At 47.7% G+C, this 251,049-nt stretch overlaps 9 protein-coding genes and 3 long non-coding RNA genes across 44 annotated transcripts; 8 read left to right on the top strand and 4 right to left on the bottom strand.

Moving 5' to 3' along the window:
* Window positions 1-3,018: 3,018 nt before the first annotated feature.
* Window positions 3,019-22,595, bottom strand: mecp2 (methyl CpG binding protein 2). Of its 21 annotated transcripts, XM_036143842.1 has the most exons (8): window positions 22,483-22,595; window positions 9,509-9,698; window positions 9,219-9,427; window positions 8,932-9,125; window positions 8,701-8,825; window positions 6,376-8,521; window positions 6,280-6,345; window positions 3,019-6,243 (listed from the first exon to the last, which is right to left on the bottom strand). In XM_036143842.1, the coding sequence occupies exons 1-8, from the start codon at window positions 22,512-22,514 to the stop codon at window positions 5,447-5,449; spliced, it is 3,759 nt and encodes a 1,252-aa protein (XP_035999735.1). In that variant the 5' UTR covers window positions 22,515-22,595; the 3' UTR covers window positions 3,019-5,446. The 21 variants fall into 21 exon arrangements, with proteins under 21 accessions (XP_035999735.1, XP_035999774.1, XP_035999775.1 ...); XM_036143881.1 differs by having other exon boundaries at window positions 3,019-6,641; window positions 6,990-8,521; XM_036143882.1 differs by having other exon boundaries at window positions 3,019-6,483; window positions 6,838-8,521.
* A 10,187-nt stretch (window positions 22,596-32,782) lies between these two features.
* Window positions 32,783-54,204, top strand: irak1 (interleukin-1 receptor-associated kinase 1). 4 transcript variants are annotated; one of them, XR_004932038.1, is made up of 15 exons: window positions 32,783-33,023; window positions 43,300-43,467; window positions 43,540-43,617; window positions 43,753-43,841; window positions 43,945-44,151; window positions 45,693-45,754; window positions 45,823-45,937; window positions 47,606-47,727; window positions 49,719-49,929; window positions 50,008-50,076; window positions 50,517-50,598; window positions 50,672-50,766; window positions 50,947-51,493; window positions 51,564-51,762; window positions 51,793-52,264. XR_004932038.1 is itself a non-coding variant. In XM_021311705.2 (15 exons), the coding sequence occupies exons 1-15, from the start codon at window positions 32,912-32,914 to the stop codon at window positions 53,897-53,899; spliced, it is 2,136 nt and encodes a 711-aa protein (XP_021167380.2). In that variant the 5' UTR covers window positions 32,784-32,911; the 3' UTR covers window positions 53,900-54,204. The 4 variants fall into 4 exon arrangements, 3 of the variants coding, with proteins under 3 accessions (XP_021167381.2, XP_021167382.2, XP_021167380.2); XM_021311705.2 differs by lacking the exon at window positions 51,793-52,264 and adding an exon at window positions 53,820-54,204 and having other exon boundaries at window positions 32,784-33,023; window positions 51,564-51,662; XM_021311706.2 differs by lacking the exons at window positions 51,564-51,762; window positions 51,793-52,264 and adding an exon at window positions 53,820-54,204.
* A 2,817-nt stretch (window positions 54,205-57,021) lies between these two features.
* hcfc1b (host cell factor C1b) lies at window positions 57,022-73,633 on the top strand. The gene is given in 29 exon segments (XM_036143906.1): window positions 57,022-57,413; window positions 60,208-60,356; window positions 60,428-60,588; window positions 60,660-60,862; window positions 61,570-61,654; window positions 62,873-62,979; window positions 63,060-63,239; window positions 64,211-64,471; window positions 64,698-64,792; window positions 64,968-65,111; window positions 65,114-65,395; window positions 66,083-66,196; window positions 66,286-66,442; window positions 66,516-66,628; window positions 66,714-66,834; window positions 66,901-67,013; window positions 67,096-67,246; window positions 67,334-67,428; window positions 67,502-67,591; window positions 68,245-68,328; window positions 68,408-68,474; window positions 68,563-68,693; window positions 68,875-69,130; window positions 69,202-69,312; window positions 69,379-69,581; window positions 71,488-71,610; window positions 71,705-71,890; window positions 71,989-72,283; window positions 72,872-73,633. Coding segments are annotated over 29 exon segments (4,317 nt in total). The 5' UTR covers window positions 57,022-57,232; the 3' UTR covers window positions 72,931-73,633.
* A 2,074-nt stretch (window positions 73,634-75,707) lies between these two features.
* si:ch211-169p10.1 (FERM domain-containing protein 4B) lies at window positions 75,708-104,721 on the top strand. Of its 4 annotated transcripts, none has more exons than XM_036143946.1 (11): window positions 75,708-75,899; window positions 84,873-85,022; window positions 85,091-85,209; window positions 86,983-87,110; window positions 87,221-87,334; window positions 87,872-88,016; window positions 89,333-89,389; window positions 97,435-97,534; window positions 97,617-98,347; window positions 101,796-102,057; window positions 104,605-104,721. In XM_036143946.1, exons 3-11 carry the CDS (start codon window positions 85,176-85,178, stop codon window positions 104,705-104,707), a joined length of 1,674 nt encoding a protein of 557 aa, XP_035999839.1. In that variant the 5' UTR covers window positions 75,708-75,899; window positions 84,873-85,022; window positions 85,091-85,175; the 3' UTR covers window positions 104,708-104,721. The 4 variants fall into 4 exon arrangements, with proteins under 4 accessions (XP_035999839.1, XP_035999845.1, XP_035999856.1 ...); XM_036143952.1 differs by having other exon boundaries at window positions 84,873-84,988; XM_036143963.1 differs by having other exon boundaries at window positions 75,709-75,899; window positions 87,875-88,016.
* A 3,630-nt stretch (window positions 104,722-108,351) lies between these two features.
* On the top strand, window positions 108,352-128,212 carry abcd1 (ATP-binding cassette, sub-family D (ALD), member 1). Of its 2 annotated transcripts, XM_036143929.1 has the most exons (17): window positions 108,352-108,478; window positions 112,998-113,208; window positions 113,282-113,376; window positions 113,452-113,609; window positions 116,267-116,454; window positions 116,532-116,706; window positions 116,770-116,960; window positions 117,032-117,212; window positions 117,287-117,429; window positions 117,522-117,687; window positions 118,115-118,209; window positions 122,989-123,134; window positions 125,876-126,021; window positions 126,107-126,191; window positions 126,861-126,986; window positions 127,080-127,167; window positions 127,281-128,212. In XM_036143929.1, exons 2-17 carry the CDS (start codon window positions 113,080-113,082, stop codon window positions 127,431-127,433), a joined length of 2,265 nt encoding a protein of 754 aa, XP_035999822.1. In that variant the 5' UTR covers window positions 108,352-108,478; window positions 112,998-113,079; the 3' UTR covers window positions 127,434-128,212. The 2 variants fall into 2 exon arrangements, with proteins under 2 accessions (XP_035999822.1, XP_035999828.1); XM_036143935.1 differs by lacking the exon at window positions 108,352-108,478 and having other exon boundaries at window positions 113,083-113,208; window positions 113,282-113,383.
* On the top strand, window positions 111,545-112,991 carry LOC118562639 (basic proline-rich protein-like; the record flags this gene model as incomplete). Its single annotated transcript, XM_036135191.1, has 1 exon — window positions 111,545-112,991. A coding segment is annotated over one exon (1,425 nt), but the record flags the coding sequence as incomplete, so codon positions are not given.
* On the top strand, window positions 118,218-122,982 carry LOC118564791. Of its 5 annotated transcripts, none has more exons than XM_036143919.1 (4): window positions 118,218-121,864; window positions 121,921-122,471; window positions 122,552-122,600; window positions 122,821-122,982. In XM_036143919.1, exons 1-4 carry the CDS (start codon window positions 120,226-120,228, stop codon window positions 122,967-122,969), a joined length of 2,388 nt encoding a protein of 795 aa, XP_035999812.1. In that variant the 5' UTR covers window positions 118,218-120,225; the 3' UTR covers window positions 122,970-122,982. The 5 variants fall into 5 exon arrangements, with proteins under 5 accessions (XP_035999812.1, XP_035999808.1, XP_035999804.1 ...); XM_036143915.1 differs by having other exon boundaries at window positions 118,218-121,016; window positions 121,072-121,864; window positions 121,921-122,581; window positions 122,722-122,982; XM_036143911.1 differs by having other exon boundaries at window positions 118,218-121,016; window positions 121,072-121,864; window positions 121,921-122,570; window positions 122,711-122,982.
* A 2,893-nt stretch (window positions 128,213-131,105) lies between the features above and the next one.
* plxnb3 (plexin B3) lies at window positions 131,106-221,119 on the top strand. Its single transcript, XM_036143968.1, has 40 exons — window positions 131,106-131,306; window positions 148,653-148,713; window positions 176,749-177,156; window positions 179,523-180,249; window positions 181,823-182,002; window positions 183,069-183,197; window positions 183,273-183,373; window positions 183,502-183,634; window positions 186,933-187,092; window positions 187,162-187,270; window positions 192,964-193,072; window positions 193,153-193,269; window positions 196,087-196,200; window positions 196,274-196,364; window positions 197,413-197,582; window positions 197,657-197,808; window positions 197,997-198,102; window positions 198,291-198,427; window positions 198,553-198,729; window positions 198,810-198,975; window positions 199,054-199,185; window positions 199,309-199,413; window positions 204,136-204,297; window positions 204,815-204,966; window positions 205,066-205,166; window positions 205,261-205,478; window positions 205,554-205,732; window positions 205,982-206,048; window positions 207,157-207,303; window positions 207,380-207,460; window positions 207,535-207,613; window positions 207,687-207,790; window positions 207,879-207,957; window positions 208,171-208,337; window positions 214,673-214,833; window positions 214,992-215,139; window positions 215,224-215,288; window positions 215,391-215,466; window positions 218,653-218,727; window positions 218,861-221,119. Exons 3-40 carry the CDS (start codon window positions 176,765-176,767, stop codon window positions 218,963-218,965), a joined length of 5,673 nt encoding a protein of 1,890 aa, XP_035999861.1. The 5' UTR covers window positions 131,106-131,306; window positions 148,653-148,713; window positions 176,749-176,764; the 3' UTR covers window positions 218,966-221,119.
* On the bottom strand, window positions 132,990-149,721 carry LOC118564804. 2 transcript variants are annotated; one of them, XR_004932045.1, is made up of 4 exons: window positions 149,467-149,721; window positions 144,918-145,037; window positions 143,621-143,861; window positions 132,990-133,879 (listed from the first exon to the last, which is right to left on the bottom strand). It is a non-coding gene; the product is annotated as an uncharacterized LOC118564804 (long non-coding RNA). The 2 variants fall into 2 exon arrangements; XR_004932044.1 differs by lacking the exon at window positions 143,621-143,861.
* Window positions 215,543-218,242, bottom strand: LOC118564805. Its single transcript, XR_004932046.1, has 3 exons — window positions 218,213-218,242; window positions 216,081-216,176; window positions 215,543-215,872 (listed from the first exon to the last, which is right to left on the bottom strand). It is a non-coding gene; the product is annotated as an uncharacterized LOC118564805 (long non-coding RNA).
* A 5,364-nt stretch (window positions 221,120-226,483) lies between the features above and the next one.
* On the top strand, window positions 226,484-241,346 carry srpk3 (SRSF protein kinase 3). The gene is made up of 17 exons (XM_036143982.1): window positions 226,484-226,857; window positions 229,336-229,417; window positions 232,260-233,554; window positions 234,167-234,275; window positions 234,352-234,439; window positions 234,512-234,599; window positions 234,689-234,795; window positions 235,022-235,187; window positions 235,445-235,470; window positions 236,300-236,392; window positions 236,523-236,574; window positions 237,472-237,690; window positions 238,155-238,252; window positions 238,360-238,467; window positions 239,762-239,831; window positions 239,959-240,051; window positions 240,148-241,346. The coding sequence occupies exons 1-17, from the start codon at window positions 226,848-226,850 to the stop codon at window positions 240,330-240,332; spliced, it is 2,889 nt and encodes a 962-aa protein (XP_035999875.1). The 5' UTR covers window positions 226,484-226,847; the 3' UTR covers window positions 240,333-241,346.
* On the bottom strand, window positions 237,976-239,767 carry LOC118564810. Its single transcript, XR_004932049.1, has 2 exons — window positions 238,899-239,767; window positions 237,976-238,829 (listed from the first exon to the last, which is right to left on the bottom strand). It is a non-coding gene; the product is annotated as an uncharacterized LOC118564810 (long non-coding RNA).
* Window positions 241,347-251,049: the final 9,703 nt, after the last annotated feature.

Consider the following 251,049-nt stretch of genomic DNA (forward strand, 5'->3'; position numbering starts at 1 on the left):
CCCGTCTACTTTTAAGACTAATCTTAAAACTTTCCTTTGTGACAAAGCTTCTAGTCAGAGTGGCTCATGTTACCCTGAGCTATCTCTATAGTTATGCTGCTATAGGCTTAGGCTGCTGGAGGACATCAGGGTCTATTTCTCTCTCTCTGCTGAGTTCTCCTACTGCTCTCCAATCTGCATTGTTTGTTGTTATTTCAGCTTTTACTTCATGTTCAATAATACCGTTGTGTGAAGAATCCTGAGTTTAAGAACAACAGAAAATTAAATACAGCTTAAGATTTAACAGCTATTGTCTTTTATTTAAATAATAAAAGGCAACAGCCTATTAATAGAAACATAAGTTATTGCTGCTTGTGTTTTTTACTATAAATATCATTCATGTTTCTAAGACTTAAATATGTTTGTGATTAGAGATGCAGTTAGATGGAGATCAATGTGTGAAATCAGAACTGTTAACAATTTTTAAAAGCAGAAGAGCTTCAGACTGTTCTAACCCAGATTGTACCTAAAGGTCTGTGTAAAATCTTAGAACCCCTCATTCAGAACACGTGGAACGTCGGACAACCGGATGGTTGGTTTGTTGCAGATGTAAAAGGTGGAACTCTGCAACAGCCGTGAAGATGAGCAGCAGGAAGTTGTGTGGGTGAGGAAGAGAAGTCAAACACTGAGACCAAGGACATGTCAGGGACAACAAATGGTTTTAGTTAGAAAGAAAAATAAGAAAACAGGTAAAAACTAGTTTTTTCTACAGCGACAGTGTAATCTGGAGTTTCACTGAATTCGAACCAGAGTAAAAGCAGAATATTCATCCTCAATATTAGCAACTATGAAGTCACCACACACATTATTACTACTAAGGTCTAGAAACACAACATGGCTCGGCTGACATGGTGGCTTCTGGCAAGACGCACAATATTATAATCATTATTATTAATATAGGCACTAAACTCTGGAACATGCAATATGGTGGCTGGTTACTGTAGATTGTGCCGGGTCAAGTCCTGTGGAGTGGGCCCAGTTACAGAGGAACGTTTCTGTAGTGGGGTGCAGCAGATGGGTCGCTGCGTACGTAGAGATCTTTGTACCCTAAAGTGAGCACGGGACTCACAGCGGGCCAGGTCCGTCGTGTCCAATATAAAGACAGACTGGGAGGTTCAGGTCGGAGAGTCACAGGGTCCTAACAGGAAGTCTCAGGAGCCTCACTTAAATAAACGTCACAGTTTATTTCCTGAAAGTCTGCCATTCATTTAAAACCTGTTACAGTTCCTCACTCCCACTACGTCTGGAGACTTTACTGATGTTCTAGAGTGTAATCATCCAGAGGCTCGCTCAGGTTCTGCCGTTTCATTCCTGTTTAAATTTAAAGTATGACTTATAGAAGGGATTACACTGACAACTGGAACAGAATACTGAGAACATTCAAGACTCACCATCCACAGAGCTCCAGCCTGAACCTTCAGGGGAGTCTCCCTATCAGAGCAGGTTTCCAGGTACCTGAATGGCTCTGGTTCATCCAGTCAAAATGATGGTGGTTTAGTTAAAAGCCCACAAACAACCTTGGTTTCTGGAAAAGTTCCTGGCAGTAATCCAATGTTTTCCCTCATTCGATGGAGTTCCATGTCTCTAGACTATGGATGAGGATTTTGTGAACAGTTTGTCTCATATGCAGTATGGGGTTCTGAGCATGCTCCGTTTGGAAAAATTGTCCAAACAGACCTGCTACTCTTAACCAGGGGTCCGTTCTCAGTACGTCGCTAACTCAGTTAGCTGGATTTGATTGTTGACGATTTGGCATGATCTTGGATTGTTTGGTTCTTCGAAACTCATCCTGGACTTGTTGTCATAGCAACATGTGCGCCAGCTTAAACCTGCTCGTGAGCAGGCTTATTTCATGTAAACAAGATTAGATCGCAGCTTTATAAGCGGAGGAGATATGAAGTCTGCCGTAGCCATGTCCATTTTTACGACAGCAACCTGTTGCTGAAGGTGCAAGAATAATTTTAGAGCTTTATGAATTAATCACGTATTGCGCAATAGACAGGAACCTTTAGCGCAGCGCGACAGTGTAATTGTATAGAGATTTTCTTGGTGGCTGTTATAAACAGACAAACACATCATTTAACAGTGGCTTTTAAAGAGGAAAAAGTGGTGTTAGAGCCATAAATAGGAAATATTTAAGTTATTTGTATGATGGTTTGCTTTTTATTTTTATCATATTCAGTAAGAAGATTTGTTCAGGCCATTTTATTGTGAAGTTTAGTTTACTTTGAAAGGTTAGCTTCCTGTCGAGCCGTATATTGTATTAGAAAAAAAAACTATGGATGGATTATCTAGACACGGAGCAATACAGTTTTACCCTGTAAACTGTGGATGACTTGGAAAAGGAAGAACTTAATTTTTTATAGATAAAGAATTTTTTTTGTTTAAATTCCCAGTTTGCACGTGTTCTTTACTACCAGCGTCTAAGGAATGACACCGAAATCTGGATCTCTTGACATAACAAGTGGCTTTTTAAAATAAAGTATAATAATTAAAGGCTACCATTTTGTAGAATATTCTTGTATTTCACTTTTACTTGTTCCCATGTTCTAGTGGGTCCCGTGGAGGCTCTGACATAAAAGAACAAAGGAAATATGAAATTATTAAAATGCAATAATTCATACTGTAGAAAGTGATAGAAACATCTACCATGGACAGTATTTACGCATTAATTTGTCTGCTACTGTTTGCCGGCCCTCTCTCCTGGCTTTAACAGACTTTGAGGTGTTCCCTGTCGTTTTAATTAATGACTCAAATTCATCATAACCTTCCATTAAAGCTCTTGTTCTGATTGGGAGAAAAACTGTGGGTGTTCTTTGTTCATGCTGAACAGCCAATAGCAGCGTTGCTGATCATTGTTTCTACTATCGATACATTTCCCCTTTTAAACAAACGCATGAACGCGCAGTTGTCTCAGATAACTCAATCCAGCCATACTAATCGTAAACAACAGGTGTGTTCGAAGAACCCAGTTAGCCGGATCATGATTAGCCGGATGAAATCATCTTGGATGTCTCATTTGATCTCGGATGTTTTTATCAACGGACGAAGAACGGACCCCAGGCCAGCCAGGTTGACAACATGCACCACTCTAAGTTCTGCACTTTGTCAATCTGGTTCTGCTCCCATTGGACCCGTCTGGGGAAAAGATGGACATTCAGGAGAACTTTCCAGCTGATTGGGCGAAGCGACGCCTAGTTCCCGCTTGCCAAAGGTTGGTTTTAGCCAATCACGGTATCGTGGATTCTTACAGCTACGCGTGCGTCCTACTGGGCTGCCATGTTTGTGTTGGTGCGGCTGTGGGCTCAACTGCAACGTGATTGGCTCGAACTGTTTTTAGTTCAGACACAAACGATTGAAGCTGGAGCGGTACAAGACGGATTCTTGTGTGTTTGTGAACGCACAAATTCCAGGAGAATTCATCTTGCAGGCAAGGTGAGTTTTCTCTGGCTTTGGTTGAGCTTTAAAACTTTTGGGGTTTTAATTCTCTCTCCTGTCTCTTCCCACGGGCTTTGTGTCCTCATGAGTCTTGAAGACCAAACACTGGGTCTTGATTTTAAAACTCCAGAAAAACTTTATGTGCCACACCCTGCACTGAATGATGGAAGATTTAAAAGACTTAATGAAAAACATATTCCTCACAAACGTCAGAGATATTAGCCCAACGATGAATAGGCAGAAAGCAAAGACGATTTCTCTGCAATTACAATATTCAGAGTCTGCAAGGGTTTCCTCAATCATTCTGCCTGTGTTGCAGGTCGTCTTTGGTGGTGAGAATAGGCTGCTGGTCAGACGGTCACTCTGAACAACCATAGACCAAACATTACTGCTTAAGACTTCCTGCTCGTTCTGTCTGCAGTTTAGGACGTCTGAAACATTGCACTATGTGAACTCAGCTTTAAACCTGAAGAGGAATCGGCGTGTAAGGACTCCACATGTCATCAGCAACAGTCCTGGTACAGACTCTGCCAGTGATCCAGATGAGGAGGAGCAAAGGGAAATCAGGTTGTAGGTTAAGGACTGTTACCAGGTCCATTTTATACTGTTTTATGTTGTGGATCAGTTCTGCCACTTTAAGTCCGGTTAAACTCCAGAACTAATAAAATCATTTAAAGATGTCATGAGTGCAGCTTATAGAGGATCCTGACACCGCCAAACTGTGACTCTCTGATCTGAAGTGGAAGCCTCACAGTTCTCTCTGCATCTGCACATCCAAGTCCGCCTGAACCATTTTCCTTATTAGACCTGAACCTGGACCATGACCGCGAGCCAGGTTGGCCTATGTGTACATGGGCTGTGGTTGAAGGCCTGCAGGGTCTCTGAGCGACATGCAGGGGGTTGGTTGTATAAAGTTGACATGTGCAAACTGTTCCAGACATCTGACATAAAGACACATTAAGAAGGGGTCCTTTTCCACACATTCAATTATTAAAATAACTCAAATAAAGCTACTGTAGGCATGGGTTTGGTTTGATATCAAAAGTGCTTACATTAGAAACAAAATATGAGTGAAACAAACAAGTTCATGAAGACCAGTTTAGGAAAAATCCTGGAAGAACTGGCTGAATTGGAAATGTTGAAACTCCAATGAGCGACTTCTGTTTTCTACCGGATTCATTGGTTCCTAAATCAGCCGAGAGAAATCCTGAACTCTTCAGTTTTGTGGCTGTGAAGAGTTAGGGTCCTAGCTAGTTCCAGATTCACGGCGTATCTAGGGAAATCTGGAAGAGGGTCGAGAACTTTCTTACATTTCATGTCAGGCAAAATGGCAATAGGCCAGGGTAAGTGCAAGAACTGAGAACACTAATGAAAGCATCAGCTCACTTTGGGGTTCATGGAAAACATTGAAGAAAATAAACAATGGAATTTCTAAGAAACCGATTTAAGGTGCAAAACGCCACTCGGCATCCCCTTGTAGACTTTCCTTTGAGGAGTGGTTTGAGAAAGGGACTGTCAGTCAACATGGGTCGTGTTAGAGTCAGGGCCATTGTTAATATTACTTTTAAAGCTGTATAACAAAGACAAATGAATGAACTACTAAATAAAAAACAGGTTATATTCCGGAAGCAACATTTTAACAGAGTAATGTGTTGTTAAGCGTCAGTTTTTAGTTCCAAACTACTCCCCACCTCCCTACGGAGACTAGCAGGATGCAACAGCTGCCTTTAGATTATATACACACACACTTTTTTTCCTTTTCGTTTGTTGTTTTCTAGAAAAAGACACAATTCGTTCCCCTCTCGAGCAGTCGTTCAGTGCCAAGCTGACTGTACAGTCTCCAACTTTACAAAGAGAACCCAACAGTAGAAGTTGGGACAGTCCTTGCAGCTTCTGTCTGAAAACAGAACAAGATCCATATACCTCCGTCAAAGCCCGGCCAACAGCCTGCCTTCCACCTGACCACTGATCAGCTCACTCTTTCACTGACAGCTGTTCGTGACTCTACAGTTTCCTCACAACTGGGACAGGGGACAGTGGACTGTGGGACAATGTCTCTGAGCTCCTTGTTATCACCTGGTGCCTCTGGGTCCATCCTCAGTCGAGCCCTACCATCTGCTCCAGGCACAAGGCTGGACCCTGCTACTCCTGGAGGTCCTGCTGGCACAGAGCTGGAAGGCCTTGATGTGCTGTTTGACCCTCTTTCGCCTCCTAAAGCCTCTCTGTTGTCTGAAGCTGGGGCCAGCTCCCTTCTGCCCTCCATCCTGGTGCCCTCCACGCTGGCCTGTCTTCTTCGGAACTGGCTTTCTTGGGCAGGCCGTGTGGTGCTCAGGTCCTGGGGCTGTTCACTCTGGTTCTGCTGTGCAGGGATGAGGTTGGGCTGGGTTTGACTGGATGACGATGATCGATGAGAAAAGAGGTTCTGCGCATGCAGCCTTGTGTGCTGAGAGGAGGACTGGGGATGCAGTTGTGTTTGAAAGCTTTGATAGCATGGTTGTGTGTGGGACTGGGAAACTGGTGGCCGTGACTGGGTGTGAGATTGACTGGGCAGGGCTCTGTATGGAGTTTGGAGATGGTGTTGCGAGGTGTGCCTCATATGTGTCTGAGGCAGCATCGCCTGGCCAGATTGCAAGAGAGGATTATGTTGAACAGGAGCTCTGCTCTGTGGTTGGCCTTGACCTTGTGTTGGTGTCCTAGGCTGGGGTTGACTGCTCTGTGGTTGGCTCTGATTTTGTGTTGGTGTCCTGGTCTGTTGTTGACTTTGACCTTGTGTTGGTGTCCTAGGCTGGGGTTGACTTTGACCTTGTGTTGGTGTCCTAGTCTGTTGTTGACTTTGACTTTGTGTTGGGGTCCTAGTCTGTTGTTGACCTTGTGTTGGTGTCCTAGTCTGTTGTTGACTTTGACTTTGTGTTGGGGTCCTAGTCTGTTGTTGACCTTGTGTTGGTGTCCTAGTCTGTTGTTGACTTTGACTTTGTGTTGGGGTCCTAGTCTGTTGTTGACTTTGACCTTGTGTTGGTGTCCTAGGCTGGGGTTGACTTTGACCTTGTGTTGGTGTCCTAGTCTGTTGTTGACTTTGACTTTGTGTTGGGGTCCTAGTCTGTTGTTGACTTTGACTTTGTGTTGGGGTCCTAGTCTGTTGTTGACTTTGACTTTGTGTTGGGGTCCTAGTCTGTTGTTGACTTTGTGTTGGGGTCCTAGTCTGTTGTTGACCTTGACCTTGTGTTGGTGTCCTAGTCTGTTGTTGACCTTGACCTTGTGTTGGTGTCCTAGTCTGTTGTTGACTTTGACTTTGTGTTGGGGTCCTAGTCTGTTGTTGACCTTGACCTTGTGTTGATGTCCTAGTCTGTTGTTGACTTTGACCTTGTGTTGGGGTCCTAGTCTGTTGTTGACATTGACTTTGTGTTGGGGTCCTAGTCTGTTGTTGACATTGACTTTGTGTTGGGGTCCTGGTCTGTTGTTGACTTTGTGTCAGGGTCCTAGGCTGGGTTTGACTTTGACCTTGTGTTGGGGTCCTAGTCTGTTGTTGACTTTGACTTTGTGTTGGTGTTCTGCTCTGTTGTTGACTTTGACCTTGTGTTGGGGAACTAGGCTGGGGTTGACTTTGACCTTGTGTTTGTATTCTCCCTTGGGATTGAGACTGTGGTTGCCTCTGGATTCTTGTCTGTGAATGAGACTGAAATTGGGTTGGAGTCCTGGTTTGGGATTGTGACTGAGGTTGTGTCTGAATACTTGGCTGCGATTGAAGCTGGGGCTGAATTGATGTCTGAGGGTGGGATTGTTTAAACTGGGCTTGGGTATGAGATGAATGTCTAGGTTGGATTTGAGGCTGGAGTGCTGTGGGGGACTGGGCAGGTGATTGTGGATGCCTGGTTTGAGATGGCTGAGAATGTAGAGTAGGTAAGGACTGAGGTGGAGCATGTAAAGTCTGATGCTGGCTTCGATTATGGGCTGTGGAGAGTGTAGGCTGTGACTGGGCTGTCTGGTTTGTAGACAATGACTGACTGACGGTTTGGACTGGGGGTTGCTGGGGCCATGGTTCAGCCTGTAAGTGCCCGGTGGGGGACGACTCGGGTACTTGCAGAATATGGGTTTGGGATTGACTGGGTAATTCGGTATGAGGACAGGAATGGGACTGATGTGGTGATTGAGGGACAGGTTGCACAGATTCAGGAGGGGGCTGAGGCACAGACTTTTGGTGTGGTTTGGGGGGTGTCTTTTGTTCAGAGGTTAGATGAGGCACAATCTGGGGTTCGACGTGAGGTCTGGGTAGGCTAGAAGGTGGTTCAGCAACTGGAGGAGGGGGAGGCGGGTGATCTAAGGGTGAATCAGAGTGCTGTTGGTGGCGATGATGATGGTGGTGGTGATGATGGTGTTTATGAGGTTGTCGTTCCTTCCTTTTGTGGCTTTTCGAAGGGATGATGCTACTGCTACTGCTGCTGCTACTCCTTGCACCCCCTCCTTCATCTTCACTAACATCCATGACTTTGCTTCCTCTATCTCCAGTTTCCCTTTTTTCCTTGTGCTTCTGGGCCTTCTGGGCCTTGTGTCCTTGCAATTCACTTTCATCCAAAGTAGAAGGTTGTTTCTCCAATTGGCTTCCAACAGAGGATGTGGACTTTGGATCTGAGCTTGGACCTCCCTCCACTTTACCTCCCTCCTCTTCTGCTGTACTGGTGCTTCCAGTCTCAGCAGTTGTAACCAATGGAGCCTGAAAACTCTCCATCTCTTCCACAGTTTCTCTTGTTTTGCGTTTTTTGATTGGTAGGGCTGTTTCCTGGACTGAAGGTTTAGTGGAAGACTCCTTTGCCGCTCTCCGTTTGGCTTCAGCAGCCAAGATGGCGGCTGCAGTGTAGCTTGCAGCTGTCGAGCTACCAGACAGTGTGGTTGAGGATGTGGACGCAGCAGTGACCAATGATGCTGCAGAGGTTGATCCTGGTTTCCTCCCTCGTTTTTTAGGAGCGGCCTGAGGTGGAGGTGGAAGTTCCTGCTCTGATTTTCTCTTTCTGCCTGGACGGGATTTGGGCACTGCGGTAGGTGACACTCCCTGCAGGGGGAAGACCAGATCATTAACAGCCATACGTTTCAATACTGTTATTGTAGAGATGATCACAGACACAGTGACACAGGTCGATTTTAAAGCTTAGCCTTTAAAGCTTATGGAGGTTACTAAAAAATGTGGTATCAGAAAAATGTCCAGGTGATGGACTAAACAAGTAGCCTTACCTTTGATGTGGTTCCAGAGGACTCAGCCTTTCCAAAAGGCATTTTAACCAGCAGTTTGCCTGGAGTCTTCTCAACCACTCGCTTCATGGCCACACCCTCAGTGGCCTGACGCATTTTTCCACTCCCTACACAAACAGAAGAGATGAACACAGAACAACTGCAAAACCACTTATGAAAAGCTGTTCACATTTTGGTGACTCTTAAGTAACTTCTGTATCCCTGTCGCTGTACCTTTAGGTCGCCCTCGGCCTCTTCCTGATGGTTTCACCACTTTCGTTTTTTTTGGAGGACGCTTTTCACGACGGGAAGGGCTTCCACGGCCAGTGACGGTAAAATCAAAATCATTTGGATCAGTCTTTGTGTCACCAATCTTCTCAAAGTAGGCAATGAGTTCCACTTTTGAACGAAATGCCTTTCCCTCTGAGCTTTACAGAGCAAAAACAACAAAGTGTTATTGGCATATGTGATTTTACTCTCGTGCTTCATAGGAAACAATCGTCGTGTTAATCAGAACTTACTTGATTAGGTAGACATCAAACTTCCCCGCAGACCGTCCAGACTTCCTCTGTTTCAGTTTGCGGGTCCAACCTTCTGGCAGTGAGGGATCGTCATACATTGGCCCTCGGTCTCGAATGACGGACCGCCGTTGTCTGGGAGATCCAGCAGACTCACTGCCAGCTGCAGACTCTGACCCTTGCTCCGAGGGTCCTGCTACAGGCTCTAACACCTACATGAAGGATGAATAAAAGCTTCTGAAGATCATTGTGGGTGCTATCTTCTTATCTTCAGCTCTCCACGTGTTCTGTACCTGGCTTTGTGAAGCCACCCCCATCTGTGGCTGGTCACTGGCAGCTTGAGATGTGGTCAAGGCCAACGTCTCGGTTCCCTGGTCACCTGGGCGACGCTCCCTACGAGGCTTCTTTGTCTTACTGTGTGACTTGTCTCTCTGTCTGGTTGAAGGCTGGGAGTCTCCCTCTTCACCTTCTTGTCCCTCCTCCCTGGAAAAAATATGATCATGTGTCTGTTAATATTGCATCTCATCATCTCAACCTGAGATCACGAATATAACTTAAAGGCAGTGTAAATATAAACTTTTGTCATATTCTGGTTTCAGCTAACTAATAATTCTTGATTCTACTAACAGACAGTACTGCAAAAGGTATTTACCCCTTACTGATTAAAATAAATAAATCCAAACGCACTGTGAAAAGCAATTACTGCGTAAACCCAATAACTGACGGTCCCATCCTTGGCAGCAACAGCTGCCATCAAGTCTTCAACATTGCTGTGGAGGAATTATCACCCACTCTGCTCTGCAGAATTGGTTTAATTCAGACATCGGTGGCTTTTAGGGCATGAACATGACGCCATGTTGTATTGCAGCTTTTTGTTGTGGCTGTTAGTAGCATCCTCTGATCCTTTCCTGTCCCCTGTGTCTGATCCCCCGCCATGGTGCTGTGTTTATGTTACACAAGTTGCCTGCTCAGCGAACGCCTGGTGTTTTTGCACGTTTCTTTGGCAGTGTCACTGCAACACCAATGGTCCCAGCATTCCTACTACAGCCTTTTCAGCTGTGCTGCGTCCTCTCGACTGGACATGTGTTGTATCTTAATTGTTTATGAAAACAAACTGTGTTTGACTCTGTGTGGATAAGAAATTAATTATGCTAAACCTTTTGTAGCGGTGACCAAACGTTAAGGATCAATGAGCTACTGCTCCACTGTGGGTGTAATTTGAACATAAGCAAAAGAAGGCAAAATAACTCCAATGTTCAAAACTTGAAAGCTGTGCTTTACAGTTTATCCAGTTTGGCAAGCAATAAATAAAGATCCACTTTTCTATTGTTCTGCTGCTTCCCCTGCTCTGGTAGAAAACCCGTAGGTCTACCCCAGTGCATTCTGGTCCTATACCAGTCTCTTTACTATTAGAAATGGCCCCACAGTTCTTTCTGGCTGACTTACAAAAACAGACTGACACAAAACAAAAAATGTAATAAATATTGTTGTGCAATCAAGCCAGGAAAAATCAGACTGAGTTGTAAACAAAGAAATTTGAGACCTTTCCGGGCACCGGGGGTGGGGGGGCTCATTGCATAAAGACTTGCTGTCCACAGAAAACGGCTCTCATTTCCCGCTGCTCGGGGGAGCGGCATTGGGGAGAACACTCTCTTCTTCCCCCGAAGAGCGGAGGACCTGACTGGAGTTCAAAGAACTGCAGGCTGGATCGAAGCTAAGTCTGCAGTCTATCTTCTGCATAACCAGACGCCAGAGTAATAGCCGCCTGCCGTTGCTGAGTTAACCAGCTTTTCCTCAGAGTAATTCACTGGCAACAAGACGCTCGTCGCCACAACCAGAGACAACAGGAGAGGTTTGGCAGTGAAATAAACAGGAAAAGTTAAATGGTTTATTTAGAATGGTTTACTTAATGGGGTTTCACAGTGTTAAAGCTTGACTGAGCTAACGGGCATAGCTCCCGCTAGAATAATGCTATTAGCTTCCAGATAACATTTCTTTCAACTACAGTTTGTTTTCAACATAAGGCATTATGTTTGTTTCATTCAATAGTGTTATGAGCATTATTACAGCATTAATAAGCATATCTAAGATTAATGTCAATTTATTGTGTTCTTTGTTTTTTTTTTGTGTATACATAATTCCTTATCTTATTTTTATCTTAATTTTGCTTAGTAGTTTTAATAAAGTTTGACTAGCCTTGTAGAGAGGATTTGTTGATTGAAATATAGTGTTAATTCAGATAAGCAGAATTTTATAGTGATGTTCTCTGTTAATAAATTCTTGAACTCAAAGTTGTCACTCCTTTACTCTATATGTGTGCAGAGTTTGGTGTTAAAAGATCACCAGAGCTCAAATCATCCCTTTCAACTATTGTCCTGATATCAGCTGTTTGGGCTGATATTCACCAGACAATACCTGACAGGCAGAGTTATTTGTTAAATACTAAATAACTTAAAACAGTGTAATAGCATATTAATTGGCGTCCCTGGGTGGGCGATCATAAACAGTTTGCGCTGCAAACATATGAGAATTATCACCTGTGACATTTTTAGACGATTGAAAAAAAGTTAACTACATGTTAAGTGATGATAAACTGTACTACAAAAAGCTTAAATTCAAATGCTTGAATCAATAAAGTTGTTTGGTGTAACCAACAGCATAATAGTCGATTTAACTGTAAAGTTAATCTTACTGTCTGAACCAAATGTTGTTGCACATCTGAGTCCAGATGCTGTGACTTATCCTCATGTTTGCATAAACCACAAATTCTTAAATGAAAAGTCCACAGTTATGCATTTTCAAAATTAACTACCGGTCCAGAGGAGTTAGATGCTCAAATATCTAACCTAAGAGCCTCTGCATATTCGTCTAATAAGACATTTTAAGAGCTTGTTTTGTGTTGTATAGAACAACATTGTTTCCAGATTTAACTGCTAGTTAATCTGAGGTCCCATCCTGATGGTGTGGGCAGAGGGCGCTCAGAAAGCTAAAGGGTAATTACCCTTAAAAGAAAGGTGAGGAGCATAAGCTTAAAACGCTAGTAATTCATAAGAAGGTCAAGCCTTGCTCTAAATGGCCGACTGTGGCTTGATGGGTTGAGCAGTCGTTTGACAATCAGAAGGTTGTGGGTTTGATTTCAGCTTCCCCTTGCCACATGTCGATGTGCCCCTGGGCAAGGCACTTAACCCCAAGCTGCCTAGCGAGCTGCGTCTCGGTGTATGAGTGTGTTAGTGAGAGCGACTGGGTGAATGTGGCTGTAGTGTACAGCGCTTTGGGTGGTCAGCATGACTGGAAAAGCGCTTTATGAGTTCAGTCCATTTATCATTTTTACCATTTAAATGCAATTCCTAAAGCTGGTGCTACAGAGCTAGTAATTCCTAAAGGTTTAGCATCGTAACACTGAAACCACAGTGTTGTCATAAGCCGCATGTTGAACGGTCAACTTGCGCACCTGTTTCTACACACACACAAATAAGTATTTGCAAAATGTACCTTTAAAGATAAACGTACATAAACATAAAAAGCTTTTTAATAACTTGTTTGTTGTTTAGTGTTAGTAAGATGGAGCCAGAACGTCTCACATCTGAAGCTACAGCTGTGGGTCTCTCTCTCCTGCCAGAGAAACCTTCAAACTATAATGAGTTCTTCATAGTTAGGGTCAGTTCTCTGCCAATCATGAACTCGGAATCTGTGGACGAGTCTTCTCGTCCACAGGAGCCCAGTGACTCTTTGCTGTTCCAGATCATGCTCATTGCATAAAGACTTGCTGTCCACAGAAAACGGCTCTCATTTCCCGCTGCTCGTTGGAGCCGCATTGGGGAGAACACTCTCTTCTTCCCCTGCAGAGCGGAGGACATGACTGGAGTTCAAAGAACTGCAGGCTGGATCGAAGCTAAGTCTGCAGTCTATCTTCTGCATAACCAGATGCCGGAGTAAGGACTCTATCTACACCGAAACCAGCCTTGTGATTTTTCTCAGCTGTTGCAGGAAAGCTTACTCGAGACGGCGTGGATCAGTCTCCTCGTCTGCAGCCAGGCTGAGCTGAGAGGAGGGCTGATCTGAAGTCGCCCACTGCAATCGGCACAGGCCCCACAGGAGCAGCTAGGCCGGGGAAGTCGAGCAAAGGTCCCGCTTCTACAGACCGAAGCTCCATTAAGCTTTAATGGAGCTTAATATAGCAGCTAGATGGCATGTACAGAGCTTTGGGTGGTCAGAATGACTGGAAAAGTGCTAAATAAGTTCAGTCCATTTACCATTTTAGTTTGAATTTGACACAAAAATTGCTCCATATTTCTTACTTGAGGCAAGGGGGGGGGGGGGAATTCAGCTCCTGTCATGTTCACAGCATTTGCCTCCTTCTCCTACTATATTTTTTACATTTTATTACTAGGAGGAAACTCTACCAAATAAAGTTCTTGCCTCCACTTCAGACACTGAGATCTCTATTTCATATGCAGTGAAATTCTTCTCATTTTTGCCTTACTGAACGTCTTTGCCACGGTTACTTGGACACATGGTGGGTGCCTTCTGGTTATTGATACCACTTTGTATATTTATTTGTAGGTGGACTGGGGGCGGTCCATGCGGTTCCTGCAGCTGCGCTAAATTTTCTGCAAATCAGGATGTTTAAAGGGAAGGTGTATGGTGACACAACTACACACGGTTTTATACAGCAGAAGTTTTGGTGAGCTGCAAGTTTCTACATTTCTCGCTACCACCAACATTTAGTATGAAATTTTGAAATCTGAGCTCCCTTTTCACTTGAGGCCCCAGCCACCCTGGAGTTCTGGATCTCAATGGGTCTTTTATCTATTTAAATAAAGGATTAATTAAAAATACATTTAAGATAAAGATATAGTCCATCTTTTTTTAAATGTACACAGGTACAAATATTCATTGTGCTACCTTTAATGTACTGAATCATGGAACGTTTTGCCGTCCAAGGTGGCGGCTCAAATCATTGTTGTTTCAGGCTACTGCCGGTGTAACGAGTTCCACTAGAAGCACCTTTTACAAAAGGATCTAAAGGATCTACGGCTTCTATACGCTCTTTATCTTTAACATAGAAAGTACTTGCTTTTAAATTATTAAGCACGAAATATAGCAAATAACTCATCACTTACCTGTAGTTTCCCCATTATTGCATCCCAGGATTGCCAACTATTTGCTACTATAACTATTTATTATTCACAATAATTTGCGTATATCTGAAGAAATTGCGCCGTATTTTCCCAACGGTAGATGAAAACTTTCTATAGGTTCTAAACTTCTTCATAATTCACAGTAAATATATCCACACGTTGAAATGCTTGCGACAAAAGGCCTATTTGGAGCACGTCTGTCATCAGCTTAACGTTTATTTAGAACCAGCTTTATTTGCCCAGTATGTGGATGAAAACGAGGAACTCTGGATGGTACAACGCTCATCAATTTAGATCAATCATGCTCCGACATTAAACCCATCTAAAGTATATCTTCCATCAAACACAAATTACACTGACTTTATAACGACTTTGTCTATAATAACTACTTTTCTATGTTGTCTTAAAATGTTTTATCTCCCATTAAAAAGCTTCAGCCCTGCAGCAACTATTTCATTTTGACTTTATAGTTTTTGTGATTTGATGATTTGTTATACTTTTCTGCTAAAGAAACTTTTAAAAAGTTATAACTTCATCAGAATGTCCTGTTCTAGCCAGTTTCCTGTCCTGTTCTAGTGGTCCTTGTCCTGTTCTAGCCGGTCCAGCGTGTTCTCTGAATAAAATTTGGTTCTGGAAAGGCGCTACATCTAGCAACACAGCAAACCTGACGGGTTGGGGTGACCAATCAGGTTCCAGGGGTAGCAGGTGCCACCATGTGGCCACGCCTCTGCCAGTCGGTCTGGCAGCGGTTCACTCTGAACCTGGTTCTGGTTCTGCTGGAGGGTTTGTCCTGTTGGGGAGTTTTCCTCTCCACCTTCGCTACGTGCATGCTTAGTATGAGGGATTGCTGCAAAGTCAACGACACAATGTTGCCAACAGATCTGCATATGGTGTGTGAATGCGTGCACGTTAGCGCCTTATGAGTCCAGTCCATTTCCAAAGCCAGCCACTGTCCACCGTGGCTCCACGCTCCTCCAGGAGGAGCGACGGCTGCAAGAAAGTCACCTGCTGGGTTTCCTGAGAAAACTGACACAACCAGGCCCGTATTCACAAAGATTCCTCAGACTAAAAGTAGCTCTTAGTGGCGCCATTTTAGGGAAAACCACCTGAACAGAGACAGCTGATTGGCGGATCCTCCACCTGAACAGCGGTTCTCAGATATTTTCGTTGAAGAATGAAACGGTTTCAGCCCCCCAGCCCAACAAAACGGGTCAGAAACTAAACTTTTATTGTTTTCTCTCTTAATGCATTGAAACCGTCACTCTGAAGATGACCCAGAATCACTTTTACATTTTATAACAGTTAAATACGTTTTATAACAACAATTAGAACTGTTCAACATCGCTACATTTTATAAACTATGTGATATTAACAACAGTCTAAAAGATTTTTAGCCTGCCACGTCCCAGCAGTCAGAACAAACCATGAAACTAAACACAGCAGCTTCTCTCTCTGGAAAGACGACACGTTAGTTTTAGCTAGACAGGAACTTTATCCATAAAACAGATGTAAAATAGACGAGCAGAAAATGTGCTGAAAATAATATCAAGCAATTAATATTAAAGACAAATTACTGTTACATTAACTTTTATACTCTTTCGGGAGTTTATTAATGTTACTTATCAACATATTTTCACAGCTACATTAATGCAGTGAGGCTGTTGTGCTCTGAATAATTAAAAACCAGTTCTGGTTGCACTGATTGTCATAAACCTTTAGTATTTAATAACCCTCAATAAACACAAATTCAAACCACAAATTAAGACCTTCACAGTAAATCATATGAACACATAACCAAAGTTATACTAGATTTAAATCAGACTTTTTAACCACAAGGGGTTTATTTCTTGAATAAAGAGCCTTAGTAAAAAGTACTTTGTTCAAGTGTATTACAAGTATACTTATTTCATACTTAAAATGAGTACTTGATGTTTACTTTTTCTAAACTATATTTTATATACTTAAAAGTATAGTGGCGTATGTTTTTCATTAGCGTAGTAGACTGCTGCCAGTCCTTGGTAACATGGTGCTGTAATCAGCAATGGCTTGTTTTCATCGTCCTGCACAGCTTTCTTGCATTAGTACAGCTGAGAGAGACGTAGGTGTTTCCTGTTGGCTACATAAAGGTAAAATTGTTGTAGTTTGGCAACACCTGCATCTCTTGTTTCAGTGTCTCTAAAGCTATTGTGGCTTCAGCTGACCATCTTAACGCTGCTTTCAGCGACTGATTTCCCTGAGTGATGCTGTTCCAGTCCCTGAAACGTCGTCATGTCGCCCACTGTCCGTGGATTTGGCGCTTCACTGACACCTTCCAGCTGAGAAGGTGAAATGACGATAATGGCGATGGTTCCTTGTGATATTTGCCTTCCTAGGTAATCTACCTGTGGCTGACAATACTGTAGTTTTTGCTTAGAGACCTTTTGTCCCACTTCTGCTAATCTTTGTAGAGCTTTGAGTCCCGATGACAGTCATCTGATGTATTTCCGCAGATTAACAAATCATCCACATATTGTAGCAGAGTGCCGTTAAGATCAAGCATCCAAGCACACTCCTTTTTGCAAAGTGTAGTATATCACATATCAGTTTGAAAGCATCCTGTTAAACCCGGCTAACATAATGCTAACTAGGTGCTAATGTAGAGAATAAGCATGAAACAACAGCTGTTTACAATGTTTAAAATCAACTCACCAACATATAAGTCAGAAGTAATCTGATGGATTTAGTTAGATTTCTAGCAGCTTTTAAGGGGAAAAGGTCCCTTCCGGTTTCCCTGAATAAAAGTAATTTAACAAATGGTAAAGCTCTCTAGTGGAGTGAAAGGAGAGCGTTCTACACGTTGCTCTGAGGATTAGAGAACCTCTTCCTACTGCAGCTTCAGACCAAACGGTCTGAGAAGAAGGAAAAAGGCCCCTGTCAGTCCTTCGCCCACTATTTGAGAATTACTAGCCTAAAGAGAGGAGGAAATGACAACTTAAACTTCTTTTACAATCATGCAATTATTAATATGCAGATAGGATCAATTTTATTATCCCCATAAAGGGAAATTCATTTGTTTCGGCAGCCCGACAGTTTAAGGTGCGACTCTATACATAATTTTATTGAGGATAGTTAATATCAATAAAATATTGAATAATGCTGAATAAGGAGGAGAAATGTCCAAAGAATATCTAAGAGATGATTGGCTGATGCACCTGGACGGAGAGAATATCTAAGAGGTGATTGGCTGATGCACCTGGACAGAGAGAATATCTAAGAGCTGATTGGCTGATGCACCTGGACAGAGAGAATATCTAAGAGCTGATTGGCTGATGCACCTGGACAGAGAGAATATCTAAGAGGTGATTGGCTGATGCACCTGGACAGAGAGAATATCTAAGAGCTGATTGGCTGATGCACCTGGACAGAGAGAATATCTAAGAGGTGATTGGCTGATGCACCTGGACAGAGAGAATATCTAAGAGCTGATTGGCTGATGCACCTGGACAGAGAGAATATCTAAGAGCTGATTGGCTGATGCACCTGGACAGAGAGAATATCTAAGAGCTGATTGGCTGATGCACCTGGACAGAGAGAATATCTAAGAGCTGATTGGCTGATGCACCTGGACAGAGAGAATAAGAGGTGATTGGCTGATGCACCTGGACAGAGAGAATAAGAGCTGATTGAGTGTTTCCTGTCCTGCATGATGAGGTGAGCAGCCTAACGGTGGTCTAGGTGTGCCTGCATGATGCATCTCCTCTCCTCATCGCTGCACGCAGCGCTTCTCACCAGGCGGCTGCAGAAAGCACCAAGACGCGCAGAGAACAACACGCACTGACCTGCAGGAAGACGCTTTAAAGTCCCTGGATCTGCACCGGCACCCAGGGACCAGTTTACCTGCCAACACTCCTCCCAGAGAGCTGCACAGGTGCGCTGCCCTTTGCTTTTCCCTTTTCTCTCCATTTCATGTGGCTTATTTTGCCAAATCCAACCGCTTGATAGCAGCAGGATGCTGACAGGTGAGAGCGCGTTAATGGCAGACAGGTAAGGTAGTAAAACCACTGGAGGGTCAACAAGCACATCAGAGTAATGACCAGGATGGAAATAAGCTGCGTTCAAACATTTTCATGCTGTGGGACGATCTAAATGTCATCATCACCACGCATTTCTTCATCCAGGCTAATCGCTTTGCTCTCCTTTCTTCTTTTCCATTTTCAGACTTTTGACACGTCCTTCAGCAGATTGGGCCCATTTTCAGACTTTAGACGCGTCCTTTAGCAGATTGGGCCCATTTTCAGACTTTAGATGCGTCTTTTAGCAGATTGGGCCCATTTTTAGGCTTTAGACGCGTCCTTTAGCAGATTGGGCCCATTTTCAGACTTTAGATGCGTCTTTTAGCAGATTGGGCCCATTTTCAGACTTTAGACGCGTCCTTTAGCAGATTGGGCCCATTTTCAGACTTTAGACGCGTCCTTCAGCAAATTGGGCCCATTTTTAGACTTTAGACGCGTCCTTTAGCAGATTGGGCCATTTTCAGACTTTAGACGCGTCCTTCAGCAGATTGGGCCCATTTTCAGACTTTAGACGCATCCTTCAGCAGATTGGGCCCATTTTCAGACTTTAGACGCGTCCTTTAGCAGATTGGGCCATTTTCAGACTTTAGACGCGTCCTTCAGCAGATTGGGCCCATTTTCAGACTTTAGACGCATCCTTCAGCAGATTGGGCCCATTTTCAGACTTTAGACGCGTCCTTCAGCAGATTCGGCACATGTTTAGACTTTAGACTCGTGCATCAGCTGATGGGGCCCATTTTTAGACTTTAGACGTGTCCTTCAGCAGATTGGGCCCATTTTTAGACTTTAGACGTGTCCTTCAGCAGATTGGGTCCATTTTTAGACTTTAGACGTGTCCTTCAGCAGATTGGTCCCATTTTTAGACTTTAGACTCGTACTTCAGCTGATGGGGCCCATTTTTAGACTTTAGACTAATCCTTCAGCAGATGGGGTCCGTTTTTACACTTTAGACGCATCCTTTAGCAGATTGGGCCCATTTTTTGAATTTAGATGCGTCCTTCAGCTGATGGGGCCCATTTCAGACTTTAGACACGTCTTTTAGCAGATTTGGCCTATTTTCAGACTTTAGACGCATCCTACAGCAGATTGGGCCCATTTTTAGACTTCAGACGCGTCCTTTAGCAGATTGGGCCCATTTTTAGACTTTAGATGTGTCCTTTAGCAGATTGGGACTATTTTTAGACTTTAGAGGCATCCTTTAGCAGATTGTAGAGGCATCCTTTAGCAGATTGGGCCCATTTTTAGACTTTAGACTCATCCTTCAGCAGATTGGGCCCGTTTTTACACTTTAGACTCGTACTTCAGCTGATGGGGCCCATTTTTAGACTTTAGACGCGTCCTTTAGCAAATTGGGCCCATTTTTAGACTTTAGATGCGTCCTTTAGCAGATTGGGCCCATTTTTAGACTTTAGAGGCATCCTTTAGCAGATTGGGCCCATTTTTAGACTTTAGACGCATCCTTTAACAGATTGGGCCTATTTTCAGACTTTAGACGCATCCTTCAAAAGATTGGGCCTATTTTCAGACTTTAGACATGTCCTTCAACAGATTGGGCCCATTTTCAGACTTTAGACGCGTCTTTTAGCAGATTTGGCCTATTTTCAGACTTTAGACGCATCCTTCAACAGATTGGGCCCATTTTCAGACTTTAGACACGTCCTTCAACAGATTGGGCCCATTTTCAGACTTTAGACGCATCCTTCAGAAGATTGGGCCTATTTTAAGACTTTAGACGCGTCTTTTAGCAGATTGGGACCATTTTCAGACTTTAGACGCATCCTTCAGAAGATTGGGCCTATTTTTAGACCTTAGACGCGTCCTTTAGCAGATTGGGACCATTTTTAGACTTTAGACGCATCCTTCAACAGATTGGTCCCATTTTCAGACTTTAGACGCGTCCTTTAGCAGATTGGGACCATTTTTAGACTTTAGACGCATCCTTCAACAGATTGGTCCCATTTTCAGACTTTAGACGCATCCTTCAACAGATTGGGCCTATTTTAAGACTTTAGACACATCCTTCAACAGATTGGGCCTATTTTAAGACTTTAGACACATCCTTCAACAGATTGGGACCATTTTTAGACTTTAGACGCATCCTTCAACAGATTGGGACCATTTTTAGACTTTAGACGCATCCTTCAACAGATTGGGCCCATTTTCAGACTTTAGACGCGTTCTTCAGCTGATAAACGAGACTAAATAAGTTGGACTTGGAGCAGAGGTCTTATGTGATGTCACTCAGAGGTAGGCTGAGAAAAAAAGATCCACTGACCAGAACCAGAACCAGGTTCTGCAGATGGTCAACCACATCTGAAACTAGTTTGGCTGTTTTACAATAAAAATCTGGCTGATGATTTTAAACGGATCCAGATCCAAACGATAACAGAAGTTTCAGCATCATGGTTTCATTTATTAAGGATAAAGATCTCTCCAAACCAACCGGGTTCTGTGTAGAAAGTATTCACGCCCCAGACCCAATGGGTCCTCCCCTGGCAGAGGCAGCTGATGACTGGTTCTGAGTCTTTAACATCACTGTGGAGGAGTTTGGAGCCACACTGCTGTGGAAGTCCTCCAGGTGCTGAGGCAGCAAAGCAGGCCCACACCATGACACTCCACCACCATGCCTGACTGAAGGTTCTGATTCTGAAATGCTCTGGGTTTTATCCAAGTGTAACAGGACCGGTCCACTTTTGTCTCGTCATTCCACAGGATGTTTTTCTTAAAGTCCTGATCATCAAGATGTGTTTGGAAAATATGAGACAGCCCTTTGTGTTCTTTTGGGTCAGCAGTGGTTCTGGTCCCGGTTCGGCCCATGGAGGCCATTTCTGGCCCGTCTCTCTGACCCAGTGAGGAGGTGAGGCCTGCAGAGCTGTAGATTTGTTCTGCCTTCTCTTGGAACCTGCTGGTTGAGTCGTTGACGGGCTCCTGCAGTAGTTCTGGTGGGTCGGCCTCTCCTGAGAAGGTTCTGATCTGTTCCATGTTCTCTCCATGTGTAGATAATGGTTCTAACTGTGGTTCTCTGCAGCCTCTATGTCTTAGAAATGGATCTGGAACCATTTCCAGACTGATGAATATCAGATTTTGATTGTCATCTGTTCTTTCTTTAGATCGGGGCAAAAAGTTCTGGTTCTGAGATTGTTGGGCCTACTTGGTGTTTTCAGACAGGTTGTGTTTAGGTTGGTTTGGATCTTTTTTCCCTAATAATTGATTTAAAAAAGAACTGGATAGATCTGTTGGGGGTGAATACTTTTCAGCCACTTGGTTTGTGAGCGCAACAACCCGATAGAACCCGTCCCAGAATTTCAAAGGATCTTCAGCTTCTTTGTCTGAGCCTCAGATTCAGCTGCTGCTGGTTCTGTTCCGTTTATACGGTTCTTTGGAAACTTTTTTACCATAAACCGGACCTGATGAGCAGGAAGTCTCTGTGATTGGACGGATCAGATTTTTCTGTGGGCCAATCGGGTCTGTGTGTAAAGTTGGTTCTGAACTGGTTCTGAATAAATTGGACCCTTGTTGTTGTTGCTGGTGCTGAGGCTGCGGGTGAAACAGCTTCTACCGGAACAGGAAGTGAGCTGCTTACACACTGAAACCACAGGGGGCACGCGCGCTCACGTACGCGCGCGCTGCTGCTCAGCGGCACTCCGGCAGGAGCAGCTTTCTCGCTGCTAGCGCTGAGCTACCTGGTGGGGGGGGGGGGGGGTAACCCGGGTCATAGAGGAGCGCGTGCATGTGCGCGTACTCGCAGCAGCTAGCCCGTTAGCCGTGACGGAGCTGCAGCCCCGCAGCCTCCGCGGTCTCCCCGGAACACCCCCGCTGCTATGTCCGGCCTGCGCGGCTCCTCCCCGGGCAGCGCGGAGCCCGGAGCGGCCCCGCGGAGCTCCGACAGCGGGGCTCTGAGGAGCCTCGATCCGGGCTGACTGTGTGACGTTATTCCCGCTAACCCCGCTCCGCGGAGACGGCCCGGGGAGGAAATCTGCGCACTTTGTGTCATAAAGCTGTGCGGAGGAAACGGCGGCGCTGAAGCTGAGCATGAAGCCGTGAAAAGGGAGGATGGAAGATAAAAACACTTACAGTCTGTCCGCTCCGCGCTCCACGGCGGCCATTTTTATTTAAATAAATAATTTTATATTAAAAAACTCCAAACATCTCCGTTGTACTCCGTCAGTATCAAAACACCGCGAGATCTCAGCCCACAGCCGCTCAGCCAAGCAGACATGGGCGGCGTAATCCCGCGAGAGCTGAACCCTGTGACGGAGCAAACTGAGGCGTTCAGGGACCGCTCGGGAATTATCCTTCCCTCCAGCTGCTTCCTTCAGAAATCAGCGGGGATGTTCTTCCTTCACCTCCTCCAGGGCTTCCTCCATCACTCTGCTCCGGCCTGCCTCCTCATCTCCACCTGCTCCTCCTCTGAGTGACCTCAGGAAGAGAAACTCCTCCAGCTGCAGAACCTCTGCTGGTCACCTGTCTCCCTCCCAGTAACCCTGTGGAACCATCCGGCCGCTGGGAGCCGCCTTTAGTTTCCAGCTGTCATCGGCACAGACCTCCCACGGTTCCGACACGTCGTTTCAAACCGCGCGTAAAGTTCTGTTCTGGACAAGTTCGAGCCCAACCTGGACAGCCCAGCATCCTTCACCGGACACGCATCAGTCAGGGTGGTTACAACTCCAACCGACCAATCACATTACAGCTGTCAAAACACCTTTTCAATATAGTTTCGAACATTTTGCAGAAAGTTGTTGTTTATTTTTGTCTTTTATTTTTTTGTTTCCGGTATTTTGTCTCAACCTGAGTTTTTAGACCTATATCAGAATAAAAATAAATATCCATCCATCCATTTTCCAAACCGCTTAATCCCTCATGGGGTCGCGGGGGTTCTGGTTCTATCTCCAGCGTTCACTGGGCGAGAGGCGGGGTTCACCTGGACAGGTAGCCAGTCTGTTGCAGGGCAACACAGAGACAAACAGGACAAACAACCTTTCACACTCACACCTAAGGACAATTTGGAGAAGCCAATTAACCTAACACTCATGTTTTTGGACTGTGGGAGGAAGCCGGAGTACCCGGAGAGAACCCACGCATGCACAGGGAGAACATGCAGACTCCATGCAGAAAGACCCAGGGGTGTACTTGAACCCAGGACCTGCTTGCTGCAAAAAAAAAATTAAAAAATAAAATAAAATACATTATTATTATTATTATTATTATTACCCCGCGACTCCATGAGGGATTAAGCGGGTCAGAAAATGGATGAATGGATTATTATTATTATTATTTAGAGTCCTCTGTCCGTTTGTTGCAGTACCATATTTAAACAACAGATGGCAGCAGAGTCTATTTAGAGTCAAGGTTTGAGGTGGAGCTGGTACCGTTTCTGGAACTGGTACCGTTTCTGGTTCTGGTACCATTTATTTGCAGTAGGAAGGTTCTGGGCTGTAATTGCGCCCTGGGGTTTTCCTACATGCACTTTGCATGTTCTCCTCTACACGCGTGTAGAAACTGCATGTTCTCTACACGCGTGGGTTCTCTGCGGGAACTCCAACTTCCCCACTGTCAAAAAACACGTCACTGAGGTGAGCCGCTCTCCGAGGAGCGTCCGTCCTGACCGGTTCTGGGTGGACCCAGCATCCCCCCGCCCAGTGCTGCTCCAGATGGACCCCTGACCCACCAAGTTCCACAGGAAGTTCCACAGGAAGTTCCACAGGAAGTTCCACAGGCAGAAGAGATATATTCTACATAAGAGAAAATCCGTAAGGATTGGGAGGAAAGGAAGTTTGGGCCACTTAATGGACACAAAGTGATATTTTAGATTATGCAGCTTTTAAAAGAAGATTTAGTTTGACTGTCCACAGAAACAGGTTAAATCTGGTTAAAGCAACGGTTCAGTTTTCTGATGTAACTCCCGTGTTTCCCTCTCTCTGTAGAGATAAATACAACTTTATGGATTCCTAATGCAACTATAAAATGTTAAGAGAGCATATGAATAATGAAATTTTTTCTTTCCCAGTAAAAAGAAATATGTCAGTAAACACGTCTTCAGAAACGGACGTCATTAGAATCAGAACCAGATTCTTCTCATTTTACAGGTCCGAGAGTGGGGTTTCTTTGGGCAAATGAGAGTTTAATGCTTCACGACACCGGCTTATGGTTACTGTGACCGAAAGGGAAACATAACCAAAAGAATGTTAATTTTACCAAGCTTTATTGTATATAAATAAAATACAGGTGCCAATATATAAAATGTAGCAGGAATATAAGCATACAGGAAGTGAAAAGAAAACAAAATAAATGCAAAGTTGTTAGTCCACCCTCACAAGTACTCAAAAAGAAAAACAATCCAAACCAGGCAGACTAACAGAAAAGAAAATCAAACTCTAAAGGACAGCAGGAAGCAGTGACAACCCTGTCAAAACAAAAATACAAAATTACCAAATACTCATTAAAACACTTTAATCCAATCTAACCACATTAAAAACACTGCTTACCTGCATCACTTAAAACAGCATATATAAAAGCCTACCTGCGGCATCAAACAACACGCCCAGGTGACACCCAAACAGTAAATGTAAAAGCCTACCTGCGGCGTCGAACAACCACACGCCCAGGTAACGCTACCACTGGAATACTGTTAATGCGGCCCTGTATAAAAACACCAAATCAGCAAAAAACATATTGAGAAAGATAAACTTAAAAACCATTTTCCTCCCAACCTACCCCAGCCAGCCAACAGTATGGATCGACCACACCCCTGGTCCCAGACACAGGAAGTGAACTCCTGGCTACCACCCTACTAGCTTCCCCTTTTATAGAGGCTCAGCCTATGGAGAGTGACACCTACTGGTGCCACCTGTTACATTCCTCCCCCTCATAATGCATTGGCGACCCGACGATGTACACAAAAAACTGTTACCCAAAAACAAAATTCATTTTTTCAGCACGGAACAGGGCAGTCTAAAAGGGTTGGAATGCTGTCCTGCTGTTTTCCGAGCTGACCTCCTGGGCTCAGGAGCGATGGCTGTGTCAATCCCCTGAGCAGATTCCTGGCCTGAAAGAGGCTGAACACCCAAAGTCGCACCCTCTAAAATACCAGCCCCACCAATCTCACTATCTGGTCGAACATCAGACTCAGACAAATCCACCATTTCATCCTCCCCCTTAATGTTTGTCTGTGCATCTTCCAAACCGTTCTCTTGCCCCCTGTCCACCCCGCTATCTTCAGGGACACTTCTAAGCTCGACCCTGTGGACCTGACGAAGGGGTCCTTCCTGACCCACAGGCGCTATAGAGTAGACTACCCCTCGATCCAAAGGTGGGTGAACTACTCTATATGGAACTGGGTCATAAAAATCCTGAATTTTGCTGCGACCCCTTACTGAATGATTTCTGGTATACACCAGGTCTCCTTCCTGAAAATCTGGGGCAACATCCACATCCTGATTTCTCTGAGCTGTTCTGCTCTCTACTTTTTGGTTTACCATCTCATAAGCAGAATCTAGTGATTTTTGGTGCTCCTCGACCCACTCTTCCAAGGGCAGGTCAAGACCCCCATCATTTGCACTCAATCCCACAAACAAATCCACAGGCAACTGCGGTTTCCGACCAAACATCAAAAAGTAGGGAGTCATGCCAGTAGATTGATGGACTGTGGTATTATATGCAAAGGTGACTTGGGAAATATGCCGGGGCCACTTGCGTTTCTGTTCAGGTGGAAGAGTTCGAAGCAAGTCATGCAAGGTGCGATTAAAACGCTCACACTGCCCATTCCCCTCAGGATGATAAGGGGTAGTGCGACTTTTCTCGATTCCGTACAATTTACAGAGCTGTTGAACCAATTTACTTTCAAAATTTCGTCCTTGATCGGAATGAATCCGGCTTGGGGGCCCAAAAAGTTGAAACCAGTGCTTCACCAGTGCCTCTGCAACAGTGCTAGCACGCTGATCTTTCGTGGGAACAGTCTGCGTAAACTTTGAAAAGACATCAGTCATCACAAGGACATTTTCTCTACCATCTGTAGCAGGCTCTAAAACTGTAAAATCTATTGCCAGAATCTCATTAGGTCTAGAGGCCTTGATTGTGCCCATATAGGTTTTAACTTTTGGCAACAGTGCTTTTGACACCACACACCTTTCACAGTTTCTGCACCATTTTTCTACATCTGAATACATATTGGGCCAATAAAACCGTGAACGGATTAGCTGCAAAGTTCGCTCCACCCCCTGATGGCCGTGATCATCATGAAGTGACCGGATGACACCTTCCTGCAAACACTGAGGTAACACAAACTGTTCAACCTCAGTCTGCCCATCAGGCGCGTAAGTGCAGCGACAAAGGATCGATTCTCGCTCCCTAAGCCGATTCCACTGCTGTGCCAATTTCCGGGTGGCCTTATTAAGTCCACTCCTCTCCCTAGCATCAGGCCTCCTACCCCTGGTCCAAAATTGCATAAAAGTGCCGATGGTAGGATCCTTGCGCTGCAATGTACAGAGGTCAATGTTTGACAGACTGGGTAACACACTGATCTCCTCCTGTACACCCGAAAACTCGTCATCTAAACCGGAGCCAGCCTCTCCTTCTCTGTGTGAGACATATTGACGGGACAATGCATCTGCATTAGCATTTTGAAGTCCCGGACGGTATTTCAGAGTCAAATCAAAAGCTGCCAGCTCAGAAACCCACCTCTGCTCTGTTGCTCCAAGCTTTGCTGTAGCCAGATGACTTAGTGGGTTGTTATCTGTGAAGACCGTGCATTTATTACCCAACAGATAGTCTCTGAATTTTTCCGTAACAGCCCACTTAAGACCAACCAACTCTAACTTCATAGAGCTATAATTATTCATGTTCCGCTCGGTGGGCTTCAGACTACGACTTGCGAACGCTATAGGGCGCAATTTGCCCCCATGATCTTGAGAGAGTACTGCTCCCAACCCTGCATGACTGGCATCTACCTCCAAAACAAATGGCTTCTGGAAGTCTGCGTAAGCAAGAACAGGAGCTGTTACCAATGCAGCCTTGAGCTTGCAAAAACTCTGCTCACACTCCTCATCCCAGAAGCCACCCAAGGGCTTCTTAGGGGTTTTGCCCTTTTTCCCAGGAGGAAGCAACCTTGCAACAAGACGGTTTAAAGGGGAAGCCATGTTTGAAAAACCACAAATAAACCTCCGATAGTAACTGGCAAACCCCAAAAATGAACGAAGTTCTGCCAACGTAGTAGGTTGCCTCCAATCTCGTACTGCTGCTACCTTGTCTGGGTCAGTAGAGACCCCCTCTTCTGATACTACATGACCCAAATATTTAACTTTCTTCTGGAAAAAATGACATTTTGACAACTTGACCTTTAGCCCCTGGGCTTCTAACCTGGAAAATACCTGATCTAATCTTTCCAAGTGTTGTTCAACAGATGATGAAAAAACGATTACATCATCTAAATACAACAGCAGCGACTGGTAACGGCAATCCCCAAACAGACGCTCCATAAGGCGCTGAAAAGTACTGGGTGCGTTACACAATCCGAAAGGCATGCGATTAAACTCAAAAAGCCCAAATGGAGTGCAAAAAGCTGTTTTTTCCTTGTCCTTCTCAGCCATCTCAACCTGACTGTACCCACTTGCCAAATCTAATGTCGTGAACCATTGTGCCCCCGCCAAAGCATCCAAAGACTCATCAATTCTGGGTAAAGGAAATGCATCCTTCCTGGTTTTAGAGTTTAATTGCCTATAATCCACACACATACGCAATGTTCCGTCCTTCTTCTGCACTAAAACTATTGGTGAAGCATATGGACTACTGCTTTCCCTAATAACATCACTTTGTAGTAACTGTTGAATATGATTGCGAACTAAATCATACTGAGAAGGGAGAATGCGTCGATAAGGTTGTCGCACTGGTGTCTCATCCAGCAGGGGGATCTCATGGGTTACTAAATTTGTACTACCCACATCCAGCTCACTTCTGGCAAAGACTTTGTTGTATTTTAACAACAATTCCTTCGCCTGTTGTTTCTCTTTGCCCTGCAGATTTTCAAACTCCGGCAAGTTCAAGTCTATGTTAGGTACAATAGTTTCATGACTAGCAACAAATGCCGTACAACTATGGGAATCAACTGAAACCTGAATTTTTGAATCATCTGTCACCAGAGTAGCAGTTTGAACAGTGGCCACAACTCTACGGGGTGTTAACCACACATCAGATTTTCCTACATTAGTAATAGGAATGAAAGTACCTCCCCTCTCTGCTTTCACTAAAGCAGGTGAAACCAATAATCCCTCTGGGAGACTGCCCTCCTCAGGACTGAGAGGTTCAACAACCAACTCAATTGGTTGGTGTAAAGGCATCTGTGGGCATGTCACTGGTACATAACAGAGATTTCCAGCCGGAACACAGAAAGGTTTCTTACCCTGCACCCTGACCTGAAGAGGGCTGGGAGAGTTGACCATCGCTTCCATCATTTGACAGTATCTCAACATTCTTCTCCATCCCTGTGGCACCTCCTTGAGTACTGGTGCTTCCCAAAGGTCAGAGCCGCATTGCCTATACAGCTCACGGTAAAGAGGGTCAAACACATTCATCCCCAAAACACCCGGTACATCCAATTTCTTTTGTCTCATGTAACTGTCCATTGGATCCTTGACTATCAATACACCTCGGCGAGGAAGTAACACCCCCAGCACAACAATATCAAGCTCCACATAGCCAAGGTAGGGAATTTTTAACCCATTTGCTGCCTTTAAACCCAACCAACCACAGTCCTTTAACTCTTTTTCAGACAAATGGGCAAAATTATTCTTGAAAAAAGTCTCTGTTACAGTGGTTACCATAGAGCCACTGTCCAACAAACAGTTTATCCTCACTCCAGCAAAATCCACCTCCCCCTGCAGACACTCACCAACTAGATTACATACACTTGATGTATTGACAACGGAGCCACGAAAACTGCCCACCAATGTTTGGCTCTGCACGCTGGCGGGTTCTAGTTTTCCGTTTGCTCGGAAGGACTAGCTCGTTTCAGATCAGTACTAACAGCAGCTGTACAATTTCTGGCAATATGCCCACTCTTTTCGCATCTGAAACAAATAGGTTTTCCATCAGCAGTTCGTCTAAGACGAAAATTGCGAGTTCTAGGGGGAGGTAAAGTTTGAGGGGTCAGAGCCTTCATGACCAGTTCCAATTGGGCCTGCTGAGCTTTCAACAAAGAGACCAGTTCCCCATACTCGGAAGGACGGGAGACAGAACTCTCACAAGAGGCAGACATTACATTGAGAACTGGACTGTTAGATTTGTGTTTAGATGATTGATGTTCGTGTTGTGCCATCCACCTTGTGGCCTCCCCTCTAACATCACGAATGGTCCATTCTGGATTAACATCAATCAAATCTCTCAGTCTCATTCTAAGAGCCTGTTCTCTCACACCATCACAGAACTGGTCACGCAGGTCCTTAGAGGAGTTTGAGGCTGCTTGTACATCATTTTTTATTATTTGATCCATCAAGTCCATAAGAATAATCAATCAATGACTCTCCTTCAAGTTGCCTACGGTTAAAGAATCTACGCTGTAGTGAAATTCTTGAATGCATAGAACCATAAACCTCTTTAAGAACACCAAAAATACATTCCACATTTTCCTTTTGGGCTGCTGTTAAGAATTTACTTTCAGTCCAGGCAGCACCCTCTAGATGTTCGTAGATAATCTGCGCCCGTTCTTTTTCTGTGTTTCCTCTTGTTTGCGCATAGTCTCTCATCAATTCGATCCATTCGTCCAAAGTCTGCGACTCTACACTATCCAGTTTCCCGGAAAATAGTGGCAGTTTCTTGTCCTGCTGCACATAAATAACAGGATTGTGCCTTACAGTTTCTGTAGCTCCTGAAGATGTTGCTGGTCTTTCTGAGTCCGAGCCCACTACTGTTAAGGCTGCCAGTTGGCGCTCCAGGTCCTGTATTCGTTGAGACATGGCCTGCTTGTCGAGCTCGTCCCCAGCTCCAGCGCCACTGGATACATCCATATTGATGCCTCCTCACCAGCGGGAATTCTCGCCCAACTGCCCCTGCTGTCCTCTATAACTTAAATCACACACACACAACTCAAAAAACAAAAACTTCCCGTACTTGTTTGTCAAACAACGCCAAATGTTACAGGTCCGAGAGTGGGGTTTCTTTGGGCAAATGAGAGTTTAATGCTTCACGACACCGGCTTATGGTTACTGTGACCGAAAGGGAAACATAACCAAAAGAATGTTAATTTTACCAAGCTTTATTGTATATAAATAAAATACAGGTGCCAATATATAAAATGTAGCAGGAATATAAGCATACAGGAAGTGAAAAGAAAACAAAATAAATGCAAAGTTGTTAGTCCACCCTCACAAGTACTCAAAAAGAAAAACAATCCAAACCAGGCAGACTAACAGAAAAGAAAATCAAACTCTAAAAGGACAGCAGGAAGCAGTGACAACCCTGTCAAAACAAAAATACAAAATTACCAAATACTCATTAAAACACTTTAATCCAATCTAACCACATTAAAAACACTGCTTACCTGCATCACTTAAAACAGCATATATAAAAGCCTACCTGCGGCATCAAACAACACGCCCAGGTGACACCCAAACAGTAAATGTAAAAGCCTACCTGCGGCGTCGAACAACCACACGCCCAGGTAACGCTACCACTGGAATACTGTTAATGCGGCCCTGTATAAAAACACCAAATCAGCAAAAAACATATTGAGAAAGATAAACTTAAAAACCATTTTCCTCCCAACCTACCCCAGCCAGCCAACAGTATGGATCGACCACACCCCTGGTCCCAGACACAGGAAGTGAACTCCTGGCTACCACCCTACTAGCTTCCCCTTTTATAGAGGCTCAGCCTATGGAGAGTGACACCTACTGGTGCCACCTGTTACACTTTGTTACCAAAGATGAAAAAAGTTCTCTTTAAAACTATAAATTATATTTATCCATGTAGTTTTAAAGTTTAAGGTTCAAGTTTGATAGTAATGTATGTAACTTTTGTCAAAAAGATTTAGACACTCAAGAACATCTTTTCTACAGTTGTTGTTTGGTTAAGTCCTTTTGGGAGAAAATTTATGAATAGTTAACAAAAAATGTGGTACCGCATTTTTAATATAATGATGTTAAATTATTACTTGTCAAAACAAAGATGTGGAACTCCTGTGTAATAATCCGTCCGTCCGTCCATCTTCTTCCTCTTATCCGGGGTCGGGGGGGGGGGGGGGGGGGGGGGGGGGGGTGGGGGGGTGGGGTAGCAGCTTTAGTAGGGAAAATAATTTAAGGTTTTCAGAAATATTAGCACCTGAAGCCGTTTTATTTATTTGTTTGTTTCATTCTGCTTCTTACCAGCTTTTTGGGATGACATTTTATGTTTACTTGTGCATATATTGTTCGAATTTGTCATTTGAAATTGTTCAATAAAAAGTTCCACAGGAAGAAAAGTCGTGACGTCATTAGGAACAGGCTGGGTTCTCCGAGGAAAAAACGGATTTCCTCTGAAAGTTTTCTTCAATAAAAAGGTAAAATCACAGCAGGGATGATATTAGTCATAATAAGGCCAGAGAGAAATAGACGAGAGCGCTTACATCTGTTTCTGTCTCATTCGGACCTGATCAGAACCACAGAACCTGGCTGGGATCAGCAGAGCTTTAAAGAACCAGAACCTGGCTACTGCTGCTCTGTGTGGGCGTGTCTGCAGACGCATTTACTGGAAATGAGTTCCTGCAAACAGAGAAAAGAGGAAGTCTTCTCTCGGCACTTCCGGTCACAAAATAAAAGCTCTGCGCTCTCAGCCGGAGCTCCAACTGGAGGCGGTGGTTCCGTTCCAGCCAGAACCCAGCAGAACTGGTCCAGTGCAGAAAGTCTGAATGTGTTCAAACGGACAAGGACAATTGATCTGGTGGTGGGTCAGAACCAGAATAAAACCCAGCGATACCGGCCAGGGTTCTGTTTCAGGATCCAGATCAGAGTTGCTCCAGAAATGTTCCTGTTCTGAAGTTCTGAACCGATGGTTCTGTTTACATCAGAGAAGAAACCTGCAGAATGTCACAGAGGTTCTGTCCGTTCTTGCTTTGGGCCGTTGGTTCTGACCCATTATTGCCTGTGGCCAGACTTGGTTGCTGCTGGTTCCCCGCATTTTAAAATGTTCACACTTTCCTGATTGGAGTCTGAAACCTTTCCAGAACCGAGGTCCAAAGCTGATAGTTCTGACAGAACCCGTCCATCCTGCTACCAGCCCTGAGGTTCCCGCTTTGCTTCGCTGGTTCTACTGGCAGCTCACCTGGACCAGAACATGTTCTGAAATCACCTCAGTGCGGCCCTTTTACCTGTCGGTACCGGGCTTTTGATTTGACGGGTCACACCGGAAGCGGCTCTCAGTGCGTGCAGCTTGTGCGCGCGGTGAACGGAAGTTGCTACAGTTCAGAAGTTCTGAAGTTTGTCAGTTCTGGGAGTAACCGGGCTGGTTCTGGTGTGACCCGGTCCGGTGTGTCGGAACCATGTCTGGGGGAGCCCTGCGGGATTACTTTCTCTTCCAGCTGCCCCCCTCGGTCCAATGGGAGTTCTGCCGGGTCATGGATGGACTGCTGGACCTGGACTGGACCCGCTTCGGTGAGTACCACACCCAGAACCCGCAGAACCGCTGCAGAATTTTACACCTGGGTCACGTGCTGCAGGTGACGTTACCGGCCGAGTCTCGTGATCGGTGAGGTTCTGGTTCTGGTTCTGGTGGGACGGAAATCCTCTTTCATTGTCGCGGAGAGTCGTGAAGTGGGCAGACGGAACCTGGTCGGTACCGAGAGTCAAAGTTAGAACAGACAGTGGATTGTAACATTAAAATAATTTATTTAATCTGCTTAACTTGAACATCTCATTCTCAGGCCTTTTATTCTTTTCAGTTGAAATTAAACAACGAGATAACCTTAAGCCTAGAAATCTAATTAGAAATCTCCTTTTTTTAACAAAAACCTGGAGCTCTTCTGAATAAGTCCCAATAAACACGCCTAAAGCTGACAAATCAGGACCAAAAACAATATTCTGATCCACTTTATCAGTTTCACCTGGTTTTCAGGGTTCAGGTGAGACACCTGAGCTCACAGCCAATCACCCAGTGATCAGTGCAGATGCTGGACAGATGTGCTCCTCCCAGTCTCACATCTGGAGCCCGGGCAGCAAGATGGCCGCCAGGTCATGGAAGCGCCTCTTCCCCCGCCTCACCTGTTCTCTGCCATAGTTTGAGCTTTTAGTGAATCCTTTAATGATGTCACACATTTCCAGGGACTCCCTCCCCTGAAGTCAGGTTGAGCTCAGTAAGTCTGACAGACACGTCGGTGAGGATGCCAGGTGAGCCGTCCACCAGGTGAGCCGCCCACCAGGTGAGCCGCTGACGAGGCGCCCTGTCGATCTCCCTGTCTCACTCACTGCGGCCGCCTCACCCGGTTCGTAGATTCAGCAGCAAGAAAACAATTACCAGAGACAAAACACTTGGAATCAACATATTTATTATAAATGGAATTATAGATAGATTTTATTACAGACTCAAGATCTAAATTACAAAAATGAATAAAAAGTACAATAAAAAAGATTCATAGCCATTAAAAAGGCAATTATATTTTATTGCACTATATTTAACATTAGTCAACAGTTTGATAATTCTATTATTGGACTCGTTTAAATGACAAATTTATACATAAACTGTCTTAAAACAGCCATCAAACTGCTGACGCGAGCCGATACAAACAGTTCCAATTCCAAGTGGAGACACACATTCCTAAAACCCCATTTTAGTAAAGCACTGCCCCCCCCCCCCCCCCATCCCCCGTGGCGGCTCTAAGCGTGGATCTACTAAAGGCGTACCGCGAGCTATTTTTAGAAACGTAACGTCACATCACGTGGTACGCAGTGGGGCAAACTTGCATAGTCCGTTGCTGTTTTGCTGTAAAAGAGACGTGCGTTACCCTTGGTTTTACTCGGTAAACGACTGCTTTTTCCAAATCTAAAACCATGGTTTTTAAACATTGTTGCTATGGAACGTGCAACAGCGACTCGAGTTACGCTGATCGGCCGCATATGAAGGATGTTTTCTTCAAGACTGCCAAGGAGAAATGTGTGCGCTGGGTTCACCGGTGCGGTCGGCCTACACAACAGTTCAACCCGGAAAAAGTTACCAAATTCAAGTACATATGTAGCAAGCATTTTGTCGGAGGAAAGGGCACAACCGAAGAACATCCTGACCCAATTCCAGCGACATCAAGTCAAGGTAAGAGTATTTTGGTGGCCGACATGTTAATAAAGTAGCGCCTGCTACCATGACAGCATATAGGCTATCATGGTAGCAGGCGCTAACATGATAGCCTGCTACCAGGATAGCTTACTCAAAAACATTTCAAATGAGACAAACATTAAACATATACCCATTCCTGGACGGTGATTGCAAACAAAAAAACGGCCGACGCTGCCATGATCGCCGCGCAGGAAAAAAAAAACAAAGCTTACCGTTCATCAACTCGGCCCGTTTTCCAGTCTTTTTAAGCCCTCGAACCTCAAGCCATCGTTTGAGCTGAAGGTTGGTGTGTTCTTCCACAGTGCGACCAGTAATCCGTGTGCCTGGGACATCGTCTTGGGAAAGTTTAACGGCTGTAAAGTCGGTCATATCGCTGGTTCTGTTGTGCGTGTAATAGCTGGTTGCTACGGGCGTTCTCTACCTGTATGCCCTACCTAAGCGGCAAAAGGGGCGTTGCTCTTGAGACGGTGACGTCACGTGCGGGGGAAGCTATTAGCCGGGCCCCTCAGTGAGTGTGGGGGGGGGGCTACATACACACTCTGTGCTCGTCTTCTCACCAGCAAAAGAGAATCCAGTGTCAGATAAGGAGTTGGCCTTTTAATGAATTTACCAGGTGTCTCTGGGATTCTACCAGGATAAACATTAAAGAGCAATAAAAAAATCTTTTACCATAACCTACCGTAAACCTTTAAGCCACCATAAAACCTCTGTGGCTCTTACTTGCCTGGTATCCCACAAGAAAGTTGGGTGAATTTATAGCCTTGAGTGACCCCTGCATCCCCTTTGTACTCCAGCCCACACAGTTTAACTCTATTATTTAAAACTGGGGTACCTCTTCCTGCTTTAATAAAAATATATGATTAATACAAAAAGTGATTGGATATTTCCACCTGGCTTCCTCCACAGCAGCAGGTCCAGATGTTCCTCTTGGCTGCAGAGTTGCTAAAGCCTCAGCAGCGTTTTCCCACGCTTCCTGCTGTGCGCCGCTCTCTGACAAAGAGTCTGGGATTGGCTGAAGTTCATCATCTTCACAGCATCATCCAGAACGCTCACATCTGCCAGCAGAGATACGGAGGCGTTAGAAGTTGATGCTTGGCTTCAGTCGCAGCCTTCATCGTTGCTCTCTCTTCTGACTTACATTCTGACAGTTGGAGGTTTTACCAACTCTTCCCCAGCGTTCGCTGTTCTGGTGTCGCTTATTGCCAGGACTTCCTGTAAAAGAAGCAGAAGTGGATAAAGAAAAGAGGCTTCCTGCACCGCCGACGCTTAGACTTGGCCTCTTTTCCTTTCTGGGACTGAACGCAGCAGGACGATTTAGCCATTTATCCATGACTGCAGCTGCTTCGGCCTGTCTGACCCACCTGTCTGACTCACCTGTCCGTCTGACCCACCTGTCTGACCCACCTGTCTGAGTCACCTGTCCGTCTGACCCACCTGTCTGACTCACCTGACTGTCTGACCCACCTGTCCGTCTGACCCACCTGTCTGACTCACCTGTCTGTCTGACCCACCTGTTCGTCTGACCCACCTGTCTGACCCACCTGTCTGACTCACCTGTCCGTCTGACCCACCTGTCTGACCCACCTGTCCGTCTGACCCACCTGTCCGTCTGACCCACCTGTCCGTCTGACCCACCTGTCTGACCCACCTGTCCGTCTGACCCACCTGTCTGACCCACCTGTCTGACCCACCTGTCTGACTCACCTGTCCGTCTGACCCACCTGTCTGACTCACCTGTCCGTCTGACCCACCTGTCTGACTCACCTGTCTGTCTGACCCACCTGTTCGTCTGACCCACCTGTCTGACTCACCTGTCTGTCTGACCCACCTGTCTGACTCACCTGTCTGTCTGACCCACCTGTCTGACTCACCTGTCTGTCTGACCCACCTGTCCGTCTGACCCACCTGTCTGACTCACCTGTCCGTCTGACCCACCTGTCTGACTCACCTGTCTGTCTGACCCACCTGTCTGACTCACCTGTCCGTCTGACCCACCTGTCTGACACACCTGTCCGTCAGACACACCTCTTTGTATGACCCACCTGTCTGACTCACCTGTCCGTCTGACCCACCTGGGTCCCTAACCCTGGGAATTACGTTCAGCAGGTAGACACACCCACAGTAACTCACCTCAGAGCAGGTAGACACACCCACAGTAACTCACCTCAGAGCAGGTAGACACACCCACAGTAACTCACCTCAGAGCAGGTAGACCGCCCACAGTAACACACCTCAGAGCAGGTAGACACACCCACAGGTAGTCACTCACCTCAGAGCAGGTAGACACACCCACAGTAACTCACCTCAGAGCAGATAGACACGCCCACAGGTAGTCACTCACCTCAGAGCAGGTAGACACGCCCACAGGTAGTCACTCACCTCAGAGCAGGTAGACCGCCCACAGTAACTCACCTCAGAGCAGGTAGACACGCCCACAGGTAGTCACTCACCTCAGAGCAGGTAGACACGCCCACAGGTAGTCACTCACCTCAGAGCAGGTAGACACACCCACAGTAACTCACCTCAGAGCAGGTAGACACACCCACAGGTAGTCACTCACCTCAGAGCAGGTAGACACACCCACAGTAACTCACCTCAGAGCAGATAGACACGCCCACAGGTAGTCACTCACCTCAGAGCAGGTAGACACGCCCACAGGTAGTCACTCACCTCAGAGCAGGTAGACCGCCCACAGTAACTCACCTCAGAGCAGGTAGACACGCCCACAGGTAGTCACTCACCTCAGAGCAGGTAGACACGCCCACAGTAACTCACCTCAGAGCAGGTAGACACGCCCACAGGTAGTCACTCACCTCAGAGCAGGTAGACACGCCCACAGTCACTCACCTCAGAGCAGATAGACACGCCCACAGGTAGTCACTCACCTCAGAGCAGGTAGACACACCCACAGTAACTCACCTCAGAGCAGGTAGACACGCCCACAGGTAGTCACTCACCTCAGAGCAGGTAGACACACCCACAGGTAGTCACTCACCTCAGAGCAGGTAGACACACCCACAGTAACTCACCTCAGAGCAGGTAGACACGCCCACAGGTAGTCACTCACCTCAGAGCAGGTAGACACGCCCACAGGTAGTCACTCACCTCAGAGCAGGTAGACACACCCACAGTAACTCACCTCAGAGCAGGTAGACACACCCACAGGTAGTCACTCACCTCAGAGCAGGTAGACACACCCACAGTAACTCACCTCAGAGCAGGTAGACACGCCCACAGGTAGTCACTCACCTCAGAGCAGGTAGACACACCCACAGGTAGTCACTCACCTCAGAGCAGGTAGACCGCCCACAGTCACTCACCTCAGAGCAGGTAGACACGCCCACAGGTAGTCACTCACCTCAGAGCAGGTAGACACGCCCACAGGTAGTCACTCACCTCAGAGCAGGTAGACACGCCCACAGGTAGTCACTCACCTCAGAGCAGGTAGACACGCCCACAGTCACTCACCTCAGAGCAGATAGACACGCCCACAGGTAGTCACTCACCTCAGAGCAGGTAGACACACCCACAGTAACTCACCTCAGAGCAGGTAGACACGCCCACAGGTAGTCACTCACCTCAGAGCAGGTAGACACACCCACAGGTAGTCACTCACCTCAGAGCAGGTAGACACACCCACAGGTAGTCACTCACCTCAGAGCAGGTAGACACACCCACAGTAACTCACCTCAGAGCAGGTAGACATGCCCACAGGTAGTCACTCACCTCAGAGCAGGTAGACACACCCACAGTAACTCACCTCAGAGCAGGTAGACACGCCCACAGGTAGTCACTCACCTCAGCCCCCCCCCCCCCCCCCCCCCCCCCCGCTGGTTTCCCTGTTTCTGTCTGAATAGGAACTGAAACTGCATCTTTAGAGCGAACCGGTCTGAGTCACGATGAAAAGTATTCCAGCTCTGAGCAGAAGTCAGGTTCTCAGCCTACGGTTAGAAGCGGGCCGGGCCGGTTCTGTAGGACCTGAGCTCTGCAGGCTTTGATCTGTTTTTAAGTTCTGGTCCGTTTTGATCTGTTCTGAGAGTTCTGAGCTGTTCTACTGGTTCTGGTTTATTTTCCAGTCTGTTTTCATGTGTGCGGATGGGTCAGAACCAGCCCAGAACCAGCCCAGAACCAGATCTCGCCCAGATAACGGGTCGTGTCCCACAGGGGTCTGTGTCCGGACCGGTTCTGGTGGAACCAAAGATGGACGGGTCGACTGCAGTGAAACACCAACAGAACCAAAGCCTTATTTTCCGTTTTGTCTCTTATTTTTAGTTTTTCTGTTTCTACCTCTGACCCGCCTGAACTTCCCCACACTGGCTGGTACCGCTGACCCGGTCCGATCGTCTCCTGTGAGCCAGACGTCGTTGGTTCTGTGCTTTACAGTGTGGATCTTTTAAGGTTTTATTTGTGACAGTTAAACAAAAGTATCAGAGAACAAAACTAATTCAACGATACGACCACATGGGTGGCATACTGGGAGTTCTGATGGGTCCAAATGTGTCTGCAGGTCACGGTACCGCTAAGTCCAGTTAGCCACAGTTCAGGTGTGTCAGACGGACAGGTGTGTCAGACGGACAGGTGTGTCAGACGGACAGGTGTGTCTGACGGACAGGTGTGTCTGACGGACAGGTGTGTCTGACAGGTGTGTCAGACAGGTGTGTCAGATGGACAGGTGGGCTGTGGGCTCCTGTAGGCCGGTTCTCAGCAGCAGAGAGAACGTTATCACCATGGCGATAAGGACGGTAAAAGTCTCGGTGGGAAACTCGTCGCCTGATGAAACATCTAAAAACCAGACGTGGCTTTTATCACCAAACTGCACACAGCAATGCTTTATAAATAACCGCCGATGGTTCTGGTTCTGGTTCTGAACATCATGGACTGGGTCCTAGCGGTCCTGGCATAGAACCGGTTCTTGTTCTCATGAGGGAAGCGGATGAACTCTGTAGATGTTCTTCTCATCGTCGGACCGAGCCACAGCGACCAGAACATCGGGTCCCACGACGTCTGTGGACGGCCTCCTGGTGCCGGTGGTCTGATCCGCTCAGAACCAGGCTGAGCAGAACCCAGAACAGTTCTATACAGTGGAGCAGAACCCAGAACAGTTCTATACAGTGGAGCAGAACCCAGAACAGTTCTATACAGTGGAGCTGATGGGGGACGCTGCTCGGGTTCTCTGCTCGGTTCTGAAAGCGCTTTGCATGCCTGATCTGGACCGCAACATGAAGTGAGCTAAACTTGGAAAGAGGAACTTCCTGAGAACGCCAAGCGGAACCGCAGGAAATGCAGTTTTCTGTCTGACGTTCTGCTTTAAAAGCTCGTCTGAGACCCGTTCATGTTCTGCTGCTGGTTCCCCAGAACCTCCGTCTGGTTCCTGGTGTTCTCCTGATGTTCCTTAGAGAACATCCACATGATGTTCCTCATGTAGAATTAGCTTAAAACAATAAAACGAATCCCAGCAGCAAGAGCTCCGTCTGCAGCCATCAGGGTTCTGGTTGGTTCTCTGACCGGACCTTCTCCAGAACCTGAACATCTGACCGGACCTGCTCCAGAACCTGAACATCTGACCGGATCTGCTCCAGAACCTGAACACCTGACCGGACCTGCTCCAGAACCTGGACATCTGACCGGACCTTCTCCAGAACCTGAACATCTGACCGGATCTGCTCCAGAACCTGAACATCTGAGTGGACCTTCTCCAGAACCTGAACATCTGACCGGACCTTCTCCAGAACCTGAACACCTGACCGGACCTTCTCCAGAACCTGAACACCTGACCGGACCTTCTCCAGAACCTGAACATCTGACCGGACCTGCTCCAGAACCTGAACACCTGAGTGGACCTGCTCCAGAACCTGAACATCTGACCGGACCTTCTCCAGAACCTGAACACCTGAGTGGACCTTCTCCAGAACCTGAACATCTGACCGGACCTTCTCCAGAACCTGAACACCTGACCGGACCTTCTCCAGAACCTGAACACCTGACCGGACCTTCTCCTGAACCTGAACACCTGAGTGGACCTGCTCCAGAACCTGAACACCTGACCGGACCTTCTCCAGAACCTGAACACCTGAGTGGACCTTCTCCAGAACCTGAACACCTGAGTGGACCTTCTTCAGAACCTGAACATCTGACCGGACCTGCTCCAGAACCTGAACATCTGACCGGATCTGCTCCAGAACCTGAACACCTGAGTGGACCTGCTCCAGAACCTGAACACCTGACCGGACCTGCTCCAGAACCTGAACACCTGAGTGGACCTGCTCCAGAACCTGAACACCTGACCTGACCTGCTCCAGAACCTGAACATCTGACCGGACCTTCTCCAGAACCTGAACACCTGACCGGACCTGCTCCAGAACCTGAACACCTGAGTGGACCTGCTCCAGAACCTGGACATCTGACCGGACCTTCTCCAGAACCTGAACATCTGACCAGACCTTCTCCAGAGCCTGAACACCTGACCGGACCTGCTCCAGAACCTCTCCTGCAGCAGGTCCAGCAGAATAAAGATTTTCATATTTTTTGGGCTGATCTGAACTGAAGTTTCCGGAAAGCTTCAGTTGAAAGGAGGGAACATCTGGAACATCTGGAACATCTGGAACATCTGTCAGAACCTTGATTTAAGCAGTTTATCACCATGGTTCCCCGAATCGTTGACTGGACCTCTGGTTCTGATCACTGAGGCTGCTTATAACACCTTACATGGCTAAAATAACAGCAATAACTTAGATGACGTAGTTTAGAAGTGATTTAGGCGCTTTAGGTTCTGAAGAGCTGAATGTGTGACACGTGGACGTCTTTCAGAGTTAAAGTTTTATTGTAATTAAATTATTTCCATTTTCTGCAGTGAGATTTAGCTCCAGCCTCTGGTTCTGTGTGCAGCTCCAGGGCAGCAGTGGCTGCTGGCAGCTCACCACCGTCAGGGTGTGTATGCATGGTGAAGCGCTTTGGGAGGCCAGAACCGGTCAGAACCGGTCAGAACCTGCGGCCAAAACCTGCAGTCAGAACCTGTGGCCAGAACCTGCAGTCAGAACCGGTCAGAACCAGCAGTCAGAACCGGTCAGAACCAGCGGTCAGATACTTCCGGCGTTGCCCCCGAGGCAGCGGCTGCACGTACAGATTCGATTTTTAATAAAAAAATGCCAACAAACTTGCTAGAAATCTCTCATCTACCCAGCGCCTGTTGGAGTTACGGTCATGTAGCGTTTTTGGACTTTTAACTGCTGCTACGCTCGACTGTTTATCCGGCTTTGGAGATCATCGTCGACTTCAGGAAGAACCGGCCTCACCACGCTCCACTGCTCATCATCAGCTGTGGAGGTGGTCAGCAGCACAAGTTCCTGGGGGTGCACATCACGGACAACCTCACGACCTTCTACAGAAGCACCATAGAGAGCATTCTGACCAGCTGTCTCTCTGTGTGGTGTGGAGGCTGCAGCGCCTCCTACTGGAGGAACGTGAGGAGAGTGGTGAGGACAGCAGAAGGGATCATCGGGGCTCCTCTTCCCTCCATTAAAGACATTTCATCTCAGCGCTGTGTGTCCCGTAGCATCATCAGGAACCCCTCACCCCCCCCCCCCCCCCCCCCCCCCCCCCCCCCCCCCCCACCGTGGACTGTTCTCCCTGCTGCCCTCTGGGAAGAGGTTCCACAGCATCTGCTGCAGGTCCACCAGGTTCTGCAAAAGCTTTTTCCCTGCTGCCATCAGACTGTTTTACTGCTGCTGAACTGCTGAACTATAACCATAAACTCTGCACAACATTCGCACATTTGCACATTCTGCATCATTGCATCTCCATCTAGCATCACAAATGCTGCCGAACTCTTAGTTTTCAAATGCATTCTTGCACAATAAATTTCTGTACATACAAATGTTTTGTTTAAATACTCACCTGTACACTGTGACTTTCTCCTGTATTGTTTACATTTCAATTGTTTTACTTTTAAATCACTGCTGCACCTTTTACTGTATTTAAATTTTTACTGCAATTTACAACCTGTATGCAACAAAATTTCATTCTGTACGCACTCTGTGCATAAAAAATGACAAAGTTGTCTAAGTTGTCTAAGTCCAAGAACCTGCGGTCAGAACCTGCGGTCAGAACCTGCGGTCAGAACCTGGGGTCAGAACCTGGGGTCAGAACCTGCGGTCAGAACGCAGCAGCAGCCGTACGCTGCACAGGACTCACTGCAGCGGCGCTCCAGAACCAAACAGCAGGAGAAAAGAACCAACTGATGGCTAATGATCTCAGATAAGAACCCAGAAAGACAAACAGCTGACCTGCAGCAGGACGGACGCCACCCGCCCACCGTGAGGGCGTCCGCCCCGCCCGTCCGATCAGCGCCTGCTGGGCGGCACCGTCTGACCAGAACTGCTGACTGGTGCAAAATAACCTGCTCTATTGTTACGTTTACAGTTCAGCTTCTTTCTGCGCTGGATAGACTGCGCAGCTTGGAGGGAACAGTTGTCCTGATCCGGTTCATCAGGCTTCAGTTCTGTCCGTCTGTAGAACCAGAACCAGAAACCTGTAAACCACCTGGAACCGATCCGTTACCTGAGGCCCGGTTCAGGATAGTGACCTGCTTCCTGGTTCTGTGTGCAGCCTCAGAGGTCCTCAAGGACCAGACCGCGGTCCGATTGGCTGACCGGAGGGAGAGGCGGACCGACTGGGTGATGAACCAATGGGAGAGCAGGAACGGTCGGGTTGGCGAGCTGATCGACCTGCTGGAGTCTCTGCAGCTCTTCCGGCCGCGTGATGTCATCCTCACCTGTGAGTCGTGACCTCTGAACTCTGACCTTTGACCCGGAGAGCAGCCTAACATTGACCTCTGGTTCTCTGCAGGGACACGGAGTGACGCTCTTCCTCCTCTTCCTCCTCCTCCTCCTCCTCCTCCATATGAGCCGCCGGCTCAGCCGACAGGTAAGCTGCTGCAGCTGCTGACATCACTGTTGGGCAACACTCTGGTTGATGATGTCACTGTGGGGGGGCAGCCCGGCGTCTGTGGGGGGGCTGAGACTGCCGCCGGGTCCCTGACCTTTCTCTCTTTCTTTGCAGTTGATTGTTCGGCCAAAAAAGAAGAAAGACCTCTACCTGGACCGGCCCCGCCCCCTGGCGAGCTGTACTCTGAGCACCAGCAGGCCCAGGTGACCCCCCCCCCCCCACGCTGAGCGTCCACTCTGTTAAAGTGAGACTGATCAGAACCAGAACCTGCTTTCACCCCCAGCTGATGACATCATTTCTACACAGGAAACAGGCTGCGCCTCTCCTGATGCTGCTGCCGCTCATGATGTAGCTCCTCCATCTTTCACCGGCGTCATCTGCTGGACGTATGAAGAGGTGCATGATGGGACGCAAGGGTTCTCCCCCAGCCTGCAGGTGGGAGAGGGAGGCTTCGGGGTCGTCTACCGGGCGTCTCTCAGGAACATGGACTGTGCCGTCAAGAGACTCCGACAGGTGAGCCCACCGCAGCGCAGCCCTCTACAGGCGGAGGGTGGAGCTACACCGGGGGGGGGGGGGGTGCCCAGCTCGGCTCCAGAGCGTCGCTCCTCCTCCGACACGCCTGAACCCAGTGACCGGCTCGGCGGCAGGCCTCTGCAGGCGTGCTGGAGCTGGGTCACCCTGAACAGCACAGAGCTGCTCTCTGCGATCCTTAGCCGGTTACTGCCCTCTGCAGGTGGAGGGAGGAACTGCAGGGATGTCTGAACAAATCACAGCCATGAAAATAATTCATGTTCAATATTCAATATTGGTTCAATATTTCTGTCACTCATCTCAGAAAGCCAAACCCGTGTAGATCCATCTCACACGGAGGGAAATATTCCAACCCGTTATTTCTTCTAATTCTGATCATTATGGATTACAAAGAAGGAAAAACTTTCAGTGTCTCAGAAATTTAGAACATTACATTTGAAGGATGTTTTAAACAAAAAGGTGGAGCAGGTCCTACTGACGGTTCTTAGGTGAAACATTTCTTCTCCAAGAGACATCTTCAGCCTGAGCAGAACCTGATCAGAACCTTTGCATAGCAGACCAACATGTGCAAAAGAGGACCATCGGCCTAACGGTGGTTCATTAGTGCTGTCATGGCTGCCTGAGTTCTGCCTGCAGTAACAGCGTTGGAAGAGTCTCTTCACAGGAACCAACGTTCCTCTCTGTCCAGGAGGAGAACCTCTTCATCCCTGACGGAGGGACAAACAGGTTTCTTTCCCTGATGGAGAACCGGTCCCAGTCCTGCTGGCGCTGAACAGCTGCAGCGTTGTTCTGTTGGTGCCGAGGGATCGGATCTTTGGGGGAACCTCATTAAAGGAACCTTTCCTTTAATGCGTTCTCCTTCCATTTAATCTGAGCTCTGCATGCGGCCAGAAGAGAGGCTGACCCTGTGTGTGAGGGAGAGAAATGGGTCTCAAGCTCTCCTGTGGTGCTGAAAGGTTCCCATAGTGGGTTGGGTTCTATGTGGTACCGGTACAGAAGATATGACCCAAAATCGTGGCACCCCCAGGACTTACATCTGGATTAATGCGACACAGCCTCACTTCATGAAATCTAATCTGCTGGGCTCAGAACAGACCGGTACCAGAGGAACCAGAGGAACCCCGGTACCAGAGGAACCCCGGTACTAGAGGAACCAGAGGAACCCCGGTACCAGAGGAACCAGAGGAACCCTGGTACCAGAGGAACCAGAGGAACCCCGGTACCAGAGGAACCAGAGGTACCAGAGGAACCAGAGGAACCGCTGGTTCTGGCGTCCCCATGATGGCGGCGCCGCCTGCTGACCCAGATGAACAGGTCTGGGCTTAATTAACGGATCAGGCGGGACCAGCAGGAGTTTCCAGAACTTCTTCTTCACATTATTTTATCTGAAGCTGTGAAGCCGGCGGCGTGACGGCGCCATCTGTCTGCAGTCAGCAGAGGTGCACGGTTTATTTACCTTAGATGTAGGTACACGACTGTGTGGCGTTTAAAGTGACGCTGCTGGTTCTGGTTCTGGTCGGCAGGACTGCCACATGGACTGGACTCTGAGGGGAAGCTTCCAGGCTGAGGTGGAGTACCTGTCCAGGTGCGTAGCTGTGTGCTGCAGTCCTCTGGAGGCTGAGAGCAAACGTGATAAAGGTGTGTTGTGTTCAGGTTCAGGCATCGGAACATCGTGGACCTGCTGGGTTTCAGCGAAGGAGAAGGCGGCGCCATGTGTCTGATCTACAGCTACATGGAGAACCGCTCGCTGGAGGACCAGCTGCAGGAAGTAACTCGCCTCTATCGCTTCCTTTCCTCTGCAGCAGAACGTCCGATAAAACGCCGCCCGCATCTGACTCCAGTCAGAACCGGCGCCGCCGGGCCGCCCTCCTGTCAGACGTACGCACCAGGTCTATTTTTGACACAAAGCGGATCCAGAACATCTCAAAGAGAAGCGGCCTGGATGAACGGGTCAGATCAAATCTGCCTCAGCGGTTCCCACTGGAACCGAAAAGGTCCGATACGAGTCGGATTCAGAACCGCAGATGGCAGCGGCGCCAATGTGACTTGAAGAGATCCAATATGCAGCAGAACTGAGTGTTCCCACTGGTTCTGTAAGGTCTGACCGGGTCACTGGGCCTGCAGTGGAAACGGACCGATGTTCTGCCTGATGTTCTGCTGCGTGCCGCACCATGTGGGTCCAACTGTGCGAGACGATCCTGAAGAACCGTCCAACCAAACCTTCCTCGGTTCTCCGAGTCCCGCAGCGGTTCTGGTTGTCACCCAGAGGTTCCCGACCCGTTGGCCCTGCGGCGCTGAGATAACGGCGGGCGGCGGCCTCGATGGGCGGGGCTTCCGTTAAAACCAAGTTGAGCGTCGAGTAAAGTTAGGTTTTGGTTTTACGAGTCAGAAAATACTAAATCAGCATCAGATTATTATTTTATCAATTGTGTGACTTCTTGTAACAACTTTATTCTCATATTTCGGCTTTTTTTCTGGTAACATTATTTATTACCTTGCGCTACGTTCACACTGAAATGTGACCCAGCTCCGTCTTTTCCACATGCCGTGCTAATTCACACACGTATGAACGGTCATGTTTTTGTCGGCTCTCATCGCTCGGCAGCTTTCTAATAATAATAACCAGGAGAGATTATTTTTTTAAACAGAACTTTACACTTCTAGAAACAATTATATTCACCATTTCTTCTGCAAACAGTGCTGCTGCGTGACGTCTTTCCTGAAGCGTTCAGTCTGATGACGGCTGCATTTAATTACATCAACGGCCACCTAACAAAGTCTGACTTCAGCATCAAGACCTGTTAGCAATAGTTTCCGCGAAACAAATCATATTAGGTCCATTATAGATTAAAGAAAATCAATTATTGGCCAAAAACTCAAATATTTTTAGATTAATTTCACAAAATTGCGAGAAAACACATGTATGTTCTCTGATAACGAGAAGTTGTACATATTAAAGAAAGAAGTCTAATTGACCACGATCAAAGGGTTGATTTGCTCCATTAAAACTAGGATATTCTCTGATAAGCAGCAGAACCCGCCGCTGATGCTCCTCAGCCGTTAGACCTGAGCGGTTCTGCCTGGGGAAGCTGCTTAGAGACGACCGGGTCGGTGCTGACCAGTCCTCCGTCACACAGGAGGCGGAGGAGGCGGAGCATAATGGGCCGGCGCTCTGTCTTTATTACCTCTATAGTTGTCTGCTTTGGGTGTGCTTCATGTCTTCTTCTGTTTCGGTGTCTTCTGGCGGCTTTCTGTGTCTCAGTTTCTGGTTTTTCACGTGAACCGTGTTCTCTGATGTTGCTTTATGTTCTAGCCGTGCTTCACGTCTGTTCCAGGTGTCTTCAGACATGTTCCAGGCGTGTTTCTGTGTCACAGTCATGTGCTCGTATGTTCCAGGCGTGTTTCTGTGTGACAGTCATGTGCTCGTGTGTTCCAGGCGTGTGTGGTTCTGTCCTGGGCTCTCCGGGTCAGTATAGTGGAAGGAGCAGCAGCAGCTCTTCAGTTTCTGCACCACCCCCCGGTGGGTCAGGAACAGCTGATCCATGGAGACGTGAAGAGGTGAGGAACCCGTCTGTCAGTCAGCAGGATCAGGATGTGCATCAGTGATCAAATTAAATTCACTACAGATATCTGTAGCAAGGTTATCCACACGTCACAGACACCAAACCATGAATGCAGCAGCTGGTAAAAACTCCAAATCCCAGAATGCACAGTGTTATCCTGGTTCTGTGGCGTGGAGTTTCCCTGTCCCGTCATGATACATACATTTTAGACTTGATACTGATAAAAATACAATTACTGAAGAAAAATACATTTTGATACTGTATTATTATCCTCATTAGCTCAGCTTTAGCTTTAGTTCATCATTAAACTGCAGAAAATGTCCCCATGGTCCTTAGAATGCTAATCGCGCCACCATTAGCCTAGCTAAAGCTGCTATGCTAAGACGGTAGCGAGTGTTTGTGGCTACAGCTGCATTTCTAAGCTCCAGTGAGCGCTGTTGGAGATAAAATCTGGAAGTAGAACATCATTTCACCAGAAACCAGCCAAGCATCCCTCAGAGGAGAATAATCAGGAGTCCAACAGCAGAGCAGCAAACATCTGGAAATAGCTGTTATGTTTCTTTACTTGTTTTCCCATTAAAATGTTAAAAAACGCAAATCACTGCACAAGACTCCACTGCTGAAGAAAAGCAAGATGAAGCTTGGTCAACCTTCCCTGCAAAGCATCTAGACAAGCCAGCGAGATACTGGCAGAATAAAGTCTGGAGAGGAAATGGTTCCTAAAACACCGGGCCAGAACCGAGGTTCTGCAGGATGAGGTTCTGACAGACTTTGTAAAACTGAAGGAAGGATTAATGGAGAAAGGTGCGAGACCCGGGGCTCGTGTGTAAGGTTTGAAAATGAATGTGAAGGTCTGAGCTGCTGTGCTAATGTGCCTAGAACTGACCCAGATCCTCTGAAATATAACAACTCCGTTTTATTTAACTTCAGCAGCTGCAAACCAGATGTTTATTCATGAGTTTGAGCTTTTAGGTTATAAATCCGCACAAAGAAGCTGAACCACACTGAGTCTCAACAACAAGGAAACAAACTTCAACAGGATGGAAACAACCTGAATCAGGTGGAAACTGGAAATATTCCTGTTTGACATCTAGGTGGAAAAGAGCATCGGCCTGAGGAGCCGTAATGGCTGCAGATCCTCTGAGGAACAGAAACCGGGTCGCATCAGAACTCCAGACAGGTGCACTGCAAATAGGGAACTAAACGTAAAATATTCTGGAAATGAGTGTATTTGTCTTGATTTAAGCAGGGAAATAAGATTATCTGCCAATGGAATAAGATTTCTGCACCTAAAATAGGAACAACTGATTTCAGGGGCTGGATGTGTAATTATCTTATTTTAGGGGTGAAATACTCAGTCCAGTGGCAGATCATCTTATTTACCTGCTCCTCATTTCAAGAAGATTGTTCTTGTAGTTCCTTTGCAGTGGCTGGTTCCTGAGGTGGAGGCCATCAGCAGCAGCGTTGGCGCTGATGGAGGAACATGGAGGGAGCGGGTTCTCAGAGGTTCTGCTGACCTGCTGGAACACGATGAGGAGGAGCTGATTAGCCGGTTCTGATCGCCCAGCTATTGTTGAACTGGACCCATCGTTACAGAGGGGAACCAGGAGGAACCGTGCATCACCGGTTCTGGTTCTGGTTCTAACTGCTGCGGTCTTTGGAACCGGAGCTTTTCAGAGGAGCGGACTGACGGTCGGGTAGTTACCGGTTCTCCCTGAACCGACCCATCCAGTCTTCTAGGAGGACCTCATCCACGATGTTCTGATCCATAAAGGCTCCAGAACCGTGGACCGTCTGTAGCGAGGAGCAGGTGTCCAATCAGAGCTCTGAGGAACCCTCCCGGTTCTCCTCCTCCTCTTCGTCATTCCTCCATGTCCATTATCTGAGGCCGTGAGAATATCATTAGTGACCTTGACCAGAGCTGCTTCAGTGCTATGATGAGCTCTGAACCTGACTGAACCTCTCCTCTTCCTCTGACCCCTGCAGTTCTAACATCCTGTTGGACCAGCACTGGGTACCAAAACTTTCGGACTTCGGTCTGGCTCGGTGCGTGCCGCGCGGCCCGGCCGGCTGTTCCACGCAGACCCAGTCCGTCGGCAGAACCACGACCGTGAGAGGAACGCTGGCGTATCTGCCTGAGGAATACGTGAGGAGAGGCGAGCTGAGCACGGGGCTGGACGTCTACAGCTTCGGCGTGGTGAGATTCTGAGGCTTTGGCGCCGCTGGGAACGCCGGTCTGTCTGAACCGGGCCTGACGGGGTTCTGTGTGTTCCAGGTGCTGCTGGAGGTTCTGACGGGGCGGCGAGCTCTGGAACAGGACGGGAAGTCTGGAGACAGATACCTGGTGAGAGCCTCATCTGCTCTGCAGCGCTCAGGTTCTGTTACAGACCGGGTCGGCCGGTCCGGTCCACTGAACACTTGTTTCAGCGCGCTGTTAAATCCAGACTGGATCCCATCAAAGTAGGCGGGTCAGCCCGGTGTAAGGTGACCCGTTTGACCCGTTTGACCCGTTTGGGTTATTTGTGAGGATGAGTGGAAATAAATCTGTCACAGAACCGCAGCAACTGGACTCGGTTCTGGAAGGCTGCAGCAGCCCCGGGCCGGCCGGCGCCACCCTGGAGCCGCTGGGCCCACACTGAGGCGCCTGCCATGGTACCGTCCGACCCGCCGGGTGAGCTGGGCCCGGCGGGGAGACCCAGTAGAACCCGCCGACCCGGTCCCTGCCTCCATGGAGGTTGCTTGTGTTTTTGCATAAGAACTGCTGTGATGTGGTTCTGGTTGCAGAAGGACCTTGTGGAGGACGATGACCCGAACAGCGCCGGCCCAGAAGCGTGGAGGAGACACCTGGACCAACGGCTGACTGCTGGTCTGTGAGCTCGGGTCTCGGTTCTGGTTCTCAGAGTTCTTGCTGTGTGTTGAGCTGACGGTTCTGCTTGCAGGCGGCGCCGCTGAGCCTGACGGTTACCTGCGGGTGGCAGCGCTGGCCCGAAAGAGTCTCAGCAGGCAGAGGAAGAAGAGACCCGCCATGACTGAGGTCAGAACCGCTAGAACCCGGCGGCAGAACCGCTACCGACAGTCTAAGCTAGGTTCTCCCAGATGAAGTCAGGTTTTGGCTCCATGTTCTGGTCCTGGTTCTACCCAGTTTGGGTCTGCGGTTCTGGTCCGGAGCCCCTCGGGTTCTGCTGCAGGTTCTCACCGGTTCTGTCCTCCTCAGGTGTTCCACCAACTGAGGGAGCTGCGCAGCTCGATGAGGAGGAGCTCGTCCTCGCCCCGGCTCCCCCCGCCCCCCCCCCAGTCCTTCCCCAGACCCCCCCGCTCCCTGGACTCCTGCGTCACCGCCGTCTCCCACCAGCTGTCCGAGCTGGCGCCGTCACAACAGAACCTGCCTCCCTCCTCCTCCTCCTCCTCCTCCTCCTCTTCGTCGTTCGGGGCCTTCACCCCTCCTCGCCCGCTCCACTCCTCCTCCCTCGGCCCCCCCTCCCTCTGCCCCCCCTCCCTGTCCCTCGCCGGCCCGTGTGAAACCGACGAAAGCCGCGGCTTCTCTCAGTACGAGCTGCGCTCCCAGTTCCGGTCCGACGGGTCCGGCTGCGGTTCTGACCATCAGAACCGAGCCGTTGCTGCGGCGTCCCGCCTCAGCCAGCCGTCCGTTCCCACGGAGGACCAGTACAACTACCCCCCCCAGCCCGGCGGGCCCGGGCCCGGCGAGGCGGCCCGGTTCTCCCCGGCCGGGTCCCTGCAGTCCACCTCGGCCGGACTCTCAGGTAGGTGGCAGCAGACTCAGGTGGCTCCAGGTGTGTGGGATGAACTGTTCATAAGACTGTGTTCGTTCAGTTCTGGTGAATCCCAGCAAACAGCGGCTGTTGGAGAAGAAGAGTCAGTACGACGAGGGTCGGATCAGAACCCCAGAACTGCTGTCGTTAGTGGACCTGTGTACGTAACCCTCACTCACGCTGTGCAATGTGTGTAAAGTCTGTATCCCACAGCCAACCATGCGTTTCCCCGGAAACGGCAGATCGCTTCTGACCGCTCGGCCGGGAAACGCCGGCGCCGCTCAGCCGGCGCCGCTCGGCCGCTCGTTTGCATCGTCTGTTATAAGGAAGCTAAAGTGGGAATAAATCGTCTTTTAACTCCAACAACAGCATCTGGACTCTTAACGTTTGCCTGAGCTCGGTTCTGATCTTAGCCCGACCCTAAACACGCAGTTCTGCTGTGTCAGAACCAGACCTTGGTCCCTGGTCTTCAGAGGTTCTGTTTCGGGGGTCGGACCGTTGGGGTGGGTCGGCTGGCGGAGGACCATCCAGACTCTTCCTGTGTCGGACCACGATGGTGGAAGAACCTCCTGAGCGCTACCAGAAACCGGGCCTGGTATCCCTCTTTGCCTGCGCTCAGGTTCTGCACCATGAGCTCAGACAGAACCCGACTGGTGGTCTTAGTAGCTTATCGCTATCTTGGATATTAGCCGGATTAATATGTCCTGATGTCCATGATGCTTTAAAAACAGCAACAACACGCAGACCCCCCCCCCCCCCCCCCCCCCCTTAGCCACGTAATTTGACTTTTTTTAGTCGTCAGCAGCTCACTCTGGTTGCATACAAAGTTTTAATGAAAGATTATCACCTCCTGCAGGCGTATTAGTTGTTATTTTGACGTTTTACGCTTTGTTTTTGCTCATTTTGTTAGTAAATAATGCCTTTCGTGTTTATTTACAATTTTAACAGAAGTACGTACTGGGTGTGCTCAGCCGGGGTTAAAACAAGGAAGTGGCTAACGGCTATTAGCATCTCCCAGCAAAATGATGCATAAAGATCCAGTGGAAAAAAAAACACAAAAAATCTGATTCCTGGAGGGAAAAGCCTGGAATGTCTCTGGGAATACCGTCTGAGCGTTGGTGTTCACTGAAGCGGACGCTGAACCTGCCGAGGCTCAGATGTGACGCAGAGTTGACTGACGTGACTAAATGTTCTGATTTCAGGCTCTTAAAGTTGCCATAGATCGGTTAATTGAATTAATAACGTTGGTCTTCATCACGCTGAGCTGCTGCTTTACTGTGAGGCGTTGCAGAGAATCAAGCTCAGTCTGACATTATTTAATACTGATTTATTAATTAAGCAAACCAGCATTATGATAGTTCTGCGATACTGCCACTAGATGGCGCCACTTCTGTTTCTATCTGCTAATCGCGCCTGAGAGGGAATTATCTGTCAGCTCAAAAAGGAACATTAAAACACCACAAAGATGGCGTATAAAACCTTATTTTATCATGATCAAACGGTTTGTGGTGTTTTTTATAAGCATGTCACGGCCGCCCTCGTGGCGTAGCGCGACCCATGTTTGGAGGCCTTTAGTCCTCGACGTGGTCGACCTGGGTTCGGGTCCGACCCGCGGTCCTTTGCCGCATGTCTCTCCCCTTCCTGTCAGTTTACTGTGAATAAAAGCGAGCCACTAGAACCGCAAAAAAAAAGATAACATTATAAGCATATCATGTGGCTATGTACCTTTTTAAAGGAAGGTGTCTCAGCTTGGAGAACCCTGTGGTACCAGAAACACTGGACCAGAACATCCACTCCATCCAGGAACAATGCATCAATATATATATCGATTAAATTAACAATCCAATTACATCCATGCAAAATGAAAATGTTGATAATTTTTAAGATAGGCCTTTATTTTAAAACTCATAAGGCATGAGACTAAAGTGAACCGAGGATCTTTCTTTATTATTATTTTATAATTAGAACACTGATTTGGTCTAAATAGCTGAAACCTGTTAGAGCTCAGAAATAAAGCGATCAGTCATATTTGGGTTTTGTTGTGATATCAAAGTAAATAATGATGGTAGATGAGCAGCAGATGTGGAATCATCAGGGCTGTAGGCGCCATAGTAAAGCAGCTTTAGTGGTTCTGGTCCACTTTAGTTCCCACTGTTGCTTCAGTTCTTTCAGGTTCTTGTTCATCTGAGTCTGGGGTCCGTTTAAATGACTGGATCAAGGTCTGGGGTTCTCCTCCAGCAGGACTGCAGGTACCTTAAGGCAGAATGAACGCAGGTCCGGTCTGTCGCTGATTCTGTCTCTCCTCGTCTTTCCCCAGATGGAGCGAGGAGCTCAGAGGAGCTCAGAGGACCAGAGGAAAGCGATGAGCTGGAGTATCTTCCTGCTGGTCGTTCCTGATGGGTTCCTGTGCTGCCGTTGGCACCGTTCCGTTGTTCTGACTAAACCCAAACCGCCGTCTAAAAAAAGACGGTCCGGAAACACGGAGGATCTGCTGGACTGTCATTCACTCAGCCATCAGGGTTCTGTTTAAAATCCCCCCAAACGTCTGGTGGTGGTCACCATGAAGCTGGAGCGATCAGATGTCTGCTGGTGTGTGATCTAATCGCTGAAGGTCCCTGTACGTTCATCGGATGAACCACGTTTAATAATCTTTGTGTGACTTTGTTTTTTTGATGATGAATAAAAAGAGACAGAAGAAAACATGTTTGATTTGTGTCCTGAACCACAAGGAACCAGAACCACAAACTGGATCTGCTGCTGAGACTGAAAACCCAAACCCGTTTGTTCCTGCAGAACAATAAGGAGAACTATCCAACGGTTCCGTTATTCCAAGGTCCAGTCTTTGTGTGGACCGCTTCAGGTTCGGTTTATTAAGTGTGCTGGGTCCGTTTTAACTTGGTTCTGATTAGAGTTCAGTACCGTCTCAGTGAATGGAAGAAACAGCAAACTCCTTTTCTCTCCACCGTCGCCTCTGGCTGGACGCAGAACATCTGGAAGAAGCCAGCAGAGCTGATGGAGCTGAAGCTGATTAAAGGTTGCTGTAGAGCAGGGGTGTCAAACATACGGCCCGCGGGCCGGATCCGGCCTGCCGAACAATTTAGTCCGGCCCTGTGGCTAAATGCATTATCATTATAAAAAAAAAAAAAAAAATTTTTTTTTTTTTTTTCCCCAGTGTCCTGTCTGGCAATGTGGCAATAAGATGCCACAAAGAGCTCATCAGATTTGACTTTCACAAGTGGACAAGATAAAAGGAAGAGAATGATAAAACAATTATTGAAAAAAACATGTACTTCATTTAATTAAAAATCTGCAGTTCCTATATTGTCCACGAGGGGCGCAGGACAGTGTTTTTAAGTTCCAAAAAATGTGAATAAATGTTTTTCAACATTGTATAATCACTGTGATCAGTTCTTATGCATAATGCACAAGTAAATGTTTAACTGAGTAAAAGTATTGATGAAATTGCACATACTTTTCTTAAAAACGCTGAGGTTATTCATAATATATTGTGTAAAAGTGAAATTAACTTAATATAAAAATTAACAAGTCCACTTTTATTAGTTCTATTTAATCTTGCAATGAGTTAATTCGTGTGGCCCTCTTGAGATCAGATTAAGCTGAATGCGGCCCCTAAACCAAAATGAGTTTGACACCCCTGCTGTAGATGGAGAACAGTGTTGGCTTCCTTATTTAAAGCCTCTTAAAGCGATCACACAGTGACACATGCAGCCTTAAATGCTTCCATGGCGGCTCTGCTAGACCCGTCATGGCCGCCGGGACGGCAGCTGCTGCTCAGAGCTGAATTCACCAGGATTACTCAGACATCCATGAACCAAACACCACTTAGGCCATGATTGTGATGAAGGAAGAGCACCAGAACATGGCTAAAAGCTCCAAAAAGTTGATGTTGCATGATATACGCCCTAAGGCACGCTACAATAAAAAAGATACAGTTTAAGGAAAGATGTAAATAAATATAATCCAGACAGGATCAACATGAAATGCATACTTTCCAATTTAGTTTATTCAGACTGGTGAGACATTTCTAAGGAAACCATTGACTGGCAGAGCAGAACCAGGAATTACACAGCACTGATCTAGGAGTACTTTCTATGTTAAAGGTCAAGAAGTGATTTCAGGAGAAACAGATAAAGCTCTGAGCCAGAAATAAAATCCACGGGGTGGATAAAACAGAATATGATTAGTGGCAGCAACCCTCCTTTAAACACAGACAGAAATGTGGGATTTTATCAGGGTCAGAATTTAATGTTCTCAGGAGAACAGCAGACGACACGTGAGGGTCTGTGTTCTGCTCCACACAAAGGAGATGGTTGGTTTCTGGGGGACAGGAACGATAACGGAGGATTTCAGACATACAGGAAGCGTGGAAAGCTGCAGGGAGAAGATGAAGATGTCCAGATGTCCTGCTAGCTGGTCAGCATGATCTAAGTGTCCGGGCTGACTCCATGTCTGGACCTGAAGCCTGGTTGGTGGTGACCTTCTTCAGGGAGGAGGTCACCTGGTGGAGCTGCAGGAGGAGATGCTGATGGTTCTCCTCTGGCTGGGGGAGATGTTTCCTGCAGCTTGGAGAGTCACAGAAGCTGTTGAAGGTGTCAGGGAGAGCCGGTCATCATCAGTCGCTGGTCTCTGCGCTGGTAGTCCCTGATGGTTCTGAATCAGAACCATCAGAACTTCTGATGGTTCTGATGCCTCTCCAAATGTTATCTGGACTGTTGCTGCAGAGGTGGTCCTCCATGCACTGCCTCTACCTCTGCTTGGCCTTCTGGATGTCTCTTTTATGCGTCACCCTTTAACATGCTAAACTATTTTTCAGGACTTTTTTGAGATCACTCTTTTTTGAAAGGGTGACGTATGGTTCTACCACCTCTAGACTGGACGACTACAACTGTCTTTTTGCAGGGATGGCCGATACCTAACGTTAGCTGCAGTGGGTCAAAATCTCTGCTGCCCAGATGCTAATGGCTAATCAGCCCATGAGCACCTTGCTCCCATTTCGTCCTCCCAGCTCTGGCTGCCTGTACATTTCAGGATTTATTTAGTTTTGCATTCAGGTACCTGCTTCAGGATATGAGTGCTGGAAGACACAGAATACAAGAAAGGATAATAAGCGGCTGCAGCTGGGGCACACAGGCCTAATTGTCACAGCACTCTGAATGATCCTATTACTGAAAAATGCTTTATAAATAAACTTGACTTAACTCAACACATCAGGAAGATATGAACTCATTGGGAAAGTGAAACTATAGAACACGGAGGCCAACTTCAGGAAATATCAGGGACAATTTAACATAGTTAATAAGGAGCCTTGGATAGGTGAAGGAATCCTGTAAATATTTTAAGAAAAAGTCCCTCAGGTGTAAGCTATAAGGTCATTTAGTTTCGTTCTTTGTTGATAACCGGGTTTTGAGCTTGTTTGTCCTGGTCCACACTCCCTACCGGTTGGTGGCGGTAATGCACTAAGTTACTGTTTGCCAACCGCCACTTCAATTCAAGTAGAAGAAGAAGAAGAATAGCGTTAGCTGCTAGCTATTAGCTGTTAGCACAGCTCCGGGACAACGCGGCCTTCAGACCCGGGGAATAGTGAATGGTTCTAGCCGCTCTGAGGAACCTCTTTGGGAGCCGGTTGGATCAGAACCAGCCGGTCCAAAGGAAGCCAATGGTGAAACCATTAACGTGCGGCTGAATCTAGATCAGACCGGAGGAACGTCCATGGAAACCCTCACTGAGACCCCCGTTGTGCTGCAGCCCCGCTGGAAGCGGGTCCTGGGCTGGACTGGCCCGGTTCCGCGACCCCGGCACGGGCACCGGGCCGTGTCCATTAAGGAGCTGATGGTTGTGTTCGGAGGAGGAAACGAGGGAATCGTGGACGAGCTGCACGTCTATAATACAGGTGGGTCCGGAGCGGAGCCGGGTTCTGGGCTTTAACCCGGAGTGGGTCGGGTTCTGGGCTTTTAGCTGGACACTGGGTCGGGTTCTGCGCTCAGACTGGGCAGAGGAGCGGACCGGGGGCTTTAAAGCGGAGGAAAAGAGCGGTCCGTGGGCTTTAACCCGGAGCGGTTCCGCCGTTTCGCGGGGTGGGTGCTTGTGTTTCTGGGTCCCGGTGTCTGCGGAACTCTGGCGGCTAGCATGTAGCAGCTAGCTGCCGCTAACCGCTCAGAGACACAGTGAAAAATGGCGCCTTTTTACTGAAAACAATGGTGACGTCACACGGCCCCGCCCACACGGAGACAGGAAAACTACACAAGTAGCAGTTATAACGGCTGCTTTTGTTTTGGGTCTTCAGACCGGATCATTAAAGCAGAACCAGGTCCAGAAAATGAAGGTTAAACCCAGAAGACAAAGAACCGGCCGCCCCCCCCCCCCCACCCCGGCCAGCCTGCCGCCTGGCCGGCCGGCCGGACCCCACCGCCCCCCCGGCCCTGAGGACCCTGCTGGATCAATGCAGGAGCAACAAAGAAGGCGGTGTCATAAAACAGAAACCAGCGTTTCTAGAACCCCCACGACCACCAAGAACCTCTGGGAACCCAGTTAGAACATGCATGATCCCACATGGAGTCTCAGGTTCTCCCTGTAGTTCCTCCACAGCACTTTCACAGCATGTAGATGACCATTCCTGGGGTACCTGACTTGGTTCTTCACAGCCGCTCAGCTGCTGAGGAACCAAAGATGTTCCTCTGTGTCAGGCAGACACACAATTAAACATCGAGTCTAACAGACATCTCAGTGTTCCACTCATCTTTGGTTCCATCGGATTCTGAAACAGCAGCTGGCATGTTCTCCTGTGGCTTGCTGATGTTTCACCAGAAGATGTTCCTCTCTTCCATATGTTGACATTAGGTCTCAGGGAGAACCGTTCCGCCTGTATCCTGGGCTTGTGTTCCGTCGGTCTGGAAGCTAAAACTTTGGCCTGTTTGGAGAATTAATTTCCAGGTCAAACATCTGGTTACAGGTTCTGTTGGGTCTAATCCACCACGTTCTCCTTTAGAAAGCAGATCTCAATGGTTCCATGTTCTGTGTTCTTTGATTTGTTCTGCCTTGGTGAAGTTCTATGTTCTGGTTTACTGAGCTGCTCCCAGAGAACATTGTCTTTGTTGTGATTCTGACCCAGTCCTGATCTGGTGATCAGCAGAACTTTGACCCTGTAGAACCTCTGCTAACTGATGCCGGTACTCTTCTGCTGTAGAACCGCCGTGTGCTGAAGACAGTACAGCCAATCTGAGCCATGTGTGGTTCTAAAGCAGAACAGCAGTGGAGTCTCTTCCTGTTGGCGGGTCACATGGCGTCATGTTCCGGGTTGATAGCATAACGTTTCCACGTATAAAGCCCTTAATAATCAAGCTCCATCATATATCAGAGCTCTGATTACCCCGTATGTTCCTAACAGAGCACTTCGCTCTCAGACTGCAGGTCTGCTGGTGGTTCCTGGAGTCTCTAAAAGTAGAATGGGAGGCAGATCCTTTAGCTATCAGGCTCCTCTCCTGTGGAACCAACTCCCAGTTTTGGTCCGTGAGGCAGACACCCCGTCTACTTTTAAGACTAATCTTAAAACTTTCCTTTGTGACAAAGCTTCTAGTCAGAGTGGCTCATGTTACCCTGAGCTACCTCTATAGTTATGCTGCTATAGGCTTAGGCTGCTGGAGGACATCAGGGTCTATTTCTCTCTCTCTGCTGAGTTCTCCTACTGCTCTCCAATCTGCATTGTTTGTTGTTATTTCAGCTTTTAACTTTTTGTTCTCTGTCTTTTTCTCTTCATAGAAGGTACACCTGGTCTGGCGTTCTGTTAGCTGTGACATCATCAGGGGAGGCAGATCATCCTCTATTACCATCTAACATAGAAAGTACTCCTGGGTCAATGTGAGCTTCTGAGCTTTCTGTGTCTCTGCTCTGTCTTCTCTACCATAGAAAGTACTCCTGGGTCAATGTGAGCTTCTGTGCTTTCTGTGTCTCTGCTCTGTCTTCTCTACCATAGAAAGTACTCCTGGGTCAATGTGAGCTTCTGAGCTTTCTGTGTCTCTGCTCTGTCTTCTCTAACATAGAAAGTACTCCTGGGTCAATGTGAGCTTCTGTGCTTTCTGTGTCTCTGCTCTGTCTTCTCTACCATAGAAAGTACTCCTGGGTCAATGTGAGCTTCTGTGCTTTCTGTGTCTCTGCTCTGTCTTCTCTACCATAGAAAGTACTCCTGGGTCAATGTGAGCTTCTGAGCTTTCTGTGTCTCTGCTCTGTCTTCTCTATCATAGAAAGTACTCCTGGGTCAATGTGAGCTTCTGAGCTTTCTGTGTCTCTGCTCTGTCTTCTCTAAGCCCCAGTGGGTGGAGGCAGATGAGCGTTCACACTGAGCCTGGTTCTGGTTCTGCTGGAGGTTCTCCTCCCTGTTAAAGGGGAGTTTTCCTCTCCACTGTCGCTTCATGCATGCTCAGTATGAGGGATTGCTGCAAAGCCATCAACAATGCAGACGACTGTCCACTGTGGCTCTACGCTCTTTCAGGAGGAGTGAATGCTGCTTGGAGAGACTTGATGCAACCTGCTGGGTTTCCTTAGAGAGGAAACTTTCTCACCAACCTGGAGGATCTGATGGAGTCTGACTTTGGAAAGAACCTTGATGATGATGTGATGTGAATCGGTGCTTTAGAAATAAAACTGAATTGAGACGTAGGTCATGTGATCAGGTTAATTAATCCCTCCAGCTACCAACCAGTGGTTCATCCCGGCGGTGCGCGGCGACATCCCGCCGGGTTGCGCCGCCTACGGCTTCGTGTGCGACGGGACGCGCCTGCTGGTGTTCGGAGGGATGGTGGAGTACGGCAAATACAGCAACGAGCTGTACGAGCTGCAGGTCAGTGATGTCACTGCGGGGGCGGGGCCGGGGGCGGGGCCTCCGTTAACCGAACTGTGAATCTCCTGCAGGCCAGCCGCTGGGAGTGGAAACGCCTGAAAGCCAAATCCCCGAAGAAGGGCCCGCCCCCATGCCCTCGGCTCGGACACAGCTTCTCTCTGATTGGCTCCCGGTGCTATCTGTTTGGTGGGCTGGCCAATGACAGCGAGGATCCTAAGAACAACATTCCCAGGTAGGAACCACCTGGCCATCACCTGCCTTCATGCACGTTGAGCCTCACGCTGAATGCCCACCTGTCCTCAGGTACCTGAATGACCTGTACTCTCTGGAGCTGAAACCCGGTTCCACCGTGGTCAGCTGGGAGATCCCGGCCACGACCGGGCCGCCGCCGCCTCCCAGAGAGAGTCACACGGCAGTGATGACGAACAGGGGCGGAGTCAGCAGGCTGATCATCTACGGCGGGATGAACGGCTGCCGCCTGGGAGATCTGTGGGTTCTGGACGTAGGTGAGAGCCCCGTTCTACCTGTTGGAGTCTCAGGATCTACCTGGAGGACCGTGGTTAGTTTGTTTCATGCCGCCATTAAAACCCCGACACGAGGAAGTTGGGTTCTCTGTGCAGGACCCGGGTTCTGGTGGGCCTCTGGATACAGAACAGGGAGCTCAGTCTGACGCAGTTTCTCAGGACGCGTACCTGAGCGTTCTCGTGTTCTCGTGACATCATCATCCTCAGCACTGTTCCAACTGCCAAGAACAGCTGACCGAGAACCTGCCCTCTTTACCCAGCATGCATCAGAGCAGACTTGTGCGTTCATCAGACTGACCGCTTTCCCAGAATGCACTGCGGCCACAGCTTGATTCTGGTTTTATAGCCACAATTCTGATATTTTCTAGATATTTTTTTAGCCGTTTAAAAATAATGTTTTCAATAAAATGTGGTGTAGTGTATGAATATTTTTTTGTTAAAAAAGGCTAAAGAACTTAAATTATAATTTATTTAACACAAAATATTACCTCTCACATTTAACAATGAATACATTATACAATTATTTAATTTTATGATCAATATAAGTAATAATTTCTTATCTAAAGACTAATGCAGACGAGCTGTGCGTGTGGTGATGTCACGAGAACATGACTATGCCATTGATACATGCTGCTTCCTGTTTGTATGAAACCGTCTCCTGATTGGTCGTTATCCTGATGATGTCACAGACTCTCTGGTGTGGAGCCAACCAGCTGTCAGAGGGACGCCTCCCCTTCCCCGCAGCCTGCATTCTGCCACCATCATCAACAACAAGTACTGCTGCACCCTTCACAGAACCAGTACAGAACCCGACCAGAACCAGTACAGAACACAACAGAACCAGTACAGAACACAACAGAACCAGGACAGGCACCTACACAGAACACAACAGAACCAGTACAGAACCAGTACAGAACCAGTACAGAACACAACAGAACCAGTGCAGAACACAACAGAACCAGTACAGAACCAGTGCAGAACACAACAGAACCAGAGCAGAACACAACAGAACCAGTACAGAACCAGTGCAGAACACAACAGAACCAGAGCAGAACACAACAGAACCAGTACAGAACCAGTGCAGAACACAACAGAACCAGAGCAGAACACAACAGAACCAGTACAGGCACCTTCACAGAACCCGTCCAGAACCAGTACAGAACACAACAGAACCAGTGCAGAACACAACAGAACCAGGACAGGCACCCTTCACAGAACCCGACCAGAACCAGTACAGAACACAACAGAACCAGTACAGAACACAACAGAACCAGGACAGGCACCCTTCACAGAACCCGTCCAGAACCAGTGCAGAACACAACAGAACCAGGACAGGCACCTACACAGAACACAACAGAACCAGTACAGGCACCTACACAGAACACAACAGAACCAGTGCAGAACACAACAGAACCATGACAGGCACCCTTTACAGAACCCGACCAGAACCAGTGCAGAACACAACAGAACCAGTGCAGAACACAACAGAACCAGCACAGAACCCGTCCAGAACCGCTGCAGAACACAACAGAACCAGTACAGCCACCTACACAGAACCCGCCCAGAACCCGTCCAGAACCAGTGCAGAACACAACAGAACCAGTACAGAACACAACAGAACCAGTACAGAACCCGTCCAGAACCAGTGCAGAACACAACAGAACCGTTACAGAACCCGTCCAGAACCGCTGCAGAACACAACAGAACCAGTGCAGAACACAACAGAACCAGTACAGAACCCGTCCAGAACCAGTGCAGAACACAACAGAACCAGTACAGAACACAACAGAACCAGTACAGAACCCGTCCAGAACCAGTGCAGAACACAACAGAACCGTTACAGAACCCGTCCAGAACCGCTGCAGAACACAACAGAACCAGTGCAGAACACAACAGAACCAGTACAGAACCCGTCCAGAACCAGTGCAGAACACAACAGAACCAGTACAGAACCCGTCCAGAACCGCTGCAGAACGTGTGTGTGTCTGACAGGATGTACGTGTTTGGAGGCTGGGTTCCTCTCCTGGGGGACGACGTGAAGATGGGGACTCATGAGAAGGAGTGGAAGTGCACCAACAACCTGGCCTGCCTCAACCTGGGTACACATCCACACACCTGTACACACCTGTACACCTGTACACCTGCACAGAGCCGCCCACTCACACCTGTGTGCCTGCAGAGAGCATGTGCTGGGAGACGGTTCTGATGGACGGCGACGAGGAGAACCTGCCCAGAGCTCGGGCGGGGCACTGCAGCGTGGCCATCAACTCCCGGCTCTTCATCTGGAGCGGCAGGGACGGGTACCGCAAGGCCTGGAACAACCAGGTGTGCTGCAAGGACCTGTGGTACCTGGAGACAGGTGAGCACGTCTGGTAAAGCAGGCCGGGCCAGGTGGGCCGCAGCAGGTCACGGCAACACGATAGATGAAACGATGATGTCATCATGTGATGTCATTTTAGCTCCTCTGATCTGAGTCAGCAGAACTTAGCTGTGGATCAGAACCGCAGCGAAACAGATGCACCATCTCCATGGCTCCTGATGGGGGCGCCACTGTACTGCTGCTGCAGAGGAACCACCTACAGTTTACCTGCCTGTGTCTCACCTGTCAGGCTTTCCTCTGGGATTCATGACCTTTAATACGTCGCCTGAATCCACGCTCAGTTTTACCAGAACAGCTGTCAGAGAAGAGACTTCTTTAAAAACTACATTTACGTAAACTACATTTAGGTCATATTTATGTCAGCATGTGTAATCCAGGTGGATCACCTGTAGCTTTGATTCATGTTGCCGTGGCTCCAGGCCCAGGCAGCAGCAGCTGTGCCTGTCAGACAGCGCTGAGGGAAGCAGGAAGGCGCTCATGGCTGCTCCATCAAGACAGCCACTCCAGAACTACTGGTGCTTTCATTAAAGTGGCTATTAAACAGAAAGCTGCTAGACTTGATGCTAGTCGCTGTTTGAAGGAACGTCACTAAATAAAACAACAAAGAGGCTAAACAGGAAACGCAGCGCTGTTCCCTTCCCTCCTGACGGCAGCGCAGTAAAAGCACCAGACAGGCAGGCAGCAGACCACTTGACATTTAAATTGATTTCAGACTTTGTATGTGTGTATATTATATCTATCTATCTATCTATCTATCTATCTATATATAGATATAGATATATAGATATATATATATATATATATATATCTATATATATATATATATATATATATATATATATATATATATATATATATATATATATATATATATATATATATATATATAATATACACACACACGCTCCTCTGTCTGAGCTGCGTCTCTCACCTGGTTCCTCTCCTCCCAGAATGCCCTGTGGCTCCGTCCCGGGTGCAGCTGGTCCGGGCCAACACCACCTCCCTGGAGGTGAGTTGGGGGCCGTCTAAGACGGCAGACACGTACCTGCTGCAGCTGCAGAAGTACGACATCATTCCGGCCACACCTGCTTCTGGCTCCGCCTCTGCTGCATCAGCTTCAACCAGCCATGCGGTCCTGGTGCCGGGCGTGGTTCCCTCTCCTAGCGCCTCAGCACCTGGACTCCCATCTGCTGCAAGCACCAAAAGTGCAGGTAGGTGTACCTGTGCAGGTAGGTGTACCTGTGCAGGCAGGTCTACCTGTGCAGGCAGGTCTACCTGTGCAGGCAGGTCTACCTGTGCAGGCAGGTGTACCTGTGCAGGCAGGTCTACCTGTGCCGGCAGGTGTACCTGTGCAGGCAGGTGTGCCTGTGCAGGTAGGTCTACCTGCGCAGGCAGGTGTGCAGGTGTACTTCTTCCTCACCTGTTGTGTCTCTGCAGCGGTCCTGAAGATGGCCACGGCCAAACCCCCCGGCACCATGGCAACACTTCCTGCAGGTGTGCGAGTGGCGGTACCTGGGCAGCCCGGTCAGACAGTAAGGACATGGTAACCTCTCCATCAATACCTGTACAGTTACCTGCTGGCCTTTCTCAGAGGCCTGAGGAAGGGCATCAGCTGGGGTTGGTGGTTAACTCAGTCTAACGTGGTCATGTGACCCACCTGCTGCACGTGCCGGGTTTCCACGGTGACCCCTCCCTTCTGTCTCTCAGCCAATCGGCAGCAGTCCTCAGATGAGCGGCATGGCGGCCCTGGCGGCGGCGGCCGCGGTCACTCAGAAGATCCCGCCGTCCCCGGCGCCGGTCCTTGGCGTTCCTGCGGGGGACGCCGCCGTGACGACTGTGAGTTTGGGACCCGTTACCATGGTGACGAGCTGACGGTCCTGATGCTGACATCATCCTCTCTGTTTCAGGTGAACAACTCGGCCACACGCCTGCTCAAGACTGCTGCCGCTCAGGTGGGCGGGGCTTCAGTAGCTCCCGCCCCCGGGACGGCGAGCCGGCCAATCATCACGGTGCATAAGTCGGGATCGGTGACGGTGTCCCAGCAGCCTCAGGTGGTGACCACGGTAGTGGGCGGAGTCACAAAGACCATCACCATCGTCAACAGTCCCATCAGCCTGGGAGGGGGCGGAGCTTTGGTGAGTGATGTCACGCTTGGGTTTCTGCAGCGTACGGGCCGAGGTTCTGGTCCTCACCTGAGGGACACCTGTCCAGAACTCGTCTGGTTCTGTTCAGGTCATTCTGGTAGAGATGGAGGCTCAGCATAGCTGGACCCGACCGGCCCGGTCCTCGGCATCAGAACCGATCCGTGGACTCGGACAGAAAACACAGAAAAAGAATCTAGAACCATCCTGAGTCCGTGGCAGGAATCGGGTCGTGAGTTCTGGGTCCAGTAGGCCAGTGTAGAGTAGAGTAAACCGGGTCAGGTCCAGAACTCTGGTTCCACAGAACATTTCTCCTCTTTAGCAGCAGTTCGTTCTGTCATCGCACCAGAACCAGAACCAGGACTGGCTTCTGGGTTCTGTGGTCTGTTTTTCTGGATCTGCTCTTATACTGGTTCTGTACTGGTTCTGTTATATTTTAAGTGTCCAGTTTGAGTCTCGTCTGAAGCTCAGAGACCGGTGGTTCTGGGGCGAAATTGGACCGAACAGCTCCGCAGGTTCTGAAGGTTCTGAGGACGGACTTCCATGAGGGTCATAAAGAACAGTTCTGGTACCATAAACCAGAGCTGGGTTCTTGCATGTTCTGTTGGGGGGTTCCTGCTGTCCTCAGAACCTTCTGGACCTCCTCCAGGTGACCTCACCTGTCTGCTGCTTCTCTTTCAGCTCGGTAACCTTGGCAACCTGGGGAAGATGGTGTCGGTGGTCCAGACCAGACCGGTCCAGAGCGGCGTGGTTACCGCGCAGGCTGGCAGCAGCCCGGTCGCTCAGATCCTTCAGGTACTGACCGGGTTCTGCTGGGTTCTGCTGCTGGGCCGGACCTTAGGGTGAGATGTTCTGACGTGACCCCCCCCCCCCCCCCCCCCCAGGCGAAGGGCGCTCTACCTGCCGGAACCATCCTGAAGCTGGTGACGTCAGCCGACGGCAAGCAGACCGCCATCCTCAGCACGGCGCAGGCCGGCTCCGCCGCCGGCAAGCCCACCATCATCAAGACCATCCCGCTGTCGGCTCTGCAGGGAGCAGCAGGTACGCCTCGCACACCTGGGCCGCCGCCGCTCCGAGTCGGGCGGCTCGCTAACGCAGGCTCCGCCCCCTGCAGGTGGGAGCAGTCCGATCACCATCCTGACCACCAAGGTGGGGACTCCGGGAACCGAGAAGCTGATCAGTGCGGTCCCCAGGATGTCTGCAGGCAGCCAGCAGGGGGTCACACAGGTGGGCAACGCCGCAGCGCTCTCAGGTGGTCCTCACAAACCCAACAGGTGGGGCGTCTCCAGGTGTTCACCCTCTGTGTGCTCAGGTGGTGCTGAAAGGAGCTCCTGGGACTGCTGGTACCATCCTCAGAAGCATCCCCATGAGTGGACTCAGACTGGTGTCGCCAGGAGCTGCCGGTACCACGCTGGTGGTCAAAGGAACCACAGGTAAGCGGTCGGTGTACCTGCACAGGTGAGGAGGGCTCGGCTCTGATGACGGTTTCCTGCCTGCAGGGGTCTCTGGTCTGGGGACGGTAACAGGAAGCGTCTCCACTTCCCTGATGGGCGGAGCCACTCCCACCGGCCAGGTTACCACGGCAACCGCCACCACCTCAGGACCCAGACAGGTGAGAGCAGCAGGTGTTCTGCTGCAGCGGGCCTGAATGGGCTGGTCTAGCCCCGCCTCCTACGGCTGTTTCCTGTCTACAGGTGACCCTGATCACCACGCCTAGCGGCGCCGAGCCTCAGCCGCTGGTCCAGGACCTGCCCGTCTCCATCATGGCCTCTCCTACGTCAGAGGAACCGGGCGGCACCACCGGTACCACCACCACCACCAACGCCGGGGGAGACGCAGCCACAGGTCAGCAGCACCCTCATACACCTGGTGAACACCTGCAGGACTCAGGTAGACTGCCAGAGGAGTGATCCGGTGTTTGTCGTCTCCCAGCAGTGACTCTGGTCTGCTCCAACCCGCCCTGTGAGACCCATGAGACCGGTACCACCAGTACCTTCACCACCGCTGGAGCGGGAGGGGTCCAGCAGGTGAGGCGACCTCTGTCACAGCAGGTGATCTGTGATTGGTACAGGTGTAGTGATCACCTGTCTGTGTTCACAGGTGTGCTCCAACCCGCCCTGTGAGACCCACGAGACCGGCACCACCAGTACCAACACCGTGACCGCTGCTAAAATGAACCAGGAGCTGCAGGTAAAATGCTCTGTGGACTCTGGGTGGCTCCAGGTATCAGCTTACAGGTGTCAGCTTACAGGTGTCAGCTTACAGGTATCAGCTTACAGGTGTCAGCTTACAGGTATCAGCTTACAGGTGTCAGCTTACAGGTGTCACCTTACAGGTATCAGCTTACAGGTGTCAGCTTACAGGTGTCAGCTTACAGGTATCAGCTTACAGGTGTCAGCTTACAGGTATCAGCTTACAGGTATCAGCTTACAGGTGTCACCTTACAGGTATCAGCTTACAGGTGTCAGCGATGGTTGAGATCCAGGTGATCCGGGACCCGGGGGGGGAACTACCACTTTCTCTTCCTAATTGTCGATATTGGTCAAGACCATTAGCGGGTTGAGGAGACTGCAGGTACCAAAGCCATACAGGTGTATGGCGGCTCTGCAGACGAGTCGGGTCCAGTCTGTAGGTCCGGGCGGGGCAGGAGGGCGGGGCAGAGCTCAGGGGTTCTGGCACTGGTCTGGGTTTCTGGGTTCTGCTGCGTCTCAGGAGAAGTTCTGTGATCCAGAACCGCTCCCCACATGAAGGAACTTCAGTTGTTCTGCATCCAGAACCCGGCGCAGGCTAGTTGGACCATGGAGGTAAAGACCTGATGATGACAGTAATGCTGGTGTTCACAGGTGTGCTCCAACCCGCCCTGTGAGACCCATGAGACCGGCACCACCAACACCGCCACCACCGCTGGAGCGGGAGGGGTCCAGCAGGTGAGCCGACCTCTGTCACAGCAGGTGATGCTGATCTGTGATTGGTACAGGTGTAGTGATCACCTGTCTGCGTTCACAGGTGTGCTCCAACCCGCCCTGTGAGACCCATGAGACCGGCACCACCAACACCGCCACCACCGCTACAGGTAACCGCTCACACCTGGAAACACCTGCAGTGTTTAAGGCACTTCTGGGGGGTGTGGTGACATCACTTCCTGTCCTCCCGACCTGCAGCCCAGCAGAGCGGAGACGGCGAGCACGGAGAACCCCCAGACTCCGCCTCCTCGTCTGCCTCCGCCGTCACTCAGAGCGCAGCGGTTACCATAGTAACGCATGCCACGCCCACACCCGGCCCGTCGGTGCCGGTACGTACGCTGCGCGGTTCTTGTCCAGGTTCTAGGTTCTGCAGTTGGCTGCAGCCGTAAACACCTGCTCAGGTGGAGGTTCTGTGGGGGGCGGGAGCTAATCCAGAAGGAACCCACTGTGGAACCTGAAGCTCGGTGGTCGGATCAGGTTCTGATCGGGTTCTGATGGTTTTCTCTGCAGGAAATCTCCTCATTGGTTGGTGCTGAGAGGGCGGAGTCCTCAGAGAGCATCACCATGGTGACAGGAGAAGGGGAGGAGCCAACAGTGGCAGACAGCCAGTCAGGGCACGATGAGGCCATGATGTCATCGGCGTTGTCAGATGGAGGTCCTCCTCAGCAGCTGATGTCATCAGAGGGGGACGGAGGCGAGGACGTCTCCAGGACGTTGACCTACGCGCTGACCCAGCAGGTGGCGCTGTATCCGGCGGGCGCCAGCGGTGAGACGCTCTCAGGTCGGTGGCGGCGCTGCGTCTGAGGCCGCCGTGGCTAAAGGTGTGCGTTTCTGCAGGTGAAGCTAGCCAATCCGACGACCAGGCCGTCCGCATCGTGCTGACACCACAGGAGCTGGCAGCGCTGGTCCAGCAGCAGCAGGAACCAGAACCCAGCAGCGTGCCCACAGGTGTGTCAGAGTGCTAATGCTAGCAGGTGACCCTGTTAGCTTGGTTTAATGAGGTTTACGTTGCAGAGGGTCTCGCTCCAGCCGACAGCCTGAACGACCCGAGCGCAGAGAGCCACGGGCCCCAGCTCGCCACCTCGGCCGTCAGCAGCGCCGTCGCACGATTGGCCAGCACTTTTGGCCCCGCCCCTTTGATGACGGAGGGCCAGGCGAAGAGCCCGGCTGTCGCCACGCGGATGGAGACCACCAACGGCGTCACAGAGCCAACGACTGTGAGACAATCAGATTAGAGCCAGCAGAGCCTCAGACCGCGGTTTCTGAGGGACTAAAAGATCAGAAGTTTAGGCTGCAGACGATCAATGTTTACGCAGAAAACACAGATATTACCAAAATAACAATTACATTTTATTTATACAGCACCACTTCATGAATCATGTAATCTAAAGATTCTTTCCAGAGTCAGGCTCCATCAGATCCTCCAGGTTGGTGAGAAAGTTTCCTCTCTAAGGAAACCCAGCAGGTTGCATCAAGTCTCTCCAAGCAGCATTCACTCCTCCTGAAAGAGCGTAGAGCCACAGTGGACAGTCGTCTGCATTGTTGATGGCTTTGCAGCAATCCCTCATACTGAGCATGCATGAAGCGACAGTGGAGAGGAAAACTCCCCTTTAACAGGGAGGAGAACCTCCAGCAGAACCAGAACCAGGCTCAGTGTGAACGCTCATCTGCCTCCACCCACTGGGGCTTAGAGAAGACAGAGCAGAGACACAGAAAGCACAGAAGCTCACATTGACCCAGGAGTACTTTCTATGTTAGAGAAGACAGAGCAGAGACACAGAAAGCACAGAAGCTCACATTGACCCAGGAGTACTTTCTATGTTAGAGAAGACAGAGCAGAGACACAGAAAGCACAGAAGCTCACATTGACCCAGGAGTACTTTCTATGTTAGAGAAGACAGAGCAGAGACACAGAAAGCTCAGAAGCTCACATTGACCCAGGAGTACTTTCTATGGTAGATGGTAATAGAGGATGATCTGCCTCCCCTGATGATGTCACAGCTAACAGAACGACCAGACCAGGTGTACCTTCTATGAAGAGAAAAATGACAGAGAACCAAAAGTTAAAAGCTGAAATAACAAACAATGCAGATTGGAGAGCAGTAGGAGAACTCAGCAGAGAGAGAGAAATAGACCCTGATGTCCTCCAGCAGCCTATAGCAGCATAACTATAGAGGTAGCTCAGGGTAACATGAGCCACTCTGACTAGAAGCTTTGTCACAAAGGAAAGTTTTAAGATTAGTCTTAAAAGTAGACGGGGTGTCTGCCTCACGGACCAAAACTGGGAGTTGGTTCCACAGGAGAGGAGCCTGATAGCTAAAGGATCTGCCTCCCATTCTACTTTTAGAGACTCTAGGAACCACCAGCAGACCTGCAGTCTGAGAGCGAAGTGCTCTGTTAGGAACATACGGGGTAATCAGAGCTCTGATATATGATGGAGCTTGATTATTAAGGGCTTTATACGTTAGAAGGAGAATTTTAAATTCTATTCTTGATTTAACAGGAAGCCGATGAAGGGAAGCTAAAATTGGAGAAATATGATCCCTCTGGTTGATTTTCATCAGAACTCTTGCTGCAGCATTTTGGATCAGCTGAAGGCTTTGAACTGCATTTTGTGGACTTCCTGATAGTAAAGAATTACAATAGTCCAGCCTTGAAGTAACAAATGCATGGACTAGTTTTTCAGCATCACTCCTGGACAGAATGTTTCTAATTTTGGCGATATTCCTGAGGTGAAAAAAGGAAACTCTGGAAACCTGTTTAATATGGGATTTAAATGACATGTCTTGGTCAAAAATAACACCAAGATTTTTAACTTTATTACCAGAGGCCAGGTTAATGCCATCCAGATTAAGTGACTACATGCTAGCAGTAGGCTAACGCGCCAGAAACAGGCTAGTAAGGCTAACCCAGGCTAGCAACATGCTAACGCTACGCTACATGTTGCGTTTACCAACATAATGTTTTAAACAGATGCTACCTGCATGCTTACAAGACCAGCAGTTACAACCTGCTAACAATCTGCTTAACTTTAGAAAAGTCAGAACACGCCAACAACATGGCAGCTGTGCTCAGACAACGCGGGTGCTAACAAACTGAAGTTTGGCTTCGTGTGCGTTGCAGAAACAGAACATCCGGGGAAAGTCGGCGCCAAAGGAGAACCCTTGGTTTGACGTCGGCATCATGAAGGTCACCAATGCCGTGGTCACGCACTACTACATGCCCTACGACGACGACGCGGCCGACGTAAGAGCGCTGCAGAGGGGGCCGTGGGGGCGGGGCTAATAACAGTTAGGGCGGGGTTTTTGTCTCGGGGCCAACCTGTGTTCTGTCCCTGCAGGAAGACTCTGGGTCGGTTCCAGATTACAGCCAGATGAGGCGGGTGGAGCTTCAACCGGGAACGGCCTACAAGTTCCGGGTGGCAGGGATCAACATCTGCGGCCGCGGCGCCTTCTCCGAGGTGTCGGCGTTCAAAACCTGCCTCCCTGGGTTCCCCGGAGCTCCGTGCGCCATCAAGATCAGCAAGGTGAGTTAGCGCTGACGCCACCTGCTCCCGCGGGGCGGCGTCTCCGCCAGCAGGGGGCGCCCCGTCGGTGGCGGTCCTGATGACAGCTGTCTCCTCAGAGCCTGGACGGGGCCCAGCTCACCTGGGAGCCCCCCGCCGTCACGGCAGGTAACATCACCGAATACTCGGTTTACCTGGCCATCCAGTCCAGCCAGCCCAAAGCCGCCGGTTCTGGTCCGGCCCAGCTGGCCTTCATGAGGGTGTACTGCGGCTCCAGCCCGGCCTGCCTGGTCCAGACCGCCAGTCTGGCCAACGCTCACATCGACTACACCACCAAGCCCGCCGTCATCTTCCGCATCGCCGCCCGCAACCAGAAGGGCTACGGGCCCGCCACGCAGGTCCGGTGGCTGCAAGGTCAGAACCTGGGGGGGGGGGGGGGTTTGGGTACAAGGTCAGAACCTGGGGGGGGGGGGGGGGGTTTGGCTACAAGGTCAGAACCTGGGGGGGGGGGGGTTTGGGTACAAGGTCAGAACCTGAGGGGGGGGGGGGGGGTCAGCTACAAGGTCAGAACCTGGGGGGGGGTTTGGGTACAAGGTCAGAACCTGAAGCCCGGGGGGGGGGGGCGGGGGGGGGGTTGGCTAAGGTCAGAACCTGGGGGGGGGGGGGGGGGGGGGGGGGGGTTTGGCTACAAGGTAGAACCTGAAGGGGGGGTGGGGGTTTTGGTACAAGGTCAGAACCTGGGGGGGGGGGGGGGTTGTGGTACAAGGTCAGAACCTGGAGCCGGGGGGGGGGGGGGGGTGGTACAAGGTGAACTGGGGGGGGGGGGGGGGGGGGGGGGGGGGGTTTGGCTACAAGGTCAGAACCTGAAGCCCAGGGAGGGGGGGGGGGTTGGCTACAAGGTCAGAACCTGGGGGGGTTTTGGCTACAAGGTCAGAACCTGAAGCCCGGGGGGGGGGGTTCTGCCGAGGCCCACGATGCTCACGTCTGTTTTCTGCTCCACAGAAACCAGCAGAGACTCCAAACCGGCGCCGAGGAAAGGTGGAGCTTCTCAGGGGATGTAAGAACCGGCGCCACGGACAGATACCAGAACCCACCCAACACAAAGATCCACCAGAACCTTCTCTCACTGATACTGGACCATGGTTCTGGTCGCATTGACCAGCGGAGGCCAACAGAGGATAGTGTCGATGGTCCAAACCCACCTGGCAGCTGCTCAGGGGCTCCGGTTCTGTTGGTCCGGTTCTGATGGTCCAGACGGTTCTGAATGAATATGTGGATGTGGAGCTCCTCTGTGACATTCATTCAGGTTCTGGTCCAAACGGTTTTCCTTCAGAACCAACATGCAGAACTTCAGGTTGTTTGTGGGCCCTGGTGGAGAAACACAACAGGTTCCTTCCTCCTGGTTCTATGGTTCCTGACTTTAAACTTCAAGAACACAAGAACCTGTTTCCGCATCAGGATCCGTTCCCTTCAGAACTCTGGCCTGAGGTGGGCGGAGCTAAACGACTACAGGTGTGTTCAGGTGAAGTCCGCTCAGTCAGGACTTCCTTTGAGTTTGGGTGTTTAGTGGGTGGAGCCTCAGATAGTTGGGGGCGGGGTTTCAAGAGGGGGGGGGGGGCTCTGCTGTAATTATTATTTTTTTACTTTAATGAAAAAGTTTTTCTTGGGTTTTCTTTCTGTTAATGATGGAACGCTCTCATTGGTCCAATTGTGCTGATGTTTAATATTCTCTGGAACAATAAAGATTTTTAGAGCATTTTTTCACTGGCTGTGTGGCGTCTGGTTCCTGTCGCTCTCACACACCTGTGGGCGTGGCCTGTGGGCGTGGTCGGTGGGCGTGGCCCGTGGGCGTGGCCACCAAAAAACATTTCACTAAACACTTGTCCAAACCATTGGGTCCATTTTATCAGGTTCTCCATCAGGAGCTGCTGTTGGCAGGAACGTTCCACCATCAGACGTTCTCTTTGACCTTCAGTGGAACCGGAGCAGCAGCAGAACATCCCACGTTCTGGTCCAAACCCAGACTGCTGACGGCTGCTTCTCACTGGATCGGTTCTTCCTTCATTTCCTGGATCTGCTCCACCATCAAGATCATCTCCAGGTCTCCTCTGGAGGTTCGGACCTTTCCTCCATGCCAGAACTTTCTGCAGGTTTCGGCGTTCCACAGGCTGACCGGATCAGCGTCACGGTCACAGGAAGGTCGTTGACACGTCCAGAACCATCAGAACTGGGTCTGAGGTTCTCTGATGTTTAAAGTTCTTGATGGTTTCAGTCCACCACATTTATCAGAACCGCTTCAGGCCCTCCAGACCGATCAGATGTTCTAGGACGGTTCTTTCGGTACCTCGAGTGAGAAGCAGAACCTCCCTGAAGGCCTGAGGACAGCTGAGTTTAGATGATTTAAGCTCCAACAGAACCGAGGCCGTTCTACTGATGTCCTGCTGCGCTTAGCTTACTGGACCTGGAGGTTCTGGTCCAGTGACAGGTCTCTTCTGGTCCTGGAGGTTTGGAGGACCTCCAGGACCAGAAGAGGCCAAGAACCTGTGTTCACAGGAAGACGTGACTCTGTTGAAACGGACCAAACTGTCCAGAACCGCTGTTCTGGATGCAAAGAGGGACCGGCTGGGAGGTCCAGCTGAGGTACCAGAGTCCAAGATCAGGAGGAGCCACCAGAACAAAGCTGTTACTGCATCACGGACCATCCAGAGACGGGCCTCCAGAACCTGTGTATCTGGGTCAACTTCATGTAGCAGAACCAACAGGGCCTGCACGGTCCAGACCGTCCTGCTGTGATCAGGCGCTGCCAAGGGAAGACGGTGGACAGCATCTTCTCAGGAAGTTCTGGAGGACCATTTGGACTTCAGCCAGGATCCGGGCTTCAGTCATACCTGGAAGTTCCTACATGATCCACAAGACCAGGACAAGTGGACCGGTTATTAATAGAACTAAAGGTTCTGGACGGACAGCGTCGTGGTACCACGTTGAGGAGATCAGAAACTGGAGGCTTTAACATCTGAGAAGATTCTGATTCCACAAGGTCCGAGAAGACCGGAAGCGTTGAGGACCAGGTAAACTGGACCGGATGTTCTGGTTTCAAAAGAACAAACCCAGCTGTCAGATGAAAGCTCCTTGGGTCCAGGATGTGGTTCTTCTGGTTCTTCTGGTCCTGCTCCAGTTCTCCGGACCATAGCAGTACAGCTTTACCTTTCAGCACCACGGCGATGGTTCTGGAGCTCAGAACCATCGATCCTGGAACTGCTCCGGCCGAACCAGACCCCTGACCCGGGTTATTAACCTCTGTTTTGGACCGGGACACAAACACGGACCTCTGGACCTGCCGTCGGTACCATTTTAATGTGGGATAAATGTTTCAATCAAGGTCAATTATAGCTTCAGGTTCTGACCCGATTGGGCTGAGGCAGGTTCTGCCGTCCGAGACTTCAGGAATGCAGTTGTAGAGCATCTCTGGGCCACAACCGAACCTTGTGGTTCTGCAGGTCCAGTCTTTAGACACCGAGTTTCTAACGCCTATGTCAGTCAGGTTTGGGCCGAACCCAGAACCGTGTGGGTGGAGCTTCAGGATGATTTAGTCTTTGTTTTTATTTTATTCGCGGTGTTTCTGCGGTTCTTTTCTTACACTCTGACTTTTCTGGGTTTGGATCACTAGCCTTCAGGTTCCGAACCTCCGAACCTCCGAACAGCCTCGCTGCGCCGCGTGGACAGACGAACCGGCGCAGGAAACAGAACCTTGGGTCAGAATCTCCCAGGGGTTCTGGTTGGCGTTTACTGAGCGCAAACCGGACCGGACTCCAACGGAACACGAGGAGGCGGGGCTGCTGGCCCACATGTGCGCGCATGGGCGAGGCGTGTGCGTGTCCGCGGCGGGAGCGCGCCCCGTGCTGCTGATGCTGCGGATGATGAGGAGGACGATGAAGAGCGATCAGATAGCAGCCGATCGATCAGAACTCTGAGGTTCTGCTCTCTGGACCGGGCTGCAGACCACGTGGCAGAGCCGCCGCAGGTGACCCAGGTAAGGAGCTGGATCAGAACTCCCTGCGGGGTAAAGCGCGGAGCCGAGCCTTTGCTGGTTGGTTGTGGTGGTGAGGTCCGCTTCGGTTCGGCTCAGAGTCCGAACCGAAGCGGGGGAAAGCCCGGTTCGGTTAACTGGATCCAGAGCGTTCCGGTTCTGTGGGTCTAACGGGCAGCAGGAATCACAGTGTTTCTGGAAGGAGTCCGGTTCAGCAGCTGGTCCGGATCTCTGCATGAACATGCTGCCGGTACCAGAACAGAACCACTTTGATTACACCTGACAGGTGAGGCTGGGGTAGCTGATCACTGATTGGTTCTGCTGGACGTCACAGACTCACGTGACACCAGCAGTGGTGCCTGCTGTTGACATGTGGGATGAGCTGATTGATTGAACATAAACTTTACCCAGAGTCAGTGAGAGCCAATCAGAGGGCAGGCCTGGGGTCACATGACCCACAGTTTTACCTGATTTTACAGGGAGGGTGTGAAGCCAGGGGCGGCCCCCCGAATTCTGAGTCCTGGGTAGAAACCATCATGGTTCTCCCATGGTTCCCTTTATGGTACCCCAATGGTTCCCCTATGGTTCCCTTTATGGTACCCCCATGGTTCCTCTATGGTTCCATTTATGGTTCCCCCATGGTTCCCTTTATGGTACCCCAATGGTTCCCCCATGATTCCCCTATGGTTCCCTTTATGGTACCCCAATGGTTCCCCCATGATTCCCCTATGGTTCCCTTTATGGTATCCCAATGGTTCCCCTATGGTTCCCTCATGATTCCCCCATGGTTCCTCTATGGTTCCATTTATGGTTCCCCTATGGTTCCATTTATGGTTCCCCCATGGTTCCCTTTATGGTACCCCAATGGTTCCCCCATGATTCCCCTATGGTTCCCTTTATGGTATCCCAATGGTTCCCCTATGGTTCCCTCATGATTCCCCCATGGTTCCTCTATGGTTCCATTTATGGTTCCCCTATGGTTCCATTTATGGTTCCCCCATGGTTCCCTTTATGGTACCCCAATGGTTCCCCTATGGTTCCCCCATGGTTCCCTTTATGGTACCCCAATGGTTCCCCCATGGTTCCCCTATGGTTCCCTCATGGTCCCCCAATGGTTCCCCCATGGTTCCCTTTATGGTACCCCAATGGTTCCCCCATGGTTCCCCTATGATTCCCCCATGGTTCCCCTATGGTTCCCCATGGTTCCCCTATGGTTCCCTCATGGTTCCCCCATGGTTCCCCCATGATTCCCCCATGGTTCCCCTATGGTTCCCCCATAAAGGTACTAAAGGTACTAAACCTGCCATAGCTACATCCATCATGGATATCACACATTTTTTATTTTAGTCCTGTAAATAGGCTGCAGTTGTTTTTTTTTTTTTACTTTTAAACTTGAATATTTCATCTTATTTTTACCTGATTATACCATATTATCAATAATAATGCAGTATTTGCTCTGGTATTTACTTTTCCCTCTTTCTTCTTGGTGTTTCTGTAGAAGTAACTTTAGATTAGACTAGCCTGCTCCTTCAGGGTTATTATTATTATTATTATTAAATCTTTGCTGCTGTCACGCCGGCATTTCTCCACTGTGGGACAGTAAAGCAACTTCTGATCTCTTAAAAACATCAAACGCTGCGGTTGGAGATGTTTCATGTCATGTTCTGGAGGAACGTGACATCATTTGTTCTTCAGGGAATTGCCAGTGATGGACGGAGGCCCTCCATCCTGCCTGTTGGAGAAGTTCTGATGTTCAGAGTCCAGGTTCTGACACATTCCATGTTCCTGCTCTGCTCTTCCTGGGAACCTGGCAGAAGATCTCCTGCATCAGGGGCATCAAAGCGTTCCTTCATGATGTATCTCTCTGGAAAACATGGAGGAACCACAGTTCTGCCTGGAGACTGTCCGTACGCGTCTGCATATTTCACTCTGATCCACTGATGGTGGTTCTAGCTGGGGTTCTGGTGCGGAACATGCTTTTTGTTGACCCCCCCCCCCCCCCACCCACCGTGTCCTCCTACTGTTCTCTCACCAGATCTGAAGACCTGCTGCTTGTTGTTTAGCAGAACCTCAGGTCCCTGGAGAACCAAGGCAAGAGTCAGCATCAGTAAAGGAACCGGGCTGTGTTCTGGACAAAGGAGGAACCGGTAAAATGGACCAGAGGTTCCTCAAAGCGTCGTCATGGAAGCAGACCAGGGTGGGTTGAAAGCAGCTGATGGCGCCGTGTGGAGAACCACACTCAGCTGATCAGCGTCTCCCTGGGAGATCACCGAGATCCCTCCAGATCTCCGCTTAGCGCTCACAGTCTGAAGGTATGGAGGCCCTGTGGTTCTGGAGGTCAGGGGTGCGGTTCTGGAGGTCAGGGGTGCGGTTCTGGAGGTCCGGGGTGCGGTTCTGGAGGTCCGGACGCAGCCGGGCTCTGCTGCCCCAGAGGTGATCTGAGCTCACCTGCAGCTGAAAACTCAAAGGTTCCAGGAAGTGAAGTTCTCAGGGCGCCATGTTGAATCAAGTGTTTATTTTATTTAACTGTATATTATCTGAAAACTTCTGATTATTCCTGGACTTTTATGGTTCCGCTCCAGGTTTGGGCCAGATTTAAGTTACTGGAGCCATAGAACCACATTTCCTCCCCTCTGGTTGTGAGAATAATAAAGACACACCTGGACCAATCGTCATTATTTGGTCGTTTCCTCTTCCGCCTTTGGTTCCAAATGGACCCGGGTACCGCAGGATATCTGGAACCAACCGTGTTGTTCCGCAGCGCTAAGAACCGATCATGGACCCGGGTACCGCAGGATATCTGGAACCAACCGTGTTGTTCCGCAGCGCTAAGAACCCATCATTCAAAGTTTCTCTAGTCAGCTGGGAGGAACTGTGGTTCTAAGACGTTAATAACGTGTTTGTGGTGAAAACTGGGGTTCCTAGACCCAAAAGCAGCAATCTTGGTTCCGTCGGTCCATGAATGTTGTTCCGTTTCTCTTTGAGGCCAATCAGTGAGTTCTTTGGTCCGTATTAAACTCTCAGCTCACCTTCTGATCAACACCTGGGATGTTCTTGCTGACAGGTACCTGGAGACCTTTGATCACCCGGAGCGGATCCGTTGGAACCGGACTTTCCTGCCGGTTCTGCTACAGCTGCTTGGAACGATCTAGCACATAGAAAAGTGCTTTTTGTGACTGGAACCGACGGCGGTGTGAGCAGAACAGCAGAACCGGCAGCAGGCAGACGGTTCTGCGGGTGGAACGTCCCTGCTGGGGCCGTGCTGCACGTGATGGAGGTTCTCATTGTGTAGTTGTGTGCTGCTTGTCGGTTCTTTGGTTCCGCGCTCACATCAGAACCACCGTGATGTGTTGCTGGAGCTGCCGCAGTGCCTCTGAGCCTGGGAGCAGCTCTGTGTGTGTGATGGATGTAGGTCAGGCGTATTTTCTGCTCGGCAACAACACAGAATCCCAACAGCCCGTCCTGAGCTCTGATTGGCTGAGAGCTGCAGCAGCCAGCCAATAACCTCTCACCCCCAAGCATTTGGTGTGTGTGTGTGAGAGAGAGGTTTCTCCTGCTCTGTGAGGTCCCTTCAGACCTTCGCTGACCCGGTTTCAGAACCGGGTTCTGGGTCAGCTTACTCCCAGAACTTGCTGCAGAGAGAGGCCGAAGCTCTGGTGTGCTCATGGGTTCATAGGCAGAACACACGCCGCTGGGTTTGGACCGGGTCTGAAAAGGCTCACACAGGTTCTGTCAAAGCTGAGGAGTGTTCTGATAAATCCTGTTTCTCACAGGGAAGTTCTGACTTTGGTTTCAGTTTGTGGTGATAGTTGCGGTTCTGTCTGATAAGTTCTTCTCAGAACCTGCAGGTTCTGACAGATGGTTCCAATCTGCTTGGAGACCTTTAGTTTGAAGTTGTTTGGGTTTCATGGTTCTGGTTCTGCTGGTCAGTTTGTGAAGAATAAGTGTTAAAATGTTTTCATTAGTTTCAGTTAAACTCGGAACAGACTGGAACCTCAGCACTGAGTCCAGAACCATTCAAAAGGTTCTGCTGTGAGACCGAAGTGACGAGTACTGATAAATAAACCAGAACACTGAGTCGGATTTACGTCCAGATTTTAAATAAACCCAGGACCAGAGGAGAGAACAGGTTTGAAGAACTTTGACCCGGATCCAACAGCTGCTGGATGTAACAGAGGGAACCTGCAGAACGAGGGAACCTGCAGAACGAGGGAACCTGCAGAGGGAACCTGCAGAGGGAACCTGCAGAACGAGGGAACCTGCAGAACGAGGGAACCTGCAGAGGGAACCTGCAGAATGAGGGAACCTGCAGAACGAGGGAACCTGCAGAACGAGGGAACCTGCAGAGGGAACCTGCAGAACGAGGGAACCTGCAGAGGGAACCTGCAGAGGGAACCTGCAGAACGAGGGAACCTGCAGAATGAGGGAACCTGCAGAGGGAACCTGCAGAACGAGGGAACCTGCAGAACGAGGGAACCTGCAGAACGAGGGAACCTGCAGAGGGAACCTGCAGAACATGACTGAGCGGATCTCCAGAACCAGAACGTCACCACAGCTGGTTTTCTTTGCTAAATGAGCTTTAAAAGGAACACATCCTGCTTTTCTGGGGAGGGTTGGCCTAGTGGGGGGGGGGGGGGGTTGGCCTAGTGGTCAGAGCAGCGTGCTTGCACTCAGAAGGATGCAAGTCCCCGGTTCGATCCCCGGTCCCGGCACTCTGGGTCCCTGAGCAAGACCCTTAACCCCAGATTGTTCCCCGGGCGCTGACTTCCTAGCCTTGTGAGACCATCCTGATCTCGCGAGCTTTCAAGGTTTCACTCGCAGATCAGTCTGGCTACTCTCCGTTAAAGAAAATTTGGAGCCGTTCACCAAACGAACGTCCAATCAGCGTTGGCTTTGAGGCGGGTTGAGGTGTGACGCAACGGGAAGCGCGTCAGTTCAGTCTAAAGAACATGGCGGCTTCAGCCGATGAAACTAGCGTTAGCGTGGCTATCGAGCAAGTTTATCGGAATTACAGAGTATTTCTCTGCTGAGCTAACGAGCCTTTACCTGCAGCAGCAAGAGTAGCTTGGCTTGTGGTTGTGTTTTCGTCGTCGCTCGTAACAGAGCGACGACGAATCTGATTGGTTCATTTGGCCCGTCTATCACCAACATAGGCCAATCAGCTAACCAGTATTTTCGCCCCTTCCCAAAATTACTTCAACGGAAGGTTTCCAGATGGATATGCAGAGCAAATCTATCTGGCGGAGTCAGGTAACTGACTTCCTCCCTGCTGTAGCCTGAAAGCCCCTCCAGTTCCCCGGTTCTGAGGAGCGTCTGAGAGCGACTCGTTCTGGTGCTGTCTCTTTAAATCTAACGCGGGCGCTTCAGTTTATCCCTGCCTGGTTTAACCAGTAACCAGTAACCAGTAACCTAACCCTACTGCAGATTAACACCCGTAATGAGCTGCTCAGATAAAAGTTCCAACGCAGAGAAAGGTTGAGCTTTTGGAGTTTCTAATGTCTCCGGTTCTGGCTCCAGCGACGAGTTTTTACGAATTTCAAAGATTCTTCATGTTCTACCGTGTTAAACTTTTTTTTTGGCCACTCTGGCTAAGACTACACATAACAGATAAACACGAATAAGGGCTACAGTGGCGTTGTTTTATTCACATCATAGCATGCAAAAGATTAAAAAATAAAAAAAGGTGAAGATTCAAAGGTTTGTATCAGAGTCTGAGGGCTTTGGTATCAGTCCCTTTGGAAGAATTTGGGTTTAATGTTAATTATGGGTCATATGGGTCATTATCAAACAGTGACGCTAATGAAAAATTAATGCTAACCATGGTATGACAACCAATAATGCTTCATTATTAATCAACATGGTTATGAGTCTAACTCAGCTCCATCATTTTTATTTCATTTTTTTAAATAACCATTTTTGGGCTTTTTGGTTCTGTCCAGTGTTAGAAATTTGAACTCATTGAAGGACCAGGTGGAAAAATAAGTCTGAATGTGATTTTCAGGATTCCAAACAGTAACCAGGTTCTCCAGGTTCTCCAGGTTCTCCGTTCCCGAGGTGCTGCTCAGACAGGAACCTGCCTTCACTTTGAATGGAGCCACCAGGCGGCAGTAACAGCAGCTGGTGCTGTACTCAGATGCATCATGGGAAATGTAGGAGGAGGAGGAGTTTAATGAAGTTCAGCTGCTGCAGCTCAGAGTGTGTTGGTACCAGAACACCCGGGCTGTTCTGTACTGTTCTGGTACCAGAACACCCGGGCTGTTCTGTACTGTTCTGGTACCAGAACACCCGGGCTGTTCTGTACTGTTCTGGTAGCAGAACACCCGGGCTTCTGGTTCCTCTCTGGTTCCTTAATCAGAAAATTTTGCTGGATTCTGTCTGAAGGTCGGTTCTTCTCCTTCTCTGAAGTGCTTTTATGAGCTTTTTAGTTTTTTATCAGGTTTAGGAGCTTTTTAGTTAAAAACAGGTAACCAAGGCAACAGCCGGTAACCATGGCAACAGATGGTGAGCTGCAGACTGAAGGTTCTCTGCAGACGTTCTCTGAACCATTTTAAACTTATTCTTTAATTAAACCGGCAAACATGGCGGTTCATCTTCTTAATCACAGTTTACAGCTTTTAACGGCAGATCGATTTAACTGAACTTTTTATTATTATTGTTTTTAAATTAATAATCTGCGGATCAGTTCCATAAGAACCCAAAGCTATCTCTGGGCGGGGCTTTTATTTTGACGGTGTAGAGGAAGTGGAGGTGCAGCAGCAGGGTCAGTCTGGCCTGGACCAGCCTGAGCCGGACCTGTTTGGTTCTGTCCCGGTTCTGATTGTGACCTGAAGATTCATACGCGGGTCCATGAGGACAGGTGTGCAGTGCACAGGTGGAGCTGTGCTCACCATCACCTGCTCCTCGTTTCTGCTTCTCTAGTTTAAGGTCCAAGGTTCTGACGTCAACGAGCACGGCCGATTCTAGGATCGGACCGCTCGGGGCCCAGGGCCCCCAGCGAGCAGCCACAAAGAACATGATTTAATTTTAGAATACTTTATTAGTCCCAGAGGAAACTGTGAGCAGCAGCTCCTCCACAAACCCAGACGGTTCTGGTTCTGAATCACCAGTGCATGCTAATGAACCTGATGAGAACCATGGAGCCTGCAGATTTAGAGGACGGCTCCCAGAACATCAGAAAGAACAGAAGTGAAGCCAGAGATGTGCGGTTCTCATTAACTGCGCCTTTAAAGGAGAATCCAGCACTGGGACTATTTCCTGTTTCCTGATCCAGAATTTAAGACTGAATCCTGACTGACGAAAGACTTCTGGCTTAATGCCGGTCTCTCCGTAGCGTTTCACTACGTGTTTGACATCAGAACAGCTTATCTGGACCGGATCCTAAAACAACCCGATATTCTGTTGTCTCAGATTTACGCACAGATTCTGGTTTCCAGATCATTCTCCAGTTTTGTTGTTTCCACCTGTTACTGTCTTCGCTCCGACTGAGAGTTTGATGTCCAGATTCAGGAGTAAGTTGGATCTGTGTGAATATTAAAGCAGCACTGTGGAAGTTCTGACCCAAGTTTTAGCTTAATTTGAGTCATTCAAAAACTCGCCTATGAAACTTGAGAGGTGCAGATCCGGCTCTGAATGGGTCATGTGACCTAGAGCGCCGCTGTAACGCACTCTGAGCTCACCTTACATCCTTCTGCTTTTCTCATCCTCGAGCCAAAATATAATCCAGTAAATACGTCACAGACCTGCATGTCAGCTCTTCTCCTCTGTTGAGGTTCCTGCAGCCTTTATGGAACCTGTTGTCTCCTCCGTCCTTCTCTTCCACGGCTCCTGGAGCTCCCCCTCCCTCTCCCTCTCCCCCTCCCTCTCCCTCTCCCCCTGGCTCTGCCTCCTCTTCTCTCTCTCCGTTTCAATCAGAGACTCTGAGGGTATCTAGAGGGGAATGTGGCCTCGTCTTTAAACTCCATGACTTCTCAGTTTGCTCTGCTACCAGACTCCAGAACACGGAGGGAGGCTGTTAAAATCTGGGACAGTGCAGTGCTGTCAGTGGCCTTCAGGGGCGCTAGACCTGGAAGTTAGGGGTTTACCGCCCCCTGGTGGCTAAAAGTAACAGTGCTGCTTTAAATCTGCGCTCTGTTTTTATTTTAAAATAACTGAAAGGATGTTCCAAACAATTCAAGGAGGTAGATTAACGCCAGGAAGGAGACAAGCTCAGTTTCCTGTTTCAGACCAGGACCCAGAAATCTGCAAGAAAACCGGACAAACTCCACCAAACCAGAGCTGAGTATAGAACCCGACCCAAACTGAACTTTCAAGAGCCAGAGCCAAATGAAGCGAACCTCAGAAAAGTTCTTAGTTGGTTTTATGGTGGATTCAGAACCCGGTTCAGGTTAATAATGTCAAATGATTCTGTTTCTGACCCGGCTCTCAGTCCTGTCCCCCTCCTTCCTCTCGGCTCTTTTCCTGACTCTTCGTCACTCATTTCCTTCTTCCTGTTTCCTGCGGCCAGTTTCCTGTTCCCAGGCAGCTTGTGGAGCAGCAGCAGCTCGCCAGGCTCACCGGACAACCGAGGAATACCTCTGGTCTGATTTTTGACGGACGGATCGTAGATAAACGTTCTTTTCTTCATGTTTGGATTGAAGTTGTTTTGTTTTGATGTTGAGAATCCTGAGCTCAACTAGAAGCATCAGCCCACCGTAGCCTAGCTGCTCCACTGACAGATCAAGCTGGTGTCAGGTGGGTCCGAACTAGCAGCTTTTCCCCTAAAAGGGGCCGACCTGAGGAAGCTCTCTGCTTCTGATGATGAAGAACAGATGGAGGAGGAACTTCAAGGTTCCTGTGAAGTTCAGATGCAGTGTTGATACTTGATGTCAGCAAGAACATCGTGTTCCACTGACGTTTGGGGGAAAATCTGATTATCTCCGCTAAAACTGTATTAATTCTGATATTGTGACTCCTCTTCTTCTGTGGTTTTCCTTTCAGGTTAATTCCCGGAACCCTCCTATAGAGCACAATGGGAGCTACCTGAGTGCCTCACCTGAGCGCCTCACCTGAGCGCCTCACCTGTGGCTGCGGCTCAGCCTGTTGGATGGCCACAGGTCTGAACTTCTGGAGATTCAATGAAGTCAGAAGGTGGGGAACACCTGAAGACGTTCCAGCAGGTATCCAGCGTTGTTGATCTGGTGTTGGTGTTTCAACAGGTGAGTCAGGGTCTGTGGACAGGTGAACCAGGACTCGAGTGAGGAGGAGGACGGAGGACGTGGGGTCACATGGGGTGTACGTGCCATGGAGGTCAAAGGTCAACTCATTTTAGCACCTGGTGAGACAAAGGAGGAACTTTTATTGTGCGGATGGTTTAAACGGCGTCCTACTCCAGTGAAAACCCAAACTGTTCCCCTAAAACGTTGTTTTCATTGTTCAGCAATATTCTGCCACCTTCACACCTGTACTCGACCCATACCTGTAATTATTATTGCTCGTACCTCTTATTCTCTCAGCATCTGTCATTTCTTCCTATCGTCAGACCCTTTCCAACATGTCAGGAATGTCAGCCCTCATCAGTAAATCTGACTCTATCCCTGCAGCCCTGCTTCTCGTCTCGCCTTCCCTTCATAACTTCTGTTATTCACTCCTTGCCCACATGTTCCCACTCTCCTTAAGGTTTCAGTTAGCACCCCTACAACAGAAAATCGGGATCAGATCGTAGCAACTAGAATAATCTCGGCCCAAATATGCCACAAACGACCAAAGGCACTGCAACAGAAAAATCCTGCAAGAACCAAACAACACGTTGAAAAAGCTACAAAGTCGCTCTAAAAGGTCTGCCAGGCCACCAGGGGGAGCCGATCACCAAGACACACGGGATCCGGCCCTCAGTCAAGACATTGATGTGACAGTAGTGCAGGAGTTAGCGAGTTTGTCCTGCAATTGGCGGGTTACCAGTTCGATTCCGCGCTCCGACCGTCTCTGCCGTTGTCTCCTTGGGCAAGGCAGGGAGACTAACCATCACCTGCTGGCGGTGGTCAGAGGTCCGGTGGCGCCGGTGTCTGGCAGCCTGGCCTCCGTCAGTCTGGTCCAGGGCAGCTGTGGCTGCTAGCAGAGCTCACCACCGGCAGGGTGTGAATGGGTGCAGCGCTTTGGGTCTACTTAAAGTACGAGACATTTAATTTACCGTCACAACAAGAAAGTTCAGGTATGTTTTCGCTCGTGTCTTTTTTTTAAACCTGTAATCGTTTACAGTGTCATCCATCAGCTTATGTAGGTCGTTGATATCAGCGTCTTTACCAAGTCCCTCTACTCCTCCTAGTGGTCTGGTGCAGGTCTGTTTTTTACAGTTTGCAGCTGTTTTTAACTTGCTGTTGTCTTTAATACTTGCATCATTTTTCTTTCATTTTTTTCTGGAATTGCAGCATTTTTGTCGGATGTGTTTTGTGTTTTAGAGTTTGTGTCATTCATGTGTCTCCAGCGTGTTTGTTGTGCATTCAGCTGTGCGTGTTAAAACTTCTCACGCCGTACCCCTCAGCAGATTATCCTCGCATGGCGTCACTTCCACCCACCCTGACTGGTTCTACTCCTGTCTTCCTGTCACTGCTGTGCCTCAGGGCGGTCCTAGGACCCCAACTCTTCATCATTTATCTTCTTCCCTTGGAAATGTTTTCCTTACATCTATCATTTTCATTGCTACACAGATGACACCCAGTAGACCCAGTTCTGGACTCCAGCTCTGCTACATCACCTCCTTGTGTCAGAATTAAAGTTTTGGTTTAATTAAAAGTTCCTAAAATTAAATAGTGATTTTATTGAGCTCATTATTTTAGTAACAAAAGTAGTATTCTCTCTCCATTGACAGCTCCATAGTCTCCCCCACACCTGTGTGTCAGCCTCATTATTTCAGAACTGCTTCATATAACACATTTGGCTTCATTTTATTTTATTTTTTCTAGTTTTTATTTGTAAAGTGACCTGGAATTTATAACAAGAGCTTGTACATAAAATGTATTATTATTATTGTTAAATCTGTCTGTCTCCCATGTGTCCCACTTGAGCATCTCTTTTCTCATATGCATCTCAAATCTGACTCACCTGTGTGCAGAGCCCCTCACCTGTCCAAACAGGAAGCAAAAAGAGCGAATGGCTGAGCTGCAGGAGAGGAGGCGGAGCCTGCAAGCACTGTTGAGCACACGATTGGCTGAGCTCAGGCGGATCTGTCTCCAGGAGGCGGTGAGTGATGTCATAGCAGAAAATAAACTGCGATGGGTCCAGTCACGGTGTGCTGCTGCAAGTTCATGTGATGTAACATGAGGTGTGTGTGCTGCGCTCTGATTGGTCAGGAGTTGACAGGTGCAGTCCCCAGTGACTTCCCCTTGGAGGCGGGGGAGAAGCCACCCTGCATTCGTCGACGAGGTGGGACGTTCCGTCAGGGAAACAGGAAGTGTCGAGTGGAGGTGAGCAGCTGCGTGACGGTGCGTTCAGGTGATGATGGGACACCTGGGGACCAGCTAGCTTTCAGGTTCTGTGTTCTGGTATCAACACGTTTGGAGTCTGATCAGAACTGGAGGCGTTATTTGTTGTGTTCAGAATGTCCCGTCACAAAGAACCATCTGGAAGTGACGCCTGGTGGTCCAGATGGTTCTTCACCATCACACCTGATTACAGAACCACATCAACAAATTTACACTCCTGTTGAGGCGACCAGACAGAACTAACCGATAACAGAATCACAAACAGGTCGAGGATTGTCGTGAGGACGGGCTGTGGGACAGAACCGGGGGAAATCTGAAGGTTTAAGGTTCTGTTGTCCTGATCCAGTCAGTATCTGGACACGTCACTGCAGAACCTAGAGCAGAACCTAGAGCAGAACCTAGAGCGGAACCTAGAGCAGAATTCAGCCCATCAGCTGGTTCACTGCCCCGTATAATGGACCCGGGGGTCTACAGACGTAATCCGGTTCTGATCCGAAACGTTCTTTCTTCGTGTTTTAGCAGGATGAAGACGGTCAGCGCGCCAAACCCAGAAAAACTTTATTCAGTGCAGCTCTGAGGAAACACAGCGACTCTGAAAACAGCACGCACACTCAGACGCACACGCACCACGGCAAGAGGACCGTGCACAGAGGCTGCCACACAGGTAACACACACAGGTAACACACACAGGTAACACGCCCAGGTAACGCACACAGGTAACACACCCAGGTAACACACACACAGGTAACACCCAGGTAACACACACACAGGTAACACACACACAGGTAACACACACACAGGTAACACACACAGGTAACACACCCAGGTAACGCACACAGGTAACACACACACAGGTAACACACCCAGGTAACACACACACAGGTAACACCCAGGTAACACACACACAGGTAACACCCAGGTAACACACACACAGGTAACACACCCAGGTAACACACACACAGGTAACACACACACAGGTAACACACACACACACAGGTAACACACAGGTAACACCCAGGTAACACACAGGTAATACACACACAGGTAACACACACACAGGTAACACACAGGTAACACCCAGGTAACACACAGGTAACTCACAGGTAATACACACACAGGTAACTCACAGGTAATACACACACAGGTAACACACACACAGGTAACACACACACACACAGGTAATACACACACAGGTAACTCACAGGTAATACACACACAGGTAACACACACACAGGTAACACACACACACACAGGTAACACACAGGTAACACCCAGGTAACTCACAGGTAATACACACACAGGTAACACACACACAGGTAACACACACACACACAGGTAATACACACACAGGTAACTCACACAGGTAACACACAGGTAACACACACACAGGTAACTCACAGGTAATACACACCCAGGTAACACACACCCAGGTAACACACACCCAGGTAACGCACACAGGTAACACACACACAGGTAACACACACAGGTAACACACACACAGGTAACACACACACAGGTAACACACACACACAGGTAACACACAGGTAACCCACAGGTAACCCACACACAGGTAACCCACAGGTAACACACACCCAGGTAACTCACACAGGTAACACCCAGGTAACTCACACAGGTAACCCACAGGTAACCCACACAGGTAACCCACAGGTAACACCCAGGTAACCCACAGGTAACCCACACAGGTAACCCACAGGTAACACCCAGGTAACCCACAGGTAACCCACAGGTAACACACACACAGGTAACACACACACAGGTAACACACACACACAGGTAACACACAGGTAACCCACAGGTAACCCACACACAGGTAACCCACAGGTAACACACACCCAGGTAACTCACACAGGTAACCCACAGGTAACCCACAGGTAACCCACAGACCACCGCTGCCACTGTTGCTGACAGGAAAGCAGACCCTTCCTGCCGTTATCCTGAAGCTTTTCTGTCTTCTTCCAGACGATAATGTGCGATCAGAGAGCAGCTCGGCGTCAGACTCAACAGGAAACGACAACGGTAACAACCTCACACAGGGGGGGGGGGGGGGGTTCTGGTTTCAGTCAGGAGAACCGGACAGCGTCTGACGTTCTGTAAACATCAGCCATGGTCAGCTGGTGTTTTGCAGTATAGCAAACCAGGAGGTTCTCCAAAGAACCAGAACCTTGGACTGAAACAGAGGTTAAAGAGGTGCTCCAGCAGAAATCCTCTCAGACCCTGGTTCCACCATAAACAGCTGTAGAGTCGAATGTGAAGCGTTTCCTGTTATCGTGCTGAAGAACCCAGAGATTACAGGCCCAGTGGTTCCAGAACCCACCGTTCTGGTGGATCATAGAACCAAGGAGGCACAGGTGTGGCAGCAGAGGGCGCTGTGGCTCACCTGTCCACCAAATATTCTGTGGCTCACCTGTCCACCAAATGTTCTGTTTCTCACCTGTCCACCAAATATTCTGTTGCTCACCTGTCCACAAATTGTTCTGTTTCTCACCTGTCCACAAATTGTTCTGTTTCTCACCTGTCCACCAAATATTCTGTTGCTCACCTGTCCACCAAATGTTCTGTTTCTCACCTGTCCACCAAATATTCTGTTGCTCACCTGTCCACAAATTGTTCTGTTTCTCACCTGTCCACCAATTGTTCTGTTTCTCACCTGTCCACCAAATGTGTTGTTGCTCACCTGTCCACCAAATGTTCTGTTTCTCACCTGTCCACCAAATATTCTGTTTCTCACCTGTCCACCAAATATTCTGTTTCTCACCTGTCCACCAAATGTTCTGTTGCTCACCTGTCTACCAAATATTCTGTTTCTCACCTGTCCACCAAATGTTCTGTTGCTCACCTGTCCACCAAATGTTCTGTTTCTCACCTGTCCATCAAATGTTCTGTTTCTCACCTGTCCACCAAATGTTCTGTTTCTCACCTGTCCACCAAATGTTCTGTTGCTCACCTGTCCACCAAATGTTCTGTTTCTCACCTGTCCACCAAATGTTCTGTTTCTCACCTGTCCACCAAATATTCTGTGGCTCACCTGTCCACCAAATGTTCTGTTTCTCACCTGTCCACCAAATGTTCTGTTTCTCACCTGTCCACCAAATGTTCTGTTTCTCAGCTATCCACCAAATGTTCTGTTTCTCTTCTGTCCACCAAATGTTCTGTTTCTCACCTGTCCACCAAATGTTCTGTTTCTCACCTGTCCATCAAATGTTCTGTTGCTCACCTGTCCATCAAATGTTCTGTTGCTCACCTGTCCACCAATTGTTCTGTTTCTCACCTGTCCACAAATTGTTCTGTTTCTCACCTGTCCACAAATTGTTCTGTTTCTCACCTGTCCACCAAATATTCTGTGGCTCACCTGTCCACCAAATGTTCTGTTTCTCACCTGTCCATCAAATGTTCTGTTGCTCACCTGTCCACCAATTGTTCTGTTTCTCACCTGTCCACAAATTGTTCTGTTTCTCACCTGTCCACCAAATATTCTGTTGCTCACCTGTCCACCAAATGTTCTGTTTCTCACCTGTCCACCAAATATTCTGTTGCTCACCTGTCCACCAAATGTTATGTTGCTCACCTGTCCACCAAATATTTTTTCTCACCTGTCCACCAAATGTTCTATTGCTCACCTGTCCACCAAATGTTCTGTTTCTCACCTGTCCATCAAATGTTCTGTTTCTCACCTGTCCACCAAATATTCTGTTGCTCACCTGTCCACCAAATGTTATGTTGCTCACCTGTCCACCAAATATTTTTTCTCACCTGTCCACCAAATGTTCTATTGCTCACCTGTCCACCAAATGTTCTGTTTCTCACCTGTCCACCAAATGTATTGTTTCTCACCTGTCCACCAAATGTTCTATTGCTCACCTGTCCATCAAATGTTTTGTTGCTCACCTGTCCACCAAATGTTCTGTTGCTCACCTGTCCACCAATTGTTCTGTTTCTCACCTGTCCACAAATTGTTCTGTTTCTCACCTGTCCACCAAATATTCTGTTGCTCACCTGTCCACCAAATGTTCTGTTTCTCACCTGTCCACCAAATATTCTGTTGCTCACCTGTCCACCAAATGTTCTGTTTCTCACCTGTCCACCAAATATTCTGTTGCTCACCTGTCCACCAAATGTTCTGTTTCTCACCTGTCCACCAAATGTTCTGTTTCTCACCTGTCCATCAAATGTTCTGTTGCTCACCTGTCCATCAAATGTTCTGTTGCTCACCTGTCCACCAAATGTTCTGTTTCTCACCTGTCCATCAAATATTCTGTTTCTCACCTGTCCACCAAATGTGTTGTTGCTCACCTCTCCACCAAATGTTATGTTGCTCACCTGTCCACCAAATGTTATGTTGCTCACCTGTCCACCAAATGTTCTGTTGCTCACCTGTCCACCAAATGTTCTGTTTCTCACCTGTCCACCAAATATTTTTTCTCACCTGTCCACCAAATGTTCTGTTGCTCACCTGTCCACCAAATGTTCTGTTTCTCACCTGTCCACCAAATGTTCTGTTGCTCACCTGTCCACCAAATGTTCTGTTTCTCACCTGTCCACCAAATGTTCTGTTTCTCACCTGTCCACCAAATGTTCTGTTTCTCACCTGTCCACCAAATATTTTTTCTCACCTGTCCACCAAATGTTCTGTTGCTCACCTGTCCACCAAATGTTCTGTTTCTCACCTGTCCACCAAATGTATTGTTTCTCACCTGTCCACCAAATGTTCTGTTGCTCACCTGTCCATCAAATGTGTTGTTGCTCACCTGTCCACCAAATGTTCTGTTTCTCACCTGTCCACCAAATATTCTGTTTCTCACCTGTCCACCAAATGTTCTGTTTCTCACCTGTCCACCAAATATTCTGTTTCTCACCTGTCCACCAAATATTCTGTTTCTCACCTGTCCACCAAATGTTCTGTTTCTCACCTGTCCACCAAATGTTCTGTTTCTCACCTGTCCATCAAATGTTCTGTTGCTCACCTGTCCACCAATTGTTCTGTTTCTCACCTGTCCACCAAATATTCTGTTGCTCACCTGTCCACCAAATGTTCTGTTTCTCACCTGTCCACCAAATGTTCTGTTTCTCACCTGTCCATCAAATGTTCTGTTGCTCACCTGTCCACCAAATGTTCTGTTTCTCACCTGTCCACCAAATGTTCTGTTGCTCACCTGTCCACCAAATGTTCTGTTTCTCACCTGTCCATCAAATATTCTGTTTCTCACCTGTCCACCAAATGTGTTGTTGCTCACCTCTCCACCAAATGTTATGTTGCTCACCTGTCCACCAAATGTTATGTTGCTCACCTGTCCACCAAATGTTCTGTTGCTCACCTGTCCACCAAATGTTCTGTTTCTCACCTGTCCACCAAATATTTTTTCTCACCTGTCCACCAAATGTTCTGTTGCTCACCTGTCCACCAAATGTTCTGTTTCTCACCTGTCCACCAAATGTTCTGTTGCTCACCTGTCCACCAAATGTTCTGTTTCTCACCTGTCCACCAAATGTTCTGTTTCTCACCTGTCCACCAAATGTTCTGTTTCTCACCTGTCCACCAAATGTATTGTTTCTCACCTGTCCACCAAATGTTCTGTTGCTCACCTGTCCATCAAATGTGTTGTTGCTCACCTGTCCACCAAATGTTCTGTTTCTCACCTGTCCACCAAATATTCTGTTTCTCACCTGTCCACAAATTGTTCTGTTTCTCACCTGTCCACCAAATATTCTGTTGCTCACCTGTCCACCAAATGTTCTGTTTCTCACCTGTCCACCAAATATTCTGTTGCTCACCTGTCCACCAAATGTTCTGTTTCTCACCTGTCCACCAAATATTCTGTTGCTCACCTGTCCACCAAATGTTCTGTTTCTCACCTGTCCACCAAATATTCTGTTGCTCACCTGTCCACCAAATGTTCTGTTTCTCACCTGTCCACCAAATGTTCTGTTTCTCACCTGTCCACCAAATGTTCTGTTTCTCACCTGTCCATCAAATGTTCTGTTGCTCACCTGTCCATCAAATGTTCTGTTGCTCACCTGTCCACCAAATGTTCTGTTTCTCACCTGTCCATCAAATATTCTGTTTCTCACCTGTCCACCAAATATTTTTTCTCACCTGTCCACCAAATGTTCTGTTGCTCACCTGTCCACCAAATGTTCTGTTTCTCACCTGTCCACCAAATGTTCTGTTGCTCACCTGTCCACCAAATGTTCTGTTTCTCACCTGTCCACCAAGTGTTCTGTTTCTCACCTGTCCACCAAATGTTCTGTTTCTCACCTGTCCACCAAATATTTTTTCTCACCTGTCCACCAAATGTTCTGTTGCTCACCTGTCCACCAAATGTTCTGTTTCTCACCTGTCCACCAAATGTATTGTTTCTCACCTGTCCACCAAATGTTCTGTTGCTCACCTGTCCATCAAATGTGTTGTTGCTCACCTGTCCACCAAATGTTCTGTTTCTCACCTGTCCACCAAATATTCTGTTTCTCACCTGTCCACCAAATGTTCTGTTTCTCACCTGTCCACCAAATGTTCTGTTTCTCACCTGTCCATCAAATGTTCTGTTGCTCACCTGTCCATCAAATGTTCTGTTGCTCACCTGTCCACCAAATGTTCTGTTTCTCACCTGTCCATCAAATATTCTGTTTCTCACCTGTCCACCAAATGTGTTGTTGCTCACCTCTCCACCAAATGTTATGTTGCTCACCTGTCCACCAAATGTTATGTTGCTCACCTGTCCACCAAATGTTCTGTTGCTCACCTGTCCACCAAATGTTCTGTTTCTCACCTGTCCACCAAATATTTTTTCTCACCTGTCCACCAAATGTTCTGTTGCTCACCTGTCCACCAAATGTTCTGTTTCTCACCTGTCCACCAAATGTTCTGTTGCTCACCTGTCCACCAAATGTTCTGTTTCTCACCTGTCCACCAAATGTTCTGTTTCTCACCTGTCCACCAAATGTTCTGTTTCTCACCTGTCCACCAAATGTTCTGTTTCTCACCTGTCCACCAAATATTTTTTCTCACCTGTCCACCAAATGTTCTGTTGCTCACCTGTCCACCAAATGTTCTGTTTCTCACCTGTCCACCAAATGTATTGTTTCTCACCTGTCCACCAAATGTTCTGTTGCTCACCTGTCCATCAAATGTGTTGTTGCTCACCTGTCCACCAAATGTTCTGTTTCTCACCTGTCCACCAAATATTCTGTTTCTCACCTGTCCACCAAATGTTCTGTTTCTCACCTGTCCACCAAATATTCTGTTTCTCACCTGTCCACCAAATATTCTGTTTCTCACCTGTCCACCAAATGTTCTGTTTCTCACCTGTCCACCAAATGTTCTGTTTCTCACCTGTCCATCAAATGTTCTGTTGCTCACCTGTCCACCAATTGTTCTGTTTCTCACCTGTCCACCAAATATTCTGTTGCTCACCTGTCCACCAAATGTTCTGTTTCTCACCTGTCCACCAAATGTTCTGTTTCTCACCTGTCCATCAAATGTTCTGTTGCTCACCTGTCCATCAAATGTTCTGTTGCTCACCTGTCCACCAAATGTTCTGTTTCTCACCTGTCCATCAAATATTCTGTTTCTCACCTGTCCACCAAATGTGTTGTTGCTCACCTCTCCACCAAATGTTATGTTGCTCACCTGTCCACCAAATGTTATGTTGCTCACCTGTCCACCAAATGTTCTGTTGCTCACCTGTCCACCAAATGTTCTGTTTCTCACCTGTCCACCAAATATTTTTTCTCACCTGTCCACCAAATGTTCTGTTGCTCACCTGTCCACCAAATGTTCTGTTTCTCACCTGTCCACCAAATGTATTGTTTCTCACCTGTCCACCAAATGTTCTGTTGCTCACCTGTCCATCAAATGTATTGTTTCTCACCTGTCCACCAAATGTTCTGTTGCTCACCTGTCCACCAAATGTTCTGTTTCTCACCTGTCCACCAAATGTTCTGTTGCTCACCTGTCCACCAAATGTTCTGTTTCTCACCTGTCCACCAAATGTTCTGTTTCTCACCTGTCCACCAAATGTTCTGTTTCTCACCTGTCCACCAAATATTTTTTCTCACCTGTCCACCAAATGTTCTGTTGCTCACCTGTCCACCAAATGTTCTGTTTCTCACCTGTCCACCAAATGTATTGTTTCTCACCTGTCCACCAAATGTTCTGTTGCTCACCTGTCCATCAAATGTGTTGTTGCTCACCTGTCCACCAAATGTTCTGTTTCTCACCTGTCCACCAAATATTCTGTTTCTCACCTGTCCACCAAATATTCTGTTTCTCACCTGTCCACCAAATGTTCTGTTTCTCACCTGTCCACCAAATGTTCTGTTTCTCACCTGTCCATCAAATGTTCTGTTGCTCACCTGTCCACCAATTGTTCTGTTTCTCACCTGTCCACAAATTGTTCTGTTTCTCACCTGTCCACCAAATATTCTGTTGCTCACCTGTCCACCAAATGTTCTGTTTCTCACCTGTCCACCAAATATTCTGTTGCTCACCTGTCCACCAAATGTTCTGTTCTCACCTGTCCACAAATTGTTCTGTTTCTCACCTGTCCACCAATTGTTCTGTTTCTCACCTGTCCACCAAATGTGTTGTTGCTCACCTGTCCACCAAATGTTCTGTTTCTCACCTGTCCACCAAATATTCTGTTTCTCACCTGTCCACCAAATATTCTGTTTCTCACCTGTCCACCAAATGTTCTGTTGCTCACCCGTCTACCAAATATTCTGTTTCTCACCTGTCCACCAAATATTCTGTTTCTCACCTGTCCACCAAATGTTCTGTTTCTCACCTGTCCACCAAATGTTCTGTTTCTCACCTGTCCACAAATTGTTCTGTTTCTCACCTGTCCACCAAATATTCTGTTGCTCACCTGTCCACCAAATGTTCTGTTTCTCACCTGTCCACCAAATGTTCTGTTTCTCACCTGTACACAAATTGTTCTGTTTCTCACCTGTCCACCAATTGTTCTGTTTCTCACCTGTCCACCAATTGTTCTGTTTCTCACCTGTCCACCAAATGTGTTGTTGCTCACCTGTCCACCAAATGTTCTGTTTCTCACCTGTCCACCAAATATTCTGTTTCTCACCTGTCCACCAAATATTCTGTTTCTCACCTGTCCACCAAATGTTCTGTTGCTCACCTGTCCACCAAATGTTCTGTTGCTCACCTGTCCACCAAATGTTCTGTTTCTCACCTGTCCATCAAATGTTCTGTTGCTCACCTGTCCACCAAATGTTCTGTTTCTCACCTGTCCACCAAATGTTCTGTTGCTCACCTGTCTACCAAATGTTCTGTTTCTCACCTGTCCACCAAATGTTCTGTTGCTCACCTGTCTACCAAATGTTCTGTTTCTCACCTGTCCACCAAATATTCTGTTTCTCACCTGTCCACCAAATGTTCTGTTGCTCACCTGTCTACCAAATATTCTGTTTCTCACCTGTCCACCAAATATTCTGTTTCTCACCTGTCCACCAAATGTTCTGTTTCTCACCTGTCCACCAAATGTTCTGTTTCTCACCTGTCCACCAAATGTTCTGTTTCTCACCTGTCCACAAATTGTTCTGTTTCTCACCTGTCCACCAAATATTCTGTTTCTCACCTGTCCACCAAATGTTCTGTTTCTCACCTGTACACAAATTGTTCTGTTTCTCACCTGTCCACCAATTGTTCTGTTTCTCACCTGTCCACCAAATGTGTTGTTGCTCACCTGTCCACCAAATGTTCTGTTTCTCACCTGTCCACCAAATATTCTGTTTCTCACCTGTCCACCAAATATTCTGTTTCTCACCTGTCCACCAAATGTTCTGTTGCTCACCTGTCCACCAAATGTTCTGTTGCTCACCTGTCCACCAAATGTTCTGTTGCTCACCTGTCCACCAAATGTTCTGTTGCTCACCTGTCCATCAAATGTTCTGTTGCTCACCTGTCCACCAAATGTTCTGTTGCTCACCTGTCCACCAAATGTTCTGTTGCTCACCTGTCCACCAAATGTTGCTCCTCCACTGCAGAACAGCTCAGATTGTCTAATGTGAAATCTTGCTGATGTAGAACATCTCTTTCTATGTCGTAGACAACGGTGTGTCTCAGTGTCGCCCCCTACTGGTTTCTGCTGGATCTCCTGTGGAGGTCTTCAACCAGAACAAAACCAAGAAGAACTCTGTGCTCAGCAGGTATGTTGGACCCGCTCCGGCGGTTCTGAAAGGAACAGCCAGAACAGGCCGTTTCTCACCACTTGTTCTCTGAACCTTTTAGGCCTGAGCTCCGAGAGACCAGCAAGCCCCCCCCTCTCCCTCCCTCCCACCCTCCTCCCCCGCCCCCCCGCTCTCAGGACTCCTCCTCCTCTTCTGATGCCGGACGGGAGGGAGGATGCAAGACGTCCCGCCAAAGTAACGGCTCAGACGTCCCTCCCTCGGGGGAGAATGTCGGGGTCCAGCAGGGGGCAGTGTGGGTCAACGGCGCGACAGTGTCCCGGGGAACGAACGCCGCCGGATTGTTCTGGAGCGCCGAGACACTGGCAGACAGACGGACCAGAACCAACCCTGGAGCCTCAGAGGGGGGCGGCAGGGCGGCGGGGCAAGGAGGAGGGAGAGGAGGCGGATACAGCGAGGTTCTGTTGGACTACGTGTGGGAAAAGCAGCGCCAGCTGCAGCGCCAGCAATCTCAGCCCAGCAGACCGCCGAACACGTCGCAGCAACAGCCGCTTCATAACGGCTGCTCCGCCCAGCCGCCCCACGGAGCCCCGCCCACCTACCGCAGTCACCACGGCGACCAGCGCAGAGTTACTGTCACTCGCACAAAGTCCTGTGGCCCATTCCTGCCGGTGCAACAGAACCAGGCTGATGTCAACCTTCAGGCTCCGCCCACCATTCAGCCAGACCCACACCCACATCTGCTGCCCCCACGCCCGCCTCAGCTGCCCCCCACACAGGACTCCCAGCTGGAGGAGGCCACCAGGAGCCTCCACAAGGCCCTGGCCCTGGAAGGTAAGGGACCGCAATCAAAACAGAGGCCTGTTAGCGGACCAGAACCAGAACACAGGTATGGCCGGCCCATGATCAGAGCAGATAGGTCTGATTACAGTGGGTCGAGGCAGATGAGCCTGTTTCTGGTTCTGCTGGAGGTTTTCCTCCCTGTTAAAGGGGAGTTTTCCTCTCCACTGTCGCTTCATGCATTCTCAGTATGAGGGATTGCTGCAAAGCCATCAACAATGCAGACGACTGTCCAGACTGGACCAGAACCACGGAGGTCTGTCTGAAGTAGAATCTGAACAAACTGGTCTGAATAGAGCCAGAACAAGCAGTCCAATTCAAGGGAACCAGAATAAAACCTCTGCTTGTCTCTGGCATAACACAAGCTTACTGTCTCTGGTTCTGCTTTGTTTCATAAGAACCATCAGAACCAGAATTTTCTATATAAGGGAACCCAGTTAATTGCATCAAAGTTTTGACAAGCAGCATTCACTCCTGAAAGAGCGTAGAGCCACAGTGGACAGTCGTCTGCATTGTTGATGGCTTTGCAGCAATCCCTCATTCTGAGCATGCATGAAGCGACAGTGGAGAGGAAAACTCCCCTTTAACAGGGAGGAGAACCTCCAGCAGAACCAGAACCAGGCTCAGTGTGAATGCTCATCTGCCTCCACCCACTGGGGCTTAGAGAAGACAGAGCAGAGACACAGAAAGCTCAGAAGCTCACATTGACCCAGGAGTACTTTCTATGTTAGAGAAGACAGAGCAGAGACACAGAAAGCTCAGAAGCTCACATTGACCCAGGAGTACTTTCTATGTTAGATGGTAATAGGGGATGATCTGCCTCCCCTGATGATGTCACAGCTAACAGAACACCAGACCAGGTGTACCTAACTCAGCAGAGTGAGAGAAATAGACCCTGATGTCCTCCAGCAGCCTAAGCCTATAGCAGCATAACTATAGAGGTAGCTCAGGGTAACATGAGCCACTCTGACTAGAAGCTTTGTCACAAAGGAAAGTTTTAAGATTAGTCTTAAAAGTAGACGGGGTGTCTGCCTCACGGACCAAAACTGGGAGTTGGTTCCACAGGAGAGGAGCCTGATAGCTAAAGGATCTGCCTCCCATTCTACTTTTAGAGACTCTAGGAACCACCAGCAGACCTGCAGTCTGAGAGCGAAGTGCTCTGTTAGGAACATACGGGGTAATCAGAGCTCTGATATATGGTGGAGCTTGATTATTAAGGGCTTTATACATTAGAAGGAGAATTTTAAATTCTATTCTTGATTTAACAGGAAGCCGATGAAGGGAAGCTAAAATTGGAGAAATATGATCCCTCTGGTTGATTTTCATCAGAACTCTTGCTGCAGCATTTTGGATCAGCTGAAGGCTTTGAACTGCATTTTGTGGACTTCCTGATAGTAAAGAATTACAATAGTCCAGCCTTGAAGTAACAAATGCATGGACTAGTTTTTCAGCATCACTCCTGGACAGAATGTTTCTAATTTTGGCGATATTCCTGAGGTGAAAAAAGGAAACTCTGGAAACCTGTTTAATATGGGATTTAAATGACATGTCTTGGTCAAAAACAACACCAAGATTTTTTACTTTATTACCAGAGGCCAAGATAATGCCATCCAGATTAAGTGATTGGTTAAGAACTTTATTTTTTGAGGACTCTGGCCCAAAGATTACAACTTCTGTCTTGTCAGAATTTAAATGCAGGAAATTTAAAGACATCCAGCTTTTGATGTCATCAAGACATGACTGCAGTCGAAGTAACTGATTGGATTCATCAGGATTTATGGATAAATATAGCTGAGTGTCATCAGCATAACAGTGGAAATTAATCCCATGCTGTCTGATAATTTTGCCAATCAGAAGCATATTTATAATAAAGAGAATTGGTCCAAGGACTGAACCCTGTGGTACTCCACAAGTGACCCTAGAGTTTGAGGAAGATTTATTATTAACATGTACAAACTGGAATCTGTCTGACAGATAAGATTTAAACCAGCCTAATGCTTTTCCCTTAATCCCTACAGTATGCTCAAGTCTTTGTAGGAGAATATTGTGATCAACTGTATCAAATGCAGCACTGAGATCTAACAGGACAAGTATAGACACAAGTCCATTATCTGAGGCCACGAGAATATCATTAGTGACCTTCACCAGAGCTGTTTCAGTGCTATGATGAGCTCTGAAGCCTGACTGAAACTCCTCAAGTAGGTCATTACTTTGTAAATGTTCACAAAGTTGATTAGCAACTACTTTCTCAAGAATTTTAGATAAGAAAAGAAGATTAGATATAGGTCTGTAGTTTACTAACTCATCTTGATCAAGAGAAGGTTTCTTAAGTAAAGGTTTAATAACAGCTACTTTCAAAACCTGTGGTACATATCCATTTACTAAGGATAGATTAATCATGTCTAAAATAGTGCCACTGATCAAAGGGAATACCTCCTTAAACAACTTGGTTGGGATTGGGTCTAACATACAGGTAGAAGGTTTAGATGAAGCTAAAATTTTAGATAGCTCAGAAAGCTCTACTGCTTTTAATCAGTTCAGACACTGCGCAGGTTCTAAAGATTCCTCCAATGCTGCCTCACTTACTGAGGATGAGGTAATCATGTTTGGGAGGATGCCAATTATTTTATTTTTAATGAAATCAATCTTATTTATGAAAAATCCCATAAAATCATTACTGCTAAGAGCTAAGGGAATGGATGGATCAACAGAGCTGTGACTCTGGGTAAGTTTGGCAACTGTACTAAAGAGAAATCTAGGATTATTTTTATTCTCCTCAATTAATGATGAAAAATATGCTGCTCTAACTCTGCGAAGGGTCTTGTTATACAACAATATACTGTCCCTCCAGATTAAGTAGGATTCCTCTTGGTGTGTAGAGCGCCATTTTCTCTCCAATTTCCTAACATTGTGCTTCAGCCACTCCTCCTCCTCTTCCCACAGATCTGGGAATGTGGAAATTTGAATAATTTGAGGGAGTTGACTCATTTATACTAACGTTCTCCTCTCGTATTATAAATAAGTAAAGAAGTTGTACTTCGTCCCGCTCCCTTCCAAATATGTGAATGAATAGACCTGTTTGGATTTTCTTTAAAGAATTCATTTAGTTGATTTTCTGTTCTTTACATGTTTGAAATAAACTCTCTAAATGAAAAAAACTAATATAGGTGGTTTCACTGAACAGAGCTGCGTTCACAGTCGCTGTTTTCAGCTGAATCTCTGAGCTTCGTCTCCCAGCTGCGTTTAGAAGTCCTCACTGAAGCTGTTTGGACCTCAGAGTTTCTGAAGACGGGTCAGAGCTCAGCGGTTCAAGACCATAAAGAGCATCAACCAGCACCAGCTGCTGTTTAAAACCCAGTTAATAAATTAGACGTAAGAGAAGTGTCGCCACCTGGTGGATAATACTGGCTTAACGAGACTCCATCTGCTTTGTGCTTCACAGGCCTGAGAGATTGGTACCTGAGGAACACCTTAGGATCCTCCCAACAGAACCAGGCCTGTGGAAAGGTCTCGGCAGGTGCTGACACTAAGCCAAGTGACGGGCTCAAAGGTCCGGCTGAAGGCTGTGACGCCCTGCAGCGAAGACGCACGACTCACGGAGTGCTGCAGCAGTCGACCTATCAGAGTCATCATTATGCTGTACCGCATCACAAACAGACGCTGCCGCACTCCGCCACTTTCCACGGACACCCACTGCACGGGAGGTAAGAGTCCTTCCACAACTACATCTCCCAAGATGCCTTGCTTTCTATGACAAGATATTTAGGAACATGTCCATGGCTGCATCCAAAACATCCAATTACAGCTCCTAGCTCCTACCTCCTAGCTCCTATCTCCTAGCTCCTAGCTCCTACTTCCTGCTCCCTGACCTTTCCTGGGTCAGCAGAACTCCATCAGGGAGGAAAGGAGCTTCAGCTGCTGAGCTGATTCCAGACTTTAACTCTGACATCATTAGTGACGGAAACATGGAGGATGGAGTCAGAGACATGGAGGATGGAGTCAGAAAGATGGAGGATGGAGTCAGAGACATGGAGGATGGAGTCAGAGACATGGAGGATGGAGTCAGAGACATGGAGGATGGAGTCAGAAAGATGGAGGATGGAGTCAGAGACATGGAGGATGGAGTCAGAGACATGGAGGATGGAGTCAGAGACATGGAGGATGGAGTCAGAAAGATGGAGGATGGAGTCAGAGACATGGAGGATGGAGTCAGAGACATGGAGGATGGAGTCAGAAACATGGAGGATGGAGTCAGAATCATGGAGGATGGAGTCAGAAAGATGGAGGATGGAGTCAGAAAGATGGAGGATGGAGTCAGAGACATGGAGGATGGAGTCAGAAAGATGGAGGATGGAGTCAGAAAGATGGAGGATGGAGTCAGAGACATGGAGGATGGAGTCAGAGACATGGAGGATGGAGTCAGAAACATGGAGGATGGAGTCAGAAAGATGGAGGATGGAGTCAGAGACATGGAGGATGGAGTCAGAAACATGGAGGATGGAGTCAGAGACATGGAGGATGGAGTCAGAGACATGGAGGATGGAGTCAGAGACATGGAGGATGGAGTCAGAGACATGGAGGATGGAGTCAGAAAGATGGAGGATGGAGTCAGAGACATGGAGGATGGAGTCAGAGACATGGAGGATGGAGTCAGAAACATGGAGGATGGAGTCAGAATCATGGAGGATGGAGTCAGAATCATGGAGGATGGAGTCAGAAAGATGGAGGATGGAGTCAGAAAGATGGAGGATGGAGTCAGAGACATGGAGGATGGAGTCAGAAAGATGGAGGATGGAGTCAGAAAGATGGAGGATGGAGTCAGAGACATGGAGGATGGAGTCAGAAACATGGAGGATGGAGTCAGAAAGATGGAGGATGGAGTCAGAAAGATGGAGGATGGAGTCAGAGACATGGAGGACGGAGTCAGAGACATGGAGGATGGAGTCAGAGATGTTGAGGATGGAGTCAGAAACATGGAGGATGGAGTCAGAAACATGGAGGATGGAGTCAGAGATGTTGAGGATGGAGTCAGAGACATGGAGGATGGAGTCAGAAACATGGAGGATGGAGTCAGAGATGTTGAGGATGGAGTCAGAGACATGGAGGATGGAGTCAGAAACATGGAGGATGGAGTCAGAGACATGGAGGACGGAGTCAGAAAGATGGAGGATGGAGTCAGAGACATGGAGGATGGAGTCAGAGACATGGAGGATGGAGTCAGAGACATGGAGGATGGAGTCAGAGATGTTGAGGATGGAGTCAGAAACATGGAGGATGGAGTCAGAGACATGGAGGATGGAGTCAGAGATGTTGAGGATGGAGTCAGAAACATGGAGGATGGAGTCAGAAACATGGAGGATGGAGTCAGAGATGTTGAGGATGGAGTCAGAGACATGGAGGATGGAGTCAGAGATGTTGAGGATGGAGTCAGAGACATGGAGGATGGAGTCAGAGACATGGAGGATGGAGTCAGAGATGTTGAGGATGGAGTCAGAGACATGGAGGATGGAGTCAGAGACATGGAGGATGGAGTCAGAGATGTTGAGGATGGAGTCAGAGACATGGAGGATGGAGTCAGAGATGTTGAGGATGGAGTCAGAGACATGGAGGGTGGAGTCAGAAACATGGAGGATGGAGTCAGATCCTACAGCCTTCTGGACATGAGCTACAGAGACGCTCTCTGCTCTGTGGAGGTGTTAGTTGGTTTCTGTGAGCTGGGCTGATACGTCATGGCACGCTAAGGATTGTGGGATTCCTGAAAGGTTCTTAGCGCTTGTGAGGGACGTTGTGGGGTTCCTAGGCTAAAGGAGCTATGAGAGGAAGGATCCAGGCTCCTATAAGTCTCCTTTTCCCACCTCCTTCCTCACTAACGGCACTTTTCAGACAGCTCTTATCATGGCGACCGCTGACTCACCTCCGCTTTGGGTGAAGCGTTCTCACCAATTAGACGTTTTTGAATGCAGCCTCCGTTTTAAAGGGGTAGTGAGTAGCATTTACGGTCATCAGATCTCACCTGCTGTATGGGCATAATCAGAATAAATCCTCTGAAGACAAGGAGAAAGGGGAAGTTCTTCATCAGATTTCTTCCTGGGAAGATTCTCACCTGTTAAAGCTAGAGTTCTGCCTTCAGCTCACCTGTTCGCCTTTGCAAAGGACCCGGGTGTTTTAAACTCAATTCACATTTCACAAACAAAGCCGTTTTCACAGAGTCGTGAGAATGAAATAAAAAAATATATCTCTCTCTCTTTCAGGTCTGTGGACAGCTCGCTCTACCTGGACTCCTTTCCCTCCCAAAAACAGGAAGTCTCCCTCAGAGACATGGTGGACCAGCCGTCCCCTGGGACTCTGGTCTGATCACCAACCAATGAGAAGAAGCGGCTCACACCTTTCCCAGGCTGGCTGTCTGGGCTCAGGGTTCTGTCCCGGAACCTGGGATCCAGCTGAACCCGTCCACCTCGCAGGTCACAGACCAGCTGACCTCCAGCAGATCAACGGTCTGATGATACCTGACCAATCAGGAACAGCCATGAGACCATCCCAGTCTCCCCAAGCACCTTACAGACCGGTTCATTCACAGAGACCGGTTCCTGGGAGAAGAAGTGAAAACCTGTCCAGCATCAAACAGAACCAGAACAACCTACCTGAAGCCAGCCGAGCGCCGCAGGTTGAGCACAGAACAGCCTCCAACTGGGAGCAGAGGAACCATGCGCCCAGGAGAGTCCTACACCTTTCAAAGGTCCATCAGGTATGCGACCAGAACCTTCAGACGTCCCAGAAGTCTTCAGACCTTCTTCCTCAAAGGTTTCCACATTTCTGAAAGGTTCCTGGTCTGAAGAGGTGCCTGTTAACCAGATGTTGTATGGCCACAGCTGGACTGTGGGTCTACGGCACCAATCAGGTCCTGGTCCTCAGAACCTGCTCAGACAATCAGACTCAGCCAGCAGGGGAGGAACTCTCCTCCAAAGACTGATCCTTCCCATCAGAGCTTAGCTCACTGACATCACCAGCTGACATCACCAGCCCTGATCAGGTCAGGTGACCTACCTGTCAAACCTCAGGTGAGTCCAGACCTGAAGCATCAGGTAACCTTGCAGTTTGGACTCAGAACCCGCGGGCCCTGGAAACCGGGTCCTGGACTAAGATCCGTCCTGCACTCAGATGATCCACATCTACAGCAACTTAGGAATGGCAACAGAGAACCTGTTCTCCTGTGGAGCCCAGAGGTCATGCTGTCCTTGATCTAGGTCCAGATCCAGACTTCATCTTTATCCGGACCCCGGTTCTGGATCCAGGTCCAACTTCAGGTCATAATAAAGATCCAGGTTTAGTCTGAAGCAATAAGGAGTTTCAGTTTGAATCTTTTAAAGATCTTGAGAATAAAAGAACCCCAAAAATGATCAGAGCGACAATCAGACGATGATGTCACAACCTTGTTGGACTTTCTTATTAATCTCGTTTTCTACTAATCTGCTGTCATCTGATTTTATACAAATGTTTATAATTCAAATTCTACTTTTTATTGCAGGACATCGGTTCTATTGATAAGAACCAGTGTACCACCTGTACCGTTCCACACCTGTACCGGTCCACACCCACACCCACTTGTACCGTTCCACACCTGTACTGTTCCACACTCACCTGTACTGTTCCACACCCACACCCACCTGTACTGTTCCACACCCACCTGTACCGTTCCACACCTGTACCGTTCCACACCTGTACTGTTCCACACCTGTACCGTTCCACACCTGTACCGGTCCACACCCACACCCACTTGTACCGTTCCACACCTGTACTGTTCCACACTCACCTGTACTGTTCCACACCCACACCCACCTGTACAGTTCCACACCCACCTGGAAAGTTCCACACCTGTATTGTTTAGCACACCTGTGTTCCCCTGAGGCTGATTTGAGTGGATGTGCTGGAGTCACTGCCGCTGTGGTACCACCGTGTTTCATTAATGAAGGAACATCAGATGCAGTTCTAAGATGAATTTCAGCGTTCTTCACAGACCCCTGATCCTCAATCATCATGAGCATTACCTGTATAATAAGTCACACCTGTTAGCCCCCCCCAGATGTACGGTGTCATGTGACCACAGCCTCACTCCCAGAGGGTTCTCCTCCCTTTGCCAAAGCAGAACCTCCTCCTGGAGAAGACATGACAGACGTGTTCAGGGCGGAGCCTCAGCGTAGTACTACAGAAGTACCAGTGTGTACCACAGAAGTACCTGTGTGTACTACAGAAGTACCAGTGTGTACCACAGTGTGTACTACAGAAGTACCAGTGTGTACCACAGAAGTACCAGTGTGTACCACAGAAGTACCAGTGTGTACCACAGAAGTACCTGTGTGTACTACAGAAGTACCAGTGTGTACCACAGTGTGTACTACAGAAGTACCAGTGTGTACCACAATGTGTACTACAGAAGTACCTGTGTGTACCACAGAAGTACCTATGTGTACCACAGAAGTACCAGTGTGTACCACAGAAGTACCTGTGTGTACTACAGTGTGTACTACAGAAGTACCAGTGTGTACTACAGTGTGTACTACAGAAGTACCCGTGTGTACCACAGAAGTACCTGTGTGTACTACAGTGTGTACTACAGAAGTACCAGTGTGTACTACAGTGTGTACTACAGAAGTACCTGTGTGTACTACAGTGTGTACTACAGAAGTACCCGTGTGTACTACAGTGTGTACTACAGTGTGTACTACAGAAGTACCTGTGTGTACTACAGTGTGTACTACAGAAGTACCTGTGTGTACTACAGTAGTACTTGTGTGTACTACAGAAGTACCTGTGTGTACCACAGTGTGTACCACAGAAGTACCTGTGTGTACCACAGAAGTACCTGTGTGTACCACAGAAGTACCTGTGTGTACCACAGAAGTACCTGTGTGTACTACAGCTGCAGTGCCTTAAAGACTGCAGTCTTACTGTCCCCGTCTACAGCGTTACCGCAGCAACACCTCTGACTTAATTCAGAACCAGAACCTCGATGTAAAGTCAGCGTCCAGGGAAGGAAGTTCGGTTCTGCCACCAAACCGTCCAGGTTTCTGATGATTTAAGTGTTTCTTGGTGTATGTTGCATGTTTTCAGAGATGCGCCCAGTTTAATGAGAACCCGTCTTTCAGTGAAACAGGAACATTTCCTCACCTCTGTGTCCTGTAGCCCACCGCTGCAGAACCGGACCGCTGCAGAACCGGACCGCTCAGTACTGCAGCGGTTCTGTGTCCTGGGATGGACTGAATGTTTTGTAGTTTGGGCTTGGATCATTTTCCGTGTAAATAAAACCTGTGAATACATCCCGGCTCTGCGTGTTTCATGAACTCTGGTTCTGTTCAGTTCTAGCTGAGGTCCAACAGTTTGACCAGTGCTCTCATTGAAGGTGCTGCAGAACATCTGCTGCTGTTCTGTCTGAAGCTGGGCGGGCCTCTGATCTGCAGAACATTGCATGAACCGACCCAGAAACCATCAGAACTGCAGGACAGAGTTCTGGTCTAACCCTGTTGTTCACCTGTTGCACAGTCAGCCCACGTGGCTGAAAGCAGGTGTGCAGCAGCGCCCCCTGCAGCTGCAGTCCAGTTGCAGCAACGGATCTACAGGTCCGGACCCGATCAAAGGTTCTTATTGTTCGGATAAGAGCGTCATGTGAACATTGTTCCCCCGGAGAACTGTGCCGGTTCTGTTCCCGCTCCTTGAGCCCTGAATGGAAAATCACCTGGAGGTCTGAAGGACACCTGGGAGCACAGGTGTGTCAGGTAAAGGTGTGAGGAGGAAGGTACCGGTTCTGATCAAAAAGATGTTCATGTAAAAGAGAACCTTTCAGAACCGCCGAGACGCTTGAAGATGTTCAACGGGTTGTTCTGCTGAGTTTATAAGAACACGGGCGTGTTCCTGCAGCGATGCATAGACAAAAAGAACGTTCCTTGGATTTAACGGAATGCTGTGAGTTTGAACAGTTAAAGAACGTTCTTCGGCGCTCGCAGCTGGTTGCGTAAGTTTCGGTCCTCACAGCGGCGGTAACCCGCAGCAGTCACCCCGTGTGTCAACAGAGTCTAGGCGGACTGAACTTTCTCCCGAACCCTGCTCCTCCCGGACCGGTTCGAACATGAGGTAAGAGTTCTGGTTCCGGACGGGGACTCCCTGCGACCCGGACAGATGAGTTCGGTGAGATAGAAGCGGGTCGGAAACCGGAAACTCAGTTTTTATGTACGTCTCTGCGCTAAAGTTCCGGTTAGCCGTTAGCTTTAGCTAGCTTCGCCAACACCGGCCGGGTTCCGTCCAGAACGGGTTCGGCCCGGATACACGGCGTGAAGTTCGGTGGGCGGTCGTTAGGTTCTTTGGGACGAATAACGGAGTCAAAACCGGTTTATTAGATTAAGTCACGGTCTGGGTTTACCCGAACCCGCCCCGGTTCTGTTGGTTTATCCTCCTGTGAGGAACTGGACCTGAACCCTGTGAGTTCTGTTGATTCCTGCTTCTGTCAGGAAGGTTCTGAGAAGTCAGTGTTGATCAAACTGGTCCAGAACGTCCTGATCCAGCAAAAAGTTATTATGAAAAAAACTTTTCCAAACACAAAAAGATCCAGAACTCCTGCAGAACATCTGACCCAGATGAACTGGACCCAGGACAATATGGCCTAGAACTGGTGGTCCGAACAGAAATGGATCCACAAAAACAGATTCAGAACAATTAGGATCGAGCTCATAGAGGAAAGAACCGGATCCAGAACATGATCTGGAGCAGAGGTCCGGTGTCCTGCACACCTGGATCACCAGGTGGGACCTCCTCACCTGCAGAGCTCAGGTGTGTGCAAGCAGAGACGCACCTAGAGCTGCAGAACGCCGGTTCTGGAGGTGACCGGACCCCAAGGTCGCCGGTTCTGGAGGTGACCGGACCCCAAGGTCGCCGGTTCTGGAGGTGACCGTCCCGCTGGGAGGAGACCCAGAACTCCCTGGAGCGACTAGATGTTCCGTCTTGAGTCTGGGGTTCCCTTCTGGACCCGTGGCTCTGCAACCGGGCCTGGGAACCGAGGAAAAAGACCGGGCCGGATCAAAGTGCTCATCTGATCCAGAACTTCATCCATATCTGTGGAACCCTGGTTCTTTTCAAGTCTTTATGTTCTCTAACATGTTCTCTGTTCTTTAATGTGTTCTCTAACGTGTTCTCTGTTCTCTAACATGTTCTCTAACGTGTTCTCTGTTCTCTAACATGTTCTCTGTTGTCTAACATGTTCTCTGTTCTCTAAAATGTTCTCTAACGTGTTCTCTTTTCTCTAACATGTTCAATGTTCTCTAACGTGTTCTCTGTTCTCTAACATGTTCTCTAACGTTTTCTCTGTTCTCTAACATGTTCTCTGTTCTCTAACATGTTCAATGTTCTCTAACATGTTCTCTGTTCTCTAACGTGTTCTCTGTTCTCTAACGTGTTCTCTGTTCTCTAACGTGTTCTCTAACGTGTTCTCTGTTCTCTAACGTGTTCTCTAACGTGTTCTCTGTTCTTTAACATGTTCAATGTTCTCTAACATGTTCTCTGTTCTCTAACATGTTCTCTAACGTGTCCTCTGTTCTCTAACATGTTCTCTGTTCTCTAACGTGTTCTCTGTTCTCTAACGTGTTCTCTAACGTGTTCTCTGTTCTCTAACATGTTCTCTGTTCTCTAACATGTTCACTAACATGTCCTTTGTTCTCTAACATGTTCTTTGTTCTCTAACGTGTTCTCTAACGTGTTCTCTGTCCTCTAACGTGTTCTCTGTCCTCTAACGTGTTCTCTGTCCTCTAACGTGTTCTCTGTCCTCTAACATGTTCTCTGTTCTCTAACATGTTCTCTGTTCTCTAACATGTTCTCTAACGTGTTCTCTGTTCTCTAACATGTTTTCTAATGTGTTCTCTGTTCTCTAACATGTTCTCTAACGTGTTCTCTGTTCTCTAACATGTTCTCTAACGTGTTCTCTGTTCTCTAACATGTTTTCTAACGTGTTCTCTGTTCTCTAACATGTTTTCTAACGTGTTCTCTGTTCTCTAACATGTTCTTTGTTCTCTAACGTGTTCTCTAAAGTGTTCTCTGTTCTCTAACGTGTTCTCTGTTTTTTAACGTGTTCTCTGTCCTCTAACGTGTTCTCTGTTCTCTAACGTGTTCTCTGTCCTCTAACGTGTTCTCTGTCCTCTAACGTGTTCTCTGTCCTCTAACGTGTTCTCTGTCCTCTAACGTGTTCTCTAACGTGTTCTCTGTTCTCTAACATGTTCTTTGTTCTCTAACGTGTTCTCTGGTCTTCAGGGTGAATCACTCTTTCCTCCTGAAGTTCTCTGAATGTTCTGTAGGAACAAACGTTCCTGTAGTTCCATGTTCTCCCAGCAGTGTTTTTAAGGAACCAGGACAGCCGGTTCTGACCCGGCAGCCGTGTTCCTTGCACAGCCGGTTCCACCTGAAAGCCTCTGGTTCTGGTCCGGTTGAGGAGCAGCAGCTCCCTCAGCAGACAGTTCTGATCCGGGTTAAAGCTGCGGAGGCGGTTCTGGGTTTATCCGACCCATTAGACTGAAGAACTGAACCCAGAACCTGGGAGGTGGATCCTGGATGTTGTTCTGGACTCATCGGTCCCATCAGCTTAGAACGTCCCAGAACTCCGTAGCCGGGCCTGGGCAGAACCTGCCTCATTCGGAGCGTTGCTGTTGAAGGTCAGAGTTCTCTTCGGTTCCCGGCGTCGGACCACAGCTGGATTATCTGCTACGTTCCCAACAGAACCTTTCTGATTCAGCTTCACGTTCCAGCAGAACAACGTGTCAGGTGGGGTTTCAGACCGCAGCAGAACCTTCTTAAAACCCGATTCTGAGACCAGACAGGTGAGCAAAGTTCAGGAACCTCACCTGCCCCATCAGGAACCTCACCTGCCTCATCGGGAACCTCACCTGCCCCATCGGGAACCTCACCTGCCCCATCAGGAACCTCACCTGCCCCATCGGGAACCTCACCTGTCCCATCGGGAACCTCACCTGCCCCATCAGGAACCTCACCTGCCCCATCGGGAACCTCACCTGTCTCATCAGGAACCTCACCTGTCTCATCAGGAACCTCACCTGTCTCATCGGGAACCTCACCTGTCTCATCAGGAACCTCACCTGTCTCATCAGGAACCTCACCTGTCTCATCAGGAACCTCACCTGTTCAATCAGGAACCAAACCTGCCTCATCAGGAACCAAACCTGCCTCATCAGGAACCTCACCTGTCCCATCAGGAACCTCACCTGTCTCATCAGGAACCTCACCTGTCTCATCGGGAACCTCACCTGTCCCATCAGGAACCTCACCTGCCTCATCAGGAACCTCACCTGTCCCATCAGGAACCTCACCTGTCCCATCAGGAACCTCACCTGCCTCATCAGGAACCTCACCTGCCCCATCAGGAACCTCACCTGTCCCATCAGGAACCTCACCTGCCTCATCAGGAACCTCACCTGTCTCATCAGGAACCTCACCTGTCCCATCAGGAACCTCACCTGCCTCATCAGAACCTCACCTGTTCCATCAGGAACTTCACCTGTCCCATCAGGAACCTCACCTGTCCCATCGGGAACCTCACCTGCCCCATCGGGAACCTCACCTGTCCCATCGGGAACCTCACCTGTCCCATCAGGAACCTCACCTGCCTCATCAGGAACCTCACCTGTTCCATCAGGAACCTCACCTGCCCCATCAGGAACCTCACCTGTTCCATCAGGAACCTCACCTGCCCTATCAGGAACCTCACCTGTTCCATCAGGAACCTCACCTGTTCCATCAGGAACCTCACCTGCCTCATCAGGAACCTCACCTGTCCCATCGGGAACCTCACCTGCCTCATCAGGAACCTCACCTGTTCCATCAGGAACCTCACCTGCCCCATCAGGAACCTCACCTGTTCCATCAGGAACCTCACCTGCCCCATCAGGAACCTCACCTGCCTCATCAGGAACCTCACCTGTTCCATCAGGAACCTCACCTGCCCCATCAGGAACCTCACCTGTTCCATCAGGAACCTCACCTGTTCCATCGGGAACCTCACCTGCCCCATCGGGAACCTCACCTGCCTCATCAGGAACCTCACCTGTTCCATCAGGAACCTCACCTGCCCCATCAGGAACCTCACCTGTTCCATCAGGAACCTCACCTGCCCCATCAGGAACCTCACCTGTTCCATCAGGAACCTCACCTGTTCCATCGGGAACTTCACCTGTCCCATCGGGAACCTCACCTGCCTCATCAGGAACCTCACCTGCCTCATCAGGAACCTCACCTGCCCCATCAGGAACCTCACCTGTCCCATCAGGAACCTCACCTGTCCCATCAGGAACCTCACCTGTTCCATCGGGAACCTCACCTGTTCCATCGGGAACCTCACCTGCCTCATCAGGAACCTCACCTGTCTCATCAGGAACCTCACCTGTCCCATCAGGAACCTCACCTGCCCCATCAGGAACCTCACCTGTCCCATCAGGAACCTCACCTGCCCCATCAGGAACCTCACCTGTCCCATCAGGAACCTCACCTGCCCCATCAGGAACGTTTTTAGAACCGGATCAGAACCAAAACCTAATGGGAGGAGTCGGCTGCAAACTGGCGAGTGTTTGATGGGATGTTTTTTCTTACCTGTGTACAGGTGGAGTGTCAGGCTCTGAGGTGGGCTTCTCAACGTCCAGGTGCTCATTCTCTGCACTGATTGGTCATCTTTGGCTGTCGTCATGCAGCTGGCCTATCAGAAGCTGCCAGCTCAGCTGAGGCGGAGCTCCAAACTCAGGAAGCTGACGGCCATCCTGATCGCTGCCTATGCTGTCAAAAAACTGTCTCCATACGTGTGGAGGGGCCTACAGGTGAGACACACCTGTGAGAAGGTGAGAGGGGAGGGAGAAGCTGCAGGTAACGCTGAGTGTGATGTTTTTACAGAGGGGTGCAGCAGGTACCCAGGGAGGAGGGGCCAAGACACCTGCAGGCGTGATCAGCTGTGTGGCTGAAGATGAGAAGAAGAGGAAGGCTACCAGGTGACAGGTGACTATGTCAGATACCTGATCAGCTGGCACCACCTGTTCTCACCTGTGTTTTGTACCTGTCCACAGGTCTCCCTCGGTGAACAGAGACTTCTTCCTCAGGCTGTCTCACCTGTTGAAGCTCCTGTTTCCACGGTTACTTTGTCCAGAGTTTGGCCTGCTAGCTCTGCACTCCGTCACTCTGATGTCCAGAACGTTCTTGTCCATCTACGTTGCTTCTCTAGATGGTTTGTACCTGTCTACACCTGTCTGGACCTGTCTGCACCTGCCTACACCTGTCTACACCTGCCTGCACCTGTCGCTACGCGTCCGCACCTGTCTGCACCTGTCTGCACCTGCCTGCACCTGCCTACACCTGTCGCTACGTGTCCACACCTGTCGCTACGTGTCCGCACCTGTCGCTACGTGTCTGCACCTGCCTGCACCTGCCTACACCTGTCGCTACGTGTCCGCACCTGTCGCTACGTGTCTGCACCTGCCTGCACCTGTCTACACCTGTCTACACCTGTCGCTACGTGTCTACACCTGTCGCTACGTGTCTACACCTGTCGCTATGTGTCTACACCTGTCTACACCTGTATACACCTGTCTCTACATGTCTACACCTGTCTGCACCTGTCCGCACCTGTCCGCACCTGTCTCTACGTGTCCGCACCTGTCTGGACCTGCCTACACCTGTCGCTACGTGTCCGCACCTGTCTGGACCTGCCTACACCTGTCGCTACGTGTCCGCACCTGTCTGGACCTGCCTACACCTGTCGCTACGTGTCCGCACCTGTCTGGACCTGCCTACACCTGTCGCTACGTGTCCGCACCTGTCGCTACGTGTCTGCACCTGCCTGCACCTGTATACACCTGTGGATACGTGTCTGCACCTGTCGCTATGTGTCTACACCTGCCTGCACCTGTCTACACCTGTCTACACCTGTCGATATCTGTCTACACCTGTCGATATGTGTCTACACCTGTTGATATGTGTCTACACCTGCCTGCACCTGCCTGCACCTGTCTACACCTGTCTACACCTGTCGCTATGTGTCTACACCTGCCTGCACCTGTCTGCACCTGTCTACACCTGTCTACACCTGTCGCTATGTGTCTACACCTGTCGCTATGTGTCTACACCTGTCGCTATGTGTCTACACCTGCCTGCACCTGTCTACACCTGCCTGCACCTGTCTACACCTGTCGCTATGTGTCTACACCTGTCGCTATGTGTCTACACCTGTCTCTGTGTCTACACCTGCCTGCACCTGTCTACACCTGCCTGCACCTGTCTACACCTGTCGCTATGTGTCTACACCTGTCGCTATGTGTCTACACCTGTCTCTATGTGTCTACACCTGCCTGCACCTGTCTACACCTGCCTGCACCTGTCTACACCTGTCGCTATGTGTCTACACCTGTCGCTATGTGTCTACACCTGTCGCTATGTGTCTACACCTGTCTCTATGTGTCTACACCTGCCTGCACCTGTCTTACACCTGCCTGCACCTGCCTGCACCTGTCTGCACCTGTCGTTCCGTGTCTACACCTGTCGCTATGTGTCTACACCTGTCGCTATGTGTCTACACCTGTCGCTATGTGTCTACACCTGTTGATACGTGTCTACACCTGTCGATATGTGTCTACACCTGTTGATACGTGTCTACACCTGCCTGCACCTGCCTGCACCTGTCTACACCTGTCTACACCTGTCGCTATGTGTCTACACCTGCCTGCACCTGTCTGCACCTGTCTACACCTGTCTACACCTGTCGCTATGTGTCTACACCTGTCGCTATGTGTCTACACCTGTCGCTATGTGTCTACACCTGTCTCTATGTGTCTACACCTGCCTGCACCTGTCTACACCTGCCTGCACCTGTCTACACCTGCCTGCACCTGTCTACACCTGTCGCTATGTGTCTACACCTGTCGCTATGTGTCTACACCTGTCTCTATGTGTCTACACCTGCCTGCACCTGTCTACACCTGCCTGCACCTGTCTACACCTGTCGCTATGTGTCTACACCTGTCGCTATGTGTCTACACCTGTCGCTATGTGTCTACACCTGCCTGCACCTGTCTTACACCTGCCTGCACCTGCCTGCACCTGTCTGCACCTGTCGCTCCGTGTCTACACCTGTCGCTATGTGTCTACACCTGCCTGCACCTGTCTTACACCTGCCTGCACCTGCCTGCACCTGTCTGCACCTGTCGCTCCGTGTCTACACCTGTCGCTATGTGTCTACACCTGTCGCTATGTGTCTACACCTGTCGCTATGTGTCTACACCTGTCTCTATGTGTCTACACCTGCCTGCACCTGTCTTACACCTGCCTGCACCTGTCTGCACCTGTCGCTCCCTGTCTACACCTGTCGCTATGTGTCTACACCTGTCGCTATGTGTCTACACCTGTCGCTATGTGTCTACACCTGTCGCTATGTGTCTACACCTGTCGCTATGTGTCTACACCTGCCTGCACCTGTCTACACCTGCCTGCACCTGTCTACACCTGTCGCTATGTGTCTACACCTGTCGCTATGTGTCTACACCTGTCGCTATGTGTCTACACCTGTCTCTATGTGTCTACACCTGCCTGCACCTGCCTGCACCTGTCTGCACCTGTCGCTCCGTGTCTACACCTGTCGCTATGTGTCTACACCTGTCGCTATGTGTCTACACCTGTCGCTATGTGTCTACACCTGCCTGCACCTGTCTACACCTGCCTGCACCTGTCTACACCTGTCTCTATGTGTCTACACCTGTCTCTATGTGTCTACACCTGTCTACACCTGCCTGCACCTGTCTACACCTGTCTACACCTGTCTACACCTGTTGCTACGTGTCTATGCAGTTGTGGGAGCCTCTCGGTCTCAGGTGACCATGGTTGTCCTCTCAGGTGTGATCGTCAGGTGTATCGTGCAGAAAGATCCTCAGGCCTTCGCGCTGCAGCTGCTGAAGTGGCTCCTGGTCGCGGTTCCTGCGACGTTCATCAACAGCGCCATCCGCTTCCTGGAGGGTCAGCTGACACTTCGCTTCAGGAGCCGTTTGGTTAACCACGCCTACCGGCTGTATTTCACCAACCAGGTAACACCTGTTCTCCATGACGGACCGCCCTCAGAACCCTCAGAACCCTCAGAACCCTCACCTGCGTCTGCTCACAGACCTTCTACCGTATCAGCAACATGGACGGCCGTCTGTCCAACCCCGACCAGTCGCTGACCGAGGACATCGTCATGTTCTCCGCCTCCATCGCTCACCTGTACTCCAACCTGACCAAACCCATCCTGGACGTAGTCGTCACCTGCTACACGCTGCTGCGCACCGCTCAGGCCAAAGGTACACCTGCACCTGCTCCACCTGCCGCATACCTCCACTCTCCCTAACCCCGTCCTCCCGTAGGAGCCAACACCACCTGGCCGTCGGCCATCGCCGGCCTGGTGGTGGCGCTCACCGCCAAGGTGCTGCGCTCCTGCTCGCCACGTTTCGGGAGGCTGGTGGCGGAGGAGGCCAGGAGGAAGGGACACCTGCGCTACATGCACTCACGCATCATCGCCAACTCTGAGGAAATCGCCTTCTACGCAGGACACAAGGTGAGCGCCTGCTGCGGACGAGTTCCCAGAATGCACTGGGCCTGCGTGACCTGGGGGCGCTTGATTCTCAGGTGGAGCTGTCCCAGCTGCAGCGCAGCTACGGCGCCCTGTCGTCTCACATCCATCAGATCCTGCTGAAGCGTCTGTGGTACGTCATGCTGGAGCAGTTCCTCATGAAGTACGTGTGGAGCGCGTCTGGCCTCGTCATGGTGGCCGTGCCCATCATCACCGCCACCGGATACGCCCAGCACGGTAAGCCCCGCCCCCCCGGCACCAGCTGGAGGCTGCAGTGGCGGCGTGTGACCTGCGGGCTGCGCTGTGTGCAGACTCTGAGGAGGTGAAGCGGGCGGCCATGGTGATGAAGGAGGAGGAGCTGGTCAGCGAGCGCACTCAGGCCTTCACCACGGCCAGGAACCTGCTGAACGCTGCAGCCGACGCCGTGGAGAGGATCATGAGCTCCTACAAGGAGGTACACGCCTCTTCTTCGCTGCTCCTCCTCCTCCTTTTAGCTGCTGCGTCAGGAGGCGGAGCCAGGTGAGCTCAGGTGTTCCGTGTCTGCAGGTGACGGAGCTGGCCGGCTACACGTCTCGTGTCTGGCAGATGTTTGACGTGTTTGAGGACGTGAGTCGAGGAGTTTACCGCCGCTCCGCCGTCAGGGAGGAGCGGGCGGCGCCGGAGGTCCAGGTTCGACACGGCCAGAGGATCTGTGGTCCGCTGGAGATCAAAGGTCAGCTGGGTTAGGGTTCCTGAGGGCAGAACGTCACCACAGGAGAACCTTGTTCCCCCAGCTGAGCACTGACCCGTTTACTCCTGGGTTCCTTAACGGGTTAGAACTCCTGGTGATGTCGGGTCAGAGTAGTTAGGGAATATATTTATAGGTTTTATATTCTTTATTGTCTCACATTGATTGTCACCGTTCTCCTTTTTACCGTCTTGGTTATTCGTATCGTTCTGTAACCAGTCCCAAAGTTCTGGAATAGATCTTGGGCTCAGGGTCAGAACCACCTCAGAAACTAGAAATCTGTCTGGAAACCTGGAGCCAGAGATCCGTTTGCTCTCGGTTCCATGGCAGCAGCAGGAAGTGTTCTGGTTCCCCCCCTGAGGATGTGGTTCCGCTCTGTGCCGCCAGCTCTGGGTGTGTGTGCTGTGTGCAGGTCAGGTGATCAGCGTGGAGAAGGGGATTCGCTGTGAGAACCTGCCCATCATCACGCCAACGGGAGACGTGGTGGTGTCCAGCCTCAACATCCAGGTACGTCACTCAGCGCGCTGCGTCCGGTCTGATTAAGCCCGGTGACGTCGCCGTGGTAACACAGACGGTTCTGGAGACGCTCCACCTGGTCCAGGGAAACCAGACCCAGGATCTGGGTTCTGTGAAACTAAAGTTCTGGGTTCTATGACCCTCTTTGACCCTCTTTGACCCTCACACTCACTCTGACCAGTGCGACGCAGATGGTTGTTCTCTGGGAACCCGGTTTGGGTCTCAGAGGGTCCGGTTCCCCCTGTTCCCTGGGAACATCTTAACAGAAGGGGGCGTGGTTATCAGACCTGATTCATCTTGTTAATATGCAGCTGTAACCGATAAAGTTTTGACTTTTTGTTTGATTGCTAAATCGGCCCCGTTTCCACCTGTAGGCTCCCATAAAAGCTCTGCTTAAGGTAAAGGTGGTTCCTCAGTGTTCCCTCAGCGTTCCCTCAGCGTTCCCTCAATGTTTCCTCAGCGTTCCCTCAGTGTTCCCTCAGCGTTCCCACTGAGCAGAGGGTGTAAACGTTCCCTTATTGTTCCCTCAGCGTTCCCTCAGCGTTCCCACTGAGCAGAGGGTGTAAAGTTCCCTCAGTGTTCCCTCAGCGTTCCCTCAGTGTTCCCTCAATGTTCCCTCAGCGTTCCTATTAAGCAGAGGGTGTAAATGTTCCCTCAGCGTTCCCTCAGTGTTCCCTCAGCGTTCCTATTGAGCAGAGGGTGTAAACGTTCCCTCAGCGTTCCCTCAATGTTCCCACTGAGCAGACGGTGTAAGTGTTCCCTTATTGTTCCCTCAGCGTTCCCACTGAGCAGAGGGGGTAAATGGTTCCGAGGGAAACATCACGTCTGTTTACGTCAGTAGTCAGAATAAAACCGGTTCTGTGTTCTGAGGCCGGCGGTGGTCGGGTGAAGCTCACTGGAAATGAAGTTGTTTTCTGAACGAGGCGGATGGTTCCTGCTGACCGGTATGTGGAACCCGTCCATCTGGACACTGGTTCTGATCGTGTCATGAACACAAGTCCAGAGTTTACTGTGAGGGCAGCTCAGGTACTGCTGACTGGACCTGCAGCAGGTGTTCTCTGATGGGCGGCGCCTTGAAGGGTGGCGTGCTGCTTGTGAACAGCGAGGATCAAAGCTGGTTCCGGCGCCAGCCGTGTGGACCTGAGGCCCGGATAGTTAACCTCAGACATGCTTATCACCCTGGTAGTTCCCCTGTCATCCAGCAGAGGGCGCCATGACACAAGGTACTCTGTGTTCTGATCCATTTAGTAGAACAGCTTCAGAGGAGACGGCCCGCTGGTCCTATGAGCCAGAACAGGGTCCAAAGCCAGCTGATCAGTTCTCTGGTCTATCTGGTCTGGGTTCTGATAACCTGATCTTCTGTTTGGTCTGTAGCTCCAGTTCTCACAGCCTGGTTCCTAACAAGCTCAGGTTCTGTTGCATCTGGAGGTGCTGAGGTCCTCTAGGCAAACAAAACCAAACACTAGGACATCTGACCACACCTGTACCAGAACCGGACTTGGTACCTGAGAAGTCCGGGTTCCCAGTGCAGCTGGTGCCCGTCTGCAGGCGGCGCCCTGGACGGTTCTCCGCTGGACAGCCAGGTTCTTCTGGGTCAGCAGTGGTGTAGATGCTGGAGGCCAGGCATGGACCACGTGACTCGGCGCCTTGCTGCAAACCTTCTGCAGGCAGTTTGGGTTTTATCACCGTCTCCTCTTTGGCCACTCCCCCTTTTATCATGTCCAGCTGGACCCGTCGGAACATGTAGAACCTCCTTCTCCTAGTTTGTGCTAAACGGCATCTGCTCTCAGCTCCACATTTCCATCGCCAGACGAGGAAACAAAGATCAGAGGTTAGCCTGGCAGCAACGATCAGCACAAGATTGTTGGAAACAGAGACCCGTTTGTGTTCTGGTCGGCCCGTTTGCCTCTGAGTCACTGCCTGAGAATCTGCTGCATCCCTCCAGACAGAGCTTCAAGTGTCCTGGAAACGTTCCAGGCCCCATGTTGGGTCCTCCGTCCGGGTCACATGGTGCGTTGGTACCAAGGTTCTGGTCACATGGTGCGTTGGTACCAAGGTTCTGGTCACATGGTGCGTTGGTACCATGGTTCTGGTCACATGTTGGGTCCTCCGTCCGGGTCACACGGTGCGTTGGTACCAAGGTTCTGGTCCCATGTTGGGTCCTCCGTCCGGGTCACACGGTGCGTTGGTACCATGGTTCTGGTCACATGGTGCGTTGGTACCAAGGTTCTGGTCACATGGTGCGTTGGTACCATGGTTCTGGTCACATGTTGGGTCCTCCGTCCGGGTCACATGGTGCGTTGGTACCAAGGTTCTGGTCACATGGTGCCTTGGTACCAAGGTTCTGGTCACATGGTGCGTTGGTACCATGGTTCTGGTCACATGTTGGGTCCTCCGTCCGGGTCACATGGTGCGTTGGTACCAAGGTTCTGGTCACATGGTGCGTTGGTACCAAGGTTCTGGTCACATGGTGCGTTGGTACCAAGGTTCTGGTCACATGGTGTGTTGGTACCAAGGTTCTGGTCACATGGTGCGTTGGTACCATGGTTCTGGTCACATGGTGCGTTGGTACCAAGGTTCTGGTCCCATGTTGGGTCCTCCGTCCGGGTCACACGGTGCGTTGGTACCATGGTTCTGGTCACATGGTGCGTTGGTACCAAGGTTCTGGTCACATGGTGCGTTGGTACCAAGGTTCTGGTCCCATGTTGGGTCCTCCGTCCGGGTCACATGGTGCGTTGGTACCAAGGTTCTGGTCACATGGTGCGTTGGTACCATGGTTCTGGTCACATGGTGCGTTGGTACCAAGGTTCTGGTCCCATGTTGGGTCCTCTGTCCGGGTCACACGGTGCGTTGGTACCATGGTTCTGGTCACATGGTGCGTTGGTACCAAGGTTCTGGTCACATGGTGCGTTGGTACCAAGGTTCTGGTCACACGGTGTGTTGGTACCATGGTTCTGGTCACATGGTGCGTTGGTACCAAGGTTCTGGTCCCATGTTGGGTCCTCCGTCCGGGTCACACGGTGCGTTGGTACCATGGTTCTGGTCACATGGTGCGTTGGTACCAAGGTTCTGGTCACATGGTGCGTTGGTACCAAGGTTCTGGTCACATGTTGGGTCCTCCGTCCGGGTCACACGGTGCGTTGGTACCATGGTTCTGGTCACATGGTGCGTTGGTACCAAGGTTCTGGTCACACGGTGTGTTGGTACCATGGTTCTGGTCACATGGTGCGTTGGTACCAAGGTTCTGGTCACATGGTGCGTTGGTACCAAGGTTCTGGTCACATGTTGGGTCCTCCGTCCGGGTCACATGGTGCGTTGGTACCAAGGTTCTGGTCACATGGTGCGTTGGTACCATGGTTCTGGTCACACGGTGTGTTGGTACCATGGTTCTGGTCACATGTTGGGTCCTCCGTCCGGGTCACATGGTGCGTTGGTACCAAGGTTCTGGTCACATGGTGCGTTGGTACCATGGTTCTGGTCACACGGTGCGTTGGTACCATGGTTCTGGTCACATGGTGCGTTGGTACCAAGGTTCTGGTCACATGGTGCGTTGGTACCATGGTTCTGGTCCCATGTTGGGTCCTCCGTCCGGGTCACATGGTGCGTTGGTACCAAGGTTCTGGTCACACGGTGCGTTGGTACCATGGTTCTGGTCCCATGTTGGGGTCCTCCGTCCGGGTCACATGGTGCGTTGGTACCAAGGTTCTGGTCACATGGTGCGTTGGTACCATGGTTCTGGTCCCATGTTGGGTCCTCCGTCCGGGTCACATGGTGCGTTGGTACCAAGGTTCTGGTCACATGGTGCGTTGGTACCATGGTTCTGGTCCCATGTTGGGTCCTCCGTCCGGGTCACATGGTGCGTTGGTACCAAGGTTCTGGTCACATGGTGCGTTGGTACCAAGGTTCTGGTCCCATGTTGGGTCCTCTGTCCGGGTCACATGGTGCGTTGGTACCAAAGTTCTGGTCACATGGTGTGTTGGTACCAAGGTTCTGGTCACATGCTGCGTTGGTACCAAGGTTCTGGTCACACGGTGCATTGGTACCAAGGTTCTGGTCACATGTTGGGTCCTCTGTCTGGGTCACATGGTGCGTTGGTACCAAGGTTCTGGTCACATGTTGGGTTCTCTGTCCGGGTCACATGGTGTGTTGGTACCAAGGTTCTGGTCACATGGTGCGTTGGTACCATGGTTCTGGTCACATGTTGGGTCCTCTGTCTGGGTCACATGGTGCGTTGGTACCAAGGTTCTGGTCACATGTTGGGTCCTCTGTCTGGGTCACATGGTGCGTTGGTACCAAGGTTCTGGTCACATGTTGGGTTCTCTGTCCGGGTCACATGGTGTGTTGGTACCAAGGTTCTGGTCACATGGTGCGTTGGTACCATGGTTCTGGTCACATGTTGGGTCCTCTGTCTGGGTCACATGGTGCGTTGGTACCAAGGTTCTGGTCACATGTTGGGTCCTCTGTCTGGGTCACATGGTGCGTTGGTACCAAGGTTCTGGTCACATGTTGGGTTCTCTGTCCGGGTCACATGGTGTGTTGGTACCAAGGTTCTGGTCACATGTTGGGTTCTCTGTCCGGGTCACATGGTGCGTTGGTACCAAGGTTCTGGTCACATGGTGCGTTGGTACCAAGGTTCTGGTCACATGGTGCGTTGGTACCAAGATTCTGGTCCCATGGTGTGTTGGTACCAAGGTTCTGGTCCCACGGTGCGTTGGTACCATGGTTCTGGGTACAGGGTTCTGCTCACATGACGGGTTCTGTCTTTTGCAGGTGGAGGATGGGATGAACGTTCTGATCACTGGTCCAAACGGCTGCGGGAAGAGTTCCCTGTTCAGGATCCTCAGTGGGCTGTGGCCCGTTTATGGTGGAGCTCTGTACCGTCCAGAACCACAGAACATGTTCTACATCCCTCAGAGGTACCACAGACACATGACAGCAGAACAGCGGTGCCAAAAGTCCCCCCCCCCCACAGATTTTCCTTGTTTCATCAAACAATTGACTTCAGAGACGAGGTGTGAACCACGTAGGAGCTATAGGGGAGGTGTAGGAAGGCTAGGAGGAGGCTATAGGGAGGATGTATGGGGGGCTATAGGGAGGAGGTATGGGGGGGCTATGGAGGAGAGGAAGGGGGGCTATGGAGGAGGCTATAGGGAGGATGTATGGGGGGAGGTATGGGGGGGCTATGGAGGAGGCTATAGGGAGGAGGTATGGGGGGGCTATGGAGGAGGAGGTATGGGGGGGCTAAGGAGGAGGTATAGGGAGGAGGTATGGGGGGGCTATGGAGGAGGAGGAAGGGGGGGGCTATGGAGGAGGTATAGGGGAGGTGGGGGGGTGTAGGAAGGCTAGGTGGGGGCTATAGGGAGGAGGCTATAGGGAGAAGGTATAGGGGGGAGGCTATAGGGAGGAGGTATAGGGGGGGCTATGGAGGAGGTATAGGGAGGAGGTATAGGGGGGCTATGGAGGAGGCTATAGGGAGGAGGTATGGGGGGGCTATGGAGGAGGAGGTATGGGGGGCTATGGAGGAGGAGGTATGGGGGGCTATGGAGGAGGTATGGGGGGGCTATGGAGGAGGTATAGGGAGGAGGTATGGGGGGGCTATGGAGGAGGAGGAATGGGGGGGGCTATGGAGGAGGTATAGGGGAGGTGGGGGGGTGTAGGAAGGCTAGGTGGGGGCTATAGGGAGGAGGCTATAGGGAGAAGGTATGGGGGGGCTATGGAGGAGGAGGTATGGGGAGGCTATGGAGGAGGAGGAAGGGGGGCTATGGAGGAGGTATAGGGAGGATGTATAGGGGGGGGCTATGGAGGAGGCTATAGGGAGGAGGTATGGGGGGGCTATGGAGGAGGAGGTATGGGGGGGCTAAGGAGGAGGTATAGGGAGGAGGTATGGGGGGGCTATGGAGGAGGAGGAAGGGGGGGGGCTATGGAGGAGGTATAGGGGAGGTGGGGGGTGTAGGAAGGCTAGGTGGGGGCTATAGGGAGGAGGCTATAGGGAGGAGGTATAGGGGGGGGCTATGGAGGAGGAGGAAGGGGGGGGGCTATGGAGGAGGTATAGGGAGGATGTATAGGGGGGCTATTGGAGGAGGGCTATAGGGAGGAGGTATGGGGGGGCTATGGAGGAGGAGGTATGGGGGGCTATGGAGGAGGAGGTATGGGGGGCTATGGAGGAGGTATTGGGGGGGCTATGGAGGAGGTATAGGGAGGAGGTATGGGGGGGCTATGGAGGAGGAGGAATGGGGGGGGCTATGGAGGAGGGATAGGGGAGGTGGGGGGGGGGTAGGAAGGCTAGGTGGTGGCTATAGGGAGGAGGCTATAGGGAGAAGAAGTATGGGGGGGGCTATGGAGGAGGAGGGTATGGGGAGGCTATGGAGGAGGTTAGGAGAGGATGTATGGTGGGAGGTATGGGGGGGCTATGGAGGAGGAGGAAGGGGGGGGCTATGGAGGAGGATAGGGAGGATGTATAGGGGGGGCGATGGAGGATGGACGGAGGCTATTTTTTTTTTAAGGGAGGAGGTGAGGGGGGCTATGGAGGAGGCTATAGGGAGGAGGTATGGGGGTGCTAAAGGATGGAGTGTATAGGGGAGGGATGGGGGTTGTAGGAAGCTAGGTGGGGGCTATAGGGAGGAGCTATAGGGAGGACGGTATAGGGGGGAGGCTTATGAGGAGGTATAGGGGGGATTGGAGGAGGTATAGGAGGCTGTATAGGGGGGCTATGGAGAGGACTAAGGAGAGAGGGGGGGCTATGGAGGAGAGGAGGTTATGGGGGGTGCTACAGGAGGAGGTTATAGGGGCGGTTGGGGGGTTGTAGGAAGGCTAGGTGGGGGCTATAGGGAGGAGGCTATAGGGAGAAGGTATAGGGGGGAGGCTATAGGGAGGAGGTATAGGGGGGGCTATGGAGGAGGTATAGGGAGGATGTATGGGGGGGCTATGGAGGAGGAGGAAGGGGGGCTATGGAGGAGGTATAGGGAGGATGTATAGGGGGGCTATGGAGGAGGCTATAGGGAGGAGGTATGGGGGGCTATGGAGGAGGTATGGGGGGGCTATGGAGGAGGTATAGGGAGGAGGTATGGGGGGCTATGGAGGAGGAGGAATGGGGGGGCTATGGAGGAGGTATAGGGGAGGTGGGGGGTGTAGGAAGGCTAGGTGGGGGCTATAGGGAGGAGGCTATAGGGAGAAGGTATGGGGAGGAGGTATAGGGAGGAGGTATAGGGGGGGCTATGGAGGAGGAGGAAGGAGGGGCTATGGAGGAGGTATAGGGAGGAGGTATAGGGGGGCTATGGAGGAGGAGGAAGGGGGGCTATGGAGGAGGTATAGGGAGGATGTATAGGGGGGCTATGGAGGAGGCTATAGGGAGGATGTATGGGGGGAGGTATGGAGGAGGTATAGGGGAGGTGGGGGGGAGGTGTAGGAAGGCTAGGTGGGGGCTATAGGGAGGAGGTTATAGGGAGGAGGTATAGGGGGGAGGTATGGGGGGGCAGAGGGGTTTCTGGTCTGTTGGTGAAAACATGCAGAAGGAGCGATATCACTGATCTGAGACTCTGAGGGGAGGAACAGAACCGTCAGCTTAGGATCCGTTCCTAGCAGAACCTCAGCAGAACCCCAGCAGAACCCCAGCAGAACCCCAGCAGTGCTGCCGGCTGATGTTCTGTGTCCCCTGCAGGCCCTACATGTCGGAGGGAACCCTCAGGGACCAGGTGATCTACCCGGACTCTCTGGAGGACATGGTCCAGAAGGGACTGACGGATTCAGACCTGGAGGAGATCCTCCGTGTCGTTCATCTGCTCTACATCCTGGACAGGGAGGGAGGTGAGTCCGGTTCTCCTGCCCGGTACCGCGCTCCGAGCTGCAGCGGTTCTGCAGCGGTTCTGCAGTGACCCTGTGTGTGTTTCAGGCTGGGAGGCCGTCAGCGACTGGAAGGATGTTCTTTCTGGAGGAGAGAAGCAGAGAATGGGGATGGCCCGCATGTTCTACCACCGGTACCGTCACTGTTCTCTGACTGACGTTCTCTAGCTGAGGTTGTAAAGTTGCCATCAGAACCAAGAGGCTCTTAACGAGCCCAGAGAGCTCAGACATCGTTAGGAACATGTTCCTGTACTCCAGGTAGAAAGAACCAAGGTCCTTCAGCCAGAACGTTTCTGACTCCACCAGAACTGCAGCGGAGGAGAAACGTTCTGGCGGCACGTTCTCCACCAGTTCTGGTGGAGAACGTGCCGCCAGCTCTGCCCTATGACATCACGGGGCTGTTTAAAGGCGGAGAGCTTTGATTGGCCAGTACTCTGACCAATGGATGGTTCTGGACGTGGCCAACGGGCCAGGAGCGGTTCTACAGCCGCCCCTAGAGAACCGATCCTGGCCCCCGTTGAGGCCCCTGTGCTGAAGACAGAATACCAAATCAATTTATGATGATGTGCTGCGGGACCGGAACCGTAACGGACCGGTCCCTGGATTAGAACCGCAGACGGGTTTTCATCGGTTGCAGAGTCTGGGCTCGTGTCATGAAACGTGTCGGCCTCTTTCATTCCTGAGTTCTGGGACCGTGGCCCGGTTCTGGCCCGCCGGCACATGCGGGCCAGAACCTGTACATGCGGGCCAGAACCGGTACATGCGGGCCAGAACTGGCACCGACCGTGTGTGTGTGTGCGCAGGCCGCGGTACGCCCTGCTGGATGAATGTACGAGCGCCGTGAGCATCGACGTGGAGGGCAAGATCTTCCAGGCTGCAAAGGATGCTGGGATAGCGCTGCTGTCTATCACCCACCGCCCCTCCCTCTGGTCAGAACACACGGAGGCCGCCGGGTCCGTTCGGACCACACGTAGGCCCGCGGGGTCCGAGCAGCGCTCACCTGTCCTCCCTCTCACCCACAGGAAGTACCACTCACACCTGCTGCAGTTCGACGGAGAAGGAGGATGGAAGTTTGAGCCTCTGGACGCTTCCGCCCGCCTGTCCATGCAGGTGAGTTCACCTGGCGGCCCCGCTCCGGTTCAGCCCCTGTAAACACGTCCAGGCCAGACTGGACCGAGCCGCTTCACACGCTGACCGGCTGCGTTTCTTCTTCTGCTGTCCAGGAGGAGAAGCAGCGCCTGGAGAACCAGCTGTCCGGGATCCCCAAGATGCAGCACAGGCTGTCGGAGCTGCGGGTTCTGCTGGGGGAGGCGGAGCAGGAGGGCGAGGAGGCGGAGCAGGAGGGCGAGGAGGCGGCCGGGCGGCCTCTCTGTTAGAGCCATTTCATGCCTTTCCTCTCTGCTGTCTGACGTCCACCTGGTCAGGGGCTCACCTGTGGAGCCCAGACAGCAGACACACCTGTGGTTTCACATTTCAAAGCTTTTAACATCTGATTAAGTTATTGATTTTTAGGAAAAGAAGAGGTCATTAATGAACTGCTGCTGCAGTGGCTGTGAGAGCTGCTTTACCTCCGTTTAGCCGCTCAGTCTCACCTGGTGGCTTGGAAGGGGGCGGAGCTTCACCTGTAAAACTGAGCAGGTACCCAGGCTTGGTCACAACTGTTCATCTATAGCAGCTTGTAGGTTTAACTTCAGTCTGAACTGAACTGTCACAGAACCGGTCTGGTGCTCCAGTTCTGTACCTGTGATTGGTCAGCAGGTGATGCTCTCGCCCACACCTGGAGCCAGAACACCTCAGCTTCGTTAAATCAGACAGTGAAGCTGCTGCTGGTCACAGCTTTTACTGCTCAGGAGCGTGCACGTGTCCTGGGGAGCGTGCACGTTTGCCTCCTGTACCTGATTAACGCACCTAAAACTGATCTAAGGCAGTCTCACAGCTGACTGACAGCAACCATGAGGTCATGTGACAGCTGTAGGCTTTAATGCCATGAGGTCACATGACTGGGGTAATGTGCCATTTTGGCTGTAACTGTGTGAACCAATCAGAAACGCGCCAACAAGTGACCAATGAGCTGCTGTTGTTCTAGTGCAATCAAAGTGAAGATGATGATGATGAAGAGGCCTTATTTTACAGGAAATAAAACATTTTCTGATGACGCTGCTGTTTGTCCGGTTTTTCAAAATAAAGGTGTCCATCTAACCAGAAGAAGCAGTTCAGAGCTGATGACCAGCATCTGGAGCTCCACCCATTTCTGCTCACATCCTGCAAGCATCAGCGATCCAAACCCAGATCAGAGATCAGAACCGGTCCCTGTGTCCATCAGCTCAGTTCCTGCTGCTCTACAAGTACTTTAAAGGGAACATATCCAGATTTTAAACACTTTTATTTTTGTTCCCCCTTTATACCCCAGTTCTGAGCTGCGTCTGAGACCAACTGGTTTTGGTTCCGTCTCTTTAAATCTAAAGAGGCTTTTCCAGGTTGTCCCACTCCACTTTCGGCCATTTTTGTAGTCTCCTGGGGGACGGCGTGATGAATTGTGGGTTAATACGGCAACAACTGAACATTTTCACTGATCCCACCCAGCAGAACAATTTACTGACCCACTCCCACCAGGGAAACGCTTCAAGAACAGCTTCTTCCCCAAAGCTGTGAGGGCTAGCGCCCCCTGCTGGCCGTCAGTGAACCAGGTTTGGGTTTTGTTCCGGTCCAGATCCTCCTCAACTTGTTCAGGGTTCTGTACTGAACCGTCTCTTTGTTGGCGGTACGTTTAATAATCCAGTGTTCAGCTCGTCCGGACTCCTCCTGCTGTTTACAGCTCGGTTCTGAAGTCCAACTGAGGAACCGGCAGGGGCCCATTTCAGCAGCAGAACCAACACCTGCTGAGGTGGTGCCGCAGTCAGTTTGGTATCAGTTCTGTAGCGGTTCCCCCGCTGTTCCAGTTCTTCTAGTTCGGTCTCTTAGAACTCCAAATTATGCTAAAAAACACCGGATTAAAGTTCGTGGGGAAGAAACTAATTGAGCTTTTGATGAAGTTGGATCAAGGAGCGGTTCTGAATGTCCATTCTCAGTTCCCTTTAAATACTCAGCTAGAACCGAGAAGCTTGTTCTTTTACTCCAGCCGGAAAGAACCAGAACAAAGTTCTTCGAGGTCAGGACAGATGCAGAAGTCCACATCGGACCGTCCCGTACGAGAAGGTTCTGCAGATGATCTGTCAGGAACAAGCTGCAAGAACTCCAGAACCAGGACTGCAAGAACACAATGAAGTCATTTTGTTCTTGTAGCCTTAAACGAGAGAACAAACCTGTCGGTTCTGCCTTTAGTTGCATGTTTGTTCATCTTTAACTGAAATCTCAGTGTTCTGAGAATAAAACATAATTATCTATAAAAATAAGTCTAATGCTCCCAGAACCGGACGTTCATTCTGCATGAAAATTAGTTTTGATTTACTTTGGTTTTTCACAATTAAATACAGATTAAAAAAAATAATATATATGTATGTATGTAAATATGTATATATATATGTAAATTGATCATATATATATTTTTCCATTCTATTTCATATGTAAAATAGAATAGAAATAAAAATTAAACATTCGTGAGAATTTGAAAATAGCAATTAATGAACTCTTCAAAGAAAAAGTTTTAAAAACAGGATTTGAGACTAATCGGGCCCTGAGACAGACTGGCGACCTGTCCAGGTGAGCCCCGCCTCTCGCCAGGTGAGCCCCGCCCCTGTCCAGGTGAGCCACGCCTCTCGCCAGGTGAGCCCCGCCCCTGTCCAGGTGAGCCCCGCCTCTCGCCAGGTGAACGCTGGAGATACAACCAGCAACCCCATGAGGGATAAAGCGGGTCAGAAAATGGATGGATGGATTTTTGATTCTTTAAACATCAAAGCAGCCTTAAAGACTCTTTATTTTCTAAATCACCGTGCACGTTGTCGTGCACGCCTCTGCCAGTTGGTGCACGTGAACGTGCATGTTTGCGCGCGCCTGCAGCGCATTTCTCCAGACGTTTCCTGTCTTTGTGTCCTGCGTCCCTTTTCCTCTGCTAGGCGGACAGCTGCAGTGGCCTGGTTCTTTTGGACCCAGGTTCCGTCCAACGAACAGCCAAGGATCCGAACTTGTCAGAACCGGGCCATTCATGCTGGAAGCTTAGGTCCAGTTTTAGGTTCGCTTGGAACCAGAACTCCCACTTCTCTGGGTTCTGGGTCGGGTGCTGGACCCGCTTTAGATCTTCAGCAGTTCCCTCTCTTTCCTGTGGAGGCCCCTGTTCGCCTCGGTTCTTCTAGGTTCTGGATCCTCAGCCCAGTTCTGCTGTCCCAGAGGAACGGCTCACATTGTTCCGAGTGAAAGTCCAGTTTTTCATCAGAACCAGGTTTCTCTGAGATGCAGCTGGGATGAACGGAACACTGCTGAGTTTTAATCTGGATAATCAGAACCAGACACGCTTTATAACATGTGGTACCGGAACAGAACCAGCCTGTAACTTAGAACACGTGGAACGACTGGAAGGGATTCTGGTACCGATCCATCAGAACAAACCGGAGAACATCTTTTGGGTCTGCAGATGTGGCCAGTTGTTCTGATAATTAACACTCATGCAGCCGGCGGAACCAGCTGGTCTGACACAGAACCTGATTCTGGACTTCCAGAACTCAGGATGAGCTGTTCTGATAGGACCTGAATCTGGAGGTTCTATTAGAACCCAAAAGTTCCACGTGCCCGTGGAACCGGTACACAGAACCAGCAGTTCTGGAGGTTTCTGACCGAACCAACATGTTCCTGCAGGTCAGGGTCACGTGACCGGGTTCCCAACCATTTGGTGACGTCAGCTCAGGTGGGTTTTTACCTGGCTGCATAACTCCTCTGATACGGACCTGCTGAGTGGTGAGGTTCTGGAGTTAAAGTTCTGATCGCAGTCCAGTCATACACTGGGCCGGGGTTCTGGCTCGGTTCCGCCTCAGACCCGAGTTGACTCCTGCAGGGCGACCAGAATCCCGCCCTGCTTAGCAGCGCGGTTCCGGACCTACTGGGCCAGTCGGTACCTGCTGAGCAGTCAGGAGGAGCGTGTGCGGGTCGCCCGGCGCCGCCCGGTCTCCGCTCAGCGGGGCGGGGTCTCAGCCAGACCTGTTGTTGGGATTTAGGAGCTCCGGGTCCCTCCTGGACTCTGCTGCGTTCTCGGCGGGTCTCCGGAACTTTTCTCGGGTTTTTGGGACTCAGGAGGACCCGAACCAGACCTCTTAGTCCAGGTGAGTACGACTCGGTTCTGCTGGGTCCAAGTTATCTCGAGCTGCATGAAGGGGCGCGCGAGCCAGGCGTGTCTGACGGGAGCGCGCCAGACTCCCTTCAGGAATCTCATAGTTTCCCAATTTTCTGCTTTCTCGGTGAAGGCTTTTATGGCTGGACCGGTTCTGAACGGACCGGGTCTGAGCGGAGGTGCTCTGTGGTATGCCTCCAACACACCGGTCCAGTGTCCAGGTTCGGTGCCGTTTCTGCGGGCTTCATCCTGGCTGTCTGCTGAATTCAGCTGAGATCAGCGAGTTTAAAAGTGGACGGTTTTTAAACGGACTCTGGGTTTTGGACTGAGGGGCGCAGAACCAGAACCCGCGGTTCGGTTCCGATTCCTGTATGTCACCCAGTTATGTTACAGCGGGGTTCTGTTTGAGGATCCCGGCTCGGTTCTGCTTGGTTCAGCCTGGAGCGGAATAACTCGCATTCCTGCACATGCACGGACGCACTGTTACACGGACACGCGCCGCGTGCATGGACACTCGCCTGAACGCGCACAGTCAGATGAAGTGAGGGTTGATCTGGACGGAGTCACCTGGTGACGTTTCACGACAACTTTACCCCACGTGACCCTGCGCCTGCTCACTTCCCCCCCCCCCCCCCCCCACCCAACACTGAGTTCTGTTGTTGGTGGCCCCCAGGGGCCCCTCACTGACCCTGGAGACAGACAAAGACCTTTTGGTTCTGGTTCCGTAATGATGCGGACTGAAGGTCTGGTCCAGACTGACGGGTTCTGACCCGTTCTGCTGCTGAGGGATTTGCAGCAATTTCCTCAAAACTTTTAAAACCGGCTTCTAATTTCAGTTTATTTATAGAGAACCGAATCAGATCCACTCCAAAAAAACCGTCCAGTTCAGAACAACGTCTACAGAGTCCATTTCAACCCAAATCAAGTTCCAATAAATGAAATTCATGAAAATCTAATTACCGAGCCACTTTTAGATCCAGTTAAACCCAGAACATCCAGTCCGTTTGTGATGCCAGTCGGCAGAACCTCCTACCGGGTCGGCTGATTTCTTCCTGTCCCTGACTTCCTGTTTGTTACCTGCAGGGTATTGGCTCCAGGTCCGATCACCGAGCCGGACCCTCCGTTTCAGACGTGCATGACGGTATCAACCCTTCCATCTCTGACCTGTTGACCTGAGCCGTTATGAAAAACTGGGTTTTCCTCTGTGGAGCAGTATTTGTTATGAATTATGGGAATAAAGTTACATTAAAATACTAAAATCTCATGTAAAACTTCAAATTATACGTTATTCCCTCTAGTTTTGGTTCTGAGCCCAGTTTGCATCAGTTGACAGGTTCTGATAACGGACAGAACCAGAATAATTGATTTATTGAAGTAACTGGGTAATTTAACCATTAACTTGGTAACCAGTTAAGAAATAACTTAGTAACTAACTGCTGTTAAATCACTTAGCAAACAATTTATTGAGCAAATAAACGAGTAATTAATTAATTTAGTGACTAACCAGCTTTGTTGGTGAGGGTAACCAGCAAAGGAAACACTTAACTAGTGACTTAATTAAAAACAGTGACAATAAACTAACTCATTTATAACATAACTCATTTATTAACCAGTTAACTTCTTAATTTACAGAGCTGCTGGTAAGTAGCAGTAAAAATTAAACAATTATTTTAGTAAGCAACCAAACTGGTAACCAGATTAACCTGATAACTAACCCAGTTGCTGATTAACTGGATAATAAATTAACTAACCGATAAGTAACGATTATTTCACAGATAAAACTTGTTTCATAAACAGAACAAACATTAAAACATAATTAAACGGACAAAAAGCAAATTAAATCATCGGATAAACTTAAGTTTATTTCTATGGCACTGTTAAAAACAAGTTCAAAATATTAAAGAACAGAATATTGAAGTGAACGTCTCTGGAGTCTGAAAAGAACCTGGTTCCACAGTTCAGGTTCCGGTTCCGCTTTAAAGCCGGTCCAGGGTTCCAGAGTGGGTTCTAGTGGGGAGAGCCGAGGCTTTAACTGTTAGGAACATCTGGACCTTACAGGAGGAAGTTAAAGTGCGGCCTGCCTGATGTCAGCAGGTCTGGTGACGTCTTACTGCCGGTAAATATTCCGATATATTTACGATGTGCCGCCGTCAGAGCTGGACTGATGGGAGCGGCGCTGTTGGTTCCTGTTAGTCTCCATGTTCTGGCCCAACTGTGAGGGGAGAACGGGCTTTTTTGTTGCTACATGTTAAGTGTGTTGGAATAGTCCAGACAAGAGGGTTGAAGTGGTAACGATGGAGCAGCTGACCGAGCAGCAGCTGACCGAGCAGCAGCTGACCGAGCAGCAGCTGACCGAGCAGCCGTTCCTCCCACGTTGTCTGCATGTAGACGTCTCCGCTGTCGTACTTATCAGAAAAGCTCAGCAGAACTCAGGTTGGGACCATAAGCACTGAGCGACTATCATCGACATGTTTCCATCACGGACGTTAACTCAGAGCCACGCCCACTCTCACCAAGCCGGCAGCTGATTGGCTGGAACTCAGGCGACGGTCCGTGAGCCGCAGCCTGAAAGACAACGGCATTTGTTTGGGTCAGAAAGGAGTAAAGTGGGTCATGTGACCTGTCTGAAGCAGTGACATCATCATTATCATCATCATCATCATCATCATCATCATCATCATCAGCAGCAGCAGCAGCAGAGAGATGAAGATTAAACCAAACCTAATCTCAAGGATTTAGTCTGGGTCCAGATTCAGATTCAGATTACTGTTTGTGCCTAATCACCTCTAATCCACACACACACAGTAACACACACACACACACACACACAGTAACACACACACACACACACACACACACAGTAACACACACACTTCTGAGAGACGGTTTCTGTTCCTCCGCCTGCAGCTCACATCACCAGTTTCAGGCTGAAGGTCCCCGAGGAATCAAACCAGCAACTCTTTCATCTGCAGGAACAGATGAAGCGCACACACACAGATTGTGTGTTGGCCTGCGGTTCTTTAAAGGTTCTCCTGACAGCGCAGAGAAGAACTGATCCAGAACTGTGATCAGATGCAGCCTCCAGCTGACCCACGGAACCACAGCCGGGACTAGGTCTGACCATAAAGACTCGGTTCCGTCGTCACAGAACCGTTAGGAGTCACTCTGTGGGTTTGGGGCTCCTCCTGCTCCATGCACCACGGGTTCTGTGGATTCTGAGCCGTATCTTCAGCAGAACCAGGGTTATGGCTCTCTGCTGAGAACAGTGAGGCGACAGTCCCTCCTCCAGCCTAGCCCCCGGCGTGCGTGTGAAACCTCAAACTGGTGAACGTGCCACGCGGGCCTGCAGCGCCACACAACAAAGTTTTGTTGCTGTCGCTCTACATCCATGCATCTGGACGAGGCGTTAGCGGCGGCCTTAAATGAGGACGTTCTCCAGGCTCCTTGTCTCTAATGTAGGATGAACCTGCAGGATCTTCTGACTCTTCATTGCTGTCGGTCACAGACTGCTTTAAAATATCAAAACTCCTCCAGTTTCATAACCAGTCACATTTCTGGGGATCAGACGACTTGAAAGGCCGCCGTCGCGTCCCGTGTCGGGTTTCACCGCGGTGCCCATGAGAGCCGTTAGTCGCTGTGGTGTGTTCAGGCCGATCGTCTGGCTGAAGGAAACTGGCCCACTGCTGGTTTGAGTCCAGCTTAGGGAACGCTAACAGGGTATGGACATGTCTTCACAATGCAAAGTCCTCACAACGGTAGTCAGACCAACATGTGGACCTTCCTGATGAGCAGCGCTTGGACTGATGGGTTCAGCTGTACCTTCTTGTTGCTCCTGGTCTTCAGGACAGATGAAGATCTTATTTTTCAAAGTCTCCGAGTGTCACGTTGGAGGAGAACTTCAGGAGAAACCTGAGCCGTGTGTTCTGGTCTGCCACACCTTCAGTGTGACCTGTTGGAGAGAAGGTGTGTCCAGCAGAGCTGCAGTCACTGGATGGTTCTGTCCATCATTCGTGTCGTCAATCCTGTCTCGTTTAGGCTTTCAGTGTTTGTTTCATGTCTTGAGTTTTCCAAGGAGTTCTGGAACTACAACTTGTGTGTGCTGAAGACTGTGGGTGGTCCTCTGGAGGTCCAGAAATCCACAATAATCCAGATTAATCCGCTCAGTGTGTTTGGTGTTTAAGACTCATCTGAAGTCAGAGTAACAAGCTGTCGGTGTGAACCTCCTCACGCCAGAGCGTCTGCATCGTACCGCCCTGAGGATTAACACATTTTAACAGAACGTTGAATTAACAGCAAGTCACGTACTACCAGGATCAGGCACACCTCTTCCCGCTGGTTGCATGGACTAGTTTTTCAGCATCACTCCTGGACAGAATGTTTCTAATTTTGGTGATATTCCTGAGGTGAAAAAAGGAAACTCTGGAAACCTGTTTAATATGGGATTTAAATGACATTGGACAACAGTGGAAATTAATCCCATGCTGTCTGATAATTTTGCCAATGGGAAGCATATATATAGTAAATAGAATTGGTCCAAGGACTGAACCCTGTGGTACTCCACAGGTGACCCTAGAGTTTGAGGAAGATTTATTATTAACATGAACAAACTCAAATCTGTCAGACAGATCAGATTTAAACCAGCCTAATGCTTTTCCCTTAATCCCTACAGTATGCTCAAGTCTTTGTAGGAGAATATTGTGATCAACTGTATCAAACGCAGCACTGAGATCTAACAGGACAAGTATAGACACAAGTCCATTATCTGAGGCCATGAGAATATCATTTGTGACCTTCACCAGAGCTGTTTCAGTGCTATGATGAGCTCTGAAGCCTGACTGAAACTCCTCAAGTAGGTCATTACTTTGTAAATGTTCACAAAGTTGATTAGCAACTACTTTCTCAAGAATTTTAGATAAGAAAAGAAGATTAGATATAGGTCTGTAATTTACTAACTCATCTTGATCAAGAGAAGGTTTCTTAAGTAAAGGTTTAATAACAGCTACTTTCAAAACCTGTGGTACATATCCATTTACTAAGGATAGATTAATCATGTCTAAAATAGAACCACTGATCAAAGGGAATACCTCCTTAAACAACTTGGTTGGGATTGGGTCTAACATACAGGTAGAAGGTTTAGATGGAGCTAAAATTTTAGATAGCTCAGAAAGCTCTACTGCTTTTAAACAGTTCAGACACTGTGCAGGTTCTTAAGATTCCTCCAACGCTGCCTCACTTACTGAGGATGAGGTAATCATGTTTGGGAGGATGCCAATTATTTTATTTTTAATGGAATCAATTTTATTTATGAAGAATCCCATAAAATCATTACTGCTAAGAGCTAAAGGAATGGATGGATCAACGGAGCTGTGGCTCTGGGTAAGTTTGGCAACTGTACTGAAGAGAAATCTAGGATTATTTTTATTCTCCTCAATTAATGATGAAAAATATGCTGCTCTAACTCTGCGAAGGGTCTTGTTATACAACAATAGACTGTCCCTCCAGATTAGGTAGGATTCCTCTTGATGTGTAGAGCGCCATTTTCCATAACGTTGTGCTTCAAGGAACGCAGCTGTTACAATGCAAAGGAGGTGCAGTTGGTAGCAACGTTGCCTTGCAGCAAGAAGGTCCTGGGTCCAAACTCCAGGTTCAATCTGCAGTTTGCATGTTCTCTCTGTGGATTCTTCCTCCCATGGCTGGGATCGGTTACTCTGATTAGGTTTGTGTGGTTGTGTGTGTATATATATATATATATATATATATATATATATATATATATATATATATATATATATATATATATATATATATTAGTGCTTTCAGTTAAACGCGTTATTAGCGGCGTTAACGTAAACCCATTTTAACGTCGACAATTTTTTTGTCGCCGTTAATCGCGCGTCAAACACACACACCGTTCCCTAATGTTTTTCCCCCGCCGCGCTCTCCGCACTGTGTTTCTTTTACCCTCGGCGCTTTCCGTAGTTTCAAGAGTGCTAGAAAACTGTAGCAAAACAGACCCGCGCTGCGCGTGAGCGCAAAGTTTCTTTTACCCTCGGACACATGCGACTTTGGGCTTTTTTCTAAAAGCGCTTCTCAATTTTATGAGTCACGGGTTGCGGTTTTTTTGGGCAGGTTTCTGAAAGTGAAATCGCTTATTTGGGCTCTAAAATAAGTGACGAAATAGGGGTTATTAAGAGAACTGCCTGCACTACATTTGAGTGTATCCAGCTGAAATATCCCTCCGCCATAGGAGCCGACGGTAGTAAAGGCAGACAGAGCAGCTCTGCACGTATTTTCTGCAGTTTACGGTGCAATAACCGGTGATAACTGCTGAAAGTAGATTACATGGTGCAGAATACCATGTCTATCTTTGTTCAAGAGGCAAAAAAAATATATCGGCATGAAAACAGGTATTTATTTACACATTTGTTTACACATTGTGTAAACATCAGGGCGTCATGATTAGTCATTTAGCCATTATAGTCCAGAGTTTAACATTTGGCACCAGGATGTTTTCATTCCAATTCTGAAAAGTGCTTGAAAAATAACAAAATAAAAATATTTTTTGTACAAGCATGTATTTTATTAGTGTCATTTATTGCAAAATTGCATATTAAAATGCCAAAACAGGCTATTACACTTTCAGAAATAAAAGGATAAAATATGCGATTAATTTGCGATTAATCTTGAGTTAACTATCGACATTATGCGATTAATCTGACAGCACTAATATATATATATATATATATATATATATATATATATATATATATATATATATATATATATATATATATTACTTTTCAGTAACAAGAAGATTAAAAGTGCTGTATAACGTTGATTCTGATTCTATAAACTGGTTTGGGTTTCCTGCGCGGTCAGATGTCAGTCAGGTCCAGCTCATTGATATTTGGGCTCAAAGTCTGAGGTTCTGTTGAAATAATCTGGAAACTTACTTTGACACCAAGCCAGTTTGTCCCACTGTAATCTGCACACGCGGCATAATTTCTGATCAACCAATCAATGCAGGGTTATCAGTAGTAAAACGTATCATCAGTTGGACTCTGAGTCAGGTTCTGAAGCTGCAGGACCGGTTCTAGCAGACGTTCTGTTTGTGCTGGAGGACAACCTGAAACACTCACAAAGACGGGTGCAGGGGGCCTCTGTGTGCTTGCATCCAGATTAGGGTGGGGTCTTCACGCCGATTAAACCAACACACACACACAGTCGAGTGGAGTGTGAATAAAGCGGCCTTGATCTGAACCAACTGCTGGGCCCCCCCCCCCCCCCTTTCTTAAAGCCACCCACCCCCATTCCTAAAATCCACCCCCACACACATGCCCTCCCCCCTGCGTGTCGGATCTCACACACACACCGAGTCTGTTTTAGCTGGAGGTGATATTAATAATCCATAAAGAAGCTGGTTTCTCTCAATCGCTCCCAGTGGAGCCCCCCCCCCCCCCCCACACACACCCACGGCTCAGCAGCTGTCTCACTGCATGGCAGGCAGACAGGCTGCTTCACTGTTTTCAATTGCAAGCTGAACAGATTCTGGACGGGTTCTGGACTCCAGCACATTCTGCAGAATCCCCAACCGACCAGAACCAGTTTGGATCAGCTGAACCTCGTCTTCCACTAGAACGTCCAGTACCACATCTGTTTCTATTCTGGGTCTACAACTGAGTATCGTGTTCAGATCTGTAGCGGTCCAATGTTCTGCTGCGGCACGATGTTCTGTTTAACTGGACCAGAACATTTTAGGTCGTCCCTCTGGACCGGTACCAACATCTAAACTAAATGTCTCTGAGCTCCACCTGACCACGCCTCGTCTCCAGGAACTTTACCAGATCGCTTCTATGGAATCATCCAGAGAGTCTGAGGAACCCAGCAGAACACCTCCAGTCAGACTCCCAGCCTTATGTCCCGACTTCTCTCTCTCTCTCTCTGTCTCTCTCTCTCTCTCTGTCTCTCTCTCTCCATCTCTCTCTCTCTCTCTCTGTCTCTCTCTCTTCTCACTATCTCTCGTATCTCGACTCGCGAGAGTGCTGTCTTCCTCTGTAGGCTGACTCGGCGGATTGGCGAATGCGTATCTCTATATTAAGAAAGAGCGAAATATCTATCATCGCTCTATCAAGTCTATCTAGCTCTATATCTCTTCTCCATATCTATATAAGTCTTCTCTATTACCAGTACTCTCTCAGTATTCTCTATGTCATATCTCATCCTCTTATCCTTTCTCTCGCTCTCCATATCTCTCTCATCTCCATCTCATTCTATCTTCTCTATCTCTGTCTCTCTCTCTCTCTCTCTCTCTCTCTCTCTCTCTCTCTCTCTCTCTCTCTCTCTCTCCGTCACCATCTCCGTCTCTCTCTCCGTGTGGAGAGAGTGGACCAGGACCTCAGGGACGGGTTTTATCAGAACTCACTGAAAGCTTTATTGACACAGTGTTAATGAACAGTCGTCCTTCAACACAGAAACTTTATTTAAAAACATTGAACGAACAAAGGGCTGTTCCTGTTCCTGCTCCCTCACCTGGACGTTTTGTGAACTAAAATAATCAGTAACGACTTTAACAACGTCAGAGATGCTGAAGGAACGCTGGTCCTGGATCAGCCGTCTCTAAATGTCCAAACAGCTTCCAGTTTACACGCCTTTTCAGAAACAGGACTTTCTCAGTGTCTCCCAGATTTTATTTTATTTCTCTTCTCTTTAATTTACTGAGGCTTCAGCACCACTACAAAGTGTTTTGGTAAAGTTTTCCCCAGTTTATAGTTTCAGTGTGCCGTGTCACTAGGGTGCCTTGGTCCATGTCCAGGTACAGGTGTTGTCCAGGTGTTGTCCAGGTGTTGTCCAGGTGTTGTCCAGGTGTTGTCCAGGTACAGGTGTTGTCCAGGTGTTGTCCAGGTGTTGTCCAGGTGTTGTCCAGGTACAGGTGTTGTCCAGGTGTTGTCCAGGTGTTGTCCAGGTGTTGCTTTTTCCCGTTCTTCCTGCAAACACATGTCTTCCAGCGCCCAGAAGCACAGCTCATCTCCAATCGTCTGTTCAGGACAGATCAGCTGTACCCTCCTCTTCCTCTGCCTCTTCATCGTCATGGCTGTCCCTGAGAAGATCTGGTCCAGAAGCAGCAGATACGGACTCTCTGCTGGACCTTCCTGCTTCAGACCATGATCCAACCTGCCACCATTCCACAGCCTGGCTGCTGACCACAGGCTGGATGCTCCGTTTCCAGGTTCCCACCGTGTGACGTCCATCCCAGAGTAACTTCTCGTCTGAGGAGAACATCTGGCTTCTTCTCTGCTCAGTAAGGGGTGTGATCGTTGCTCTGGATTGTAGAGCTGGACAAAGGTTCTGCTCCCCGAGGTTCTATCAGCTGCTGGTTCCTGATGCAGAACATCATGGCTGCTCCCTGAAAGTCCTCTAGATTCCTTCCTGGTTTTCCTGTGAGGAACGTTTCTTTTGAATTGGTGTAAACCTGAAGATCATCTGAACATCCTTGATCATCATAGACTCAGATTTAGGAGTGGATCTGGACTACAGCGGTCTGTTGGGAACAACATTTCTGCTTCTTCTTAGCCACCAAAGGGTCTCTGTCCTGAAGAAGAAGTTTGATCTGAACGGGAACGGAAATGGAAAAGTGTTTGTGGCTTTGCTGTAATTTGCATTCTTGGAGGCTTCCTCTGATGCAGGGTCGTACATTCAGCGGCTGTCAAACAGGACAGTGTGTCCTGATGAGACACTGCTTCTTTGTCTTTCTGTGTGTGTCCCGCTGTGTTTAATGAAGGAGGAAGTTCCCTCTGCGCCGTACAATGAGCTGTTTTTACTGTCTCGCTGTTTCCATTTCCTCCCTCAGACTGCCTTCCCTTCCTCTTCCTCCCCCTCCGTCTGCCCTTTTCATGTTTTCAGCCCAGCTGAAAAGTCCAGATCAGTAGAAGGTCCAGTCATTATATATATATATATGTATATATATCTCTGGAGGAGTTGTGTCAGATAAATAATGACTCAGTGGAACGTGTTGTGGGTTCTTACTCTCTCCAGACCTGCTGCCTTTTATTTCTGCCCTGATAAAAACCTAAACAAGGTGTTTGCAGCTGAATGCTATTGTAACGATTGTAGGTGTGAACCTGAAATCAGCCGAACACAGAGTTACGTAAAAAAGGGTTGATTGAAAATGCAGAAAGAGACCAGCAGTTGCAGGTGGAACCAGACTTGAGCTGATGGAGGTGGAGTAAATGTGGCGATGTGGCAGTGAGTGTGTAGGTGAGGCAGGTAGATGAATCATGACAGGTATAAAGGATGATGAGGCTGCTGGAGGAGAGAAGGGCTGAAAGGGAGCAGTCTGATCTCTGCGTACTGATTGGCTGATGAGGTCTGACGTGGAGGTGGTGTGTCTCACACTAAGAACGTTTGGAAGGGCTTCAGCCCTCAGTGTTCAGTAAATCCATGATCCGACCCTCTGTCCAAACCCGTGATAAGATTCTGTATGGACTCAGTCCTGACTGTCAGACGCTCTGGTAACTGCCTGATAGCGTTAACTCTACAGTGAGAACACCTCTGCTTATGCTTTCTGGTGTTCATTCTGGACACCTCAGCTCCTTCTCCATCACTGGTGTCCAGGTGGACCAGATCAGGTCCAGATCAGGTCCAGATCAGGACCAGATCAGGTCCAGATCAGGCCCAGATCAGGTCCAGATCAGGACCAGATCAGGTCCAGATCAGGTCCAGATCAGGTCCAGATCAGGTCCAGATCAGGCCCATCTGGGAGCTGAACTGGTTCCGTCAGTGAAGGTGTTGTTCTAGTTACGGGTTCCTGTTGGGATGAAAAATAAATGAGCTCTTTATTCCAGCTTTACAGGGGTGATTAGAGGAACGATGGTCTATTTTACTCTGAGCCAGATTTTATATTTATTTATGATATGGACAGATTGTGTATTTAAATTTAACATTTCATCAGTGATAGCAAAGTGGAATGGAAGTGTAACTGAATATTTGTCAGAAACTTGAATAGCAAATATAGTTGATTGTGAGACAGAAATGGGGGCTCGTCCGGGATGCACCAGAACCTCTGGAGAGACTTTACGGTCACAATAAATTACAAGATGCATTTCTAAGACGCTGGTTTGTCAGATTAAAAGAAAAAAACAACCTTTAAGCCACTATTGAACGTATATTTCATTAAGCCCCATTTCTGCATGAAAACGTAGCTTTTTATTGGTCTGGTCCTAAATGCTGTGTTTTAATTCACTGGAGGTGGAAAAAATACAGAAATAAAGGCTTTAAATCATTTTCAATCTGTGGTTCCCCCAGAAAACGAAGTTACTGAAAGAAATGAACTTTACAGTAATATTCAAATTTATCAAATATGACCGTGTGTACGTCCTGTGGTGGAGAGCGGTACCGGGTCCGGGGAGGTGACCCGAAAAGGACCAGCAGAACTGGACAGATGGACAGACAGAGGCAGGAACACCAGAAAGCCTCTGGCGTGTTCAGAAAGATTTCCTTTCCCAGAATCTGGGTCGGGCAGAACCTTTCAGCTGATGACGTCTCATCTGCTGTGTTTCTGTAGACGATGGGATGTTTCACTCATCCAACGGTAGATCCCCAAAGACAGAACCGGCCCGTTACAGTGTCCTGTGGCTGGGTCTCTACAGGTTCCAGAGGGCCCGGTTGGTCCCTCAGAACCATGTTACAAACATCAGGGAGATCGGGTCGGTGGCGTCTGATTATTAGATCAACCCATAAAGAACCGGAGCAGGAAGAGAGAACCGGCTCTGTTGCTCAGAGCTCAGAGAACCGACCTCAGTTCAACTGTCAGCTCTCAGGTTAATTAACTGCAGGGTGGTAAGAATGAGTCTCTGAGCTGCAGTTTAGTCACTTAACACCCCCCCCCACCCCCACCCCCCCCACACACACACACACACACAGAGCCCCCGCTGCTCTAAATGTCGTACTGTTCCTTTAAATGACTGCTCTCAGTGCAGATTACAGACAAGGGAATAATGTGGTGTCACTGCATCACACTGAACATCACCCTGCTGTTCCCCGTGTGCGGGGGGGGGGGGGGGGTAATTGGTATCTCAGAGTGCAGCTGTCTGCATTCAGCAGCTTCAGTTTCACCAAACTTAGAAACACGCTCAGACACATGAAACGGTTCCTGCAGAGGAACACAATGAGAACCAGCAGCTGCACAGGAGAACACGTGAAGACCAGAACCAGATAAACATACTAACTAATAAACACAGCGGTCCGGGGGGGGGGGGGGCACAATAGATCGGCATTAACATCGGTTAAACTGGGCCGTCGTTTATTTACCTTTATGTTGTCGTTTGTGTTTCTGGGGACGGGCGATTGGCCAACCTGGTGGTAGTTTGGTCATGTGACAGTGATGCAAAGCACCATGGGAGGGCTGTGACCGTGGTGTGGTCGTTTTCTCACGGCGTGGAAATGGTGGGAGAGATATAATAGCAGTAAAAATCAGTTGTCATCCCTAGCAGCGATGTTAACATCGATATGGGCCCAGATGTTCATCCGGGTCCAAACCAACAGCCCAAGCCTAAGTGGGACAAGCAGGGATCAGTTTAAGTTCTGAGGGACGGAGTCAAAGCCACATTCAGGTCGCTATGGTGGGAACAGTGCAGATTACCGCCAGGTGAGGTGATCCCTGCAGGTGTGAATTATACCTGAGATCAGTTTGTAGGTTTCAGCGCTGAAACAGGGCAGGGAGTGTTTTCTACGTGCCTGGTTAACTGTTACTGCGTGTGTGAGCTCCTTAATGCAGATCCAGCTGTGTATTGTCTGTTTGCAGAGCTCCAACCATCAGATTAACTGCAGAGATTAGTGAATGAAGGAAGGCAGCCTAATCTGCTGTGTGTGTGTGTGTCACACCAGCTTTAATGGGCATTAAATCACTGGGTGGCCTATTTATCGGCATCGGTTTCAACGTCTCTGCAGACAAAATAAAAATGGCACTACTACTGTTCTGCAGAAATCAGCTCTAAGGTTCTGCAATGATCCAATCAGAACCTGCAGAGTTTTCCAGTCTGGTTCGGTCTCTGGGGGCCAGTTTATTCTCCACAGCGAACCTGTTAGTCGGTGCTGCTCAGATTTCTGTGAAATGATGCGAGAGGTTCAAGAGAACCGTTTATGTTCTCTTAGTTCTCTACCAGATGAAAACTGCACAGCTGGATCCAGAACGTAGCGGATCAGGGTTCTGCTCCAGAGCTTCAGGTCTGTTGTGATGCTGAGAGCTGAGCAGGACCAGGTTCTAATGCTCCATATTACACAGATTAACATTAATAAATCAGAACCTGTTCCTCAGATTTCCTCTGTTGCTACAGTGACATGTTCTTCAGCTGATTGCTGTTCTAACTGCGGTCCATTCTGCTGCAGAGGTTCTGAACTGGCCACACTGCGCTGTTTCTGACCCAGTCAAAGTGAATGCGAGCCATCAGATACAGGTCTGCATCCTGCTGCTACTATTAAAGCTCCTGAGCCCGATAAAAGTTTCTACAGGGGAGGTTCTGTCAGCTGCTGATGCAACAGCCAGAAATCTGGAACATCCTCAGCGGGTCGGCGCATACGAGCTGCTGCAGGGTCATGTCCCGCATACCTTTAGTCTTGGTTCTGTTCACAACGGCTTTGCTCAGATCCAGGGCGCCTCTTCGGCCCGTTTGATGTCCCGGATCCGTCTCTCTGCAGACGGTTCCTCTCAGCAAGCAGCGGGTCGGCCCTGTCGGTTCAGAGATGATAAAAGTTCTACAGAACCGTCAGTTCCTGATGTGATGTTTCACGTTTACTCACAGGAAACAAGCAGACTGAAGTATTCACACCCTAGGCTTTTTGTTCCATTCTAATCTGTAATTTAAAGGTTATTTTGCGATAAATCTTCACAGGTGGTGGTCTAAGGTGGTAAAGTGAAGTGAAAACAATTATATCTATGGAAAGAATAGATATGGAAAAATTAAACCTGAAAACTGCCATGTTCATATGTCTCCACCCACTTTGCTACGAAGCACCTAAAAAGTTCTGGTTCAACCAGTTAGCTTCAAAAATCCAATAATTTATGAAATTAAGTCCACCTGTTTTACAAATGTGACCCAATTCTGATTTTTACAGGTCAAGTGACCCGGTCAGAGGGTTTAGAACCAGTGGAAATTCTCAGATCAGCCCCAAATCTGGTCTTTTCAAGCCACATTTGAGCCACTTCCATTGGTGGTCCTGAACCCGTTTCATATTGGATCTTTTTGAATGTGAATCCAGTGGGAACAGATTTGACTTCACTTTCAACCGACAGGTGTCACAACTTTGCACCAGCAGGCGCTGCAGGTGATAGCAGTTAGCATTAGCGGTTAGCATTAGCAGTTAGCATTAGCGGTTAGCATTAGCAGTTCGCATTAGTAAGACAGACGGCAGCTGCCACAGCACTGCTCAGTAGAGAGACTGCGAGATTTTAGAGCTCATCATTATATGCATAAAAACTCTGAGTCAAGGTACCAGAACCGTTGGACGTAGCGCACAGCCATGCAATATTCATTCGAGTTGTTTTTTGGCTTTTGCTGTTGCTTTGCTTGCACACTTATCTAGGCATTCTACTACACTTTCAAGGTGGAGATGGTGCGTCAAACCAGCTAAGACCGGTTCTGGTCACACATTGAAGCGACTGACAACATACGAGACAAAGGACCGACCCCTTTGTTCAGGAAAGTGGCAGATAGAGTATATATTCTGTGTGTAACTGCTCCATATTGCCCACAGGACCAGTTGTCGTCTGAGGTAACTGTAGGACCAGCTGTTGGCACAAAAGGTCTTCTATCGATACATGATTTGTTCTATACAACTCTTTGAAAACATTTTGATGAACTTTGGATTCTGTCTCTGTGATTTATTAATGTCAATTATGTGTCCTTAAAGTATAATAGCTGTGCTGATATAGACTCTAGTTTTGTCTTGGTTATTACTTCTTTTTCTTTCCATGGTTACTTTCTCTTCCTTCTGGCTGGGCAAAGAGTATGGATGGTCCTCCATTTCAACAGAAAATGGCAAATAGAATGATCTACGGTCGTCTTTGCTTGTTTTCTACTCCTCCTCCACTGACAGCACATCTTCATATAGGAGACATATAGGAAATGCAGTTTGTCCACTTTCTAAATCAGAAATAGCGACGCATCACCACCCCCTATGTATGTATAAACTACTAACTCTAAGCTTTGAGAACGCTTTCCTTTTTGATGTGAGGTTATTAAACTTTGCCAGAATCTGTATCCATAGAGCAATAATTGATTTTTGCTAATTAAAAGCCAAATTAGTTCCACACTGTCCCTTTAAGTTCCAGAATAAACAGAAACACCGGTAAAATATTTCCTAATAATTGCAACGAGGGTCCTGCCTCTGCAGTCCAGATTAGAGTCACTGACGTATTTAATTAAGACTTTCCTCGACTTCAATTCAATTTTATTTATATAGCGCCAATTCATGAAACATGTACTCTATGGGTACTTTCCAAAGTCAAATCCTAAAATTCTGAATGAACTGGGGTCTCTGAAGTTGACATCTCTGCCCCTCCAGTCTCGGCTTCATGTCCAGACGGTCCTCTGTGCAGCCAAAGCAACGTAAAATGCAAGTAAACGACATTTAACCCTCAGCACCTGCTGGAAAACTACCCAGACATGTGTTTATAGGTAAATTGATCTGTTTCCATGGGCCTGTTAACCTTATTGTGATTTTATGTTATTGGCATCTTATCTGTTTGTGTCCACTCTGTTCTCTCCCACAGCATCTTGTTTAATCTTTACTGTTCTTAGGACAGCGGCTGCAAATTAGCTGCTGTGCTAATTCTGGCATATTTACATTGATATTTTCAGCTGACATGTTGATCAATGTGCATTGTCCTAATTCAAATAAATAAATAAATGAAATGACAATAAATGGCAAGGCACTGGTTCTGACCCAGGACATGATTTTAAAAGGTTCTGACAACCGCTCTGCTGCTCTGTTATGACCCCATTTCCTCTGACATCACACTGTCCCATTACTGAGCTCAGAACAGAACCAGAACCATATTTATTGCACACCGACCCAGCCTCAGACTGTGAAGTGTGAAGGCAGCAGCTCCTTCAGTCACAGATGAGGGTAAAATCTCCCCAACGTCCTTCAGGCAGGAAGATGGTACCTTCAGCCCTGCTCCTTGTCTTGCAGGCCTCAGCAGGTGCCTGCTCTCTATTACTTTTGTCAGAACGAGAACCATGAGAGCAGCTAAAGTTCAGCTTTTTCAGAATGAGAACCCTGGATGTGGACTGACAGGTACAGATTAGAACCAGCTGCAGCCTCATTAGATGGTCTTTCGGTTGCTGCTGTGATTGATGAGGTGCTCGCTCCTTTCAGCCCACAAATGAGCTTTGCTACAACAGGAAGTGATTCATTGCTTGACCTCAGAGGTGACCTTGAAGGACAGATGGAGGCCGCCCCAAACCTGACCATACGGGCCAGAAGCCTGGACTGGACTGTGCATAAACTCAACACAAAAGGCCCCTTTAACTGCAACCTTAGATTTATTCAACCCCTTCAAGAGAAACATCTTTAGTCCTCAGCGGGACGTTATGACCTTCTGACTTATAATAAAAGTTTCTTCATCTGGACTTGGTCTGTCCAATCAGACAGCCACAGGGAGGAAAAGTAAGTCTGAATCTGGGATCTACTTTTTCAGGGTTCTAACAGCACTCAGTTAGCAAAGCACAGCAGGAAATGAGCAGACATGAGCCATTCGGGCGGGGCTGCTTGGACCTACCTGTGCACCGCAGGTGTCTCCCATTCAGCAGCATCTAGGGCTTTCTTTTCTACGTCATAGTCAGAGCCACGGTCACCTGCGCTGTGATTATCTTTCAACAGCTGCTGATGACGAAAGGTAATCATCCAATCAGCTTGCAGTTCTTAGAGGTTCTGACCCAAGGTTAGAACCAGGGACCAATTAGAGAATCTTCAGGATCCATGTTTGGTCCGGTCCTGGTTCTTTGTAATCCTGGCCTCAGTCTTCAGTGGTCTCAGAGCTAACTGGACCTCAGCATCTTTCTATTTTCCCCACATGTTCATCCTCGGGATCCTCAGGATCCTCAGGATCCTCAGGCCTGGGCTCAGGATCTAGGTCCGGTTCTGGTTCTGGTACCTGTTACAGGATGAAGGGTCTGGGTTTATGCATCCACTGCTGTCTGGTTCTTTATGGTTCTGATCTGTAAAATAGATCAGTTAATTATTGATTCATCAGTAATGTCTGATCCAACGCCTGGATCAGAACCTGGACCCGTCGTCTCATGCAGAACAGGAAGTGACACGTGTCTCTGTGTTCCTGCAGGAAACGCCCCCTGATGAAGACGGTTCCTCTTCCCCCTCCTCAGGTCTCCTCATCTCAGCAGGTCGGTCCAACTTTCATCTTTACTGATGGTTACCTCGTTAACCACAGAGGAGCGTCGCTTAGAGGTGGTCAACGATGGGATTTGATTGGCTGTTGAGTTATTCAGCAGATTCTGGATCAGTGAGTTCTAAGGGGCCAGAGAGGTTTTATTAAAGTGTTTCTGTAACGATCCTCAGGTCCATTCAGCCTGTTAAACTAACTTTTGATCCAGTCCAACACATTGGATCAATAGAACGGATCATCTCCAACCAACCTGCTGCAACTGGATCAGTCGAATGTTCTGTCTGCTGACGGACCGCTTTAAACCGGGTCAGGTCTGAGTGGTTTGTCTCCGTGTTAGGTTCTGTTCCCAAACTTCAAATGGATTCATAAAATAAAACATGGTCATAAAGACATGGCCTGACTGACCCAAACTGATACAGACCAATCTGAACCAGTTCAGAACTGACCCAGATTTGTCTGGACAAAACAGATCCAGAATGATCCAAAGTGCTCTAAACACTCAGCTTTATGTTATTGTTTGTGATCCAGAGTTTATTTCTGGGTCAAAATCGTCTCCTCTAACGAGCCAAGCGGACCTAAAGGAGTGCAAACAGAACCAGAGGAACAGAACCACCAGAACCTGAACTGATCCTCTCTGACTTATCTGTCCTGTGATCAGTAACCTCATCCTGATTCGCTGTGTTGGGCTGTCAGCTGAAATGAGATTCTGAACCTCAGATTCAGACAGATGACTTTAATAAACCTTAATTACCTGAAGGTTTTGTGTCCCTCCTGGGTTCCCATAGTTCCTCTGGAACCAGCAGAAGAGACGAGGCAGAGCTGCGAATAAAGTTGTGTTTGGTTGGATGTGAACGTTTCCTCCCCAATTACTAAGCGTCACCTTTCACCTCCTCCCCTCCCCCGCAGACATCGCTGCAGCTGATTGGTTAGTCTGAACGAGCTGCTGTTCACGCTCCGCGGCGTCCCGACACACAATAACACACAGTAACACACACACAATAACACACACACAGTAACACAATAACACACACACAATAACACACAGTAACACACAATAACACACAATAACACACACAATAACACACAATAACACACACAATAACACACAGTAACACAGTAACACACAATAACACACAATAACACACAGTAACACACAGTAACACAGTAACACACAATAACACACAGTAACACAGTAAAACACAATAACACACAGTAACACACACAATAACACACAATAACACACACAATAACACACAGTAACACAGTAACACACAATAACACACAGTAACACACAATAACACACAGTAACACAGTAAAACACAATAACACACAGTAACACACAATAACACACACAGTAACACACAGTAACACACAATAACACACAGTAACACACAATAACACACAATAACACACAATAACACACAGTAACACAATAACACACAGTAACACACAATAACACACACACACTCCACAGCCTCTCCACTTGTCCTTCATCCTTTGTTTCCAAACCCTCTAATACCTGAGACACACAGAGACCACACCCACAGCGCTCTATGCAGTCTAGTATATATCACAATATAATAGAATGTAGTTTCTGCTGCCTCAGATTTTAATGGTCTGGTTCTCCTCCAGGCGGGGGGGGGGGGGGGCAGTGAGTCTGGGGGCAGCGGGCTGGTTTCCCCCTCAGGCTGCGAGTTAATAATGGCTGCCTGCGGCTCTGCAGCACAACACCAGCTGCTTCTGTTGGCCGTGGAGGCTGCTGGTTCAAATCTGCCGGCAGGTCGTCCTCCTGGTTACCATCAGACCATCAGAACCATCAGAACCTTCAGACCTTCAGACCATCAGACCATCAGACCATCAGACCATCAGACCTTCAGACCATCAGAACCATCAGACCATCAGAACCATCAGACCATCAGAACCTTCAGACCATCAGACCATCAGAACCTTCAGACCATCAGACCATCAGAACCATGGACCTTTAGTTAGCCGCACTGTGACCCATCAGGTGCAGGAACACTGGAAACACCATGCTCTGTCCGGCCCAGTTCAGCAGAACCTCAGTGGTTCTGTAAGCAATGGGACCTGGCTGGAGAAGGTTCTCCGCCCTGCAACCCTGAAAACATTTAACTCCACACAAGGAAAGGTGCAGACGGGTCAGGAGAAGAACAAGCAGCCGGCTTCCTGGAACCTGAGGATGCTTTTACACTGACAGGCTGTAAAATTCTGTGTTTGGCCATAAATCTCTGCAGACTGAATTTAAATGGGACGTTAATACAGAAATCTGAAATCACATCATGGACACCAGCTGCTCACACACGCGCTTGTCCTGCTGTCTCCCTGAGGACACTTGGACACATCGGGTCTGAACCAAGTCCGGTTTCTGACCCAGAACCAGGACCCTGCGTACGGTCTGACCGAGGCTGTTTCTGATGGAGGGACCCGCGAGTGATGAATACTGCATGAGGCTCCTGATGGGACACACACACACACACACACACACACACACACACACATAGACACACACACACACACACATAGACACACACACATAGACACACACACACACACACACACATAGACATAGACATAGACACACACACACACACACACACATAGACACACACACATACACACACACACACACAGACACACACATACAGACACACACACACACACAAGCGTTTCACGTCACATTAAACATTCGGCGGTTACCGTGACAACCTAAACTCACCTGCTGTGACATGTCAGCTGTTAACCAATCAGATAACAGGACGCGCTGTGAAAGACACGGATCAGGCTGATTGATCAGAACCAACTGGAACCGATCAGAGGCGATCAGTGAGATGCTGACAGGATGCTGGTTCTGGTCCTGGTTCTGATTCTTTAACCAAGCAGCAGAAAGTCAGAGGTGGTTCTGGTTCTAGCAGTTATACAAAGCTAGAGATGGTCCTTATTGTGGTTCTGAATGTTTTTCACAGTAAAATATAAGGAGGGATCTGCAACTGATATAAGGAGCGACTGATCGGATCAGAACTCTCAGGGTTCTGGTCAATGTTCCAGGGCTTCTGATCATCTGATGGTTAAGGAAGAGCAACCTGAGGGGTAGCTGTGGAACCAGAACCAGCTAGGACCAGAGGACAGGTCTACGGCAGGTGTACTGAGGCCAGGTGAGGGGGAGGAGCTAGCTCAGAGAACACTCAAAACCAGAACAGAACTACAGAGTCCAGTTTTAATCGACCAGAGGAACACACAGAACATTACAGAACCCTCCGCAGCATAATCTCTGCTTGATCTGGTTGGTTTGTTTCATCGGTTCTACTGGGTTTGGTCTGGTTCTGCTGGGTTTGGTCTGGTTCTGCTAGGTTTGGTCTGGTTCTGCTAGGTTTGTTCTGGTTTACTGGGTTTGGTCTGGTTCTGCTGGGTTTGGTCTGGTTCTGCTGGGTTTGGACCACCTTAGTGGGTTTGGTTTGTTTTACCGGTTCTGCTGGGTTTGGTCTGGTTCTGCTGGGTTTGGTCTGGTTCTGCTGGGTTTGGTCTGGTTCTGCTGGGTTTGGACCACCTTAGTGGGTTTGGTTTGTTTTATTGGTTCTGCTGGGTTTGGTCTGGTTCTGCTGGGTTCACCTTAGTGGGTTTGGTTTGTTTTATCGGTTCTGCTGGGTTTGGTCTGGTTCTGCTGGGTTCACCTTAGTGGGTTTGGTTTGTTTTATCGGTTATGCTGGGTTTGGACCACCTTAGTGGGTTTGGTTTGTTTTATCGGTTCTGCTGGGTTTGGTCTGGTTCTGCTAGGTTTGGTCTGGTTTACTGGGTTTGGTCTGGTTCTGCTGGGTTTGGTCTGGTTCTGCTGGGTTTGGACCACCTTAGTGGGTTTGGTTTGTTTTATCGGTTCTGCAGTGCTTTTATTGTTCCTGTCACTGGAGCAGCTGGACCTGTCAAAGGGGTGTGGTCTCAGAGTTTCTACCCTATTAAATATTAATGAGTTGGCCCCGCCCTCTCACTGATAGGCCCCGCCCCTCCAGCTCTCTCTGAACAATGACAGCTGCTCGCACGCCCTTTCTCTCTCCCTGCTGTCTCAGTCTGTTGTTGGGATGAAAGAAACACGAAGGTGAGTCTCTCTCTCTCTCTGGGTCTTTCTCTGTGGGTGGGATTGTCTCTCGCTCTTTGATTGGTCTGATTGACAGCTGCCTCGTTAACGAGGATCTGAGTTAATTAGTGATTTAGATTCTGAGCTTTTAATCTGAAAAGTTGAGGGGCATCGAGTCAGCTGTTCAGCTGTGTGTGAGAGAGACAACAACACACAGCAGTGTCTCCTGTTGGACCTCTTTGTGTTTCAGTTTGTTGAACAGCACGCCCCTCAGCTTTTATTTTGAAAGGCCGGTTTCAGCGCAGCTCTGTGGTAAACTCTGGGGCTGAACCAGAACTTCAGTCTGGGTCGTTTCAGCAGACTGTGTTCACACTGAGACTATGAAAGGGTTCTGTACCTACTGGAAGATGTTCTGATGGAACCATTAGGTTCTGGTTTCATTGTTTTCAGCTTAATAGATGCTAACTCTCTGTGCGCTCTCTTTAGAGTAGACGTGTTCTCTGTGACTCCTCCCGTGTTGCATGGTGAGATGGTTCTGCAGCTGTGTTCTCCCTGGTTCCTCTGAGTCAAGTCAAATTTATTTACCAAGTGCTGAACAATAAGAGGCAAAGCAGAGATTAAAAGTACATAAAAACTATTTATTCTAAAAATTCAATTCAATTTCATTCATGTAGCACCAATTCACAGCCCATCATCTCACGGCTCTTTCCAGAGTTGGATCAGATGCTCCGGCCACGTTGGTCCAGAGTTTGTCTCTGAGGAAAGCCAGCAGGTTGCATCCATCACTAACCTGCAGCATCACTTCTCCTGGATGAACATGGAGCCATTGAGCTGCTGGCTTTGCAGCAATCCCTCATACTGAGCATGCATGTAGCAACAGTGGAGAGGAAAACTCCCCTTTAACAGGAGTGCAGTGATACAGGAGTACTTTCTATGTTAGATGGTAATGGCAGGCTAGCTCCATAGGTGGCTGTGTGGAGGAGAGAAACTCTGATTTAGTTTTCAGGTCTAGACGATGAAAAAAAGCTCAGTTAGTTGCAGTAAAAGCTCAGCCAACAGCTGTCACAGTGTAATAAATGGACCAAAGCACAGGTAGAGTGGATAGACGATTTATTGAGAATAATAACAAACTTACAGGCAAGCAAAAATGAGGATCCGGAACAGCGGTAGCATAACAGAAGACCTGGCAATGGGTGTGAGTGAAGTGGCTGAATAAATAGAAAAGGGGGCAGAAGGAAAGGCAGGTGTAGTAATTAGTGCAGGATATCAAAGTAATTAAGTTGAAGGAGAGAGAGAGAGAGAGCAATGAGGTGGCAAACACAGAACCTAACAAGGAATAAAGAGGATGTGAAAAATAAAGTATCTAGCTAAACTAAAGGCAGGAAGATAAGGATCTGACTGGAGCAAAGGCAACCTACTAAATAATAAAGAGCAGAATATAAATGGCAGGAAACAAGAAGAAAAGGACAGAACCTACCAACAAATAAATAGTACTAAAAGATTTAAAACATAAACATAACGGGATGATCCTCAGGAGCCTGAAATCAACCTGGGGATCGTGACAACACACAGGAGAGACACAGAGACACAGAGACTCAGAGACTCAGAGACACAGAGACTCAGAGACTCAGAGACACAGAGACACAGAGGAGAGACACAGAGACACAGAGACTCAGAGACACAGAGACACAGAGACACAGAGACTCAGAGACACAGAGACTCAGAGACACAGAGACTCAGAGACACAGAGACACAGAGACTCAGAGACTCAGAGACACAGAGACACAGAGACACAGAGGAGAGACACAGAGACTCAGAGGAGAGACACAGAGACTCAGAGACTCAGAGACACAGAGACACAGAGACACAGAGGAGAGACACAGAGACTCAGAGGAGAGACACAGAGACACAGAGACACAGAGGAGAGACACAGAGACACAGAGACTCAGAGACACAGAGACACAGAGACACAGAGACACAGAGACTCAGAGACACAGAGACACAGAGAAGAGACACAGAGACACAGAGACACAGAGACACAGAGGAGAGACACAGAGACACAGAGGAGAGACACAGAGACACAGAGGAGAGACACAGAGACACAGAGACACAGAGACTCAGAGACACAGAGACACAGAGACACAGAGACTCAGAGGAGAGACACAGAGACACAGAGACACAGAGGAGAGACACAGAGACACAGAGACTCAGAGACACAGAGACACAGAGACACAGAGACACAGAGACTCAGAGACACAGAGACACAGAGAAGAGACACAGAGACACAGAGACACAGAGGAGAGACACAGAGACACAGAGGAGAGACACAGAGACACAGAGGAGAGACACAGAGACACAGAGACACAGAGGAGAGACACAGAGACACAGAGACACAGAGGAGAGACACAGAGACACAGAGACTCAGAGACACAGAGACACAGAGACTCAGAGACACAGAGACACAGAGACTCAGAGACACAGAGACTCAGAGACACAGAGACTCAGAGACACAGAGACACAGAGACTCAGAGACTCAGAGGAGAGACACAGAGACACAGAGACACAGAGGAGAGACACAGAGACTCAGAGACACAGAGACTCAGAGACACAGAGACACAGAGACACAGAGACACAGAGACTCTGGACCAGCAGATGGTCTATAGACCATTTTCCACTGAAAGCCCCAGGATCTGGTTTCCTGGTTAGGGTTAGGAAAATAGGTGCGTCTGCCTTTTCAGCGGGTCATTTATTTAATTCAGCCTAATGATGAATGGGGCTTGAAAGGGTGACCTCAGAAATATTGAATTTGTTATCATGAGCTCTTAAAGGTACGTCTACACTGAGTGCAAACAAGGCAAATGTCTCGCGTCGATCACCTCGTCTCTCTCTAGCAAACAACACGGCGAAATGTTTCCCCGGTTGGCTTCAGCGCGTCGTCAAATAGAAGGACGTCTATCCGCTTAGTCTGTTCAACTAAGCATGGGGAGATGGATTTACTGAGCGAGTCACCGTGCAGGATTGTGGAGAGCTGAGCAACGCGTGGGCTTCCCTGGTCCACCAGGTCCTCAGAGATGCAGCCGGTTCTGCGCGTACCTCCAGCGGTACTTCTGTCCAGGAACCAGCATCAAGCGCTCTGTCCCCCCTGCAGAACGCCTTTCCATCTTTGGTCAGTAAATCCATCATTGCTCAATAGAAATATAGCCTAATTAGTCTAAATATCTAACATATTAAGAACATTTTCACACTTCAATAATTTGGAGAGGAGGACCCTTAATGTGACGTGAATTGACATAAAAGTTCAGATTGTTGAATTTTTCACTTCACTGTATTCACTTTATTCGCCCAATAGGGCATTCCTCAAATTACGTCACATTTTTCCAGAGACAGGCCGGGAAAGCAGAAAATAGGCTCAGACATGATGGAAGTGTAGAGGTGTACTTTCTGGCTGAAAATATCTAAAATGAATAGATTTGTGCGCTCGTCTCCTCCTAACCCCTCTGGAGTGTTTGGTTCTGCTGCACACATGAATCCCACCCTTTCAACAATCCTGCTGCTTGTTGAAAAGTCCTACCAGGACCAGGACCAGGACCAGGACCAGGACCAGGAGCTAACGCATGCTAAAGGGGCTGTAGGGTAAAGGCTGATCTGCCTCGTCATGTGAGAGGAGAACTCAACAAATCAACAAATCTAGTGAGGAGGTTCTGCAGCTGTTCTGTCTGGTTCTGCTACAGAAATAAAGGGGAAGCAGCTGCAGAGAGGTGTGATGTTGTTTCCTGGAGAAAACCCAGAAGCTGTTATGGTGTGAAGGTGTTGCATCTTCTGACTTCCTTTGGTGACGGCGTTTCAGAGACAGGATCTCTGAGCGGGGAAGATGATCAGAACCAAAGCGGACTCTGAAGTGAGTCTGCCTCTAACGAGCTGAGCATCAGAACAGAACCTGCTGCAGGTGCGTTGACCTTTGGTTATCATCTGCTCACAGATGTTCTGTTTAAATTCTGCTGGTTCTTGTGGAATCATATCTGCTCCACCTTTGGGCTTAGATGTTTTCTTAGTTAACAGACACCGCAGGTTTTAATGTTTACAGTCATATTTCTAGATTTTAATTTGTTCCATCAGAACATTTAGCCTCCATCTTGTTCTGTCCCGGCTGACCTGGAGCGGTTCTTTACCTGCCTTTGCTTCATCTCCAGGTTAAAGTTCTCAGTCCTCCTGCTGGACAGATAATGTCAGATCTGAGGACTGCCTGACTGAGCGTTGGGACATCCTGGTTCTGTTAAACAGTCTAGAAACATTAGAACGTCTTGTAATAAACGGCTTCAAGGGAAGGAAAAGAAATGCAGAATCAGCCTTTAATTTGTACTCCTGAAACAAATACGTAATAAGTCTAATTGTTTAGAGGAGTCAGCAGTTTTCAGAAGGAGCTGCCAGACCTTAACGACAGGAAGCATGTCTCCAATCAGCTGGAACCATGAAGAAGGTTCCTTCAGGAAGGGAAAGGAACACAGAGCGTGGAGAACGTGTTGGTTGTCCTCAGTCAGCTGATTCCAAACGGAATGTTTGGGCTGAAAAAGGAAAGATCAGAGCTTCAGGGCAGAGAACCTTCCAGCTTTCCTTTCAGGAAGGTAACTTGTCTTAGTGTGTATTTGTCTGAAGGACCTCTGTGTCTCTGAGCTCTTGGTTCCTCTCCATCTTCCACAGGAGATCCCTGATTGTTTCCAGTGGGTTCCACATGGAGCTCAGAGCTGGATGTGGGGGAACCACCACTTCATCTCGCTGCACTCATTCACGTTGGGTTTAACTTTGTTAGGGTGTGCTGCAGGTGTGGGCGGGGCTTATGGATCTACCACTGGGTGGGCGGGGCTAAACGTTCAGCAGCAGGTGTGGGCGGGGCTTATGGATCTACCACTGGGTGGGCGGGGCTAAACGTTCAGCAGCAGGTGTGGGCGGGATGAAGGCTGTTCATCTTCCTCTCTGCTCCTCCTCCTGCTGCTGGTAATCCTCAAAGAAAGAATTAATAGAACTGTTTATGTGCTCCAGATAGAGAACCTGAAACATCCCCAGGGTTCTGTAAGACTGGTCTCTTCTTAGGGTTCTGGGTTCTTGGTGCTCTGATGGACCTGCAGTGCTTCCTGTTGGGTTCTGCTGCAGTGCTTCCTGTTGGGTTCTGCTGCAGCGTTTCCTGTTGGGTTCTGCTGCATCGCTTCCATTTGGGTTCTGCTGCATCGCTTCCTGTTGGGTTCTGCTGCAGCGTTTCCTGTTGGGTTCTGCTGCAGCGCTTCCATTTGGGTTCTGCTGCATCGCTTCATGTTGGGTTCTGCTGCATCGCTTCCTGTTGGGTTCTGCTGCAGCGTTTCCTGTTGGGTTCTGCTGCAGCGCTTCCTGTTGGGTTCTGCTGCATCGCTTCCTGTTGGGTTCTGCTGCAGCGTTTCCTGTTCCTCTTGGGTTCTGCTGCAGTGCTTCCATTTGGGTTCTGCTGCATCGCTTCCATTTGGGTTCTGCTGCAGTGCTTCCTGTTGGGTTCTGCTGCAGCGCTTCCATTTGGGTTCTGCTGCAGTGCTTCCATTTGGGTTCTGCTGCAGTGCTTCCTGTTGGGTTCTGCCGCAGCGTTTCCTGTTGGGTTCTGCTGCATCGCTTCCTGTTGGGTTCTGCTGCAGCGCTTCCTGTTGGGTTCTGCTGCAGCGTTTCCTGTTGGGTTCTGCTGCATCGCTTCCTGTTGGGTTCTGCTGCAGCGCTTCCTGTTGGGTTCTGCTGCAGCGTTTCCTGTTGGGTTCTGCTGCATCGCTTCATGTTGGGTTCTGCTGCATCGCTTCCTGTTGGGTTCTGCTGCAGCGCTTCCTGTTGGGTTCTGCTGCATCGCTTCCTGTTGGGTTCTGCTGCAGCGTTTCCTGTTGGGTTCTGCTGCAGCGTTTCCTGTTGGGTTCTGCTGCATCACTTCCTGTTGGGTTCTGCTGCAGCGTTTCCTGTTGGGTTCTGCTGCAGCGCTTCATGTTGGGTTCTGCTGCATCGCTTCATGTTGGGTTCTGCTGCATCGCTTCCTGTTGGGTTCTGCTGCAGTGCTTCCATTTGGGTTCTGCTGCAGCGCTTCCTGTTGGGTTCTGCTGCAGTGCTTCCATTTGGGTTCTGCTGCATCGCTTCCTGTTGGGTTCTGCTGCAGCGCTTCCTGTTGGGTTCTGCTGCAGTGCTTCCATTTGGGTTCTGCTGCAGCGCTTCCATTTGGGTTCTGCTGCAGCGCTTCCTGTTGGGTTCTGCTGCAGTGCTTCCATTTGGGTTCTGCTGCAGCGTTTCCATTTGGGTTCTGCTGCAGTGCTTCATGTTGGGTTCTGCTGCAGTGCTTCCATTTGGGTTCTGCTGCAGCGCTTCCTGTTGGGTTCTGCTGCAGCGCTTCCATTTGGGTTCTGCTGCAGCGTTTCCATTTGGGTTCTGCTGCAGTGCTTCATGTTGGGTTCTGCTGCATCGCTTCATGTTGGGTTCTGCTGCATCGCTTCCTGTTGGGTTCTGCTGCAGCGCTTCCATTTGGGTTCTGCTGCAGCGCTTCCTGTTGGGTTCTGCTGCAGTGCTTCCTGTTGGGTTCTGCTGCAGCGCTTCCTGTTGGGTTCTGCTGCAGTGCTTCATGTTGGGTTCTGCTGCATCGCTTCATGTTGGGTTCTGCTGCATCGCTTCCTGTTGGGTTCTGCTGCAGCGCTTCCATTTGGGTTCTGCTGCAGTGCTTCATGTTGGGTTCTGCTGCAGTGCTTCCATTTGGGTTCTGCTGCAGCGTTTCCATTTGGGTTCTGCTGCAGTGCTTCATGTTGGGTTCTGCTGCATCGCTTCATGTTGGGTTCTGCTGCATCGCTTCCTGTTGGGTTCTGCTGCAGCGCTTCCATTTGGGTTCTGCTGCAGCGCTTCCTGTTGGGTTCTGCTGCAGCGCTTCCTGTTGGGTTCTGCTGCAGTGCTTCCTGTTGGGTTCTGCTGCAGCGCTTCCTGTTGGGTTCTGCTGCATCGCTTCCTGTTGGGTTCTGCTGCAGCGCTTCCTGTTGGGTTCTGCTGCAGCGCTTCCATTTGGGTTCTGCCGCAGAGTTTCCATTTGGGTTCTGCCGCAGCGTTTCCTGTTGGGTTCTGCTGCAGCACTTCCTGTTGGGTTCTGCTGCAGCGCTTCCATTTGGGTTCTGCTGCAGCGCTTCCATTTGGGTTCTGCCACAGCGTTTCCTGTTGGGTTCTGCTGCAGCACTTCCTGTTGGGTTCTGCTGCAGCGTTTCCTGTTGGGTTCTGCTGCAGCGCTTCCTGTTGGGTTCTGCTGCATTGTTTCCTGTTGGGTTCTGCTGCAGCACTTCCTGTTGGGTTCTGCTGCATCGCTTCCTGTTGGGTTTTGCTGCAGCGTTTCCTGTTGGGTTCTGCCGCAGCGTTTCCTGTTGGGTTCTGCTGCATTGTTTCCTGTTGGGTTCTGCTGCAGCACTTCCTGTTGGGTTCTGCTGCATTGTTTCCTGTTGGGTTCTGCTGCAGCGTTTCCTGTTGGGTTCTGCTGCAGCACTTCCTGTTGGGTTCTGCTGTTGGGTACCTTTTGAGTCGTCAGCATGTCTGTTGCCATGACAACTGTTTCAAGAGCATCCTGTGATCCAAAGGAGATTTGGGAGTAGCTGCTTTCATGAACAGGTTCAGGTGAGCTTTACAGAGGTCAGAGGTCAAACACGTAGACTGTCACACCTGGGGGGGGGGGGGGGGGGGGGTCCTTCCTCTGACGGTCTGCAAGGGGCGCCAGCATCTCCAGGGAAAAGGTGTTACTGTGCTGGAGTCAGGTGATGGAAAAACACGCCGACACTTGTAAGCCAACACACACACACACACACACACACACACACACACACACCAACACACACACAAAGACACACACGCACACACACACGCACACGCACACACACACGCACACACACACACACACACACACACACACACACACACCAACACACACACCAACACACACACACACCAACACACACACACAGACCGAACACATTAACATGAGGACGGTGATGTGTGATCAGTGCAGGAAGGTTGATGGTCGTTAATGATATTGATACTGATTCCATCACTGTGTGTGTGTGTGTGTGTGTGTGTGTGTGTGTGTGTGTGTGTGTGTGTGTGTGTGTGTGTGTGTGTGTGTGTATAGTATCAAAGTCTTGTAGTTATTAATATTTCATGTCCGCAGTGATCAGTATTCAGTCTGTGGAGCTTCAGAGCTGCAGCAGCTGCAGAGAACTGAAGCAACAAAAACATACAGCTGCAGCTCAGAGCCAAGAAAGTTCTGGTTCTGAAATAATTTCCCATATTCTCTTTGGAAACGGTTCTGCACAATTATAGTTTAATGTTGGAGATAAGGCATGGCAGTACGAGGAACACTCTGTGAGAACCCAGCTAGTGTCAGAACCAGCGCCCCACAGCATCCAAGGACCGGTTCTGTTCCTCGTGAATGAACCGTCTGACAGGAGCTGGGATGAAGCTCAAATGATTTTACAGTTCCACATCAGAAACTTAACATTGGGTAATAAAGGTTTCTTGGAGGAGATTGGGTTCTCTGCTGTTCCCACCTCTGGGGAGAACCTCTGATGCGTTTACCCGAGGCACCAAGAAGATTTAGTCCAGATCAGGCTCAGAGTCAAGAATGGCAGCTCTGCCGCCTCGTCGTAGACGGACTGTTCCTGTGTCAATCATCTGTCTCTAGATCCCAATCTTGCAGTTTCTCTAGGAGTTTGAGATGTTCTGGTGTTTATCTGGACTTTACCTCTCGGTTCCTGAGGACCAGTCCAAAAAACACTGAGTCCCACTGTGTGGCATCAGCGTTGTATTTATTATCTAAAAAGAGAAAACTACAGTCCACAGGAGAACCGGTTAAATCCATCGGTCAGAACCCTTAGAACCCTGAAGGCCCTCACTCTTCCTCAGTGTTTTTGGGATCCAGTCTGTCTTTGAGGTTCTCTTGAGCTAGAGATCCCAGGCTGGACCATTTCCAGCTACAAGTCTGGTTCTGAGAACAGCTAGTAATGTTCTGACCGGCCCAGAGGCAGACCACGTCAGTTTTGGGATCAGCTGGGGGAACATCCTCACTGCTTACCCTCAGATTCCACCTAAGATGCTGCAATCCTGTCTGAGACTCATCATCAGAACCATTCCCAGTCCACATGAACGGGCCGACTTCAAACAACTCATCGTGCTCCTGCTGCCACGATCGGCGTTGCCACGGCGACAAATTAACTTCCTGTTGGGACCCTGATGGCTGCGGTGTGTCGCTTTGGAGACGTTTTTAAAAAATTACTTTTTGTCCTGTGACGACTGAAATCCTGCTGAGCATTAACGTGTTTGAGTCTGAGTCGTCAAACAGGCGTCCTCCGCCCTGAACACTCCGATACACACACACATATTCATGAGCTCACCGGGGGAGACGGAGCGTGTGCGCGAAGAAAGCTGAAGAACATAATCCTGAAGCAGGAAGACAAAGGCGGAGAAAACAAAGAGAGCAAACAAAGAAAACTGCTACTTCTGGGCGGAGTACTCTGGAGTACTGAGTACTCTGGAGTACTTTGGAGAACAGTATGCAAGATTCTTGAGTACTGTATGAAGGACAATTTAGAGTACTGTGGAATACTGTGTGCACTACATCATGGAGTACTGTGGAGTACTTTGGAGTATTGTATGTACAGGGTTTCCGCGGGGCATTAAAAGTCATTAAATAATTTTTTTTTTAAATTAAGGCCTTAATTGGCATTAAAAGTAATTAAATGTGATTATCTGTGGCATTTAAAATGCCTTATTTTTTTCTAAAAAAATATGGTTTCCTCAGATATATTATCAGATATAACTGATTCCGCGTATTTGCACTGAACTGATTCCGGTTGATCGTAAAGCCGTTTGTTTTTATAATGTTCAGAAAAGGAGCTCGAGGCGGAGAAAGAGCTAGAGAATGGCAAAATGCAAATTTCAACAAAAGCAGATGGAAAACGAGGAATTGGGGACATGGCTGCAGCCTGTGGACGGTAAAGATGACGAAGGATTTTGCCGTGTTTGTAAAAAAAAAAAAGCTGCATGTTATTTTAGGTCCCGTGTCACCGTGGTCCCTTTGTCATTTGTAGAATTTACTACAAAAAAACAGCATCTGAAAATGCCGCCTTCTCTGCGCTCACTGTGTATATTTTCGCTCTGCAGCCACTCGCAAGCATTTTTTCTTCTTCTTGAGTTTATTGGCAGTTGGCAAACATCTTTTCAGTGCGCATTACTGCCACCAACTGGTGAGGAGTGTTCGTCAGCCAGCATTGACGACTGCCTGCATGAGGTACACAGCTTTGTGACATAATTGTTTTCAACAGATGAGCCGCATCAGATGCATCAAAGAGCCACATGCGGCTCCGGAGCCACGGGTTGCCGACCCCTGAGCTAGACCTTGGGGTGTAATTACTTTCATCTATGTGATCTCTGCTCTGTTTCTCAATAAAGTGCTGGAACTTGATCACTTCACCGTTTCCTTATTCAATAAGTCTGGGAAGTCAATTATTGTTTGATTTTCCTACCACAGTCGTCCAGGAAGTTTCTACTTCACTGTTGCAGATTCAGCTTTACTGACTTTTTTACATTGCTCTCAAACATCAGTGTCGTAGCGTTAGCTTATACATAGCATTAACTTGTAGATAGCATTAGCTTGTAGGTAGCGTTAGCTTGTAGATAGCATTATGTTTTAGATAGCGTTAGCTTGTAGGTAGCATTAGCTTGTAGATAGCATTATGTCGTAGATAGCGTTAGCTTGTAGGTAGCATTAGCTTGTATGTAGCGTTAGCTTGTAGATAGCATTATGTTGTAGATAGCGTTAGTATGTAGGTCGTGATAGCATTAGCTTGTAGGTAGCGTTAGCTTTTAGATAGCATTATGTTGTAGATAGCGTTAGCTTGTAGGTAGCATTAGCTTGTATGTAGCGTTAGTATGTAGGTCGTGATAGCATTAGCTTGTAGGTAGTGTTACCTTATAGGTAGCATTAGCTTTTAGATAGCATTACCATGTAGGCAGTGATAGCTTGTAGAGAGCATTAGCTTGTAGGTAGTGTTAGCTTGTAGATAGCACTGATCTCTATTATACACTGGATTGCTGATTTTCCCGAAAAACTGAAGTCACTGGCCGCCATCTTGCTACTCTCTACTCTCACAGAACCCCATAGGATTTGGTTGCAAGAACAAGCAGTTTTCTGGCTGTGTGAAAACGTTTCACAGGTAATTCTACAGTCGGTGGATGTACTAACACTATCAACTACTAGGAAATTAGGTGCTGAAATATTTGACATGTTATTCGTATTAAATATATATATATATATATATATATATATATATATATATATATATATATATATATATATATATATATATATATGCAGGATGCGATTTGTTGGGGAGGATGGGGGGATTTCACCCCCTTCTGGTTGTGACGTCCCCCCCTCTGGTTATTCGTGTTTTATCCCTGGGGGGGATACATTCCTCCCCCTTCTGATCTGAATCAGTCATATTATCAGGGGTTTAATGTTCTCCGTCGCTGTGAGGGACTTTCGTCATTTGGAAAATGAGCGCAAAATGTTCCGTGTAGACTTTTTATTCAAGATTTTAAACAGAAGCTGCGCTTAACCAATGAAATCTGGCAGAGCTAGGACATTAGCCAATCAGAAGGAGAGTAGGGCGGGTCTTTGCAAAGCGCAAATCTACCAGTGTGAGGTTAATCGGTGTTCAATCATTTTAACTTTTAAAAGAAAATCTCAAACTGACCACAGATGCATGAATGAAAGTAGCGGTAGTCAAAGGTTTTCTTTGGTTTTATGTAAACCAGCAGGTCAGAAAGTTCAGTGCATAAAACAGCTGACAACAACTTCCCTCGGTAAGTGTGTCTGTTGCTGTTATGTTTTATTTAAAACTGAAAGAGTAACGCTGTAGCTCGGCTAATTTAGCATGAAGCGCTTTTCTTTTAAGAAGAAGAAGGAGGGTTGGAATGTGAAACCATGTCCCGGTTTGACTGGGTCTGATTCGGAAAAAGTAAAAAGAAATCATAAATATTATTCCACCTGCACTTTTCTGTAACAAAGAAGGTCGTGGAGGGGCTGTTGACCATGTCCAGCAGTCAATGAACGAGAGGTGGGGACACAGAGTATATAGGATTGATTTATATTGAATGTGACAGTAGAGTTAATCTACAGGTGTGAAGAAGATGATGTAATGATGCAAGCTGCTGTCTTTTGAATTAGCTGCAGTTTATGGAAGGTTTTGAAATTGTAAAGTGGAAAGTTGAATGGACTGTGGACCAGTTTGGCAAAAGTGCGAAGGAAGAACTTGATGCTGGAAATATGAAAGTTAACCAGGTGATGTTCTGGATGTGGAAAGTGAAGGAGATTATGCAGAGGGCTGTCCTTGATGGTGCAAAGGCTCTGAATCTGAAAGGTGGCAGAGATACAGGAATTGTCAATGGAACTATCAGATTTGGTTAAAGTGGACTTGTTACAATAAGCAAATGAGGTTACTAAGGTGGCATGACGTCCACGGCCCGGGAATATTTGGGCTGACAAGAAAATGTTTTCAGTCAAATTGATTGTTTTTGCTTTAACCCCTGAATATGATGGATTTTTCAAAATTGATATTAATACATGTCTTGTGTCCTTCACATTTGTAAATTAATTTTGTTGTTTGTATTTAAAGAGTAACTTATTATTACATTTTCTGCTCAAAGCGGTTAAAGTAAATTAATACCCACTCCAGAGTCCCGACAGTAAATGGTGCATGTTTAAAAACAAAAGTCTAACCTACTGGACTAGCTAGCTACCTGAAAGAGCACCTGCTAGCTAACCATTATTAATAAAACTATATATATATATATATATATATATATATATATATATATATATATTAGTGCTGTCAAACGATTAAAAATTTTAATCCCGATTAATCGCATAAAGCTCCTCGTTAGGATAGTTAACTCGAGATTAATCACAAATTAATCGCATATTTTATCCTTTTATTTCTGAAAGTGTAATAGTCTGTTTGGGCATTTTAATATGCAATTTTGCAATAAATGACACTAATAAAATACATGCTTGTACAAAAAATATTTTTATTTTGTTATTTTTCAAGCACTTTTCAGAATTGGAATGAAAACATCCTGGTGCCAAATGTTAAACTCTGGACTATAATGGCTAAATGACTAATCATGACGCCCTGATGTTTACACAATGTGTAAACAAAAGTGTAAATAAATACCTGTTTTCATGCCGATATATTTTCTTTGCCTCTTAAACAAAGATAGACATGGTATTATGCACAAACATATAAATTAATAAAAATTGTACATTTCAATAAAGTCATAAGTTTTGTTCATTTCTTCACTCTCTCTCTCACACAAATACTTTTTCTGAGCTTTCACACCAACAACCATAATTTCTTTGAATATTTTTGCTTGCTGTTTCTATCCATATTCATAGAGTTTAAGCCTGGAAAAAGGTTTTAAATTTCCAGGTCATTCCAGTCTTACACTTTGCTTGTAACTGGGCAGGAGCTTAATACCCTGAATGAGACTGTTTAGCAACTGTTTAGTAACTCCAGGTCCTTCGTTTGGCAACGTAATTCAGCCTAGTTTGTCAGAGACAACAAATTAATAAGCATTAAAGTACGGTTTATGGGTTGGGTTTCTGCAATGTTATCAGCGTGTTAAAAGCTCATCTTCAGAACCAATGTCTGCTTAAAATGGTGATCTGCACCAAGTAATCTACTTTCAGCAGTTATCACCGGTTATTGCACCGTAAACTGCAGAAAATACGTGCAGAGCTGCTCTGTCTGCCTTTACCACCGTCGGCTCCTATGGCGGAGGGATATTTCAGCTGGATACACTCAAATGTAGTGCAGGCAGTTCTCTTAATAACCCCTATTTCGTCACTTATTTTAGAGCCCAAATAAGCGATTTCACTTTCAGAAACTTGCCCAAAAAAAACGCAACCCATGACTCATGAAATTGAGAAGCGCTTTTAAAAAAAAGCCCAAAGTCGCTTGTGTCCGAGGGTAAAAGAAACTTTGCGCTCACGCGCAGCGCGGGTCTGTTTTGCTACAGTTTTCTAGCACTCTTGAAACTACGGAAAGCGCCGAGGGTAAAAGAAGCACAGTGCGGAGAGCGCGGCGGGGGAAAAACATTAGGGAACAGTGTGTGTGTTTTGACGCGCGATTAACGGCGACAAAAAAATTGTCGGCGTTAAAATGGGTTTACGTTAACGCCGCTAATAACGCGTTTAACTGACAGCACTATATATATATATATATATATATATATAAACAATATGCAAAATATTTCAGCACATGACTTTCTCAGTACTTGATAGTTTTAGTACACAACATAAAAGTATATGGCATTTGACATTTTAAAGGTTTTAAGCCCCCCCCCCCGAACATAAGAAAATCGTTGTTGTTGTAGCGCTCATATTCCCTAGTTACTGGGGGGAAATAGGGAGTACCAATATGGCGGCTGGTGGCTTAAAAGCGACTCGTTCTAACAGTGGCTATTAGCACTCCAGTGTATAATAGAAATCAGTGGTAGATAGCATTAGCAAGTAGGTAGTGATAGCTAGTAGGTAGCGTTAGCTTGTAGCATTGCTCAGCATTTTGTTTTTTCTTGTCAGTCTGCCTTATAGGGAAAGTTCCTCTAAACAAAGTTTTTGTGTTTGCCATGTTTATAAAGGGACTCTTGTGTTTTTCTGGCTGAAGATGACATGTTAGCAGAGTTTAAGCTTCCAGCAGCTGATCGTTGTTGAGCTGCAGGGAGGCTGAGAGTTTCTGTCGTTGCAGCACTTCAATCCGAAGAACAAATGGGTCGGTTGATATCAATCAAGACACAGATGAGTATCTTTGAATAATTCATTTATTAGTATTATATCGAGATATCGATTATTTTGACGACCGCTGATCTGATACAAAAAAAGCTAAAGAAAATCTCCGTCCGTCCGTCCGTCCGTCCGTCTTCTTCCGCTTATCCGGGGTCGGGTCGTGGGGGTAGCAGCTTCAGTAGGGAGGCCCAGACGTCCCTCTCCCCAGCCACTTGGGCCAGCTCCTCAGGAGGAACCCCAAGGCGTTCCCAGCAGAGAGACATAGTCCCTCCAGCGTGTCCTGGGTCTTCCCCTGGGCCTCCTCCCGGTGGGACGTGCCCGGAACACCTCACCAGGGAGGCGTCCAGGAGGCATCCTGACCAGATGCCCGAGCCACCTCAACTGGCTCCTCTGGACGTGGAGGAGCAGCGGCTCTACTCTGAGTCCTCCCCGGATGACTGAGCTCCTCACCCTATCTCTAAGGGAGAGCCCAGACACACTACGGAGAAAACTCATTTCAGCCGCTTGTATCCGGGATCTCGTTCTTTCGGTCACGACCCAAAGCTCGTGACCATAGATGAGGGTAGGAACGTAGATCGACCGGTAAATCGAGAGCTTGGCCTTTTGGCTCAGCTCTCTCTTCACCACAACGAATCGGTACAGCGGTACAGAGACGCAAGCCTAAGGCCACCAAAACGGATCCCCTCAACACCTTGGCTGCACCTAGAAATTCTGTCCATAAAAGTTATGAACAGAATCGGTGACAAAGGGCAACCTTGGCGGAGTCCAACTCTCACCGGAAACGAGTCCGACTTACTGCCGGCAATGCGGACCAGACTCTGACACCGGTCGTACAGAGACCTGACAGCCCTTATTAAAGGGCCCGGTACTCCATACTCCCGGAGTACCCCCCACAGGATCCCCCGGGGGACACGGTCGAATGCCCTGAACCCCTGAATAGACCTTACCAGGGAGGCTTAAGAGTGTGATTCCTCTGTAGTAGGAACACACTCTCCGGTCCCCCTTTTTAAATAGGGGGACCACCACCCCAGTCTGCCAATCCAGGGGAACTGCCCCCGATGTCCACGCAATGTTGCAGAGCCGCGTTAACCAACACAGCCCCACAACATCCAGAGCCTTAAGGTACTCAGGGCGAATCTCATCCACCCCCGGGGCCTTGCCACCGAGGAGCTTTTTAACAACCTCGGCAACCTCAGCACCAGAGATGGGAGAACCCGACCCAGAGTCCTCAGGCTCTGCTTCCACAATGGAAGACGTGTTGGTGGGATTAAGGAGGTCTTCGAAGTATTCCGCCCACCGAAACACAACGTCCCGAGTCGAGGTCAGCAGCACACCACCCCCACTGTAAACAGTGTTGGTACTGCACTGCTTCCCCCTCCTGAGACGCCGGATAGTGGACCAGAATCGCTTCGAAGCCGTACGGAAGTCTTTCTCCATGGCCTCTCCGAACTCTTCCCACGCCCGAGTTTTTGCCTCGGCGACCAGCCGAGCCGCCTGCCGCTTCGACTGCCGGTACACATCAGCTGCTTCTGGAGTCCCACAGGCCAAAAAAGCCCGACAGGACTCCTTCAGCTTGACGGCTTCCCTAACCGCTGGTGTCCACCAGTGGGTTCGAGGGTTGCCGCTGCGACATGCACTGACAACCTTGCGGCCGCAGCTCCGACTAGCCGCCTCAACAATAGAGGCGTGGAACATGGTCCATTCAGACTTAATGTCCCCTGCCTCCCTCGGGACGTGTTTAAAGTTCTCCCGGAGGTGGGAGTTAAAGCTCCACCTCACAGGGGACTCAGCCAGACGTTCCCAGCAAACCCTCACAGTACGTTTGGGCCTGCCCGGTCGGACCGGCTTCCTCCCCCGCCATCGGAGCCAACTCACCACCAGGTAGTGGTCGGTGGAGAGCTCCGCCCCTCTCTTCACCCGAGTGTCCAAGACACGCGGCCGCAGGTCAGATGAAACGACAACAAAGTCGATCATTGAACTGCGGCCTAGGGTGTCCTGGTGCCAAGAGCACATATGGACACCCTTATGCTTGAACATGGTGTTCGTGATGGACAATCCATGACGAGCACAGAAGTCCAACAACAAAACACCACTCGAGTTCAGATCAGGTGGGCCATTCCTCCCAACCACGCCCCTCCAGGTCCCACTGTCATTGCCCACGTGAGCGTTGAAGTCCCCCAGCAAAACGAGGGAGACCCCAGGAGGGGTACTCTCCAGTACCCCCTCCAAGGACTCCAAAAAGGGTGGGTAATCTGAACTGCCGTTTGGCGCATAAGCGCAAACAACAGTCAGAACCCGTCCCCCCACACGAATGCGGAGGGAGGCCACCCTCTCGTTCACCGGGGAAAACCCCAACGTGCAGGCACCGAGATGGGGGGCAACAAGTATGCCCACCCCAGCTCGGCGCCTCTCACCAGGGGCAACTCCAGAGTGGAAGAATGTCCAGCCCCTCTCAAGGAGACTGGTTCCAGAGCCAGAGCGGTGCGTCGAGGTGAGTCCGACTATCTCTAGTCGGAACCTCTCAACCTCCCACACTAGCTCCGGCTCCTTCCCCACCAGAGAGGTGACATTCCACGTCCCAAGAGCCAGCTTCTGCAGCCGAGGATTGGAACGCCAAGGTCCCCGCCCTCTACTGCTACCCGTTGCACAATGCACCCGACCCCTTTGAAATCTCGCAAGGGTAAATACCCATAGTATGTTGGAGTATTATGGTACCTAGAAGTAATGATTGTAGTGTATAGCATTTCTGTCGGTCTGTAGTCTCAGTTAGCAGGTAAACCCTGCAGGTGGTTCCTGCTTGCTGGTATATGTTCTTCATGCTCTGTTGTACAGCAGTATTTCTGTTTAGCGGTACGGAGCAGATACTCTGAAGGGGTGTTTGTGACTTGGATGATCTAGAACCAAGAAGGTTTGAGAGCAGGTCCTGTGAAAAACAGCTCAGAACTAATTCAGGACTAGACTTTAAAGCAGATTTAGCACCAGGTTCCAGAACAGAAGCAGCTGTGCTGCTCCTCAGCAGACTGAAAGTAGGACGAGAACAAACGCAGAGGGAGGGGAGTCGCCGAGAGGGAAGGACAGGAAATGAACAAAGAAAAGAAATTGAAGAGCAGAGGAACACACTTCTCAGCAGCGCTCCCACTTTCTCTATCTGTGTGTGTGTGTGCGTGTTTCTGCTCTTTGAAGACGGAGTGTGCGAGTCGGCAGAAAAACCACAGAGATAATATGTGGGTGGAGGTGTGTGTGTGTGTGTGTGCGCCTGAGGTGAAGCAGCCTGTAATCATCACCTCTCTGTGATGAAAGCAGGCTGTCCCTCATTAACATACGGGGGGGGGGGGGGGGGGTCCATGTGGAAATAAAGGTTCCTGGGGGTGGGGTGGTGTCGTTCTGACAGAAACAAAAGAGGAGTTTAGAACAAACTGCTGCGATTAGCAGAGTAAACTGCTGCATATTTCACTGCAGCTGCAGCATCCCATGTTACCATGGAAATCAGGAGCACCTGCAGCCCCAGCCAGTGGGAGCAGGACCTCCTTCTACTTCTGTAGGTTTCTCCAGATGCCCAGAAAAGTTTCTATGCTTAATTTATTTCCAAACCATCAGAGAACCAGAACCAGCTGGTTCTCCTCCTGCCATTTGGCCCAATACCTCTCATCAGCTGGAGGCTTCTCCCTCCAGATTTTCTGGTTCAAACTCTTCTTGTTTTGGAAACTGACCCTCCACGTGGAGCTAGTCTACCATTTTACTTTTATCTCTCATATAGAAAGTACTCCTGGGTCAATGTGAGCTTCTGTGCTTTCTGTGTCTCTGCTCTGTCTTCTCTAACATAGAAAGTACTCCTGGGTCAATGTGAGCTTCTGAGCTTTCTGTGTCTCTGCTCTGTCTTCTCTAACATAGAAAGTACTCCTGGGTCAATGTGAGCTTCTGAGCTTTCTGTGTCTCTGCTCCGTCTTCTCTACCATAGAAAGTACCCCTGGGTCAATGTGAGCTTCTGTGCTTTCTGTGTCTCTGCTCTGTCTTCTCTACCATAGAAAGTACTCCTGGGTCAATGTGAGCTTCTGTGCTTTCTGTGTCTCTGCTCTGTCTTCTCTACCATAGAAAGTACTCCTGGGTCAATGTGAGCTTCTGTGCTTTCTGTGTCTCTGCTCTGTCTTCTCTAAGCCCCAGTGGGTGGAGGCAGATGAGCGTTCACACTGAGCCTGGTTCTGGTTCTGCTGGAGGTTCTCCTCCCTGTTAAAGGGGAGTTTTCCTCTCCACTGTCGCTTCATGCATGCTCAGTATGAGGGATTGCTGCAAAGCCATCAACAATGCAGACGACTGTCCACTGTGGCTCTACGCTCTTTCAGGAGGAGTGAATGCTGCTTGGAGAGACTTGATGCAACCTGCTGGGTTTCCTTAGAGAGGAAACTTTCTCACCAACCTGGAGGATCTGATGGAAGCTGACGTTGGAAAGAGGCTTGAGATGACGTGATGTGATTCGCCGTTATATGAACTGATCTGAATTGAACTGAAATCTTCTAAGGTCCATCTTCAGCTTGGTGCTGCAGAACCTCAGGAGAACTTTAACAATTGAAACCTTTCAGTTTTAAACTAAAAATGTTCCAGATGGTTCCCTGGGTCCAATTCTGGCTACATCCAGGTCAAACAGCGGTCAGGTGGTTCGGATATTCTGACACTTGGTGGGTTTTGTTGCAGTTCTGGTTCTGTAGATAGAATATACTCAGGCTGAAGATAGAGGAATGTTCTCACATGTGTGTTCATGCAGCTGCAGCTTAGATCTGTTAAGAATCTGGTCTCAGAAGGTTCTGGTCCGTATGGAACAGTTCTGCACCCTCACAAAGTAAGATGTGGTGAGGATCCTGCAGAGAACCCTCACAGGAGAACCCAGTTGGGATTAAAACCAGCAACCAGAGATCTCCTGCAGAAGTGGTTCTGTTGCTCACAGGGGGACGCCCTGAGAACCTGTAGGAGCTGAAGGAGGTTCGTTCAGGGACACACCAGGTAGTTCAGGTGTGTTCAGGGGTCTCCAGGTTCTCTCAGGTTGTTCTCTGGCTTAAAGGTTCTTGCCTCTGGGCAGTTTTGGTGAGAGCGGTTCTGGAGCTGATTTTGTTCTGTTGTTCAGGTGCTTGCAGCTGTCTCCTCTCCTTCTACTCTTCTCCTGACCTCCCCATCGTTCTCCCCATCGTTCTCCCGCCTGTTCCTCCTCCAGCGCTCTGCAGGATTCCCACGGAAATGTGGAACGATGTGAATCTTGTAGCACGGCCTCTGAGAGGGATGCAAGCTTTATAGTCTGAGCCAGAGGTTCTGATGATCTCCCACTGCTCTGATTGGCTCAGAATCTATTTTTATTATTTGTTTATTTACACCTGCAGGCTGAAGAGGGAACTACAACAGTTAAGAGGAGCTCTGTGAAGGTTTCTGAGACCTGAACCTGTCAGAGGAAACACCAGAGTTCACTCAGGAACTCTGCAGCTGTTCCAGGTTCTGCAGCTGGGTCTGTGTGCCGTGCTGCAGGAGCCAGGCGGCTGAGGTCCGGCTCGGGTTGAAGGTTCAGAAGGTTCTCCTGCGGTTGGACCGTCTCCTGGTTCTCATGTCAGGTGTCAGCTTGAAGCCGCGAGCAGAGGAACAGTGGAACCAGTTTAACCCAGTTTACCACCCGAGTCTGAGTCCCATAACATCCCATAACATCGCCGTTTGAGGTGTTGAGAAGCGTTGCTGTGGATACGAGGTTGTTGCCATAGCAACGTGGCTACAGGCAGCTGCAGTCGACGGTCAGATGGAAAACGTGAAGCAGAGAAATGTCTGAATGAGTTTGGTGGCTCCTGCAGGGCACAGGCTCACCTGCTCAGGTGGATTTCCATATTTCTTATTTGAGGCGTGAAACATTGATGCTGCTCGCTACGAGCTGAGACCGTCATGGTTCAGTCCTCCTCGAATTCTGCAAAAACGGGTCTTCCTGCAGGGCCCACAGAGGAAATCAGATTCAATCATGGCGCAGAGACTCTGTGGGCGGATGCTTTTCACAGCCCGGCTCTGATCTCGGGTCAGTTTCTGCTCTCCTCAGCACTTCACAGCCTGCTGCTCCTTCATTACACACTTCCTCACAGAACTTCATTTGGACAGAACATCTGGTATCAATATCAGAACCTGACCTGAGAAACACACACACAGTCAGAGCTGCTGCAGAAAGGACCAGAATCAGATGATCAGTCAGTAGAATGGATGAGCTGCGGTTCTGTCTGAAGGGTTCTGCAGCTAACACCGGTACTCCCACCAGAACATCCTGCAGCAGGTTCAGTGATGAGCTGTTAGGGAGTCCTGGTCCTCAGTTTTTTAAGCTTTCATTTTTGGAAAATCAGGATTTTATTTTGTCAATGTTCTCACTGGGCTTCCACGAAGAGAACAGCAGCAAAGCTCATTACATGTTTAGGAAAATATATTGTCAAAATATTGTAAAGAGGAAACTTTTACCACACTTTACTTATTTTTTTAAAGTTAATTTGAAATTAAACAGGTGAAGTGAAGCCTGTTCTCAGTTCATTGTTTAATACATTTAGTTATATTTTCATTGTTTACTACGGCAGGGCAGCCATCTTGTTTTACCAGCATGATTCACAGCTTCTAGCTGCACTTTGAGTTCAGGTCAACTCCCTGAGGAAATGCTTGACATAAAAGCAACTTTCTTTAATTTACTTTTGCAAAATGAAAGTCGGGGTTCACCAGTCTATCGCAGGGCAACAGAGAGACAGACAGGACAAACAACCATTCTCACACACAGGGCCGGATTTAGGAGGATGGGGGCCCCTGGGCTGGAGTCTATATATATATATATATATATATATATATATATATATATATATATATATATATATATATATATATATATATATATATATATGCCCTCTGAAGTATTTTTTACAGCCCCCGGTTCTCAATAAAAGCAGAGGTGGGTGCAAATGAACAATTTTCATTTTCTAGACCAAGGTTTTTACAGAGAACATCTTGAAAAATATGAAGAACAAAATACAGATTTCCATTTATTAATGACACTTTTGCATTCAATTCCTTTGTGGGAACTCGAACCACAAACACGACCTACATTTACTCAAATGCAAACCAAATAAGAAAACAATACTCAACCCTGAAAAGTTTGAAACTTTGAGCCTGTCTTATAATGCAGACATGCACAATCTTTGTTTTGTATCTACAATCATTTAAATTTTTACTTTAATTTAGCAGATAAACTTTAAAAAAGACCAAGTTTGTTTTCAAAATTATTTTACAGCCCCAAAGTTGTTTTAACATAATATTAACCCTCATGTCTAAAAGTTTGGACACCACTGCCCTAACCAGTAACACCAAGCCCTTTCAGTAATGAGTGAAAGGGTTATCAGACATTTAAGCCTTAGTCTGATATCAAATTTGAAAAGTTGCCCACTTTTCTGGATTTTTTTGCTGGAGGTTTCCCTTGACGTTCCTCCTCCCCAATGCGTAAGATGCGTCAAAAGTGGACCAATAACAAGCAAGCATTCAAGATGGACGTTTGCCAGAACAAATGGCGTTCCGCGAGCGAGTTATTTTTAGAACGTGACGTCATATCACGTGGTACAGGTAGGGAAAATATGCATTTTCCTCCACTCTTTCGCTGTAGTTACCCTTGGTTTTACTCAGTTTCTAAGTCTAAGACGTCTCCTAACCATGGTTTTTAAACATTGTTGTTATGGAACGTGCAACAGCGACTCGAGGTACGCTGATAGGCCGCATATGAAGGATGTTAAAGCTGCAAGCGGCGTTGATCGGCCCTCGCAGCCAAGCGCCGCGGCGGTGCGCGGGCCCCCGAAATGCCGGGGCCCCGGGCTGCAGCCCCGGTAAGCCCCTGCTAAAATCCGGCCCAGCTCACACACACTCACACCAAAGGACAATTTAGGTGTGAGCGTGTGTGTGTGTGTATATATATATATATATATATATATATATATATATATATATATATATATATATATATATATATATATATATATGTATGTATGTATGTGGGCAAAAAACAAATTAATACAACAGGTCTATTTGATTAGTTACTTTTTTTAAATGGTTGGGTTAAACCAACGATCCAGGAGCAGAGCTATGCAGACATGCAGCTTCAGGGCCAGCATGTCTGAAAGGCGTTGAAGGCTGAGCTGAAGTCCATAAAGTCCACATTCAGGCAGATGATGGTTGTTTTTGGCCCAAATGATGAGTCAACAAAGATCACATTTGTTGTTCCTCAAGGCTTCGTTCCTCCTGACTTCCTGACATCCAACATCTACATGCTCCCCACAGCTGTATTTGTAGAGTTTTACATCATCTCTCACCAACACATGACCATAGTCCACTAGAGTAACTCACTGTGAGTCAGAGTTTCCCCCAGCTTCATGCAGAACAGGCAGAAGTCCTTGCTTTGTTTCCAAACCTGATAAAAAGGTCAGAGATCAGGACTCTATTAGAAATCAGGAGCTTTTTAAAGTCCCGTTCTCCATCAGTCTCCTGCCATCTTGTTTCCTGTCAGAAATCGGCGGCGTGTCTTTATTCTAGGTTGCTGCAACAGTTTCTTCTCTGGTCTCTGCAGAAATCAACCAGGCAGCTGCAGCTCATCCAAAGTTCTGACAAACACAAGGAAATGGGTCATATCAGAACCAGCCTTTAATTCACTGCACTCACCTCATGCTTATCAGAGATTGGAATTTAAAAACCTCGTTCTTGTCTGTCTGAACAGTCCATAAATCATGTAGGTCATCAGAAGCAGAACTCCTCAGCAATAAGAACCACCACAGATGTTCCACTAATCAGAGCAACAGTAATTTTATTAAAATGTTTATTCATGTTTAATTGGTTTAAATTTCCTGTGTTTTTCGTACATTTTCTTACAATGGTTGTAATGGATCGTTTCTCCTTGGGTGGAACTTTGAACTGTCGGGTCTGGTTCTGAACTGATGAACTAACCTTATGAGAACTTTAGTGAGAAAGCTGATTTACTGATGTGTGTCCTTGTCAGACTAGATAATCTTCAGCCTGGTTCCTCTGCTCGGGCTCATAGAATCTCTTGTTCTCACCTGTTGCAGGTAAAGAGGAGCTGCCATGTTGGCCTCCTCCATGTCCTCATCAGTCCTCCTCCTCCTCCTCCTCCTCCTCCATCCTTCCCACCCTGCAGATGCCTCGATGCAGTGGGTAAAGCTGGATGGCTCCCCTCTTTCTCACCTGCTGCTGGACCCGGGGACGGGGCAGCTATATGTGGGCGGAGTTGACCACCTGTATCAGCTGACATCTGACTTGGAGGTGATGGCACACGTTAAGACCGGCCCTCACCTGGACTCTCCGGATTGCCTCCCGCCAATTGTTCCTCAGGACTGCCCCTCCGCCACGCTCACTCATAACCACAACAAACTGCTGCTGATGGAGGCGGGGCAAGGGGCGGAGCCAGGGAGCCTGATTGTCTGTGGTTCATTGTTCCAAGGAATCTGTGAGAAGCGGTAAGTCCGCGCTAGTTTCTGTGAGTTTTTTAATGACCTGTTGATGGTTTAAGCTTGACGACTCCGCATGGGCAAAAGTTTCCGCTCCGCACACCTGGGAAAATGTCAGTCCCGCGCAGAAAAAAACATGGCGGAGGAGCAAGCGCCCCTTCTGGTGGAGCTTTGTAAATGTAGACGTCTTTACGATTCAGCCCATAAAGATCCCCATGATCAACAAATTAACAATTCCTGGAGAGAAATCGTCATCACTCTTGGAAGAAAATAAGCGGCTTAAATGTTGGAAACGATTGTGTTTTCTACTTCTATGTTTAGTGGGGATGTAGTACGCTTGGCGTAGGAGTGCAGCGCTGCCATCTAGAGTCTGGGAGAAAAGGGATACTTCGGAGGAAAAGTCGCTCGGAACATAAATGCTGCAGTCGCTGTGGCTGTACGTCTCATGTCCGCGCGGATCGTACATACGTCAATCATACAGCAGCCAGACCCAGTCTGGGTCCTCAGCCCCTCACGGCGAGACATGCGTTGTTCAATTATACACTGTTTAAAGTTATTTAATGTTTATTAAATAACTCTCTGTCTGTTAAGTATTGTCTGGTGATGATCAGCTCTTAAGCTGATATCAAGACAACGGTTGAAAGGGATGAATTCGAGCACTAGAGATCTTTTAACAGCAAAACCTGCACACACATAGAACAAAGGAGTGACAGCTTCTTTTCAAGTTCAAGAATTTAATAACAAATAAAATGAACATCCAGAGAACATTACTATGTAATGCTGTTTATCTGAATTAACACAATATTTCGATTAACAAATCCTCTCTACTAGGCTAGTGAAACTTAACTAAACTACTAAGCAAAATGAAGATAAAAAGAAGCTAAGCTAAGGAACTATTTACATGCAAAAACAAACAAAAGACAAAACAAAAGTGGTTGATCATAAGCAGAATAATTCAGTGAATCCTGGTTCACTGCAGATCTGATTCCAAAAGCATGGAATGGAGTTAAAAACATTTGACATGTGTTTCAATCCATTCACAATGCAAAGGCCAAGTCACACAGAACATTATTTTGAGTAAATAATATTCTAAAGACTGATTTGCCCAGTAAAATCATTTAAACCCTTATGACCGAGCTTGTTAATGCGTCACTGTAATGGGTCACTGTAGCAAATCAGTGGCTAAGAGGTTACAGCATAAAGTTAGCAAAATTTTACACCAACATTAATATTCCATATTAATGCGGGAATAAGACTCATAATACCATCGAAGGATGGCTGAGCAGAATGGTTAAGCCTCTATGCTTTAAAACACTCCTTTTGAAATGTCTGAAACCGGATGTTAGCAAGGCTAATAGCAGTTTGGCTAGCGGGCATTCTTCGCTAACAAATGAAAGCTTTAGCTTTATTTTTAGTCATAATTGAGTGTGCTGGATAATGTAAACATTAATGTCCCATCAATGTCTGAAACCCTTGTGGCGGTAACCTTGTTATAACCAAAGAAAAACACACTCAAATGATATTAGCATTACCATGAAACGAAGGCTAGCGTGAGCTACCTCTGTTAGCCCTTTGTTCTAAAGTAACCGTTTGTCCAAACGAGATACAAACGAACCAATAACTTCTGCCTCAGCTCCCTGTGTCCAGACCTGTCTTTTAACTGTGTGACTTTTGTCCAGTTTGGCCGTTCCAAGGAAGGAGCGTTGAAAGCAGGAACGTTGTTGGTTTGTCCAACAGCGGGCAAGGCGCTTAGCTCTGCAGCAGCATGTGGTCGGGGTTGGAGGCCTGGTCTCTGACCCGGTTGCAGCCATGATTTGAGCAGGGGTTTTCCTCACATTGGCAGTGGGTTCTGCTGCTGGCTTTCCAGCAGCATTTGGGGTTCGCTTCCCTGTACAGGCTGAGGAGAAATACAACAAGGCTGTTTTTGGCATGCAGGATCCTTCCTCCTGCATCTGATTATGAGGTTAAGACAGCAAACTTAACTCTGATTTGCTCAGACATGTTCTCCAGGCGACGAGAAGTTCCCCCAGGTGCGTCGGCCAGGCCCGTGCCAGGGCCCATGGTCCGAGATAGCCTTTTCCTGGTCTGCCCCAGGGAGAGGTGGTCTGAGAGAGATGCTGAAGAGCTGGGGTGGGAGCCCCCCTGAAGGCTCCAGCCAGAAGTAGAAGTCTCCTGAGAAGTGAGAGGGTCGGATTTCACTCTGATTCAATCAAACCCTTTTGATGATCATGGTGATAATATCACATGACAGAATAAAAGCAGCAGTTTAACGTCAGCTGAACAGATCAGTGCGGTGACCCCTGAGCCTCGGTCCAGTTTCAGGTGTTTGGTTCTATCAGCTTGAACCTGTCTTACGTTTTCTGTTTTCTCTGCAGGAGTCTCACCAACATCTCTCAGCTCATCTACCGGACCTCAAACCCTGTCGACACGCAGTACGTAGCGGCCAACGACCCTCGGGTCTCCACCGTCGGCGTGGTGATAACCACTCGGAGCAAACAGGAAGCCGCTGGCGGCGAGCTGCGCCTCATGCTGGTTGGTCGAGGGTACACCAGCAGGGGTCCTGGAGACATCCCTCCAATCACAACGCGGCGCCTGTACCCGGTGACTCCGCCCCGCAGAGCCTTCTCCCAGGAGGAGGAGCTGGGGAAGCTGGTTGTGGGAAGTTACTCAGAATACAACAACCACTTCGTGAAGGCCTTCACCCACGGCGACCACGTCTACTTCCTCTTCTCCCGGCGGGACATGTGGCATAAGAAGGAGTACCGGACGTACGCCTCGCGGCTCTGCACCTCCGACCGCAGCTTCTACTCGTACGTGGAGGTGCCGCTGCTCTGCCGGGGCGGCTACAACCTGGCCCAGGGGGCCTGGCTAGGAAACATCTCAGGTAGACCAGCGCTGTTTGTCGTCATGGCGGCAGGGCAGGCATCGACACCTGTAGCAACGAGCCGCTCTGCGCTCTGTATTTATGGGATGGCGGAGCTGGACGGCATGATGCAGCGGGCGCAGGAGGCGTGTTACACGGAGGGTGGACGAGGTGGCAGCGGGCAGGAAGAGGCCTACATCGAGTACGCCGTGTCGTCCAAGTGTCTGAAACTCCCCAAGGTAAAGATGTGGGTGAGAGGGTGGTTCCACCTGGGGGTGTGAACTGAAACGTTTACAAACTGACCTGTTTACCTATTGCCTTCCTTCTCACCTGAAGAAGGCGCTGATGTTTCTAATGGGCTTGTTGACATAAAATCAACAACCCAAAGGATCCACGCATGTATGAACCCAGATGGGTCCACAAAGCGTGGAAAAGTACGGAACATCTGGAGAAATTCAGGAGAGCGGCTGAAATCCATCAGTACTTAGAAAGCAATGCTGCCCCCTAGAGGCGTAAACTGCTACGAGCCGGTTCAGGCTGACTGATGGTCTGCAGAGAGGTTTTCTCTTTAGTGAGAACCATCTGATAGTTAACAGCAAACAACCTTACTGTTGCAGAACATATGCATGGTTCTACTTACAGACATATGTCTAAACTTCTGAATGTTCCACTGAACAGCAGGGACCAGAATACAGGAGAGAAAATAACAGGATTTTATCAATTTCACCATAAAGCATCCATGACCAGATGCTCCTCCAATGTCTCTGGGAGGGGAAAAGAAATGGTAAAAATGGTCAGTGCCACCGGCCCTCTGACCGCCGCCAGCAGGTAAAACAGGTGATGTGGCTGAGACGAATAATCAGAGGAGAGTCCAGGAGGCCGAGTTCTCACAGAGACCTGCAGAGAGACCTGCAGAGCAGAATCAGGTCCTCCATGAAAGCAATAAGTAATGGACTCAACCGCCATGCCGTCTACGCCTGACTACACTCCTGAAGGAAGATCAGGATGAGGCGGGAGAACGTGGCTGATGGGAACCGTGGAGATACCGTGTTTGGAGCAGGAACATCGCTCCATGAGCAGCAGAGAAGCTTCAGGTGTGAAGACCATGGTGTGGAGCTCCTAGACTTCATTTCACCATAGAAAGGAGCGATGCAGGAATAAACGGGGTCCGTCCTGCAGACACGTGTCCTGTCTGTGGTATTTAACTTCAAATAGTAAATGGATTGAACTCATAAAGCGGTTTTCCAGTCATGCTGACCACCCAAAGCGTTGTACACTAGAGCCGCATTCACCCAGTCACTCTCACTAACACATACACCGAGACGCAGCTCAGCAGGCAGCTTCATTCATGAATTACTGTTGATCTCTTTTTTTGTGGATCTCTCAGGTTGTTAAACACAGCTGGAGGGAAGTTCAGGTCTTTAGGTCCTTCAGAGATGCTTTTCAGGAAAAATGCTGTTGCGTTTAATCCTTCATGTGTCGCTGCTGCATGAGGGGAGCTGAAGGTCAGGCCAGGGATGAACAGGTTTATGTGAGACAGCAGATCAGAACCGGCTCAGAATGGGTGCTTCCCATCCAGCCTGCAGCACTCAGACGGTTCCTGCAGCTCCTGGTGGTTCCTCCACCGCCTCCACCCGATGTCTGCTCAGCGTCTGAAGGCTGCAGCTTTGCTGGGGGATAAACTGCAGACGTCGCTGCGGATCATCAGGCAGCTGCAGGGCAATCTGACCCAAATCCAGCAGTTGGACATTAGCGTCTGTCTTGGTTTCAGAGACGTAAACATCATGTTCTCCCTCTCCGTTCCTTCTGAAGGACTCGCTCTCTGAGTACCCCTGTGGGGGGGAACACACACCCAACCCCATCGCCAGCGCCGTACCCCTTGGAGCCCCGCCCACTGTCAGCCTGAACACCCAGCTGACCTCTGTTACGGCCGCAACGGAGGCCGGAGACACCATCGCCTTCCTGGGAGACCGAGAAGGACGTCTGCACAAGGTGAACACACCCTCACCCTAACAGGTGCACGTACCTGTGCATACCTGATGCTAACGCTAACCTCATTCACTCACTCCTAGCTGTCCAAGTCCTTTGGCGGCAAAATACCAAACGATATGCTGCAAACTGACACACACACTTGAACCACAACAAAAACCAATCTGGGAACCAGGAGCTAAAGAAGCGATAAAGGAGACATAAAGGCTTGTTCTGTGGTAGCAGAAAGTAAAAGCAGCTGAACGGAGGAGCTGCTGTGATTTAATCTACTGCTGAAGCCTGCAGCGTTACTAAGGAACCTTACAGGATCGCTTACGGCGCGTTCTGACCGCTGCACCACCTCACCTGTCCTCACCTGTCCTCACCTGTCCTCACCTGTTCTCAGCTGGCCTCACCTGTCCTCACCTGTCCTCACCTGTCCTCACCTGTCCTCACCTGTCCTCCCCTGGCCTCACCTGTCCTCAGCTGTTCTCACATGTTCTCAGCTGTTCTCACCTGTTCTCACCTGTCCTCACCTGTCCTCTCCTGTTCTCACCTGTCCTCTCCTGTCCTCACCTGTCCTCTCCTGTCCTCAGCGCTTCATATTTTAGCTTCTCCAGGTTGCAGAGAAAAGACTCGATGTTCTGATTTATGAGAGAAACTTGTGTTTCTCCTTTGTTCTGCAGGATTTAAGCTCTTTTGATCGCAGGCTTGTCGTGACGTTTAGCGTCGTGCTGCTACTCAAACGGTCTAAAATATTGTGGCCAAAAACCACGAGACCGTGTCATCTCAGAACACGGCAGGAAGGCGGAGCCAGAGCAGCGGCTGAAGGAGCGCTGGAGGATTTTAGAGCTTTCAGGTTCTGTCTGCAGATGTTGGGTCGTTCTTCTGGTTTCCGTCCTCTTTCTCTGTTTCTGGTGTTGATTTCTTTAGATTATTTTCTCTCCTAAGGTTTGGCTTTTAAAGAAAAAGCTCTGACATGAACTTTACGAAGCAGGTAGAACCTTTGGATCTGCTCTATCTGGTCCGGGTCGCTCTGAGATCGCTGCCTCGCACCTGGACTAAACCCTCATGTTTTGCTGTGATGCAGGTGTTGGTGCGCCCTGATTGGTCAGGTGACCTGTACGGCAGCGTGTCAGTGGACAGGGGCGGAGCCATCAGTGCTGACCTCCTATTGGACCAGAACCAGCGGCATGTCTATGTTCTGACCAACGAGCGGGTGAGAGACCCTCCTCCATCCTGACATCGGCGCTCCTCCACCAGTCAGATATTCAGCTTCTCGTCTCTGTCTCAGGTGTCAAAGGTTCCCGTGTCGTCCTGTGAGAGACAGACGGACTGTCGCTCCTGTCTGTCCATCAGAGACCCGTACTGCGGCTGGTGTGTCCTGGAGGGAAGGTAACGTCCTCCATCCATCGGGCAGCTCCCGCCTTGTTGTTTTGTTGGCCTGCTAACGCCATCTACTGGACATCGAAAGAACTGCACGCTGTGCCAGAGGTTGATCGTTTCATACCTGTGTCCACCAGGTGTTCCCGTAAACATGAGTGTGAGCGCCATCTGCTGGCCAACCATTGGCTGCGGAGTTTTGACCCGACCGACCAGTGCATCGCAGTGCAGAGCCTGCAGCCGGCCAATCAGAGCAGAGAGGAGCAGACTCAGGTGTGCAGGACATTGGAGTTTATTTAAAGTATTTATCAGGGGTATAAATCAACACCTTTATCACGATGATTTGTTTAGAAGACGAAATCTGGTGAAATGATAGACGATTCCTGATCGATACGATATCATCTGCCCACATTACGCTGTTATTCAAATTGAAAAAGTTGACCATTTTATTTTGAAGTTCTTACAAATATCAGACATTTTAATCTAAAACAGCATTTGTCTAACTTCTAAATTGTAATAATAATAATAATAATAATAATAATAATAATAATAGATCACCTGCTACCCATAGTGTCATGGCTGAATTTCTAAATAAATGATGATATAGATCCATATTTCCATTTTGCATCGATGTAATTAGATTGTTAATCATTAAATGGATATATTGACGTGGATTGATGTATTGTTACGCCCAAGTTTTTATCTTTCTTCATCTTTTTATCTTGCTGACCAGCCTGTCTCTACCCACCTTTCAGTCTCTACTTGCCGTATCTCTCTCTAACCATCATGTATTTACTGATTGGACCAAAGCTTTCATTTAGTGATGGCTGGGTTTCTGCTGCGTGCCAGGGGAGGAGCAGGAAGCCCTCGTACCGGGAGCCGGAGATTAGCCGCTACAGGCAGTGACAAGCATAAATCTGTCACAGAAAACTCTTATTTCTTATCTGATTTTTATAAAATATGGCTACAATTAAAGCTGAGAAAATCGCCGATTTAGAATTACATTCCCTCCCCAAACATAAATCCAGGACGTTTCTGACGGCCTGCAGGCCGTTCTCTCCCAGCAACCCACAAGCCAAGCTCTGAGTCCAGACTCTGTTTATTTTATGTGGTGTTACTCAGTGAACCCAGAAGCTCGGCTCCAGTAGCAGCACTTCACAGCGGCTCTGTTTGGTCTGTCTGATATTTTAAAGTAAACTATCCCTGCAGTTTGTCAGGTTTCTGCCTGACTGCCGCTCCAGACTGAAGTCAGTCTCCCCCCCGGGATCTGCTGCTCTCTGGGTTCTGCTGCTCTCTGGGTTCTGCTGCTTTTTGAGTTCTGCTGCTCCCAGGTTCTGCTGCCCCCTGGACTCTGCTGATCCCTGGGTTCTTGCGAAAACAATGTGGGACTCCGTAATTTTCTCTGGTCCCCTGCCTGATCTGACCAGTGATGACATGTTTAGCCGCATGTCGTCATTTAACCGCTGGTTGTCTAGGTGGTGTCCAGAAAACGACGTGGGCTACATTGATAACTGGAGAACTTTCTGGGGAAAACCTGGTCTGATCAGGAGAGATGGCATTCATCCTACTTTGGATGGTGCAGCTCTTCTTTCTAGGAATCTGGCCGGATTTATTAGTTCTCCTAAATGCTGACAACCCAGGGTCCAGACCAGGAAGCAGAGCCGTAGTTTAACACACCTCTCTGCAGCTTCTGTACTGTTACCCATCCATTATCCTGTTGAGACGGTGTCTTTCCCACGGCCAAAACTTAACAGATCAAAAACTTATCTAAAAGGAACAAATCATAAAAACCTGATAAAAATCAATATGGTTCACCTTGAACCTAAAAATAAAACAATAAAATGTGGTCTATTAAATATAAGGTCTCTCCCTCCAAAGACTTTGTTAGTTAATGAATTGATTTCTGATAATCAGATTGATTTGTTTTGTCTCACAGAAACCTGGCTACAAGAGGACTACATTAGTATAAATGAGTCAACTCCCTCCAGTTATTCAAATTTCCACATTCCCAGATCTGTGGGAAGAGGAGGAGGAGTGGCAACCATCTTTCAGTCTGATTTATTAATTAGTCCCAGCCTCCCAGGCCAATTAATAACTACAGTTCTTTTGAACATTTAACCCTCAGTTTTCCTCATCCAAACTGCAAAGCAATAAAACCTCTTCTGTTTGTTGTTTTGTATCGTCCACCAGGCCGTTACTCTCAGTTTTTGGATCAGTTGTCAGACTTCTTATCTGGTTTGGTGATAAACACTGACAAGGTTATTATAGTGGGTGATTTTAACATCCATGTTGACACTGAATGTGATAACCTTAGTATAGCCTTTAAAACTATCCTAGATTCAATTGGTTTTGCTCAAAATGTGCATAAACCGACGCACTCTTGGCTCCATACTTTAGACCTTGTGCTAAAATATGGCATTGATTGTGAAGAATTAACAGTATTTCCTCACAACCCTGTCCTATCTGATCATTTTTTAATAACATTTTAGTTTAATCTAACTGAGTTCTCCACCCCCAAAAGAGGGTTCCATTATAGTAGATCTTTATCGGATGATGCTGTATCAAACTTTAAAGAGTCTGTCCCCGTTTTAATATCGTCAGTATTGCAGAAATACCCTGCAGATAGCAGCAATGTTGTTTCTTCCCATTCACAAATAGATGTCTTTGTTAACGGTATGACTTCCTCATTGCGTTCTGCATTAGACAATGTAGCTCCCTTGAAAAAGAAGGTGATTATTCACAGGAAGCTGGCTCCTTGGTTTAATTCAGAGCTGTGTTCCTTGAAGCACAATGTTAGGAAATTGGAGAGAAAATGGCGCTCTACACACCAAGAGGAATCCTACCTAATCTGGAGGGACAGACTATTGTTGTATAACAAGACCCTTCGCAGAGCTAGAGCAGCATATTTTTCATCATTAATTGAGGAGAATAAGAATAATCCCAGATTTCTCTTCAATACAGTTGCCAAACTTACCCAGAGCCACAGCTCTGTTGATCCATCCATTCCCTTAGCTCTTAGTAGTAATGACTTTATGGGATTCTTCATAAATAAAATTGATTACATTAAAAATAAAATAATTGGCATCCTCCCAAACGTGATTACCTCATCCTCAGTAAGTGAGGCAGCGTTGGAGGAATCTTTAGAACCTGCGCAGTGTCTGAACTGTTTAGAAGGGTTAGGGTCAGACAGGGATAAATAGTAAAGTTCTGGCCTTGGTTAGAGATAAACCCTATTGATGACAGGTGGAGCCTTTACAGCACAACTGGCGTAAAAGTCCCTAATGTGAAAATGTCCAGAGATCAGATTCTGTTTCCTTCATAAATTCCACAAATTAATTACTATTCAGGACTATTGAAATCCTTGTATTATATTTAACCTTTATTTAATCAGGTAAAATGTGTAGTTTTAGTATTTTAACCCTTGCACTAAATTACATTTAATGTCAGTTATTATAAAAGTTTATTTGCCTTAAAGAGAACCAGTTTTGGGTCACATGATGTCCGGTCCAGTGATGTATATCAGTTCACAGACCCATCCGGAACCAGAACTCTGTACCTCTTTGTCTCCAAGGTAACTTTGTCAGTGATCCAGTTACCTGTCCTACAAGGGACGGAGTCTCTTCTTTGCGTCTTCGGGAACCTCCCCCCTCAGCCGGCCATTGTCATGGGAACAGATCTTACCTGTCACTCACCTGCGCCAAAGCTCCTCCCACCCATGCCAGCAGGAAGCGGTGAGGGTTTGACGTCTGCTGATCTGCTCCGTGTTCTGTTCACCTGCTGAATAATGTCTGTCCCCGCAGATCACATGACCCTGCCCGTGTCGCTGACGTTTGGTCACGTGACCATCACCACGGGAAACATGACCTTCTACGACTGCGGCGCCGTCAGCCAACTGAACCAGAGCTCCCAGTAAGAGTCCAGTACCTTTCCCACCAGCAGACGGGCCATAATGATGATGAGGATCAAGATTGATTGTTTATTCTGAACATAACTAGAAAATAAAAAAGTAAAAGTACAAACAAATGTAACAACCTGTATAATCAGTTGAGAACATGGAGTAGGAAGAAGCTTTAACTCCTACCCCTGGTCCTCTGGATCAGAGCCGCCTCCTCCTCCTTACAGTGATTATCTAATTATGCCTTAGCTTTCAGCACGGACTTTAACTTTACACAATAGGTTCAGTCTGACGTTAGAGGTGACTCTGTCAGCCATAGATGCATCAGAGGCGGGTCGAGTCAGAGTCGCACTACTTTACATATGTTTACTCCAGTAAAAGTAAAAAGAGTGGTACCACTTTAAACGAGGCTCCCTTTGATAGTTGTGGATGTTTATGAAGCAGAATACCACATGAATGTATATAAGTCACCTTAAATCTCTTCTTTATTTTATTATTTTCCCACCCACTGTATATATCTGGATGCACTGTATATACTTCATGCACCTTTTCCTCCTTGGTACACCTTCTGTTGCTTATAAGAGCCGATGTCACAAGTACATCTGTCCATTGTGAGATCAATAAAGTTCTATCTTATCTTAGAATAAAGTTCTATCTTATCTTAGAATAAAGTTCTATCTTATCTTATCTTAGAATGTTACATGGTACCATGTCACTCCGCCTCTCTGCCTGCTCGGACGCTTTTTTCTGTGCTCCCTGCTTGCTTGCATTTTCCTGCCTTTTACTTTTTATCTCCTTTTTATCTCTTAACCAAAACCACAGAGTAACAACTAAGTTGGATTTAGTTATTTTATTTATTTTCTTTTATTTATTTTTTGATTTTGAAAAGATGCCTACCTTCACCACAATGGACTTTGACAAGCTTTTACAGAAGAAGCTGTTATGGAAGTGAAAATCTGTCGGCTCGAAGTGAATTATGATGTAAACGACGCGCATGGAAATTAAACAACCCTGCCTGTGATTCCGAGCGGTGACCACCAGCCCAGCGACTCAGCGAACAAACAGTTCCCTGAGGAAAATGAGAATCCCTGGACCACTCTGGGTGCAAGATCAAAGGATCAATGAACCCCACACCCAGACAAAGAAAACTGGCCGAGACTACAGAGAGATGTCCCAAGACAAATGAAACAACAACGGGCTGTTCTCACAACAAATGATAGGAGTAAACCTGCTGGAAATGCTGGAATTCTGTTACTAAACAGATTCGCTCCGCTCCAAAATGTGACCCAGGAGGATCATGACATCAATCAGAGGTATGTCAACAATTTTCGCTCTAACCTACCAGAGAAAAGACACACTGGCTGAGGACCCTGATATTATGCAATGGATCTGTAAGTAGGATTAAACATTTCTGTAACAAGAAAAACACAGAGGTGTTGATTTATAACGATAGGAACTGTGGCCTGGTGTCTGATATTTCAGACATCCTTCCAAGGATCTTGAAAGAACGCCCGACTCTGGAAAAACTCATAATACTAGCTGAAGCCCTGAAGGACGTCAATACGATAAGAAAATCAGAAGTATTGAAAGAGGATTACATTCGTCTACTGAACTTAGTTGATGGCCTTAATGTCAAGGTGTTTCTCAGCGGCCCTCGTGCGCCCGTTAATTGTGGAGACAAGATTTTTTCCAGAATTCTGATGCTAAACAAATGGCTGAAAAAAAAACATGCAAAAAACAACTGTAACCTTCATAGACAACTTTAACATCTTCTGGGAGAGGAGACATCTGTTCAGCAGAAAATGTTTCTCTCTATCAGGGGAGTGGTGGCCTAGTGGTTAGAGCACAGAGCTTCAGTCCCAGAGGTTCTGAGTTCAACTCCCACAAGCTTCCATTCTGGGTCCCTGAGCAAGACCCTTAACCCCCAATTGCTCCCCAGGCGCCACACAGTGGCAGCCCACTGCTCCCCAAGGGGATGGGTTAAGATGCAGAAGTGAATTTCTCCATTGTGAGATCAATTATTATTATTATTACTAAATAGGTCAGGTGCAAAACGACGGATTTCAAACATCTTCTATTCTGTGAACCATGGACCATCAGCTTTGTTCCAAAACAAAGCTCAACCAGTGCCAAAACAAATGATAAGCAATGATAAGTAATTAATTACTTCATTATTGACAATAATCTTGATGTAATGTTTTTAACAGAAACATGGTTACATTAATCTAATGAAGAACTTATTCTGCTGGAGTCGACTCCTCCAAACTACAATTTTCTTTGTGAGAGCAGACAGCAAAGGAAAGGTGGAGGAGTAGCAACATTGTTTAATGATTCACTAAAGTGTAAAAAGGTGTTTTTGGGAAAACTTGACTCCTTTGAACATTTGGCTCTCCAGGTAAGGAGCCCGGTACGAACTATGTTTCTGAATGTTTACAGGCCTCCTAAGTCCACATCAAACTTTTTTAAGGATTTTAGTGACCTGCTGTCTGTGATATGTGTTGATTATGACTGTTTAATTATTGTGGGAGACTTCAACTTTCACGATGACAACCCTGAAGACAGAAGTGCTGTGTGACACGGTGTTTTCACAGGTCTGCCTAAAAAGTGGATCAGACAGCTGCAGCTGATCCAGAACGCTGCTTCCCGCGTCCTCACTAAGACTAAGAATGTAGAGAACATGGACCCGGTTCTGAAGTCCTCACTAAGACTAAGAATGTAGAGAACATGGACCCGGTTCTGAAGTCCTCACTGAGACTAAGAACGTAGAGAACATGGACCCAGTTCTGAAGTCCTCACTAAGACTAAGAACGTAGAGAACATGGACCCGGTTCTGAAGTCCTCACTAAGACTAAGAACGTAGAGAACATGGACCCGGTTCTGAAGTCCTCATTAAGACTAAGAACGTAGAGAACATGGACCCGGTTCTGAAGTCCTTCCACTAAGACTAAGAACGTAGAGAACATGGACCCGGTTCTGAAGTCCTCACTAAGACTAAGAACATAGAGAACATGGACCCGGTTCTGAAGTCCTCACTGAGACTAAGAACGTAGAGAACATGGACCCAGTTCTGAAGTCCTCACTAAGACTAAGAATGTAGAGAACATGGACCCGGTTCTGAAGTCCTCACTGAGACTAAGAACGTAGAGAACATGGACCCAGTTCTGAAGTCCTCCCACTAAGACTAAGAATGTAGAGAACATGGACCCAGTTCTGAAGTCCTCATTAAGACTAAGAACGTAGAGAACATGGACCCGGTTCTGAAGTCCTTCCACTAAGACTAAGAACGTAGAGAACATGGACCCGGTTCTGAAGTCCTCATTAAGACTAAGAACATAGAGAACATGGACCCGGTTCTGAAGTCCTTCCACTAAGACTAAGAACGTAGAGAACATGGACCCGGTTCTGAAGTCCTCATTAAGACTAAGAACGTAGAGAACATGGACCCGGTTCTGAAGTCCTCATTAAGACTAAGAACATAGAGAACATGGACCCGGTTCTGAAGTCCTCACTAAGACCAAGAACGTAGAGAACATGGACCCGGTTCTGAAGTCCTCACTAAGACTAAGAACGTAGAGAACATGGACCCGGTTCTGAAGTCCTTCCACTAAGACTAAGAACGTAGAGAACATGGACCCGGTTCTGAAGTCCTCACTAAGACTAAGAACGTAGAGAACATGGACCCGGTTCTGAAGTCCTCACTAAGACTAAGAACGTAGAGAACATGGACCTGGTTCTAAAGTCCTCACTAAGACTAAGAACGTAGAGAACATGGACCCGGTTCTGAAGTCCTTCCACTAAGACTAAGAACGTAGAGAACATGGACCCGGTTCTGAAGTCCTCACTAAGACTAAGAACGTAGAGAACATGGACCCGGTTCTGAAGTCCTTCCACTAAGACTAAGAACGTAGAGAACATGGACCCGGTTCTGAAGTCCTCACTAAGACTAAGAACGTAGAGAACATGGACCCGGTTCTGAAGTCCTTCCATGGCTCCCTGGATCTCAGAGAACAGACTTTAAAATCCTTCTGTTAGTCTATAAATCCCTGAATTAGCGCCTAAATCCATCACAGACTTGTTATCAGGGCATCAACCCTCCAGACCACTCAGGTCTTCTGACTCCAGCCTGCTCTGCAGAACCAGAACCAGAACCAGAACCAGAACCAGACATGGAGAAGCAGCATTTAGTTCCTATGCTCCACTGATCTGGAACAAACTCCCAGAAAACTGGTAAAAGTGCTGAAAGCCAGAGTTCCTTTAAATCAAGATTAAAAACACATTTGTTTCGGATTTCCTTCGACTGTTCTAATTAAACTGTTTTACTGTTTTAATGTTCTTTTTTGTTTCTACATTTTATTCCTATTTGCTATTATTGTGTTTTATTTTCCTATATTTTAATCATGTAAAGCACTTTGCATTGTCTCTGTACTGAATTGTGATATATCAATAAAATTGCCTTGCCTTGGTACAGAATTATGTTTGCAACGGCTTACAGGGTTGTACTTTAGACTGAAATATTTAGTACAGCAACTCTAGATAAAATATATAGAATATAAAATGTTTTAATCAAATATAGGCTTTGCTCACTATTTGACAACAAATCAGTCTGTTTTGTCTCTTTCTCGTCCTTTAACAATGCATAATAAACAGTGTTTAATAATTAAGTGTTTACAGATTAAATTATATGTCTAGAAACCATTTATAAGCCTCTATAAAGGGAGCCTTGTTGTAAAGTGGTACATAAAAGTTATGTACAAATTCTGGTATTTTTAAGTTGAAAACAAAAAAATATATGTACAAAAAAATTGCATAATTCCAAATTAACAAATTCTGGCTGAAGAAACATTTTCTAAATCTATTTTTATCAACAGAAAACTTCTGAAACCAAAACTTACAGCAGTTAATGTAGAGACACTATATTGCCAGAAGTATTTGTTCATCTGCTTTTACACGTACATGAACTCTGAACGGGAGCTGAAAGAAGACAAAATCTTATTTTGTCCTAGTCAAAAAACAAAATAACTTTGTTAAGCAGCTACAGCCAAAATAGAAGCAATACCACAACAATCGTCTGGGATCCATCAACAAACTTGTTGATGGATCCCAGGAACGCCAACTTTAACTACTCTGGAAATATCTTCCCCAGAGGTTAGGGGTGGGGGTGGGGTGGGGTGGGGTGGGGTGGGGGGGGGGGAGCGCTGCATACGGCTGAGATTAGGACTCCCACACCAAACTTTACACACCTGCAGCACCTGAATGCAACGATCAGGTGGTGAGCACCAGTACTTTTAGCGATATAGTGAATGTTAAAACAGTGCAAAGTGCTTCCAGTGACAATATCTGCTGTTTGCTGAATATCCTGTTGACCTTTAGGCGCCTCTATGAGCTCAGCAGAGAGAAAATAACATTAAAAAGTTAAAAAACATTAAAAGTTGTGTTCAAACAAGAAGTCTCACCTTAATATAAACTTTAGGTGTGTCTCTGCCTCTGGTGATGTTTTGGTTAGAATAAGTCTGTTCTTTATTCAATAAAGTTCACAACTTCTGTCTTGTCAGAATTTAAATGCAGGAAATTTAAAGTCATCCAGCTTTTGATGTCATCAAGACATGACTGCAGTCGAAGTAACTGATTGGATTCATCAGGATGTTGATGATGTTGTTGTTGATGATGATGATGATGATGATGATGATGGGGTGTATCTATGTTTCAGGTGTCTGGCATGCATCAGCTCCTTCTGGAGGTGTAACTGGTGTCCTCTGGATCAACTCTGCACCCACAACCATAGCTGCCCCAACAAGAAGCTCATCCAGAACCAGAACGTGAGACAGCTGTCCACCTGTCCCTCTATCTGCCTGTCTCCCTGTTCTGCCTGACTAACATCTGGTCTTTTCCTCTCCAGGATTCTCCTGGGACAAGTTCATGCCCTCTGGTCTTCTCTCTGAGAAGTCCTGCTTTAGTACCCATGGGCCTGAGCACCACTATTGTGCTGGAAGGTCAGAACCTGGACATCTACATGGTGAGACTCAAACTAAATGGAACCCACTCAGTTCCGCAACAGCTAGACCTTCAGTCCAGATCAGATTGAGTTTCTGTCTGAGTGATCACCACTGCGTCCTCCTCAGATTCAATCATCTCCAAAATCCCAGATGTGTCTGTTTATTGAAACTAATCTGTAAGATAAGATAAGATAAGATAAGATAAGATAAGATAAGATAAGATAGGCTTTATTGATCTCACATTGGAGAAATTCACATGTCAGATCGGCTCAATAGTCAGTAATCAGAAGAAGGTTCCAAAGTAGGACGAGGTGCATCAGGTATATACAGTGTGTCCTCGTTTATACAGTGGATCAAAAAGAAGTAGATAAGAAAATAAGAATAAAAATACAAAATAGAAATAAGGCAAAGGATGCCTTATGTACATTCACTGTGGCTTATACGCGTGTGTATTGACATATATTCAGATGTTATAGCAGCAGAAGTCACTTCTTTCAGGATTATTGCACAGTGTATTAAATAGAATTGCTCATTAGTTATTGCACGTTGGTTATTACAGTTATAGTTAGTTGTGGTTACAGTTATTTTGCAGCATTGTATAATCTGATAGCAGCAGGGATGAATGACCTGCGGTAGCGCTCCTTTTTACAGACAGGATGTCTAGGTCTGGCACTAAAGGAGCTGCTCAGCTCCTCTACAGTCTGGTGTAGGGGGTGGAAGGTGTTGTCCATGATGGATGTGAGCTTGGACAACACCCTCCTCTCAGCTACTTCCTCCACAGAGTCCAGAATGCAGCCCAGGACAGAAGTGGCCTTCCTCACCAGCTTATTCAGCCTCTTTCTGTCCCGCTCTGCGCTGCCAGGAGCCCAGCAGACGACAGCATAGAGGAGGGCTGAGGCCACCACAGAGTCATAGAAGGTCTTAAGCAGAGGCCTGCTCACTCCAAAGGACCTCAGCCTCCTCAGGAGGTGGAGGCGGCTCTGGCCCTTCTTATACAGGGCGTCTGTGTTATGTGTCCAGTCCAGCTTATTGTTGACGTGAACACCCAGGTATTTGAAACTCTCCACAGTTTCTATGTCCTGCCCCTGGATGTTCACAGGTGAGTGAGGTGGGGGTCTTCTCCTGAAGTCGATCACCATCTCCTTGGTCTTACTGGTGTTTAAGCACAGATGGTTCTTCTCACACCAGTCCACAAAGTCCATGATGACCGACCGGTTCTCCAGCTCGTTCCCCTCAGACACACAGCCCACAATGGCCGAGTCATCAGAGAACTTCTGAAGGTGGCAGCTGTCCGTGTTGTAGGTGAAGTCCAGAGTGTAGAGGGTGAAGAGAAATGGAGACAGAACGTTGCCCTGGGGCCCCCGGTGATGCAGAGTGCCACCTCTGACTGACAGCCGTCAGTGAGGGCGGTTAGTGAGGTAGTCCATGGTCAGTGAGGTAGTCTATGGTCAGTGAGGTAGTCTATGGTCAGTGAGGTAGTTGATGGTCAGTGAGGCAGTCGATGGTCAGTGAGGTAGTGGATGGTCAGTGAGGTAGTGGATGGTCAGCGAGGTAGTCGATGGTCAGTGAGGTAGTCCATGGTCAGTGAGGTAGTCTATGGTCAGTGAGGTAGTGCATGGTCAGTGAGGTAGTCTATGGTCAGTGAGGTAGTCCATGGTCAGTGAGGTAGTCCATGGTCAGTGAGGTAGTAGATGGTCAGTGAGGTAGTGGATGGTCAGTGAGGTAGTGGATGGTCAGTGAGGTAGTCTATGGTCAGTGAGGTAGTCGATGGTCAGTGAGGTAGTCCATGGTCAGTGAGGTAGTCCATGGTCAGTGAGGTAGTGGATGGTCAGTGAGGTAGTCTATGGTCAGTGAGGTAGTCCATGATCAGTGAGGTAGTGCATGGTCAGTGAGGTAGTCTATGGTCAGTGAGGTAGTCTATGGTCAGTGAGGTAGTCCATGGTCAGTGAGGTAGTCCATGATCAGTGAGGTAGTGCATGGTCAGTGAGGTAGTCTATGGTCAGTGAGGTAGTCTATGGTCAGTGAGGCAGTGGATGGTCAGTGAGGTAGTCTATGGTCAGTGAGGTAGTGCATGGTCAGTGAGGTAGTCTATGGTCAGTGAGGCAGTGGATGGTCAGTGAGGTAGTCTATGGTCAGTGAGGTAGTCTATGGTCAGTGAGGTAGTCCATGGTCAGTGAGGTAGTCTATGGTCAGTGAGGTAGTGCATGGTCAGTGAGGTAGTCCATGGTCAGTGAGGTAGTCTATGGTCAGTGAGGTAGTCCATGATCAGTGAGGTAGTGCATGGTCAGTGAGGTAGTCTATGGTCAGTGAGGTAGTCTATGGTCAGTGAGGTAGTCTATGGTCAGTGAGGTAGTCCATGATCAGTGAGGTAGTGCATGGTCAGTGAGGTAGTCTATGGTCAGTGAGGTAGTCTATGGTCAGTGAGGCAGTGGATGGTCAGTGAGGTAGTCGATGGTCAGTGAGGCAGTGGATGGTCAGTGAGGTAGTCTATGGTCAGTGAGGTAGTGCATGGTCAGTGAGGTAGTCGATGGTCAGTGAGGTAGTCTATGGTCAGTGAGGTAGTCCATGGTCAGTGAGGTAGTAGATGGTCAGTGAGGTAGTCTATGGTCAGTGAGGTAGTGCATGGTCAGTGAGGTAGTTGATGGTCCAGTCAGCCAGATGTTTGAATCTGTGAGGTTGCTAGTTGATTCTTTGACTGTTGACGGTGACACAGTTTGCTGATGTTTTGAGTTATCAGGTGTGTCTCAGGTGTATCTCAGATGTATCTCAGATGTATTTTAGGTGTCTCTCAGGTAAAGCTCAAGCTTTCCCTGAACCTGTGTGTCTCATCTCCTCAGGATGAAGCTCAGTACATGTGTGTTGTGGAAATTGAAGAGATGCAGTTTAACCTGACAGCTGCTGTGGAGAAAACGGATGACAACACCAACATCTTCACCTGTAGCTCCCACCAGGTAACCCATACACCTGCCATCAGAAAGTGTTCCCACAGTTTTTGGTTACTGAAGCTGGTTTATGTGTCGCTAGTTTCAGTACAGCCTCAGTCAGCTGCAGTATTCTGCCGCCATCTACCTGCGCAGAGGACAGAGACGCATCGATGCCTCACCTGGACTCAGACGTAAGAATCTCACCTGCTAGACCCAGAGTGTGTGTCGGTGTTCTGTAGAATCACAGCATATTTAACCAGGTTTTATCATTTGGTTCCATTAGTTTTACTTCATTTGTTCTGAAAATAGAAACCTTGTTAACTAAAACATTTAACTTCCAGCCAGAGGCGCCATATATGGGGGAAACGTTAGAACAATTCCAAGGGCCCTAAAAAATAAATGTTTGTATATAAACTTTCAGGATGATTTAGATTTTTTTGTCACAGGGCCCAAAATTCATGACGGCACCCCTTAGAACGTTAGAGTTGGACAATCGTCACACAGACCCCGCCCCCCCCCCCAACCCATGGCAACAAAAACTTGTATTGTTTTTTTCTCATAATGCATGTAAGCCGTTGCTCTGAAGATTACCCAGAGTCCCTTTTACATTTTCTAACAATTAAGACACTTTATAACCCTGGTTTGGTTTTGACAGCTTCACTGTTTCAACACTGAGACATTTTCTAAACTATGTAATATTAACCACTGTTTAAAATGTTTTTAGACTGGCTCACAAGGGATGAAGTGGAACAATGTTCACTGCCTGCGGATGCAGCAGTTCTCTCTTGGGAAACTTTATTTTAGCTACACATCAACCTCCTCACCGTTAAATTTACCCTAAAGCTGACTAGCTGAAAATATGATGAAAAATGCAATTAATTTGAAAGACAAACTACAGTTTCATTATGTTTTCTACTCTTTGAGGAATTTCTTAGATTTATTCGTGCACAGACATTCATGGCAAAGCAGTTGTTCTGAGGATCATTGAGAATCTGCAGGTACAGAATGAACAGCAGATGGTGCTGTTGTCCCGTTTAGCAGGTTTAGCAGGATCTAGTCTCCTCACTGACCTTTTAAACTGAAACACCTGCTCTGACATGCCTTCATGCCCCCTAGGAGCGCACCCCACTATGCAGAACCACTGCACTTTACAGGGGATAGCCTTCCTGATGAGACCGCTATTCAGACTCGGGTCAGAGAGAATACAACAATGTTGATGACGCTTCTGTTTCCCATCAGTCCACCTGTATGACTGCTCAGCCGGCCAATCGGATTGCTCACAGTGCAGGGCAGTGCCCGAGGAGTACGGTTGTGTGTGGTGTCCCGGAAGCCCCGCCCCCAGCTGTGTTTACAGCCAATCATGCTCTAGTTTACCCACAGACACCTGTCCGCCTCCTCAAATCACACAGGTGAGTCTTCTCATCAGGCTGTGTGTCTACAGAAGTCCTGTTACCACGGAAACCTGCAACATGGCTCTTTGCAGGTGCTTCCTGTATCTGGGCCTTTGGAGGGTGGAGTCCTGGTGACAATCACAGGGTCCAACCTGGGCACCAGGTACCAGGACGTGGTGGGCGGAGTTAAGGTGGCAAACGTCCCGTGTGTAGCTCAGCCTGAAGGGTACCGGATCTCCACCAGGTAACTTCACCACACTATCAGCTCTGATTGGCCTTGACTATTAAAGGAAAACTTCACCTGATAAAAGGTAACCGTGGCAGGTAACACATGGGTCCTTATCAGTGTTCTCACCAAGCTCCAATCTGAGAATCCACTTCCTGCCTGCCCACTGGGTCACCTGTACTTACCTGCCTATTCACCTGTGTTAGGGTCGTGTGTGAGCTGCAGCGCAGCGGGAACAACAAAGTGGGTCCTGTTGAGGTTACCGTGGGAACAACTCCACCTGGCCGGTCGACACAGATGTTCACCTATCAGGTGAGACCTCTTCTCTAGACGCTGAACCTGATTCCCCCCAGACACCCAGGTATCCAGGGAAAGGTCCGGTCCAGCTCAGGTGGTTCTGAACTTTGCCGCTCAGCTTGTTCATGCTTAAGAAAAGAACTTTCTGAGCTTTGGCCCGGGCCCATTCCAAATGGACCAAAGCTGTTTTGCTATCTCCCCAGGACCCTCAGCTCACTGGTCTGGTTCCAGATAAAGGTCCGGTTTCTGGGGGAACAAAGCTGACCATCAAAGGACGACAGCTGCTGACCGGGCAAACCTCAGACCTGACTGCCTTTCTGGGCCCGCATCCCTGCTACATGTGAGTACTGCCCCGGTTCTGCTACCGCACTGGTTCTGCTGGTGCTGATGGAAAGGAGGAGGCACGTCTCCCTGCCTCCTCTCCTAACATCTGTCCCTGTCTCCTTGTCTCCTGTGTCCTCCCAGTTTGAACGAGGTGACTGATTCCCAGTTTGTGTGCAAGACCAGTTCTAGTAATCGGACCGGCGCCGTTCCAGTTCAGGTTTTCTTTGGTAAAGCTGAGCGGACTGGTCCTGACCTTACCTTTCGTTACCTGGACGACCCCATCATCACCAAAGCCACACCTGCAGAGAGCTTCTACGCGTAAGGACCAGCCCTCAGCACTGATAATCTACTGTCTTGTAGCTTTACTTCCTTATAAGGGCATGACTTCCTGTCCTCAGAGGAGGGCGTGTCATCAAGGTAACGGGCAGGAACCTGGACGTGGTGCAGGAGCCGGTTATTTCTGTGTGGGTGGAGCCTCTGGAGGTTCAGAGAGTGAAGCGGAGAAGACGACTGGCTCTCCTGACCGCCAGGCAGCAGTTAGTGTTTAACGGCACCATGGCAACGGTGAGCTGGAGCCACCAATCAGAGACATGGACCTGATTTACCTGGTCTCACCTGTCTGCTGTCTTGTCCGTCTCTCAGGTGTCTGAGCGTTGCTCTGTCCTGTCGTCCTCTGAGATCACGTGCCGGACTCCTGCGGTGAACCCAGAGGTGCGAGTGAAAGGGGTGTGGTTTCAGCTCGACAACGTCAGGGTGCACTACGACAGCATCGAGGTAACTTCCTGTTCACCTGTCTTCTCCTCGCCGACGCAGTGCAGCCCTGGGCAGCAAATACAGACTGCCCCTGCTGTGTCTGCTGGCGTAACCCGTCCATCTCTGACGCTCTCTGTCCACCAGGGGAGGAGCTTCACATATTATCCCAACCCTCAGCTCTTCCCGCTGAACCGAGACGCTCCGGATGCTCCGTACCGCTTCAAACCTGGAGGAGTGATCGCTGTAGAGGTACAGAAGCAAATTCTCTAAATTGGAATATTACTGAAAAGTTTTTTTCAATAATATTCCAAATATATTATCTTCGGCTTCGGCTGGGTCTTAAAAAGTCTTAGATTCACTGAATTATCATGCTCAAGGCTTAATTTATTTTAATAGGGCTTCATTTTCTCATGCCCGTGTAACACTACCTGCAATGGGAAATAAAATGTGCTTTGTTAAATGTATTTACAGCTAAAACACACAGCTGACCGACCAGGTTTCATGTTTTTGGTCCGTATCACTTGATGGTCCACGATCTAGAGCGGCTGTTGTCCTGGGAAAATGCAAATTTAGCAAAAGAACCAGTTTAAAGCTCAGTTAAAGTCAGCTAAAACAGCTAATTTGAAGCCTGCTGCTCATGAGAAGAAAAAAACAATAAAAAACCCGACATAAAACAAGTTTGGGCTTTGGAGCCACATTTAGAAAGCGGCAGTCTGAGACATCTGTCAGTCGGTTCTGCTGCTCTGGCCCCAGCAGTAGCGCTGGTTCTGCAGCTCCAGTTAACGACCTCCGGGTCGTCTTCGGATCAGAACCTGCATGAAGAGCGGCGGTCTCTGGATTCTCCACACGGCGACTAAACGGCACTCATACAACACAGATGGCACCAAAGCCTGAGAGCCGTCATTTAGGGTAAAACTGCTCACATGACCGCTTTAGACCGGCGCCAGGTAACGTCCAGATACCTGAGTCCATGGAAAACTTAATGAAGCTCCTTAAAGTAAATGTTGTATTTATTTTAGCAGACGTTGCTGACTCTTTTATTATATTAATTTAAGTATTTGGTAAAATAGCTACTCAGGTAGTAACTGTTGGATCATCTGATTCAATATTCAAAAATGGAAAAAGCAGGGAGACATAAATATAACCATCTGTGCAAATTCTGGAATCTTTAAGACTAAAATAAAAGTTACAGAAAACCAACAAAAGTCCAAAATAACAAATTCATGCAGAACAAATACATTTTCAAATCAATTTTCTCTACATCAAACATGTGAAACCAGAACTTCCAGTAGGTGATGCATATTTGTTAGAACAGGTCTGAGATCCACAGTTTATGCACCTGAAATAACAATAAAACTACAAAGCTGGTGTACAAACAAGACGTCTCACTTTAACATAAACTTTGAGTATCTCTGGTGAATTTCTGATTAAAACAAAATATATTTTAAATATATCATTTGGTGAAGTTACTCTTGCTGGGTAGAGTAGCCATAAATTTTATTCAAGTAACCGTACCTAGGTTCTCTCCCTGTAAAAAGTTGTCAGTATCTCCAGAGCTGCAGCTCTTTTGGTTCTTCCCGGTTTACAGTGGTCAGTGCTGTATAAAAGCGGTCCAAGGAGGAAGCAGTGGTGAGTGGGCAACGTGGGTCTTGACCAGTCATGGGTGGGTTTGGGTGTGGTCCGATTCCAACAAATTAGCCGCTGTTGCTCGAATTGCCTAAGATGACTGTGCTGTTTCTGCTGGAAAGGTGTCAGAAAGGTGCAGTTTGTCGCACGTGGGGCTGCACGTGTCACCCATCCCAGCGTGGCGCTGACACCACCGCGCATGCACTTGCTGATCGCTATCCACTGCCAAAACAACCACCACCAATGGGCAGGTGGGCATCTGAACTGGACCACAGAGCAACGGAAGACTGAGGGGGGTCTGGTAGGAAGAAGAATCACTTTTTATTTTACAGCAAATGGAAGGACAGGTGCATGCGCACTCACCTGGGTAAGTGTTGCACGCGCAGAGGGTGCCGCTCATGCAGGAACCGTCCTCTACCAGGGAACCCAATGGCGCCAGGATTCCCCGCTGGAAGAAGGCAAGCAGGAGTGGAAGTGTATTGCTCTTTGTGAATATAGAATTTGAAATGACTGAACTTGTCCTTGATTTGAGCAGGTAGATAAGATGATCTGCCAATGGAATGAGTGTTTTTACCCCTAAAATAAGATAATTAGATATACTGCACTTGAAATAAGATGATGGAGATGGCTTGCTCCTATTTTAAGTGCAAACATCCTATCCCATTGGCAGACCATCTTGGTTACCTGCTTAAATCAAGGACAAATACACTTAATTCAAGAAAACCTGACTTACTTTTAGTTCCCTCTTTGCAGTGAGCCTCCACGGGTCGGGGCTGTTTGGCAGCAAAAAGGGTGCCCAACCCACAATCTGGCAGGTGGTTACGATGTTATGCCTGATTTGGTGTCCTTAGTTATTATGCACTTGGTAACTGAGGTGGAGCTGATTCCAGCTCAATGAAGAATTAGCCTCAGTTCCCTTTTTGGAGGCTGCACACAGGGTATAATAGTAACTTTTGTTTTTTAGCTAAATTAAGATATACTTTGACTGAAGTTTTTTTTTTGTTTGTTTGTTTGTTTTTTAATTCAAGTATTTATTGCAAAGCTGCTTCAAACCTAAGCCCCCAGATATGTGACGGTCGCATTAGTTTTAAGTGTTTAACCGAAGGGATCGCTCAGTGACCTTCTATACAATCAGTCGTGTAAAGTGCGTGACGACGCGCACCCTTTTGTGCCTACTGTGAAGCTGTGAGGTGACCTTAGGGTCTCTTGGACAGGAATAATAAACGGATCATGCTTTTTGTTTCCAGTGGCGAATGCTGACGTAGCCTGAACAGCATAAGGTGCATTAGCGGTGTCTAATGCACGGACGCGGATTGTTCGTCTCAGCGTGTGCCTTGGCACTTTGGGCAGCTTAAAGATTCACTCTCACGTGTTTGTAATTTGGGAATAAAAGGCCAAAAAGAAGACTTGTGCCAGCACTTAAACGATGAACCTTTACATTAGTCTTCATTTCTGTGAAGAAAGTAGCAAGACGAATGTTTTGTAGATTTTGGACAAAGTAGCTCGGACTCTAAAGGAAAAGGGAATATTTTTTAGGTGTCAGCGGTGCTGTGTATATGTGGGTCCCTGTTTTTAGGTTCGAACAAATGCAACCTCAAAAAACAAACAAAAAAAAAACAAAACTCCTGTATTACAGAAAATCGAGGCCATAATAAACACGCATTTCACAAAAAAAAAAAAAAAGAAAAAAAAAAAAAAAAAAAGTTGTTAATAAAAAAGACTCTTGAGACAGAAACTAAACTTTAACACATTTAATGTAACGAGCCAGAGGACTAAGAGCTTCAGTACTAAACTCTCACACATAAAACAACGCAGAAAGGTCAAGATCGTGAAGAGAGAGAGCCCAACTCTCCGTTATGTCAGGTTTATGGATCAGCGAGGACTTGCTCCAGGATTGGTCGATCCTTGCCAGGTCGTCTTTGGGACATGTGTCCCTGGTAGACTGTGAGGGACACCCTGAGATAACTGTCCATTTGTTTATGCGTGCCTCCTCTGTGAAGGTGTAACTGCTTTCTGCAGCTTCAGCCTCTGTGATCCCATAATCTTTAACAGTAGCGGGACTTCTCTGTATTGTTGATCAACTACAAATAAAACATGCCTTGTTTTAAGGGTAATAAAACTACCCTTAAAAGTCCTTTTTTTAAATTACACCAGTAAATGTAACTAGTTTCTGTCTGTCCATTTGAATAAATTGTTTTGGACAGTAGGTCTTAAATTTCCTTTATAATGGTCTTAAAGAGGTCGTAAATGTGAGTTGTTGACACCTGGAAGAACCTGTATTTCAGTAACTTAATTCACAGAGAGAAAAACATTATATATATTAACACAGTTTTCCAACAGGATAAATGTTTTAAAGCATTTATTTCTGTCATTATGTTTTTTCCACCTCCAGCTAATAAAAACGCAGAATTAGAATATAGCATCAGACCAATAATAAATCAGCACTTTTGATGCAGAAATGGATCTTAAAGGCATACTATGCAACTTTTTTCAGTTAATTAATGTGTTCCATACCGTTTTGGATGATTAAATGAGTCATTTCAGGTCGAACAAAGGTTTTCTCGGCCGCCCTGGTGGTCTGTGGGGGAAATACCGTACTTGCAATTGCAAGAGCCCTCGGCCCGCACACACAGAAGTCTCGCTTTACGGCGAGAACTCCATGTATTTTTGCCCTGCCATTCACTATATGCACGCGCCAAAGCAACAACAAAGAACCGCGTGTTAACGTCAAATAAACATGCAAGCATATCGAGTTTTATTATTATTATTATGATTATTATTTTATTTATTTATTTATTTATTTATGTTGGCAAGACGCTACCGCCGCGGCTTGGCGAGGCGGTAGCGTCTCGCCAACATAAATAAAAATAATAATAATAATAAGAAGAAGAATAAGAATAATAAAACTGGCGAGGCGGCGGCGGCGGCGGCTTGGCAAGGCGGCGGCGGCGGCGGCTGCGGCTGCTGCCTCGCCAAGATAGCGCTGCGGGAAGCTTGATGTTCATACCTTCACTGTGTTAGTCATTGTTTGTACTGCCGTTTTTTCCACTTTTCGTTGCGTTCGCCTGTCTGCTAAGCTCAAAACAACCGCGCCTGGCTTGATGGAGAAACCAGAACAGCTGAGCATCTTTACGACAGTGCACTTTTACTTTCGCCCTCTGGGGGGAGCCTCGCTGGAAAATCAATTGCATAGTATACCTTTAAAAAGCAGGATAAATATCGGCCAAAGGTTGTTTGTTTTTTTAAAGGTGCTTTTAATCTCTTAGAAATGCGTCTTCTAATTGAGTGAAGATGACTATAGACTGGTCCTGTGGACACAGCAGCTGATGTAATGGTGTCCCTCAGGGCCAGGACCTGACCAGAGCCATGTCCAAGGATGAAGTCCAGGCCCGTCTAGGTGAACAAGACTGTGAGGTGAAAACTCTGGACAGAACTCACCTGTACTGCGAACCCCCCGAGGTTCAGCCTCTGCGGGGGGACGGCAGCACCGAGCTGCCCAGTCTGAAGGTAACGTGAGCAAAGCTTTATGAGAAAAGTAAGTACACCCCTGATTGGCTGCTGGTGACTGAGGCGCTGCCTTTTCACAGAAGTAATATTTCTCTGCAGCGGGTTGCTGTCTGACTCCAGGCGGTCACACGGTGGAGCTTTGGTCCTGGTATTGATGAGGAATGATGATCTGCTGCCTTTAACCCAGATTAGATGGCATCAGAAACTGTTAGAATATAACTGAAATCCTGTAACAGCTAACGCTTTAAACTGAGTTTTGTGAGAAATGCAGCAGAGATAAGTTGACTTATAAACAACAGCTTCTCACCTGTATGACATCGTCTTTCAGTCAGATTTCGTTTAGCTAATGCTAAACCTAAGCATTAACGACACGCCGTTTCTTAAAAGTTGACGCGCTGCAAATGCAGTCCAGCACCCTGTGGTTCTCCACAAGGAACCTGGAGAACATGAAGATTAATCATCAACATGAAGGAACTGGGATCTTGATTTTTAAGGTCCCTCTATGTCTGTTTCTCAGGTGTTCATGGGAAACCTGCAGCTGGACCTGGGACTGGTTCAGTACGACAGCGACTCCTTGCTGTCTCCCATCCCGTTGGTGGCTCAAATCAGTCTGGCTGCCGGAGCTGCCGTCATCATCCTGTCGGTGCTGGTCGTCATTCTGATGTACAGGTGCGTCAGTCCATCAGCTGCTCAGGTTTCTCTGGTTTCGTCGGGGAATCAGGTGACAACTGTTGGTTACTAATTAGCTTTCTCTGGTGCTCCGTGCAGGAGGAAAAGCAAACAGGCCCTCAGAGATTATAAGAAGGTTCTGCTGCAGCTGGAAACTCTGGAGATCAACGTAGGAGATCAATGCCGTAAAGAGTTCACAGGTGAGCAGATGATTGAGAAACCGTCTGGGTTCTGATTCACCTGCTGACACCCGAACGTCTCCCCGACTGAAGCGTTGTTCTTCCTGTCCTACAGACCTCATGACTGAAATGATGGACCTCAGCAGTGATGTGGGAGGACCCGGTCTTCCTCTGCTGGACTACAAGACTTATGCAGATAGAATCTTTTTCCCCGGCCAGCAGACGGCACTGCTGAGCCGCCAACTGGACCTGCCAGAGTCCAGGAGGCAGACGGTGGAGCAGGGCCTCCAGCAGCTCAACAACCTGCTCAACAACAGACTCTTCCTCACCAGGGTGGGTCCTGCTCAGGTGAGCTCTGGGAAGGGGCTGATCAGAAGGTAGATCTGACGCTACGGTTCTGTTTCACAGTTCATCCATACCCTGGAGGCCCAGCAGGGGTTCTCCCAGAGGGACCGGGGCTACGTAGCCAGTCTGCTCACCATAGCTCTACACGATAAGCTGGAGTACTTCACTGAAGTCATGAAGACGTTACTGCAGGACCTGGTGCAGCAGTATGTCGCCAAAAACCCCAAACTCATGCTGCGCCGGTACGTAAAACAAGCATACCTTCAGAGGACGGCCGAGCTTTTATAGAAGTGATTTCGTCTAAATCCAGATGTGCAATAAACCAGACTGGATGTTTAAGGCTGACTTTCAGGTCCAAGACCTGGGATCTGACCCCAACGTCCACAAGGACGTTCTTAGGACCCATGAAGGTCCTAAGAACGTCAGGGAACCAGAACCAGATGAAGTGCTTCCTGATCCTGGACTGATCTGTGTCTCCTGATGTCTTTCAGGACAGAGACGGTTGTGGAGAAGATGTTAACCAACTGGATGTCCATCTGTCTCTATTCCTTCCTGAAGGTAACAGTGTCTGTTCACATCTGTCTCCCCCTCCCCTGTCTCACCTTTACCTGTCTGTCCCTCCCCCTGTCTCACCTTTACCTGTCTGTCCCTCCCCCTCTCACCTTTACCTGTCTGTCCCTCCCCCTCTCACCTTTACCTGTCTGTCCCTCCCCCTGTCTCACCTTTACCTGTCTGTCCATCCCTGTCTCACCTTTACCTGTCTGTCCCTCCCCCTGTCTCACCTTTACCTGTCTGTCCCTCACCCTCTCACCTTTACCCGTCTGTCCCTCCCCCTGTCTCACCTTTACCTGTCTGTCCCCCGTCTCACCTTTACCCGTCTGTCCCTCCCCCTGTCTCACCTTTACCTGTCTGTCCCTCACCCTCTCACCTTTACCCGTCTGTCCCTCCCCCTGTCTCACCTTTACCTGTCTGTCCCTCACCCTCTCACCTTTACCCATCTGTCCCTCCCCCTGTCTCACCTTTACCTGTCTGTCCCTCACCCTCTCACCTTTACCCGTCTGTCCCTCCCCCTGTCTCACCTTTACCTGTCTGTCCCTCACCCTCTCACCAATACCCGTCTCTCCCTCCCCCTGTCTCACCTTTACCTGTCTGTCCCTCACCCTCTCACCTTTACCCGTCTCTCCCTCCCCCTGCCTCACCTTTACCTGTCTGTCCCTCACCCTCTCACCTTTACCCGTCTCTCCCTCCCCCTGTCTCACCTTTACCCGTCTCTCCCTCCCCCTGTCTCACCTTTACCCGTCTCTCCCTCCCCCTGTCTCACCTTTACCCGTCTCTCCCTCCCCCTGTCTCACCTTTACCTGTCTGTCCCTCCCCTGTCTCACCTTTACCTGACTGTCCCTCCCCCTGTCTCACCTTTACCTGTCTGTCCCTCACCCTCTCACCTTTACCTGTCTGTCCCTCACCCTCTCACTTTTACCTGTCTGCCCCCCGTCTCACCTTTACCCGTTTGCCCCGTCCATCTCACTGTTACCCGTCTGTCCCTCCCCTGTCTCACCTTTACCTGTCTGTCCCTCACCCTCTCACCTTTACCCGTCTCTCCCTCCCCCTGTCTCACCTTTACCCGTCTGTCCCTCCCCTGTCTCACCTTTACCTGTGTGCCTGCTAGGAGGTGGCAGGAGAGCCTCTCTACATGCTCTATAGAGCCATAAAGTATCAGGTGGACAAGGGACCGGTGGACGCTGTGACTGGAAAGGCCAAACGAACGCTCAACGACAGCCATCTGCTGCGAGAGGACGTCGATTACTCTGCCATGGTAACCATAGCAACACAACTCCTCCCTGTGCTCATCACTGGTTCGGACTCACCTGTCTGCCTCACCTCGTCCTCAGACTCTGAACGTCCTGGTGAAGAACGGAGTGGAGGTTCAGCCGTGTCCTGTTAAAGTGCTCGACACCGACACCATCACACAGGTAGGGACATGTCGCACTGACACTTTGTCACCTGTCGCTCTTATTCTCACCTGTCCGTGTGCTTCTGTGTGCAGGTAAAAGATAAAATCCTGGATCAGGTCTACAGAGGAGCTCCGTTCTCTCAGAGACCAGCGGCTGACAGTCTGGACCTGGGTACGCTCCTCGCCGCTACCTGTCTCACCTGTCTTTGCTCAGGCTGTTCTCACCTGGGTACGTTTGTCTGCAGAGTGGCGTTCAGGTCAGGCAGGTCACCTGACTCTCTCAGATGATGATGTCACAGCAGTGGTTCACGGTCGTTGGAAGCGGCTCAACACGCTGCAGCACTACAAGGTGCGAACCGACCAATCACAGCCTGTCCTCACCTTCCTTGTCGCACTCCTGCTATTTTTATTTTAATCGCACGTTCTCCGTTCCTCAGGTTCCAGACGGAGCCACGGTCGCTCTGATCCCTCGATTTCACAGTTCAGGAGTCAACCAGGTGTTTCAGACCGGAGAAAGTAAGAACCGCCACACGCTCCCAATGAGATTCAGTAGAACAGGGGAACTATTGATGTGAACCGTAGACGAGGCAGGAAGAAAGAGGTGGAACCTGTGGAACCTAGAACCAGTGAACAGCACCGCCTGGAACATCTTGGGGAACATTCAGAAGCTACAGATCGGTTTGCAGGCAACAATCAAGGAGTTGTTGACAGCATCTGTTGTTGCCATAGAAACACCGATGCTGGAAGGCGAGGAAGAGGAGGGTCTGCGTTTGTGGCACCTGGTGAAGAGCAGCGAAGATCCTGAAATTCCAAAACACCGAAAGAGTAGCATGAGGGAACGGGAGCGAGCCAAGGCCATACCTGAGATTTACCTGACCAGACTGCTGTCCATGAAGGTAACACACACACACCTTGACCCTAGGCAAGCAAAGCAAGGCAACGTCATTCATGCAAAACGCCCAAAGAAATACGAATATAACGACAGAAATACGGATATAACGACAGAAATACGGATATAACGACAGAAATACGGATATAACGACAGAAATACGGATATAATGACAGAAATACGGATATAATGACAGAAATACGGATATAACGACAGAAATACGGATATAACGACAGAAATACGGATATAACGACAGAAATATGGATATAATGACAGAAATACGGATATAACGACAGAAATACGGATATAACAACAGAAATACGGCTATAACGACAGAAATACGGATATAATGACAGAAATACGGATATAACGACAGAAATACGGATACAATGACAGAAATACGGATATAATGACAGAAATACGGCTATAACGACAGAAATACGGATATAACGACAGAAATACGGATATAATGACAGAAATATGGATATAACGACAGAAATACGGATATAACGACAGAAATACGGATATAATGACAGAAATACGGATATAATGACAGAAATACGGATATAACGACAGAAATACGGATATAATGACAGAAATACGGATATAACGACAGAAATACAGATATAACGACAGAAATACGGATATAACGACAGAAATATGGATATAACGACAGAAATACGGATATAACGACAGAAATACAGATATAACGACAGAAATACGGATATAATGACAGTAAATAAAGTACAGGGTGTGTTCACACCAGGAAACTCCTGTCCAGCTTGGGATGGTGTAAAAACAATGATTGGCATGGAGTCCAAAAGACGGCCACTGTCCCCAGTGGCGTCACTGATGCATCTGATTTTGACTTTCCAATGAATCGAACGCTTCTTTTAATCGTTTTAGTGTTCACGACTTTAAGTATGACTTGTCTGCTTTTATGGAGGCTGCATTTAGATACGGGCACAGCCCTCAAACAGCTTAAAGGGGTAAAGGAGAGGAAAGGTCCTAATGGTTTTTTTTTTTGGGGGGGGGGGGGTTCTCAAAAATTGTGTGGAGCAGTTAGTAGATTTCTTTTGTTATATCTTCAATAAATCTCTGGAGCTCTGCAAAGTACCAAACATCTGGAAATCTTCTATCCAGGTAACCTAAGGAGCCAAATGACTTCAGGCCCATAGCACTGACTTTATGAAAACTGACTTTATTAAAACTGACTTTATGAAAATCATCAAATGTGAACTTTTGATTCACACTCTGTCATTGCTGGATCCACTCCAGTTCGTCTACGGAGCAGGAAGGCGGGTGGATAATGGATTACTGCTTAACATGGCCCTCACTCACCTAGAGGGGCGCTTTCCATTGACTTCTCGTCGGCTTTTAATTCCATCTAACCACATTTACTGGCAGAGAGACTCCAATCCAGCAGGGTGGATACTGCTTTGACCCGGTGGCTAATTGACTTCCTGACAAGTAGAGCAAACGAGTCAAAGTCTGATGCTGTTGTGTCCCTTACTGGTGCGCCTCACGGTTGCATCTTATAATAATAATAATAATAATAATAATAATCTTTACTGTCATTGCAACATACATTCCAATGAAACATGTTCTCTGCATCTTAACCCATCCCCTTGGGGAGCAGTGGGCTCCCACTGTGCAGCACCTGGGGAGCAATGTGAGATTAAGGGTCTTGCTCAGGGACCCGGATTGGCAGTCTGCGGGAGTGGAACCCATAACCTCTGGGAAACAAACACAATGCTCTACTCGCTAGGGGTAGTGCATTGTGTTTGTTTCTTTATGGTTTGGTTTGCTGAATGTGAAAAAATGCAGAGCATCGTTAAAGAATTCAGAAAAATCATTGAAGCACAACTAAATGACATCATGGACCTATTCAAGTCCAGATGTTGGCAGACCTCACACACCCCCTGTACAAAGAGTTTAAGCCCCTCCCTTCAGGTAGGAGATACACCCACCAAGGTGTCGAACCAACAGACTGAAACACTCTGTTGTCCCTACAGTCACTGGCTGTTAAAGTTATTTAATGTTTCATAAATAACCCTCTGTCTGTTAAGTATTGTCTGGTGATGATCAGCTCTTAAGCTGATATCAAGACAACGGTTGAAAGGGATGAATTCAAGCACTAGAGATCTTTTGACAGCAAAACCTGCACACGCATAGAATAAAGGAGTGACAGCTTCTTTTCAAGTTCAAGAATTTAATAACAGAAATAAAATGAACATCCAGAGAACATCACTATGTAATGCTGTTTATCTGAATTAACACAATATTTCGATTAACAAATCCTCTCTACTAGGCTAGTGAAACTTAACTAAACTACTGAGCAAAATGAAGATAAAAAGAAGCTAAGCTAAGGAACTATTTACATGCAAAAACAAACAAAAGACAAAACAAAAGTGGTTGATCATAAGCAGAATAATTCAGTGAATCCTGGTTCACTGCAGATCTGATTCCAAAAGCATGGAATGGAGTTAAAAACATTTGACATGTGTTTCAATCCATTCACAATGCAAAGCCTGAGTTAAACAAAACATGATTTGATGAAAAAATATTTTGTTTAAGGTAAAGAACCGAAGTTCACCTTAAAGAATGTGAATTGAGGTTAAATTAGCTTAACAAATTCAGAACAACATTTGACATGTGTTTTAACCCATTCACAATGCAAAGTTCAAGTTAACCAGAACATTATTTCGAGTAAATAATATTCTAAAGACTGATTTGTTCAGTAAAATCGTTTAAACCTTATGATTGCTTGCCCTTGTTTATGCAATTCTACCTTCGGGTGCTAGGGGTCACTGTAGCGATCGGTCGCTAACCTGGTTAAAGTCTAAAGTTATCAAAATTGCCTTTACACCAACATTAATATTCCATATTAATACGGGAATAAGGCTCATAATACCATCGAAGGATGGCGTAGCAGAACGGTTAAGTTTTATGCTTTAAAACAAACTCCTTTTGAAATGTCTGGAACCGGATGTTAGCAAGGCTAATAGCCGTTTGGCTAGCTTTATTTTTATGACTAAAAATAAATAAAGCTTTAAACATTAATGTCCCATCAATGTATAAGACCCTTGTAGAGATAACCTTTTGTTATAACCATAAAACACACTTAAATGACATTAGCAATACCGTGGAATGAAAAGCTAACGTGAGCTACCTCCGTTAGCCCTTTGTTTTAAAGGCACCATGTGTCCAAATGAGTTACCAAACATTTCCAGACGAACCATTTAACTTCTCCCTCAGCTCCCTGTCCAAACCTGCCTCTTGCCTCATGTCAGTTCTGTCCACTTTGACCATTCACAGGATGAGCACTGAAAGCAGGAAAGGCTTTTTGTCTGTGGGGGGAAAACTTTTATAGCAAGAGGGAACCCCTGCTGAGAGAGAAGGGCCGTCCCCACTGGCTCTCTCTCCTCTGTGGCTGTGTCATCAGAATTCAATCTGACCTCAACCATTTTGATGATCATGGCGGTAATATCACAACACTAAACAAACTCTAGATTCTCAGGTCCTGATTTAAGGTCGCTACCTAATTGCTGAACTTTATCTTTAATTTTAACTTCAACTTCAGCTTTTATCGTTAATTTTTACTTCAAGCATTAGCTCCAGTCTATCTTTTGCAAAGGAGTGTTTTAGATTGATCTCCTTTAACTTTTACAAGTCACTTCTTTTCCTTCTGTCTTGTCTATTGCCTGTATTGTTTGTGTGATGGCTGCTATTATTATTACTTGCTGCAAACAAATTGCCTTTCGTGGACCTAGTAATGTAAAGTCAAAAGCAATGTGCTTGTACATAGAATTCAATATAAACACACATAAAACAGTTAAATTTTTACTAAGAGTAAAGGCTAGTTCACACGGCTGGATTTTTAGCCCGATTTTCACCCCGATCTCCCCTGGTGATAGGCACCGATTATCACCGTCCCTCTTAAGACAATCTTAAGAGACTATCCTGCTGTGTGTGGTGTGCTAAGAGGAATCGGGTTCCCTCAGTAGATTGTTGGGACCGCACCGACCACAAATCGAGGATATTCAACATGTTGGATTGTCTTGCCCCGATATACTAGCGTGTGTGGTGTCTCCTGAGGACAAACGAGCACGCAGCCTGGTGAATGTGACGTGTAGCCAATTAGAAAGTAATGTGAGGGATTCCCCAAGAGAAAAAACATCCATTTCATAGTGCAGCAAACGTAGAGACCCCTGCTTCGCACTCGGCTGTGAACCGCTCCAGTGAGAGCTGTAGATCACGCCCTGATGAAGCCAATAGGACCACGTCATCCGCGAATAGCAGAGACACAATCCTAAGGCCACCAAAACGGATCCCCTCAACACCTTGGCTGCGCCTAGAAATTCTGTCCATAAAAGTTCTGAACAGAATCGGTGACAAAGGGCAGCCTTGGCGGAGTCCAACTCTCACCGGAAACGAGTCCGACTTACTGCCGGCAATGCGGACCAGACTCTGACACCGGTCGTACAGAGACCTGACAGCCCTTATTAAAGGGTCCGGTACTCCATACTCCCGGAGTACCCCCCACAGGATCCCCCGGGGGACACGGTCGAATGCCTTCTCCAGATCCACAAAGCACATGTAGACTGGTTGGGCAAACTCCCATGCCCCCTCAAGAATCCTGCTGAGGGTGTAGAGCTGGTCCAGTGTTCCACGGCCAGGACCAAAACCACACTGCTCTTCCTGAATCCGAGATTCGACTATCCGACGGACCCTCCTTTCCAGAACCCCTGAATAGACCTTACCAGGGAGGCTTAAGAGTGTGATTCCTCTGTAGTTGGAACCCACCCTCCGGTCCCTCTTTTTAAATAGTGGGACCACCACCCCAGTCTGCCAATCCAGGGGAACTGCCCCCGATGTCCACGCAATGTTTTAGAGCCGCGTTAACCAACACAGCCCCACAACATTTGATTGCAATGCAAATTGTAATTGACAATAACATTTGATTGATTGATTGATTGATTGAACAAACATCCAGAGCCTTAAGGTACTCAGGGTGAATCCCATCCACCCCGGGGCCTTGTTATGTTTTTTCTCCGTTAAAATCAGTCCACAAACTATTGCCATTGTTTTTACTCGTTGTCCATGTTTATTAACTCTGAACTCACGTTTGATCCTGAGAGGATTTGCAAGATGTCCTGTCAGAAATCTGAATGATCTTAAGTGAAATCTGTTTGTGTGTGGCGTGTTGAGCTCGCCGTCTGACTGGACACCACGCAGTGTACAACAAACCTGTTTTAGCTAAGAATTTTTAGCGTTACGTGTGGTGGCGACCATTTTAAACTCTTGCTGTGTGAACCAGCCTTAAGCAGGGGCAAATAGAAATGTTTATTTGTCTAATTCTGCCAACATTTCTAGGCGATAATATGTTGTCTTTATGAAGTTTAATGTGATCCATGATTAGCTAAGATTTCTGGCTTTGTCAGAAATCGTTGAACCAATGGACTGAAAGTAGACACTGACATGCAATGTTTGCTCTTTTGGACCAAAAACTAAAACTTTAGTTTTAACTTTATTTAGCTAAAGAAAATTTTGACACATCCAGGTGTTAATCTGTTCAATGAAATCAATAATCAATTGTACTGGACTGTAGCCACCTGGTAAAAGACTGATATACAGTTGAGTGTCGTTAGCATAATTATGATAGTCTATTTTATTCTGGAGATTCTGAGCAAGTGGAAGCATGTAGATGCTGAAGAGGAGAGGACTAAAGATAGAGCCTTGGGAAGCCAGCTTAGATCTGTGGTTCCCTATGGAGATAAATAAGGTTCTATCATGAAGATAAGATTTAAGCCAGCCACTGAGCACTGGGCCAGAAATACCAACCAAATATTCTAGTTGAGATGATCAATCGTGTTGAATGCTGCAGTGAGAGCAATTACAAGTAGAATTCAGTTTTTATTCCGATCAGTATTTAGTCGGTGCTCATTGAAAACTCTCACAAAGACAGTTCAGTACTGGGATGTTTATGGTTGATTGTTTTGACATCAAAACTATTGTTCAAGTCTAAAAATCTGTTTAATTGTTTAAAAGCTATTTTCTATTGTTTTCCAAAGAACAGCAAATTTGATCATTGGTCTGTAATTACTGAGTGTTGATGAATCTAGTTTACACTTAGTGAGCGGTTTGAGCCTAACCCTAACCATTACCAGTCTATGCCTAACCCTAATCCAAACCTGAGTCCTAAAATTAACTCCTGGCCCCCAAAACAGTGAGAACCAGTAAAATGTCCTTATTTTGGAGGTTTTCCTCAATCAGCTGCAGGACCACACACACAGATGAGATCTACCTGGGCAGCTGATCAGCTGTCTCTTTGCTCTGCAGGGGACGCTACAGAAGTTTGTGGACGACGTCTTCGTGGCCATCCTTAGCACCAAACGTCCTCCTCCCATTGCCGTCCGGTTCTTCTTTGACTTTCTGGACGACATGGCAGAGAAACATGGAATAGACGACCCGGAGACCGTCCACATCTGGAAGACAAACAGGTGACACACCTGACTCACCCGGTAGCTCCTTGACATAAAGAGCCTCCCCTTCTGCCCTGCTTTCACCAACCTGTCTGGCTGGGACCCGTCTCTCTGGCCTCCCTGACTGATCTCTGAACGGCCTTTTCCCAACATGTCACTGATCTGTCTGTCTCCAGTCTCCCTCTGAGGTTTTGGGTCAACATCCTGAAGAACCCGCAGTTCGTTCTCGATGTCCAGGTAACCGACAGCATTGACGCAGTGCTCTCTGTGATCGCTCAGACCTTCATCGACTCGTGCACCACCTCAGAACACAAAGTGGGACGGGTAAGACCTGCGTGTGTCTCTGCTTGTCGGTCTGATCGATGTCCTTTGTCCATGTGACATCATGGCATGTTTCTGTCCAATCAGGACTCACCTGTCAACAAGCTGCTTTATGCCAGAGAGATCCCGCGGTACAAACAGCTGGTGGAGAGGTAAGGCCCTGGTTCTGGTCCAGTTTGTCCTCCTGTGTTACAACAGAAGCACTCTGAGTGTGGTTCTGGTGCTCCCTGCTCACTAACTGTATGTGTCTGCAGGTACTACAGCGATATCCATAGCGCTGCATCGGGATGTTATCAGGAGATGAACTCCACTCTGACTGAGCTGTCCGGGGTAAGCTGACCCTAAACTACCTCATTCTACCCGTCTCACTTTAACTCGGTGGCTCCCACCCACCCCCACCCCCACCCCCACCCCCACCCCCACCACATGACTAACCTTTTCAGCAGTTGAACAAAAAAAGATGAAGAAAATCACATATTACAATAAAATAAACTGCAATCTCCTTTAAATCACAAAACGATACAATTAAAGTGTAATTATTTTCAGTTTAACTGTTTATTTTCCTTAGAAATGCTGAATTCTGTTACTATCAAACATTTTTTTTATTTTATAAAATAACTCACAAAATGAGTCATTTATTCAATTAATTTACACTACGGCCCTCTTACAATTAAACTGGCCCCCACTAGGGGGCGCAACCCCACCTTGGGAACCACTGCATTAACTGTCGCTTCACCTGTCTCTCTGTGCCTGGATTAACTGACCCAAAACCACAACCACCTCATTCTACCTGTCTCTCTTCACCTGTCTCATCATGTCTGTCTCTCTTCACCTGTCTCTCTTCACCTGTTTCATCATGTCTGTCTCTCTTCACCTGTCTCTCTTCACCTGTCTCATAATGTCTGTCTCTCTTCACCTGTCTCATCATGTCTGTATCTCTTCACCTGTCTCTCTGTGCCTGGATTAACTGACCCAAAACCACAACCACCTCATTCTACCTGTCTCTCTTCACCTGTCTCATCATGTCTGTCTCTCTTCACCTGTCTCTCTTCACCTGTTTCATCATGTCTGTCTCTCTTCACCTGTCTCATCATGTCTGTCTCTCTTCACCTGTCTCACCATGTCTCATAATGTCTATCTCTCTTTACCTGTCTCTCTTCACCTGTCTCTCTTCACCTGTCTCATCATGTCTGTCTCTCTTCACCTGTCTCATCGTGTCTGTCTCTCTTCACCTGTCTCATCATGTCTGTCTCTCCTCACCTGTCTCATAATGTCTGTCTCTCTTCACCTGTCTCTCTTCACCTGTCTCATCATGTCTGTCTCTCTTCACCTGTCTCATCATGTCTGTCTCTCCTCACCTGTATCTCTTCACCTGTCTCTCTTCACCTGTCTCATCATGTCTGTCTCTCTTCACCTGTCTCATCATGTCTGTCTCTCTTTACCTGTCTCATCGTGTCTGTCTGTCTTCACCTGTCTCTCTTCACCTGTCTCATCATGTCTGTCTCTCCTCACCTGTCTCATCGTGTCTGTCTGTCTTCACCTGTCTCTCTTCACCTGTCTCATCATGTCTGTCTCTCTTTACCTGTCTCATCGTGTCTGTCTCTCTTCACCTGTCTCATCGTGTCTGTCTGTCTTCACCTGTCTCTCTTCACCGGTCTCATCATGTCTGTCTCTCTTCACCTGTCTCATCGTGTCTGTCTCTCTTCACCTGTCTCTCTTCACCTGTCTCATCATGTCTGTCTTTCTTCACCTGTCTCATTGTGTCTGTCTCTCTTCACCTGTCTCTCTTCACCTGTCTCATCATGTCTGTCTCTCCTCACCTGTATCTCTTCACCTGTCTCTCTTCACCTGTCTCTCTTCACCTGTCTCATCATGTCTGTCTCTCTTCACCTGTCTCATCATGTCTGTCTCTCTTTACCTGTCTCATCATGTCTGTCTCTCTTCACCTGTCTCATCATGTCTGTCTCTCTTTACCTGTCTCATCGTGTCTGTCTGTCTTCACCTGTCTCTCTTCACCTGTCTCATCATGTCTGTCTCTCTTTACCTGTCTCATCGTGTCTGTCTCTCTTCACCTGTCTCATTGTGTCTGTCTGTCTTCACCTGTCTCTCTTCACCGGTCTCATCATGTCTGTCTCTCTTCACCTGTCTCATCGTGTCTGTCTCTCTTCACCTGTCTCTCTTCACCTGTCTCATCATGTCTGTCTTTCTTCACCTGTCTCATTGTGTCTGTCTCTCTTCACCTGTCTCTCTTCACCTGTCTCATCATGTCTGTCTCTCCTCACCTGTCTCATCATGTCTGTCTCTCTTCACCTGTCTCACCATGTCTCATAATGTCTATCTCTCTTTACCTGTCTCTCTTCACCTGTCTCTCTTCACCTGTCTCATCATGTCTGTCTCTCTTCACCTGTCTCATCGTGTCTGTCTCTCTTCACCTGTCTCATCATGTCTGTCTCTCCTCACCTGTCTCATAATGTCTGTCTCTCTTCACCTGTCTCTCTTCACCTGTCTCTCTTCACCTGTCTCATCATGTCTGTCTCTCTTCACCTGTCTCATCATGTCTGTCTCTCCTCACCTGTATCTCTTCACCTGTCTCTCTTCACCTGTCTCATCATGTCTGTCTCTCTTCACCTGTCTCATCATGTCTGTCTCTCTTTACCTGTCTCATCGTGTCTGTCTGTCTTCACCTGTCTCTCTTCACCTGTCTCATCATGTCTGTCTCTCCTCACCTGTCTCATCGTGTCTGTCTGTCTTCACCTGTCTCTCTTTACCTGTCTCATCGTGTCTGTCTCTCTTCACCTGTCTCATCGTGTCTGTCTGTCTTCACCTGTCTCTCTTCACCTGTCTCATCATGTCTGTCTCTCTTTACCTGTCTCATCGTGTCTGTCTCTCTTCACCTGTCTCATCGTGTCTGTCTGTCTTCACCTGTCTCTCTTCACCGGTCTCATCATGTCTGTCTCTCTTCACCTGTCTCATCGTGTCTGTCTCTCTTCACCTGTCTCTCTTCACCTGTCTCATCATGTCTGTCTTTCTTCACCTGTCTCATTGTGTCTGTCTCTCTTCACCTGTCTCTCTTCACCTGTCTCATCATGTCTGTCTCTCCTCACCTGTCTCATCATGTCTGTCTCTCTTCACCTGTCTCACCATGTCTCATAATGTCTATCTCTCTTTACCTGTCTCTCTTCACCTGTCTCTCTTCACCTGTCTCATCATGTCTGTCTCTCTTCACCTGTCTCATCATGTCTGTCTCTCTTCACCTGTCTCATCGTGTCTGTCTCTCTTCACCTGTCTCATCGTGTCTGTCTGTCTTCACCTGTCTCTCTTCACCTGTCACATCATGTCTGTCTCTCTTCACCTGTCTCATCATGTCTGTATCTCTTCACCTGTCTCATCGTGTCTGTCTCTCTTCACCTGTCTCATCGTGTCTGTCTCTCTTCACCTGTCTCTCTTTACCTGTCTCATCGTGTCTGTCTGTCTTCACCTGTCTCTCTTCACCTGTCTCATCGTGTCTTCCTGCAGAGCTTTGCCTCAGAGGTGAACGGTCTTGTCGCTCTTCATGAACTCTATAAGTACATCAACAAGTATTACGACCAGGTAAGCCACTAACACGCCCGTGTCATGTGACCAGTCACCTGCACAGGTGCAAACCTCTGGCCAGGTCACATTCACACGCCTACATTTTATTCTCAGAAATCACCTGTCTCTACCTGTCCCTCGCTGTGTTTAGATCATCATGTCCCTGGAGGAAGACAGCTCAGGTCAGAAGATGCAGTTGGCCTATCGACTGCAGCAGGTCGCCGCCCTGGTGGAGAACAAAGTCACTGACCTCTGACCTGTGAGTCCTGAGGACGAGGATGAAGAGACAGGGACTGAAGCAGCGAAGCTGATTGGACGGCTGCTGTCTCTGTCTGTGTGGGGGACGTTCAGTCTTTTTAGAATCGGTCTTCCGGGCCCCTCACACGGCAGCAGCTGCCAACTAACATCAAACTAACGACAATCCAACCAATCGGATCAGGGAACATCGTCGTCACCTGCTGCCTTGCACTAGAATTCCCAGAGTTCTCTGCTGATTGAGTCAAAAGCACAACCTAAATCGTTTCTTCTCTAATTGTATTGATTCTTGACCTGCTGTTTTGTACGTTTTTCTACTGAAGCCAGCAGATCGCCAAACATCCCAGCACTCCTGGGAGCTGTTGGAAGTTTACCGCACGCAATAACAGAATCTGAATCAGGGAGCGTTTTCATCACGTTTCAGTGTGACTCCACTTTCTGACAGTTCAATGATGCATCGCTCCAGAGCGCTAACCCTCTCCTGAAGCTTTGCTCATCCAGAAAGGAGGGGCCCTCCAGGAGTCTGGAAACCTTTCCAGTCAGCCAGGGGTCTGGTTAGCCAGGTTCTTCAGGTGGTTCCATCTGAATTAACCTAGAATCTGCTCCAAGTGCAGCATCTTTGCTCACAGAGTCTAAAGAGAAACACCTGCAATGATGAGCCAGAGATGTAGGTCCTATTATTTCAGGTTTCCACAGAACAGAAGCAGACTGGGAGTCTTAGATCTACTCCTTCAGGTTGTCATGGAGAACCTTTACTTCTGGTCTGACCATTAGTCCTGCAGACTAGGCTCTCCTGCCCACTCACAGCTTAGTTTAGAGGTCCTTCTGGCTTGTAGATCTAGACTTGGACCAAGTTCTGGTTTCCTGTTTGGGGAAATTCGGGCCTGTTGTTCTCAGAACAGGAATGGATGAATTTAGGTCACGTTCTCCCTTATCTTCAAAAGCAGCTGTGAGAGGCGAGTCACGCCCTGACGTTCTCGTGTGCTGCGCTGCTCCTCAGTGGGCATGTGTGGTTTTCATCGGATCATGTGACCTGTGACAGGAAGTGGAGTCCCAGTGCGCTTGGATCTGAAACGTGAATGTCGAAGCTGTGGATTAATCCAAGCGATCGACGTCAAGAACAATCAGAGATCTGTGTGAGTGTTACTAACTTATTGTGTGTACAGACTATTTATATTTATTTATCCCAGCTGTGCCTTCACTCTGCAGCTAGGGGCCAATCTAAAGTGTCCCAGTGCATGATGGGAAGATAAAATCATTTGAACTGTTCAGGTGAACTCACCTGTGTCCTTCAGCAGGAAGTCAGCCCAGCGCAGATAAACAGCTGGGGCATCTGGTTCTAACTGGTTTAACTGGTTCGTTATGCTAACACCATAACCCAGAGTCTTCTGGGCCCGCATGGATCCTGTGGTACCATCAGGTCCTCCTGAACCTTAATGGACTCCTGAGGAACCCTGGTGGGCAGGCCAGTCCTCCTGGGCTCTTCTGTTGGTTTTGCTGTGGTGGGACTGATGGACAGAGTGGACTGAACCAAGCACATGGACTCTGGTCCGGCTGTAGAACTGGACCGGACTACTGGACTAGGTTCAGCTGACGCTTTTTCTTCTTCTTCTGCTGCTGTTATTTCTTCGCCACATTTTGCTGTTTGTGTTTTTTGGGCCTGTGTTTGACCCGTAGTCGTAGTTCTTTGCTCACTGTATCTTCTGCATGATGATGATGATGATGATGATGATGATGATGATGATGATGACGGTGCTTCTTCTTTGTCCGAACTTTCAATGTTTACTTTTTAAATTAAGGGGTGGAGCTTCCACTGATGACTGATTCTGAGCTCTGATTGGTCGAGCTGTTTTTTACAGAATACCGGAATTTCAAGCCTGGGGGGGATCTAATTGTGTAAATGTGCCTGTAAATATCTGTGAGGAAGACCACGATGAAGATTGATCTAAAAATGTGCTTTTAATGTGAAGGGTCACAGATCAAAAACTTTGTATCATAAAAATAAAGTTCTAATTTTAAGGCTTGTTCCTAGGTGCCAGTTTGTTCTGCTATCAGGTCCAGTTCTATGCTGACGAATAAATGATAGTTTTTTGTTGTCATCAGGTGTATGACTGACAGAAATAAATAAAAAGGAAGAATGACTGAAGCAGCAAAACTTCTGTGTTGGTCGGACTTTTGGAAAACTTTATTGTCATTGTTTAAAAAAACACAAATCTTAACTAGAAAAGGACTCAACAAAATTAAAAAGATGACAGGAAATAAAATTAATAAAACAAGGTTAGAAAAAAGGTTTAAAAAATGTAAAAAATAAATAAAAAATAAACATGTTTAATAAAACATGTTGGCAAACGTGTCAGATTTATTCTGGGTTATTTTTAATAACTTCATTAAATCTCATTGCTGAGTTCTTACATCTGTTTTTCTCATCTCTGTTTATTTGATGGATTTGTTGGACCTACAGGTCCAAAGTGCAACAATCAGTTCTGCAGACAGGATCATCAGGACTGACCTTCCCTCTATCCAGGACCTGTTCAGGACCAATAAAAGGGCCACTAGCATAGCTGCTGACCCAACCCATCACAGGTTATTCAGACTTTTACTTTCAGGGCGGCGCTACAGAGCGCTGATGGCTAAAACAAGCCGACACAACCAGGTTTTGACTCCAGGCTTTGAACACCTTACGGCTGGGTGAAGGGAAACTAAATCTTTATTTCGGATCTGTGACTTTCAGAAATGTCTGTCCGTCCGTCCGTCTTCTTCCTCTTATCCGGGGTCGGGTGGCGGGGGTAGCAGCTTCAGTAGGGAGGCCCAGACGTCCCTCTCTCCAGCCACTTGGGCCAGCTCCTCAGGAGGAATCCCAAGGCGTTCCCAGCAGAGAGACATAGTCCCTCCAGCGTGTCCTGGGTCTTCCCCTGGGTCTCCTCCCGGTGGGACGTGCCCGGAACACCTCACCAGGGAGGCGTCCAGGAGGCATCCTGACCAGATGCCCGAGCCACCTCAACTGGCTCCTCTGGACGTGGAGGAGCAGCGGCTCTACTCTGAGTCCTCCCCGGATGACTGAGCTCCTCACCCTATCTCTAAGGGAGAGCCCAGACACACTACGGAGAAAACTCATTTCAGCCGCTTGTATCCGGGATCTCGTTCTTTCCGTCACGACCCAAAGCTCGTGACCATAGATGAGGGTAGGAACGTAGATCAACCGGTAAATCGAGAGCTTCGCCTTTTGGCTCAGCTCTCTCTTCACCACAACGGAAGAGAGAGCTTCCGTTGTGGTGCTCTCTCTTCCGTTATGATGACTGAAAATTAACGCCCAATTTTACATCTGATGATGGGCTAAATAACCCCTCCCAAAAAAAGCTAGGAGCAGAGACTAGGAGCTAGGAACAGGAGATAGGAGCAGGAGCTAGGAGCAGGAACTAGGAGCTAGGAACGAGAGCTAGGAGTTAGGAGCAGGAACTAGGAGCTAGGAACAGGAGCTAGGAACAGGAGATAGGAACAGGAGCTAGGAGCAGGAGATAGGAACAGGAGCTAGGAGCAGGAACTAGGAGCTAGGAACAGGAGATAGGAACAGGAGATAGGAACAGGAGCTAGGAGCAGGAACTAGGAGCTAGGAACAGGAGATAGGAGTTAGGAGCAGGAACTAGGAGCTAGGAACAGGAGCTAGGAACAGGAGATAGGAACAGGAGATAGGAGCAGGAGATAGGAACAGGAGCTAGGAGCAGGAACTAGGAGCTAGGAACAGGAGCTAGGAACAGGAGATAGGAGCAGGAGCTAGGAGCAGGAACTAGGAGCTAGGAACAAGAGCTAGGAGTTAGGAGCAGGAACTAGGAGCTAGGAACAGGAGCTAGGAACAGGAGATAGGAACAGGAGCTAGGAGCAGGAGATAGGAACAGGAGCTAGGAGCAGGAACTAGGAGCTAGGAACAGGAGATAGGAACAGGAGATAGGAACAGGAGCTAGGAGCAGGAACTAGGAGCTAGGAACAGGAGATAGGAGTTAGGAGCAGGAACTAGGAGCTAGGAACAGGAGATGGGAGTTAGGAGCAGGAACTAGGAGCTAGGAACAGGAGATAGGAGTTAGGAGCAGGAACTAGGAGATAGGAACAGGAGATAGGAGTTAGGAGCAGGAACTAGGAGCTAGGAACAGGAGATAGGAGCAGGAGCTAGGAGCAGGAACTAGGAGCTAGGAACAGGAGCTAGGAGCAGGAACTAGGAGCTAGGAACAGGAGCTAGGAGCAGGAACTAGGAGCTAGGAACAGGAGATAGGAGTTAGGAGCAGGAACTAGGAGCTAGGAACAGGAGATAGGAGCAGGAGTTAGGAGCAGGAACTAGGAGTTAGGAACAGGAGATAGGAACAGGAGCTAGGAACAGGAGATAGGAGCAGGAGTTAGGAGCAGGAACTAGGAGCTAGAAACAGGAGATAGGAGCAGGAGCTAGGAGCAGGAACTAGGAGCTAGGAACAGGAGTTAGGAGCAGGAACTAGGAGCTAGGAACAGGAGATAGGAGCAGGAGCTAGGAGTTAGGAACAGGAGCTAGGAGTTAGGAGCAGGAACTAGGAGCTAAGAACAGGAGATGGGAGTTAGGAGCAGGAACTAGGAGCTAGGAACAGGAGATGGGAGTTAGGAGCAGGAACTAGGAGCTAGGAACAGGAGATAGGAACAGGAGCTAGGAGCAGGAACTAGGAGTTAGGAACAGGAGATAGGAACAGGAGCTAGGAACAGGAGATAGGAGCAGGAGTTAGGAGCAGGAACTAGGAGCTAGAAACAGGAGATAGGAGCAGGAGCTAGGAGCAGGAACTAGGAGCTAGGAACAGGAGTTAGGAGCAGGAACTAGGAGCTAGGAACAGGAGATAGGAGCAGGAGCTAGGAGTTAGGAACAGGAGCTAGGAGTTAGGAGCAGGAAGTAGGAGCTAGGAACAGGAGATAGGAACAGGAGCTAGGAGTTAGGAGCAGGAAGTAGGAGCTAGGAACAGGAGCTAGGAGCAGGAGCTGTTATTAAGGGTATTTGGATGCAGCCAATGACTTGATGCAATCTGCTGGCTTTCCTTAGAAAGAAAACTTTTAACCAACCTGTCAGGAGGATTTGATTGAATTGACTTTGGAGCAACCCTTGAGAACAGATGCAAGAATCTGCATCGTTATTATCTCACCATAATTAATAAAACTTTGGTTAGATTTCACACATCACACACAGACACAACACCTAATATTTGAATGTTTTCAAACTTTATTGTATTGGTGCATTTAAATTAGTTAAATGCACCAACAGCACTTCTTGAGAAGCTAAAAGCATGCAAATAGTTCTTAGCATCTGCTGAAATTTAAATGACAGGATGATGTAAAATTCTTGGAGAAGTTGATAGTTTCAAAATAGACACAGATAGTGCTGTATAAATAAAACTGAATTAAATGATTCTGTTTTCACAAAACTGATGTCTGGTCAGTTTAGCCCAGGGGTCTGCAACCTGTGTGTCCAGAGCCGCATGTGGCGCTTTACACCTTCAGCTTTGGCTCCTAAAAAACAAAAATGTGTGTGTGTGTGTGTGGGGGGGGGTTGGCCGATGTTTCTAAATGTAAAGGTAATTTATTAAACGTAATTTAATTGCTAGCTTTAGGATGCATTTATTTCTGCAACATATGCATAACATTTCCAGAAAGAAAGAAACTAACGGTGTATAGAATATTTTACTATAGATACTCCTTTATGAGGTATAATTTTGTCAATAGGTTGCAAACTACCTGCTTTTTTATCATTTTGATGCCATTTGCTACGAAAATCAAGTGTCCAGTTAAACAAAAATACTGTTGGTTAAATAAAAAAACGGTTGATCTTTAATTTAAAGAATGTAAACAAATTTCCTATAGTATACTATAAAAACAAGCTCTTGTTTCAAAGACAGAGTCTCTAAAAGTAGAATGGGAGGCAGATCCTTTAGCTATCAGGCTCCTCTCCTGTGGAACCAACTCCCAGTTTTGGTCCGTGAGGCAGATACCCCGTCTACTTTTAAGACTAATGTTAAAACTTTCCTTTGTGACAAAGCTTTTAGTCAGAGTGGCTCATGTTACCCTGAGCTACCTCTATAGTTATGCTGCTATAGGCTTAGGCTGCTGGAGGACATCAGGGTCTATTTCTCTCACTCTGCTGAGTTCTCCTACTGCTCTCCAATCTGAATTGTTTATTGTTATTTCAGCTTTTAACTTTTTGTTCTCTGTCATTTTTCTCTTCATAGAAGGTACACCTGGTCTGGCGTTCTGTTAGCTGTGACATCATCAGGGGAGACAGATCATCCTCTATTACCATCTACCATAGAAAGTACTCCTGGCTCAATGTGAGCTTCTGAGCTTTCTGTGTCTCTGCTCTGTCTTCTCTAACATAGAAAGTACTCCTGGGTCAATGTGAGCTTCTGAGCTTTCTGTGTCTCTGCTCGGTCTTCTCTAACATAGAAAGTACTCCTGGGTCAATGTGAGCTTCTGAGCTTTCTGTGTCTCTGCTCTGTCTTCTCTACCATAGAAAGTACTCCTGGGTCAATGTGAGCTTCTGTGCTTTCTGTGTCTCTGCTCTGTCTTCTCTACCATAGAAAGTACTCCTGGGTCAATGTGAGCTTCTGAGCTTTCTGTGTCTCTGCTCTGTCTTCTCTAAGCCCCAGTGGGTGGAGGCAGATGAGCGTTCACACTGAGCCTGGTTCTGGTTCTGCTGGAGGTTCTCCTCCCTATTAAAGGGGAGTTTTTCTTCCCACTGTTGCTTCATGCTTGCTCAGTATGCAATACCCTGTGCAATAATCCTGTTAAATAAGTGACTTCAGCTGCATAGTTATCTCACTACCTCACTGTTGTTCCTTACCTGGTACCACTTTAATGAACAACGTCAATCCATTTGTATATAAACCACCCTGAATGTACATAAGTCATCTTAAATCTCTGCTTTATTTCCTTTGTATTTTTATTTTTAATTTTTGGATACATTGTATATATATATGTGAACAGACTGTCTATACCTTATGCAGCTTCTTTTGATCACTAAACCGATGTGTGACAAGTGAATTTCTCCAATGTGAGATCAATAAAACTTATCTTATGTTATCTTATGAGGGATTGCAGCAAAGCCATGGACAATGCAGATGACTCTTCCTGTGGCTCTACGCTTCTCCAGGAGTGAATGCTGCTTGTCGGGACTTTGATGCAATGAACTGGTTTCCTTATATAGGAAATGTTTGACCAATCTGTATAATCTGACCCAATCTGTATAATATGATTGAATTTGACTTTGTAAAGAGCCTTGAGATGACATGTTTAATGAATTGGCGCTATATAAATAAAATTTAATTGAATTGAATTGAACTTTTGTCGCTCTAAACAAAATTAGTTTAGCTGGACCAGGGGTAGAAATGGCTCCTAGGGTTGGAAATGTTGCTGACCCTGGCTTGGCCTGATGCTGATCTAGGATCTAGGATCTAGGTGTAATAGATCTATGGCCCCTGCTCCCAGCTCCTCCACATCCGGCCCTGCCGGTCCAGCGTGCCAGGTCAGTGCGCATGCGCAGAGCCGGGTGTCCGGTGTCAAACCGAGCAGCTGTTGAATTCGTTCAGGACAGAACCGAGCCAGCACGTGCTACACGCCCACATCAACCGAACCGAGCCGGTCCAGAAGCCGAGAGAGAACCGGGTTTCAGCCGGTCCACATATCGGAGTCCGACTCGGAACCAGCAGGAAAGCTACCAGAGCTAATAGAGCCGAACCGTCTACTGACCGGCAGGCCGCGGTCTGGTTCCGTCCGCACCGGAGGATCGGTGGACCACCTCTGCGTTTCAGGCCCTGGTCCCGGTGCTGCTCGGCTGTCACAAAGGGTTCTGCCTGTGAACCGGTTCGGCTTAAAGACAGGAACCGGACATGCTGATAGGTAAACAAGGCCCGGCCCGGTCCGGGGGCTGGTACCGCTATGTATGTGTGAGAGTTACCGGGTACCGGTACCGGTGACTCTGAGACCAGGCAGGCTCGATTAAAGAGCGGTTTTATTCAGTTTAGATCCGCTGATCCAGAGATGACCCGGTTTCGGTCCGGATCAGTTGTTTCCTGCTGTTTTACCTTTGCTGCAGTTAGTATCAAATTGTTGAATTGAATCTAGAACATTTAAAAGTTCTTGCGTTCTTCTGTGCACCTTTAATCTGCTCTGAAGACCCACCTCTGTGCGCTGGCGTCATCTGATGGCTGTTATCCAGAGATAATCCAGAACCGTCTGGCTAGTTTAATCTCAGATGACGTCTGGTTTAACCCGACACCTTCTGGTTAGATGTGAACCGGACCAGTCGGTCAGTTTAACTCCATACAATCTGGTTAGTTTAATCTAAAACTGCAATTACTTAAATCACAAACCTATTGTGTAGTTTAAACCTGGACAGGCTAGGTTAGTTTGTAGTTGTCCAAGTCTGGTTAACAGGCTGGGTAGTTTAACCCCAAAAATGCTGGGTAGTTTAACTCCAGACAGGCTGGGTAAGTTAAACTAAAACAGGCTGGGTAGTTTAACTCCAAACAGGCTGGGTAACTTAAACTAAAACAGGCTGGGTAGTTTAACTCCAAACAGGCTGGGTAGTTTAACTCCAGACAGGCTGGGTAACTTAAACTAAAACAGGCTGGGTAGTTTAACTCCAGACAGGCTGGGTAGTTTAACTCCAGACAGGCTGGGTAAGTTAAACTAAAACAGGCTGGGTAGTTTAACTCCAGACAGGCTGGGTAGTTTAACTCCAGACAGACTGGGTAAGTTAAACTAAAACAGGCTGGGTAGTTTAACTCCAGACAGGCTGGGTAGTTTAACTCCAAACAGGCTGGGTAACTTAAACTAAAACAGGCTGGGTAGTTTAACTCCAAAAATGCTGGGTAGTTTAACACCAAACAGGCTGGGTAGTTTAACTCCAAACAGGCTGGGTAACTTAAACTAAAACAGGCTGGGTAGTTTAACTCCAAACAGGCTGGGTAACTTAAACTAAAACAGGCTGGGTAGTTTAACTCCAAACAGGCTGGGTAGTTTAACTCCAAACAGGCTGGGTAGTTTAACTCCAGACAGGCTGGGTAGTTTAACTCCAAACAGGCTGGGTAGTTTAACTCCAAACAGGCTGGGTAAGTTAAACTAAAACAGGCTGGGTAGTTTAACTCCAAACAGGCTGGGTAGTTTAACTCCAGACAGGCTGGGTAGTTTAACTCCAAACAGGCTGGGTAGTTTAACTCCAAACAGGCTGGGTAACTTAAACTAAAACAGGCTGGGTAGTTTAACTCCAAACAGGCTGGGTAGTTTAACTCCAGACAGGCTGGGTAGTTTAACTCCAAACAGGCTGGGTAGTTGAACTCCAGACAGGCTGGGTAGTTTAACTCCAAACAGGCTGGGTAACTAAAACTAAAACAGGCTGGGTAGTTTAACTCCAAACAGTCTGGGTAAGTTAAACTAAAACAGGCTGGGTAGTTTAACTCCAAACAGGCTGGGTAAGTTAAACTAAAACAGGCTGGGTAGTTTAACTCCAAACAGGCTGGGTAGTTTAACTCCAGACAGGCTGGGTAGTTTAACTCCAAACAGGCTGGGTAGTTGAACTCCAGACAGGCTGGGTAACTAAAACTAAAACAGGCTGGGTAGTTTAACTCCAAACAGGCTGGGTAAGTTAAACTAAAACAGGCTGGGTAGTTTAACTCCAAACAGGCTGGGTAAGTTAAACTAAAACAGGCTGGGTAGTTTAACTCCAGACAGGCTGGGTAGTTTAACTCCAGACAGGCTGGGTAGTTTAACTCCAAACAGGCTGGGTAAGTTAAACTAAAACAGGCTGGGTAGTTTAACTCCAAACAGGCTGGGTAAGTTAAACTAAAACAGGCTGGGTAGTTTAACTCCAGACAGGCTGGGTAACTTAAACTAAAACAGACTGGGTAGTTTAACTCCAAGCAGGCTGGGTAGTTTAACTCCAAACAGGCTGGGTAAGTTAAACTAAAACAGGCTGGGTAGTTTAACTCCAAACAGGCTGGGTAAGTTAAACTAAAACAGGCTGGGTAGTTTAACTCCAAACAGGCTGGGTAGTTTAACTCCAAACAGGCTGGGTAGTTTAACCACCAACCGTCTAGTATTACTACAGTTCGGACGGAGGACAGCCGTCTTTAGGTTTTCTGAATTTGTTGTTAGAACCGCTGACTGAGACATTGGAGCTCAGCTGCTGGGAATGGTGCAGTCACCCAGTGGGTTGTTGGCCAGCTCTAAAGTGCAGCTTGTATCTGATAAAAGGTTCACGGTCTGAATTTAAGTCTGGAATTGGCTGATCAGAAGGTTATCTCCAGACCCTGCAGTAAGCATGTTCTGATTCTGACTCGGAGGTCTTCTCTCTGACTGCGACGTTCCTTCCTGCAGCTGCTGTCGGAAGCTCCGCCCCTACAAGCAAGAAACGACGGCGAGGCAAAAAGCATCGGCGAGTGCGAGCTGACGACAGCCGGTGAGAACCCAGATCACACACACTGAGGGGGGCCAACAGGAAGTGATGTGTGTGGAGAGGGCGGGGCTTATCAGATGCAGGCGTTTGTGTCTGAGCGAGGGTAAGATGAGGGAAGGCGGCTCTGCAGCTGTCGGTGTCCGTGGGCTTCCCTTTGTCTTTCTGGTTCTGAATGTTTTTCTTGCCGGTGATAGTCGCACAGAACCGGGTCAGCTCATTGTAACCGCACCCTGACCCACCCAGGTTCAGTGACCCGCAGACACACTGAGCCACAAATAGAACCAGAACCCGGGTCCTGATACGGCTGCAGCAGCTCCGTGTGACATGTCCGAGCGTGACCTCAGCAGCTCTGAAATAGACTGAGCGCGCTCAGTGCGGCTGTTACATGAGCTGCAGACGCCCTGCTCTCTGTGACATCATCAGCGGCTGTTTTTAGTACTCGCCAATGAAGACCATCAGCTGCAGGTTAGCCCAACATCATGCCACACATTGTTCCCAGGCAGGAGCAGACTGAGCGCGCTCAGTGTGGCTCAGTGACGTCAGACGTGGAACCAGACTGAACTTCAATCAGGCAAACTGACGGTGTTCCTGTTGTTCCTGGTCAGTGGGTTCTACCTGTTGGCTGTGGTTGTTCCTATCCAGGGGTGGACAACATGGACGTATCTTCATATATTGTGGTACTGATGACAATGAAAGTGACGATACTACAGCTTCTTGTGATCTTTTTAAGCATCTGTGTGGCTGTGACTCCATGTCAATTATAGCCCAATGAACACAAATACTGTCCTTAATAAACATTATTAATAATGTAACATATTAAAACGATTCGAAATACATTTCATCAGGACACTAGTTGCATAAAGAATGTAATTTCTATCCCTAAACTTCACACAGTAGCTGTATGGAATCATATTTTTAATTTGTTGATATTTATTGATGATCTCAAGAAACCAACAGTGGAGAAAATAGTTAAAGTAACAATCCTGACAATACTGGCAGTTTTGGGTGTTGTCAGACATGACTAATCTGAATTTATCGTTGTCAAACCCACCCACCTAACTACAGGTTCTTGAAGAATCCAAAAACTGACATGCGTGAAATCAGAAATTAAATACTTTGTATAGAGTCTGGATGAAAATGATTGGATATTTCCAGTAGCTCCTCCTGCTGGACTAGATCAGTTCAATGTCCCCAGCTGATTGGCTGCAGAGCGCATTAAAAGTCAGGGCTGGATCTCAGACATTTAAAATGAAACTTTGAGCAAATAAAGTATTTTTTTCCCAGCAGGAATCAGATGTTGTAGCAGCCGTCTATATCTAATAATATCAGGAACTCCCTGATAGAGCTGACCTGAAGACGCTTTTGACTGAACATACTCTGTTGTTGCTGTTAGGGCTGGGCGATACTATAAAATAATACCGTGATATATTTAGGATGAATTCTAATATATTTATCTCTATATGTAATTATAACAAGGCTTCTCTGAATCAAAGCTTCATCCCAAACGTCTCACATTTGTTATCAAAGAGCTGTAAATATGAGACATGGCTGAGAAAATAACCTACTGGAATACATGAAAGTACAAGTCTAGCTCCACATAGACTCGATATAAACGATACACTCTTTTAAAAAAGTTACGGTGGTTAATGGGGGAGTGCTGGTCTAGTGGTTAGAGCAGCGCGCTTGCACTCAGAAGGATGCAAGTACCCGGTTCGATTCCCACTGCCTGCACTCTGGGTCCCTGAGCAAGACCCTTAACCCCTGATTGCTCCCAAGGCGCCGCACATGGCAGCCCACTGCTCCCCAAGGGGATGGGTTAAAAGCAGAAGTGAATTTCTCCATAAAGTTCAATTATTATTATTATTATTATGGTGTTATGAAGGCGATGTTCTGGGTTCTACAGTCTGCTACACACTGAGCGCTGATTTCTCCTCCATGTGGCTCACTCAGTGCTTCTGAAGCTTTTAAACATCCCCTCTCTCCGGCTTTCTGTGACGACCTCATAACGGTGGTTTTCCTCACCTGTTGCCAATAAAATATTTACCCGTAGAGCAGGGAAAGACCAGATGAGAGTCTTGCCAAATGGACGCCTTGCAGTGGAGCTACATGTATCCCCGATGTTTACATCAAAGACCTTTCTCTGGTAGAGACCAGCTGTTGACCATTGGCGTTATAAAGGAGAGCGAGGCGTGGCTGAAATCTTCAGATATCACTATGCATCAGGGTGTAGTCGGTAGTAGACAACCATGGAAGTCAGTGATGTCCTGTGCAGAGTTTGGAAAAGATGATGGAGAGATGTTTACTGCTACCACAATAACACCCTTTGTAGACAATAGGATGGGAATCTAGAGCTGTTGCCAATGTCTGGGCTATAGGAACAATATTTAACAGAGGCTTGTCCAGATTACACCATCTGTTGTTGACAAGCAAGGCTGCATTCATCTATACTTTGGTTTGGTCCTTGTCAGCGATGGAGATGTTTGAAGGCTCCTCTTTCCCTGCTCTGTTTTTCTTCAGCTCGACATCCTCAAACATTTCCTCATGAGGTACCTGGAGCTCGCTCACTTAAAGGACTGCATCACGCTGTCACACTGTTGTTGATGTCGTTATCTAATTCATTAATTAATACATTTGCCATCTTTTTAGCAGCTGCTTTATTTCAGACTGTGCAAAGATCGAGTCAAACATTGGCTTGATAGCCAGCTATTCTTTTAACTAAATGAAAAGTAAGACTACCGTATTTTTCAGACCATAAGTCTTTTTTTTATTTTTGATGATCTGCTCATAAAAATAAAGGTTGCAAAAATTATCTGAAATTGTTTTCCACTCTCTCTTCCTGTTTCAGGCCTGAAGAGGGCTGTGATTTTCTGAAGACTGATGGTACTCCCCTCCAAATACCACTGGAGAGTGACCCCCACAAAGACCTGCTTCCCCCAGAATGTGCTACAAATGCTGGGGAAGATCCTGAGGGCCTACCAGAGCCTGACACATTATCCCCCAAGACAGGCATTCAAACTCAGTCACCCTGTTCCCAAAGTCCCCAGAAAAATCTGAGTTCCCAGATTCCAAACCAGATCACACATCCTCCTCCCAACCACCACCAGAAAACCCAATCTCCCCGTCCCCAGAGCCCCCACCAGACAACCCAGTCACCACATTCACCCCGTCCCCAGAGCCCGCACCAGACCACCCAGTCACCCCGTCCCCAGAGCCCCCACAAGACCGCCCAGTCACCCCGTCCCCAGAGCCCCCACCAGACAACCCAGTCACCCCGTCCCCAGAGCCCCCACAAGACCGCCCAGTCACCCCGTCCCCAGAGCCCCCACCAGACCACCCAGTCACCCCGTCCCCAGAGCCCCCACCAGACAACCCATTCACCCCGTCCCCAGAGTCCCCACAAGACCGCCCAGTCACCACATTCACCCCGTCCCCAGAGCCCCCAGCCGTCAGCACAGTCACAGATTCCAAACCAGATCACCCACTCACAGCCTCGCCAAAGCCTCCAGCAGATAACCCAGTTATTGCGTCCCCAGAGTCCAAACCAGACAACCCCACCCACTTTAGACATCAATAATGCTCCAGTAGGAACTAAAATGCCTCCTGAAATTACCCTCAGCAATTCCCTGTGTCCTAGCAAATCACCTGCCACTTTAGAAAGTCTTGGACAAAGTCTCAGCAAGTCTCCACCAAATGTTAACAACATAACCCAGAATGCTTCAGTACTTCCTTGTAGAACTGCACATGGTCTAACAGAGTTCTTCCAAGCGCCTCTAACCTCACCTCATAGCATTACCTCTGAATCTACTGCAATCTTTGCACCGAACACAGTCAAAGCTCCTCCCACTGCTACATTAAGCCCCGCCCACTCAGACCCCTTTCTCCTGACCTCGGTGACGTTTACTTCCAGTGTTTCTTCCCATCCTCTGTGCTCCTCCTCCTCTCTCCTCTGCTCCCTGGAATCTCCATTCAGCTTCCCTCCCATGACGTTATCTGCCACATCCCAGTTAACTATGCCACCTCCACATCAGACTCCGTCTCCTTTAGAGCTGACTCCACCTCCTCTAGAGTTAACCCCGCCTCCTGCTCAGTTGCTTGGCTCAGATGATGAAGAGCAGGAAGATCCTTCAGATTATTGTAAAGGTGAGTGTGTCCCCATTTTGTGCTTAATTTTTCCAAAGGAGTACACCAAAGGTAAATTCAGTTGACTGACCATGATCTTAAAGTGGAAGACAGATGTCCATGAAAGGCTCCACAGGTGCAAGTCCATATCAGAGCAGTAATCGTTCAAAGACCTCCAAGACTGGATTGTGAAAGGCAAGGATCACTGAAGCAGGACAAACACATTTGGGCAACAATGAAGGCCCTGAAATGCACTTTGGTCTCATGATTTGGGAAAGGAAGAACTTTGGAACCACCAGAACCATCCCTAGATCTGTCTGCCCGACCCCACTGGGTATTTAGAGACATGACCGAGAACCCATGTTCACTAAGGCGCTGCTCACTTTTTCCCCTGTGGACGTAAGAGAACCGTCCAGAAAGCCACGCGTTGCTAATTCACTTTACAATCAGTGCTTTGTGGCACAAGGTGCTTAAAAAAAGTATCAAGCAAAGGCTATTCATGCTTAAAAATGATCATTATTGGGTATTTTGTGTAGAATTATGTGTTTTCTGAAAAGGTGACAAGGTGTGAATACTTTCTGGATGCATGTTGTGTGTAGACTAGTCTCACAGGGGGTTGTCTGAATCTTGCAGGTGGCTACTACCCGGTAAAGATCGGCGACCTGTTCAACGGGCGGTACCATGTGGTCAGGAAGCTGGGCTGGGGACACTTTTCCACCGTGTGGCTCTGCTGGGACCTGCAGTGAGTAACACGCCGTGTTTAAGACGCACGCTTCCACAGTCGGAGTGGTTCAGACTCTGAATGCGATTTTCTCCAGGAAGAAGCGCTTTGTGGCCATGAAGGTGGTGAAGAGTGCTCCTCACTATACTGAGACGGCTTTGGATGAAATCAAGCTGCTCCGATGTGTGAGTATCTGACGTCCTGGTCTCTAAGCAGCAACACTTACAGGAGTGCTCAGGTAACCTGTGTCTCTCCAGGTGAGGGACAGCGACCCCTCTGACCCATACAGAGAAACCATCGTCCAGCTCATTGATGACTTCAAGATCTCCGGTATCAACGGAGTTCGTATCCTTCGCCAAGAGCAGTCACTCTGTGCCCGGGCTGTCTCCACCTGTGTGTCCACCTGTTCCTGTAGTTTCCTCAGCCTCTCCCAGATGTCTGTATGGTTCTGGAGGTTCTGGGTCATCAGTTATTAAAATGGATCATTAAATCAAATTACATGGGACTTCCTCTGGTCTGTGTCAAGACCATCATCCGACAGGTAACGGCGCTCAAAACATGTCGAGCAAACATGCTGTGACTTGGACTTATGTGTGACTCCTTTACCTCTAAGACTGGTTTGCAGTTCCTTAGTGGCTCGGTCGTTGAGCTGTGGGACAGATTCTGACCCGCTGGCACTTCTTGGCTGTGTGATAGACATCAATCATGCTGTGATTAGGACCTGCCAGGACTCCACTTCTGACATAGACCTGGTTGTGTGCCTCCAGGTGCTACAGGGACTCGACTACCTTCACACCAAGTGTAAGATCATCCATACGGACATCAAGCCAGAGAACATCCTACTGGTTGTAGACGACATTTACATCCGACGATTGGCAGCCGAAGCCACCATCTGGCAGAGAGCTGGAGCCCCGCCCCCTTCAGGGTCATCAGGTGAGGAGCTAACAACTGATTGGTCAGTAGAGACTGGAGGTCCGTATAAGATCTCAGAAGAAAATACCAGTTCTTCTCCTGGCAAGCCTGTCTGCATGATTATTGGGCCCTGTGGATTCTGGTTGAGCGGGTTTCCTGTTACTCAGAGCTGTGGTTTCCAGTCTTCCCTTCGTCTGCCTTTTCTAACTGATCTGTTTCTTCTTTCTGTTTCCATCTTCTCTTCCTGATGATTTCCTTCCATGTGTGTGTGTCTCTAGTTAGCACGGCTCCCAGGGATGAAGAGGTGAGTTCCCAGGTGTAATGCCTGCTGTGTTCTGATTGGTTACGTCACAATGAAAAAAACAAAGTGTTCCAGTGACAAGGTTTCCAGTAGGATTAAGGCTGCACGTTACTCCCTGAGAGTTTTATAAAAAGTGTGCGTGGCCACCGTTCCGTCACACATGAGGTTTCCAACTAGCCAGCTGCTGTAGCACCGCCTAGTGGCGATCAGGGAAATTACACTTTAGGAGACTTCACCTTCAGCCCCAGATGGAGAGACACCATACTGCAGACACAGGGCGGCGCCAATTTTATAATCCATGCCAGAAATTCACATCAGAGATTTTGGACATTATAATTTGCAGAAACCAAAAGCTAACCCTAAGGTCAATGGATTTTATACCTAAACCTAATTTAATGCCTGCGGTGTATCCCCTAACATTGGTGGATAAATAAACTTGAGGTCAGTGGATTTTATATGACTTCATTAACTTCTGGTTGGGACTGACTTCCAGCGATTTTTGGGAGCAACTTTTATTTTTTTAAATTTTGTTTAGCTTTTATTCAAGTCATGAACATGAGTTACAGTCAAGCGATCACGCAAAACGCTAAATATTTTGGGAGTGACTTCCGGTGTGCACTTCCCGCATCAATCATAGAAATGGCATTGCCCTGCCGCTGCAGTAGAGGAGCCTTGCCCAGATGTGACATGACCACGCTGGTGTTTCACCTACAGTCCTACCCCGCCCAGTAATTAACACGCAGTTTGTTTCTGTGAAATAATAAATCTGTGTTCCAATGACGTTGACCTGTATTGTGGCGCTGCCTCTCTTCACTTGTGTGTGTGTGTCTAGTTGGGGAAGTTGTCGAAAAACAAAAAGAAAAAGTTGAAAAGAAAGGCAAAGCGCCAACAGAAGCTCCTAGAGGAAAGGCTCATTGATATACAGGTACTACTGTCCTACTACAGACATAGTGGTATTCCATAACTACTAGAGCAAAAATACATACTACGCTGATAATACAGTGATTTATGCAGAAAGCAGGCAGAAGAACATGTGTGCTTTGTTTTGTTTCCAGAGGATGGATGAGGAGGAAGGTCTCCAGCAGCCTGAGGATGCAGATCCAACCTGTGAGTGTTCTTCTAATACACACTGAGTGAAAACGGACTGTTGGACTTGCTCAACATTGATCGTTTAGTTTGGTCTGGTTCTAACGAGGCTGTTTAGAGAATGTATCCTGTTTTACCTGGAGAGTCAGTTGGTGGGTTTTCAATGTGTTCCAGGTTTATTTCCCACAATAATGAGTCTCAGCTCCCCGCCGGGTCTGAACATGGTCAAAGGTTGTTCCAGTATCTCTTTAATTTTTGGGACAGTTGTATGTCTTTTCTCTCAGGTTAATGAAACATTAAATTCAGTCACTGACTTTGCAGCAATTCCTCATACTGAGCATACATGAAACGACAGTGGAGAGGAAAACTCCCCTTTAACAGGGAGGAGAACCTCCAGCAGAACCAGGTTCAGTGTCAGAAGCGTTGTACCTGCTAAGAATAAACTCGAGTATGAAGAAAGGGAGTATGTCTGTGAATGTTTTCAGCGAGATGGCTTCAAAGGTTACATTTAGGTTATCCCTTTCAATGTCAGCATAAATGTTTAAATCCCACTCTGTGCGTACCCCGTTGGTGCAGGGGTAGTGAGCACGACACATATATGGAGGCCTTCGTCATCGACGTGGCTGACCCGGGTTCAATTCCGGCCTGAGACCCTTTGCCATATATCTTCCCCCTCTCTCAAACCCCCTTTTCTTTCAGTCTACTGTATGAAAAACAAGCCACTAGTGCCGTTGAAAACCCAGAAAGTGTAAAAAACATTCTATAATGACCCTAGCAGCGTTTCTCGTCATTTGTCCCTGAGCTGCTCCTGAATTGTTGCATCATGACTTGTATTGTTGTGTAAATTAGTCTCATCCACAGAGACGGGAAAATCGCTTACAGCAACTAAAACGCAACACAATGTTTCTTCATTCTCAGGTTCTTCAGCCGTCAACGGCAGCACTTCCTACTCCGCAGCCAATAACAAAGCCAGCTCAGAGTCCAGCAGCTCCTGGTTGGACGGCAGGTGTAATGACCACGTCCTTGGACGGTTCTCCAGCCCCGCCTCCGGCCTATCGGGGTTCTCCAGCTCAGTGATGTCAGCAACATCTGAGTCAGCTCTTTCCACCCAGTCGGGGTACTCGAGTGGGCGAGATGGTGAGAAAACATCAGCTGTTTGTAGTTGCATGAATGACAGCTGGAAATACGATCATTTGCTGCAACTTTAATTGAGGCGGAGGTCCAGTTTTCCGGATGATCTTTAGACAGTCTTTTCTTTGTCTGAGTTTTTTAATGTTGGACCTGGACTCTGAAGCAGAACTTTGACTGTGTTGATGGTACCGGTTGGATTGGGTTGTTTTGCAACAATAGGTTTGGTTTGGCTAACATTTTATGTGGGTGAGTGAGAGGAGATGAAGGACAAACAGACAAAACGGACAAAGCTCGCCTTATCGGATGTTTAATAATCATTGAAATAAAGTTTGTTGCAACTTTAAAGCCCAACCCAAAACCTGTGTGGCATCAGGCCCAGTCTGGACTCTGCTCTTTCAGACTAGATGCTGACACACATCTGCATATGGACTGATTGGCTGAGTTTGTGACCAATCTTCTGGTTTCTGCAGGGTTCAGCTCTACGGACTTCGTGCTCAACCCTCTGGATCCTCACAATGCCGACCGGCTCCGGGTGAAGATCGCTGATCTGGGAAACGCCTGCTGGGTGGTGAGACACCTTCGCCTCCTCCTCCTCCTCTTCCTCTGCTGCTCGTCTTCAGATTTGACCAATCAGATGGTTTCCTCTCTGCTTGTTGGTGTGTGTCTGCTGAACAGCACAAACACTTCACAGAGGACATCCAGACGAGGCAGTACCGAGCTCTGGAGGTTCTGATTGGAGCCGAGTACGGTCCGCCAGCAGACATCTGGAGCACTGCCTGCATGGTACAAACACACACATCCTTTATTTAAATACTAACTGAGGACCGTGCCTTAACTCCCATTGACTCCCATTCATTTTCAACCCTTTTTATGGCCTAACCTGACTCTAACCCTTCACCAGTAGATAACCATAACTTTTACCAGTATATAACCATTATCTTTACCGGTAGATAACCATAACCTTTACCAGTAGATAACCATTATCTTTACCGGTAGATAACCATAACTTTTACCAGTATATAACCATTATCTTTACCAGTAGATAACCATTATCTTTACCGGTAGATAACCATAACCTTCACCAGTAGATAACCAGAACCTTTACCAGTAGATAACCATTATCTTCACCAGTAGATAACCATAACCTTTACCAGTAGATAACCATAACCTTCACCAGTAGATAACCAGAACCTTTACCAGTAGATAACCAGAACCTTTACCAGTAGATAACCATTATCTTTACCGGTAGATAACCATAACCTTCACCAGTAGATAACCAGAACCTTTACCAGTAGATAACCATTATCTTCACCAGTAGATAACCATAACCTTCACCAGTAGATAACCAGAACCTTTACCGGTAGATGACCATAACCTTCACCAGTAGATAACCAGAACCTTTACCAGTAGATAACCATTATCTTCACCAGTAGATAACCATTATCTTTACCGGTAGATAACCATAACCTTTACCAGTAGATAACCAGAACCTTTACCAGTAGATAACCATTATCTTCACCAGTAGATAACCATAACCTTTTACCAGTAGATAACCAGAACCTAAACCTAATCGACACCTTAGTCCTAAAATGACCCCTAGTGCAGAAAAGGTGAGGACCAAAGAAGCTCCTCACTGGTAAAATGAGCAGAAAATGTTCTCACTCAGCTGCCAGCACAACACAGGAATCCTGGTGCTGACCAGGATCAGAGTTCTTATTGGGCCTGACGGGTCTCTTTCAGACAGATCTGGCTTCTGATCCAGTTTAGGACCAGGTTCTAGTTCTGTTAGACCTGGTGCTCAGCAGAACTGCATGTTTCAGACCAAAACCGACTGGGTAACTCCGCAGAATAACTGATGGAGCGGCAGAAACTGTCCTTGTACATCTTGATTCATCATCTCATCAGCTAAGGTTCTGGAGTTAGAGCCTCTTTTTAATGGGTGACTTGTAGAGCTGTCGTGTCGGAGAGGTTCCTTCATGTTAGGAGGTTAAGCGTTGTAGGTTATAGAGTAGAACCACATCTTGGTTCTGCCTGTGAACAGATGATCATCGGACTCTCTGGCGTTTTTCTCTTTCAGGCGTTTGAGCTGGCCACCGGAGACTATCTGTTCGAGCCTCATTCAGGAGAGGACTATACCAGAGACGAAGGTAAAGCAGCCGCTCAGAACCGGATCAGTTTCTGTACCCACTGGGCCTGGTTCTATACACATTTATAGGGCGTTTCTAACATCATGGTGGATCTTCTGAACCTGTTCTTTGTGTTCTCTGATTTCAGATCACATTGCTCACATCATCGAGCTGCTCGGGCCCATGCCTGTGCCCTTCGCTCTGTCTGGCAGGTACTCCAGGGAATACTTTAACCGGAGAGGTGAGACGCCGCCGCATGTTCACCTGAGAGCCGTGCTAATGCAGCTCAGACTCTGATTAGGTGTATTTGCTGTTTCTACCTGCCTACCTGTCCCAGGTGAGCTGCGTCACATCTCCAACCTGAAGCCGTGGGGTCTGTTCGAGGTCCTGCTGGAGAAGTACGAGTGGCCGCTGGATCAGGCTGCGCAGTTCAGCGACTTCCTGCTCACCATGTTGGAAATGGAGCCTGAGCGGCGGGCCACGGCGGCGCAGTGCCTGCAGCACGCCTGGCTGCACACATGAGCGCCTGCGTGCACATGCAGGGACACGTGCACACGCATCTGTCCCACTGTGACACACTGACTGATGTAGAGAGGAGACGCCTCTGCAGATTGGTCGACCTATGGCCTGACTAATCGCTCCTGATGAACACCTGAGGGGAACGTGGCTCGTGTAAGCGGAGCTGAGGTCCATTTGATCGCTGCTCATAGACGACCGTCCAGATTAATAAAAGCGGTGCGGCCTCACAGATCTGAGCTGACAGTTGATCTCAGAAACCCACCTGTTCCATCACACCGCTGTCGGCTGTAGGGGACTTCCTGTCAGACTTCCTGTTCCTCTTGACTTGATCTGATCTATGAAGCAAACGCTGCTCGTCTGTTGCTTCACTGATTGATTATTGGTCAACAGATCGACCTGAAACCGTCGACTGAACGGTGGACCCCCAGCGGGTCGTCAGCTGGCCGTTTCCAGCGCTGGAGTCAGACCGCAGCTGAGATCTCGATTCATTTTGCTGAAATTTAATTTGTACGTTTTCATTATTGCATCACTTCCTGCTTATCGACCTCTAATCAGACGCCCTGATGATGAGCTTCCACCTGATTTTACCTGTTCTGATGACATTAGTGCCTTGAAACATGGCTGCCCCCTGTGCAGCAGTGACATCACTGATAATGTCAGGAGGGCTTTTTCTATATGTGTTTGTGTGAAAGTAAAGATGGATGCAGCTCACCTCAGCAAGAACCTGTATGTTTGAAAGCAGAATGAATCCGAATAAAGACCGCTGGTTCTGGGTTTACAGGGAATAAAACAGAACCGTGTGAACTCGCCTGAAGTTTAACGGCTAACCCCGCTCAGCTGCACGAACAAACCGCAGAGAGGTTCTAAGAAGTTAGAATTTGGTTTCTGCAGCTGGTCGGGTTTGCTTTGGTCGTGATTTAACGTGTTTCTGTGCTTTAATTCAACCTTTTCTTATCCACCTCAGTAGTTGTGACTCTGTAAGCTGAAGGACTTTAGGGAATAAACTGGTTAAAGGTTTTCTCTGTTTCAATGGGTCGACCAGACCCAACCAATCGATCACTATTCACAGCAGTCAGATCCACAGGTGGAGCAAAGCCCGGCACACCAGGGGTCCGTTCTTCGTACGTTGCTTAAAACATCCGAGATCAAATGACACATCCAAGATGATTTCATCCGGCTAATTATGATCCGGCTAATTGGGTTCTTCGAACACACCTGTTGTTTATGATTAGTATGGCTGGATTGAGTTATCTGAGATAACTGTGCGTTCATGCGTTTGTTTAAAAGGGGAAATGTATCGATAGTAGAAACAATGATCAGCAACGCTGCTATTGGCTGTTCAGCATGAACAAAGAACGCCCACAGTTTTTCTCCCAAGCAGAACACGAGCTTTAATGGAAGGTTATGATTAATTTGAGTCATTAATTAAAACGACAGGTAACACCTCAAAGTCTGCTAAAGCCAGAAGAGAGGGCTGGCAAAAAGTAGCAGACGAATTAATGCGTAATAAAATTAATTATTAAAATTAAAATTAATACTGTCCATGGTAGATGTTTCTATCACTTTCTACAGTATGAATTTTTGCATTTTAATAATTTCACATTTACTTTGTTCTTTTATATCAGAGCCTCCACAGGACCCACTAGAAGATGGGGACAAGTAAAAGTGAAATACAAGAAAATTCTACAAAATGGTAGCCTTTTATTATTATACTTTATTTTAAAAAGGCACTTTTTCCTCTTTTTGAAAACCACTGTTTGTCTGTTTATAACAGCCACCAAGAAAAATCAATTACACTGTCGCGCTGCGCTAAATGATTCTAATCGCAATACGCGATTAATTCGAAAAGCTCTGAAATTATTCTTGCACCTTCAGCAACAGGTTGTTGTCATAAAAATGGACATGGCTACAGCAGACTTCCCATCTCCTCCGCTTATAAAGCTGCGATCTAATCCTGTTTAAATGAAATAAGCCTGCTCTCGAGCAGGTTTAAGCTGGCGCACATGTTGCTATGACAAGTCCAGGATGAGTTTCGAAGAACCAAACGATCCAAGATCATGCCAAATCGTCAACAATCAAATCCAGCTAACTGAGTTAGCGACATACGAATAACGGACCCCAGATCTTAACAGCGTTTGTTGATCCAATCCCATTTGGTTCTATTTCCAACATTTGGACAGCGGTAAGCCATGCCCATATATGGACATTCCCCAGACGTACCAAGTCTTGGTTCTGAGAAGAAACCAGGAAGCAGAGCTCAAGTTTAACTAGTCGCTCTGCTGCTTCCTGCCTACCATAATAAACCAAAAACCAAGTTTAAAGAAGTAAATCATTAAATCTCAGAGAAAATATTTAATGTTAACTAAAATAAACCAGGTGTGCTTTAATGCACCACAGGAGCTCTTTTTTCAGGGTTGAGCCTCGATTCAGAACCGTCTCAAACCAAATGGATCCTGTTAGACAGGTAAATACTTCAGTCCTACAGACATATCCGGGTTAATTACATCCATTTCAGTTCGATCCGAATTATCAAATGGTTGAGTTTCTCTCTCAGGAAACCCAGCAGGTTGCATCCAGTCACTGACCTGCAGCGTTAAATCCTCCTGGATGAACATGGAGCCACAGAGGACAGTTGCTGGCATTGAGTTGTTGACTTTGCAGCAATCCCTCATACTGAGCATGCATGGAGCAACAGTGGAGAGGAAAACTCCCCTTTAACGGGGAGGAGAACCTGCAGTAGAACCAGAAGCGCTGATCTAGGAGTACTTTCTATGGTAGAGGGTAAAGGCAGACTAGCTCCTTTAGTGGCTTCATCTAGGAGAGAAAAGGCTAAATGGATCAACTCTGATCCAATTCAATTTTATTTTATTTATATAGCGCCAATTCATGAAACATGTCATCTCGAGGCACTTTACAAAGTCAAAATCAATCATATTATACAGATTGGTCAAAAATGTCCTATATAAGGAAACCAGTTGATTGCTTCAAAGTCCCGACAAGCAGCATTCACTCCTGGAGAACAGAGAGCCAGAGGGAGAGTCGTCTGCATTGTTGATGGCTTTGCAGCAATCCCTCATACTGAGCATGCATGAAGCGACAGTGGAGAGAAAAACCACCCATTAGCGGGAAGGAAAAACCTCCAGCACAACCAGACTCAGTATAAACGTGTCTCTGCTCTGTCTTCTCTAAGCCCCAGTCGGTCGAGGCAGATGACCAACAAGAGACAAAAAAAGCACAGAAGCACACATTGATCCAGTAATCTGTTCTACATTAGATGGTAGTAGCGGGTGATCTGTCTTCCTTGGATGATGCCACAGTTAACAGAACGCCAGACCAGGTGTACCTACTATGAAGAGAAAAGAGAGAGAACAGAAAATTAAAGCAGAAATGACAACAGTTATTTCAATGCAATGCAAAACTGGAGAACAGTAGAAATCAGCAGAGTGAGAGAAATAGACCCTGATGTCCTCCAGCAGCCTAAGCCTATAGCAGCATAACTATAGAGGTAGCTCAGGGTAACATGAGCCACTCTAACTATAAGCTTTGTCAAAAAGGAAAGTTTTAAGATTAGTCTTAAAAGTAGACGGGGTGTCTGCCTCACGGACCAAAACTGGGAGTTGGTTCCACAGGAGAGGAGCCTGATAGCTAAAGGATCTGCCTCCCATTATACTTTTAGAGACTCTAGGAACCACCAGCAGACCTGCAGTCTGAGAGCGAAGTGCTCTGTTAGGAACATACGGGGTAATCAGAGCTCTGATATATGATGGAGCTTGATTATTAAGGGCTTTATACGTTAGAAGAAGAATTTTAAATTCTATTCTTGATTTAACAGGAAGCCAATGAAGGGAAGCTAAAATAGGAGAAATATGATCCCTCTTGTTGATTTTCATCAGAACTCTTGCCGCAGCATTTTGAATCAGCTGAAGACTTCGAACTGCATTTTGTGGAATTCCTGATAGTAAAGAATTACAATAGTCCAGCCTTGAAGTAACAAATGCATGGACTAGATTTTCAGCATCACTCCTGGACAGAATGTTTCTAATTTTGGTGATATTCCTGAGGTGAAAAAAGGATACTCTGGAAACCTGTTTAATATGGGATTTAAATGACATGTCTATGTCTAAAATAACACCAAGATTTTTTACTTTATTACCATAGGCCAAGTTAATGCCACCCAGATTAAGTGATTGATTAAGAAGTTTATTTTTTGAGGACCAAAGATTACAACTTCTGTCTTGTCAGAATTTAAGTGCAGGAAATTTAAAGTCATCCAGCTTTTGATGTCATCAAGACATGACTGCAGTCAAAGTAACTGATTGGATTCATCAGGATTTATGGATAAATATTGCTGAGTGTCATCAGCATAACAGTGGAAATTAATCCCATGCTGTCTGATAATTTTGCCAATCAGAAGCATATATATAGTAAAGAGAATTGGTCCAAGGACTGAACCCAGTGGTACTCCACAAGCGACCCTAGAGTTTGAAGATTTATTATTAACATGAACAAACTGGAATCTGTCCGACAGATAAGATTTAAACCAGTCTAATGCTTTTCCCTTAATCCCTACACTATGCGCAAGTCTTTGTAGGAGAATGTTGTGATCAACTGTATCAAACGCAGCACTGAGATCTAACAGGACAAGTACAGACACAAGTCCATTATCTGAGGCTATGAGAATATCATTAGTGACCTTCACCAGAGCTGCTTCAGTGCTATGATGAGCTCTGAAGCCTGACTGAAACTCCTCAAGTAGGTCATTACTTTGTAAATGTCCACATAGTTGATTAGCAACTACTTTCTTAAGAATTTTAGATAAGAAAAGAAGATTAGATATAGGTCTGTAATTTACTAACTCATCTTGATCAAGAGATGGTTTCTTAAGTAAAGGTTTAATAACAGCTACTTAAAAGCATGTGGTACATATCCATTTACCAAGGATAGATTAATCATGTCTGAAATAGGACCACTGATCAGAGGGAATATCTCCTTAAACAACTTGGTTGGGATTGGGTCTAACATGCAGGTAGAAGGTTTAGATGAAGCTAAAATTTTAGATAGCTCAGAAAGCTCTACTGCTTCTAAACAGTTCAGACACTGCGCAGGTTCTAAAGATTCCTCCAACGCTGCCTCACTCACTGAGGACGAGGTAATCATGTTTTGGAGGATGCCAATTATTTAATTTTTAATGGAATCAATTTTATTTATGAAGAATCCCATAAAACCATTACTGCTAAGAGCTAAGGGAATGGATGGATCAATAGAGCTGTGGCTATGGGTAAATTTGGCAACTGTACTGAAGAGAAATCTAGGATTATTTTTATTCTCCTCAATTAATGATGAAAAATTGCGAAGGTGTTATACAACAATAGACTTTCCCTCCAGATTAGGTAGGATTCCTCTTGGTGTGTAGAGCGCCATTTTCTCTCCAATATCCTAACATTGTGCTTCAAGGAAGGCAGCTCTGAATTAAACCAGGGAGCCAGCTTCCTGTGAATAATCACCTTCTTTTTCAAGGGAGCTACATTGTCTAATGCAGAACGCAATGATGAAGTCACACTGTTAGCAAAGGTATCGATTTGTGAATGGGAAGAAACAGCATTGCTGCTATCTGCAGGGCATTTCTGCAATACTGAGGATATTAAGAGGGGGACAGACTCTAAAGTTTGATGCAGCAATGTCCGGTAAAGATCTACTATAATGGAACCCTTTTTTGGGGGTGGAGAACTCAGTTAGATTAAACTCTAATGTTATTTAAAAATGATCAGATAGGACAGGGTTGTGAGGAAGCACTGTTAGACTTAGACAACTTTATTTGTCATTTTGTATGCACAGAGTGCCTACAGAACGAAATTTCGTTGCATACAGCTTGTAAATTGCAGTAAAAAAATCAAAATCTGATGGGTTGGCGGACTTCCTGTTTGCGGTAAGGCGTATTGCGTCACTTCCTGTTGTTGCTGTGTGAACGACGGAGCTTTGCTCCAGGCTCTCTCGCTTTTTATCTTTAAACCTCTTTGCTGTAACATCTGTTTCCAAACATAAGCACTTTTAAAACATTGTCTGTGGCTGCTCATCACGTTTGGGAACTCCTCGTGTTTCACACGGTTTGTTCTTTGGCGTGATAATAGGGCGTTAGCCTAGCTTTAGCCTAGCGTTAGCCTAGCGCTAGCCAAGCCTTAGCCTCATAATGGCTTCTCCGGCTCTGACTAAGTCTCCTATCTGCTGCTCTCTGTGTCAGATGTTCAGTTATTCCTCTGCCTCCTTTAGTGATGATGGTACATGTAATAAATGTAGTGTTTTTGTAGCTTTGGAGGCGAGGGTGTCAGAATTGGAGACCCGGCTCCGTGCTGTTGAAAAACCAGCTGATAGCCGCTCTTTTGCTAGCGCGGAGCCGCATAGAGTAACTTCACGTAGCGAACCTAAAGCAGTAGCACCCGAGCAGCCTGGTAACCAGGCTGGCTGGGTGACGGTTCGTAGGAAGCATAGCTCTAGATTACAGACCCCAGATCACCACCAACCCATCTGCGTTTCTAATAAATTTTCCCCTCTGAGCGACAATCTCGCCGAGGAGCCGACCTTAATTATTGGCAGCTCCATAATGAGAAATGTGGCACTAAAGAAACCAGGGACCATAGTTAAATGCCTACCAGGGGCCAGAACAGGCGACATAGAATCCTACCTAAAACTACTGGCTAAGGATAAGCGTAAATACCGCAAAATTGTTATTCACGCTGGCGGTAATGACACCCGGTCACGCCGATCAGAGGTCACCAAAGTTGGTGTTGCTTCGGTTTGTGAGTTTGCTAAAACTATGTCGGACTCTGTAATTTTCTCTGGTCCCCTGCCTGATCTGACCAGTGATGACATGTTTAGCCGCATGTCATCATTCAAACCGCTGGTTGTCTAGGTGGTGTCCAGAAAACGACGTGGGCTACATTGATAACTGGAGAACTTTCTGGGGAAAACCTGGTCTGATCCGGAGAGACGGCATCCATCCTACTTTGGATGGTGCAGCTCTTCTTTCTAGGAATCTGGCCGGATTTATTAGTTCTCCTAAATGCTGACAACCCAGGGTCCAGACCAGGAAGCAGAGCCGTAGTTTAACACACCTCTCTGCAGCTTCTGTACTGTTACCCACCCATTATCCTATTGAGACGGTGTCTTTCCCACGGCCAAAACTTAACAGATCAAAAACTGATCTAAAAGGAACAAATCATAAAAACCTAATAAAAATCAATATGGTTCACCTTGAACCTAAAAATAAAATAATAAAATGTGGTCTATTAAATATAAGGTCTCTCCCTCCAAAGACTTTGTTAGTTAATGAATTGATTTCTGATAATCAGATTGATTTGTTTTGTCTCACAGAAACCTGGCTACAAGAGGACTACGTTAGTATAAATGAGTCAACCCCCTCCAGTTATTCAAATTTCCACATTCCCAGATCTGTGGGAAGAGGAGGAGGAGTGGCAACTATCTTTCAGTCTGATTTATTAATTAGTCCCAGGCCAACTAATAATTACAGTTCTTTTGAACATTTAACCCTCAGTTTCCCTCATCCAAACTGCAAAGCAATAAAACCTCTTCTGTTTGTTGTTTTGTATCGTCCACCAGGCCCTTACACTCAGTTTTTGGATGAGTTGTCAGATTTCTTATCTGATTTGGTGTTAAATACTGATAAGGTTATTATAGTGGGTGATTTTAACATCCATGTTGACACTGAATGTGATAACCTTAGTGTAGCCTTTAAAACTATCCTAGATTCAATTGGTTTTGTTCAAAATGTGCATGAACCGACGCACTCTCGGCTCCATACTTTAGACCTTGTTCTGACATATGGCATTGATTGTGAAGAATTAACAGTATTCTCTCACAACCCTGTCCTGTCTGATCATTTTTTAATAACATTTGAGTTTAATCTAACTGAATTCTCCACTCCCAAAAGAGGGTTCCATTATAGTAGATTTTTATCGGATAATGCTGTATCAAAACTTAAAGAGTCTGTCCCCTTCTTAATATCCTCAGTATTGCAGAAATGCCCTGTAGATGGCAGCATTGCTGTTTCTTCCCATTCACAAATCGATACCTTTGCTAACAATGTGACTTCCTCATTGCGTTCTGCATTAGACAATGTAGCTCCCTTGAAAAAGAAGGTGATTATTCACAGGAAGCTGGCTCCTTGGTTTAATTCAGAGCTGCGTTCCTTGAAGCACAATGTTAGGAAATTGGAGAGAAAATGGCGCTCTACACACCAAGAGGAATCCTACTTAATCTGGAGGGACAGACTATTGTTGTATAACAAGACCCTCCGCAGAGTTAGAGTAGCATATTTTTCATCATTAATTGAAGAGAATAAAAATAATCCTAGATTTCTCTTTAGTACAGTTGCCAAACTTACCCAGAGCCACAGCTCTGTTGATCCATCCATTCCCTTAGCTCTTAGTAGTAATGATTTTATGGGATTCTTCATAAATAAAATTGATGCCATTAAAAATAAAATAATTGGCATCCTCCCAAACATGATTACCTCGTCCTCAGTAAGTGAGGCAGCATTGGAGGAATCCTTAGAACCTGCGCAGTGTCTGAACTGTTTAAAAGCAGTAGAGCTTTCTGAGCTATCTAAAATTTTAGCTTCATCTAAACCTTCTACCTGTATGTTAGACCCAATCCCAACCAAGTTGTTTAAGGAGATATTCCCTTTGATCAGTGGCACTATTTTAGACATGATTAATCTATCCTTAGTAAATGGATATGTACCACAGGTTTTGAAAGTAGCTGTTATTAAACCTTTACTTAAGAAACCTTCTCTTGATCAAGATGAGTTAGTAAATTACAGACCTATATCTAATCTTCTTTTCTTATCTAAAATTCTTGAGAAAGTAGTTGCTAATCAACTTTGTGAACATTTACAAAGTAATGACCTACTTGAGGAGTTTCAGTCAGGCTTCAGAGCTCATCATAGCACTGAAACAGCTCTGGTGAAGGTCACTAATGATATTCTCATGGCCTCAGATAATGGACTTGTGTCTATACTTGTCCTGTTAGATCTCAGTGCTGCATTTGATACAGTTGATCACAATATTCTCCTACAAAGACTTGAACATACTGTAGGGATTAAGGGGAAAGCATTAGGCTGGTTTAAATCTTATCTGTCAGACAGATTCCAATTTGTTCATGTTAATAATAAATCTTCCTCAAACTCTAGGGTCACCTGTGGAGTACCACAGGGTTCAGTCCTTGGACCAATTCTCTTTACTATATATATGCTTCCAATTGGCAAAATTATCAGACAGCATAGGATTAATTTCCACTGTTATGCTGATGATACTCAGCTATATTTATCCATAAATCCTGATGAATCCAATCAATTACTTCGACTGCAGTCATGTCTTGATGACATCAAAAGCTGGATGACTTTAAATTTCCTGCATCTAAATTCTGACAAGACCGAAGTTTTAATCTTTGGGCCAGAGTCCTCAAAAAATAAACTTCTTAACCAATCACTTAATCTGGGTGGCATTAACCTGGCCTCTGGTAATAAAGTAAAAAATCTTGGTGTTATTTTTGACCAAGACATGTCATTTAAATCCCATATTAAACAGGTTTCCAGAGTTTCCTTTTTTCACCTCCGGAATATCGCCAAAATTAGAAACATTCTGTCCAGGAGTGATGCTGAAAAACTGATCCATGCATTTGTTACTTCAAGGCTGGACTATTGTAATTCTTTACTATCAGGAAGTCCACAAAATGCAGTTCAAAGCCTTCAGCTGATCCAAAATGCTGCAGCAAGAGTTCTGATGAAAATCAACAAGAGGGATCATATTTCTCCAATTTTAGCTTCCCTTCATTGGCTTCCTGTTAAATCAAGAATAGAATTTAAAATTCTTCTTCTAACGTATAAAGCCCTTAATAATCAAGCTCCATCATATATCAAAGCTCTGATTACCCCGTATGTTCCTAACAGAGCACTTCGCTCTCAGACTGCAGGTCTGCTGGTGGTTCCTAGAGTCTCTAAAAGTAGAATGGGAGGCAGATCCTTTAGCTATCAGGCTCCTCTCCTGTGGAACCAACTCCCAGTTTTGGTCCGTGAGGCAGACACCCTGTCTACTTTTAAGACTAGGCTTAAAACTTTTCTTTTTGACAAAAATTATAACTAGTGACTCATGTTACTCTCAGCTACCTTTATAGTTTTACTGCTATAGGCTTAGGTTACTGGAGTATATCAGGATCTAATTTTCTCACTATATTGAGTTCTACTGTTCTTCAATTATGCATTATGTGTTGTCATTTCTGCTTTAACTTTCTGTTCTCTCTCTTTTCTCTTCATAGTAGGTACACCTGGTCTGGCGTTCTGTTAACTTTGACATCATCCAGAGAAGACGACTCACCCGCTACTACCATCTAGTGTAGAACAGATTACTGGATCAATGTGTGCTTCTGTGCTTTTTTGTTTCTCTTGTTGTGTCTCTGTTCTGTCTTCTGTAACCCCAGTCGGTCGAGGCAGATGACCGTTCATACTGAGCCCGGTTCTGCCGGAGGTTTTTTTTTCCCGTTAATGGGTGGTTTTTCTTCCCACTGTCGCTTCATGCTTGCTCAGTATGAGGGATTGCAGCAAAGCCATGTACAATGCAGATGACTCTTCCTGTGGCTCTACGGTTCCCCAGGAGTGAATGCTGCTTGTCGGGACTTTGATGCAATCAACTGGTTTCCTTATATAGGA

The sequence above is a fragment of the Fundulus heteroclitus genome, chromosome 1 (genome assembly GCF_011125445.2).
Source record: "Fundulus heteroclitus isolate FHET01 chromosome 1, MU-UCD_Fhet_4.1, whole genome shotgun sequence".
NCBI lineage: Eukaryota > Metazoa > Chordata > Actinopteri > Cyprinodontiformes > Fundulidae > Fundulus > Fundulus heteroclitus.

Bases quoted from the DNA above. Each gene is read 5' to 3' on its own strand.
- mecp2 (XM_036143779.1), bottom strand. From the start codon at position 22,514: ATGGCCGCCGTGGAGCGCGGAGCGGACAGACT. The intron at 9,699-22,482 runs GTAAGTGTTTTT...TATTTTTTCCAG, and splicing joins GAGCGCGGAGCGGACAGACT to GGAGGAGGGACAAGAAGGTG. The intron at 8,826-8,931 runs GTACAGCGACAG...CTGTTTGTGTAG, and splicing joins AGGCCGAGGGCGACCTAAAG to GGAGTGGAAAAATGCGTCAG.
- irak1 (XM_021311705.2), top strand. From the start codon at position 32,912: ATGTCTGGGGGAGCCCTGCGGGATTACTTTCTCTTCCAGCTGCCCCCC. The intron at 43,468-43,539 runs GTGAGTCGTGAC...GGTTCTCTGCAG, and splicing joins GCGTGATGTCATCCTCACCT to GGACACGGAGTGACGCTCTT. The intron at 43,618-43,752 runs GTAAGCTGCTGC...CTTTCTTTGCAG, and splicing joins GCCGCCGGCTCAGCCGACAG to TTGATTGTTCGGCCAAAAAA.
- si:ch211-169p10.1 (XM_036143946.1), top strand. From the start codon at position 85,176: ATGGAGGTCAAAGGTCAACTCATTTTAGCACCTG. The intron at 87,111-87,220 runs GTGAGTGATGTC...CTGATTGGTCAG, and splicing joins GGATCTGTCTCCAGGAGGCG to GAGTTGACAGGTGCAGTCCC. The intron at 89,390-97,434 runs GTAACAACCTCA...TCTATGTCGTAG, and splicing joins CTCAACAGGAAACGACAACG to ACAACGGTGTGTCTCAGTGT.
- abcd1 (XM_036143929.1), top strand. From the start codon at position 113,080: ATGCAGCTGGCCTATCAGAAGCTGCCAGCTCAGCTGAGGCGGAGCTCC. The intron at 116,455-116,531 runs GTAACACCTGTT...GTCTGCTCACAG, and splicing joins GGCTGTATTTCACCAACCAG to ACCTTCTACCGTATCAGCAA. The intron at 123,135-125,875 runs GTACCACAGACA...TGTCCCCTGCAG, and splicing joins ATGTTCTACATCCCTCAGAG to GCCCTACATGTCGGAGGGAA.
- LOC118564791 (XM_036143915.1), top strand. From the start codon at position 120,226: ATGGTGCGTTGGTACCAAGGTTCTGGTCACATGGTGCGTTGGTACCAA. The intron at 121,017-121,071 runs GTACCAAGGTTC...CACGGTGCGTTG, and splicing joins TCTGGTCACATGGTGCGTTG to GTACCATGGTTCTGGTCACA. The intron at 121,865-121,920 runs GTTCTGGTCCCA...GTTGGTACCAAG, and splicing joins CACGGTGCGTTGGTACCATG to GTTCTGGTCACATGGTGCGT.
- plxnb3 (XM_036143968.1), top strand. From the start codon at position 176,765: ATGTTGGCCTCCTCCATGTCCTCATCAGTCCTCCTCCTCCTCCTCCTC. The intron at 207,304-207,379 runs GTAACCATAGCA...CCTCGTCCTCAG, and splicing joins ACGTCGATTACTCTGCCATG to ACTCTGAACGTCCTGGTGAA. The intron at 207,958-208,170 runs GTAAGAACCGCC...TTGTTGCCATAG, and splicing joins GGTGTTTCAGACCGGAGAAA to AAACACCGATGCTGGAAGGC.
- srpk3 (XM_036143982.1), top strand. The intron at 234,276-234,351 runs GTGAGTAACACG...GATTTTCTCCAG, and splicing joins TGGCTCTGCTGGGACCTGCA to GAAGAAGCGCTTTGTGGCCA. The intron at 236,393-236,522 runs GTACTACTGTCC...TTTTGTTTCCAG, and splicing joins AAAGGCTCATTGATATACAG to AGGATGGATGAGGAGGAAGG.